The 216,211-nt window shown below is 40.4% G+C and overlaps 3 protein-coding genes across 3 annotated transcripts; 2 read left to right on the top strand and 1 right to left on the bottom strand.

Annotated features, from left to right (window-relative positions):
* The first annotated feature begins 21,815 nt into the window (after window positions 1–21,815).
* pnocb (prepronociceptin b) lies at window positions 21,816–42,409 on the top strand. Its single transcript, XM_060821560.1, has 3 exons — window positions 21,816–21,886; window positions 38,019–38,164; window positions 41,152–42,409. Exons 2-3 carry the CDS (start codon window positions 38,039–38,041, stop codon window positions 41,608–41,610), a joined length of 585 nt encoding a protein of 194 aa, XP_060677543.1. The 5' UTR covers window positions 21,816–21,886; window positions 38,019–38,038; the 3' UTR covers window positions 41,611–42,409.
* A 5,537-nt stretch (window positions 42,410–47,946) lies between these two features.
* fbxo16 (F-box protein 16) lies at window positions 47,947–109,288 on the bottom strand. The gene is made up of 10 exons (XM_060821555.1): window positions 109,231–109,288; window positions 108,909–109,122; window positions 107,660–107,796; window positions 104,943–104,978; window positions 94,435–94,641; window positions 92,921–93,085; window positions 71,555–71,760; window positions 70,763–70,865; window positions 52,343–52,568; window positions 47,947–48,039 (listed from the first exon to the last, which is right to left on the bottom strand). The coding sequence occupies exons 3-10, from the start codon at window positions 107,753–107,755 to the stop codon at window positions 47,969–47,971; spliced, it is 1,110 nt and encodes a 369-aa protein (XP_060677538.1). The 5' UTR covers window positions 107,756–107,796; window positions 108,909–109,122; window positions 109,231–109,288; the 3' UTR covers window positions 47,947–47,968.
* A 651-nt stretch (window positions 109,289–109,939) lies between these two features.
* LOC132807273 (frizzled-3) lies at window positions 109,940–203,047 on the top strand. Its single transcript, XM_060821544.1, has 8 exons — window positions 109,940–109,979; window positions 124,040–124,075; window positions 127,711–128,281; window positions 178,429–178,625; window positions 181,629–182,646; window positions 199,369–199,517; window positions 201,911–202,144; window positions 202,407–203,047. Exons 3-8 carry the CDS (start codon window positions 128,087–128,089, stop codon window positions 202,615–202,617), a joined length of 2,004 nt encoding a protein of 667 aa, XP_060677527.1. The 5' UTR covers window positions 109,940–109,979; window positions 124,040–124,075; window positions 127,711–128,086; the 3' UTR covers window positions 202,618–203,047.
* The last annotated feature ends 13,164 nt before the right edge of the window (window positions 203,048–216,211 follow it).

Raw genomic sequence — 216,211 nt, 5'->3', positions numbered from 1 at the left:
GCAAAGTTATCCAGGTCACGCTCATGAGACTGAGTTCCAGGCTCTGCCTCAAAGCCAAGATTCCACCTCCAACCCTTAATGTATCCTAGTTTGGGAGAAGATTTGTAGCTCGGGTGCTCGTTGTTGTGGTTCTGTTCGCCGAGCTGGGAGTTTGTGTTGCAAACATTTCATCCCCTTTCTAGGTGACATCCTCAGTGCTTGGGAGCCTCCTGTGAAGCGTTTCTGTGATGTTTCTTCCAGCATTTATAGTGGCTTGTCTCTGCCGCTTCCGGTTGTCAGTTCTTGCTGTCCGCTGCAGTGGCCGGTATATTGGGTCCAGGTCGATATCAACAAACACATCCACAAGGACCCGATATACCGGCCACTGCAGCGGACAGCAACTGACAACCGGGAGCGGCAGAGACAAACCACTACAAATGCCGGAGGAAACATCACAGAAGCGCTTCACAGGAGGCTCCCAAGCACTGAGGATGTCACCTAGAAAGGGGACAAAACGTTTGCAACACAAACTCTTAATGTATCCTTTGTATCACTGTCCCTATCACCCTGTCAGTTTTGAGGCTTCCCCTCTTCCCATATCAGCCTTTTACTTACCAATCAATAGCTCCTATTTTTTCAGTCAGCCCCAGTCTGTTTCATAGCACCGTCTGCAATTGAAATCCACTGTCCTACCACTGAAGTCAGGTGGAGTTGACTTGTAAACATGCCATGCACCCCTCCGACTCCCTGCAGTATCCCATGCCGTATCAGATGCCACCCTTATTTTTGAAGTTGACCTACTTCATAGTCATTAGTCCCTTTGTATTGCAGTGTATTGTCTCCAATCCCTACACTTGCATTTCCTACTTTCCCCAACCTGGTATTTGTGGTCTCTGATAACCACTCTTGATATTTATTATCCAAAACCCTGGGACTGACCGTGTTCCATCCTCTGGACTGACTTGTGAGAACAGGCCTGACTGAGGACGGTAGACACCTGATTGATGTCCCTGCAGTTTCCTGACTGACTTACCTGTGCTCCCCAGACTGGTGAGACTTGATCAGCAGGATTGTCCATGGCTGAATCCTAGAATCTGATCCTACCAAGTGTTTTTCTGACCAAGGGAAACTCATTGAACTGAGATCAGCCAATGCCCTTGCTGATTCTGGTCGCACCACTGACTGACCATAGTTCCGACTAGGCAAGTCCCCTTAGAGTTTCAGACTTGGCCATGAGGGTGAAGCACATGCAGTGTGTTTCTACAGAAGCTGTTAGCAAATGCTGCAGGTGTGCCATTGACATAGCACACTGCTTACAGCCACATGTCCAACCTCCTTATCTGACCAGTGCTGGCTGGCAATGATGAGCTGCCTGGTTTTCTGTCTGCCCTAAAAACAAAGTGGAGTGAGTGTCCAAATAAGCACAAACTGAGTGAGTTCTAATAAAGCAAGCTATTGACCACTCACCAGAAAGTTAACTGCACGAGAAATATAAACACGGTGGATACAAGATCAGATTAGAGGCTGGGAATATTACAGCACCCTGACTCTCCAAAGCCTGTCCACCATCTTCAAGGCGCAAGTTAGGACTGTGATGCAATACACCCCCACATGCCTGGAGATTAATGCACTTTCAACAACACTGAAAAAGCATGAAACCATTGAGAAAAAAGCAGCCCTCTTGATTGGCACCACATTCACAATCCACCAGCAATATCTACAAGATGCACCGTAGAAATTGATTAAAGGTCCTTTGACAGCACCTTCCAAATCCATGACTACTACCATCTAAAGGGACAAGGGCAGGAGATACATGGAAACGCTTCACCTTCAAGATCCCCCCAAGTCACTCACCATCCTGACTTGGAAATATACCTCCATTCCTTCACTGTCACTGTGTAGAAATCATGGAATTCCCTCCCTAAGGTCATTGCGGGTCTACCTACAGCATATGGACTGCAACAATTCAACAGGCAGATCATCACCATTTAAACAAGAGCAACTAGGGCTGTGCAATAAAAACTGGCCTTGCCCATGAGTGAATTATACATTCTGTGCAGATGCATGAATGTGTGAATTGCCCTGTGCACAAAATGGCCTGGCAGGATCATTTCAATGCAAGGTGCTAGTGAGTTCTGAAGTGCGGTAATGAGTACAGAATTGCCTTCTGAGGCTATGAGGAGGTGATTGCGCTAGTGCTTTGCCAATGCTGACATCCACGGCTATGGGGATGGAATGATTGCAAATGTGGAAGCTAGGAGAATACACTAGTGAATTGCAGTGCCAGGTAAGTGCTTAGATTTTCAAGTTGGGACTTGGTTCCATTTAATTTCTCACCAGTACCTGGGAAACTCACAAACTGCATAAAAATGAGTGTTGATTAGCTAATAACAAGATGCAAACAGGGCTTTTGATGCTAACTAGCAAGATTCTCACCTAACTGTTGAAGCCTTAAGAGTAAAATCAGACTTCTTTTTCTCGAGATTATGAATCTTGTTCTTTCATTCCTGCTATGTGATTTACAAATTTCTTTAAAAATCACACAACACTAGGTTATAGTCCAACAGGTTTGTGCTTCCAATTAAACTTGTTGGAGTATAACCTGGTGTTGTGTGATTTTTAACTTTGTACACTCCAGCCCAACACCAGCATCTCCAAATCATACAAATTTCTTGCTATTGTTCATGCTGCTGAACAGCTGGGAAGATTCTGACGTCAGTCTTTGGACCAGAAATCTAAGGTCTGATTCCAGAGTATTTTTCAGCACTGAAAGCTCTGTGTGATTATATTTTACTCTTGTTTCAGTGGTATTTAATCTTCGGTATTTGTTGAATGCTGTGAAGTTGGAATGGATTATTGAGCACTAGACATCAAATGCAGTAATAATTCTTACAGAACTTCAAAAATCTATCTGCCACAATGCATTATCACATTTGCAGTTATTATTCCACACCATTAGGTTTGACCATTTCATTGACCACTTTGACAAATAGTGTTTTAAAAACGTCAGAAGAAATGAACATGTCAGTAGCTGCAGTTTTTGCACATTATCCTTTGTGCCTTTGGAATGTGCTAAAATTGTCAGAATCGTGGGTCATTTGTCACAAATGTGGACGCTAGGTAAGATATTGCATCAAATGAACAGTGAGTGAAATCATAAGACCACATCAATCTCTCCCAGCAATTTCCAAAAACGTGAACACATTGGGATAACTTGGTGATATCTGCCAAACAAAAGCCACAGTCATAAAGCCGTCAGAACTAATTGTTCCCAGCTCACGACCAATACTGGCAAAAACACATCATCATTCACATTTCTACAGTGTTCTCACCAGCTCAGAATGTGCCAATGTGCTTTACAATAAATGAAGCGCTTGTCAAGTGCAGTTACTATTGTGAGACAGCAAAAAAGGCTGACCCCATTATATTGAGCTAAAGTTGGTAACCAGCTCTGCCAGACATTGTCAATATAGTTACCTGGCCATTGGTATTCCCTTGGATCTGAACACCCAACATTTCTAAGGGATGTTATCTTCAAAGTGTTGCATGAGGCTTTGGAGTAACAGGCTTTCCAGGTCCTCAAATATAATGCGCAGCAATTACATTAGTTTCCAGGATCGTTCACTACTTTCCAAGTCAATGCTGAATTATGACAGATTGTACACAGAGATTGCAACCACTTATACATCAACAGCAATTTTAAAAATCGCCTGATGCATGATGTGGAGTCTTTTTTTTAAGAATCCTCAACATTTTCTCAGGAGTTACTTTTCCATTCCCTGTTGCAGGTGTAGGTTTTTTTTATCCTCCACCTCAGTCAGACAAACAACAGAATGACCCTCCTCCTCTTTAAATACTGGAAGGTGATAGGTCAGAGAAGAGGGTGGAGTGGATAGGTGGAAAGGAAGATAGGCAGGTAGGACAAGTCATGGGGACAGTGCTGAGTTGGAAGGTTGGAACTGGGATGAGGTGGGGGAAGGGGAAATGAGGAAACTGGTGAAGTCCACATTGATGCCCTGGGGTTGAAGTGTTCCGAGGCGAAAGATGAGTCGCTCTTCCTCCAGGCGTCGGGTACGGATGCAGGCACTGAGCAAGCAAATGTGGCTGTGATAGCGAGTCTGTTTCAGGATATGGTTGAAGAGCTTCAGGACAGAGGAGATGACCTGGGGGTTGCAACGAGAGAGAGAGACACGCTGAGATTCTTGTAGAGAGAGGAGGAAAACCTCTTCAAGGCCGGAATCCTTGCAAGAGGATTCACAGTAGGGTTAAAATCAACTAGGTAAAAACAAGGATTGCAAATGCTGGAAACTAGATTCTAGATTAGAGTGGTGCTGGAAAAGCACAGCAGGTCAGGCAGCATCCGAGGAGCAGGAAAATCGACGTTTCTGGCAAAAGCCCTTCATCAAGAATAGAGGCAGGGTGCCTGCAGAGTGGAGAGATAAATGAGTGGAGGGTGGGGGTGGGGAGAAAGTAGCATAGAGTACAATAGGTGAATGGGAGTGGGGATGGAGGTGATAGCTCAGAGAGAAGGGTGGAGTGGATAGGTAGAAAGGAAGATAGGCAGGTAGGACAGGTCATGGGCACAGTGCTGAGCTGGAAGGTTGGAACTGGGATGAGGTGGGGGAAAGGGAAATGAGGAAATCAGCACCATCCCCATGACCTGTCCTACCTGCCTATCTTCCTTTCTACCTATCCACTCCACCCTCCTCTCTGACCTATCACCTCCATCCCCACCTCCATTCCCCTATTGTTCTCTATGCTACTTTCTCCCCACCCCACTCTCCTCTCATTTATCTCTCCACTCTACAGACACCCTGCCTCTATTCTTGATGAAGGGCTTTTGCCCGAAACATCAATTTTCTTGCTCATCGGATGTTGCCTGACCTACTGTGCTTTTCCAGCACCACTCTAATCTAGACTCTGGTTTCCAGTATCTGCAGTCCTTGTTCATTATACTCTGTTGAGTAAAATCCTCTTTAGCTGCTCTAAGATCTTTGTTGAGGTTGTGTCAATACTCCAGTGGAAACATCTTGGGAGGATTCTTCCCAGCCCCTGAGTGATGCAAGGAGAGTAACCTTGATTCAGTTGGCAGAGTCTGGTGTTGTAGCCTTCTCTGCTGGTACTGGGATAAAGGGATGGCCCTCTTCTCCATCACTCATACACCAGGTCCTCTAGCTCTCTGTCTGCAAAGCTTAGAGCCAATCTTCCCTTGGTCTGCCAAGCTTGGAACAATTCACAGGAACCATGCAGGGCCACTTCAGAGTGATATCACTTGACTGGTGCACAATGGTCTTTAGTATAACTTATAATGGGGAACAAAGAGATGGCAGACAAATGAAATACATATCTTGAGACTGACTTCAAAAAAAAGGACACAAAAAAATCCTAAAAATGTTGGGAATGCATGGTCTAGAGTGAGAAACAAATGGAAGAAAATCAATATTAGTAGATAAATGGTGTTGGAGAAATAGATGGGATTAAAAGCTGACAAATCCCCAGGGCCTGATAATCTACATCCCAGACTAATTAAGGAAGTGGACCTAGACATATTGGATACATTCTTTCAAGATTCTATAGATTCTGGAACGGTTCCTATGTAGCGAATGCAAAATCTCTATTTAACAAAAAGGAGGTAGAGACAAAACAGGAAATATATATCTGTTAGCTTGACATAGTTGTAGGGAAAATGTTAGAATCCGTTGTAAAAGAATTAAAAGCAGAACTCTTGGAAACCAGTAGCAGGATTTGACAGAGAGCTGGTGGAGTTGATAACGGGAAAACCAATGGATGTGGTTTACTTGGACTTCCAGAAGGCTTTTGTTAAGGTCTCACTTAAGAGATTAGCGTATAAAATTAAACACACAGGATTGGGAGTGGTGGACTGACACTGATAGAGAACTGACTGGCAGACAGGAAATAAGGCACATGCAGTGTGTTTGCTCTGTAAATTTAGACAGTGTGGAAACAGGCCCTTCGGCACAACCAGTCCACACCGACCCTCCTAAGAGTAACCCACCCCGACCCATTTCCCTCTGACTAATGCACCTAGCACTGCGGACAATTTAGCATGGCCAACTCACCTGACCTGCACATCTTTGGACTGTGGAAGGAAACCGGAGAACCCAGAGGAAATCCACGCAGACACGGGGAGAATGTGCAAACTCCACATAGACAGTTGCCTGAGGCTGGAATTGAACCTGGGACCCTGGTGCTGTGAAGCAGCAGTGCTAACCACTGAGCCACCATGCCGCCCCAAAAAGAATAGGAATAAATGGGTAATTTTCTTCATGGTAGGCAATGAGCAGGGGGTATCGCAGGGATCAGTGCTTGGACCCCAGCCATTCACAATATATATTAAAGGTTTAGATGAGGGACTAAATGTAATATCTTCAATTTTGCAGATGACACAAAGCTGGTTGGGGTGAGGGTGAATTGTGAGGAAGATGTAGAGATGGTTTGTGAAATTTGGACAGGTTGAGTGAGTAGGCACATGCATGGCAGATGAAGTATAATGTAAACAATCACTTTAGTAGAAAAAACAGGTTATTATGTGAATGGCAATAGATTGGGAAAGGGGGAGGTACAACAAAACTTGTCCTTGTATACCTGTTGCATGAGCAGCAGGCAGTGAAGAAGGCAAATGGCATGTTGGCCTTCACAGTAAGGCGATCTAAGGTCAAGAGCAGTGATATCTTGCTGCAATTGTATAGGGGCTTGATAACACAACCTGAAGAACTGTGTGCAGTTTTGCTCTCCTTGTCTGAGGAAGGACATTCTGGAAGTGAAGGAAGTGCAGTGAATGAGGGGGATTCTCACAGAAACCTATAAAATTCTAACAGGACTAAAACATGGAAAATGCAAGATATACCCCATGGCCAGGGAGTCCAGAACCAGGCATAACAGTCTAAGGATATAGGGTAGGCCATTTACGAATGAGATGAGGAGATATGTATTCACTCAGAGAGTGAACCAGTGGAATTCTCTGTTGCAAAAAACTGTTGGAGCCAAACATTGGCTGTGTTCAAGAAGGCGATAGATACAGTTCTTAGGACTCAAGGGATCAAAGGGTATGGGGTGAAAGCAGGAAGAGGGTATTGAGTAGGATGACCAGCCATGATCATACTGCATGGCAGAGCAAGCTCAAAGAGCCACATAGCCGACACCCGATCCTATTTGCTATGTTTGGCACCAGAGATCCTGAGTCAGTGGTAGCGATACTTCCAGTTCAGAAAGTAAGAAAACAGGGAGAGAGCATTGCCACAAGGGAATCGGGAAAAAGTGAGGACTGCAGATACTGGAGATCAGAGCTTAAAAATGTGTTGCTGGAAAAGTGCAGCAGGTCAAGCAGCATCAAAGGAACAGGAGAATCGACGTTTCGGGCATAAGCCTGAAGAAGGGCTTATGCTCGAAATGTCGATTCTCCTGTTCCTTTGATGTTGCCTGACCTGCTGCGCTTTTCCAGCAACACATTTTTAAGCACAAGGGCATAGGGCACAAGTAATGAGGTGAATGTGAAAAGATAGAACGAGAAAACTCTCTTAGCCTTGTGGAAGAAATTCTCCATGAAATTCAATGTAAATGACACTTATCTGATTTCCAGTCAGATTCAGCCCCTTACACTTAATTTTAGTTAGTTTTAAAGTTATTATACATTCTCATCCTACCACTCAACATGAACTTTGTGCAATTCTTTCTAAGCAACAGATCCACAGATTTCTTATTTTCAATTTGTTCAGAGTTCCACAGTAACAACATCAGTTCCAGCCAAGTTCTCTTGTTTTGCATTGTTACTGTTAGTTGATTAGACTCGAAGACTGTTGAATTTTGATTTGATACCCTGTAGATTATGATCTGAGGCAAATTTGATTCAGAGTCAATTCATTTTCAAAGGTTGTTACCTTTTTGTTGTCAGTCTGAGATTTCAATGTCTTTTCAATTTCAGAGTTTTGAACTGACAACTCTTCAGTCAAACCATTATCCTCCACAACAGATTCAGAAACAAGCATAAGTTTTCCCATGTCCATTCATGAAAATGTATTGCTGGAAAAGCGCAGCAGGTCAGGCAGCATCCAAGGAACAGGAAATTCGACTGAAGAAGGGCTTATGCCCGAAACGTCGAATTTCCTGTTCCTTGGATGCTGCCTGACCTGCTGCGCTTTTCCAGCAACACATTTTCAGCTCTGATCTCCAGCATCTGCAGACCTCACTTTCTCCATGTCCATTCATCTCAACAATGCAGATTTAGCTTTAATAATCTCAACAGATTCTATAGAAATGTTCAGAAGTATCATACTTGCCAGATAGTTTCTGAAGATAAGGTCAACTTTACTATCAGGCATTTTGGACATGACTCCCATATTATAAGAGTAAAATGACTAAAGGATAGTTAAGGTTCATTCCACACAATAGAATAGTTAAACAATTTCAGTTGATGCTTTGCATGAAACACTTTTATTTCGCACAATTTCTAGAAAGAAATTCACATTTTTTGCTAACAGCGGGGCTTGATCCAACCCCATATCAACGAACAAAAAAAACAAAGAAAATTACAGCACAGGAACAGCCCTCCCAGCCAATGCCGAACCAGGTCCTCTATCTAAACTTTTCGCCCAATTTCTAAGGATCTGTATCCCTCTGCTCCCTACCCATTCACGTATCTGTCGAGATACATCTTAAATTACGTTATCATGCCCACCTCTACTACCTCTGCTGGCAATGCATTCCAGGCACCCACCACCCTCTGCGTAAAGAGCTTTCCATGCATACCTCCCTTAAACTTTACTCCTCTCACCTTAAACTCGTGACCCCTAGTAATTGAATCCCCCACTCTGGGAAAAAGCTTCTTGATACCCACCCTCTCTATACCTTTCATGATTTTGTATACCTCCATCAGTCCCCCCTCAACCTCCATTCTTCTCATGAAAATAATCCTAATCTACTCAACCTCTTTTTGTAGCTAGTGTCCTCCATATCAGGCAACACCCTGATCAACCTCCTCTGCACCCTGTCCAAAGCATCCACATCCTTTTGATAATGTGGCGACCAAACCTGTAAGCAGTGTTCAAAATGTAGCCAAACCAAAGTCTTATAAGACTGCAACATGACCTGCCAACCTTTGTACTCAATACCTCGCCTGATGAAGGAAAGCATACTGTATGCCTTCTTGACCACTCTATCGACCTGCATTGCCATTTTTAGGGAACAATAGACCTGAACACCCAGATCTCTCTGTATGTCAGCCTTCCCCAAGGACTTTTCCATTTAATGTATAGTTTGTTCTTGAATTGGATCTTCCAAAGTGCATCACCTTGCAATTACCCAGATTGAACTCCATCTGCCATTTCTCTGCCCAACACTCCAATCTATCTATATTCTGCTGTATTCTCTGATAGTCCCCTTCACTATCCGCTACTCCTCCAATCTTAGTGTCATCTGCAAACTTCACTAGTGATCAAGGATGCTGCAAAGATATCCATTAAGACCCCAATATTTCCTCTCACTTCCCTCAGTAACATGGGATAGATCCCATCAGGACCTGGGTTTTGTCCACCTCAATGCCTTTTAGAATACCCAACACTTGCTCCCTCCTTATGACTTAGAGTAAAAAAAAACTATCTCTAGCCTCAACATCCATCATATCTCTCTCCTCAGTGAATACCGATGCAAAGTACTTGTTTAGAATCTCACCCATTTTCTCTGACTCCATGCATAACTTTCCTCCTTTGTCCCTGAGTGGACCAATCCTTTCTCTAGTTATCCTCTTGTTCCTTGTATATGAATAAAAGGCTTTGGGATTTTCCTTAACCCTGTTTGCTAAAGATATTTCATGGCCCCCTTTAGCCCTCTTACTTCCCCATTTTAGGTCGGTCTTATATTTCAGTCGCCTAGACCTTACATATGCTTCCTTTCCCCTCTTAGCTAGTCTCACAATTTCACTTGTCATCCACGATCCCCTAATGTTGCCATTTCTATCCCTTATTTTCACAGGGACATGTCTGTCCTGCACTCTAATCAACCTTTCTTTAAAAATCTCCCACATATCAAATGTGGATTTACCTTCAAACAGCTGCTCCCAATCTACATTCCCGGCTCCTGCCAAATTTTGGTATGGTTGGCCTTCCCCCAATTTAGCACTCTTCCTTTAGGAGCACTCTTGTCTTTGTTCACGAGTATTCTAATACTTACAGAACTGAGATCACTATTCCCAAAGTAATCCCCTACTGAAACTTTAACCACCTGGCCGGGCTCATTCCCCAACACCAGGTCCAATATGGCCCCTTCCCGAGTTGGACTATTTACGTACTGCTCTAGAAAACCCTTCTGGATGCTCTCTACAAATTCTGCTCCATCTAGGTCTCTAACACAAAGTGAATCTCAGTCAATGTCAAAAAATAAAATCTCTATCACCACCACCCTGTTGCTCCTACGTCTTTGCATAATCTGTTTACATATTTGTCCCTCTATCTCACACCTGCTGTTGGGAGGCCTGTAGTACAGCCCCAAAATTGTTACTGCGTCCTTCCTAAACCTGAGCTCTGCCCATTTTGCCATATTGTCCTCGATAGTGCCCTCCTTCAGCACAGCTGTGATATCCTCTCTGACCAGTAATGCAACTCCTCCATCCCTTTTATCTCCCCCTCTATCCTGCCTGAAGCATCATTATCCTGGCATACTTAGTTGCCAATCATGCCCTTCTCTCAACCAAGCCTCAGTAATATCAATAAACATCATACTCCCAGGTATTAATCCAAGCCCTAAGTTCATCTGCCTTACCTACTACATTTCTCACATTAAAACAAATGCATCTCAGACCACCAGTCCCTTTACATTCATCATCTGCTCCCTGCCTACTCTTCCCCATAAGCACGCTGACTTCATGATTTAGTTCCTTACAGGCTTTAGTTCCTATCTCCTTACTGCCCATTAACCTCCTCATTTGGTTCCCATTCCTCTGCCACATTAGTTTACCCACATTACCCTCTAAAGGTAATGATTTTATGGCTCACCTATCAGACAAGAATTGAATTTTGCAATCAATTATAAAACTTCCAGGATCAGTTTTGTTCTGACCTATATCCACAAATAAAAACGTCAGTTGGTAATACAGAACTTTCTAGAACAGCCACTGGACATAGACCAAACCTTAGTTTTCATTTTCACAAACTCTGCTTTTACATGGTTTGTCTTATAGCAAAAGTAATATGTTGTCACCTTGAATCAGGTTTACTGGCACTTTCTTTTGCTGTTCTGTCTTTTCATTTCTGAGATCACTCTCTCTGTAATTCATGCTCTGTTCATCATCTTGGCAGCTCCTTTGTAGGTTTACAAAAAAAGATTTGCTTCCACCTAGATACTTTTGGAGGTGGTTTGCAATCAGATACCTCCCTTCATATAGATGTTTTATGGTTGCATAGGTGAGATCTCATTCCCAAATAAATGACGCTCTAAAATTATTCCCAACTTCATAGTCCTATACTATCCAGCAAACAACATTTCTTTTTCTGTAGTAAACTGAACAAAAGGTTGATCATGTTTTGTTTTCAGATTTTTTTTGTTTTTCATGGGACTAAAATCAGATTCACTGAGCACAACAGTCTTAAACTGGTATTAGATTCTGAAGTGTGTATATCTGAAACGACTGAATAAACCTAGATCAGCAGGTCAGGCAGCATCCGTGAAGAGAAATCAAAGTTAACATTTCGGGTCCGGTGACCCCTCCCCAATTCTGAGGAAGGATCACCGGACCTGAAACATTATCTCTGATTTCTCTTCACAGCTGCTGCCAGACCTGCTGAGCTTTTACAATAACTTCTGTTTTTTGTTTCTGATTTATAGCATCCGCAATTCTTTCAGATTTTATTTGGAATAAACTTAGGTGCTTTCCCTGCAGAAGCAAAGCATTTTTTGAATGTAATTTTCCATTTATTTTTCTGAATCAATGCTCAAAAGATCAAGAGCAGAGGGTCGAATCCACCCATCCCCAAATGTCCGCAACACTCAGGAAAATCCAATCAGAAAAAAGTGGCCTTCCACCTGGATACATTCAAATCAAGGCAAAACTCTCCATCTAATCAGATGCTGGGTCTTTCCTGCTCTTGTAACTGACAGGCTGATAGTGAACCTGGCAGCAGCAAACCTGGAAGGGAAAATGCAGAGAAAAGGTGCACAATGCTGCCACTGTCTGGAGTGGACAAAGTTAAAAATCACACAACACTAGGTTATAGTCCAACAGGTTTATTTGGAAGTACAAGCTTTCGGTGCGCTGCTCCTTCAACAGGTAGCTCATGGGGGCAGTATCATACTACACTGAGCTTTTACTATGAATTCAGTGTCCAACACTGGCACCTCCACATCATGGCTGCCTGAGGTAGCAGGGCATGGAGGCAAGCAGGAAGTGGCACTGGTGAGCTTAGCAAAAGGAGAGGAGAGTTTTCGGAGAGAAAGCTATTGAAGCAGGAGGGGCAGGCAGCAAGGTGGGAGAGGGAAACTCCTCTGAATAGAAAACATGTTCAACAAAGAATAACGTTTTGTATGAATATTACTGTTATAAATAACACTAATGTGGAGATGCTGGAGTTGGACTGGAGTGCACAAAGTCAAAGATCAAACGACACCAGGTTATAGTGCAACACTGCAATTTGGAAATTGCAAGTTTTCCGTGCTCAGCTCCTTCCTCAGGCTTGTTATGATAGAGAGATGTAAGATATAATATCTATAAACAAAAAGTTAACAACTTTAGAACTAGCTGCCCTGTTGAATCCTTTAATGAGCTAGGAGGTAGACTGCTGATTAAAATGCAAAATCCAGATTCCTTTCAGGTCTTTGTCCATAGATAATTGAAGGGTTTATCAATGTACAAGAGGTGACTTCAAGTTAGACAATGCTCTTTAGGCGTGAGATCCCACTTCAAATCTGTTTTAAGCTGAGGTCAGGTTTCAATTTTTTTGACAGAAAAGAATTTTGAATGAAATAATTCCCTACAATCCTGAACAGTTTTATTTCATGGATTCATGTGTGTGCTGTTGCATGTTGTGCCCAGTTTAGAGCCCCATATCTCAGGAAGGATGTACTGGCCCTGGAGCGGGTTCAGAGGAGGTTCACAAGAATGATCGCAGGAATGTAAAACTTAACATATGAGGAATGTTTGAGGACTCTGGGTCTATACTCAATGGAGTTTAGAAGGATGGGGGGGGGGGGGGATGATGGTGGGGATCTAAGTGTACCTTACAGAATACTGACTGGCCTGGACAGAGTGGATATTGGGAAAACGTTTCCACTGGTAGGACAGGCTAGGACATGAGAGCACAGCCTTAGAGTAAAGGGAAGACCTTTTAGAACAGAGATAAGGAGAAACTTCTTCAACTAGAGAATGGCGAATCTATCAAATATACTCTGCAGCAGGTTGGAGAGGTCAGGTCATTGAGTGTATTTAAGACAGAGAGAGATAGGTTCTTGATTGTTAAGGGGATCAAGGGTTATAGGGAGAGAGCAGGAGAAAAGGGTTAAGAAACTTATCAGCTATGATTGAATGGTGGAGCAGACTCAGTGGTTTGAACGGCCTAACTTCTGCTCCAATGTCTTATGGCCATATGCCAAACTATAAATTGCTCAAAGTGAGTGACTCTGATAAATAATTTATGATCTTCCCCAGTCGGCAAGTTGCTTGATTTATTTATGTACCAAGCTACATGAAAAGTATTGTTTTGCATGCACTGCAGGCAGATCGGACTACACAAAGCGCATGAGGGTAGCAGAACAGGGTGCAGAATACAGTGTTACAGCTGCAAGAGAAGAGGCAGAAAAAGAGAGATCAGAATTAACACTCTGTTCAAAAATCTGATAATAGTGGAGAAGAGGCTGTTCTTGAATCTATTTGTATGTGTAATCAAATCTTTATGTCTTCAACCTAATGGAAGGGGCTGGAAGGCAGTAAAACCGGGATGAGAGGTGTCTTTGATTATGTAGTTACTTTCCCAAGATGAAATCAATGGTTGGGAGACTCGTTTGCGTGATGGACTGAGCTGTGATCACTGTAATTGCAGTAATTTCTTGTGGTCTTGGGAAAAGCAGTTGCCGAGCTACACTGATGGATCCAGAGAGGATGCTGTCTATGGTGAATCTGCTGATGGCTTTTTTGCATTTTGTTCTTGTCAGTAATTTTTATAACTTAATTTGTTGCCAACTTATAATTGTCATCGTGTGCCAATTTAAATACTGTCCTATCTTGAAATCAATGCTTTCCTTTGTGTTGTAGTTTTATATTTAATGTTTCTTGAAGATGTTCTTGAATTCTTCTACTTTTGCTGCTATCTGAGACCAAATACTCCGGTCAAAAAGTACAGATGCTAATGTTGCTACGTGACTGCATTACCCAATAAAGGAGTTAGTGAGAATTAAAAGGTAACTCGCAAGAAAGTCTTAAGAGTGCTAAAAAAAAGATATACATCATACATTGGGATATCTTAATTTCCTGCTGATGTGGAAACAGTGTCTATGTGTGCAACCTGTCATAATCCAGAAGTAACTTCAAAAGTAAACAAGAATCCTGAAAACTCATTGTTGTGCATTATCTATGAGGACCTGGAAAGTACATTATTCCAAGGATTTATGGCTGATTTTGAAGATTGCATCTCTGAGCAATGTTGTATATTCAGCTTCATGGGAAACACCTGTGGCCATGTAACTAAGTTAACAATGATCAAGACAATGGATTACTGATTTTAGCTCATGTAATGGGGTCAACTGTACACTGGGCTTTTTTTCCCCCTTCTCACAATAATAACTACACTTCACAAGTATTTCATTTATTGTAAAGCACCTTGGGACATTTTGAGCTGGTGAGAGTATTGTACAAAGGTGAACAACTGCCTGTTTTGCCAGTGTTAGTCATGAGTTGGGAACAAGTTTTTCTGGGGGTTTTACGACTGTGGCTTTTGTTAGGTTGATATTCACCAGGTTATCCCAGTGTATTCACATTTTTGGAAATTGTTGGGAGAAATTTACGTGGTCTTTCACTCACTGTTCTTTTGATGCAATATCTTATTTAACATCCAAATTTGTGACAAATGAGCCATAACTCTGATAATCTTACCATTTTTCAAAGGCACAAAGGATAATGTGCAAAAACTACACCTACTGACATATTCACTTCTTTTGATGTTTTTAAAACACAATTTATCAAAGTGGTCAATGAAATGGTCAAACCTAACGGTGTGGAATAATAACTACAAATGCGATAATGCATCCTGGCAGATAGATTTTTTTGAAGTTCTGTAAGGATTATCACTGATAGTGCTCGATAGTCTATTCCAGTTTCACAACATTTAACAAATATCAAAGATCAAATATCACTGAAACAAAGGTAAAATATAATCAAATAGAGCTGAGGTATTTAGCACAGGTTGCTGGTTGGGCCAAAAGAGGGATTTAATAAGAAAGGTGACCAAATACTTGTTCAGAGAGGTAGGTTGTAATGGTATTTTAAGGAGAAGAGGGGATAGTGGAAGTAGAGTCGCTAATGGAAAGTATTCCAGAGTGCAGGAGTGAGATGGGTGAAAGCTTGGCTCTCAATTATGACACAAAGAGATTGAACAATGCAGAAGAGTCTGGAGTCGAAGGCACGGAGAACTCAAAGGTGTTTGTCAGTTTGTGGGAGATTACAGCAATAGAGAGGAACATAAGGATGACGTTTAAAAATACGTCACTGGATGTGGAGGTGGAGAAGCACAGCAGATCAGACAGCATCAGAGGAGCAGGAAAGCTGACGTTTCCACCCGGGACATTGATGCAGGGTCCAGGCCTGATGCAGCGATTTCCTTGCTCCTTCTGAAGCTGCCTGAGCTGCTGTGCTTCCCGAGCTCCACATCTATTGATTCTGGCTTCCAGCATCTGCAGTCCTTATTGTCTCCAGTCAGGTTTAAAATGAGGTTGTGCATTTCAGATTCAAAATCTTGGCTAATTGGAAGCCATTTTAGGCTAGGTGACTGAATGAGGCTTGAAACAAAACAAAAGAAAATACTTGTATTTCAGTAGTTCCTTTCACAACGTTAGGATATACCAAAGTACAGCTGATGATGTACGTTTTTGCAGTGTATTCACAAGTGTAATGTAGGAAATGGAAATAAATTTGCATATAGCAAACTCTCAGACAGCAATGTAATGATGAGATAATACTTTATTTTGTGATGATCAAGAGATAGATATTGGCCAGGGCTCCAGGGATAATTTGCACTGTTTGTATTCAAAGTAATGATATTGAATCATCTTATGTCCACCTGAGAAGGCAGGCAGGGCCTGGATTTAACCTGTCATCCAAATAATGAAGCTCTGACCATACTGTGCTTACCCAGCCTGAGTTAGCAGGCAGGGCAGGGCAGATGCAGTACAATATGGATAAATATGAGGTAAAGAAGTTTTCCTCCTCTCTCTATAAGACTTTTCCACCTATCCACTTCACCCTCCCCCCCCCAACCTATCACCTTCATCCCCTCCTCCACTCACCTATTGTACTCTATGCTACTTTCTCCCCACCCCCACCCTCCTCTCACTTATCTCTCCACTCTTCAGGCTCTCTGCCTGTATTCCTGATGAAGGGCTTTTGCCCGAAACATTGATTTTACTGCTCCTCGGATGCTGCCTGAACTGCTGTGCTCTTCCAGCACCACTAATCCAGAAATAAATATGAGGTTATCCGTCTTGATAACAAAAATAAGAAGGCAGATTATTATCTGGCTGTAAATCGAGTGAGGGGAATATTCAATAAGACCTGGGTGTCTTTGTGCACAACCCCCTGAAGGTAAGCATGTAGGTGCAGTAGGCAGTAAAGAAAGAAAATGTAATGTTCATACTTCATAGTAAGAGGATTTTGACACAGGAACAATGATGCCTTGCTACAATTATACGGGGCATTGTTACCATACTGGAATATCGTGTGTGATTTTGGCCTCTTTATCTGAGGAAGGATGTTCTTGATATAATGGGAATGCAACAAAGGTTTACCAAATTGACTCCTGGGATGGCAGGACTGACATATTAGGAGTGGTTGTACTGTGTTCACTGGAAATTACAACAATGAGGGTGGGAATGTCAAAGAAACCTATAAAATTAAATAGGATTAAACGGGTTGGATGCAGGAAGGATGTTCCTGATGGTGAAGGAATCCAAAACCAGTGGTAAAGGGGTAAACCTTTTAGAACTGTGACAAGGAAAGATTTCTTCACCCTATAGTGAGCTTGTGGAATTTACCTAGCACAGAAAGTGGGTAAGGCCAAAACATTGTGTTTTCAAGATGGAGGTAGATATAGCTCTTGTGGCTAAAGGGATCAAAGGATATTGGGGGGTGGGTGGGGGTGTGGATTTGGGTATTGAGCTTGCTGATCAGCTATGATCATCTTGAATGTTGAGGCACGCTCAAGGGATTGAATGGCCTACTGCTGCTCATGTCTTCGAAGTTTCTTCATTATTTTTCAATTGAGTGTCAGCTCAGACCTCTTAAGCTTAAGCCCTGGAATGGGACTTGAGCCCTCAACTTTAGACTTGGAGGAAAAACTGCTTTTAACTGAGATACAACTGACACTTGGTACTGCAGTATGCTGCCTTGGTAATGGAGAGACAGTAGGATGGGAAATCCAGTTTAGAGTCAAATAAAACTGATTCAGTCTGAATGACCAGGAAATGGTGACAATAGTTCATGGAGCAGCTGAAAACGTTGGCTTAAATCTTCCCAGGTTAATTACTATGGTATAATCCATTAGGCAGGTGAACAGCCCGAGAATGAGCAAGGAGATTTTAGATTTGACTGGTTTATGCAATCAATATTTTTAAAATCAGAAAAGGACCTTTCAGTCAAGTTGTCCTGTTACAATCGGAAATTACATCTGACTTAATGCAACTTGTTGTGGCAGGATCCTTTTCTATTGTTACTATCTACCAGACTGCCTATTTTGAAAGGAATTGATTAAACAATTCATCTACTTATTCCCTGTTTCAATGCATGATTAGAGATTGGTTTTGACTAAACATTAACTCTTTCACTTCTTTGCTCTTGCTCTGACCAAGATAGTCATCCCTATTAATAAGATGAAGTCCTCATCAACAAAGACACCCAGATCTTGGTGAATATTCTCCTCTCTCGATTTACAGCCAGATAATAATCTGCCTTCCTATTTTTGCTATCAAAGTGGATAACCTCACATTTATCCACGCTATACTGCATCTGCTCTGCACTATCCAGAAGAGCAAATATTGGTTGTTTATATGAATACTTCCAGGATAATGTCTGTTTAGTATTTTTAATCAACCTGCTCACAGATGATATGACTCTCCTCTTGGAACATATATGTTTAAAGACTTGCAATTCAATGTCACTCAGCTCTGCTTTTGAATAAATGTAATTGCTTGGAGTTGAGTTGTAAGAATGAAAAAGACCATAGGGCTCCTGTGTGTAAGCTTCCCAACACCCTGTATACAGTTCACATTGATGGTGATGCTGTCTGGCCAAGCCTGCTGATATAAAACAGGATGTTATGATATCTATACACCTTTGCTCCATCTCCTTCAATACACACAAGTAACAAAACCTATCCATTTCAATATCGAAATCACCAACTGACACCCAGTGTTAATATTCCTTTGGAGCAGAGAATTACAGATTTCCACTATCTTTCATGTGAGGAAGTGCTTCCTGATTTTACCCTGAATGACCTGACTCTAAGATTGTACTTTTTTTAAACATTTATTCTATTTATTTATTGATTGTTACTAGCATGGCCAGTACTTGTTACCTGATTTACCTTGAACTGAGAAGCTTGCTGGACCATTTGCTATGATGAAGAAATTGCCTTGCATCTGGAGTCACACAAAGAATGGATTTATTTTTTACGATTTGTTTCAAGCTCACTGGGACCAGCTTTCAATTGCAGAGTTGATTGATTTATTTGGGATTCTGCCTGCTGCATGGCAGGATTTGAACCCATGTCCCCAAAGTTATAGCATGAGCTATTGAATTACTAGACCAGGCATGTTACCACAATGCCACTGTCTTCCCCAGAGTACAGACTGGGGTGAGTGAGAGGTGGGGAGGGTGGTGACTATTGGGTTTACAATTGAAATGGGGTCAATGGGGAATAGGATCCAGGAAAAGAAAGAAGATCTGCGAGACAGGAAGGTGAATATTTGCAAACACAACCTGGACACATACGTTGAAAAATATAATTATTTACTAATTATGGTCAAGATATCAGTGATTTATAGAATTTGATTGTGAACTCCTAAGCCCAACCACTGAACATACACTTCTGTCTAAAACACAGACCATTTAATCTACTGTCACTGACCATAGTGAAATGGAAACAAATTATGATTTTCCATTATGGAAATGTGGGTCATTTTGAAGACTTCTTTGTTTGGATGTTGAGCATTACTGACAAGGCCAGCACTTATTGCCCTTGTCTAATTTCCCTTGACAAGGTGTGATAAACTGCCTTCAGCTGCTATAGTCAAAATTTTGTAGATACACCCAGTGTACTGTTGGGAAAGGAGTTCAAAGATTTGGACATGGGAACAGTAGAAAACTGTTGTCTGTAATTTGGAGGGGAAGTTGCAGATTGTGGTGCATCTACCTCCCTTGTTCCCCCTAGTGGCAGCGGTTTTGCATGTTTAGAAGAAGCACTTGAAGAAGACTTAACAAGTTGCTGTAATGCATCTGGCACAACATTGCTACTGTACACAGGGGCTGGAGTTAGGGAAGGCTTAAGGATGGGGAGCCAATCAAGCAGGCTGCTTTGTCCTGGATAGTGTAGAGCTGTACTCATCCAATGAAGTTACTCACCACTGTACTCCAAGCCTCTATCCTTGTAATCTCAAATGGTGGGGATTGTACCCTGATTCACCCATCAACCTACTAAACACAATGGAATATAGTCTAATTTATGTGAATTGCCCTTAAAAATTTAGCCCATCCAGGATCAATATTTCCTTCCTGAGTTGAACACAGTTTAGCAGGTTCTGCAAGACAGAAGGAAACCTTTCCCTCCTTTGTATTCTAATCTCCATAAGATACAGTCATCATTCAACTAGCCTTCTCAATTACTTTCTGTACCTGGTCTTCACAGTCTCCAGTTTTTGAAAGAAACCATTCTAATTTGTCTTTCACTAATCCAAATTGGATAGCCACTCACTTCTCCATATTGAACTCTTTTGCCATAGTTTTGTCCACTTACTTAACCAAACTCAAGCCAACCACAAGGAGGTCCAATCAGCCAGGTCAGCAAAGGCACCAAGCTCTCAATGACTACGTTTTCATGTTCCATGGTTGCATTCTGTGACATTTTAAAAATTTTGCACAATATTTTAAAATGGATGAGGAGCTGCATTACAATGTGTGGAATTACTGAAGTCCATCCAGAAGAGAATAAGATTAGAATTCCATCCATGAGTTGTTCTATTCTAAATGCATTCTCAGATCAGAGAGAAATTAAGATCTGGGAGGGATCTGGAATTATACTACACCAGGTGTAAACTCAAACCAGATACTGAGACATTTTTCTTGTGATACCTACACAAGCTACATACAGCTTGAGACCTGTGTCATTAACAGGTACAGAAAATAATCAAAAATCTAACAGAATGCTGGCATTACAACATAAGTTTGAAATCATACTTCAGCTAAGAAATCCTAGTTTGAACACACCTGAAGAACTGCAAATGATTCTGAGTAAGATTTCTTCAGACCTTGCAGGATAAACAGTGTAGATGAAACAGTTTGACAGCTGAACTTCAAGGGTCAAATAAAAGATTGCTCAAACTGGATTTTGTATTCCTACTAATTTAAAAGGTTATAGTGATAATTATATTGAAGATTTCAAGAAATTAATGAGAACAGGTAGGGACTGATAGTTTCACTTTGTTTCTGCTGGTTGGGATTTCTAGAATTGAGAGGGAGAGCCAAACATTAAAGACCTTTCAGGAGCGAAATTTACAAAAAAAAATAATTCTACACACACAAACCGTGGTTGAAATTTGGAACTCTTTCAGAAAATGGCAATTATTAGATTAATTGTAAATTTTAAATCCGAGGTTGATTTATTTATTAACCATAGAAGTTAAGCTGTATGAAGCAAAGGCAGATATAATGATTTTAGTCCAAGTTTAGCCATGATCTCACTACTATGAGAACATGCGTAAGGGTAAAATGATCTGTTTCTTTTACTATATTCCCAAAGATCGCAGATAGTCATTTGGAAATTTGATGTATTATTGACTGGGGTGTATGATAGAGTGATAGGTTAGTAACGGAGTCACTGTCTGGGGTGTGTAATGGAGTGACAGGTTATTGACTGAGTGACTATCAGTTTCCCTGACCAAATGACTGTCAGGTTTCATGGCTCAGTCATTGTCTGGGTCAGTAACTGAGTGATTATTGGGGTCAGTGAGTAATTGTTGATAGTTAACTAAATGACTTTGGGTGAAGGGATAGTGACAAAGTGACTGTTGGGAATTATTAGCGATCACAGTTGTGGACTGGTAGAGGGTTCAGTGATTCTGACGAAATGACTGTTGGGGTTAGAGGCTGTTGAGCGATTTTTACTGACTGACAGTCAGGGTCATTTGGGGATTAGCAACAGGTAAATGTCGGGAGACGGTGCCTGTGTGACTCAGGGAGTGAGGATGTGTCAGTCATTGAGCCAATGTGAGGGGTTCCAGGAAGCTGCTTATAGAAATGCATCTCTTCCTGGAAGGGGTGTGCTCTCGCCTGCTGACTGTCTGGTTTGTCTGTCCACTCAGGGTATATCAGAAGAGGGGAGTTAAATACAAGGGCAGTGTGAAACCGCACCAGCGGCTTCGGGATTGAGGAGACAGACAGAGAGCTTGCAACAACAGTTATCCAGTCACTGGCGAACACTCTCAGGTAAGATTTCAGCTCAAGTTTCCCCTGTCATCCCGGTAAAGATCAGGTGCTCGGTTTAAACTTTACTGCTGTTTGAGTGAGAGTCTGAGCAAGCCGTTTTTCCTCCTACTCTCTCACTGCCTCCATCCTTTCGACCATCTCTCGCCCATTTATTTATCTTAACCGATTTTCTCTCTTATCGAAACTCCCTCCTCTCTTTAGTGGACCCCTCACCGGGCTTCCTATCCACAGAACTCCTATTTGTTTAATCCGAGTAATCTATCTGTTTCCATGCTTCCCCCCAACCCCAGCAACGTTGAACAGAGAGCATTTCCCTCCTTCCGCAGGTCCCTGTCTCCCTCACTCCTTGTAGAGTCGCTGAGAGGGAGGTGATGGAGTCGCAGGTCCCGGCTCAGTTTGCCCCTGCCTCCCCTTCACGCCCTGTGACCCGGGAGGGTTAGGGAGGACTCCCTTAACGAAGGCAAGGCGGGGGAAGGAGGCACTGGAACTGGGGAGCCACAGAGTTCCCAATTTAATTGGAGGGGAACAGCAGAATTAACATTTTTAAAGAGATAACAGAAAAGGCACAAGCAGGTGTGGCTCAGTGGTTGTACAATCTGGTACTGAGTCCAGCTTTGATCAGGAGTCTGTGCTGAAGGAAGTTGTTCAGATGGGATTTGTCCCCTCTGTGTGTGTGTGTATGTTGACCGGGTTGTCTCCATCTGACTGTGCGGACACGCCAAGGTGCAGTTCCCTCTCATGACCCCCCCCCCCATAGAGCAGGCTGCTGTGTTCAGGATTGCTCTCACCTGAGGGTCAGTGTCCCTCCCAGGGAGTTGTCAGATGTAGGTAACAGCAGTGGACTTAGAGAGACCGCGGGAGAGGGAGGCAGAAAGACAGCAGAATTGCGAAAAATAGACAAAGATTCAAAATTGGATAAAGAGATGAGAGACGGTGAATAAAAGAGATACAGGACTTGGTAGAAAATTCGGGTTGAGAACTATTTGGTTTTACCACGAGGTCACACCTTGCCGTGTGCAGTTTCACATACGTCAACTCACCCTGACAAGGCTTCTATTTGAAACACCCATTTGGAAGATGCAGATGTTGTTGAAAAGAGATCAAGGACAGAGTACTAGAAGGCACAATCAAAAACTTCAGATTTAGAATTCTCCCGTGTTCTTACCCTCATTCATTTAATTGTCATTTCAACTGAATAGTATTTTAAGTTCTTTGCAATGCTACACTAAATGCAATGTTGTTGAGCTAGTGATATTTTGTTTAGGCAGGAATTACAGTTAACAATAGAATGAGTCAGTGGATGTTACTGGTGACAATGTGTCAATTTTGAATATGGCTGCATTTCTTGGTTTGTACTTTAAATGATGATAAATAGAGCACAGACAGCATTTCCACAGGTTGGGAATCTAGAAGGAATCACAATTTTGTTTGAGTCTGGCCTTTCTGGACTGAAATTCTGAAGCATTTTACCACACAGAAAATAATAGAAATATTAAACTTTTTCACCGCCCCCCCCCCCAATCCCCACTAAAAAGGCTGGGAATTGGTTGGAGTTTTCAAGGTTAAAGCTGGATAGGCTTATGCTAGCCTAGGGCAATAAGAGATGTGGAGCAAATGCAAGTTAATTTTATCATTTTCTGTTTTCTATTGTGGAGGTCTGGTAAGATAACATCAATGTTGTGAGCTGGGTCAACTGGAATTTTCAAGGCAGAATTTTATTTGGTAAGAGCAAAATTGAGATAATAACCAGTGATCTATGTGAATAGTGGAACAATTTCAAGAACAGAATGGGTTTCTCTTATTCATATGTTTTTTCTATCTACTAAATTTGTTACCTGTAATTGGTCAGGGATGCTGAGGGTTGGGAGGAGCGGTGGAAGCTATAACCAAATATGTTTTCACAATTAAATCTTGTGCCACATGGAAACAGATTATACGCTGGATACATAGTGGGCCTGAAGGACAAGATTATTCATAACAATCATTTAAGCAAAAACCCACTAAATATCGACTATTAACAATCTGAAAGTCTATGGCTGGTGAAAATGAACTCCTGCTCTGTTGAACTGGCTTTCTACCAACAACCTTTTTGGAAATGTCCTTTTAGGACAGAAGACAGTCCTGAAGGATATTTCCCATTAAGATATGGCAGCCAGTTTATAATGATAGCCTCTTTGTAACGCAACACTGGCAGTGTTTGGGGTAATAATGTTCCTGTACACTCTCGATCTTTGTGATATTTACAACAAAGCAGGGAATTTGGCATCAGTTCTAACGTAATCTCCAAAAGATGAAATGGATTTGCAGCTAGTTGAATAACAAAGATCATTGGGGAAATAAATAGATTGAATGCTATGATTCTATGACTGTTGGATTTAATGTATAAAATAACTGTCCACGCACCCCTGTGGGACAGAGTTTTGAGAACTGGGTCCAAATCTAGAACTTATTGGTTAAAAGTACAAATGTTTTAATGCAACTCAATTTCTTCTGGATAAATTTCCATATTTGTTTACATTTGATGTTCCAAAAAGCATAATGATTACAGTACAGCATTCTAATAGCTAATTCCATGCCATTTTTTCAGATGAGACATTGAACCAGGGCCTTCTCTCTTTGTTCACCTATATACAAAAGATCCATGATACTATTGGTAAAGCAGCAGATGAATACTTCCTACCAACATTTATCTCTCAACCAACTTAACTAAAATTGATTATCTGCTCATTGATCTATATCATTGCTGTTGGAGGAATCATGCTGAGCACAACATAGATGTGACATTTTTCCCTACATGACAACAGTGAGCTGAGAGGACCCCCAAAGGAGGTGCGTTTTCCGTCCCCCGCCCCTCCCCATGGTTGCTTTGGACCTCTTCTGTTTGTCACTTTTCACTTCAGAGTGTGCCTGTTCTAACATTTTTTGGGTATAAAGAGGATGATCTCGCATTTACTTAAATCAGTCACAGTTTTCCCATATAATTTTATATTGTCATCTTCATCACTTACAGTGCATTCTATCTTTTTGTTATCGATAAACAGATATGTGGCTTTCCATCCTATCATCATATTCGTTAATTGATACTATAGTTGAAGGGCCCAACACACATCCTTAAGACATCACAAGTTGCATCCTACAAGTAGTATAATTGCCCATTTCTTTATTCCCCCTCCACTCTCTCCTGTCCCTCAGCCAATTTCTTAACCAGGTCAATAATTTGCTCTCAACTCCATAAGATTCAACTTATGCCACCAGTCTCTCATAATGGAGTGATTAAATGTCATCTTAAATTTTATATAAATTAAATTCATAAAATGCTTTTCCCATTCATTAATTTAGGACCTTCTTCGAAAAATTCAATCAAATCCATCAGCATTTACATGGATTTTACAAATCCATGCCAACTTTCCTGATCAGCTGAAAACTTTTTAAAGTGTCAGTCTTTCTTTTCTTCATAAACTCTAGCAATTTCCAGACAACAGATGTTAGGCTGATTGTAGTTCCTAAGTTTCCCTCTGTAGTCTATTTTAAATAGTGGAATAACATTACAATTTCTAATTGAAAGGAACAATTCCCAAATCAGGAGAACTTTGAAAGGTAAGTATCTGCAGTTTTTCACCTATTTTCTTTAGAACTTTCTAATAGAAACTATCCGGTCCTTTACTGCCGTTATTTTATTCCTTAAAGCTTTTTTGTTTATGTTAATTTTGCCAGGCATGTTAGCCTCTTCCTTTTACTGAAAATATTGAGACAAGGTAATTCTTCAGCATGTCTGCCATTTCTTCACTTTCAATCCAAATATTCCCATTATCAGTTGTCAGAGACCACATTGCTCAGAATCATGCTCTTTTCCTAGTGTCAATTTAAAAGTATTTTGCTTTAATTTTAATGTTATGATCTCAAGACCACAAATGTTTTAAAACTTTTATCTTTTAGAAACAGAAGCTCCGAACAGTCACATAGTTAATTATTTTTTAATCAAAAGGATATCACCACACAAAAATCATCTTAATACCTACATTCCATCTTAAATAGTGTTACTTTTAAACATAATAAAAATACAATGAACACAATAAAATATTGCATCAAGAATTTAAAAAAACATATATTCGATATAGATAACTGGGATAAAATGAATCTCTGAGTATAAAGAGTGTTGGAGCATTTTCATGAAGGAAATCAGGAAGGCAAAGCAGGCATATGAGAGCCTTGACAGATTAGATTAAGGATAATCCAAAGAGATTCTACAAGTATAATAAGAATAAAAGAGCAACTTGACAGAGAAAGAATAGGGCTCCTTTAAAGATTAATGAGATCATCTTTTGTGTTGAACCTCACAATATGGGAGAGATATTAAATGGATATTTAGTGTCAGTTTTTACTGTGGAGAAAGAATTGGAGGCTAGAGAAGTCAGAAATAAATATTGATGTTTTGAAAACAATTCACATTATGGAAGATCAAGTGCTGGGAGTCTTAGAGAACCCCAGGACCTGATCAAGCATATCTCAGGATGTTGTGGAAGTTAGAGGGGAGATTACAGGGTCCCTAGCAGAAATATTTGTATCATCTATAACCATGAGTGATGTGTTGGATGACTGGAAGGTGGCTAATATTGTACCATTATTTAAGAAAGGCCTGGGAACTGTAGACACTGGTGATGGGTACATTGTTGAAGTTATTTCTGAAAGATAGGATCTATATGTATTTGGACAGGCAAGGAATGATTAGGGATAGTCAAAATGGTTTTGCGCAAGGGGAAATTGTCTCTCAAACTTGATTTGAGTTGTTTGAGGAAGAAGATTGAAGGCAGAGCAATAGACCTTCTTTAGTTGGGCCTTAGTAAAGCCTTTGACAAGATTTTCCATGGTAGACTAATTTGTAAAGTTAAATCACATGGAATTCAGAGTGAGCTTGCAAATTGGATACAAAATTGGCTTTATGTTAGAGTGGTGGTGGAGGATTGTTTACTGGATGGGAGGCCTGTGTTCCAAAGGTACTAGGTCCACTTTTCTTTGTCATTTATAAATGATTTTGGATGAGAATATAGGAGACATGGTTAGTAAGTTTGTGGGTGACACCAAAATTGGTGGGGTGGACAGTGCAGAAAGTTAAGATTGCAAAGAAATCTTGATCACTTGCGTCAATGGACTGAAGAGTGACAGATGGAGTTTAATTTGGATAAACGTGAGGTATTGCATTTAAGTAATACAAATAAGGGATTGACTTGTACAATTAATGGTAGGACTCTGTGTAGTGTTGTAGAACAGAGACCTAGGGTTTCAGGTACATAATTATTTGAAATTTGCATCATAAGTAAATAAAATGGTTAGGAAGGCATTTAGCGCATTGCCTTCATTACTCAGGCCTTTGAATATAGGAGTTGGGACATTATGGTGGGATTCTACAGGTCGTTAGTGAGGCTTCTTCTGGAGTACTGTGTGCAGTTCTGGGTCACCTTGTTGTAGGAAGGATATTATTAAATTGGAGAGGGTTCAGCAAAGATTTATCAGGATGTTGCTGGGAATGGAGAGTTTGAATTATAAAAATACGCTGGGACATTTTTCACTGGAGTGTAGGAAGTTGCTGGAAGTGTTGGACCTTTTTTTTAAAAATCATGATGGACATGATTAAGGTGAAAATCAAAGGTATTGTCCCCCAGGTGTGGGAGTTCAAAAATAGGGGACATATTTTTAAGATGAGAGGAGAAAGATTTGTAAAGGACATGAGGGGCAATAGTTTTACAGAGTGGTTAGTGTGTAGAATGAACTCCCAAAGGAAGTGGTGGATGCAGGTACAGTTACAACACTTACAAGACATTTGGGTAATACATGCATAGAAAAGGTTTGGAGGGATATGGGCAAAGTGCAGATAGGTGAGACTAGTTTAGTTTGGGAACATGGTCAGCGTGGATGAGTTGGACTGAAGGGTCTGTTTCCATGCTGTATGACTGTGATTCTATGACAATTATTGTACTTAAATTCTAAATCTAATTTTAAATCCACTGTCCTTCTACCTTCATCAGATTTATACCCTGAAATCTTTAAATTAACCTTACTAAAACCTGGAAGATAAACAGTTTGGTCTGGGTACTGTCAATGATTTGTATATTTGTTGAGGTTTTTTGAGCCTTCCATTTACTTACAAGTATACCCTCAAGAACAAGTATACCGTTTTGGATACTTGTGGGGGGGATGACTTACCAGGGGCAAGCAACGAGGTTCAGGCCTCTGGCACGGAGCCTGGCCCCGTTGCTCAGAAGGGTAGGGTGGAAAAAGGTAGAGCAATAGTTCTTGGGGACTCGATAGTGAGGGGTACAGACAGACGGTTTTGTGGGGGCGACAGGGACTCACGTTTGGTATGTTGCCTCCCAGGTGCAAGGGTACGTGATGTCGCTGATCGTGTTTTCCGGGTCCTTAAGGGGGAGGGGGAGCAGCCCCAGATCGTGGTCCACGTTGGCACCAATGATATAGGTAGGAAGAAGGGTGAGGATGTCAGACAGGCTTTCAGGGAGCTAGGTTGGAAGCTCAGAGTTAGAACAAACAGAGTTGTAGTCTCTGGTTTGTTACCCGTGCCACGTGATAGAGAGTCGAGGAATAGGGAGAGAGAGCAGTTAAATGCGTGGCTACAGGGATGGTGCAGGAGGGAGGGATTCCGGTTTCTGGACAACTGGGGTCCTTTCTGGGGAAGGTGGGACCTCTATAAAAAGGATGGGCTACACCTGAACCTGAGGGGCACCAGTATCCTTGGGGGGAGGTTTGCTAGTGCTCTTTGGGAGGGTTTAAACTAACTCCGTGGGGGCATGGGAACCAGGACTGTAGCTTTAGGGTACAGGACCTTGAGTGTAGGGAGGTTAGGAATAATGCAGTGATCTCTAAGGAGGGTGCCTGTAACCAGAAGGGTGGATTGAAGTGTATACTTCAATGCCAGAAGTATAAGGAATAAGGTAGGTGAACTTGCAGCGTGGGTTGGTACCTGGGACTTCGATGTTGTGGCCATTACAGAGACGTGGGTAGAACAGGGACAAGAATGGCTGTTGCACGTTCCAGGGTTCAAATGTTTTAGTAGGATCAGACATGGGGGTAAAAAAGGGGGAGGCGTGGCATTACTTGTCAAAGATAGTATCACAGCAGTGGAATGGACGATGGAAGAGGACTTGCCATCTGAGGTAGTTTGGGCTGAGGTTAGAAATAGGAAAGGTGAGGTCACCCTGTTAGGTGTTTTCTACAGGCCTCCTAATAGTCCTAGAGAAGTAGAGGATAATATTGCGAGGATGATTCAGGAAAAGAGTGAAGGTAGCAGGGTGGTTGTTATGGGGGACTTTAACTTCCCAGATATTGACTGGGAGAGCTATAGCTCGAGTTCATTAGATGGGTCGGTGTTTGTACAATGTGTGCAGGAGGGTTTCCTGACACAATATGTCGACAGGCCAACAAGAGGGGAGGCTATATTGGATTTGGTTCTAGGTAATGAACCAGGCCAGGTGTTAGACTTGGAGGTAGGTGAGCACTTCGGGGACAGTGACCACAACTCGGTGACTTTTACTTTAGTGATGGAGAGGGATAATCGTGCGCCGCAGGGCAAGAGTTATAGCTGGGGGCAGGGAAATTATGATGCAGTGAGGCATGACTTAGGATGTGTGGATTGGAAAAATAGGCTTCAAGAGAAGAACACTAATGAGATGTGGGGATTGTTCAAGGAGCAGCTACTGCGTGTCCTCGATAGGTATGTACCAGTCAGGCATGGTGTAAAGGGCCTTGTGAGGCAGCCGTGGTTTAGTAAGGAATTGGAGTCCCTTGTGAAAGGGAAGAAGGCGGCATATGTAAAGATGAGGCGTGAAGGTTCAGTAGGGGCGATTGGGAGTTATAAGGTAGCCAGGAAGGAGCTAAAGAGGGAGCTAAGAGAAGCGAGAAGGGGACATGAAAAGTCTTTAGCTGGTAGGATTAGGGAAAACCCAAAGGCTTTCTATAGGTATGTCAAGAATAAAAGGATGACTAGGGTAGGTATCGGTCCAGTCAAGGATAGTAGTGGGAAGTTGTGTGTGGAGGCGGAGGAGATTGGAGAGACATTAAATCAGTACTTTTCATCAGTATTCACTCAGGAACAGGACACTGTTGCTGATGTGAATATGGAATCACAAATAATTAGAATGGATGCCCTGGAAATATGCAGGGAAGAGGTTTTGGGAATATTGGAAAGGATGAATATAGATAAGTCTCCTGGGCCTGATGGCATTTACCCCAGGATCCTATGGGAAGCTAGGGAGGAGATAGCAGAGCCATTGGCCTGGATTTTTATGTCGTCATTGTCAACGGGAATAGTACCAGAGGACTGGAGGATAGCGAATGTGGTCCCATTGTTCAAGAAAGGGAGTAGGGATAGCCCTAGTAACTATAGGCCAGTGAGTCTGACTTCAGTGGTGGGCAAAGTCTTAGAGAGAATGGTAAGGGATAAGATTTATGAACATCTGGGTAGGAATAACGTGATCAGGGATAGCCAGCATGGTTTTGTGAAGGGCAGGTCGTGCCTCACAAACCTTATTGAGTTCTTTGAGAAGGTGACTAATGAAGTGGACGAGGGTAAAGCAGTAGATGTTGTGTATATGGATTTTAGTAAGGCGTTCGATAAGGTTCCCCATGGTAGGCTAATGCTAAAACTACGGAGGTATGGCATTGAGGATACATTAGAGGTTTGGATTAGGAATTGGCTGGCTGGAAGGAGACAGAGGGTAGTAGTTGATGGATTATGTTCATCTTGGAGCGCAGTTACTAGCGGTGTACCACAAGGATCTGTTTTGGGACCATTGCTTTTTGTTATCTTTATAAATGATCTAGAGGAAGGACTTGAAAGCTGGGTAAGCAAGTTTGCGGATGACACAAAAGTCGGTGGAGTTGTGGATAGTGAGGAAGGAAGTGGTAGGTTACAGTGGGATATAGATAAGTTGCAGAGCTGGGCGGAAATGTGGCAAATGGAATTCAATGTAGCTAAGTGCGAAGTCGTTCACTTTGGTAGGAATAACAAGATGATGGATTACTGGGCTAATGGTAGGCTACTTGGTAGTGTGGATGAGCAGAGGGATCTTGGTGTCCATGTACACAGATCTCTGAAAGTTGCCACCCAGGTAAATAGTGCTGTGAGGAAGGCATATGGTGTACTGGGCTTTATTGGCAGAGGAATTGAGTTCCGGAGTCCTGAGGTCATGTTGCAGTTGTATAAGACTCTGGTGAGGCCTCATCTGGAGTATTGTGTGCAGTTTTGGTCGCCATACTATAGGAAGGATGTGGAAGCTTTAGAACGAGTGCAGAGGAGGTTTACCAGGATGTTGCCTGGAATGGTAGGAAAATCTTAAGAGGAAAGGCTGAGGCACTTGGGGCTGTTCTCATTGGAGAAGAGAAGGTTTAGGGGAGATCTGATAGAAGTGTATAAGATGATTAGGGGTTTAGATAGGGTAGATACTAAGAACCTTTTACCGCTAATGGAGTCAGGTGTTACTAGGGGCCATAGCTTTAAATTAAGGGGTGGTAGGTATAGGACAGATGTTAGGGGTAGATTCTTCACACAGCGGGTTGTGAGTTCATGGAATGCCCTGCCCGTATCAGTGGTGAACTCTCCTTCTTTATGGTCATTTAAGCGGGCATTGGATAGGCATTTGGAAGTTATTGGGCTAGTATAGGTTAGGTAGGATTTGGTCGGCGCAACATCGAGGGCCGAAGGGTCTGTACTGCGCTGTATCCTTCTATGTTCTATGTTCTATGTTACAACAGATTGCCTCATCAAATCTCCTTCAACATCCCAAGGTTGGAAACACCCTGTTCAACACAGGTACCTCTGGAGCTTAAGTCTACACCTCTGGTCAGAAACCTTCTGGTTCTGATAATTTTTAAGTTTTGTATGTAAACTTCTGTCTCTGTCTCTCTTGTCTCTTCTCCCCTCAGTGTACGTGTACCAGAAATGCAACTCTGTTAGAATCCTTTGGTTAATAAACGTTGTAACTTTTTTTTTAAGCCAATACCCCTCTATTTTAGCAAAAGTATGCTGCAATATTTTCTTCTCTCCAACTTGCTCTAGAGAAAACCCACCTAGGGAACCATCTCACACCAATTTTTAACAATTGTTTTCTATTGTTCATCTCTCAGGAAACCTGGTCACAGGATAATTGGAAATTTTTTAAAATCTGAAATTGGATCCTAGTTTTTAAAGGATCCATCATCCCAATTAAGATAAATGCTTTCTTACCAAAAGTACAGTGCCATTTCAATATTCATTACAAGCTGCTTTTCATATTTCCTTTATGTAATTCTTACTATCAAATTTTGCTATTTTAACTGATCCTACACATTAAATGATTTTTTTTTCAACATGATTCACTGACCTTCAATTGTTTTACCCATGAACCAGTGTGTCCAGTTTTCCTTCTTCATTCATTGCATATGGACTCTACTGACAGAGCCTGCATTAGTTTCCCATCCCTAATGACCTTTGAGAATGATTTGGAGATGCTGGTGTTGGACTGGAGTGTACAAAGTTTAAAAATCACACAACACTAGGTTATAGTCCAACAGGTTTAATTGGAAGCACACTAACTTTCAGAGCGACCTGGTGGAGCGTCGCTCCGAAAGCTAGTGTGCTTCCAATTGAACCTGTTGGACCATAACCTGGTGTTGTGATTTTTGACTTTTGAGAAGATAGTGATGAGCTGTCTTGAAAGTTGCAGGCCACCTGGTCTTTTGGGAAGGAGTTCTAAGATTTTGACCCAGTGAAGAAACTGTGATATGTTTCTGAGTCAGGGTGATGAGTGAGTTGGAGGAGAATTTTCAGGTGGTGATGTTCATTAGTAGCTGCTATCCTTGTAACTCTAGATTGTGGTAAATGTAGTTTAGGAAGGTGCTGGCCAAGGAGACTTCAAAATCTTCTGAAATGCATTTCGTTGATGGTACATACTGCTGCAAATATGCATCAGGAATGGAGGGAGTGGATGTTTGTGGGTATGATGTTAATAAAGTGACCTATTTTGTCCTGGATAGTGTCAGGCTGCTTCTGTATTGTTGGAGCTCATCCAATGTATCCACACAAATGGATAATATTCCATCACTTGTGACTTGCAGATGGTGGACAGGCTTCAGGGAGTTTGGAGGTGGGTTACTCACTGCCAGATTCCTACGTTTTGACCTGCTTTTGTAGCCACTGTATTTATATGGCTAGTCCAGCTTCCCAGGCTGCTAACAATGGGAAATTTCAGCATTGGTAATGCAATTGGATGTCAATAGTGGAGATGATATTTGCCAGCAGTTGTGAATGTTATCACTTGTCAGCCCAAGCCTAGATATTGTGCAGGTTGGACAAATTATTTGAACATGGGCTGCTTCACTATCTGAGGATTCATGAATGGTGCTGAACATTGTGCAATCATCAGTGAACAGCCCCTTTCTGACCTTATGATAGAGGTGTGGAGGGAAGGTCATTGAAGTAGCTGAAGATAGCTGGGCCTAGGAAAATCCCCTAAAGAATGAAGGGATCTTGTGTGGCATAATGGAAATATCCCTACCTCTCTGAACCAGGGGGCCAGTTTCAAATCCCACGTGTTCCACTACCATATCACTGGTTCTGCTGGGAGAAGCTTCCATAGGTCTCACTACAATCTTAAATCTCTTTCTACTTAATTGTACACTTGAAATCTGTTTTTTTTTTCCCCCTCTCACTATAAACTCTTATCACTGAGCCAATTTCATTTCTAATCTCTAAGGTTGCTCCTCCTCATCTGACGCTTTCCCTAATTTTCTAGATAATATAACCTCGAACATTTAGTTCCCAGTACTGACCATCTTATAACTCATGCCTCAGTAAGGGCCATTCTGTCATATGCTTCAAGTTTGCATGTGCACCTCAATTTGTCCCTTATTTTCTGTGTTTATACATAGAAAGTTTGTCTGCCCTATACATCATAACCAGTCCTTCGACTCTCATATTTTGCTCATAAATTCCTTATTTCTTTTACCTGCCTTGATTTTTTTTAAAACAACTTCTGGATTTCCTTTAATTTCTGACTGTCATTTTCTTCCTTTTAGTTTTGATTTTATTAATCTTTTTCCACCTAAATTCTCCAAATATTTACTATTTAAAAGTACTTATGACAGACCAATTTACTTTTTCTAAGTCAGTTCTACCTGCCCCAGAGTCACAAAATAGATTTTTTTCTTTCCCACGTAACCTCTTCACCTATTTGTCCACCTCTCTAACTTGGTGATCCTGACTACGTAAAAATACACATAGAAAAGAGTGTTTTATTTGTTCTATGTCTGTATTTCAGATATAAAATGCACAATGTTTTATTTCTTTGACGATTTGGAGATGCCGGTGTTGGACTGGGGTGTACAAAGTTTAAAAATCACACAACACCAGGTTTTAGTCCAACAGGTTTAATTGGAAGCACACTAGCTTTCGGAGCGATGCTCCTTCATCAGGTGCTAGTGGAGGGCTCGATCGTAACACAGAATTTATAGCAAAAATTTATAGCATGATGTAACTGAAATTATACATCGAAAAATTGATTGTGTGTTAAGCCTTTCATCTGTTAGAATACAGTGATAGTTTCACTTCTTTCATGTGTAAATCACAAAACCTCTTTTAAAAAAAGTTGCATTCTCGGGTTAGCTGTTAACAATGGTGATAGCTAGACAATAAGTTGAAGGTGTTGACCCCCTGTGTTCTCTGTCTATGCCATGATGCTTAGATTGATTCTAATCTAAAAAGTGAGATAACGGAGTTCTACATGAATGCATGCAGTTTTTGAGCAAAGTACAATGTAACTCTGCAAGTACAAATTCACCCCACAAAATATGTGTGTGCATGTGGGTCTTTGTCAGTCTGTGTGTGTGTGTCTGTCTGGGTTGGTGGTTGTGAGTGTGAGAAAGTGTGTGTGTGTGTGTAGTGAGTGCAGAATGTCTTAAGTCTGTGAGGGGGTGCATGTGTGAGTGTGTGTGTGTGTCTGTGCGTATAGGAGTGCCTGTGTGTAAGAGTATGTGTGTGTTGTGTGTGTGTGTGTGTGTGTATATATAGTGCAATTGTGGTCACCTGTAATGTGACATGAACCCAAGGTCAAAAACTGCATGAATTTATGTAGAACTGTTATCTTACTTTTTAGATTAGAATCAATCTAAACATCACAGCATAGACAGAGAACACAGAGGGTCAACACCTTCAACATATTGTTTAACTATCACCATTGTTAACAGCTAACCCGAGAATGCAACCTTTTTTAAAAAAGAGGTTTTGTGATTTACACATGAAAAAAGTGAAGCTATCACTGTATTCTAACACATGAAAAGCTTAACAGACAATCAATTTTTCAATGTATAATTACAGTTACATCACACTAAATTTTTGCTATAAATTCTGTTACGATTGAGCCCTCCACTATCACCTGATGAAGGAGCGTCGCTCCGAAAGCTAGTGTGCTTCCAATTAAACCTGTTGGACTATAACCTGGTGTTGTGATTTTTAACTTTATTTATTTGATCACACTTTTTTTTAAAATTGTAGAGAGATCAATATATTATTTGTTCTAATTCAGTGATTCCGTTACAGGAAATTCAGTGATTTGTGTGTTACGACTGGATGTTTTAATTGTTCCATATCTTTCAGTTCTTGAAGACTCAGTATGTATTTCTATGTCTGCCAGTTCTTGGAAACTTAATTCATTCAATGTCTATTAGTTACAGAAAGTTCAATATTTTATTACGCCATGCTGCAGGAGACCGCAACAAATTATAGCAAGACATTAATAGACTTGCGGAAAGGGCAAATAATATGCAAATAAAGTTCAACACATAAAATGAATAGCAGTACATTTTATCAGGAAGAAGGAGAGGTCACTAATTATTTGGAAGGAGCAAATCCAATTGGGATAGAGGAATAAAGGGATTTTGAAGTACAAACCCATCAATTATTTAAAAGCTGAGCCACCGATTAGCAAGGCCATTTTTTAAAAAAAAGCAAAACAAGCACATGTCCTTATTTTTGAAGGGATGGGATTTCAAAAGTAGGGAAGTTAAGCTAAACTTGGGAGACAGACAGGTAACCCAGATGACAGTAGAGGCTGCCACTGAGGTAGACTGTGTGGAAGGTGTGGTGCAACCAATGTTTCATAAAATAAAAGAATAAAATGAAAATCTTCCAATGCTCACACCCTATAGAGACACTTCTCATCCCTTCATGTCACTCTATGCTCAGCCCCATAGTCCCTCATGCACTCCATGTGAACCTAATCTCTGCCCACCCCATAGCCCTTCATAGCAGCTTTGTCAACTTAATGCCAGCCCATTACCCTACTACCACTCTTCTGACAGGTCTGAGGTGCAGCATATTGGTTATCAGTGCCACCTCACAGTGCCAGGGACCTAGGTATGATTCCAGCCTTGAATGAATACCTGTGTGGAGGTCGCATGTTCTCGGTGTCTGTGTGGATTTCCACTAGCTACTGAGTTTTCCTCTCACAGTCTAAAGATGTGCAGGTTAGGTGGATTGGCCATGCTAAATTCCCCTTAGCGTCCAAGGATGTGTAAGCTAGATGGATTAGCCATGGTAAATGGCAGATTACAGAGAGAGTGGGGAGGAGCTCTTCGGAGGGTCAGTGCCGATATGATGGATCAAATGGTCTCTTTCTGTACTCTAAAGATTCTTTGACCCTCTTGACAGGTGTTTCAAAAAGGTTTTGGCAGTTCATTTTGAGTGGTGCCCTGGCAGTTTTAATGAATGTAACTGTAGTGCATTTATGTACTTGTTATGCACAATTATGATTACTTTAAACTACTCCTGTTTCAAAGGTATCTCAGATTCCAAGGGACACTGGCTATCCAAATAAATCCACAAAGTTCAGATCTGCTCTCACCAGATTTAATCTGCACACTTTTTAGGTTTCAATTTCCAAGCCTAACGAAATCCCAATTCTCTATGGGCAGTTGGTAATTTAAATGGCCAGTTGCCTTCATAAAATGAGTATGCATGAAATGCACAAGTGTCATGTTTGGGTTCGGGACTAATGTTTCAGCTACTCTGACATTTTCACTGTGTTGGAGAGGCTCTCTATTGTCGTGAAAGTGTGATTCAGAATACTGTGTGCAGTTCTGGTTATCATATTGTAAAAAGCATATAAAGGCCTTGCAGAGTGTGCAGAGAAGATTTACGAGAATGATACTAGAAATGTATAAGTGGGTATACAAATCAGAAAAGAAATGACAATATGGGTTGCTTTTCTCCTTGAAAAAGATTCTGAGGGATGATCTATTAAATGTCTTTAATATTAATGAAAAGTTTTGAGAGGGTGGAGAAGAGCAGGATTAGAGGTAGCAATGTAGGATTGTTACCAAGAAATCGATAAGGAGTTCAGAAAAATTGTCTTCACCCAAACAGTGCTAAAATGTAGAACTTTGACACAAGGAGTGTTTGAAATATATTTTTGCATTTCAAAGAAAATTAGACCAGCATAAGGAGAAAAGAATGGTTATGACATTTAGATCAGAAAAAATGGGAAATGACATGGACTGTTCTGTATTGGTCACCTATTGAAAGCTCAATGTTTTAATTACGTATCTATTAGTTTTAGAAGGCTCAGTGTTTTATTTGTCCTATGTCTATAATTGAGAGTTCTGAAGAAGTATCATTATTGGACTCAAAATATTAATTCTGTTTTTCCTTTTCATGGATGCTTCCAGACATGTTTAGTTTCTCCAATACTTTTTATATTATTAGTTATAGACAGTTTAATGTTTTCTTTATTCAATATCTGTGTTTCAGTGATAGATATTTTTAATCAACCTGTTCAGACATGATAATGACATACCTTCAGAGCAGGTTGAACTTGAATTCAGGTCTTCTGGCCCAGAGATAGGGACATTACCACTGTCGCAAGATCACATTTGAATTTATTATTGATATTTTCGAATCAATTTGTTCATAGATGTTATTACCTAATTCCCAGAGCAGGTAGGACTTGAACCCAGGCCTTCTATCCCAGAAGTAGGGAATCTACCATTTCGCCACAAGAGACCTCACAATTCAGTTATTAGTATGTCTGAAGAAAAACTAAATGAAACTGATGTTTCAGCTGAATGTTTAACATACCTATTTCTTTTTCAGCCCATCCTATTTGAATCAATATGAAGACCTTTCTCCTATCTCTAGTACTGCTGTTTTATTTGGTTCCATGTTCGCAGGGAGACTGTGTGGCTGAGTGCCTCACCTGTCACAAATTCTTCTATCAGCGCCAACACTTCAATGCACTCGTGAGTCTTTGTGTCTGTTTTGCATGCCAATTTTCATCAATAGTACTGGGCTTTGTGCCTGGCTGTCTCTCAAGATACTATCTGATCTGCAATCCATTGTGTGAGGAATTGTAAAGTTACTGAGATTAGGTGAAAGGAAATTGTCGTCTTTGTGGTTGATACAGACCATGGAGGTGTGAAGAGAAAATACATAATGACTCATGACTGAGAGAGAAAGTTTATTGCCCGCCAAAGCTCAGTGCCCTCTGTGGAGTTCATCAGCAAAAGGAAAAAAGTAATGGGCTGTACAAAGTACACTACCACCATCCATTGGCAGAAAAGTGGAAGTGCAGAATTTCAGGTTCAAGGTGAAAAGTGTAGCACTCGGCTCCGCAGAGTTAGATCAGGAATTGCTCAATAATGAGCTCCAACTTCACAGCAAACATCAGAACTATGAGTGGTCTGTACGACCTTTGATTGTCCTCCTAGAACATTATAGTGCAGCACAGGCCCTTCGGCCCTCGCTGTTGCACCAACCTGTGGAATTAAACTGAAGCCCATTCCATTCTCATCCATATGCCTATCCAATGATCATTTAAATGCCCTTAAAGTTGGCGAGTCGACTACTACTGCAGGCAGTGCATTCCACGCACCTACTACTTTGAGTAAAGTAACTACCTCTGACATCTGTCCTATATCTATTACCCCTCAATTTAAAGATATGTCCCCTCATGCTAGCTATCTCCATCTGAGGGAAAAGGCTCTCACTGTCCACCCTGTCTAGCCCTCTGATTATCTTGTGTCTCAGCTAAGTCACCTCTCAACCTTCTGTCTAACGAAAACAGCCTCAAGTCCCTCAGCCTTTTCTCCAAAAGACCTTCCATTCATACCAGGCAACATTCGTGTAAATCTCCTCTGAACCCTTTCCAAAGCTTCCACATCCTTCCTATAATGCGGTGACCAGAATTGTATGCAATACTCCAAATGTGGCCGCACCAGAGTTTTTTGTGCAGCTGCAGCATGATCTCATGGTTACAAACTCGATCCCTATACCAATAAAAGCTAATAAACCGTATGTCTTAACAGCCTTATCAACCTGGGTGGCAACTTTCAAGGATCTATGTATCTGGACACTGACGCCACTCTACTCCTCTCCACTACCAAGAATCGTACCGTTGGCCCTGTTTGCTGCATTCTTGGTACTCCTTCCAAAGTGAATCACCTCACATTTTTGCACATTTAACTCCATTTGCCACCTCTCAGCCCAGCTCTGCAGCTTATCCATGTCTCTTTGTAACCTACAACATCCTTCATCCACATCTCTCCTGACCTTTAGTGTCATCACCCTCCATCCATTCCTCCATATTTTGTGCAATAGCCTACCATGGGGAATATTATCAAATGCTTTACTGAATCCATATAAACCACATCAACCGCTTTACCCTCATCCACTGGTTAGGTGACCTTCTCATAGAACTCTAAGGTTTGTGAGGCACAACCTACCCATCATGAAACCGTGTTGACTATCCCTGATCAACTTATTCCTTTCTAGATGATTAGAAATGCTATTTCTTGTATCCTTTCCAATATTTTACCTACAACCAAAGTAAGGCTCACAGGTCTATAATTTCCACGTTGTCTCTACTCCCCATCTTGAAAAAGGGAACAATGTTTGCTATCCTCCAGTCTTCTGGTACTATTCCTGTAGAAAATGATGACCACAGAAAGATCAAAGCCAAAGGCTCGGCAATCTCCTCCATGGTTCCCAGAGAATCCCAGGATAAATCCTATCCAGCCCAGAATACTTATCTATTTTTACACTTTTTTTTCCAGAATTGCTAACACCTCCTTCTTATGCACCTCAATCCCATCTAGTCTAGGAGCCTGTATCTCAATATTCTCCTCGACCATATTGTCTTTTTCTAGTGTGAATACTGACGAAAAATATTAATCTAACGCTTCCCCTATCTCCTCTGACTCCACGCACAATTTCCCACTATTGTGCTTGTTTAGCCTTACTCTTTTTTTATTCCTGATATACTTATAGAAAGCCTTTGGGTTTTCCTTGATCCTATCTGCCAATGACCTCTCACGTCCCCTCCTGGCTCTCCTTAGCTCTCTTTTTTGCTCTTTCTTGGCTAACTTGCAACTCTCACCTGAAGAACCGTTCAGAATGATGCTCCTTGGGTTTCATATTCACTGGAATCCTGCTGAATTTAGAGGACTAAAATATGATTCAGAAATCCTTCAGATTTGATTGTTGAGGGGTTTGTTTGATTCTGGGTTTCCCTCTAATTGGGGAATCCAGAGCGAGGAAACCATTCTAATGTCGGGCTAAACTGTTCAGAAATGATATTAGAAAGTATTTCTTCAAACAACTTTGCAAATCTGGAAGTCTTTCCCAAAGGATTAATTAGACCTTTCAAGACTAATACTGCTAGGTTATTAGCTAGGTTGCTTGTTCTAAAGAAGTCATATTGGATTTGAAATAGTAACTCTGTCTCTCCACAAATACTGCCAGACCTCCTGAGTTAATGCTGCAGTTTCAGTCTGGTTGTTAGATTATTGTGGATTTTTTTTTGAGGGGGAATAAAGAAAAAGCATGAATTCAGAATAAAGTCATGATCTAATTTAATATGTTACAAATCACACAACATCAGGTTATAGTCCAACAAGTTTAATTGGAAACACTAGCGTTCGGAGCACCATTCCTTCATCAGGTGGTTGTGGCACAACCACCTGATGAAGGAGCAGCACTCCAAAAGCTAATGCTTCTAATTAAACCAGTTGGACTATAACCTGATGTTATGTGATTTGTAACCTTGTACACCCCAGTCCAACACTGGCATCTCCAAATCATAATTTAATAATGTAATAGACTAAGAACTGTATGGTCTACACCCCATTCCTATGTAAGAATACAAAAATTTGGAGATTGATATAAACAAATTATTAATTAAAAGAAATCCGAAGTACATTCCATCACTGAGTAACTTGTCTTGTTTTAGGTCTGCATTCTACAGTGCAAAGGGAAAGATATATCCTCTGTTGTTTGGGAAGACTGCAGAAAAATTACCTCCGCATCATCCATGGGTGTGAGCAGATCTCAAACCAGAAGCCTGTCTTTTGGTAATACTGAAAGCAATAGTCGAGTCAACTCTGCCAACACTTGGGGATTTCTTCAAACCATGAAGACCATGTGGCCCAATGACAGTGGGAAGCATGTCTATGATGATGGGGCTGAAACCACATTTGAGATGGACAACAGTCATCGAGATACAGAGAAGAAACATCAGATCAGAGAAGTTGCAGAGGGCAACAGAAGCTTCCAGAAAAGATATGGAGGCTTCATGGGAGTCAGAAAATCGGTTAGGAACTGGAGCAATTTGAACAGACAGACCAATCAAAAGAGATATAGCAAATTTCTGAGGCAGTATCTAGGACTGACAACACATTCTACTGAGTAGGACAGTTTACTATAAAACTTGGTTGTATAAATTTGAAATTGTGGGACTGAATAGAGCTGATGCTTAGTCTAGATTATAGAGGAGTCAGCCTTAACATTAGCTGATGTCATGACTATTCTGTGATAGTGAAACATCTAACTCAGATACATGCACAGGTAAGACTTCTAAACATAATACTCTCTAATGGCTCACTTATTCAATGAACAAAATTAATCTTTTGATCTTGCGCAGTTTCACAATGATTTGAAGAAGTCTTGTCATCTGTGAAAAGTGTCAAGTGAGATATTGGACTAGGTAGGTGGATAAAAGTATATGAAGTGACTACCAATAATCACATCTGCCTAATCTAGAAAGATTGCACCACACACACAAAAAAACGACCTGTTGGATATTCAATGTAGCTACTCTGAAAATAAGCAGTGTGTTCAATTGGACAGGCACTCTGTGATAATAAGAAACTGCACTGATAAAACTATCCAATTAACCCCACTCCTCTGCCAGTTTTCCAAAGCCCTGTAGCTTTTTCTCCCCCTTTCAAGTATTTATCCAATTTTTTTTTTGCAAGTTGTTGTTGGATCTGTTTCCACATCCCTTCAGGCAGTTTATTCCAGAGAATTTCAAGTTGGTGTGGAAAATAAATGCTCCTCATTGTCATTGTGGGTGGGTTGCTCTTTGGAGGGTTGTGCAGACTCAATGGGCCAAATGGCCTCTTCTGCACTGTAGGGATTTTATGATAAAGCGTGAACATCATAATACAAAAATGATAGCAACACATTGTAAGTGTAACTAAACAGGGCAAAGTTATGCAAAGCCTTCTTACTTTGTAGTGTCCACTCAAGCCTTCAATCAATTCTACTTTTCATTTCAAATTGCTGTAGTTTTTTGGATCAGGAGATTTTTAAAATGTAATTTTAAATTTTAATGATAGTAATTGAACACTTTCACAATGAACATTAAGGACAAAAGTTTCACTATTACATTATATTGTAAATTACCTGCTCTGTGGATAAATGTGATTATGTGGAGTTGAATTTCTAACCTCTTTCTAATTTTTCAGCATAATTTTACAAAGGGTTGGCTGAATTATGATTCTGTTAAAGGTGACTTCATCAATTACCCCTAATTTGCAGCAACAGATTGAGTGAGTGCACTCTTGTCCCCCACCAGCACTCCCCATGCAACCTACAACGTTGTCATATAAAATTTTCTTAGTAGAGATTTTTCGTTTGTTGCCTTTAATGTCTTTCCGATCAATCAAGGCTTCATTACTTTTACCGACACAATAAATCGCAAGAACAGCAGTCGGATTTAATGATGACCCATTACCTGCCTCAAGGCTCATAAAAATGACAGTATCTGCAACTAACTCCTCTTTGTCAGTAACGAGTTGTTTTTGAGGTTATTTTACCAATATTTTAAAATACATATGCGGAGAAGCCAAGGCACCCAGCGGGTTTGTAGGTTTTGTTGTCTTCATCCCATTCATTACTTTGCAAAGCCCTATGGCTCTTCCCCTTCCATAGTTTAACTTTCTTAACAAATCTAATTTAAATAAAATGAAGAACTGTAGATTTGAAACATAGAAATGGCTGGAGAAACTTTGCAGGTCTGCGGAAGAAGATGTTACCAGATCTGCTATGTTTCTCCAGCAATTTGTGTTTGTTCTTAATTTAAATAACAATGGTGTTATACAATTACAGTCTGTGATTTGCCCCCTTTACAACTTTACTGAGGTCATAAGGATTATGAGAAAGTATAAGAAATGAGAAGCTTGATCTTTCAACAGACCATATACATTTTCCATATTATGTACTTGATTTAATAACAATAACAATGATTTATATCTACATTGTAATTTAACAAAGGAAAATGTTTCCACTGCTTCACAGAGACACATATTTTAAAGAACAAACCTCTGAACCTCCCTATAAAGCTATTCAGTACATGTAAATCCTCTAATGAGATAAAACATGAGATTTCTCCCTGATCCACAATGGTGATCAAACTATATTCCATAATATTAACTCAACTGAACAGCTCTGATTAGTGACATTTCACAGGTGATCCTTCAATGATAATAGAACTAGTAGTGGCAACAGTTGGGTGCTAGAAAAGACTGAAAAGATCGGGTGTTAGTTACAATTTGTCGGAAATTGAAGTCTTTGTTCCTAAATTAGTATGCTGTAATTGCTTCCATTTATCTAGTATTGTAAATCTGAGCCATCTGCTCTCTTGAAACCTATAGTCAGTCTATCTGGTAAAGACATACTTTCTGCACTTTAACATCCTTAATTTAATTGCCTTCTAAACATACCTAAAACAGGACTAGTTCATTCCCACCACACACACACGCACATTACATAGTTCAGGCTGACTTCTCTTTTAATTGATATTTGTTGTATTTAGTTTAGCTTCTGCATGTGCTGTAACCAGTGCTATAATTTAGAAATCTGCTTTTTCTCCTTTCAGCTCTATAGCCAGATAACAGAAACCTGTATTTTCAGATTTGATTAAAATAGATTGTGTTTTTTTTTGCTTCAGCCAGCTTGCCTCCCTACAGTTCCATACCGTTGAGCATGACCAATAAAGAGAACCTAGTTTCATTGTCAAAACAGCAAAATGTTTGTAATGTTGTTTGTATATTTGACCACCAAATTGCAGCATTATAAACTGTACATAGGAATCTATGAATAAATAAGTTTATTCTTTATACTGTGTTGCAGGAAGACAATGGTTTATCCAGGTTTGTTCCTGTCCATTCATTTTTTTTCCTACACTTGCAGCCTTTTTTTTTGCCAGTTTCAATTCAGAATGAAAGCATGCTCCAAATCTACTGAGTCCTTTCTCTGTCAGAGCTGCTCAACAGCATCTCTCCATTTCTCTCTCCGTTTGTTGGCAAAGATTTCAAACCTCCCATATACATTCTGAATCTTTGGTCAACTTAGATGTTTTTCTATGACTATTATATCAGTTTATGCTATGGCTGAAGTAAGACACTTCAAGAGTATAACTAAGCACAAACTTTCACCAAAAAATAGAAGGGATAATAACAAACTTGATTAAGGTGAGTTCTAAAGAATGTATTTAAAGGAGCAAGACAGAGGGATTTAGAATTCTAGAGTTTGCAGCCTAGATGGCTGACGGCATGGCTACTGTTGATGGGGTGAAAAGAGTAAGAATTCAAAAGGACAGAATTGAAGGAACCAATTTTACAGGGAGATTCATGGCTAATGTTTTAATGGAGTTTTTATAGAAAGAGGATGGGGCAAGACCGTGGAGAAATCCTAATGTGAGGGTGAGAATTTTTAATTTGAAGTATTGATGGACTGTGAAGCAAAAAAATTTAGTGAACACCGTGGGATGAATGAATTAGCTTGTTGTGAGTAAGGATGTAGACAGCAGAAGTTTGGACAAATTAAAAGTTATGCAAAGTGTAAAATGGGAGGCAGGCCAGGAGAACTTTGGGAGAATACTTCATCATAATGAAATGATGAAATTCATCTTTGAAATATCTTTCTTTTTGGCTAATAAAGACATGCCTAGTTTCTTACTATTTACCATTTAAATAGTCCCAACAACTTAGCATTTACAATAAAGATGTCTCAATATCTCCTTTATTTACAGACTCTTGATCTTAGTACTTACAGTAAATCAGTCCTAATATCTCAGTATACAGAGTTTTAAAGATACTTTTCATATCTTGGTATTTGCATACATTCCCAATATTTGAGTTTCAGACAGTTTTTACGAGGGTCACTGAGGCTTGAGGAGAAAGTGAGGACTGGAGATCAGAGAGTAAATATGGTGCTGGAAAGACACAGCGGATCAGGCAGCATCTGAGGAGCACAGGAATCAACGTTTCAGGCAAAAGCCCTTCATCAGGTAGCCCTGCTGTGTCTTTCCAGCACTGCACTCTTGATCGTCACTGGGGTTTGAGTTGAAATCTTCTAAAGCATACATACCTGCATCCAATGCCTCTTGAAAAGTTAACAAACCTAGAAGGCCAGCATTAATGGATACAACACTTGTGTATTGTTTTCGTTTATATATAGTATACATACATTTTTCCATTGTTAAACATTTTCTTCTTTGATTATATTTTCAAGACACTCAAAAATCAAAAACTTAAATGATGTGTAAGATACCATTAAACAGTGATTACAAATCTTTCATTATACATTGTAGAATTACACTAAAATGGAGAACTTTCTGACAATTAATTGCTTTTAACGAAGTAAGTTTAAACATTTTTGACAAAGGTGAAGTTAGTTCAACATTTAAAAATAACAAACATGAATGGATTAAGAATATCAGCAGTGAGTGATTGTTACAATGTCAAAGGTGCTATCTATCATACGAAATTTTAAAAACAAGGCTTGGTTCCCCCTTCTGAGGTTGATGTAAAAAGATCCATTACACTATTTGAAGAGCAGGGGAATTTATCTTTGTTATTTTGACCAACATTTATTCCATAAGCAACACCACTAGGAAAACAAAGCAGACCATCTGATTGTTATCACATTCTTAAGAACATTGCTATGCACAAAATGGCTGCAGCATTTTCCATATTTTATCACTTCATGGACTATAATGTGCCTTAGGATGGCCTGAGCTTGTGAAAGGCTCTTTTATTCTCTGCTCATTAATCAGAAATACTCCTGAGACTATTATTGATTCAATATAACCTGGTACTCAATGACCAGCTCCTACAGTTCGATATTATTTGAGAATTGCTGTTTATTGAAAGGTTTCATTCAGATTCTCAGTAAACTTTAACTACTCACCTGTGTTTTCATAATTAACTGACACTTATGCATAGTTCATATTCGTTGGCTTTTTTTTCTCAGTGGTGGTATAATTGGGGAAAAGTTTCTCCTATTTTATTTTTATAATCATGCAACAAACTCCGCCTAATCTTTCAGTGGCCAATAACTGAAGAGCTTTAGTTAGCAGGAAAATGCTGGTACTTTATCAACTGCAGATAGCTAGTGACTCAAGCAATGATCAGTAATATTCTTCATGCGAGGCGCAGGGGAATAACATTGCTTGCAACTCTCTGGATGGCAGCCTGACCTGCTGAACATAAATAAATCTTAGAAGCAAATTGCTGCAGATGCCGGAATCTGTGATGAAAACAACAAATGCTGGAAATCACAGCAGGCCAGACAACATCCATGGAGAGAAAGCAAGTTAATCTTTCAAGTGTAGAGGATTGAAGTCTGATGAAGAGTCACCTAGACTTGAAACATTCGCTTGCTCTCTGTCCATGGATGCTCCCTGACCTGCTGTGATTTCCAGCATTTTAAATAAGTCTTAACAAGTTATGGTTGAGTTAAATTACTGGAGTGATCTTAAAAATGCAAATTAAAGTCCAGTCATGTTCTGTATGCATTTTAACACCATCTTGTTTTTGAAGAGTGAAGTGAAGTAACTATGAAGCTACTGGATTGCCAGCTGGTTCATTAATGTCCTTGAGGGAAGGAAATCTGCTATCCTTACCTGATTCAGCAATTCTGTAACTGCAGTTCCACAACAAAATGTTTGATTCTTAATTATCTTGTGACTTAGTAAAGTCCTTCAACTGCAATAAGTTGAGATGGGCAGTAAATGCAGCCTCCTCACAAGTGCTCACTTGCCAAAAACAAAACTTTTAAGAATTATTTTATTTGCAATGGGGTGGGAGAAGTAGGGATTTGAGGAGAGGTGTGTGTGTGTCTTTTTTTATATATATCACATCCATTATTTGTACTTCACTCTGGTCTATTAGCCATTATATCACCACATACCAGTCACAGGATAGAGCTAAGATAACATTTAACAGTCCAGCACAACTTATGGTTCTTTGGCTGTTGTGAAAAGGCATCGTTTCTTTGGATGAAAGGAAGTAATTGTAGACATAAGTATTGAAAATAAAATATGGTGGACATTTCATTCCTCTCAGTTTCCCCACCTAAGGATTTCAGGCCTCAGCTAACTTTGCGCAAAATCCCCTTTTGAGGCAATTGCATTAGGCTTCATTTTCCCCCTCTAGTCCCTAAATTTCTTTTTCATTTATACTCTATCCTAACACATCTGATGATATGCGAAGTTGAACATTAGATGAGACAAGAGAAGCAAGCAAATTTTATTTAATGTTTTAGAGACAAACAGAATCTTTCTTCTGATAATTGTTTCTCACTTTCACTAAAATGAAACCAGGAGTTTCAAAGTGCTGCAGTTCATGTTATGATCAAAGGAGGTGTTAACACATCAATCCAGTGGTTCTTTCAGTGTAGTTCATCTATTTCTCACCATTCTGTGTCAACTGGCTCAGTCCATTGATTGGTTTACTGTCTCTGCTCCAGCTGGTTTCTCCCTCTCATTCTTCTTCATCAGAGTCTCTCTTTGATGCTGGGATCTGCCATGGCTGACTCTCAAAGAGTGGGCAAGCTGGAGGAAAGAGCAGAGAACACAGCAAGACAGTTATCTGCTATTTTCCTGGGCTCATTATTCTTGTCCTCTTCAAAACTTAAAGTAGGTGACTGTATAAACCATTACCTTGTAACAAGAATACTATTATTGCCATACTAAAACTGATCTCATCAGAAAGGAAGCACATTTTCCCCAGTACAGGTACGCATGGTTCATGGCCTCAAACTCAGACCAAACTTAGGTATGCATGTCGAGAGTATGGTGCTGGAAAAGCATAGCTAGTCAGGCAGCATCCAAGGAGCAGGAGAATTGATGTTTCAATCATAAGCTCTTCATCAGGAATCAACTGTCTAGATACATATCTACATAGTTTTATATTGAACACGTGGTGAATAAGAACTCATTTCCAGCAGATTTTCAACAGATTCAGCACCTCCATTTAGTCCCAAGGCAATGCACAATACACACATTTCTACTAAAGACTCTCCGACTTTTGTGTCTAATCTAGACCACGAACTGCATTAATCCTGTGCATGGCACTACCACATCATTCATCATCTAATCTTCTTTGCAACACTGGTTTCAACAGATTATATAAATTATAAATGATCAAAAACTACTATTTCAGTAATTTAAACACTGATCAACTATCATATGACAATCTGATATGCATTTTGACAACATTGAGATCATGAATCACTTCACTATCAAACTAGTTACACTTGATATTGAATGAAGACAAAGTATATGGAACATTTGATACTTTGCAAATAAAAAGGAAACATAAAAACAGATAGAAGGTCATCGGTTGAGTCTCATTCGATAGTCAAGAGCACAAAATTATATTGCTTGAGGTGCTGTCTTTTGACATCGGTTGGATATAAAAATCTCTACTTCATTACTATAAGAATGGCAAGGGTGTACTCCCCGTGTCCTGGTCGTTATTTAACCCTCAATGAACATTAATAAAAACAGCTTGCCTGGCCATTTTTATTATTGCTGTTAGTGGAATGTTATTGTCCAAAATTTGACTGCTGCGTTTTCTTTGGGAATAACAGTGACTTGAAAAGTACTTAGTTGGATGTGGAGGACTTTGACATGTTCTGAGGATGTGGAAGGTACCATTTGTGGGAGCTAAAGGATGAATGAACTGACCAGAGCACGATGTTACAGAACACCAGTGAAGTGTATGTGTTTGTTGAGAAAGAAATACAGTAATACTGGAGAATAACATTATTAGGGGAATGACATTGTTCTCTGTAGTAACAACAGATTCCTGAAAGTTGTACTCTCTACTTTGTCCCAAAGTTTAGGACATTTCCCCTGGACTGAAGAAGAACTTGGAGCAGAAAGGGAAGGATCCAATTGCTGTAGATCATATATGTACAAAAAATACTCAGACAGGACTAGGAATGGATTCTGCTGACAGATTGGAAGCACAAGGGGTCAAAGGTAAAATCTTGCACCACTAACTCAGCAGTATGCAGAATGCATGCAGCATCTGTAATAGTATAGATAAGTTGATAGCATAAGTAGAAATAAATGAATATGACTGGATATCTAATACAAAGACGTGGTTGTTAGGTGACCAAGTCTGGAAACTCATTATTTCAAGGAGGTGGGGTAGCACAGTTAATAAAGGACATAATCAGTGCAGAGGTGAGTAGTGATGGAGGTGGAATAGATCGTGACATGGAATCAATTTCATGGAAATAAGGTAAAAAGTCACAGGTGGGAGTTGTCTATAGTTATCGTACTATGAGACAAATTATAAATCAGGAAATAATGAAGGCATGACACTTTTGTGGATGTTTTTAATTTACATATTGACTGGACAAATCAGATGGGCATAGGTAACATGAAAGACAAATTTGCACAGTGCATCAGGGATTATTCCTTAGAGCAGTATGTTGCAGAACCACTTGCCAACTGGTATTTTAGATCTAATCTTGTCTCATGAGGAATAATGAGAGATTTCTTAGTAAGCATCCTCAAATGGTTAGTGATCATTATATGTTAGAATTTCAATTTCAGTTTGAGGGAAGTCAACTCAGTTCTCAAACCAGTCTCCTCAGATTAAATAAGGGGATTATAGAGGTGTAAAAAAAGCAATGTCTAAAGCAGGCTGGAAAAGCTGGCAAAGGGAAGGGTAGGTAGATAAGCAGTAGCAGGCATTTAATCAGGTATTTCATAATGCTCAGTAAAATGTATTCAGATCTAAAGGAAGGATGTGATGTGAAGAATAAACCACCTTCAGTTAACATTGGCAGTTGAGGAAACTATCCAATCAAAAGCTATGACATACAAAGCAATGTAAACTAGTGGTAGGCCTGGGAATTGGGAATGCATAATAGAGGTACTAGTGAAGATGACTAAAACGTGAGATGAACGTAAACTGGCAAGAAATATAAAAACAAACAATAAGAGCTTCTATGTGTATAAAACGAAGTAGTTAAAATGAATGTGGAATTCTGGGAGGATGTGACTGGAGCACAGATAATGGGGAACAGGCAAATGACAGATACTTTAAACAAAATTGTGCATCAGTCTTTATGGTGAAGGACACGAAAAATATTCCAAAGATGAGCAAGGTGCTAATGGGAGGAAAGGTCTTATAACAATATCTATCATGAGGGACAAGGTATTTGACAAACTATTCGGGCTGAAGCCATACAAGCCACCAGGATCTGATGGCCAGCGTTCTAGAGTTGTAAAATAAGTAGCTATAGAGACAGTGGAGGCATTGGTTAAAATATTCCTGAACTCACTGAATTCTAGGAGAGCTCTAGCAGTCTGGAAAACTGCTTATGCGACATCCCTGTTCAATAAGGGAAGGAAGTTAAAAATCAGAAACTGTAGGCCAGTTAGCTTAACATCTGTTTTTGGAAAAACACTAGAGTTAGTTATTAAGAAGGAAATTTCAGGACATTTAGAAAAAAACTTAATGCAATCAGAGTCAAATTGGTTTTATGAAAAGGAAATTGTGTTTTACAAACTTGCCTGAGTTCTTTGAGGACATGAAAAGTAGCTTTGATGAAGGGGAATTTGCAGATGTAGGATGTTTTGGTTTCCAGAAGGCATTTGATACGTTGCTACGTAAAACGTTATAACACAAAATAGGAGCTCATAGGAGTCTGATAAATGTATTGACGTAGATTGAGGATTGGTTAACACATTGAAGAAAGAGAATTGGGATTGATGAGTCTATTTCAGGTTTGTTAAATGTAACGAGTAGGGTGCCACAAGGATCGGTCATAGGGCTTCAATTATTTACTATCTATATTACTGATTTGTTGGGAGGGGCAGAGTGTGATGTACAAAATAGTTTCTTACAGTACAAAACTATGTGGGGGTACATGTTGTGATGAGGACATAAGGTATCTTTAAGGCGATATAAACAGGTTGAGTAAGTGGGCAAAAACCTGGCAGATGGAGTTTAATTTGAGTAAAGTGTGAGGTCAAGCACTTTTGTAGGAAGAATTTAAAATTATCCATTATTTAATGGAGAGAAACTCCAAAGTAGGGATCTTGGTGTGAAAACCAAAGAAGTTAGCATGCAGATGCGGACAGGTAAATCATATTTTGGGCTTTATTGCTAGGTGTTGGGAGTTTCAAAATAGGTAAGTTTTGTTATAACTGTATAGGGTTTAACAAAGCTGCACCTGGAGTAATGCGCACAGTCCTGATTACCCTATTTAAGAAAGGATATACTGACCTTGGACCAATTCAGAAGAGATTCACTAAGTTGATTCCTGGAATGAAGGAGTTGACTTATTAAGAATGGCTAAATAGTTTCGAAGAATTTAGAATCTTATTTAAATATACTAGATTCTAAGGGGGATAACAAGATAGATCTTAAGGTGTTTCCTCTTATGGGAGAATCTCAATCAAGGGGACACAATTGCAGAATAAGGAGATACTTAAGATTTAAACATTTAAAACTAAGAAGCAAAGGAATTTCTTACTTCACAGCAGAGTAAATGTCTTAAATTTTCTATCCAGAGAAATGTGGAGGCTAGATCACTGAAAATATTTAAAGAGGAGATAGTCAAATTGTTGAAACAGTTGAGGGCTATGAGGAGCTGGTACGAAAGAGGAGTTGCGGCCTGAGGCAGATCACCCATGGTCTTTTAAAAATTTGGGGCTGACTTGAGAGGCTGAGTGACCTACAATTTCTTATGTTTTTATACAAATACAAGAGCTTTCTTTTCTTTCAATTATCATTGCTGATAAACTAGCTCTGGGTTGCATAACTTGCTATCACTAGCATTGGTCAAATGCAACTGAATAGGTCAATAATGCAATAATAATGGTTACTCACAAGGAACACTTCTCTGGGTCCGTAGTGACGCATTCTGCCCCTTCTCGCTCATTGTTTGTATGGCAGATCGAACTGGCGCAGGGCGAATCCCGGCATTCCAGTCAGAACTCTGAGTTTGTGCCTTGACTTCCTCCTTGGAACTAAAATCTCCCATCGCACTTTGACATGCCCAAAGAGGACGCACTTGACGTAACTGATTTGCATTGAAGTCAAGTGACATGGACATCTGAGCCAAGAAACAATTGGCAGTGTTTGAAAATAAATACAGAGGGTGGTTACAATAAATGAAACTCATGACAGGCAAGCGGCCTGCAGACATAATGGATAAGGTTGATAAGAAGGTGTTAAAGTGCTGAGTTGATCTGATCTGACTGGATCACTGTGGCATGGCACCCCTCAATTAGGATTGAGATTAAAGATTGAGCCCCTAAGTTAGATATACATGATCTAACATTTTTTTCAAAGGTTTTATTTTTTTCAAAAATTGTTTTCAAATAAATTTTACAGAGAAAGACAGAATTATTTTCCCTTGGTCAGTATCCTGACCAATATTGATCCTCAGCCAACATGACTAAAGCAGATTATGTGATGACTGTTCCACTGGTATTGGTTAAACCTTGCTGTGCACAAATTATCTGCTCTGGTTTTCAGCATTACAACAACAATTATACTTCATAAGTATCTCATGTTTTGTATGCGAAATGCTTTGGGACATCTTGAGGCTATGAAAGGAAACATAATTGGGAGTTCTTTCTCTCACCCTTTTCCCTTACACCACATTCATCTTCTTGCTATTAAACCTTTTTTTTCCCATAAACGGAAATAGTATAGGCACTTAGGCAACAATGAACATAATATATATACTTTAAAATGACGATGGAGAAGGACATACAACTGACAGGACCCAAATTACTAGATGGGGAAAGCTGATTTTGAGGTGCTGAGAATAGAACTGAGGAGAGTAAAATGGACAACCATGTTGGCAAACAATGTAAGACAACAGTGGGAAACATTTACAATGATGTCCAACAGAGTGCTAGAAAGATATATTTCACTAAAAAAAAAGAACAAATTAAACACAATCGGGAGACCATGGTTGAAAAAGACCTAATGGAACAACTGATAGTTTGGAAAGAACTATCCATTAAGAGAGCAGAACATAACTGAACATGATGAGATTGGGAGAGAAGTCAAAAACACAATAAGGAAGGCAAAGAGGAATTATAAAATTAAATTATCAAGCAGCATTGAACAAAATAAAACATTTTACTGGTACGTTACTAAAAAATGGAAGGCTGTGATGGGAATAACACGTACATTTTGTGGCAGCAACTACCTATATAAACCACCACTGCTGTGTGATTTTGGTAATTTGATTTTGTATCTAAAACACAACATGCATAGATTAGACCCAGCAGAAGTAAGACTGAACTTTATAGAATTGTTGGAGATGTGGGGTACCATTTTGGAGAGAAAGCAGAATTAACATTTCAAGTCCAGTGACTCTTCATCAGAATTGCTGGCAGTTAGGAAAAACTGAATGCTGAAAATGATCCCAAGATTCCAGTTATCTGCCACTTCAACACACCACTGTGTTCTCATGTCAATATGCTGATATGTTCTAGTAAGCATCAGTGCAATCGCGAAGAACAGCATCTTATTTTCCGCTTGGGGACCCTGCAGCCTCTAGGACTCAGCGTCAAGTTCAATAACTTTACAGCCTGATTCCATCCTTCCATGTTTTTCACCCACCCCCAAAACCCAGTCTTGTTATGACATGGGTTGCTTTCAGCATAGGCTACCCATTCTCTCCTACTCTCAGTTCTCGTGATCATTTATTCAGCTTCTCTTCTGTCCTGGTCAATTATCAATGTTGTTTGCCGATCATTTTCTTATCTCTCTCTCTCTCTTTCTGGGCTCCATCTCCACCTATCTGTTTTTATCTCACCCTAACCTCCTAACCTCATCTTCAGCAAAAATACTATCTTTTCCTCTCTGCTACCATTTCTGATGTAGAGTTACTGGACTCGAAAGGTTAGCTCTGCGTTCCATCCATAGTTGCTGCCAGACCTGCTGAATTTCACCAGCAATTTCTGTTTTGTTCCAAATCTCCAACACCCCCAGTTCTTTACCATTTTGGAGAGCTAAGGTAGCATTTGAATAGGCCCTGGCACACCACTGGGGCAGGTCAGGTGTACTTTAGGAGAGGTAAGGTGCCCATTGTGATTGCTAAAATTTGAATTGAATGCACATAAAAGTGCAAAGATACAAACTGTCAACAGATCTGTCAAAATTAATTGCCAAAGTGTCAAAAATAATTCTCAAAAATAACTGTCAGAAGTATCAAAAAGAACTGTCGGAGTATTCATGAAGTGTCAAAAGCAACTGTCAAGTCGTGAAGCATTTATAAATCACAGACTTTAAAATGTTTTTTAAAGCCGTCTGGAATATCAGAAAGATATTGCTTGCTGTTTCATTCAGTGTATCAAAGTTAGCCTGAAGGTTATCATTATTGGATTAATGTAACATGACTGATTTATCAACCCTCTATTCTGATAATGCTGTGTCTACTATTTCACAATTCAATTGACACAATAGGAGATCACTAGTGATCGTAATACTATTAATTGAAAATAGTAATGGAAAAGGATAGGTCTTCCATAAAAGTTAAAGTTCTTAATTGGAGTAACACAAATTTTAAGGGTATGAAACAAGAACTTTCAAAAATTGATTAGAATAGACCGTTGCAGATAAAGGGGTGCCTTCAAAAGTGTGATAACAAGAGTTTAGAGACATTATGTTCCTGTCAGAGTGAAAGGCTGATAAGATTGGGGAAGGTTCCAGTCAATAATAAAAAAAATCATATATTAGATATAGATAACTGGGATCAACTGAATCTCGTGAAGAGTATAAAGACTGTATAGACATTCTTAAGAAGGAAATCAGGAAGGCAAAGAGAGCATATGAGATAACTTTGGCGGAGAAGGTTAAAGACAATCCAAAAAATTCTCCAAATACATTAAGAGCAAGAGAGCAACTAGAGAAAGAGTAGGAATCTTTGAAGATCAACAAGGTCATCCTTGGGTTGAACATCAGGTGATGGGAGAGATTTTAAATGAATATTTTGCATCTATTTTTACTGTTGAGAAAGAAATGGAGTTTAGTGAAATAAATGTTGATTTTTTAAAACAGTTCACATTACAGAAGAGGAAATTCTGTAGGTCTTAGAAAACATAAAGGTAGACAAATCATGAGAACCTGACCAAGTGTATCCCAGGATGTTGTGGGAAGTTAAGGCCTCTAGCAGAATTTTCTATCTTCTGTTAACACAGGCAAGGGACTGGAGTGTGGCTAACATTATGCTATTGTTTACGAAAGGCTGTAAGGAGAAACCTGGAAACTATAAACCTGTGGGTCTGACATCGATAGTGGGTAAGTTGTTGGAAGTAATTCTGAAAGAAAACATTTACATGCATTTGGAGAGGCAAGGATTGATTAGGGATAGTCAGCATGGTTTTGTACAAGGGAAATCATCTCTCACAAACTTGGTTGAGTATTTTAATGAAGTAAACAAAATTTGATGAGGGCAGAGCAATAGACAATGTATACTTGGACTTCAGTAAAGCCTTTGACAAGGTTCTGTAGAATATACTAAGTAGTAAAGTTAGATCAACATGGGGTTCAGGGTGAGCTTGCCAATTGGATACAAAATTGACTTTACAGTAGGACACAGAGAGTAGTGGTAGTGGAGGATTGTTTTTCAAACTGGAAGCCTGTGACCAGTGGTGTTCCACAGGGACTGGAACTGTGTCCATTTTTGCTTGTCATTTATATAAATGATTTGGAGACATGTATAGTAAGTTTTCAAATGACACTATAGTGGACATTGAAGAAGGTTATCTAAGATTACAAAATCTTGATCAATCGGGTCAATGGTCGAAGAGTGGCAGATGGGGTTCAATTTGGATAAATGTGAGATATTGCATTTTGGTAATACAAACAAGGACATGAGTTATACAATTAATGGTAGGATCTTAGGTAGTGCTGTAGAACAGATAGACCCAGGAGTTCAGGTACATTATTCTTTGAAATTTGAATCACAGGTAGGCAGGGTGGTTAAGAAGATGTTTAGCACACTTGCCTTCAATGCTCAGATCTTTGAGTATAGGAGCTAGGATGTCATGTTGAGGTTGTACAGGATATTGGTGAGGCTTTTTTTTTGGATTACTGTATGCTGTTCTGGTCGCCCTGTTATAGCAAAGATATTATTAAACTGGAGAAGGTTCAGAAAAGATTTGCAAGGATGATGCTGGGAATGGAGGGATTGAGATATAAAAATAGATTGGAAAGGCTGGGACTTTTTTCACGAGAATGTAGTAGGTTAAGAGGTGACTTCATTGAGGTTTATAAAATCATGTGGGGTATAGATAAGGTGAATGAAAAGAATCTTTTCCCTAGGTGAGGGAATTCAAAACTAGGAGGCATATTTTTAAGGTGAGAGGAGAAAGATGTCAAATGGAAATTAAAAGGTAATTTTTTTTACACAGACAGTGATTACTCTGTGGAATGAACAGCCAAATAAAGTAGTAGTTGGAGATACAGTTACAACATTTAAAAGATATTTGGACAGGTTAATGAACAGGAAAGATTTGGAGGGATATGAGCCAAATGCAGGCAGGTATGACTAGTTTAGTTTGTGAACATAGTTGGCGCGGACTGTTTAGATCGAAGAGTCTGTTTCCATGCTGTATGACTCTAACCTGAAAGTATTTATGAATTCTTTGAAGTAAGATTATGAATTCCAATGCTTGTTTTTAATAAGGGATTAAGACACTTGTAAGGGATTACATAGTTGAATGCATGTAAATACAGTGAATGGGTTTTTCTAAGTAAGTTTATTTTTAAGTTAATTCTGAACCAACAAACTTTATTTTATCCCAGCATGAAACAGAATTCAGGTTTGTTTGTGATGGATACTGAGGGAGATGACATGGTAGTACAAGGACATACAATATTTGGTGGGGGGGCATGGGCTGGTATTGAGAGTAAGATGGGATATGGAAGCAGGGTAGGGGGATATAGGTGTGTGTGTGGTGACAGCTGCTTTATGATTCATTTTGTTTGTGTAAAAAAAACACTCCAACATTGTGCGAAAGCATTGAGGCAGGACTCCTGCCAAGGTTGCTTCTGCACTGGGAAGACCTTGCACTTATTATTATGGCATCATATGATCTCACTTCAGAGAACTTGGCCCCAGGAAAGGAAGACCACAATTTTTAGGCACTTTGTTACCAGATTGGGCTTGCCGAGCTGGCAAATGTTGCAATTGCTCCTGTGTCACGGGCAAAAATTTAGGCCTATATTTTAATTCTAGAAGGAGAGTAATGAAAAGTAGAAATGTTTTGCTAACCTGTATCAAACCTTGGTTAGACCACATCTATAGATTACTGCAGTAGGCTGCATATAGTCAGAAAGAAGAGATCACATCTGCAGTGAGACACAGCTCAAGTGAGTATATAGTTTGGGGACTTTGGATGCAGTGTGAAAATTCAGTACAGAGGGAAAAAGGTGCTTACTTTATTGGTTCACAGTTTGTAAGGTCTTTTAACAGGATAAATTGAAGTCCGTGAACTGAGGCTGGGCACTAAAGAAAGAGTGACATCACAGGATAACCACAAGGTTCATTGGTTGGTAAGAGCTGCTAATTCGACTATGTATTATAGGTTACTTTCAGAACAAAAGAAATAGAGGAAATTGTTACAAACAAAAAGGCTAGCAGGAAATTAAATAAAAATTGCCAATAAACTTAAATAAAATAGAGATGCAGGACCAAGCAATGTGTTGTACCTGTGTGATGTGGACGCTGGTAGAACTTTCCAGCATAGTGACGGGGAACCCAGCCCAGGGTTGATGAGGTGGAGTCCAAAGTTCAAACACTGCATCACAGAGAGAGAGAGAGAGAGAGAGAGAGAGAGATAGGAGGATGTGACTGCAAGCGAGGCAGGTACAGAGCCTCAGCACTTGGCACCATTGAGATATTTCCTCCCTGTGTAGATGAGAACGGAGGCTTTAGGGAGATGAGCAAACTAACCATGGCATTATTGTACAGGGAACAATTCTAGAATGGGGAAAAAAAGAGAAATGTAATTGTAATTGGGGATAGTACAGTCAGGGGAATAGACACTGTGGCCAGGAGCAACAGACCCAAAAGCTATGTTGTCTGCATGGTGTCTGCGGTCAGGATATCTCATCTGGACTGCAGAGGAACTTGGAGTGGAAGGGAAAATGTCTAGTTGTCATGGTCCACATAGATACAAATGATATAGGTAGAAATACAAAAACTGTCCTGCTGAAGCAATATGAGCAGCAAGGGGATAAGTTACAAAGCAGAAGCAAAAAGGTAATACTTTCTGGATTACTAGTTGAGCCATGAGCTAACTGGTACAAGATCAATGAGATTAAAGAGGTAAACATGTGGCACAAAGATTGGTGTGGGAACAAAGGGTTTGGATTCATGGGACATTGGCACCAGTACTGGGGGAAGAAGAAGCTGTTCTGATGGGACAAGCTCTACCTGAATCATACTGGCACCAGCATCCTGGCAAATTGCAAAACTAGGGCTGTGGATAGGGCTTTAAACTAAATAGCAAGGAATGAGTTCATTTGCATGCAAAATTACAGAAAAATTTAAAGTGGGGGTGGGGGTATGGAGGAAGGCTCAGGAGAGATTATTAAAGTTTCTACAACAAATGATAGGACAGAGAGTATGGAAGGGGTCAGGGATCTAACCTGAGGCACAGCAGATAAGGGGACAACTATGAGAAGGGGGGCAGTCAATACAAGATGGTTTTGTACTTAAACGCACTCAATACACAATACAAGGTAAATGAGCTTGTAACATAGATTGAAATTGGCGGGCATAATGTTGTGGGCATCACAGAGACATGACTGCAAGGGAATTAGGACTGGGAACTAAATATTGAAGGATACAGGTCTTATTGAAAAGACAGGCAGATTGGCAGAGAGGATGGAGTTAACCTGTTAGGAAGAAATGAAATTAAATCGATAGTAAGGAGCAATCTAGGGTCAGATGGTGTACGTGCGTGGGTAGAGTTGAGGAACTGCAAAGAGAAAAAGACCCTGATGGAAGTTATGTATAGGCCTCCTAGCAGTGGTCAAAATGTGGGCAGAAAATAAATCAGGAGATAGAAAAGGAATGTAGAAAAGGCACTATTATAATAATCATCGGGGTCTTTGATATGCAGGTGGACTGGAAAAATCAGGTTGGTTGTGGGTCCCAAGAAAAGGAGTTTGTGGAATGTCTATGCGATGGTTTTTCGGAAAAGCCTGTGGTACTAGTGCCCACTAGGGAACAGGCAATTCTGGATTTGATGTTGGGTAATAAGGCTGACTTGATTTAGGGAGTTTAAGGTGAAAGAACCCCTAGGAAGCAGTGACCATGCTATAATAGAATTCACCTTGCAATTTTTAAGGGAAAAGCTAGAATCAGATATAATGGTTATACACTTGAGTAGAGGTAACTACAAAAATGAGGGAGGAGCCTGACCAAGTTGACTGCAAGGGGAGCTTAGCAGGGAAGTGGAGCAGCAATGGCAGCACTTTCTGAGGGTAATTTCGGAAGCACAGCAGAAATTCATACAAAGAGGAAGAAACATGCTAAGGGGAGGACGAGGCAACGATGGCTGACAAGGGAAGTCATACACAGCATAAAAACAAGAGAAAAATATAGAATGTGGTAAAGATTAGTGGGAATGAGAGGATTAAGAAGCCTTTAAAACTAGCAGAAGTTGCGTGCAATTCTGATCTCCTTCCTATTTGAAAGATGTTGTGAAACTTGAAAGGGTTCAGAAAAGATTTACAAGGATATTGCCAGGGTTGGAGAATTTGAGCTATAGGAAGAGGCTGAACAGGCTGGGGATGTTTTCCCTGGAGCGTCAGAGGCTGAGGGGTGACCTTATAGAGGTTTACAAAATTATGAGGGGCATGGATAGGGTAAATAGGCAAAGGCTTTTCCCTGGGTTCGGGGAGTCCAGGACTAGAGGGCATAGGTTTAGGGTGAAGGGGGAAAGATATAAAAGAGACCTAAGGGGCAACTTTTTCACACAGAGGGTGGTATGGGTATGGAATGGACCAATAGGGTCTGTTTCCATGCTGTACATCTCTATGACTCTAAGTCAACAATCAAAAGCAATAAGGGGGAGAAGATGAAATATAAAGGTAGTTAGTGAATGATATAAAAGGTCACAAGATTTTTTTAGACTTATAAAGGACAGAGGGACAAGAGTGGATATTGGACCTCTGAAAAAGGAGTCTGGAAAAGTAATAATGGGAAACAAAGAAATATAAGAACAGGGATGTACTGTTGAGGTTGTCTAAAGCTCAGGTCAGGCTGCATTTGAAATAGTGAGAGTAGTTTTGTATTTAAGGAAGGATGTGGTGGTCTTGGAGGGGTTGAAGGAGGTTTACAAGAATGATCTCAGACATATGAGAAGTAGTTGAGAACTCTGGGTCTGCACTCAATGGAGTTTAGAAAGATGAGAGGAAATCAATTTAAACTTACAGAATACTTGGTTAGAGTGGAGGAACTGCATTGGTACTTTACATCTACCTTCACAGCGGAAGACACCAGTAGCATGCGAGGACTTCAAGAGAGTTGGGGGCAGAGGGTGAATGTGGTGTCCATCATTAAGGAGAAGCTGATAGGGAAGCTAAAAGGTCTGAACGTGAATAAATGACCTGGATCAGATGGACTAAATCACTGGGATCTGAAAGAGAGAATTGAGGAGTTTTTGACTGCATTGCTAGTGATCTTTCAGGAATTACTGGAGTCAGGGAGGGTCCCAGAGCACTGGAAAATGATTTATGCGATACCGCGGTTTAAGAAAGCAGGGAAGCAGAAGATGGGAAATTATAGGACTGTAAGGCAGACTTCGGTCAGTGGGAAGATTTTAGAGTCCAACGTTACAGATGAAATTGCAGAGTACTTGGAAGTGCAGAGTAATTTAGGGCTGAGTCAGCACAGCTTCATCAAGGGAAGTTGTGCCAGACATATCTGTTAGAATTCTTTAAGGAGGTAATGAGCAAGTTGACAAAAGAGAGTGGACCTGATCTATTTGGATTTCCAGAAAGCTTTTGACAAGGTGCTGCACTGAAGGCTGCAAAATAATTCTTGTGCGTGTCTCTGTTTGGCTTGTCTTAGGATTAGATTACTTACAGTGTGGAAACTGGCCCTGCGGCCCAACAAGTCCACACCGACATGCAACCCACCCATTCCCCTACATTTACCCAAGATTATGGGCAATTTAGCATGGCCAAGTCACCTGACCTGCACATCTTTGGAGTGTGGGAGGAAACCAGAGCACCCGGAGGAAACCCACGCAGACACGGGGAAAATGTGCAAACTCCACACAATCAGTCGCCTGAGTCAGGAATTGAACCCGGGTCTCTGGCGCTGTGAGGCAGCAGTGCTAACCACTGTGCCACCGTGCCACCTACTAGGGCCTGAATGCTTTGTTATAACCTGCAGCATCCTCTGACACCTTAAATCTCCATACCTTCAAAACCTGCCAAAGGTCAGCTGCCTGCATGCACCAGAGTGTCTATCTCAGCTGTTGCCCAGTGATGATGGTGCTGGTGAAGTGCCACACACAGTGGGGGTCAATGCTCTAGGATGGATGGATGTGTTGTCCCAGTCAAAGTGGTGCCCTTCTTCGTCTGTATATAAGGGTACTAGTGAAGTGGGTCACGTCTTTTTGTGGCTAGTTGATGTTCATGTGTCCTGTGGCTAGTTTTCTGCCTGTTTGTCTGATGTAGTATTTGTTACAGTCTACACAAGGTATTTTAGAAATGATATTCATTTTGCTTGTTGTTTGTATAAGGCCATGCTTCAAGGAATTCTTGTGTGTGTCTCTGTTTGGCTTGTCCTAGGATGGACGTGTTGTCCCAGAAGGACACCAATTTGACAGGGACAACACATCCATCCTAAAACAAGCCAAACAGAGAATTCCTAGAAGCATAGTACTCCAACCGGAACTCTATCAATAAACACCTCGATTTGGACACCATCTACCATTCTCTGAGAAAAAGAACCAGAAATGATATCACCCACCCAAAGAAACCTAAACACAAAAAAAGAGAATGGGGGACATAGCACCAGCACTACACCAGTGGCTCACTGATGATGTTACCTAGTATGGTGACAAAATGTCTGAAAACAAATCTTCCAGCTCAGTAAGCAAACTTACATTCAGAGTCTCAATCTGAGCTATAAATCTTTTCAAAATCACTAATAGCTCTGGGTACAATATGCTAAAACTGGCCCAAAGATGGGAAACCAATGCCACCACAAACATCTGTACTTCCTGTATGAACGCCTAAGGAAATAGGTACAACCAAAATGTCTTAAATATAAACCTCCACTCAACACCCCACTAGCCAAAAGAATAGCAGAACAAAATGGCCGCAGAATGCTTAGAGAAATGCTTAATGATGCCCACAACCGATTCTGTAAATACAATCGGAAAATTTTGCATCAAAAAACTTTACTCACTAAGGCGACAGACTGTGAATGGACAGACACACTACAATGAACCATGAGTATCAAACAGCAGCAAAAACTAGCTCTCCAGGAAAAACTACACAAGCTCACACAAAAGAACATCATAAACAACACAGAGGCTTGGATAAAAACATATCAGAACGACCTCTAACAGATACAGAAAAGTCCGTCCTAGTAGGAGGATTAAATTACATCTACAGAGATGCGGATAAAAAGGACTTCCTAGCAGCATTAGAATCAACTCTGAAAGACAACAGACTCACAGAAGAAACCCGACAGACCATAAGATAGACAGTTGCACCAACTTTAAATATGAAAAAGGAAACCCACTCAATATACAAGAAAGGAAAGCACCAGAAGGACTCAAAAAAGATAAAAACATTGTAATCCTACCTACAGAGAAAGGACGCATGACCGTCATTTTAAACGGAACAGACTAGAGAGGAATTTCGATTATCCAAAAGACACAGGCAGGGAATATTTTGTTCAGTTAATCAGAATTCTAGATAATCCAATGCCGAATAAGATAATTTAGCCAAGCATCCGGACCTTGCAATCTTGCTGGACAATCATTATTCAGATAATCGAGGTTCCTCTGTACCATGAGAAAGCGAACGCACTGCTTGCAGGTACTGACAGTTACCAAAAGATGGCGATAGACCCGATCCCATAACTAGAGCACTGAATCACAGCCTTACTCAAAAAACTTCAGAAATCAGGAGAATTAAAAAAGACAGAATTCCAAAAAATGAAACCAGATGGATACAACACACTATGCTTCTAAGGACTACCCAAAGTATACAAACCAGAAGCACCCCTCAGACCCCAGCCTCACTACCTGGAACACCAACGTACAGACTAGCCAAGAAACTCCACCGAAGACTAAAACACTTAGTAGAAGACTCACGCCATTCCACCCACTCCACCCAAAAATTCCTGAACACCATCAAAGACTCCAAGGAAGGAGAGGATGAAATAATGGTCTCCTTTGATATAACAGCAATGTTCACATCCATTAACATCAACCTGGCCAACGAAACACTGACTACACTAGTAGAAGAACCAAAGACACAAACAAAAGACATCGCCAACATCATCAGTAAAGATAACATCGTCAAGCCAGTGGACCTGTGCTTTACCACCCACTTCACATTCAGGAAACAACACACACGGACCAAATACTTAACTACAGAAGCAATCATCCTAACACCCACAAACAAAGCTGCATTAGGACACTATTTCAACGAGCCACCACACATTGCAGCACCAAGGAACTACGAAGACCAGAAGAGAAACACCTATACAGCATATTCAAGAAGAACTGGTACCTAATAAACACAGTTCACCAATTTCTCAGCAACAAACCCAAACAAGCAGACACAACACAGCCAGAAACCCTAGCAACTTTACCCTACATCAAAGACATCTCTGAAATGACTTCCAGACTACGCAGACTTCTTGGCATCATGGTAGCCCACAAACACACATACCAACACACTTAAACAGCGGCTAATGAACTTAAAAGACCCAATACAAATGACAAGCAAAATGAATGTCATTTACAAAGTACCTTGCATAGACTGTAACAAATACTACATCGAACAAACAGGCAGAAAACTAGCCATCAGGATACATGAATATCAACGAGCCACAAAAAGACATGATCCATTATCACTAATATCCTTACATACAGAAGGACACCAATTTGACTGGGACAACACATCCATCCTAGGACAAGCCAAACAGAGACATGCACAAGAATCCCTTGAAGCATGGCAGTCCAAATGGAACTCTATCAATAAACACATTGATTTGGACGCCATCTACCATCCTCTGAGAAAAAGAACCAGAAATGATATCATCCATCCAAAGAAACCTAAACACATAAATAGAAAGCAGGACGTACCACCAGCACTTCACTGGAAGCTCACTGATGATGTTACTTCATATTGTGACGAAACATCTGAAAACAAACCTTCCAGTTCAGCGAGCAAACTTACATCTAGATAAAGGTCTTTTTCAGGATGGCTGCTGGTGAGTAGTGGAGCTTTGCAGAGGTCAATGTTGGGACCATGACTATTCACATTTCACATTCATGATTTGGACAAAGGAACTGAGGGCATTGTTGCTAAGTTTGCAAATGACAGATAGGTAGAGGGGAGGTAGTGTTGAGGAAGTGGGGAGGCTGCATAGGACTTGGACAAGTTCAGACAGTGGGCAAAGAAGACGCAGATGGAATACAATGTGTGAAAGTGTGAGGTTATGCAATTTGATTGGAAGAATAGAGGCAAGGTTAACTTTATAAATGGGCTCAGAAATCTGAAGCACAAAGAGATTTGGGAGTCCTAGTTCAAAATTCCCACAAGGTTGATATGCCAGGTTCACTTGGCAGTAAGGAAGACAAATGCAATATTATCATTAATTTCAAGAGGGCTAGAATATAAGAGCAGGGATATAATGTTGAGGCTGTCTATTCTCTGGTCAGGCTACATTTACAATATTATGTGTAGTTTTGGGCCCCGTATCTAAGGAAGGATGTGATGGCCTTGGAGGAAGTCAAAGGAGGTTTACAAGAATATTCCCAGAGATAAAGGGCTGGACATATGAGGAATGGTTCAGGACTCTGCATCTATACTCAATGAAGTTTAGAAGGACGAGAGAATACAGGGTTAGAGAAGATGTTTCCACTAATAGAAGAAACTAAGACACGTGGACATGGCCTCAGTAAGGAAGGCAAATGCAATATTATCGTTAATTTCAAGAGGGCTAGTATATAAGAGCAGGGATATAATGTTGAGGCTGTCTATTCTCTGGTCAGGCAACATTTACAATATTATGTGTATTTTTGGGACCGTATCTAAGGAAGGATGTGATGGCCTTGGAGGAAGTCAAAGGAGGTTTCCAAGAATATTTAGAACGGAGATGAGGAATTTATTCAGACAGAGTGTGGTGAATCTCTGGAATTCATTGCCACAGAAGACTTTGAAGGCCAAATCTTTGAGTGTTTTCAAGACAGAGATAGATAGGTTCTTGATTAATAAGGGGAATGAAAGGTTTTAGGGAAAAGGCAAGAGAACGGGGTTGAGAAACATAGATTAGATTAGATTACTTACAGTGTGGAAACAGGCCCTTCGGCCCAACAAGTCCACACCGACGTGCAACCCACCCATACCCCTACATTTACCCCTTACCTAACACTACGGGCAATTTAGCATGGCCAATTCACCTGACCTGCACATCTTTGTGACTGTGGGAGGAAACCGGAGCACCCGGAGGAAACCCACGCAGACACGGGGAGAAACTCCACACAGTCAGTCGTCTGAGTCGGGAATTGAACCCGGGTCTCAGGCGCTGTGAGGCAGCAGTGCTAACCACTGTGCCACCGTGCTGCCCACGATCAGCTATGGTCAAATGATGGAGCAGATTTGATGGATCGAATGGCTTTGTTCTGCTCCTCTATCTTACAGTTTTATGGTGTATTTCTGGTTAGATCGGGCCAGAGTATGCAGAGAACATTGACAAGGATGATATTAAAAATACACAGATATATATATCAGGAAATAATTGGCATACTCTATCTCTCTATCTTGAAAAAAGACTGAGGAGTGACCTAATAAAGATCCATAAAATTATTAAAGGCTTTGATAGGGTGTATACCCAGAAAATATTTCTTCTAGTGGGGAAGAGCAATAACTAGAATATAAAATAGTCACCAAAAAATCCAAAAGATAATTCAGGAGAAACTTATTTACTCAAATAACAAGGGACTCATTACCATGCTGAGCATTTGAAATTCATAGTGCAAATCTATTTAAGAGTAGATAAAGATATGAGAGAGAAAGCAATAGATTGTTATGATCATAAATAAGGGTAGATGGGAGGACACTTGAGGGAATGGACTGAATGGCCTGTTTTTATGCTAACTATCCTTTATAATCTTCAATAATTGTGACTTGAAATCACCTGCTCCACAAAAGCATTTCGTAAAAGGTGAATGATTTATAGAATATCAAGTAACCAGAATGTAATGGATTTTGTTGTTTATTTTCTCCAAACAATATCTTTCATCAAAACAATGTTTTGCTCAGAATCATTATCTTTAAACCTGACCCCTTTTAATTTTAATTCATCCATCCTTGTTCTTCAACCATTCACTGTAACGAACTACTTATCATTAACTAACTGAAATAGCTCCACAAGGAGGCCTGCATCCCATTACCATGCCATTCCTTATTTACATGGGGAGAGTCCTTGATACTGATTCAGCTCCTTCAGAGACAACTCTCAGAATGAACAGTATACTCTAAACTCCTGTTCTTACCTGGCAGCCAGGGCTCCCTGATTGGAACAGATTAACAGCCCCAGTCAAGGAATTCATTTTCTATAAGGCTACCTGGTTGACCTCGTTATAATCACTATATTCCTTCCCCTCTGAGTCTGAGGGCATAGGCCCGTTCTTTTCTTTGTAGCTCTTCCTAGGAGTATTTTAGCACCAGGTCAGGTTCCTCCAACTTGGCCTCTGATATGGGTGACGTGAATGCACCGTAGCCTGCCTCTTGTGCCAGGAACATTTCAAAAGTTAGATCAGCCGTATCCATCTCAGATTTCAAGGAATCTTCAATGCTGATGGAAAGGGAGAACTCAGGTTCCAGAATAGTCAGAAAGGTTGTTGAGGAACTGGGCACGTTTCGCTCCTGCACCGTTTGCAAGTTTGCAGCTTTCATATGGTCCACATGCTTGTTCAGGGCTGTCATACTTACCTGAACTTTATATGTCACTGGACCCGATCTCGCGTCGACCATGACTCTTACCCCATGCAGGGCTATTCCTGTGGTTCCTACACCAAACTTCATCCATGATGTCAACTGTCTCTTTCACTTAGAAGAGCCTTTTGTCTGGCCTGGGCATTCTGTTTCATCATCCCCCAGTTCAATAAAGATCAGATTGAATCTGGTGCAGAGTCTTCTCCCCAATTTCCTTCAGGGAAAAAAAGTCATTCCACATCCATCATGTTTAGTCCCTAAGAATCTTATATGTTTCTGTAAGGTTGTTTCTTATTCTTCTAAATTCCAACGAGTATAGGCCCAACCTAATCAACCTCTCCTCATAAGACAATCCTTCCATACCTGGTTTCAGCCTAGTGAACCTTCTCTAGACTGCCTCCAATGCCAGTAAATTTTTCCTTAGATAAGGGGCCAAAAACTGTTCACAGTATTTCAGCTGTGGTCCGACTCGTGATTTGTACAGTTTTAGCAATACTTTCCTATTTCTATACTTCATTCCCTTTGAAATAAAGGCAACATTCCATATGCCTTCTCTAATACCTGTTGAACATGGATGCTAGTATCTTGTGAATCATGGGTGAGGACTCACAAATCTCTCTATTCAGTAGCTTCTGTAATCATTTTCCATTTAAATAATACTTAGCTCTTTGATTCTTCCTGTCAAAGGACATAACTTCACATTTTCCCTCCAGTATTTTTCACCTGCCAAGTTTTTGCCCATTCACTTAACTTGGCTATACCCTCTGTAGATTCTTTCTTGTCTTCCTCACCACTTGCATAGCAACATTGTGCCATCCATAAACTTGGGTATAGTACATCACTTGCTTCATTCAAGTCAATAATATACATTATAAACAATTGTGAACACACACTGATCCCTGTGGCACTACACTAGCGAAAGGTTGCCATCTTAAAAATGTCCCCTTTATCCCAACATTCTGTCTTCTACAAGTTAGTCAATCCGCAATCCATGCTAAATATACACATTCAACACAAGTTTAAAGATTCCCATGGCAGTTGGGGGAACTTAAGTCAAACAAATTATAAGATTTGGTATCAGAAAAATAGTCTTGTTAACAACGATAATGGATCTACCAGATTTACATAAAATCCATGGCTCATGGAGTCCTCCAGGGAAGGAAATCTGCCATCCTTACCTGGTCTACACATGACTCTAGAACCACAGCAATTTGGCTGACTCTTAAAAGGCTTATCAAGCTATTTCAGAGAATACTCAGTTGTATCAAACTGCTACAGAAACAAGCATTTCAGATAACTTACACCACAGGATGCAGCGATCCAAGAAGAATGGTTAGCATCAGTTTCTCAGGGACAATTAAAAAAGGGCAATAAATTTTGAACTTGTCAGTGATACTCACATCTTAAGTTAATCAAATCAAGTTAATTTGTGACTTCAGGAGAGGAACAAAAGTATAGAACAAATTCTTCACTAACTGGAATGTTTTTTGAATGACTAAGTACAAAATTAGAATTAATCAAGAAGCAGTTGGATGATGTGAGGGCGGAACTGTAGGTCTGGATTAGTAACCTTTAGATTAGAGTGGTGCACGAAAAGCACAGCAAGTCAGGCAGCATCCAAGGAGCAGGAAAATCGACATTTCGGGCAAAAGCTCTTCATCAGGAATAGAGGCAGGTTGCCTGCAGAGTGGAGAGATAAATGAAAGGGAGGTGGGGGTGGGGAGAAAGTACCATAGAGTACAATAGGTGAATGGGGGTGGGGATAGAGATGATAGGTCAGAGAGGAGGGTGGGGGAAAGTAGCAAAGAGTAAAATGGGTGAATGAGGATGGGGATAAAGGTGATAGGTCAGAGAGGAGGGTGGAGTGGATAGATGGAAAGGAAGTTAGGCAGGTAGGACAGGTCATGAGGGCAATGCTGAGCTGGAAGGCTGGAGCTGGGGTGAGGTGGGGGAAGGGGAACTGAGGAAACTGGTGAAATCCACATTGATGCCATGGAGTTGAAGTGTTCCGAGGTGGAAGATGAGGCGTTTTTCCTCCAGGCATCGGGTGGTGAGGGAGCGGCAGTGGAGGAGGCCCAGGACCTCCACGTCCTCAGCAGAGTGGGAGGGGGAGTTGAAATGTTGGGGCACAGGGCGGTGGGGTTGATTGGTGCGGGTGTCCTAGAGATGTTCCCTAAAGCGCTCTGCTAGGAGGCTCTCCCCAATGTAGAGGAGACCGCATCAGGAGCAACAGATACAATAAATGATATTGGTGGATGTGCAGGTGAAACTTTGATGGATGTGGAAGGCTCCTTTGGATGGAGGTGAGGGAGGAGGTGTGGGTGCAGGTTTTGCAATTTCTGCAGTGGCAGGGGAGGGTGCCTGGAAGGGCAGGTGGGTTGTTGGGGGGCGTAGACCTGACCAGCTAGTCAAGGAGGGAACGGTCTTTGCGGAAAGCGGAAATGAGTTGGGGGGGAAATATATTCCCCCATACTAGTCATCAATTCAATATTCTTTCCTCATAATATACACTACCTCTATGGAAGTTGTGCCTGAATCTGCTTTGAGTTACTTTTCTTGATTGAAGGGTTGCCTTCTGGCAAACTATGAAGACATTGGCCGAAGTTCAAACAAGCAATGTTTAGAATTGAAAGGTGCTGCTTAGACAAATGCATGTGTTTGTTGAGAAAGGACCCAGGTCATTAGTGCAGACATGAAAACTGCATCCCACCACCCACTGCTAAGTATAGGAAGTCAGCTTCATTTAACTGACTCTCATCAATAAAAGATCAATAATCCTTGAACTGAGAATTTTGATCCTGCTTAAAAATTTAGAAAGGAACAGTGAATTACACACCAGTAGGTGGGACATTCAGAGGGTGAAACTCGATTTCACTAAAAGTAGAACTAGACAACAGCCAAATTTGACAGTTTGTATTCCTTGTGTCCAATTCCTTTTTCCATTGAAGTTTGTGGGTGCAGAATAAACAGGCCTGCTATTTCAGCATTGGTTATTTGATTCGTTCTTTCTCCCAGGTCAATTTAACTTACTTTTCTTTTTCCTTGAAGAAAGCTGAGGAGGAATTGTAGCAAACTTACCAGTGATCTTGCTTTCCTCATTTTGTAGTTTGCTGATGGATGCTTCATTCTTCCACGAGCCTGTTGGCCAAAAGTAGGGGTAGTTCCACCTCTCTTCTTTCTCCTGGAAAAATACAGCAACTCTCATTCAAGAATAGTGTTATTAATTCAAGAATGAATAGAAAGTAATGTCATAGAACACATAACCTGTTATCTGCAGCAAAGTTTGTGGAAAGTTTCTTGGAAGAGATTTATTGCTATGTGATCACTTATAATGGATATTGCACAATAATCCCTACTAACACATGCCAAACATCAAGCTACACACACAACAGAAAAAAATAATCTGTTCAGCTTAAAAAATGTATTCATGTTTTTGATAGTCAGATTAATATGTTTAACTATATGTGAAATGAATAAAACAAAATGATAATTTTATGCATTAAATTACTGAGTCTTTTGCTTTGGAGTAGTCCGTACATATTGATCCAAAATCAAATCTTAATAGTAATGATTTAACTCTTTTTTTTCAGTGCGTTTCTTTAAAATGACTATTTCCAAGGCACATATCAGGTTCATACTCAAAAATGTATTGGGTTCCAGTATTCCTTTCCAATTTCTCTTGTTGTTGTATCTGAACCACACTGAATACACCCATAATTGTGCATTCAGGCTATTTATGTGATCTCATTGTGGTGTCCTCCAGCTTCCCATGCTGCAATTATAGAAACACAGAGGCTCCCCTCGAGGGTTGAACATGTCCTTTCCCTTCCCTGCTGGTAGCCCGATACCTCCTATAGCAGGTTTCCTTACGCTTCCCCAATGGGTTCACAGTTGTCCAGGTAGTTGAAACGTATGGTGTCCGTTGGATGTCGGTCTGAGTCACGCCATGGTGGGTGCTCAAGCTGCACTTTCCCTGGTTGGGGTCGAACTGATGTCATTCTCAACTGCTTCTGATCCACAGGATCCTTTGGTAATGGATGGACATCCACCACAATAAATTCATCACTGGGCGGTGTCTGGAAATAGGAGAAATGCTGAATAAATGCAAGTTTGTGGTATCAGTCCATGGGCTATAAAGTTTGATGTAGGAAAGGTAAAAAGGTTGATTACAAGTTCCTCTAAACCTTTCCAAGACCACAGAATCAGGCAAGCACACTTTTTTTTAAATTGAGTATGTGATTTAAAAAGCTACAGTCTTGGACAGTACAATGCAGAAAGAGGCTTTTCAATTCAATATACTGGTGCTGGCTCAGAGGAGGTATCCCATTGGACTCAATTACCTACTCTCCCCCAAGGTCCAAACTTACTCATTTTAAATATTATTCCAATTCTTAGATGAAAGCTATTATTTAATCTAATAGACTTCCTGGCATATTAATCCAGATCATAATGAGGTGTTGCGTAGAAAGAATTCTCCTCATCTCCCCTCTGCTTCTTTTCTACCCAAACACTTGGGCAGCATGGAAGCTCACAGCACCACGGACCTGGGTTCAATTCCACTCCGGGCAAATGAAATTGTGGAGTTTGCGCGTTCTCGCCGTGTCTGCGTGGGTTTCCTCCAAGTACTCTGGTTTTCTCCCACATTCCAAAGTTGTGCAATTTAGGTAGATTGGCCATGTCAAATTGCCCATAGTGTCCAGGGATGTGCACGTTAGGCGAATTAGCCCTGGGAAATGCAGTGTTTGGGTCTGGATCTGGGTGAGATGCACTTCAGGGTGTTGATGTGGACCCAATGAATGGATTGGCCTCTTCCCCACTGTATGGATTTTGTGACTCTATCTTAAATCTCTGTTCTTTGTTTACTGACCATTCTGGCATTGAAGAAAGGTTCTTTTTATTTGATCTATTGTTTTTCTTTCTTTTTTCACACACCTAACTGTTTTCCCATCATCTGTGTTCCATTCCAACTTTATCAACCACCACTAAATCATCCATGTTTGCAATTAGTGGTCACTTTACCTGCAAAGCCCAACAGGAGCAGTACAAGACACCAAAGGCAAGGGAAGGATATGGAAAGAGGGAGTTTTAATTAAAATACTATTGGAGGGACAGATAAGGCACTCCACCTCTCTCTAAAGACATGGAGAGTATGGTGGATACTAGTGTGGTCCCTCTCTAAGGATACCAAGGCTTGAACATAATTTTTTAATCAACCTGTTCAGAAATTTTATTATACACTTCTAGAGCAGGTGGGTCTTGAACCCAGGCCTTCTGGCTCAGACATTTCCATTGCACCACTAAAGTCCTCCATATTTGCTCTACCTTTCTTTTCTTTATGTCCAGAAATGCTCTTACACATAACTGGGGAATGCTTCTTTTTTTCCACGCCATCAAATCATCCATTAACCTCCACCAGTAAATCACCCATGTTTCCATACTTACACTATCAAAACACCCCACAAAATAGAGCACCTGCATTAAATTTCCCTTTAACCTAGTCTGCATTAAGGGAAACAACACCAGCATCTCAGGTAATTAAGCCCCCTCATCCCTAAAACTGTCTAAAAATTCCATCTATAAATTAAAATATACCTTCTTTCTTCCTAAAGTGTGAGTGCAGATTGGACAGAGTTCCAGATCAAACCAAGCCAGTGACCTATAAAGTTTCAGCATACCTCCCTTGGTAGTCAGCAGGCAAGCCATCACGTGTTCAAAATGGTTAATATATGATTAACAGTATGCAACTGTATTGCCTAAGGCAACTAAATAGATAACACTGGCTCTTGGCAAGCTAGTACAAGATTTCGCCTGTGTAAATAGTGTTAGTGAAAGCTGCATTATTTAGAGCCACAACAACTGAAAGAATAAGAGCTGGATTTTCATGGACTTGAGAGGACTCAATGTTTGCTGATTGACAAAAGGGGATGGGACTGAGTTCAGACAGATCAAACTTTGGTTGTTGCAGAACCTTAACCTGAACTATTGGAGTCAAGAATTTATGAAGTAGTTGCAACATAATCGGCACAGATAAGATTTGTTTAACTTCAGTGCTCTTAAGCTATTTTAAATCTCTTGCTCTTTAAACTGTAAAATAAACTGGTTACAATTGTCAATGATTCTTAAAAAAAAATGCTTGATTTACAAGCCAGCTGATATAACATCTGTCAGTTTTAGCAGAGTTCTTTACAAGCCTATGAAGAGAGAGCACAGTAGTGACATTAGTTGGGCAGTGAAATTAGTTTGCGAATGACTCAGAACAATGGTGAGAGGGGAACAGTACGAATGGTTTTGGATTCAAACATGGCTTTGGGAAGATAAAGGGACGGTGGGATTAGGTGCTGATTCAGGCCATGGGGAGAACAGGGAAGAGAGTTCCAGCTGATATGTTAATTGCCTGGTGCCCAGGTCAGGAACATTTTGAATTGGTTTGATAAGATATTAGAGGGAAAGGGAGTTGAAGGGAGAGGATACAAATATGAAGAACAGGAAGCTAAAGATTCAACTGGAGAATACCAGAAACTAGGAATTAAACTGAAGGACACCTAAGTGGTTATAACCTCTGGAGTATTATTTGAGCCACATACAAATTGATGCCAACTAAGGAAATGGTGCAAATAAAAAGGAAGTTTAACTTCTTCGGTCATTGATACCAACCAGAATTGGGACAGCAAAGAATTCTACTGTTCTGATGGATAACACATCTGAAGTGGATGGGGCTTGAACCTGTGCCTCCTGACTCAGAGTAGAGTCACCATGAGTGTACCAGAAGGGCTCCTTGCACTACAGCAATACTGCCTCTCTCAAACCTACCAGGGTTCACAGTGAAAAAATAAAAGGAGTTACAACACTCAGCAGCTCATGCATGATCAGTTTCTGGCATTTCTTCACAACTGGGAGATAATAAACATCTGACAACTTTTCACCAAAGATTTGAATGGGACAAGGACACAATCACAGAAGATGGGGCTTTGGGATGAACACAGATATCTGAAGCACACACATTGTGTAAAGCTTTACTGGTTTTAATAAACTGTAATTCTTTGACAATACTGAACCACCATTCGTTCAGAATCCTTGAACACTTAACATCCCCCATACCATATACTTTTTACTAGTAATGCACACAGACAATCACAGCTCTGGGGATTGGCATCCTTATCTGTGTCTATCAATGCAGGCATAGTGCGCAAGTATCCATGATAATGTCTGTTATCGCTTCATTCCTTCTGTGGGAGAAGGATAAGTGTGAACATTACCAGGCAAAGGTGAAGAGGATGCCTGACATAAGGTTCTTGACTCCCTTCGAGGAGCAGGCTGTCTAGTTGGCACAATAGTAAGGGCAAGTGGTGAAAGGGAGATTGGATACCTACAACTATCTAGTGAGAAAACCTTCAATCTGCATCAACCTTGGTTAAGCGAGGTAGCTCGTGATATGAACAAAGCATTGTATTTTTCTATGCAGCCCAGATCCCATACCCAAGCCCAGATAAAAGGAAGAAAAGATCCATCTCCAGTCCCTTCTCTAATAGCCCATCAAACCAGAATCCTGAGGAAGAACAGTTGTGAACTTGAGACAATGAACTGTCAAGGCCTTCCTCCTTCATTCTCCAGCAAAAGAGACATTCATGTATTGGGAAATCTATCTAAACCAGGCTTGAAGTCACATTCTTGCACAACACAGGCAATGGGCCCTCAGACAGAGGTGGGGGGGGGAAGAAACAGTCAATGTCTCTGACACTTAGAGCAATGCTAGAAAACCAGCCCTGCTTTATCTAGTACATTTGATAATGCTCTGGACTCAGCCAATAATGAGGCTGATGGAAATGCATTGGCAAGCAGTGTAAATGTGAGGTGCTGCATTTTGGAAAGACAAATCAGTGCAGGACTTATACACTTCATGGTAAGGTCCTGGGGAGTACTGCTGAACAAAGAGACCTTGGAGTACAGGTTCAAAGTTCCTTCCAAGTAGAGTCTCAGGTAGATATGATAGTGAAAAAGACATTTGGTATGCTTTCCTTTATTGGTCAAAGCATTAAGTATAGGAGTTGGGAAGTTGTGCTGTGGCTGTACAGGACATTGGTTAGGCCACTTTTGGAATACTGTGTGCAATTCTGGTCTCCCTCTTATTGGAAGGATGTTGTGAAACTTCAGAGTTCAGAAAAGATTCACAAAGATGTTGCCAGGGTTAGAGGGTTTGAGCTATAGGGAGAGGCTGAAAAGGCTGGGGCTGTTTTCCTTGGAATGATGGAGGCTGAGGAGTGACTTTATAGAGAGTTATAAAGTCATGAGGGGTATGGATAGGGGAAATAGACAAGGTCTTTTTTCCTGGGATGGGTGAGTCCAAAACTCGAGGTGAGAGGGGAAAAATTTAAAAAGGACCTAAGGGGCAACTTTTTCACGCAAAGGGTGGTGTATGTATGGAATGAGCTGCCAGAGGAAGTGGTGAAGGTTGGTACAATTGCAACATTTTAAAGGTGTCTGGATGGGTATATGAATAGGAAGGATTTAGAGGGATATGGGCCATGTGCTAGCAAACAGGAGTGGATGACGTTAGAATATCTGGTCAGCATGGATGAATCAGACTGAAGGGTGTGTTTCTGTGCTATACCTCTCTGACTCTATGACATACGAAAACAGTATCTGTCAGAAGTACTGGAGTCATTCGAAGATTGGATTGAAGGGCAGAGGAATTGGCTAGATTCAGTCAAATGGTGTGACTCTGGCCTATAAGTGTATGACTGTCTCCGTGGAATGAGTGGTGGCCACCATGGCGATCCAGGTCTAGCAGAACAATCAGAATCTGTCAGATATGCATAACAATCTTTGTTTTATCGCTGTAGCCATGGGCACATTCATTCACTAATGAGGCAAGAGAGGGCAGAGGCACCTTGACCTCCCTTCAGATGCTCAATCTCCTCAAGGGATGAGTAAGGTCCTATTGCATACCAACAGGGAGGAGGAGGAGGACCAATGGACAGATACCGAGGGATTATTTCAGAACAATCTGGGGTGCCCTTGACACCATCTCCATTCTGCCAGGTACCCAGGTGCTTCCATCAGATTAGGCCAAGGAGGTTGAACCTACACCTGTGCAGCAGACATCCAAGCAGACCACTGATCACTAAAGACAGCTTAGGCAACCAGCAAAGCAGTCAACTTGAGCAAACCTCAAGTTTACTTGCAGCTGACAAAATGACACCAAGTTGAGGCAGTAGAAAAATAAAGATTAAACAATACTGAAATCACTTTGGGTCCTGTACAACACAACACCTGACACAAATGCAGAATTTTGTATGAGAATCATGCAACCTCATTCAATCTGGAAAGATTTCTGACTATTTGTTTTTCCTGAGGAGTGCAGTTCACCAAACACGCTTATACGTGCATCATGTGGAGCAGCACAAGGAGCATTAAGGTGATTGTTCCCTGTAACTTTCTCAAAGGAATATAACCTCCAGAAAGTAGGAATATCAGCTGGATGCTTGTGTTTTGGGTGTCGATCAGTATTGTTTAGCATCTCAACATTTCTAATTGCAGCTGAGGTGTGAATCATGAGCATAGCCCCCATGTAATCCTGCATAAATCCATTCTGATGCTCTAGAGAATGAATGAGAGACAATTGGTGTAAAGGAACTAGATAAATTTACAATTAATGGCAAACAAAGTATTGTAACAATTTAAACATATAAAGCAAGGAATACTTCTGTGCCATTACTGGTGCCCACACACGCTAATGTAAAGTCATTTGCTATCGAACTTAGCTATTAGGTTCTCCTGGGCAAGTCTGGCTTGTCTCTGTATTATGCTGGCTTTTTCAGCATCCTTATAAACAGTGTTGGCTCCCTCAGCATTTCAATTTAACTTCCTATTTTTCTCATGAGGAGACAGGTGGCTAGTCCATCTCTTCCTTGAGTCCCTAGATGCAGTTGGAAAGGTCATGAGGTCTCCAGGGAGCAGCGAAGCCTGTCAGGATACATGAGTATGCAATTTAAATTTTTTTTGGTTCCGGTTTTTCTTCGGTTCCTGGATGCAGTTGGAGAGGTCATGAGGTCTCCAGGGATCAGCAGAGTCTGTTGGGACGTGTGAGTATACGGTTTAAATTTCTTTTAGTTCCGGTTTTTCTTCATTTCCTGGATGCAGTCGGAGAGGTCACAAGGTCACATATTTGGGCGGTTGCTTCACCCAAAACATTTCTTCGGTAGTGTCTCCCACCCATTCTCCTCCTCTAACCAAAAAAAAAGTTCTTTGTGTTCTGAAGATGTGGGTGTACCTTTAAGAGAGTTAAAAGCAGCAGAACTACTGGACACAGCACCAAGTGTTCTCAATAAGGCAACAATGTATGTAACACTGGGTTGAGCAACTCGATTAGTTCGTTGCCTGGAGACAAAACCTAATTCGAATTCGGCCAATCAGTTTAAACTATACCCCGATAAAAATATCAATTTCCAATCAAGTTTGAATTGAGTATATTGACAATCTTAAAAGCCAATGACACAATCCGTTGCACTGGGGTTTAAGGCCAGGGAAAATTGAACAGTTGAGAGGAGAACTGACAAGCTCAGCATGTAAACAGACTGCCTGAAAATATAGCTCTCTTAAAAGGTACCTTTCCGATCAGTAAACCTGTGATGAAGAAATTCCTAAGAAAAAGAAAACAAGACACAGGAAGATCCAAATAGAAGAATGAAAGCTGCCTGGTTTTGAGATAAGAAATGTTGTTTTGTAAATCTTCATTGGGAGTTTTATCAGTCTAGTATTATAGAAGGGAAGGTAAAAGATAGGTTAGAGAAAGAAATTGTAAATAGTGGTTAGTTAATTATTCTCTGCTATACATTAAGAAATAAAGTTGTTAATTTTTACTTAACGTTGTTCTTGGTCACTCGAATTTTCACAGATTACTGCATGGGATTTATGTTTTCTGTTTTGCTGGTTTTAAATTAAGCAGGTGAACTTACCCCATGTCATAACAGTTTGGGGGCTCGGGTCTGTGATTTGAACAGGTTTAGAAAGGTTAGAATAGAGTTGGGGGTACTAAAAATCCTAGCAGATTTAAACACTTGCAGGTTAGTGTCCTAGATCTTTAAATAAAATGCAGGTGAGACAATTTTTTTAAATTTTGGTGACTTGTAGTTGATTAAATTAAAGTGAGAGAAATGGCATTTAAAATTGCAAAAGAGGTTCTGGGATATGAAGATGATTCTCAAATTTGCCAAGAAAGTTTAGAAGGAAAGAAAAATACCACACTTTTAGAATTAGCAAATAAGTTAGATTTGGGTTTAACCAAGAACAAAAGTAAAGCTGAAATTGTAAAGGGGTTACTTAAACACTTAGGTGTGTTAGAGAAACAGACAAGTGCAGTAGAGGTAGAAAAACTTAAATTATAACTGAGGAAAATGGAGTTAGAAGATAAACAAAGAGACAGAGAGGAAAGAGAGGGAGAGAGAAAGGGAAAGGAAGAGAGTGTGAGGAAAAAGAGAGAGAGAGAAGGTTCTTGTCTGAGCAAAGAGAGAAGAAAGGGAGAGAAGGAAAGAGAGATGAAAGGAAGAAAGAAAGGGATACAAGAAAGGGAGAGAGAAAGAGAGAGAATTTGAACTTGAGAAGTTGTGACTTAGTCAGCAAAATCAACAGGATACAGATTAAAAGAGAAGGTAGTGATACATTTATAAATGTGTCAAAACTCTGCCACAATTTGATGAGAAAGATGTTGAAGCCTTCTTTATTTCATTCGAAAAATTGCCTAGGCAGATGGAGTGATCCGAGGATTTATGGATAATGCTAGTTCAGAATAATTGGTAGGCAAAGCTAGTGAGGAATTTGTTGCATTGTCAGGTAAGGTGTCAAGAGGTTATGAAGAGGTTAAACAGGCTATTTTAAGTGCTTCTGAAATGGTACCAGAAGCATACAGACAGCAGTTCAGAAACACAAAGAAGGAACCAGGTCAGACTTACGTTGAGTTCGAAAGAATTAAACAGAGACACTTCGATCGATGGGTGCTTGCTTTGAAAATAGATAAGTCATTTGAAGATCTCAGAGATTATTCTGCTGGAGGAGTTTAAAAACTCAAGTCCAGAGATGGTAAGAATTCACGTGGAGGAACAGAAAGTTCAGGAAGTGAGATGGGCAGCTGAATTAGCAGATTAGTACATAGCTTCCAGCCAGAATTTCATCCTGTGAGGAATAGAAGTTGGAAGAAGGGGAGATCCTACACTACTAAACCAAGAGTCGAGCGTACTGGTATGATTTTACCACAGGTTAAAGTAGCCCAAGAGGGTGGACAAGAGGTGAAAGACCTCAGGGGGTCACAGAAAATTACAGTGCCACTGGTTTCAGAAGGGCAGTGGGAAAAAATGTTTTCACTGCCAGAAAGTGAGACACGTAAAGACACAGTGCTAAAGAAAGGTGCTGTTGGAAAAAATGTGGTAAAAGAAGCTAAGCCAGTAGCATTAGCGAAGGAAGGAGACCCCAAGAAAACCTGAGAGGCTGCAGGAGAGTGCATAGCCTAGGCAGGGGCTGGATATGGAGTTAGTACCTGCTCTCTCCAAAGAATTCACCTCTATGGGTAAAGTTTACTCAGAAAGAACAAGGGGAGAAGGACAAGAAGTTATAATTTTGAGAGATACAAGATCCAACCAGTCACTGATAGTAAGGGATGAGTGAATATGCACTCTTCATGATCTGTTACCCGAGAGCGTGGTAATTTGTGGGATAGATGGACAGAAATTTAGTGTTCCCCTATGTAAGATCAGGTTGGAGTGCCAACGTAAGACTGGGGAAGTTACAGTGGAAGTGATTGACAGAGTGTCAGTTCCAGGAATTCAGTTTGTTCTTGGGAATGACTGAGTGGGTCCAAGGTGGGAGTGACACCTCTTATTGTGGAGAAGCCCAAGGAAGATCAAGAAACTGAGGAGTTAAAACAGAAATGTCCATATGGTGCACCACAAAACGTAACAGTTTTACAGGACGTGATGGCCCTTTTTAAATTATATTGAAACTGACTTGTCGGCAATATTAGTCAGTGTCGTGGTATAGCTGTGGGAATCTTTATGGGCACCCGTGGGGCCCCGGGAGGAGGAGAAGACTACAAGGAAAGGAATATGGGTACTGTAGGGGGTACTCCCAGGAATGGGAGCCTCAGTGGAGGTGTGACAAGTAAGACAGGATAAAGTAGCAAGACATTATCTAATTTAAGTAACTTGAATGTAAGTTAAGCTAGCATTTATTTAATATGTTTGTAGTTTTGTTTTAGTTAAGTAAATAGGTTTGTTTCGGTAGAATAGTGGATTGTTTAGCAACAATGCTACTATGTTATGGCCTTGTTCTTTGTACTTTTTTTTCTGTTTTGATGGACCCACTATCCTAAGTCACAGCATGAAATGAAAATTAAAGAGAAAGATGAAGGAGTTGAGGTTCAGTTAGTGGACACCCTGTTTGACATAATGGTGCAGGAAAAACCTGAACAGGCAGAGGATCAGACAGTGTGTTTAGTCCTGAAAGGCTAAGAGACTTGCAACAGCAGGACAAGATGAGAAAAGGTATATATGTGGATGCATACTCTGAAAAGGAGGCAGAGATTATTCCGGAGGGTTATTATCTAAAAGATAGAATCCTCAGACGGAAATGGAGACCACAGCAGGTTAATGCAGAGGAGAAATGGGCTGAAGTGCACCAGATTGTGTTGCCGGTAGCATACAGACAGGAAGCATTATGGGTAGCATATGAACTACCTGTTGAAGGTCACCTAGGGAAACAAAAGACTCAGGCTAAGGTACAAAAACATTTTTATTGGCCTGGAATGCACAAGGATGTGGTTAACTTTTGCCGAACGTGTCATACGTGCCAAATGGTAGGTAAGCCACAGGTGGTAATAAAACCAGCACCTTTGTTGCCAATTCCTGCATTTGAAGAACCTTTCACGCGGGTTTTAATTGATTGTGTAGGTCCCCTCCCGAGAACTAAAAGTGGGAGCCAGTACTTGTTAACCATAATAGATGTATCTACCAGATTTATGGAGGCAATTCCATTACGGAATATCAAGGCAAAAAGGTGGTAGGGTAGTAAGTAGCTTAGTTCACATGATATGGGCTACCCAGAGAGATTCAGTCGGATCAAGGGTCAAATTTTACTGCTAGACTGTTTAAGGAGGTTATGGATAGCTTATGTATGCAGCATTTTAAATCCAGTGCATATCATCCAGAATCCCGGGGAGCTTTAGATAGGTGGCATCAGATCTTGAAGACCATGTTGAGAGCATACCGTCAGGATTACCAGAATGATTGGGATAAAGGTATCCTATTCATATTGTTTGCCCATAGAGATGCCCCAAACAAATCTACTCAGTTCACTCCTTTTGAGTTAACTTTCGGTCATGAAGTGAGAGGCCCTTTGAAATTAATTAAAAAAAAATTGACAGGACCAAAGTCCGAGATCTCACAATTAGATTATGTATCGGAGGTGAGGGAGAGATTAAATCGAGTAGGTGAGTTAGCTAAACAGTGCCTAAAGAGGCCACAATGTAAAATGAAGCACGTGGCAGATTAAAAACTCTGAGACTCGGACATTTTCCCAGGGAATAATATTTTAGTACTGTTTCCAATGATAGGAGATCCCTTCAAAGCCAGGTTTAGTGGTCCCTACCAAATTGAGCAAAAGTTAAGTCAGGGGAACTATAGAAAAAAAGGTAACGGCATATGAACATGTTGAAACGGTATTATACTAGAGAGAAAGAACTGGAGAAACAGGTGTTAGTTACTGCCCTGCAGAGTGAGGAATCAAATCCATTTGATGTGGATTTTGAGGTGCCTCAAAATAGATTTAAAAATGAAGATGTCCTTGAGGAGAAGGAGAGGTTAGGAAGCTATCTGTCTCAGGAGCATAGAACAGAGTTGCAAGATTTGTTACTATAGTATAAGGACATTTGTAAGAATCAAATGGGGAGGACTAATGCTATTCTACATGAAGTGGACGTAGAGAATACTGCTCCAATAAAACAACACCCTGATCTCCTTAATCCTCTCAAGGCCAGACAGGTCCAGATGGAGGTGGAGGCCATTCTCGACGAGAACATCATTGAACCAAGCCAGAGCAAGTGGAGTTCGCTGATCGTCTTATTTCCCAAAATGGACAGGATTCAACGATTCTGCGTGGATTATCAGAAGGTCAACGCTGTCACAAAATCGGACTCCTATCCAATTCCTAGATTGGAGGACTGTATCGAGAAAGTTGGACAAGCCAGTTACATCACCAAATTCGATTTAATGCATGGTTACTGGCAGTTATCTTTATCAGAGACGGCAAAAGAAATTTCTGTTTGTAACCCAAAATGGGCTATATCAGTTTAAAGTGATGCCCTTTTGAATGAAGAATGCATCCACCACATTCCTAAGACTCGTGAACAGAGTTGTAGCTGGGTTAACAAATTGTGCAGTCTATTTGGACGATGTAGTACCTGGAGTACTGCATGCAGTTCTGGTCACCGCATTAAAGGAAGGATGTGGAAGCTTTGGAATGGGTTCAGAGGAGACTTACTGGGATGTTGCCTGGTATGGAAAGAAGTTCTTACAAGGAAAGGCTGAGGGAGCTGAGGCTATTTTCGTTGGAGAGAAGGAGGTTGAGAGGTGACTTAATAGAGACATATAAGAAAATCAGAGTTAGACAGGGTGGACAGTGAGAGCCTTTTTCCTCGAATGGTGAAGGCTAATACAAGGGGACATAGCTTTAAATTGAAGGGTGATAGATTTAGATTACTTAGTGTGGAAACAGGCCCTTCGGCCCAACAAGTCCACACCGACCCGCCGAAGCGCAACCCACCCATACCCCTACCCCTTTACCTAACACGACGGGCAATTTAGCTTGGCCAATTCACCTGACCTGCACATCTTTGGACTGTGGGAGGAAACCGGAGCACGCGGAGGAAACCCACGCAGACACGGGGAGAACGTGCAAACTCCACACAGTCAGTCGCCTGAGTCGGGAATTGAACCCAGGTCTCTGGCGCTGTGGGACAGCAGTGCTAACCACTGCGTCACCTTGCCGCCCTTATTTAGGACAGATATGAGGGGTAGTTTCTTTACTCTGTGTGGTAGGGGCATGGAATGGCCTGCCTGCGACAGTAGTAGACTCGCCGACGTTAAGGGCATTCAAACAGGCATTGGACACATATATGGATAATAATGGAATGATGTAGGTTAGATGGGCATCAGATTAATTTCGCAGGTCGGTGCAACATCGAGGGCCAAAGGGTCTGAACTCAGCTGTAAAGCTCTATGTTCTATTTTCACACTCTTCTATGTTTGCAGCCCATCACATTGCTAGGCTGTGCCACAAACAATCACTATTGTGGAGACACTGTCCGATAATTACCGAAATGCTTGTCCTGTGGTCTAGGCAACACAAGCATATCTTCTACACAATGATGGCTCTAGTGGATGTATAGGCAACATTATAGCACTGTTCAGCATCAGCCTAAGAGCTTCACACCTGAGTCATTGGTCATGTCTTCTGGGGGGTGCCCTTGTCACCCATGAGCCAGCTTTGGAGATGATATGCAGGGTGTCAACATTCGCGGAATCTGGGAGATGTGCATGAATGGAAGCATTGTGATAGCTTCCTTGACAGTGGGTGCACAACTGCAATAACTTGTCTGTGGTCACATACGAGCTGCGCACTGTGGGAGTAAAATTCCTTCATATTCAGATATCTGGATGAATACCTCTGTCTACGCTTTCCAAAGCTCTCAACAGGTCAGGAAACAGGTTGCTCAATATATCTGCCTTGCAACTTGTTTTTCAAACAATCGTCATATCAAAAAACTTGGCTACAATACAGTCAGTTCGTTCAATCAAACCTGTAGATTGTATACAGTGAGCATCCAGCACTGATCCCTGTGGCATTGATGTCAGTTTGCCAGCCTGAAAGTGACCCATTTATCCCAAGTCTCTATTTCCTGTGAGTTAGCCAGTCTTCTACCAATCTAATGTATCACCCAAACAACATGAGCTCTTGTCAAGTAACTAATCTTTTATGTAGCACTCATTCAAGTGTCTTTTGAAACTCCAATATCGTGTGTCTACTGGTTTCCTTATCATCCAGTTGCTCGTTACAATGTTGGTAGGGAAAGAGATCCAAAAGTTTGTCCCAGTGACAGTGAAGGAACTGTGACACAGTTTCAAGCCAGGATTGTATGTGGCTTGGAGGAGAACTTGCAGATGGTGGTGTTCCCATATATCTGTTGTCTCTGTCCTTTAAAGTGGTTAAGATCACAGATTTGGAAAGAGTTGTCTTAGGACCTCTGAGTTATTGTAGTACATCTTGCAGATGGAACACACTTCCACCACTGTGCATTACTGATAGAGGGAATGAATGTTGTAAGTATTAGAGAAGCAATCAAACAGGCTGTTTGTCTAGATGGAGTCAAGCTCCTTGATCATTATTTGACCTGCACTCATCTAGACAAAAGGAGAGTATTCTATCACAGATCTGATTTGTGAAGTGTAGATGGTGTTTAGGCTTTGAGGAATCATGTAACTCGACACAGAATTCCCAGCCTTTGATCTGTTTTTGTAGCCACGGTATTTACATGGTAGGTCCAGTTCAGTGTTGATCAATGGTCAGTCTGACCTCAGTGGTGGACAAATAAGTAAAATCAATATTAAGAAATCGGACCAGCTGTTGCTTGGAAACACAGATTATCAGGGATAGTCAACATGGCTGTACCTTAATACTTAACTGAATTTTTTGAGGAAGTGGATTGATGAGGGTAATGCAGTGAATGTTGTCTACACGGATTTTAGTAAGGCAGTTAATAAGGTCTGAAATAGAAACTGTAAAGAAAACTTAAAGTCCATGGGATACAGGGGAATCTGGTGGTTTGGATCTAAATTTGGCTCAGTAACAAGTTAGAAAAAAGGTTGATGGATGCTTTTGCAAATAGAGAGCAGTTTCCAGTGGTGTTCCAGAGGTTTTAATTTTGCATCCCTTGTTGTTTGTGCTACATACTAATGGTCCAGGCTTAATTGTGAGAAGCCATAATTGGGAAATTTGCAGGTGATACACAAATTGGATAGTTAGGAAATTAAGAAGAGGATGGCTGTTAACTGCAGGAAGAGTTTTTGTACTTAATTGTGGGATGTGAGCATGATCAACATTTATTATCCATACCAAGTTGCCCTTGAGATGATGATCAGCTGGATTCTTTAACTGTTGATGTCTGTGCCTGTAGGTAGACACGCAATGTCATTACAAAGGAAGTTCCAGGATTTTGACCCAATAAATTTGAAGGAACCGTAGTATGGTTCCAAGTCAGTATGGTAAGTGGCTTGGAGAGGAACTTCCAGGTGGAGGTGTTCCTATTATCTCTGCTGCCTTTGTCCTTTGAGATGAATGTTTGGAGGTACTATCTAAGTAGACTTTGTGAGTTTATACAACATATCTTGGAGATGGTACACTCTGGTACAACTGAGTGTCAGTGGCGGAGGTACTGGATGTTTGTGGATATGGTGCCAATCAAACAGGCTGCTTCCTTCTGGAAGGTGTCAAGCTTTTTGAGTGTTGTTAGAGCTTACCTCTTCCAGAACAGTGAGGAGTATTCTATAACACTCCCAACTTGTGCCTTGTAGATGGTGGGACAGGCTTTTCTTTTGGTGGTGGTGGTGGTGATCATAGGGACGTGGGGTCAGGAAGTCAGTTATCGCACTGCAGGACTCCTAACCTCTGAATTGCACTTGTAGCCATTGTATTTATGCTCTAAGGAAGGGTCACTGGATCCAAAATGTTAATTCCGATTTCCTACCTTAGATACTGCCAGACCAGGGAGAGAATAGGGCCCCTCAAAGATCACAGTTGAAAATGCATTGCTGGTTAAAGCACAGCAGGTCAGGCAGCATCCAAGGAATAGGAAATTCGACGTTTCATCAGGAATGAAGGGCTTATGCCCGAAACGTTGAATTTCCTATTCCTTGGATGCTGCCTGACCTGCTGTGCTTTAACCAGCAACGCATTTTCAACTGTGATCTCCAGCATCTGCAGAGCTCATTTTTTACCCCTCAAAGATCAGCAAGGCGGCCTTTGTGTGGAGCCACAGAAAATGGGGGAGATACTAAATGAATATTTTGCATCAGTATTTACCGTGGACAAGGATATGGAAGGTATAGAATGTAGGGAAATAGATGGTGACATCTTGCAAAATATCCAGATGGCAGAGGAGGAAGTCCTGGATGTCTTGAAACGGTTAAAGGTGGATAAATCCCCAGGACCTGATCAGGTGTACCTGAGAACTCTGTGGGAAGCTCGAGAAGTGATTGCTGGGCCTCTTGCTGAGATATTTGTAGCATCAATAGTCACAGCTGAGGTGCTGGAAGACTGGAGGTTGGCAAGCGTGGTGCCACTATTTAAGAAGGTCGGTAAAGACAAGCCAGGGAACTATAGACCGGTAAGCCTGACCTCAGTGGTGGGCAACTTGTTGGAGGGAATCCTGAGGGACAGGATGTACATGTATTTGGAAAGGCAAGGACTGATTAGGGATAGTCAATATGGCTCTGTGCATGGGAAATCATGTCTCAAACTTTATTGAGTTTTTTGAGCAAGTAACAAAAAGGATTGAGGGCAGAGTGGTAGATGTGATCTATATGGACTTCAGTAAGGCGTTCAACAAGGTTCCCCATGGCAGACTGGTGAGCAAGGTTAGATCTCATGGAATACAGGGAGAACTAGCCATTTGGATACAGAACTGGCTCAAAGGTAGAAGACAGAGGGTAGTGGTGGAGGGTTGTTTTTCAGACTAGAGGCTTGTGACCACTGGAGTGCCACAAGGATCGGTGCTGGGCACTCTACCTTTTGTCATTTACATAAATGATTTGATGCGAGCATAAGAGGTACAGTTAGTACGTTTGCAGATGATACCAAAATTGGAGGTGTAGTGGAGAGCGAAGAGGATTACCTCAGATTACAACAGGATCTGGACCAGATGGGCCAATGGGCTGTGAAGTGGCAGGTGGAGTTTAATTCAGACAAATGCGAGTTACTGCATTTTGGGAAAGCAAATCTTAGCTGGACTTATACACTTAATGGTAAGGTCCTAGAGAATGTTGGTGAACAAAGAGACCCTGGAGTGCAGGTTCATAGCTCCTTGAAAGTGGAGTCGCAAGTAGATAGGATGGTGAAGAAGGCGTTTGGTATGCTTTCCTTTATTGGTCAGAGTATTGAGTACAGGACTTGGGAGGTCATGTTGCGGCTGGACAGGACATTGGTTAGGCCACTGTTTGGTAAGGCCATTGTTGGATCTGGTCTCCTTTCTATTGGAAAGATGTTGTGAAACTTGAAAGGGTTCAGAAAAGATTTACAAGGATGTTGCCAGGGTTGGAGGCTTTGAGCTATAGGGAGAGGCTAAACAGGCTGGGGCTGTTTTCCCTGGAGCGTCGGAGGTTGAGGGGTGACCTTATAGAGGTTTACAAAATTATGAGGGACATGGATAGGATAAATAGACAAAGTCTTTTCCCTGGGGTCGGAGTCCAGAACTAGAGGGCATAGGTTTAGGGTGAGAAGGGAAAGATATAAAAGAGACCTCAGGGGCAACGTTTTCACAGAGAGGGTGGTATGTGTACGGAATGAGCTACCAGAGGAAGTGGTGGAGGCTGGTACAATTGTAACATTTAAGAGGCATTTGGATGGGTTTATGAATGGGAAGGGTTTGGAGGGATATGGGCCGGATGTAGGTAGGTGGGACTAGATTGAGTTGGGATATCTGGTCAGCATGGACAGGTTGGACTGAAGGGTCTGTTTCCATGCTGTACATCTCAATGACTCTATGACTTGCTGAGATTTTCCGGTAATTTCTGTTTCTGTCTCTGATTTCCAGCATCTGCAATTCTTAGTGGGGATTCAGTGATGGTAACACCACTGAATGTCAATGGAGAATGGTTAGATTCTCTCTTGTTGAAGATGGTTATTGCCTGTCATTAGTCTGACAGACATGTTATTTGTCACTTGTCAGCCACAGCCTGGAAAACATCCAGGGTTTGGGCCTTCAAATGGTTTGGTTCGGTGGGCTGAAAAGTGGCATATTCTGAGCAGTGCAACATAATGCATTTTGGGTGGCAAACAAAGCAGGGAAATAAATAATAAATTGACAGGGGTAGAGAGAGCATGGGGACCTTAAAGTGCATGTTCACAGATCAGTGAAATAGTTAGCTAGGTCAACAGATAATGTGGTAAACAAAAAAAGGCATATGAGATGCTTTCCTTCACTGGAGGAGGCACTGAATATAAATGAAATGTTGTAACTATATAAGATACTAGTTCAGCCACAACTGGCTCTTCTCACCATACAGCTCTTCTCACCATATTACTGGACGGGTTTGGAAATTGTAGCAAAGATCAGTCTTGAGTTTGTTTTCAGTTCAAAATAATCAATAATTGATTTTAGTTTAGAAAAGCTAGAGATTGAATGTTTTGAGGGCAGTTTGGAGGAGACCTGTTTGAGCTCAGAAGCAGTAGCTCAGTAATTATCGTAGAAAAGGGTTTTTCAAAGTACTCCAGGGAATAAGTTACCTCAGCAGAAGTTTAGTTTTTGAAGCTTCCAAGGTCACATAGTATCAAAACTTCAATTTAAAAACACAAATTTATGGTTCTACAAAATTATAAAGAACACATTAAATCTTAGAAGCATTTCTCTCTATATTCAGAGGAACCTTGATTATCTGGCATTCGATTATCTGAATCTCGGATTATCTAAACAAGATTGCAAGGTCCCGATGCTTGGCTAAACTGTTAACCAGCATTCAATTATCTGAATAAAATGCTCCCTACCCATGTCAATTGGAAAATCAAGGCTCCTCTGTACTACCATGATGTTTTAATCTAATGCAGTTTTATACTTTGTTGAGGGAATTTCATCATTTTGACACCTGTATCAGAAGACTTTATCCAGTAAAATGCCAGTTGGTCTTTTTTGAGAAGTACCTCTACACTGTCATTAGGTTTGAGACAGGGATGGGTGTTATAGCCTTTTGCGGAGTTGATTTACAATGGGTAGTGGGGGAGTGTATGTCAAATATGTTTGGTACCCAGTTCACCTCCTTCTCACCCAGCTCTCACATGTTCCTCAAATATGGAGGTGGATGGTGGGTAAGGCACCCATTGGGTCAGCCAGCCTTAGGCCCATTTAAACTATTAATTAAAGGGGATGTCGGGGTGTGGTATAATCAGCAAAGTATTAGTTCAGAAATTCAACTAATGTTCTGGGTCCCAGGTTAGCATCCCACCAGGACAGATATTGGAATTCGTAATTCAATAAAATATCTTGAATCTATAGATGATCACTGTCGATTGTCAGAAAAGTGTACCTGGTTCACTAACGTTCTTCAGGGAAGGAAATCTGCCATCTTCACCTGATATGGTTGATATGGGACTCCAGCGCCACAGCCATTGGTTGACTCTCAACTGCCTTTGGAAATGGACAAGGAAATCTCTGCTAATTACCTTGTGGGGTCCTCCTCCAGCTGATGAATCAGTACTCCTCCATGTTGAACAACATGAAGAGGATGCACTAAAAGTGGCAAGGGCGCAATATGTACTCTGGCTAGGGGATTTCAATGTCCATCATCAAGAGTGGCTCAGCAGCAGCATTACTGATATGCTGGTCAGGTCCTAAAGGATATAGCTGCCAGACTGGGTCTGCAGCAGGTGATGAGGTAATCAGCAAGAGTGAAAAACATACTTGACCTTATCCTCATCAATCTACTGGCTGCAGATGAATCTGTCATAATAGTTTCAATAAGAGTGACCAATGCACAGATCTTGTGGAGATGAAGACCTGCCTTTAAGCTGAGAATACCTTCCACTGTATTGTGTGGCACTGTCACCATGTTAAATGGGACAGACTTCAAACAGGTCAAGAAACCCAAGACTGGTTATCCATAAAGAGTTGTGGGTCATCAAAAGTAGCAGATTCATACTCCAACACAATTCGAAACCTTTTGGCCCAGCATATCCCCCATTCGACCATTACCATCAAGTCAGGAGATCAACCCTAGTTTAATGGAGACTGAAGGAGGGTATGCTAGCAGCAACGTTAGGCATGCTGAAAACTGAGGTGGGATCCTGCTGAAGCTACCAAATATGAATATTTGCATGCCAAGCATCATAAGCAGCAAGTGATAGCTGAACTAAGCAATCCCACACCAATGGATCTGATCTAAGCTCTGCAGCCATGCCACATTTAGTGGTGGACAATTAACAACTCACTGGAGGAGAAAATTCCAAAAATATCCACAGAAGAGCCCATAACATCAGTGCAAAAGATAAGACCGAAGCATTCACAATCTTCAGCCAGAAGTGTCGAGTGGCTGATCCTTCTCAGCCATCTCCTGTGATTCCCAACATCCCAGATGACAGACTTCAGCCAATTCAATCACTTGATTTGATATCAAGAAATGACTAGAGGCATTGGGCACTGCAAAGGCTCTGGGTCCTGATTACATTCTGGAATTAGTACTGAAGATTTGTGCTCCAAAACTTGGCATATCCCATGTCAAGCTCTTCCAGTTAGAACCCTGGTGTCCACCCAACAATATGGACAATTGCCCTGGAATGTCCTGTACATAAATTCAACCCAGCCAATTTCTGCCTTGTCAGTTTACTCTCGATCATCAGTAAAGCGACGGAAGATTTCATTAAAAAGTGTTATCCAGCAGCACCAGCTTATTTATAACCTGCTCACTGATGCCAGTTTGGGTTCTGTCAGCTCCTGACTTCATTACTGCATTGGTTCAAACATGGACAAAAGAGCTAAATTCCAGAGATGAGGTTACAGTGACAGCCCTTGACATCAAGGCTGCATTTAATCAAGTGTGGCATAGAAGTCCTAGTAAAACTGGAACCATTGGGAATCAGATGGCAAAGTCGTCACTGGTTGGAGTCATACCCAGCACTTAGGAAGCTGGTTGTAGTTACTGGAGTCAGTTGTCTCAGCTCCAGAATATGTCTGCAGGAATTCCTCAGAATTGTGTCTGAGGCCCAATCACCTACTGCTGCTTCATCAATGACCTTCCTTCCATCACAAGGTCAGAAGTAGGGATGTTCACCACCATTTGTGATTTCTCAGATACTGAAGCAGTTCAAATGCAACAAGATCCTGACTAATTCTGGCTTGGGCTAACAAATGGCAAGTAACATTCGTACCACACCAATTCCAGACAATGGCAAACTCCAGTAAGAGACAAACTAACTACTGTCCCTTGACAGTCAATGTTGTTACCATCACTGAATCCCCCATTATCAACATTCCTGGGATTACCACTGATCAGAAACACAAATGGGCTTGCCATATAAATATAGTAGTTACAAGAATAGATCAGACCATTGCAGCTCTTGACCCCCAGCCTGTCCACCATCTACAAAGCACAAGTCAGGGGTGTGATGGAATACTCCACACTTGCTTGGATAAGTGCAGCTCCAAAAACATTCAAGAAGTCTGACATCATCCAGGATAAAGCAACCCACTTGACTGACATTATATCCAGAAGCATCCACTCCCTTGAATTCTCTCCCTCAGGACATTGTGAGATTAACTACAGCACGTGGACTGCAATGGTTCAAGAAGGCAGCTCACCACCACTTTCTCAAGGGCGCCTAAAGAAATAAATGCTGACCCAGCCAGCGACACCCACGCACCATGAGTGAATTAAAAAAATTAAACAATAATCAACATCCTCAAACCACTTCTGCTGCCACAAACACTGGATGATGACAGATGGACTAGAGTGCAAAACCACAACTGCTACAAACTGCTTTTTTTTGATAAGCCAGGAAGAGGAGGGTTGTCTCATAATTAATGGTGGGGAAAGCATGGTATCAACACACCCCCTTCCAGCTTTGTTCTTCCATGCTCCACTACACACACACACACACACACACACACACACACACACACACACACACACACACACACACACACACACACACACACCCTTTGGTTGTCTAATCCTTTCTCACCTCACCCATCAGATCTCTGTGCTTCTCTATGGAGCTGCTCATCGTCCCAGAAATGCCCCCTACTGTATTTTGGTTACTCAATTGCCCAGAAGCTGTTGAGGGGGAGTTTTCCTTCCACTTAGGGTTGGAAGTTCAACTCACAATCCCTTTATGCCGCTCTCCAATGTGTTATTGCTGCCCAGCAGATGTTTTATAAAGTCAGTCTATTCAGAAGCTACACAAGAATATATGTAAGGATATGATACTAACCGTTGGTTTGGTGACATTCAGTTCCTTCACCATCTCAATGTAGTGTCTCTTCCAAATTCTTTGCTCATAGATTGTTGGTGTGAAGCTGATGTACCAGCCCAGTCTCAGACATTTTGGCATCCAAAGTTGGTCCAATTCAGCCAAGCCCTTCCAATGCCAACTTACCTAGAACGTAGCAGAAAGTACACAGCACACTTTTAGTGAGATCTGGGGAACAGCAAAAACAACAATATACACATGTATTTCTGTACATGTATATTTTGTGAAAACACCTTAAAAGCTATCCCTACCATAAAACAATTCCACAAGACATGTTTGAGTCTCAGTATGCCTGGGGCCACCCTATTTTACATCAACTTTACGTTCAAGGAATGTCACTATAAAAGAACAGGCTTTGCTTGGGTTATTGTAAACTCACATCTGTTTTAAGAAGAATGTGACTCAAGTTCCATTCTGGAATTGAGTTGATATTCCCAAGGCAGCCCTAAGAGGGTGAAGCAGAGTTGGAAGGCTTATCTTTCACGTAAAATCTTAGATCAGAACTATGTCTGATTTCTTAAGTGTACAGTTCAAGGAAAAGCATGGGAATTCTCTCCAGTATCCAAGACAATACTTACCCTTCAATTAATAATTAAGAACAAATTACTATGTCATCTCATTGCTATTTGTGGGATAAAAAATTGGCTGCTACATTTTATTACATTACCATTGTGATTACACTTCAAAGTACTTCATGGCTGTGAAACACTATGAAAATGATGAGATTGTGAGTGCTGCTAGGTGTGAAGAATGCAGGACTTAGTAAAGGCTACATCCAAAGAATGAGCTGTTTGAGAGTTCTAAATTCTGTTTGCCAGCAATTTTCTGTTATTTTTCTGGAATCACATAATATACGAGACCATTCAGTTTATTGTGATTCTGTCTACTCTTTGAAACAGCCATCTTTTAAACAGGTAGAAATGGGCAGTACAAGTCTGGATTTAGCACTTAAGTTCCAATGTATTGTTCTGACTTCAGGAATAGTCAAAACACATGCGCAGTTTCAACAAATACTGAACACAATTCAGACATAAGGCACTGAAGATGGCTCCTTGAAGCTGTTCTTGTTCCATGGCAAGAAGGACTGGCTATGTAATGTAGGCACCCCCCAACTTGGGCATTTGTGTGATAATATGTGATCATGGTACTGTAGCAAGCTACAGTAGAAATTAAGCAAATCCTCCAGTTCTGTATCAGTACCTGTGAACTTTAAAAGCTGTTTGTTTAATTGATGTTACTGTTAAAAAGGTAAAGTTGCCATTGTCCTACTGCACATAGGGCTGCGCTCTCACTAGAGAAAGATGACTAGTGGTGATTTAACCTGAGGGTCCTATGCCACAGGTGAGGGGAAAAGTTGAGAAGAATCCTTCACGGTAACCCTGGCTGGTACAGGAATTGTTACTGCAGTGAGGAACCATAGATAGTATTTCTTCTGCTGGTAAAGGTATCATGTTAAACTTTCTGATTTTTGTTACCTGTGCACAGCGGCAAAGACTCCTTGGATCCAAGAAGGAGAAGATATATAAAGTCAGCACCCTGGGAAGGAAACAAGCCAAGTCAAGAGCTTCCACAGGAACTCTGCTACGCAAATGTTGCTCACAGAATTTCAATTGAGAGACAGAACATCTCTCAAACAAGTTGAGAAGAATTTTTCGACGCTGTGTATCAGTCCACTTGTCAAACTGAATGATAAAATGGAGGAAAGTAAAAACACAGTTAGTCCTACAAGCATGGCAGCATCACTGCTAATGCCAAGATATCATATATTAAAAGTTTGAGCCTTCATTGCTCCCTTACCCTTGCTTTCTTTCATTCTTCCATTTTCATTTTTCTCTCACTTTTCCTTTCTCTCAATCTGGTCTTGCACCCTTTCCTTCCTCTCCTCTCTTCTATTCATACTACACCTCTTCATTCTCCCTACATCTCTTTTATAATTCATCTTTTTCACACCTCCTTATTCCCCCACTCCTCCACCTTCTCTACTCATTGCCCTTGCATTTCCCCAAAGCCACTGCACTGCTGCCTTCTACCTAACCTCAAAGTCTCCTCCAATTCTTTTCCTTTTCACCTTTCTTCATTTCCACATCTGCTCTTCTCTTTAACCTCTTTTTTCCGGTCTCTACCATATCCTCACCCTAGCCACTTCTCTCCTCCTTCTTGTCCCCTCTCTCTCTCTTTCCTTCATCCTCTCCTGAGCCTTTTCTATTTGCCCCTCTACTTGGGTACAAAACCACAGGAAATCAATGAGCAACTTTTTGAAAATGTAATAATTGGAAAAATTATAAATGTAATCATAATTTTACATCAACTGAAACTAGACTTGTTCTCGAAAGGAGTTAATTTGTCAATCGTTTATTTCGCTTGTTGACTTCGCATTTTGTTGATAAATCTTCTTACCCCTTCTACCTCTGCTTATTCCATATTATGAAACTTGCAGCTCAGAGGATGGGTTGGCATGACAGAGACCACTAAGGGGTGTATGTGGTGATAAACATTTATATTGTACTCACTTAATTGAGAATCAACAAGACACAAATCATGAGATAAGTACAACAATCCTGAGGACTCACTTGACAGGAAAATACACTGTGCTGTACTACCAGGTTCAATTTATTCAATTTAAAGCACATTAGTCAAATTCTGCTGATTGGCTCAGATTTAGTACAGTGAATTCAGCACCATGAATGAGGAAATGGATAAAGAATGGCTGGATTTTGTTTGTCAATTACTATTTGCTGGCAGTGCCTGTATGTGGTCACTCAATGAATCTGCAGAGTAGGCCTCCAATTCTTACTATTCAAACACATATACGCACATGAGTGAAACATGACAGGTATGTGTCCACTTCTGAGTTTGAGTCAATACCTGCAGGACAGGAGGAGGTAAAGGAAAAATAAAATTTCACATTACAAGGCAGGATATATTGTGGCACAAAGAAATAATACATTCTGAAGCTTGTTGAAGAACATTGCCAGATCTTCAATAAAACAGAACTGTAGCTCATGAAAGCCACAAGTGCATTTTATGATGGTTAAGGGTAAAAAACTGAACTGATCACTGAGAGTTTCAGGCCATAACCATTTGAGTAGCTTTGTGTTTCTGTAGCACGTACTGTGAAAACCGCTATCAGAATCTGCCACATAATGCGGAGAGAAGCAACCAAAGAAGGAGTCAACTTGGACTCCACCGGAGGGCCGCTGGCCTGGGCTTGACATGTATGCTCAAACCATCAGGAAATATATAAATGCCAGGTTCATCAGCTGTACCCACAAGGTAGAGCAAAACATTACCCTTTCACAACGCAACACCATCCATGCTCTCAAAACCAATCAAAACACTGTCATCAAAGCAGCAGATAAAGGAGTCATCATCATTCAAAATAGAAGATTACTGCAAAGAAGTGTACTGACAACTGAACAACCAGAAACACTACAGGTAACTACTGGCTGATCTGACCAAACAGCACACCTGTGAACTAAACACATTGATCAGGATTTTGAATTCAGTCCTTCAGAGTTCCCTACATGCAATCATCCCACGTATGTCTCGCAACTTCTACTGCCTTCCAAAGATGGTGTTGCGTTGTGATTCGGTGATGTTTTGCTCTACCTTATGGGTGCAGCTGAAGAATCTGGCATTAATATATTTCCTGACAGCTTGAGCATACATGCCAAGTCCAGGCCAGCAGCCCCCCCAGTGGGGTCCAAATTGACTCCTTCTTTGGTTGCTTCTCTATGGATCCCTGTGATGATTGTTCTGGTCCATCAATGGGCTCATTGGGATCACTTCTGGCATCTTGAAAGACTTCCCAGAGTCTCATTTGTCTGATGAACTCCTCCGTATCTGCTGCAAGACCCATGGGGTCCATTTTGGTGGTGGGGCAGAAATTGAGACCCCTGCTAAGAACTTCAATCTTTTCCGGTCGAAGGTTGTGGTCCGATAAGTTGACAATCAACTTCGCTGTGGTGATAATGTTTTCCACTATGGTGCCAGGGTGGGCTTGGCTATTGCTGGTGGTGATTCGAATTTTCTCATGTGTGCATGTACATGGTGTAGTTTTGTCATCATCATTCAATTTGGCAATGTCCCGTAACTGTACTGCTGTATCCTGAGTGCAGGCTGAGAGTGTGGACTGCATCTCATTTTCAATGTTGCTGCGCCTGCTGTAGAGTTGGTGCACGAGATTATTAAGGAGTTTGCGAGAGTTTCAGTGGCAAAGTCTCTCCGCGTAGTCTGTGTTATAGATTGACCTGAGTTGGTTCATGATCCGTAATCCTTTTGGCATCATTCCTGCTTTCCTGCAAAAACTTGATGTCTGTGTCAATATGCGCGATCTTCTTGGGGATCTTCTCCACTTTGAGCCAGCAGCTAGTAGTGTCGACGATAGTCATGATTTGAAGATGCTGGTGTTGGATTGGGATGGACAAAGTTAAAAATCACTACCCATGGGGATGGCCTCAATTGGGATCTTGGCTTCATGTCACACTACAGGTGGCCCTATTGCACTCTAGGCACACACACATACACACACACACAAAACCTCTCTCATATGCTCACACATTCACACCCACATTCACACCCTCACAAGCCCCTTTCACAGACTTATACCCCTTTCACTCACACACATACACATACTGTCTCACAGACACTCATACCCAGCATACCTCCCCCAAAGAAACACATATATATAAGTTTGTGGGGTGAATTTGTATTTGCAGAATTAATTTTATTTTGCTCAAAAATTGCATGAATCCATGGAAGGTTATGTAAATTTTTTTAAGATTAGAATCAATCTGAATATTGGGGCACAGACAGCCTCACAGGCACCTCACACCTTCAATGCATTATCTGAGACACCATGGCACCTATTGTTAAAGTTCACTTGAGAATGTAACTTTTGAAAAAAGTTCTGGGATTTACAGATGAAAGAACTGAAACTAACTTGGTCATTCTAAAAGATGAGAGACGTAGCAAACAATTATGGTCTTCATCAATATATAATTTCAATTGTGTCACACTGCAAACTTTTGCTGTAAATCCTGTATCTTATGACCTCATACTCGACAACCACTCCGAAGGCTAGTGCTTCCAAATAAATCTGTTGGTCTATAACCTGGTGTTGTGTGATTTTTAACTAAAATTCAGATACTCCATTACAAATTTGTTAGGTGGACAGAATGTCTCATTTAAAGTCAGATAGGATTCTGTAATTTGGATACACTTGGGAAACACTCCCGTGCATGTTAAGAATAACTTCAACAACCAATCCGAGACTATCATTTGGGCTCACAATATGGCTCACTTACATTTACTCACTCAAAGCTATGCGTATTCATATATAAGGTCCTGTCCTCTGCAAGTAAAACATGTGTCCAGGAATTTTACCTTTTCCGAAGTAAACTCAAGTCCATTCTACTAAGCAACTGATTATGGGTAAATAAAATGCCTGACACTAGATAAAGCAACATGGAAAGACTATTATGGCTTCAAGCAGTGTACAAATGAGGGTGATGTGGCTGTTATGAATCTTGTCATCCGTTCTTCCAAGTACTGGAGGGCTTTTGCAGAGAGGTGCCAATAATCTGTTCCTTCAAAGTTTATGTGGCATGCTGTCTGTATACAATGACCATTAGGTCAAGTGGTAATCCTCATCACACAATATTTACCTTCTGGTTTGTCATGATGGATCAATTGTGGACAGTACAGCAGAGTGCCATAAAGCAAATACATTGTTGTTGTTGCCAGGATAGTGTAGGTTAGGTGGGCTAGTGTAGGTTAGGTGGGCTAACATCAAGGGCCGAAGGGCCTGTACTGCGCTGTATTTTTCTATGTTCTATGATACAGGACACTGACCTATACGACACACTATGGTAGGACCAGCTGGACCTTAAGGCAATGAAATCTCTTTCAGCTGCAGTATATTTGAAGGTTGACATATGGTGCCTCAAAGTGATGTATGGCCAGTGGAAGCTGGTAATCCTCTCAATACTGTACACTTCTTGCTCTTGGTTCTTGTAAAGTATTCTGTTATCCTGGAATTCAGAGCCTTGGTGATCTCTGTAACGTAACATGGATGGCAAAGAGGTAGAATATCACCTGGAAAAACACCTGACTCATAAAGGCTAATGACTACAGTCAGCTTCATAGCCACTGTAGTAAAATCCTCACTCTGCTCTGAGGTAACAGCAGATGGAAGACATTTATCAAAAAGTCCTTTGTGAAGTGGAGATATTTGAAACATTGCTTCTTGCTGAGGTCAGGTTGGAGAATTTTCTCTGATACCCTGCATGGACAGGGCTTCCTGCTGAGAATCCTCCTCCCCTCTCCAATGCAACCAGCAGCTTGTCCTACTTTGTTTTTCTTTAATCATTCTTTGTCATGTTGCAGGCCAAAGAGAATACCTATTGCTGCACACATTTCTAAAAGAATGTAGTTGCAGAATCCTTGAAAGCAGAACAAAATTCTTCAGCATTGCTACATCACATTTTTAAAATTCACTTGTAGAAGATGGGTTTCATTGGATAGACCAAATTTAATTGCCGATCCCTAGCTGTGACGAGTTGCATTCTTGAACCAATGAAGTCCATGTATTGTAGGTACATCCACAATGCCTTAAGGGAGAGAATTCCAGAATTGTGACCCAATCTGGCAATATACCTGGAAGTACATGGCCATATTGAACGAATGGCAATATACTTCCAAGTCAGATGGTAAATGGTTTGGAGGGGAACTTAGAAGTGGTGATGTTACCATATGTGCTGTGCCCTTGTCCTACTAGATGGAAGTGGTCATGGGCTTGGAAAGTGCTCTCTAAGGATCTTTGGTGAATTTCTGCAGTGTATCTTGTGATGGTACACCCTGCTGTGACAAAGCATCAGTGGTGGAGTGAGGGGATGTTTGTGCACATAATGCCAATCAAGCGGGCTGCTTTGCCCTGCTTTGTTCTATATGATTTATTAACTTTACAAAACTTCAGAAACCACCAAATATGTTTGCAGTTGCAGCATAAAGCATCAGAAATCAATTGTCGAAAAGAGTAGTGCTGGAAAAGCACAGCAGGTCAGGCAGCATTCAGGAAGCAGGAGAGTTGACGTTGAGATGTTGACTCTCCAGGTCCTCGATGCTGCTTAACCTGCTGTGCTTTTCCAGTGCCACACTTTTCGACTCTGACTCTCCAGCATCTGCAATCCTCACTTTCTCCCAGTATCAGAAATCAATTGATAGTTAACCTGAAAGTAATACATGATTGTTTAAAAAACACTATTGAGAAGAGAAGCATATATTTAAGAAACAATGTTACCTGGATCTTTGAAATCCAAAATAGCCACTAGTTTCTAATCAGTGTAAACTCTGGTGAATGTTACAATTTGCTCAATCTGCATACCTTTGACAGATACACAATATCGTGGATGCTGATTTGGAACCAAAAAGGCTAAAATGCCAAATTGTGCGACAAATCATCTGGATGTGGTCACTGTAAGACCCGTCCCTGCAGCTGAATAGCCCACCAAGAGTCAATATTCAGGTCCACACATGAAGATGGCCAATTAGTTGAGAGCCATAGTCAATTTTTAAGAAGTATTCCAGTGAAAAAACAGATATTGCTGGAAAACTCTGCAGGTCTGGCATCATCTGTGGAGAGAAATCAGAGTTAACACTTTGGATCCAGTGACCTTTCTTCAAATCCTGGACCCAAAACATGAACTCTGATTTCTCTTCACAGATGCTACCAGACCTGCTGAGTTTTTCCAGCCATTTCTGTTTTTGTTTCTGATGTACTGCATCCACAGTTCTTTTGGCTTTTATTTAGTATTCCAGCGCAATTCATTTCCAGGAAAGCAGTTACTGGATTTAATGCTTCCAAAAAACCCATTAGCTGATACCTAAACTTCTTCCTGACTCGTTCTTTACTCATGTTTTTGCATCCTGATTGATTTCCATATTTCTTTGGCTGTGTGGCAACTGGATCATTTATTGTATTTTGGATGCTTTAGATACAAATGTGTTTTTTCCAAAAATTATGTGGACAACTTTTCAACTTTGCGAAAGTGAGGACTGCAGATCAGTCAAGATTAGAGTGGTGCTGGAAAAGCACAGCAGATCAGGCAGCATCCGAAGAGCAGGAAATCGATGTTTCGGGCAGGAGCACTTCACTTCCTGATGAAGGGCTCCTGCCTGAAACATCAATTTTCCTGCTCCTCGGATGCTGCCTGACCTGCTGTGCTTTTCCAGCACCACTCTAATCTCAACGTTTCAACATTGTCAACATTTCCATTTCTGTAACCTATGATTTCCTCTTTAACAAAACCACCATCAACCTTTTTCTAAAATTCACCTTATCCCTATGAAGCCTACAATCTATCCTTTCACCTTCTCTCCTTAGCAATTCAAATTTAAAGTCCCTTCCTTTCTGAGATCATTCAACATTATTGCCATGTTGACATCTCCCTACCTTTTTCTGTTCGCTGTGTAAGTGTATGGGTCTGTAGGAATATGTGTATGCCTGTAAGAGCGTGTGTATGTACACTCATACAGACCCTCTCTCACACACGCACACATGCACTCACATGCACCGTCTCACAGATTTATACACCTTTACCCTCACATACATATACATATACACACTCTCTCACAGACATTCACAGCCACCTGCACACACACACACACCCATATATAAGTTTGTGGGGTGAATTTGTACTTGCAGAATTACGTCTTATTTTGCTCAAAAACTGTGTGAATCCATGCAAGATTCTCTAAATCCCTTTTTTTGATTAGAATCAGTCTGAACATTGGGGCACAGGCAGCCTCACACAGGGCACCTCACACTTTCAATGCATTATCTGGGACAACATGGCACCAATTGTTAAAGTTCACTTGAGAATGTAACCTTAAAAAAGTTCTGGGATTTACATATCAAAGAACTGAAACAAACATGGTCATTCTAAAAGATATGAGACTTAACAAACAATCCAGGTCTTTTTCAATATATAATTTCAGTTGCATCACACTGTAAACCTTAGCTATAAATTCTGTGTCTTACTATCTTATACTTCATAACTACCTCATGAAGTAGCAGTGCTCCGAAAGCTAGTGCTTGCAAATAAACCTGCTGGACTATAACGTGGTTTTGTGTGATTTTTAACTCTAGATACTCCAACTCATCTTCTGGCCTCTGCTCAGTCTCACCCTTCCCCAATTTCTTCAACCACCAGTCGTTACCTTTCAAATATCCCGAGATTGTGAAGGATATTACCCAAATACAAGTCTGCCTTTTTGCTCTGCTGATTAATCGGACTAATTGAACAGCTGTATATTCAAAGAGTTGGCACAGGCACAATAGGCCATTATTTTCCTTTTGTAATGTACAATTCTATGATTCCCCCGACTTCTACTTCGTCTCAATATCACAAATACCACCTTCCACACATTCATTCACCTTTTGTTCTAACTTCCTGCTCAATCACTGACTTTACACCAGCTGTGAACCACCCAAGAATGGTCATTAAAAATAAATGCGAGTTAGTTTCAAACCAAGTAGTTTCTAATTGAATCAGAGAGGAAACAATGTTGTGTAATTGCGAAAGAAATGAATGAGTTAAGACTTGCAAAAAGGCAGAGAAGGGCACAGTCATGATAGTTTGTAATCCTCAGTGGAAGTTAATGATTTGAGAGCATGAGGGAGTGGGGTGCTCTATCCTAGCAGAAATATAAAAAAAATTAGAATGATTAGCCACATATTATGAGCTTAATTCAGTATTAGTACATTTATTTATTTGTTCATCCACATGGATTAATTAAACATTATTGCTTATTTTTGAAACTAGTACATTCCTAGGCATGGTACGACACAGGTCAGATATAGCTTGCTCTGTGTTGTTAATGGTAAGTACTTCATCTTAAACCTCTGCCAAGAACAACCTATCCTCCAATGTAATACTTTCAGTTCCCTCACATCTGTCTTTGTGGTTTCTCACTCAGAGATTGTTATTAATATGCAGATTCCTGTGGGTATTTTTCAGCTACAGATGTAGCCTGTCTGAACTCATTCTTGTTGGGATTATTATACACAAGGGTCAGAAACAGTAAGACAGACAATCACAGATGTGGCAAGACATGGAAAGGTACAGTGACAGAGAGGGTGATACTTTATGGCAACAGTGAAATTATACTGTTATTATTTGTTATAACTGTTATAACTTAATTATAATTAAGTTAGAGATAGTTTAGAATGACAGTCTAGTTCACAATCAGGCCATTCTTCATGACTGGCTGGGACTACTTTCACCTGCAGAGATCCCAGATTTCCTTTGGCCAAGAAAGGAGTTTGTCTGGTCACTGCAGTGACATGTGTACCCACAAAACATTTTTGTGCTTTTCTAATAATGAATCAGAAGGGGTAGATGGCCTGTCATCAGGTGCAGAAGATAGCAGGGATTGTTGTGGACTTCACTGTTGTCATGCACAGCAATGCTAGAAGAAAATAATTTGCTGCGGATTTTGCTGAAATAAACAGCAGTTTTGCAGAAGTTATTTGCCAACGTTATTTATTATAAATTGATGTTTGCTCCTTAAGAGTAGAATGCAGCCAAACAACAAGATATTAACATTTTTGTAGTTCTGGCCATCAGATTTCCCACCCTTCTGTTCCATGGCCACTTTGCACCTGGGACTAGAATGTCAGTATGTGTGAAGCAATCTCTATTAGCCCTTCCCAAACAAACATAAAGGACACATAGGAGACAGGCTGTATAGTCCAGACAGCCACACAAGAGAAGCAGGTTTGTCCAAGGACTGAGCTATCATGATATAAGGGTTAATCAGTAACGAGGGACTCTTGGTCCAAGCACAGAATTGGTTATCTCTTATGACATGCCCCTCAAGAACACTAAAAAAATGGCAAGTGAGCAGTAAGAAAGTATGCTTAAACACTGGGAGGAGACTTGATGGGTAGAATTTAACACCCCTCTTCTGGGTGTGGGCTGGAAGGGAGACTGGCTGGATAACAGAGCAGGAGGTTGGAGAGCACATTGTCTTTCCAAGTCCACCAAATTAGATTCAGAGATTCAGTGAGGCTGTCAAGGTTCACTTGAGGGTCTCATCGCACCTCTACTCTGTATGCTAGCAACTCTGTAGGTCAGAGGTACATCCTTCATGGGTACATTGTGCCCAAAGAGGGACCTGCTGGTGGTAAGGGCTGTCCTATAGTAACAATCCTTCACTTGAATTTACCACAGTACTGGTAGTGCTACTAATGGCAGAAGTCAGAAATAAAAGGACAAGGATGGAGAGTGAGTCATCTAGAAGATAGTTTTCAGGTCAGCGAATATTTAGCAGACCATGGGTACATAAGGAAAGTGAATGAATATTGAACAATGAAATTGAGGAGCCAATAGGCATGAGTCGAAATGGATATTGCAGGGAGAGGGAAATATTAGATTTTTGCTCAAATTTACATCCGGATACATGGGTAGCACTGGAAAACTTAAATTATTTAACTTTCAATTGGCTTTGGGTACGATAATCAACATATTTCTGTTCACATAAGAAGCTTTCAAAATCTAATACATTTGGATAAAGACAAAAAAAAGTTCAAGTTAGTTTGGGGAAAGACATTTGAGTGTTTGTCTCTCACTTCCTAATTTTGATTGGTTAGGCAGCTATCTTTGATTTAAGCTCTCCAAATTCAAAGTGAAGTACCAAAACAGCCTTAGATTAAAGTATTTACATCAAGCCAAATGTTTGAGCAAGGTGAAGATATTCACATCATAAATTGCTGTTATTGGCCAAAGCAGCATTTTGAAGCCTACCCCTGACTGAGATCAGCTGTCCCAACTCAACATAGGGATTCAGCTGTTGCGCTTCCTGATGTGTATTATTTGTTCACTCAATTGATAATTTTTCTGTGCTGCCAAGGGACCTATTATTCAAGTTTTAATTCAAGTTAAGACTTTTTAATCTACAAACCAAAGAATGAACTTCTCACCCATTTCCCAAGTAACTCTCCTCTTTCTTCAAAGACCTGGTGGAAGAAGAAAATAATACATTAGAATTAAGAAGTTGAAAATCACACAATGCCAGGTTATAGTCCAACAGATTTATTTGGAATCATGAGCTTTCAAAATGCTGTTTCTTCATCAGATGGTTCTGGAACAGAATCATAAGACACAGACTTTATAGAAACAGGATTGCAATGTCATGGAATGTACTATTAAACAAATTTAGTTTCAACAATTTTAGAACAACCATGTTCCTTTTGTTTCCTTCATATGTAACTTTTTTAGAGTTACATTCTCAAGATAGCTTTTAACAACAGGTGTCATCTCAGCTCAGATAATGCATTTAAGGTCTGTCTGTGTCCCAACGTTAGGTCAGACTGATTCTATTTCTAAAGTGGGATTTAGAATTAAATTAAAATTAAATTAAATTAGAATTAAAATACAACCTTTGTGGAGATATCCAAGGCAAACCCAACAAAAGTCTGTCAGTTTCTTTTTAGCACAGGTGTAAAATTTCAAATCCAAGTTGGCAGCAGAGTAGGACTCTTTAGCTGAAAGTCATCTGCTCCACTCATTTCTTTCCTTTATTTCTTTCCCTTTTTATGTTTATTTTTCTTTCTTTCTTCTTACCTACCTCCTGTTCTTGAGTATCATGAGAAGTCATCGCAAACTCCTGGCCTCAGTGTGGATTCCCAGCCTTGAAGTGAGGCTGTTGCAGACCCCCAGTCTCCAGAGCCTCAATGTGAAGCCAGTGCGGATTTCCAGCCTCAGTACTAACCTCCGGCCTCAGCACAGACTTCTGGCCTCGAGGTGAAGCCAGCATGTATTCCTGACCTTGACAGCCTCCAGGTGAAAATAGCATGGACTTACAGCCTCAGCACAGACTCTGGCCTCCCAGGCTCAGCGTAGGCATCCCGCCCTCAGCACAGTCTGGAAGAAAAGTGCAGGTGCGCACTGGGTTGGAAGAACTATAACTCTGATTTTTTAATTTCATTATTTATCTAATTTATTCCTTTGATTTTGTACTTGTGTACATAAGATGGCACGGAGGTCTGTAATGTTGAACTTTTTATTTCTTTACTTTTACAATTTTTTTCCAAAAATTTGTACTTCAGAATCTGTACTGGGGTACCTTTGCACCTAAGATAGCACCGTAAGCGGCAACTTATAAACATTTCACTGAACTCATGAGAGTACATGTGACAATAAGGCTAATTCTAATTCTAACTACATCTGATATCCAGACCATTAACAGCAATCTTTTTTAAGAAAGAGGAAACCATTATTTGTGGCCATGTGAGGATTAGGAATTGTGAAGAACCAACCAAGACAACGTGGTTAGCAAAACGAAAATTAGTAATCAGTGCCATTAAAGTTGCAAGCAGTTTGTCCTCAAACAATTGGATGCAATATGAATACATTAGAACATATACCTCTGAGCAACAGTACAGGCAACAACAGTAAAATTACATTCAGTTGCTTAGTCATACAGAAGTTGAACATTGCTGAAATGAGACAAGCTGTTGAGCTTTACACCCAGCACTTATTAGGACAAATGCAAGAAGGCCAAATTTCAAACCATCAACGCAATTTATACTACCGGAAGATATGATGCTGATTGGTTGGAAGTTGATTGTAATTGATTGAAGTATTGCCATGGAGAAGATAATAGAAATCTACAGGCTCCCCAACAAGGTGTGAGGCTTGTACAAATTCATTGTTTTTTTTGCAAAGGGTAGTCCCTGCACCTGAGGGGAAAGTGATGAGAGTCCAAGAGAGCCCTAGAGAGTGTGGAGGACCCGTCACCCCAGACATATCTGAGGAGGAAAGACGTGTCTGCGAAATGTAAGGGGGAAGCGGGTGGACATCTGTAATGACCATTTTGGGGGTTCTGGGCAGGTTTGAGGATGTAAAAGATCCCACCTCAACTCCTCTGGTGTTACCAGCATCGTCCCTTCCATCTCAACACCACAGGCATCACTCCTTCATATCCACCACTGCCACCTCCCACCAATCATTGCTTCAGCAAAATACTCATTACTTGTCAAAAGAATTTATCAACCTGGTAGCTACTAGTACACTCAGGATTGTTCAGTAAGTGTTACCCAGAAGTAGAACCACATCTAACAAGCACCATTTTGATTTAGGTCTTGCATGAATGTAGATACTTTGCTTATTAGGAATAACAGAAAGGACATCGGTTTGATTGATTACTCAATCATTTGGACTTAAGATTTACGTTGTCATGGATCTGTATCTAGATCCGTATAATCCTCTGTTCTAACTTTGAATAAAACTAACGAAACCTCATATATAACAACTGACAGTGACAGAATTAGGGAATTATTTCGCTCAAATTTGATTTCAAATACTGCTTATACTTAGAAGAAAATTTAAGTCAAAAGGTGTGAAATAAAACTTCTTCCATTTAACACATTTGGATGGAGTTATATGTCAAACAGGTTAGTTAGCATGAATATAATAGCAAACTAGCATTCTTTCCTGGCAGCACCTTCCCGTGTTACATGAGGATTAAATAAGAACAATTTAGCTGACCACCTCTTATGTACAGCCACTTATTGCTTATCATGATAAGCCAACTCATAGAATAGACATTCAACAAAAAAAGTAATTACCATACAGCCTGTTTACCATGGTTTTTACAAAACATTTATCTTTGGTATATAAAGACACATTCCCTTGCCTTATCATTAGTGGGCTGGTGGTTCAGGGGTGTCCATGTGCTCATCTTGGTCTGCATTTTAGGCCCATTCATGATCTTGGATGGTGCAAATGCCATTTTGAAATCAATTCCTTCTGGTGCAGAGTCACTCAGTTCAACTAGAATGTAAAAGGAAGAACAACAATGCCTAAACCAAGTCATAATCTAACCAATAGCCAATAATTCTGACTCAAGCATCTATGTGCCAACCAGCCTAATTTAACAGATGGTTGTAGTTGCTGAAGGTTAGTCATCTCTGCTTCAAGACATCCCTACATAATTTTTTTAGAGTAAATACCTCTAAATAATTTGTTCAAACATGTTAAGACACACATTTGAACGAGCACTTTAACTGAGGGCTCCTATCTCAGTGACAGGAGCACTACTACTGTGTCACAAAGAGGTCAGCTCCACAGGATACTGTCCTAAATCCGATCATCTTCAGCTGCTTCATCCTTGACCTTCCCTGCATCAGAGCTATAGGGAAAGGCTGAAAATGCTGGGGCTGTTTTCTCTGGAGGGTCGGAGGCAGAGGGGTGACCTTATAGACATTTATAAAATCATGAGTGGCATGGAGAAGGTAAATAGATAAGGTATTTTCTCTGGGGTGGGGGACTCCAAAACTAGAGGGCATAGGTTTAAGATGAGAGGTAAGCTTTGAAAGGGGCAACTTTTCCATGCAGTGGGTGGTTCATATATAGAATGAGCTGCCAGATGAAGTGGTGGAGGCTGATACAACATTTAAAAGGCATCTGGATGAGTATATAAATAGGAAGTGTTTAGAGGGATATGGGCCAAGTTCTGGCAAATGGGACTTAGACATCTGGTCGGCATGGACAAGTTGGACCGAAGGGTCCATTTCAAGGCTGTACATACCTCTTTGACTATGACTGCGCATGGTCAGAAGTCAGGATGTTGATGATTGTACAATGGTTCAGCACCATTTGCAGTTCCTCAGATATTAATGGAGTCCAAGGGCAGCAAGACCTGGATAAAATTCTAGTTTGTGTTGATAAGTGGACTTGTACTGTACAAATGCCAGGCATCCATCTCCAGCAGGAGAGATTCTAACCATAACTCTTTTATGTTCAATGGCAATACCATCATTGAATCTCCTATTATTAACATCTTGGGGTTACCATTGACCAAAAAATTGAACCACATCAGTCATTTAAAAGTTGTGACTACAAGAATAGGCCAGATGCTAGGAATTCTGTAATGAGTAACTCACCTTCTGTCTCCCTAATGACTGTTCACCATTTATACGTCAGGAGTGTGACGGAATATTCTCCACTAGCTTGGATCGTTGCCACTTTAACAACACCCAGTAAGTTCAATACCATTCAGGACATAACATCCTGTCTGATTGACGTTCCAACCAACATTTTTAACCAGAAACCCAGAGGCTCAGACCAATGCGTTGAAGCTGTGTTCAAATCTCCCACCTAGTGAGAGATGAAATTCAAATGAAATTTGGAATTGAAGCTAGTCTCAATAATAATAACAAAATGTCATTGATTAGTCATAATAAAAACTGAATCTGCCATTCTAACCTGGTCTGACAGACGGGATCCCAGCCCCACAGCAAGGCGGATGACTGTTAACTTCTCTGAAATGGCTGAGCAAGCTGGTTTGTTGGGCTGGGTAACAAATGCTGGCCCAGTACGCCCGTATCTCACGAAAGAATGAAAAGAGAGGCTATTTCAAACCCATCCAAGAGGCAGTGGAGACCTTATGAAAGTCGGGGAGACGAGGCACTGCTGCCATCGAAAACCCGAGTATCTAGTAGCGGCCGGCTGCAGACACTCGTCAGTACAGTAAAGGAAAAGGAGCCAGCAGCAATTTTATAGGTACAATTCTCCCCTTCCCACCCCCTACCTCTACACTGGCTCGGAGCCAAGAGGGACAGATTCACACTTTGGGATATCAGTTTAGGGGTTAATTGCTACGCCATTATTTGCCGGCACCATGTTGGATCGCGGATTATTTCATGCCACCCTGTTGCTGTCATTTTCTCACCTTCCTTCAGCTCATCCAGCTAGCTACAGGCGCCATCTCCAGTTTGGCCTCGCTCGGTTTCTATGACAACAGGCTCCCCACGCCATCTTCACTCGCCGATGGCCGCCTGACCAATCCAATCGTTCTTTCGGTGTCACGGGGCCAGGGGCGCAGGTACGCGTTGCCGGGGCAATGAGCATCGTCGTTTACCATTCGCCACGTCCTGGTAGCCAATCAGGCCTCGTGTCGGAGGCGTGGTGCTGCCGAAGAACGGTCGGGGATGGAGATCGGTTTGTGGTGAACGGTGAGAAGCGATGTGGTGCGGGGGGGGGGGGTCTGTTCGTTGTACGTGTGGCGACGCGGAACAGGCAAGGATAAGGCCTTGGCCGTTAGATTGTAGCGGAGAGCTAAATCCTAGGGGGTAGCGCCGCCGTAGTTGCGGCTTTCTCCTGTCCTAGTGGAGGGGGAGAGTGGGAGTCATTCTCCATTCACCATCACCCCCCCACCACCACCACGGGCCAAAGTAACACCCAGCTCCAACTGGTCTCGACTTAAAAATACCCGGTCCCGGATTTTCAGTGTACATCTTGAACGGCCGGGATGCCTGCTGTGAGGGTTTTTAATCTTTGTTAATTTGTTTACATGTCTGCATCCTCTTGCTGAGGTTGCGGAGGGCGACGCTTCGACTTGTTCCGTTTGTATCCAATGTGCAGGCTGAGTTTCATTCATTGTGTATCCTTTCAGCTGGGTGTTACCTAGATTTTTTTTTCTTATTCAGCAAAATGATTATTTTGCAATGTTTCTTTTCTATTTAATTTATTTTGCTAAAAAAAACAGTCTCCGGATCTCTGTTTTACTTTAAGTGCATTTAAAATATTTTTCGAAATGCGGGGAGCTGTCAGACAACAAAGGAATGGACATTGCAGATGTTGAGAATCTGGAATACAGATTTTGGAAACGTTTAGGTGATGCTGTGCCTGTATCTCGAAATGTCACAGTAATATATCCGTTCTTTCAGTCTTTTTGTACACCCGTCCCTCCAGTTTGCATATAAATTTTGGTCTTGATTGGGCAGAGGCCATTGGGTTGAACAAGTTAGATATGTGAACACAATAATCAGGTGTTTTTGTGTGTATGGGAATAGACAGGTATTTTTGCTGTAAATGCATTATAGTTTGTTACTTCCTTTGTGCTATTGCAGATTGGCTACAGAACCTTCTGGTGGGAGATGAAAGGTCAGAGGTTATGATCTGTGTTGTTAACAACAGGGAAATTTAAAAAAAATAGATGAGATCCCCTGGGTAGAGGTGAGGAGTTAGGATAAAACTGAAAATTAGGATGTTGGAGGTAGTAATTTTAATATTATCATCAACTATTAGTGAGCATAGAAGAGGGGGGTTAGAGCAGATGGATTGTTGATGTGATGTAGGAGTGAGGGCTTTTGTTTCCTGGACATAGGTCCCATCTCCACCAGAAGTGGTCCCAATGTTAGTATGAGAGTTTGCACCTCAACTGGGCTTGGATAACTTTCCATGTGGGAGATTTGCTAGTATTGTTAAGCAGTGTGTAAACTAGTTTGGTAGTGGAGGCAGTCATAGATGTACAGCATGGAAACAGACTCTTTGGTCCAACCCGTCCATACCGACCAGATATCCCAACCCAATCTAGTCTCACTTGCTAGCACTCAGCCCATATCCTTCCAAACCCTTCCTATTCATAAACCTATCCAAATGCCTCTTAAATGTTGCAATTGTACCTGACTCCACCACTTCCTCTGGCAGCTTATTCCATACACGTACCACCCTTTACTACAATTTCTAACCCCTTCCCATAATATGGTGAGAAGAGCTGTATACAAAACTCCAGTTGTGGCTGAACCAGTGTCTTATATAGTTACATCATTTCATTGAGAATCAGTGCCTCCTCTAGTGAAGGAAAGCATCTCAAATGCCTTTTTTTATTTACACATTATCTGTTGACCTAGCTAACTCTTTCATGGATCTGTGGACATGCACTTTAAGGTCCCTCTGCTACCTCTACCCTTGTCAATTTATTATGTATTCCCCTGCTTTGTTTGCCACCCAAAATGCATTATGTTGCACTGCTCAGGATTTGCCACTTTTCAGCCCACTGAACCAAACCATTTGCAGGCCCAAGACCTGAATGTTTTCCAGGCTGGGGCTGACAAGTGTCAAGTAACATGTCTGTCACACAAATGCCAGGTGATGACCATCTTCAACAAGAGAGAATCTAACCATTGTCCATTGACATTCAATGGTGTTACCATCACTGAATCCCCACTAAGAATTGCAGATGCTGGAAATCAAGAGACAGAAATAGAAATTGTTGGAAAAGCTCAGCAAGTCATAGAGATGTACAGCATGGAAACAGACCCTTCAGTCCAACCTGTCCATGCCAACCAGATATCCCAACCCAATCTAGTCCCACCTGCCAGCATCCGACTCCTATCCCTCCAAACCCTTCCTATTCATATACCCATCCAAATGCCTCTTAAATGTTGCAATTGTACCAGCCTCCTCCACTTCCTCTGGCAGCTCATTCCATACACTTACCCACCCTCTGGGTGAAAACGTTGCCCCTGAGGTCTCTTTTATATCTTTCCCCTCTCACCCTAAACCTATGCCCTCTAGTTCTGGACTCCCCGACCCAGTAAATGTCTATTTACCATATCCATAATTTTGTAAACCTCCATAAGGTCACTCCTCAGCCTCCGACCCTCCAGGGAAAACAGTCCCAGCCTGTTCAGCCTCTCCGTATAGCTTAAATCCTACAACCCTGGCAACATCCTTATAAGTCTTTTCTGAACCCTTTCAAGTTTCACAACATCTTTCTGATAGGAAGGAGACCAGAATTGCATGCAGTATTCCAACAGTGGCCTAACCAATGTCCTGTACAGCCGCAACATGACCTCCCAAGTCCTGTACTCAATACTCTGACCAATAAAGGAAAGCATGCCAGACACCTTCTTCAGTATCCTATCTACCTGCGACTCCACTTTCAAGGAACTATGAACCTAAACTCCAAGGTCTCTTTGTTCTGCAACACTCCTTAGGACCTTACCATTAAGTGTATAAGTCCTAAGATTTGCTTTCCCAAAATGCAGCACCTCGCATTTACCTGAATTAACTTCCATCTGCCACTTCTCAGTCCATTGGCCCATCTGGTCCAGATCCTGTTGTAATCTGAGGTAATCCTCTTCGCTGTCCACTACTTCTCCAATTTTGGTGTCATCTGCAAACTTACTAACTGTACCTCTTATGCTTGCATCAAATCATTTATGTAAATGACAAAAAGTAGAGGACCCAGCACCGGTCCTTGTGGCACTCCACTGGTCACAGGCCTCCAGTCTGAAAACAATCCTCCACCACTACCCTCTGTCTTCTACCCTTGAGCCAGTTCTATATCCAAATGGCTAGTTCTTCCTGTGTTCAGTGAGGTCTAACCTTGCTCACCAGTCTCCCATGGGGAACCTTGTCGAACGTCTTACTGAATTCCATATAGATCACACCTACAGCTCTGCCCTCATCAATCCTCTTTGTTACTTCCTCAAAAATCTCAATCAAGTTTGTGAGACATGATATCTCGCGCACAAAGCCATGTTGATTATCCCAAATCAGCCCTTGCCTTTCCAAATACATGTGCATCCTGTCACTCAGGAATCCCTCCAACAACTTGCCCACCACTGATATCAGGCTCACTGGTCTCATGAAAGTAAGTTTTAATGGAGCAGAATTGGAAAGGGAAAGTATAAACTTAATAATTGAGTCTGTATGGCATTGGACATGAAGGTTAAAAAGACAAGATTTGGCAGCACTTGAGGGTATATGATTTGATGAGTTTAATAAGTAATGCAGGAGCACAGATCGTAACATGGCAATATGATATCTTAATTATCACAGAAACATGACTTAAACAGAGACAGGAATGGGAGTGCAACATACCTGACTTCAGGGCTCTGGATGTAGGTTTGCTCGCTGAGCTACAAATATTCTCAAAACTCGCTATGACTTCAGGTCTTTCAGATATGATAGAGTAGGGAATTGAAAAGGAGTGGGGTACTGACATTTAGTTGAAGAAACAACTACAGTTTGAGGAGAACTGATATGTGAGAGGTGAAATGGATTGAACCAAGGAATAAAAAAGGAGCTGTTACAATAGATCCCTAAGCAGTCGGAGGCAAGTAGAAGGGAAATATGTAGGTAGCTCTCCTGGATGTATAAAGAAGAAAGCAGCAATGGTAAAGAATTTTAAACTACCATAATATTAACTTGGATAGTTTTAATGTTAAAGAAATGAGAGTAAAAAATTCTTGAAGTACATTCAGGCGAACCTTTGAGCTGGTGTATAGCAAGTCCAACCAAAGAGGATGTGCTTCTCGACTTAATTTTAAAAAGAAGCCGGGCAGTGGAAGAAGCAGCATTTTGGTGGTAATGATCATCATTTAGTTGCTGTTTTCCATTACTATGTCAACAGTAAGAACTGTGCTGAAGCTAAGATAGAACTTAAATTCCTGTTCTAAAATAACAGGAAGTGCTGGAGAAACTCAGCAGTTCTGATAACAACATATGTTAAAAGGGAAATGAGAATTAATATTTCAAATCCAATATGACTATATTTTCTTCCAAAGAAGAGTCAGAAAGTGTTGGGATGAAATGGAAAAAAAACAGAAAGCAATTGCAATTCTTGAAAGATATTGGTAAGTAAAATCAAGCTAAATGCAAAGATGTTTTACGAATACTTTAAGAGTAACAGAACAACTAAAGAAAGTGTACAGTTCGTAGAAGTCTCAAAAGGTAACCTGTCTGTAGATGTAAAAATATAAATATGGCTCTTAATGAAAACTTACAAAAGAAAGAGTTGATGCAGACATTGTAATTAAGGAGGTGTGTGAAATATTTTGTGACAAATGTGGGAATGAGGAGATATATAAGGGAATAGAATCCTTCAAAGTGATGGATTACTGGAGCTAGATGAACTGCACCCCCAACTGTTGGAAGAAACTAGACAGGAATAGCAGATGCTCTGACCATTTTCCTAACTTCACTCATTCAAAAGTGCTGGAGGATTGGAGGACGAATAATGCTGCATTTTAAAAAATATTTTTATTGAAAACTTTTCTTTACAAAATTATAAAATTATGAAAATGAAACATTATAACAACAAAAACAACAACAATAATAAACAATAAAGTAACTACTATACTACTGTACAAAAGAACTCACAACTACACTTATGCATCAATAAATAAGTAAATAATGCCTTCGAGAGCATCAATCATTAAATCCAAATAATTCAAAAAGGGCTGCCATATTTTTCAAAATTGTCTGTTTTCTGGTGCACCAGATTTGTAAGAAAGTCCAAAGGAATGTGTTCTGTAATTAGCATATGCCACACTGACTGACCTCGGAGGTGATCTGACACTAGCATCCTCACATTTTGTGCGAGGAAGAACATTCTGATGTAGTGGGTGTCTGAATGAAGAACATCAGAATGTTCTTCCTCGCACAAAATGTGAGGATGCTAAAAGGTTTTCTTCCATGTACATCTAAGGGAGATAAATTTGACAAACCCAGAAGAGGAGAAAACGGGTCCACCTTGACTTCGGTCCCTATTACTCCTGCCACAGTGCACCAATATGTACAGAGCCTGTGGAAGGACCACAAACAATGAGTGAGAGTACCTGTATTTATTTTACATTTGGGGCACATTGAAGATGCACACTGTTTAAATTTTGTGAGATGATCTGGGGCCAGAGGAGCCCAATGAAGAATCTTCAACTGTATAGTATGGGTTCTATGACATATTAAAATCTTCCTTGCATTTTCACAAATGTCCTCCCAAGTTTTCGGAGTGATCTCGTAATCGCTCGATGTCACCTGAGGAACCTCTTCCGCAACAAATGATATAGAGTACTCACTGAAAGATTGCTCTTCACCTGAAGTACCCTGTTTTCCATATCAGATCTATAACACTCAGAAGCATAGTCTATTTTTAGATAAAATCTCTGATCTGAAAAAGAACAGAAGAGGTCCCATTCTTCCGAGTTACTTGATCAACTTACATAAACATTTCATCTTCAATCGGGTCATCCAAACAAGAGGCTCCCCTCTCCGCTTATGACTTAAACCCAGGATCCGTTGTCCCTGGCTGGAAACCTGGCATACCAACTATGGGAGTATGGAAAGATGTTTTAGACACATTACATTTGTCTCATTATCCTCCATACATTGACAGTGTTAATAGCTATTGGATTGCGGCAATGTTCTGCAACTATCCTCACTTTGTCCAGAAATAACAGGTTAACAAGAGGACACTTTGCCTCAGAGGCCTCAATGTCCAACCATATTGACATCGAGTCCTCACAGGCCCAATCACACTGAAAACATAAAAGAGGGCTCAACTGTTATCTTCTGACATCCGGGAGACCCACTCCTCCTAACCCGTGGGGCATTTGCAATTTTGTAAGCTTGATAAGAGGCTACTTATGGTGCCAAATAAAAGAACTAAACCAACCATTTAATTTCTGAAACGTTTGTCTCGGAAAAAGCAAGGGAAGCATCCGCAGAGGGTAAAATAAGTGAGGAAGAACATCCATTTTAATAAGAGCAACTCAACCTAGCTGTGATATTGGAAGGGCCCTCATCTTTGAAGGTTTTGTTTAATCTTGTCAAACAAATGAACAAAATTAACCTTGAATAACTGATCAAAACAATGGGTAACCAAGAGACCCAAATGAAGAAAGCCTCCCTGTACCCACTTAAAGGGGAATCCATCTTCAATGTCTGGTATTCCCCAAGACACCGCATAGGCATAGCCTCCAATTTTGAAAACTTTATCTTGTAACCTGAGAAAAAGCCAAATGAATTAATACATTCTATCAACTGGGGCGCCTAAACTGCTGTATTCAAAAGAAAAAATGAGAACATCATCCGCATGTAATGTGATCTTATGCACCTTTGACCCTACCTTTGGGGCAGCTATATTAGAGGACCCATGAATGGCTCTGCCAGAGGCTCAATCATCAAAATGAAGAGCAAAGGTGAGAAGGGACAGCCTTGTCGACTGCCCTTACCAGTGTTAAAATTATCAGACCATATACCATTAGTGAGAATTGCCACCAGAGGATCACCGTAAAGGACCCTTACCCATCTAGTAAACACTTCACCCAGGCCAAACTGCTCTCGGGTATAAAAAAGGTATGGCAATTCCACCCGGTTGAATGCCTTCTCCGTGTCCAAGGAAACCACCAACCATTGAACTGATCGTTGCTGGCACACTTCAATCATGTTAAGCAGTCTCCTAACACTATTAGAAGATCGGCGACCCCTTCATAAAGCCTGTCTGATCTTCCTAAACAATAAAGGGCAACACTCTTTCCAACCTCAGTGCCAGAATCTTCAATAAAATTTTAAAATCAGAGTTTAAAAGCGAGATGGGACTGGAAGGAGCACAGTCTTCCGGGGTCTTGCCTTTCTTGAGGATAAGAGAGATATTAGCCTCTCACAAGGGTGATGGGAGGCAATCCCGATGATGTGAATAGTTGTACGTATGTAGCATTGCTCTTGACGGTATGTTTACAAATTCTTTATAAAACTCACTGGGCAAGCCATCAGGGCCGGGTGCCTTTCCACTTTGAAGTTGCCACACCACCTGCTGTATCTCTTGGGCTGTTAACTGAGCACTAAGGAGCGACACCTGTTCAGCAGACACACCCGGAAGATCCAAATTCATAAAAAAAGACTCCAACTTATCCCATCTGTCCTCACAGCATTCAGACTGGTAAAATTCAAAGTAAAACCTCCAAAACCCTCATTGATCTTTTTAGCATCATAAGTAAGAGTCCCATTCCCTCCCCTAATAGAAACAATAGACTGAAAAACATTCTTCCTGACCAAATATGCTAAGTATTTACCTAGCCTGTCACCTTCCTCAGACTTGCAAAGGCAAGTTCCTTCCTTGCTGTATGCGTTAGCATGGAGTTTAAGGTGGATCAAAGGGCTGTGATCCGCTGGAGCTTAGTCACTGATGGTCTACTATTATATGCCGTCTCAGCTGCCTTCAGTCATGCCTCAAGCAGATATTGCTGTTCTCCATTCTGTCGGTTCTGGCTGGCAGAGTATGAGATAATTATCCCTCTCGCATAGGCCTTAGCAGTCTCCCAAAGAATGGATGGATTACTAGCTGTACCTGAGTTGGTGATCAAAAAAGCTTCAAATTCCCTAGAGAAGTATTCTACAAACGAACTGTCCTTGAGGATGAAGGATCCACTTGCCAGTACCTTGAGCCCATTGTAACACTCTTAATCGTAACCATTTAATGCACTGCTGCATGATCAGAGATGGCAATATTCCTAATCAAACAGGATACCACCAAATCTAAAAAAGCCACGGGAGTTATGAAATAAGCAAACCTTGTGTGGCATTTATGAGGATTGGAAGAGAATGTAAAATCTCTGCCCATAGGGTGTAAGTGCCTCCAAATGTCTACCAACCCCAGTTCCACATACACATCATCCAATTGCTTAGATTGTGAAGAAAGCTTTGGGGGGCCTTTGGGATCTCTACCCAGCACAGGATCCATAAGGCAAATAAAGTCCCCCACCCAACCACCAATAATAATATGCCATGATGCCAAGGCCATCAGCTTAGTGTAAGAGTCAGAAATTTAAGAGGGTGGGCCAGAGGGCAGTAGACATTCAAAACACCATATTTCTTGCCTGGAAAGGGCCTTAAGAATAACAAATTTACCATACTCCTCTAACACAATCTACTAAATTAAATGGAAGACCCTTCCAGCCAAGTATTGCAACTTCTCTGCACTTCGTACTAAAAGATGAGAAAAACACCCAATGAAACCCACCTGCTGTAATTTCAAGTGTTCCTTATCATTGAGATGAGTCTCCTGTAACGGGGCAACAGCCACCCTCTCCTTTCTAAGGCTCGACCTTTTCCTTTTAACTGGCGAGTGAATCCTTCTGATATTCCAGGTGCACCATTTAAGAATGCTGCTAACCATGATCCTTTACAATCGCCTTTGACCTGCAGAGAGGAAGAATTTGTCTTACAACACACTGAGCATACTCAAAAGGAGACTCGTAGAGCCTATTTATAAAAAAAGCACAAAAAAAATCCAACTATAAAACACAAAAGGCACTTAACAGGGGACTCTACACCCAGGCCACAGAGGACGCTTACATTTCCCACACATGCCTCCATTCCCACCTTTCAGCTTGAAATGAAAGAAATGAAACCAAGCAATGAAAGAAACCAAACAAAGGACATTGTAAACACAAAGATATAACAAAAACAGTGAGCACGCTGCTCACTCCCCTCAATATATCAATACCACTTCAGCTCAGAGAGAAGCAAAACCCACCAACAACAGCTTCTTTGGGAAAAGAGTGAAAGTATAAGAAATAAAAGCAACACAAAAAAAAACCAGACACTGTTGTCCATGTCAATAAATACATCAATGTTATTTTAAAGTGTCCAGGAAGTTTTTGGCTTACTCCAAGGAATGAAACAACTGCACAGTCTGGGTGTCTCATTGAATATTGAATCCGGGGTCCTTTAACCTTCTCTTAACCTCCTCAAACAATTTTCTTTTCTGGATTTGGAGATGCCGGTGTTGGACAGGGGTGTACAAAGTTAAAAATCACGCAACATCAGGTTGTAGTCCAACCGGTTTAATTGGAACACACTTGCTTTAGTAGCATCGCTCCTTCATCAGATGGTAGTGGAGGGCTCAATCCTAACACACAGAATTTATAGCAAAAATTTACAGTGTGATGTAACTGAAATTATACATTGAAAAATTGATTGTCTATTAAGGCTTTCATCTGTTAGAATACCATGACAGATTTACTTCTTTCATGTGTAAATCACAAAACCTTTTTCTTTCTCAGGTTAGCTGTTAACAATGGTGATAGCTAGACAATATGTTGAAGGTGTTAGCACCCGGTGTTCTATGCCATGATGTTTAGATTGATTCTAATCTAAAAGTGAGATAACAGAGTTTTACATGATTTCATGCTGTTTTTGAGCAAAGTACAATGTAACCCTGCAGGTACAAATTCACCCCACAAAATATATGTGTGCATGTGGGTCTTTGTCTGTCTGTGTATGTGTGTGTCTGTCTGGGTTGGGGTGTGTGTGTGTGTGTGTGTGTGTGTGTGTGTGTGTGTGTGTGTGTGTGTGTGTAGTGAGTGCAGAGTGTCTTAAGTCTGTGAGGAGGTGCATGTGGGAGTGTGTGTGTGTGTCTGTAAGGGTGTGTGGGTATCTGTGTACACGTCTGTGTATATGTGTGTCTGTGTATGTGTGTGTAGGAGTATCTGTGTGTGTGTATTGTGCAATGGTGGTCACCTGTAATGTGACATGAACCCAAGGTCCCGGTTGAGGCCCTCCCTATACATACACACACACACACACACTTTCTCACACTCACAACCCCCAACCCAGCCAGACACACACACAGACAGACAAAGACCCACATGCACACATATATTTTGTGGGGTGAATTTGTACTTGCAGGGTTACATTGTACTTTGCTCAAAAACTGCATGAATTCATGTAAAACTCTGTTATCTCACTTTTTAGGTTAGAATCAATCTAAACATCGTGGCATAGACAGAAAACACCGGGTGCTAACACCTTCAACATATTGTCTAGCTATCACCATTGTTAACAGCTGACCTGAGAATACAGCTTTTTAAAGAAAAAGGTTTTGTGATTTACACAAGAAAGAAGTGAAACTGTCATGGTATTCAACAGATGAAAAGCTTAACAGACAATCAATTTTTCAATGTATAATTTCAGTTACATCACACTGTAAATTTTTGCTATGAATTCTGTGTGTTAGGATTGAGCCCTTCACTACCACTTGATGAAGGAGCGACACTCTGAAAACTAGTGTGCTTCCAATTAAACCTGTTGGACTATAACCTGGTGTTGTGATTTTTAACTTTTCTGGATCACTGCCATAGAAAAGTCCTGGAAAGGCATTATCTTAATTCCCTCATAGATCAGCACCTGCGGATCTCTCCCCAACCTTCTAGACGTTTCTATGACTCTATGCTTGTCCCTGTAGCATTGAAATCGTATCCGAACCCAGCAGGATCGCTGATCCTGAGTGGATCTGTGCTTTGCAACCCGGTGAGCTCTGTCAACCTTCACTCGGTCTGCCTCAGTATCCCAGCCAACCAGTCTTCAAAAAATCCTGCTGGCTGTCCACTTTCTACTCCCTCCAGCAGGCCAATGATCTGGATATTTTTCCTTGAACCTCTATTTTACAGGTTATCAACTTTGCTTAGTCAAGGCCTGAACCTTTTTCTCAAGGACATGGATCTGCCCCGCCGAGGACTCCTCAGTCTCTGATGCTGCGGTCTGCTCTTCATCTCGCTTACCGAGCCCTACCAACTCCTTCTCATGCTTTTGCAGCATAGTTGAGATGGACTCCAGTTGATTATAAGTCTTTTCCCTGATCTTCGGATCAGCTGTTGGATCACTCCGAGTTCCTCCACGATGTTCTGTTGTGCAGGCGTTTTTTTCACAGCTGCTGAGGGAAGGCCCACCCACTGTTTTCGAGTGTCCTGAGTGTTGATACTTGGCCGTTTGCTTCCCCTTAGTTATTCTCGCACGCTCGGAAAAGGATTTAAATGGTTGTTTTACCATTTAACAATTTTTTTTCTGAAAAAAACTAAGGTGGGGGATGAAAAAAATTAATTCCTTGGGTTGGGATGCAGATCTTAGCAAGGCTGATCTATTCAGATTGCTGCCATCTTGAATCCCCGTTGCATTTTAAAAAATGGAATGAAGTATAGTCCAAAAAGTTATAGCCCAGTCAATTTAATTTTGATAGTGGGAAAAATATTTAAATTAATTCTTAGACACAGGACTAACAACCATTAAACATGGAGTATTTGAGGATAGTCATTCCACTGACCACATCTGACCAAATCTTCTTCAGTTACTTAGCATCTTCCTCGGGTCATTCATGAATAGGGAATATTAACACTTCCTTCCTACATCCACATCATTGATACGTATTGTGAGCAACTGCACCCAAGTAATCACAGTAATCCACTTGTCTCACAAGCTAATGACCTGTAAATTTCTGTTTGCTATTTACTGCCTGTAAGCAAATCCATAAGTCTTGTACATTACTACCTATTTTATATGTATTAATTTTGGTAACCAGTCTCTAATGGGGAGCCTTATCAAAAGTCTTCTGAAAATCCAAGTATTGTACTATATCCCTTTTATCAGTTATATTAGTAATGTTTTGTACTTTTAAGTGTACCGATGAATGGTATTAATATCCAAAAAATTTACTTTTTACGGTGTCTTTCACTGTAGATGTCTCAAACTGCTTTGCTGCCAGTTGAGTGCTTTTGAAGTATAATTACCATAACTTTAGAAATGTGGAGGTCATTTTACACATGAACAACTCCTACAAGCAGCAATGATCAAATATGTTTTTGTGATAATTAAAAAGTAAATATTGGTCAGGACATCAGGACCAACTCCTCTTTAGAATGATCACACATTCCATTTCATTGAGTCTGTACAACTCTTTGTCATCACTCTTAATCATGCACATCAAGAACATTACTGAAACTGTTGAGTACTATCCATGATGGATTTCCTGCATCATTCACAGTGTCGCTGATGGAATCTTTGCTTGCAACTTTGTCATCTGAAGTTATCCAATTTTCTTTTACAAGAGGTCTGCACAAACTTGCAACTTGTGCAGAACTGTCTGTTTGCATCCTATTCCTTATAAACCCAGTGTCAGCAGGCTCAGCTTGCTGCCTGTACTCCAGTGTATTGATTTTAGAGTGCTCCATCAATACTTATCTTTGCATCTTCATGTATCCTTTATCGTCCTTGCGTTATTTTGTGAAACTCTGTGACATGTTTCACTGTATTAACCTTACAAAGTTGATTTACTATGTTTAAAATGAAAGATTATTCTTTACACAGTTGCCAGAAATGGAATTTCTATATCTTGCAAATTGGTTCTAAGTCTGTCGCAGGTTGGAGATTGAGAAGGAAATGCCCACTATCTTGCTGCAGTTAAGTTTTCAGATTAGATTGCAGTTGTTTTGTTTGAATACTTTGAGTTACTGAAGTTATTTGTAATCACCCCAGTGCCAAAGAATGACTTACAAATGGCAGGTAATAAGATGCCTGCAACTCATTCTATGAAACCTATAACTTTCAGAGAGACCATTAAAAATAGCTTGGTGAGAAGGCTCATTGAATTGGAAATGAAAAGTGAAGTGACTGTGCAAATGACTTCATACTGTATCTTCATAATTGTTTGTAAACAGCTAAAATTGTAAAAGTGGGTTTAATGGAAGCTGTCAAGCAGGTTTTAATCCAAAATTCAAAAGGTGCAAAGTATAAGATTGTTGTAATTTTTACTTTTAGTGACCATCTTGGTCTTGTTTTTCACACATGGTTCTGTACAAGGAAAATAAGTTTACTGATAATTGTGCACTGTTTCAGTTGAAATTTTATCTCTGGTTATGTTAATTATTTGAAAAGGAAAAGAAATGTTTATATGTAGTATCATTCATGACCTCAGGTTGTTCCATGCAGTTTACAGTGAGTGACGTACATTTGAAATGGAGTAATTATAATGTAGGAAGCTATATAACTGATTTACACACAGCAAGCTATGGCCATCTGCAAAATGGTAATGACCGGATGATTTTTATTGAAGAATAAATGTTTGTCAGACGGCCAAAGGAAGAACACCCACCTCCTCTTAAGAAAGATAGTGCAATATGATTTTACAGATGCAACTGGCAGAAAAGAGTAGTTGATGTCTGATTAACAACTTACTCAAAAAATGGCACTTCTAACCATGTAGCAATTCCTCACTTCTGCACTGAAACATCAACCTCAGTGTTTGTGCTCAATTACCAGGAATTGGTATTGAATCCACAACCTTTTGTTTAGGAGGCAAGAGTGGTAACATCTGAACTATGATCATTGAATTCATATCCAATGCTGCAGTCTCAATTGTTATCAGTATTCATACAGCTTTGAGTTATGAAAGACTGGCTTCAGTCAATTGTGATATGCAGGCCGACTGAACTATCTGACGATACTGAGTGTATTGTGACCATTCTGCATTTGTGACCTGTACTGCAACAATAACTCTGTTTCTGTTTCCACAGATAATGGTGGACCTGCAGTGTACTTCTATCATTTTGTGTTTTTATTTCAAATTCCTAGCATCTTCAGCATATTGCTTTTGTATGAGATTAATGCAAGTTTGTTTTTATTCAAACGTGACTAACAGTACACTGACATGATCTAAATCTTGTCTTTGCAGATGCTACTGGAAGATTTCACTGACATCATGCTGCAGGTATGCTTAATGCTGCCCTGCCACTTGTAGAATCAGAGTTGTACAGCATGGAAACAGATCCTTTGGCCCAACTTGTCACTGCCAACCAGACGTTCCTAAATTAATCCAGTCCCATTTCCTGTCATTTGGCCCATATGCCAATAAATCGTTTCTATTTGTGTACCCATCCAGATGCCTTTTATTGTACCAGCCTCCACCACTTCCTCTGGCTGCTCGTTCCATGCAAGCACCTCCCACTGTGTGAAAATGTTGCCCCTTAGTCCCTTTTTAGTCTTTCTGCTCTCGCCTTAAACCAATGCCCACTAGTTTTGGACTCGCTCACCCTGGGGAAAAGACTTTGGTTAGTCACTCTATCCATGCCCCTCATGATTTTATAAACTTCTATAAGGTCACCCCTCATCATCCAATGCTCCAGGGAAAACAGCCCCAGCCTGTTCAGCCTCTCCCTATAGCTCAAACCCTCCAAATCTGGCAGCATCCTGGTAAATCTTCTTCAAGTTGTTTCAAGATTCACAACACCCTTCCTGAGGCAGGAGGACCAGAATTGCACATAGTATTCCAAAAGTGGCCTAACCAATGTCCTGTACAACTGCAACATGACTTCTCAACTTCTGTACTCCGTGCAGCAACCAATAGAGGCAAACAAACCAAACGCTACCTTCACTATCCTATTTACCTATAACTCCACTTGAAAGGAACTGTGAACTTGCACTTCAAGGTCTCTGTTCACCAATACTCCCCAGGACCTTACCATTAAGTGTATAAGTCCTGTTCTGATTTTCCTGTCCAAAATGCAGCACCTCGCATTTAACTAAATTAAATTCCTTTTTCCATTCTCCAGTCCATTGGTACATCTGATCAGGATCCTATTGTACTGAGGTTACCTTCTTTGCTGTCCACTACACTTCCAATTTTGGTGTCACCTGCAAACTTACTACTTCCAGAAAACTTTATTAATATACCCGTAATGTCTGATGCAATATATAATCAGTTTAGTCACAGTGAAGACTTAAGTTACTGCATAACCTTTTCTTTGATGCTATGTGCTGTCTGAAATAGGATCTTTCATTGAGATAGTAACCACAGCCTTGAGATAACTGATTAATTTTACAAATCTGTGTTGGAACTATTGTAGTGGGTAGACATAAACAAAAGATACTGTATGTAGAGAGGAGTTGGCTTGCTGGTAATATCACTGGGCTAATAATCCATACCATCTGTCTAATTCTCTGGAGACATGGGTTCAAACCCCACTGTGGCAGATGGTAAAACTTGCGTTATATAAAATCTGGAATTTATTATTGAAAAACTAGTCTAACGGTGACAATGTAGCCATTGAGTATCGTTGTAAAAATCCATCTTGTTCACTTGTTCTTTAGGGAAGGAAATCTGCCATGCATACCAGGTCCAGCAGTGTGGTTCACTCAATTGTCCTTAAATGTCTTAGCAAATGCCTCAGTTAAATCAAACCACTATAAAGCTTAAACAAAGAATTGAATCCAGCGTTGACGTAAGCATCTGAAACAACGATGGCAAACACAACCCTGTCTCAGCCATCACCATCACTGGGCATATCCTGTCCCATTGGCAGGATGGACCCATCACTGGTGGCTTCACAACTGGCATACAATTGGAATGGAGCTCTCCCAGGAGCCTCTAAATTTTCATAGCTTCAGATTCAATATGTGCAAGGAAATCTCTTGTTGATTTCTACCTACTATGCATGTTGCAAGTTCATGTTGCATACTACTTGGAAGAAGCACTTAACCAAGGGCACAAAATGTACTTTGGATGGACGACTTCACCATCCCGTAACCAAGAGTAGTTTGGTAGCATCACGACTGACTGAGTTGGCCGAATTCTAAAGGACATAGTGCTAGATTGTGCCAGCACGCAGTCCACCAAATGGTCCTTGTGGAGATGAAGTCCCATCTTCACATTAAGAGCACCATTATGTGTTAGGGCATTACCACGGTACTTTGAACACATCTCACATCTCAAAACTGGGCATCCATGAGGCATTGTGGGTGATCAGTCGCAGCAACAGCAGAATTGTAGCCTTGTGCTTGGCATATTCCCAACTCTACTATTACCATCAAAGCTAGGAGATCAACCCTGGTTCAATAAAGAGTGCAGAGGGTATGCCGGGAACATGGCAGATCTTAAAAATGAGGTGACAACTTAATAAAGCTATGGTAAGACAATTTGCAGTACTATCCATGCCCTAACCAATCTGTTCCAAAATAGCTACAGCACTGGCATCTCACTGACAATATGAATAATTGCCCACATATGCTTTGTACACAAAGCAGGACAAATTCAAACCAGCCTTCTAGTCTTACCTCAATCATCCCCAAAATGATGGAAGAGTTAGTTGACAGTGTTATCAAGCAGCAGTTGCAAAAGAATAAACTACTCAGTTTAGGTTCCGTCATGGCTACTTTGATCTCATTACAGCCTTGGTTCAAACATGAGCAGAAGTGCTGACTCCACAGGTCAGGTGATACTGTGCTTGACATCAAGGTAGCATTTCACTGCATATGGCATCGAGTAACTTCACTCATTGTGTATTGGGGAAATCTCTGCTGGTTGGAGGTCATTCATCTACACCCCAGAAAAACATGAGAGGAGCTTCTCAGGGTATTTTTAAACATCCCCTTCAGCTGTGTTTTGATGCATTTCTGGAGCAGGTGGGACTTGAACCCAAGCTGTCTGGTTCAAGGGTGGGGATACTGGGCTTAATACATGTTCTTTTGTCTTGTACCATTTTGCTGTCACAAATTCGAGGAAATGTGATTTGTTTTATTAGATCTTATTTCTAATAAAGAGAAAATGGAGAAGCAGGTATGTAAAATGTTTGGGCTTTTGGTAAAAACTTGATTCCACAGTTTGCTCATGCATAATGGAGTGTTTGCAACTCAAATTGTTAAAAATCAAGCCAGTTAATTAATCTTTGGTTCGTACTCATCCCAGTATGACAGTAGAGGCACTACGGTTAGCTTGAAGTAATCTTCAGTTAGTTTCTTTTTTTGAAAATATTTGTTCATGGGATATGCGCATCACTAGCTAGTCCAGCATTATTTTCTGTCCTAGACAACAGTTACTAGTCAACCACACTGCTGTAGAGTCAAATGTAAACAAGATAAGGTTACCTTCTTAAAGGACATTAGTGAACCAAATGGGTTTTTACAATAGCCAACAGATGTCATATCGTCACCATTAAACTAGATTTTTTTTTATTGAATTCAAATCTCATCATCTGCCATGGTGGGATTCAAACCCATTTTCTCAGAACATTAGCCAGGGGTTGTGGATTGCTACACCAGTGACTGTACTACTATGCCGCTGTATTGCTATTGATGAATGGTATTCTGATTATCATTGAGCAACTCTTGCTGGAAGTGTTTAGGTATGCTCAGTGCAGGTGCAGTTTGGTGCTCTTGTATTGTCCATCCCATTTCTAATAACCTGTCTGATGTAACCAAAGATATTTGCACAAAGAAATTGGTCCCTTGTGTTGGTTACTAGAGCACGACTGGCACATGTAGGCCATACTAGAGAGAGGGGGAAATTATTTATTTTAAACAGAACATGAAACCCTCTGGTAACAGTCTTGTTCGGTTTGTTGTTTATAGGTCACAAGAAAACCCTGGAACTTGGGGAAGAATCTTCAGAAACAGAATGGGAGACATTATGTGGGAATGTTGTTAATTAACTCAGACTGAGATGGACAACAAAATAAACCTGTTGAATACCAGAATCTAATTTTAGCAGTTTGTTAAGGAAGCAAAATTACTTTCTGTATGAGAAAAATGCTGAGAACTACTCCTGATGAGATCCAGAAAGCCATGAGTGAAAGAGAGGTCAGATCAAGTTTCAGAGTTTTCAACGGAATGGTGGTTTGAGCAAGCTAACAAAGGAAATTTAAAAACACAAACATTCAATCAGCAAACCTGTTTTTCTTCCTTCCATCAGCAAGAAAAGGAGTTTTTAGTGTTGAATATTGCTGTCATGGCTGTGACTGTTGGAGAAATGTTGTGGACACTTTGTGCATTGTCTGTTCTTTTGGGACGGGGTGGTGGCCACAGTATGTTTGCCTGTGAACCCATTTCCCTGAGAATGTGCCGTGACCTGCCTTACAATATGACATTTATGCCAAATCTCCTGAATCACTATGACCAGCAAACTGCAGCCCTGGCTATGGAGGTAAGCTGATCTTCTGCCCTTGCTGATACAACATAGTGAACATGATATATTTCTGATGTTAATGTACTTTTGTTTTTTTAAAAAACCTTAACTTCATAACCCAGCTGAGACCAGTACATTGTCCTAACTTTAACACTCTGGACATGAAGTAATAATTAGCATATAAGCCTTGGACTTATTTTTCCTTTATATACTTGCTTACGGCTGATGCAGACACAAAGACATTTTGGAATTTACTCCAAATACTTTTATGTGGTGTCTTTGTGGTCAGTTCCAATAATGCAGAGGAAGTGGACCAATACATTCCTTTGTTTTTTTTCACAGAATAGCTATACATGCTGGAAACAAAAACAGAAATTGCTGCCAGAATTGCTGCATTTCTCCAGTATCTGTGGAGAAAAATCAGTATTAATATTTTGGGTCCAATGAGCCATTCTAAAGAAGGGTAATTGAACCTGAAACAATAACTCTGCTTTCTTTTAACATTTCTTCTGTGCTTTGCAGTTGAAGATTTAATTCAATCTTAGAATAGAACAGAAATAAATAATTTTCAGAATGAGAATTCAAAGTAAACTTTGGCAAAATAGAACAAAAATAATTGTAAATGATGAAAAGTTTAAATCAAAAACATAAAATGCCAGAATTGCACAGAACATCAAAAAGAACAACAGTTCAATGTTTCTCTTGGATCACATTCATCATCAGCTGAAAGGTACAGCCTCAGACTTTTAACTCTTGCTATTTTGCTGATTGACCTTGGTTTCAAAAGCAACATTTGTTTTAACTGGTGTCTGTTAACTTTAATGCTCTTTGTTTTGTTGGAGCAGTTCCCACTCTGTTGGCTCCTATTGATATTAATCTTCTGTATGATTTATAATTTCGACTGTGAAGTGCTAGTTAGCCTTCGGCTGTCTTCTGTTGCTAATTTTTTTGGTCTTCCATTTCTGTCTCCCGTGAGACAAGTCCATCAAGTTTTCTTTTGCACCTGTGTGGTTGTCGTTTCAATTTACCTCATCTGATTCGGGCCATTCTGAGCCCTGCAGCATTCCCACAGACACTTTGTAAATGTAAAGGCAGATTGAAGCTGGTATTTTCTCCCAAGTATATCCCTTGGAGAATTATTCATATTTATGAATCTTAAAGCAAATATAGCTTGCATAAAAAAAATTATGTTGAGCTCATTGAAGCAGTTTAGATTAGATTTCCTACATTGTGGAAACAGGCTCTTCAGCCCAACAACTCCACACTGACTAATGCACTCCCCTCTGACTAATGCGCCTGACACTAAGGATAATTTAGCATGGCCAGTTCACCTGACCTGCACATCTTTGGAATGTGGGAGGAAATTGGAGCACCCGGAGGAAACCCATGCAGACACAGGGAGAATGTGCAAACTCCACACAGACAGCCACCCAAGGCTGGAATCAAACCTGGGACTCTGCCGCTATGAGGCAGCAGTGCTAACCACTGAGCCACCATGCCGCCCCATGCACATAATTCATTTGAAGTTTAGATTTCCTGCGTCAATGTCATGTGCACTGTCTGTCAAACCTGACTTTAAATGTTTATAATTTTTCAGCAGAGTCTAGATTGGAGTGGTGCTTGAAAAGCACATCAGATCAGGCAGCATTGGAGGAGTAAGAAAATCGACGTTTCTGGCAGGAACTCTCCATCAGGACTTGATGAAGGGCTTTTGCCCGAAACGTCGATTTTCCTATTCCTCGGACGCTACCTGACCTGCTGTGCTTTTCCAGCACCACTCTAATCTAGACTCTGATTTCCAGCATCTGCAGTACTCACTTTTGCCTATAATGTCTCAGCAGTTTCTTCAACCTGGTGCAATATTTGAATTTGACCTTTCTCTAGCTAGTGTTGAGACTGATTTTTTTTTAGCCTAATTTTCTAACCAACTTGTTCAGAGATATTATTGGACACCTCTGGAGCAGGTGGGACTTGAACCCAGACTTTCCAGTCCATGAGTAGGGACACTGCTACTGTGCACAAGAGCCCTGTGGGTCAGACTAATTATCCCTTAACTTTGATGCTCAACAGCTGTCTGTGTCCTCTGAATCACTTCTGTGTAGTGAACTGCCTGATCTCTACTTTGATTTTTGTCACTTGGTATAACAGTGTCTGGGCATATGATGAATTGTAGGTATGAACTTTGGATTGTTGTGCTTTGGATCTGTAACTTATTTTGTTTAAATTAGTACTTAAGCTTTTGTGTTTTCAGTTCAGGGTTTATTTATCCTGCTTTATGAATGAAACTTTTCTTCTTGAAAGTATGCTGTTGTTCTGAGGCAAGCTGTGGCTGAGTGTTGCAGTGAATTAGAACACCGCCCTGAGTTCAAATCTAATACCCTGTTATAAGTGACAGCCAAGTCCTAATGCAACTTAAAGATGTTATGTATGTTGTCATGGCTTGGAGCCCTTTTGATCTATGTGAGGTTTAAAACCAAGCTGTGACTAGTGGCTTGTCGGGGGAGAAAGCATAAGCTTGTAAGAACCTCACTGACAGGGAATTGTTGCTCAGCCCCTTGGTATTTTCTACCCAACTTGCTTCGTGATGTTATCTCACACCCTGGCACAGGTGGGATTTGAACCTAGAGCTTCTGCCTCAGAGGTAGGGATACTACCACTGCACCAAAAGCACTTTTTGCTCAGCTCTTTTGAAAGACCCAGAATGGTTGAAATTCCTCTTTAGTGCCTCTTTAATGAGAAATGTACACAGCATTGAAGTTTGTGACACATTGCAAGCTGTCAACTTTGAATTCTCTACTACTCTGACAATGAAATGGGTGAGAGTTGTTAGAAGTGGGGTAGGAATGAACAATTGGTAAAATAGCTAAAGTTCACTGCAGGTTTGCAGATGGATCAGCAGTCACTGAGGATGTTGTGACTGTGCCTCAAAACATTGGCTGTAAAAGTATTTCAAGTTACCCTGACTTTATGAAAGTCACGAGAAATGCTGATTCGTTTTCTTTTCTTATCTGGCTATTTATTAATTATTCTCATCAGACTTAGTACAACCAAGGTTCTGCATAGCTCATACAGTTACAAAACATGGATGATGGCTATTTGGCCTGTTAAGCCTTTATTGTTCTGTTTGGAACTGATGAAGTTTATCAGGTGGCTGTGCCTTTTTAGTATGTTCCTACTTTGAGATGATTGTTACCTGGGCCTTTAGTTAGAGATGTAATCAAATACAATTTGCGGTAGTGTCCTGTACCTGCTGAGATTGGTGTTACCTAGGGGACCATTAATTTATGGTGATTAATGAGCAGTGCTGATAGCTAAATTGTGACAGCTGCTTTTCTATTCTGACATAATTAAATACAATTATTCCAAAACCAAATAGGAGGATAGTGTAAATCTTGTGTAGTGAAAAGCCAGGTGGGTACAAGCCTATTGTGTGGAGAAGGGATGAATGTTAGTTTTTGCATTTTAGCATTTCTATTTATTTTGGAAAAAACTTAAATTTAAAAATAATCCCTTTTATTCACCTCCTGTTCATATTCTTCCCAGTGGAGAATTGACCCACTTTTCTGTTTCTGTTGATGCTTCTTTATATTGTATCCTGAAATTTTTAATTTTTTAATACATTACATAAGGGTTCTGCCAGTGTCGCTGTGTAATATAGTCCAGATTTACCAATGAGCCATTACTTCCACCAGACTCCAGCTATCTTAGTTGGAAATCGATTCATTTTGCATGGAAGTATGTATGCTGTGTAGAATAGTGCATTGATTAGTACATACATTGTACTGTTTTATTGTTTTGATTGGAAAATTACTGCAGTTTTAAACCTTCTAAAAAGCTTCATAATCAATCGTTCACCTTTTCTTCAGTACAGTACTTGTTTAAGTTTATGCAACGCTCCTAAACCAAATTGCAGCCTCATCTTGAGCCCATAATGAATGTCTGTAATTGACATTAGGCTGTACATGCGATTCAGTTGGCTAGTAAGTTAGCACTTGGGGAATTCAGGAAAGGCAATCAACATAGTTTAATCTGTAACAGCTGCAAGTTTGTCTACTGTACCAACTCTAGAAGAGTTGGACCTAACTAATTAGAGAAAATACTAACAAAATGCTTTTTCACAGAAATAAACATGTAATAACCAGGACTGCAACAGTTCTGGTGTGAAATTTGTTGCCTGTACTTAATATTAGCACGCTGTTACTGTGTAGATATTTCTGTTCGTAGTACAGATGTCTGTGGTACTTTATACTTTGTACTCCTTGACTTAAGTACATGCTTATTGAATACACTGAGGCCAGAAGAATAGTAGGGAATAGAAAAGAAAGATTTACCGGGGATCTAATATACTAAGAGAATGTTTTCACTTTTTTAAAAAAGTGAAATATTACTAGTTGAGAACAAATATTTAAGGTTGATAATAAATGGAATACTTCAGAAACATTATAATGGATAATGCCTGGGGAATGGAAAGAAAAATACTCTCTCAATGGGGAAAAGATCAATAGGTGCACGAAGAATAGTTAAGCATCCCTTGTAGGGATGGATGACTGTATTTGAGTACAAAGTTATAGAGAAGCTAGTCAAAAAAAGAAACAAATGGACGCATATGTACGAGCAAAAAAATCCTCCTGTTATATCAAGAGCAGAGTAATGGTGTAAGTTAATACTCTGAGAGACTAAACATAATAATTTTTTGTCCTCCTTATTAAAATGTCCTGTATCCCATAATGTAACAGTACACCAACCATGAATGCTGCATTGAATTATTCTGAGCATTCACGGTTAATGATAGTGCCTTGTTCTAGAAGAATGCTTTGCAATCCGTTTCTGAGAAGTACAGGCAAATGCGTGTTGCATAGTGGTACATGACACCCATGGTATTTTTATTCAAATACTGATTCCATAGTCATATATTATTTGACCAGATATTAAACTTAAAAAATATATCTGATCCTAGACCATATGTGGTTTGCTTGCAGGACTGATTCACCTCAAGAAATGATAAAGGAGGTTAGTGCAGTGTTGGTTATCACCATGAAAGTGGATTGTATTTTGAATAACTTTTGTATTTGGGTAATATTTTGTATTTTGCCTAATTAAGTGGATAATGTGCAACACATGTAGGAGCGGATTAATATAATATCCGTATGTTTAAAAAGGATGAAAAATTTAATGCAGGCACACGTAGGTGCACTAAACCAAGTTTTGCCTGGCCAGAATAACTATTAGAGTAATGTACTAGAATTGGACCAAATGAGGTTGCCATGAAGAATTCTCCTTTTCAGCTTCTCTTGTTGCCTGAGACATGGTGATCCTTGTCTTAAACAACAGCACAATAGTCTCTGTAATGAAAGAGCTGCTCAGTGGTCTCAGAACTATGATGATGTTATCTTTAACCAGGTTTTAGAAGAGGAAGATCATGACCAGAAACTTTGAGATTGCATAAATTGGTGCAACTCTACAATCTAACTTAATTGTTCTCCAGAAGGTTTTTGGTCAGATCCTGTTTCAAAGGTATCTGTTTAACTGGCAGTAGTTGAGCTCTATGGAGCATGTTGCAAAGTGGAGGCCATCTAGCTAAACTAATTGATGTCTGTTTTAATCCATTACTGGGTACGGGGTTAGCTAAAATACGGGGAAGTATGAGGGAGGTGGCACAGTAGATTGAATACTGATGAACGCAATACATGGAATAAAAATATGCAAAACCTCTTCAGCGAGTTAAACCTATTTAAGAATATGTAAACAAATGCTTTAATGATTGAATGGTCTAGACTCTTGAATCCTTGACTCATGCTGTAAATGTTAGGAATTTATTCTTCCTTTCCTCTCTAAAGTACAGGTTTGTGCTAAGGTTTTGTTGTATATGCCCCACTGAGTTTGTCTCACTCAAGTGAACATTGCTCATATGTGAGTTTCCATACTGTTGGAAACTGTTCACAGGGGGAACATATATGCCTTCCAAACATGGTTTTATATTTTCAGTATTAAATAAATATGACTGAAGAATTCAACTAATGTGATTATAATTACATTGAGGAAAATCCATTTTTAATCACTGGTTCTTGCAAATTCATGGAGGGAAAGAAGCAGAAAATTGCTGATACATTTTACACAATGATATCCAGCACAAGTGTCCAAACTTTTATTTTCCTTTTTGTTAATTTTTACACAGCTCTGTGCACATTGCCTAATTTAAACCCTTATGTTTACTGAACTACATTGGACCTGGCTGAGCAATGCCTTGATTTCAAAACACTCATTTTTGTTTTCAGATCCTTCCATGGCCTTGTTCTTCCCTGTCTTTGTAGTCTCTTTCAGCCTGTCAGTGCTCAGAGAAATCTGTGCTGTTCCAACTCAAGCCTCTTGAGTATATGCAGGTTGCTCTGCCATTGCTCTAAGCTCTGGCATTCCCTTCTTAAATCTATCGCTCTATTTCTCTTTCCTTTTTAAGGCAATCTTTAAAACCTTTGTCTTTGGCAAAGCTTTTAGTCAGAGGTCCTCCTATTTCCTATGTTAGTTAGCTCAGTACACTAAATGGCTTGTGATGTAGAATGCTGCCGTTAGCATCGGTTCAATTTTCACACAGGCTGAGGCTACCACAAAGAGCTCTCCTCCATGCATGGCCAACTGATTAGCAAGGTTTTATCACACGAAATCCAGGAGGAACTACCTCATTGGCTTGAAGGAATGAGATGGGGTGTTTGTAGACGGTTCTTTTTCGAACTGAAGGGCTGTGATCAGTAGTGTGTCACAAGGATCAGTGCTGGATCCAGTGCTTTCATCATTTTATATAAATGATTTGAATGTGAATATAAGAAGTATGGTGAGTATGTTTGCAGATGACGCCAAAATTGGTGGTGTAGTGGACAGTGAAGAAGCTTATCTGAGTACAACAGGATCTTGATCAGCTGGGCCAAGGAGTGGCAGATGGAATTTAATTTGGATAAATGGAAAGTGTTGCATTTTGGTCAGGCAAACCAGGGCAGGACTTATGTAATTAATGGTAGGGCCATAGGGAGTGTTGCCAAGCAAAGAGACCTAGGGATGCAGATGCGTAGTTCATTGAAAGTGGAGTTGCAGATAGACAGGGTAGTAAAGAAGGCATTTGATACACTTGCCTTCATTGGTCAGTGCAGTGAGTATAGCAGTTGTGACATCTTGTTGCGGCTATACAGGATGTTAGTGAGGCCACAGGCCACTTTTAGAATACTGCGTAGAAATTCTTATGGAATACAAGGATATAGAAGTTATGTAAAACTCTGGTTATACCCACTTGGAGTACCATGAGAAGATCAGGGTACCACACTTTAGAAAAGAAATTGGAGGGAGAACAATTATGATACATGGGTTTCAGAGGTTAAGTTATGAGGAGAGATTTCACAAATTAGACCTGTTTTCTCCAAAATTTAAAAGGATTAGGGATGATCTGATCAAAGAGTTCAAGATATTAACAGGAAAAATAAAGAGTTGGTAAAAATAAACTATTTCCACTGATTGATGATTCTTGAACTAGGAAGCATAGCCTGAGAATTAGGACCAGATCATTCAGGAGGGATGTTTGGAAGCACTTCTGACATACAAAGGATGGTTCAGGAGTCCCCCCGTACCCACGGGGGATATGTTTCAGGACTTACCATGGAAACCCGAAACTGCGGATAGGAGCGAAAATATTCATTTCAATGGGAAACGTACCTTCCCGTCAACCTCCTGATCCCTGGTTCCCTATAATATTTTCGGGGTGCATTAATCCGCGAAAAACAATTCCATGGATACGAGAGTCGCTCTGTAGTTGTTTGGAACTGTCTTTCACAAATGGCAATGGATACAGGATCAGTTGTAAGGTTTAAATCTGAGGTAAACAAATCTTTGTGAAGCAAAGGTATGAGGGATATGGGTCAAAGGCAAGTATACGAGTCAGGCACTGATCAGCCACGATCTCATTGAATGGCAGAACAGCTCAAGGGGCCTAATGGTGTACTCCTGTTCTTGTATTTCCCATGCCTTTGAACTGAGTGACTTTCTCAGCCATATCTGAGAACTTGAGTCAGCCACAATGTTGATTGTCTGGAGTCACATAGACCAAACCAGTAAGCTTGACATATTTCTTAAAGGACAAATCCAAAGTTGAAAGCAATTATAATGATAATTATAGTACCTGTTATAAAAAATGCATTTTTATGACAACCACCTATGGCAGGTACTTTAAGTATTACTATTATTGCTTTCAACTTCAGATTTGTAAACTAAATTTAAATTTTGCTGATTGTTATTGTGAGATTTGGACCCATAGCCCCAGATCATTAACCTAGGTTTACATTTTTAAGACACAAATGGAGTACAGGAAAACAACAGGCATTATTGTCAAATTAGAATGGGGCCATTCAGGAGTGAACACAACAAGCACTTCACCTGAAGAGGAGTGGAAGTTTGGAATTTTGTTTCCCAAAGGATTAGCTGAAGTCTTTCAGAGCTGAAATTGATAGGTTTCTGTTAAGTGAAGGCATCAAATGTAAAGGACTTATGATTCAAACTAATTATAATCATTTTGAATGGCAGGGAGAAGATTGAGGGCTACCCTGTTTTTTTCGAAGAAATAAAATATTAATTGTTGCACCCAAGCTCTTAACCAAAAAAAAATCAATATTTCTTTGTTTATTTGCTGTTTTAGATAAGCAAAGGTATTTACTTTGTTCCTTGTGAAATATTTTCAAAACTTTATCCTCCATTAGCCAACTTGGCAATGAGATCAGAGAGTATTAAATGACTGGTTATTTTATTTTTTAGATACAAGTTCATGACAGAAAGCCAAGAGTATCGAAACTGTTCTGACTTACTTGACTTTACTTGCAAATTCCCCCTTTTACTGTCTTGTTGAATTAAATGTTATGAGCCCTTGCATGTTTCAGTAGATCTATTGATGTGTGACTGACTGCTGATACTATAAAGGATCCTCACAGTGAGACCATTTAAAGAAAACAAGCAAAAGAAAACTTTAATTATGAATTGCAGGTTTAAAAATATTTCACTGCATCGTACTGAGCTTTTTTTTATCGCAGTGATTATACAAGAATGCACCTACAAGTCCACACTGTCAGGACTTGTCTAGTTCTTTAACTTTAAACAAATCCTTGAATCGCAAGTCGACAGTTATGAACTTGGATTTTATATGATAGTGCTTGTGCTGCTAAGAACTGGGTGATGGATGATATCTTGCTCTTAGTTGCAAAAACAGACCTACAAGAATAGGTGGGGAAAAATGAGCCCCCATTTCATTCCTAGTGGATTAGCTGGATCTTTCTCCTTTTATATTTAATAAATAAAATCTAGCATTTTAGTTAAAACTGTATCATAGCTTTGAGCATCCCAAAACAAGTTTTCATAGGAAAGCCATTTTACATGCACAGAAAGGACCCAAACAGCAGTCAGTTGAAGAACCAGTGAATCTGTTCTTAGTGGTATTAACTGGAGGAGGGATGACGATCACTTCCCCCAAACAGGAGAAGGCCTTGAGTTGCATCTTATCTGATATATACAGTATAGTACTCAGCTTGTACTGAAGAGCTGACCTGGATCATGTACTCAAATCTTGAAGTGGCTACCTCTCTTTCTCCCAGAGAATCACAACATTACCAGCTGAACCAAGCTCTCACTTAAATCTTGTGCAGTTTTGCATAGATGAACCAAGTCCCCTGTGAATCTAAATTTCTATCTTTATTCACTGTTTGATTTAGTGTAGTTTAACTGTTTAACAACAAAATCTTAATTTCAGTTATTGTTTACTGAGGAATACATATGACATTATTTCTTTATCCTCTCTGAAGCTGAAAAATATCTCAATAGTCTTGGATTGAAACTTGACATAATTGTATTAAAGGCAAAATATGGTACAGAAGCATAAATCTGTAAGATACTGCAGAGTACAACAGCCAAGACTTCAGTATCTTTGAAACTGTCCTTTTACTCCAAACCTGTAGAGTGCAGCAGTTCTTAACCATTCTTAGTACTGTCTTTGCAAGGTTCTGACTCTGCATATGCCCCTTTTCCATCCATCCCAGGATGGATGTGTAATGAATACAAATAACCATCAAACAAGCCATTGCTTCTACGACCATAACTAACCTCATCTCGTCTGTAGATTACCCACTTCCCCCCCACCAAACAGCTCTCCGCCTCATAGTATCCCAACCCATGCAAATGTGTTGCTGGTCAAAGCACAGCAGGCCAGGCAGCATCTCAGGAATACCTGGCCTGCTGTGCTTTGACCAGCAACACATTTGCAGCTGTGATCTCCAGCATCTGCAGACCTCATTTTTTACTCCCAACCCATGCAGCCTGCCTGTACCTTATTCCCAAAATCCATGGACTAAACTGCCTGGACAAACTCATTGTTTTAGCGTGTTCCTTCCCCCCAGAATTTACTTCTTCCTACCTTGACTTTTTTTTCTCTCTTGTCCAGTCCCTTCCCACTTACATCCCAAATTCTTTTGACACTCGTTTCAGTTTCTAAATTCCAGTTTGCTGGCACCAGCCACATCTCTCACCATGGACTGCAACCTCTCTACATGTCCAGCCCCCTCATCACGATGGACTGAGGGGTCTCTGTTTCTTCCTTGAAAAGAAGGCCTGAATTGTCCTCATCCGTCACCACTCTGCTGGCTAAGCTCGTCTGCAATCCAAACCAACTTCTTCTTACTTCGTCTCACTTTCTTCAGGTCAAAGGTATGTCCATGAGTACCCATATGGGACCCAGTTATGCCTGTCTCTTTGTGGTTTATGTGCAACATTTCTTGATACAGCCATCCGCTGGTCCCTTCCTACAACTCTTTCTCTGGTACGTTGTTGACATCATTGGTGCTGCTTTCCTCGATCATCCAGAATTGAAATAATTTATTAATTTTGCTTCCAGTTAACATCCTGCCTAGTTCATTTTTGACTCCCTCCCCTTCCTTGTTGTCTTGGTTTCCATTTGTGGGGATAGGCTGGCCACCAATTTCCACTTAGGAACCCTCCAGCCACAAGGGATGAACTCAGATTTCTCCAGTTTCCTCATTTCCCCTCCCCCCACCTTGTCTCAGTCCCAACCCTTGAACTCAGCACCACCTTCCTAACCTACAATCTTCTTCCTGATCTCTCTGCCCCTGCCCCCACCCCCACTCCGGCCTATCACCCTCACCTTTACCTCCTTCCATCTATCGCATTTCCAACGCCCCTCCCCCAAGTCCCTCCTCCCTACCTTTTATCTTAGCCTGCTTGGCACACCTTCCTCATTCCTGAAGAAGGGATCATGCCCAAAACGTCGATTCTCCTCCTTGGATGCTGCCTGACCTACTGCGCTTTTCCAGCAACACATTTTCAGCTCTGATCTCCAGCATCTGCAGTCCTCACTTTCTCCTGGCCACCGATTTCCACAGTTATCTTGACTATGCAAACTCTCAACTTGCTTCCTGCAAAAGACTCTATTCCATTCTCCCTGTTTCTCTATCTCCATCCCATCAGTTCTGAAAAATGCCAACTTCCGCAGGAAGCCTCAACCAAGGATTCTTCACTGTGGTTGACAAGGCACTCAGTTGTGTTCAATACATTTCCACACTTTTGCCTTCACCCCTTCTCTTTCTTAACTCAAGACTTGCAGGGTCCTCTGATTTCCCGTTGCCTCCCAAGCCTCCTTTTTCAAAGGATCATAACTTGCTATTTCAAATACCTCCACTGGGTGCAACCCCAGTCAAACATTTCCTTTCCTTTCCCTTGTCAGTATTCCACAGGGACCATTATCTCTGGACACCTTGGCCCACTTCTCCGTTCGCAGCATCACCCTACATCTTCCATGGCATCTTTTCATATAATTGCAGAACACTTGCTTGTTTTAACTGCTCCCTTCTCATTATCCAAGCTGTAGACATACCTTCCAGGTGAAGCAGTGATTTACTTGTACTTCTTTCAATCTAATCCACTGTATTTACTGCTCACATTATGGTCTCCTCTTCACTGAGGAAACAAAATGAAGATTGGATGATCACTTTAGAACATGCCTGCACCCTACTTATAAAAATGACCCTGAACTTTCAGTTGCCTGTCACTTCACACCATATTCCCATGCCAGTATATCTGTCTCAAGCTCACTGCAGTGCTCACACAAGCTGGAGCAACAATACCTCCTTTTCCTTACAGGCTTCAGGACTTGTCATTAAGACTAACGGTTTTGTTACCCACCTCTAGACACCTAGGTCGTCTTTTGTCTGGGTTGCTCCCAGCACAACCAGCCTATTTTCCACCACTCTTACTTCCCATCAGCCAGCATTTATTTTCATTTCAGGATATCACGAAATGAAATAAATGCTTCCCTCTTTGGACATCTTCTCTGTATTCCCTTGACTCCCTGTCCTGCAGCCTGTTTCAGCATTTGACCACACTTTTCCAAGTGTTTTTAGTTCTGACGAAGGATCACTGGACATGAAACCTTAACTCTGTTTCTGTCTTTATAGTTGCTGCGAGACGCTGCTGAATTTCTTCAGCACTTCCTGTTCTTGTTTCAGATTTTCAACATTCACAGTTCTTTGCTTTATTATACCAAAGTACTGTTAGGTGGCTTGATGTTTACACACACAATCCTTTTACAGTGTCTCTTGTTTTCTTTTTTTTTATTAGCAGAGTTTAAATAGAGTAATACAACAAACCATGTCTGTCCAAACTGGACAACAGCTTTTGTGTGATATGACCATTGAGCCTTTGAAGCCCAGGGAGCTTGATCTATTTTATTCTCTTGTCCTGTTTGAATTTTGTAAGCGTGGTGGATTAAATAAAACTGTGTTTCTACTATGTTCCCTTCCTATTGCATTATTCCAAAATTCACTAGTTTGAAAAACTTAAGATTGCATATTACTAGAAATAGTAATTTAAATGTTATTTTATTCCAAGACCTTCCTTTGATGTACCTATTTGGGCGATACCAATGATAGATACTAATTGCTGAATTAATGGTCCAGGTGAAGATCTTTACTCAGCGGTGTAAACTAAGCTAATTGTAAAATGGGAACCATTGCTCTCAAAATGAATTGGAAAATTAGTCTAAAGAGAATTCTGTGTGAACAGAAAGGAATTTTGAGTAGTGAATCATAGATATAAAACAACAAACATAGATTTAGGATACACGTTTACGTTGAATATACATGAACGAAAGCTCAATACAATGCAATAAGTCATGTGTGTTGGTCTCAAAACAGATATTTCACATATCCACCCAGGAAGGACAGCTTACTGTGGCAAGTTTTGTAATTTTATCAGACTAAAATAAAGTATTAGTTGTAATGCAAAGATAATTTTACTTCTGCAAAATGGCATTACAAAGTAAAATTAATGGTATATTGCAAAAGATCAACAGGAGTGAATGGAACATTTAAAAGGTTTTAAAATTATTTGTTCATGGGATGTGGGTGTTGCTGGTTGAGCAAGCATCTATTAACTGCACTCTGGACAATTAGCCTGGTTAAGAGTCATCAACATTTTTGTGGGCCTTGAGTAATATGTAGGTCAGTCCAGGTAGAGATGTTAGATTTACTTTCCTAATGGGCATTAATGGACCTGATAGAGTTTTGCAGCAATTGGCAATGGTTATGTGGGCACCATCACTTCAGCCTTTCTTTTATTCCAGATTTTTATTGAATTTAAATTTCAGCATCTATTCCCAGCATTTATTCATTCAGCTTGATGTTCTACCACTGCCTCAGAGGATTAAGTAGGTAAACAAATTCTGCTGTTTGGATGTTCTAATCAATCTGTTCAGAAATGTTAGATACACTTCAGGAGCACGTGAAACCTGAACCCAGGTTACAGTCCGACAGGTTTATTTGGAAGCACGAGCTTTCGGAGCACTGCTCTTTCATCAGATGATTTTGTGTACCTTTCCAAATTTCCTCATAACAGTTGTCCATCTGACTGTGATATAAATATAAGCATTTCATAAAGAAAAGTAAGCATTTATTGCTACTTTACACGTGGAACTTGTCTAAAATACATTTGAAGTGGAGCAAAATGGCTTCTAGACCTGATAGGATAAGGGCAATAACCCTTGTATTTAACATCCAAAAAATGCTGGGAAATTCTGTATATGCTCAAAATTGAAATTAAAATCTTGAATGAAAATATTGACAAATTATTTGTATTTCTTTGTTACAAACTATTAAGAATTTTGAGTTGTTTTTACTGAAGTGTAATAAGTTATGAAGAGGCAATTGAATGAATTGATATCCAAATGTACTTGCATTTATGTAACATCCTCCAAATCCACAGGACTTCTCATATAAAAAATTACTTTTGAAATAGATTTAATTAGACAAATGCAATAAATGATAACTGAAGATTGATAATGGTGGTATTTGAATGGCACTGTGAGAAAGCTTCCTGTTTTTCAACTATGTCCAAACATATTATATGCTCAAATCCTATAATTGTATTTGAACCTAAAACTTTCTTAGTCATTGAGCAGGGATGGTAACACCTGAGCCAAATTGGTAGATACCTGATGGTCACTTGCCTAAGTTTTAATTCTAGAGTTGCTGAAGGAAGGAATTTTCCAATGGAGAATCGTTTATTTCACAAATCTTTTTAATATGAAATCCTGGCAGTAGCCTTTGTAGGTCAGCAGCAGGGATGACTTTGTTCATTTTGAGCGATGGTATTTTGCAACTGTAGAGCAGGACAAGAGTTGGGCAAACTCTCTTTACCTGATCATTTTGAAGCTATCTGCCTCTTGGGTCTCAGATGAGTGAACTATACACATGTTCATGAGAGGAGCTCACCAGACTTTCCTAATTAAACTCTTGCTCAATGGACAACCAGTTAATTACATAATTAGATGGTTCTTTATGCATGTCTGTTACATTAATAATGTTCTCAGTTCAAATTGACAGGGTTTCAATAATCTGTGCTTAAAGATGCTTGAAACTACATTTTTTTTAGACAATAGATCAGTCAAACTAGTTCAGGCTGGTTAGGCTTCTTAAATATCGAAGCAATTAATCTCCGGCATTTCGTTTCATTGAAGACCTGTCCATTTTATTTGGTATAAATTAAGGTGTATTTTACTTCTTTGAATTCAAATTTTTATCCTCCTTGTTCTAAGTCAGCCTTATGCGATTAAGGATAAATTGTCTCCATTATATTGTAAGAATTCTAGGAAGGTACTTCTATAGTCAACCATTGCATATATGTGCTTGCAAACACATTCAACTTAAGTATGCATAGCATGGAAATATACAACATGGTAGCATTGAACGCAACTTCTTGCGTTGGAAGGGATGAGCTTAAAAATAGGGAAAGGTAATTAACTAAACAGGATGGTGATGTACTCAAACCCTGCTGCCTCCTCTCTACCAGGATTAAGGTCTTGAGCCCCCTGAGATGGAGAGGAAGTTCTAATCAAGCAACTAGACATCAAACAGAGGATTGCCATCATAGGTCTCTTCTTCCTCCCCATACTTTTCACCTTTGCATTGGTCCATCTGCAATCTCTGATTTTGTCCTCTGGCTGGCATCTCCCACTAGGTAGGAGTTCTGTTCCTAGAGATAGGGAAAGATCTGGCATTGGCGTCACCAGTACCTGTTTGGTATGTAATTTGGCAGGAGGAGACAGCGCAGATCTCTCATCAGTTCTCCAGCTGACTGGTGAAACAGCAACACCTCGAGATTCTGCCTTTTCTGTTAGACCTCCACTGCATTACAGTGCTGTAGAATGTCGATATGTGTGGCTATTTCTAACTTCAACATATCCATGAAAGGAAGTATCAAGAGAAAACCATGAATTCTATAAAGGGAAGGGAGTGAACTGCTATTTATTTTATGAAGTTGCTTCCCTAGCTAGTGAGTTTGCCATTTGTCATAAAAAAACAGAACTTGTGGACAAGACTGGTGGCAAAGAACTGCAATTAATTTTTAGCATGTGCAGAATACGTTTGTAAATGACAGTCTGGAAAGATGCAATATTGGGGGAAAGAATCTTTCAACAGATCAATGATGATAAAAAAGAATTGCCAGGTTGGAAAGTCATGATTTTTCCAAATGAGCATTTTTTTTTCTCGTGCCTCTCTTGCTGTTGTAGACACAAGTGAAATTTAATGCACAAAGAAAAATATGGGTGCTATTCCTGTAGGTTTTACATGTTACAACAACATTATAAATTATCCCTAGATAGTGGTGCCAATAGGTTGTGAACAACCAAGGAGAGAAATATGAAGTTGGGAAATTGTATTTTTCAGGCAATTTCCATTTTTTTTGAAAAAAAGTATTTTCTGATTTTTTTAGGTACTATAGGACTTAATTGTGTTGTTTTCTGCCATAATATTTTAAAATACTTCAGACGTCACAACTTGCTTTTGATGCGCTGTCACTCTTGTTCATTAGGAGTATGATGAGAGATGATATTGAAAGTTAGTCTCAATGATCTGGTGCCAAAAGCTATGCATTGTTGTAATTCAACTTAAGCAGTAAGAAATATATTTAAAGAAGTATTTGAAATTGTATGTAAAATGTCATTCCTCTAAGAACCTTCAAGGTTTTAATGCAATCAATGTTTAGAAAACTTAAAATTCACACATTTGGAATTTGTATTTGTGTTCAGAGAAAGTAGCCTTATCATAAGACATTTCTCTTATTCTAGTCTGCAAGTTTTCTCCCTGTGAGTTGTATAACTCCTTTTAAACCAGGTTTCTTAGGCAATTGAGTGTTTTGGAGAGAACTGTATATGCAGCATTGTAAAATTGTGTACTCTGGAGCATAATTCATTAGATAAATACAAAATTTCTACTAAATTTCAACTTTTCTCTCCTTTGATTTTCATTTGCCAAGTTGAAATCACTGCATCCAGTTAGAAATATGAAAATATTATAACAGAAACTGCAAGATGTCATTACTTTTTTTTATTCACTTGTAGGATGTGAATGTCACTGACTGACCAGCATTTATTGCCCTTAATAAGATGGCAATGAGATGCTGCATTGAACTGTTTCAATCCATGTGCTGTAGGTAAACCCGCAATGCCGTTTAGGAGGGAATGCCAAGATATTAGCCCAGTGACAGGAACGTGATACATTCTCATGGCAGGATAGTGAGTGGCTTGGAGGGAAACTTGCAGTTGATGGTGTTCCTATGCATTTGTTGCCATTGATGTTCTACATGGTCCTGTCCTGTCCTGTCCGTTTGTAACGTTTTTCTTTAAAAGATGGTTTTGCGCAATGGCCCTCTAATACTTGTTTTTGTGTAAGGGCTTTAGGACCCTGGGGCAACCTTACAATGTCACAGAGCTGCTTCCTTGAGTGTGTAAATAGTACAAATTGGGCAGAATTAGTTACATTGAAGCTGAAAGATCATCAGACTGTAAATTACAATAAATATAACAATATGCTGTGAACCTGCTAAATCTCAGATGATCGTGTATTTTTAAAATGGCTTTAACATGCAGTAACTAGGAGATAGTGAGGACTGCAGATGCTGGAGAAGCCACAATCGATGAAGTGTGGCACTCAAAAGCACAGCAGGTCAGGCAGCATCTGAGGAGCAAGAGAGTTGGTTTCAGGCTTAAACCTTCATCAGAACTGGGGTGGGGAAGGTCCTTGGAGGGAAAGGTAGTTAGAATGGTCATAGGTGAAGGAATGAGGTAATTGTGATAGGTCGGTGAGAAGTGTGGAGTAGAAGGACATTGGACAGGTCGGCCAAAGCGGAGGGTTGAATCTGGGATGGGGTGGTAATTTCCCCTCCCCTGTTATCAACAATGTCCTTAAATGCATTGTCTCCATTTCCCGCACCTTGCCCTTGAATCCCACCACTCCTCAACCACAACAATGGGTAGAATGTCCCTGTCCTCACATTCCACCCCACTAATCTCCAAATCCAGCATATCATTCTCCATCATTTTTGCCATCTACAGACAGACCCCACTACCAAAAATCTATATTTCCCTCCCCACCCCTATCTGCATTCCACAGGGACCAATCCCTCCGTGACTCCCTTGTAAGATCCACACTCCCCTCCAACCTATTCTCCACACCTGGCACCTTTAACTGCTGCTGTAAGAGGTGGAAAACCTGTATCCACACCTCAGTCCAACACCCCAAAGGATCATTCCAAATCCAGCAGAGCTTTACTTGCATAACCTCGAACCTTATTTCCTGCATCTGTTGCTCTCTATGTGGTCTCCTTTACATTGGAGATACCGAGCACAACCTCACAAAATTGGTCAGGGAACATCTCTGGTCCATATGCACCAACCAACCCCACCTTCCTGTAGCCATCCCTTTCAACTCCCCAATGACCTGTCCACTTTCAGCCTAAGCTCCACCAATTAAATAAGGCCACCTGCAAACTGGAGGAGAAACTTCTCATCTTCCGTCTCGCAAACCTGCAACCACATGGCCTCAATGCTGAATTCACCAATTTCCAAATCTCCCCACTCCCACCCCATCCCAGATCCAACCCTTCTACTCTGCTCTGCCCTCTTGACATGACCCACCTGTCCATTTTCCTTCCCATCTATCTGCTCCCCATATCCCACCGACCTATCATAATCATCTCCGACTTTCGCCCACCTATCACCATACCAACTACCTTCCCCCTTCACAGTCCTAATGCAGGGTTAAACCTGAAACGTTTACTGTCTTGCTCCTCAGATGCTGCCTGACCTGCTGTGCTTTTTCCAGTGCCACACTTTATTGCATGTGAAAGTCAATTAATCAAGTACTGCATAAGCCTGAGTTTGAAGGTGGTTCTTGACCTAGCCTTCATCTGTCTTGAACACTCACTCCCAAAACCACAGAATAAGAGTTTGTACAAAATTCTTTCTTCTTAATGGCCTGGTCACCATATAAACAAATGTCGCTTTGCAACACAAGGCCCCGGTGTCTTATTTCCCAATAGCTGCTATCTAAATCTGTGACCAGCACTACGTTGCATGGTATCTGATTTGCCTATATTGTGCTTGTGTGTCTGCAAGGTCGATCCTACAGTTTCTAGAAGAACTCATGGAAAAGGGGAGAGTCTGAAGCGATAGAGTGGAATAAAATTTTGGTCATACACTTGGGTGTTTCATTTTCCAAAACTCTTAACTTTCATTTGTTTTATGAAGCCTAATTATCTGTTTTGGCACCTTTGGTTCAGTCAGGCATGGTTGCTTCTGATTTTCAAAAATTATTAGTATTTATTAGAATAATTAGTTAATAGTTTGAAGTAATTTCCAATATTCAAGTTAGCAATTTGTAATCCTCTACTGCAGTTTATTTTATGGTTTCCTTTGTTACTGTTATTTTGACTTAGTTTGATGTAATAAATCATCCAATAATTAAGTTTGTAAAGGTCTTGTGTCACAGTGCAAATATCTCTTTAAGGTTTCAGGTTCCAACACAGGTTGTGATGACTATGGAGATGTTCCACAGCGCATGAAACCCAGTTGATTTAAAAAAGAAATTGGTGTTGGAATTTGAACTGTACTTGTGTTCAATATTTACTTTTCCCATCATTTTCTAGCGTATTACAAGTTACATGGTTAAATGATCAGAAAGAATCTTTATTTAAAATTTTTCATTTTGGTTAATACTATATTTGAATAGAACTTAATGTGTAATCAAAGGCAAAATAAATTTGCTTTATTTTAAAGTTTTATCTGACCTGTAAAAGAGCATTTGGGGTATTAAACTATGTAATTTTCAACTAATTTGAATCCATTAAAGTTTTATATTTGCCCCACATAACATTGCATTTTGCCACAGCTGTTTAGCAGTTATTTTTGTTGCTTCATAACAGCCCAACCTGATGTCTCTCAGATAAGTGAATTTGTAGTAAGATCATTTGGATTTAAAGAGGCAGGCCATATTATGCACAACCTACAATGAGACTGAGATCACGTGATCCACTTTTATCCTTAACACAGTGCCGCCTATCACAATCAACACACAGGATCCTCTAATAAAAAAAATTCAATCACAGTGTGGCAGAAAAGCTTTGGAACTTGATGGATTAGTTTCATACTATCGATCACAGATTTATACTGCACAAGGAAGCCATTTGACCCATTAGGTCTTCACGTTCATGTACCACATGAGCTACTTCCTCCCTTTAGCTATTAGTTTTCCTTTTGATGCATTGTTATGAGCCCCAATCATTGCATGCAACTGCAGTTCAACAATCTTACCGTTCAGACTGAAGAAATTTCTCCTGAATTCCTTATTGTACTCTCAGCTTCTAATTATGGATGTGCCCTATTTTGACCCCTCACTTCAGACCCACACTTTCCCTTCCACTGGTTGAACTATCCCATAACAAATCCCTCATAATTTTCATGTCAGTTTTCAAATTTACAAAGAAAAGAACCCTAGCCTGTTCTCGATTTCTGAATAGTTACCCCTCACTCTGTTATCACTATTTTTGTACGAGCTCTAGTGTCTCGATGTCCTTCCAGTAATTGTAGATGGTATTACAATGATGGCTACAAATTTATCAAACCTATTCTGGTTTCTAATTCTTTCCCTCTGTCCACGAGCCAGTGCAAGTTTTATTTATGCGATAGTTAACCTGTATGGCTATTTTTAGTGACTTGTGAATGTCTGCTCTTAGATCTTATTTCTGATCTAACCAATTGAGGCTCAAATTTTCCAAAAGATATAGATGGCCTTCCCATTACTGCAATTGAAATGCATCATCTATATTGAAATGAATTTCTATAGCATATCATTTTGCAAATTTTAATCTTAGATTAGATTACTTACAGTGTGGAAACAGGCCCTTCGGCCCAACAAGTCCACACCAACCTGCTGAAGCGCAACCCACCCATTCCCCTTGGCATAGTGGTTAGCACTGCTGCCTCACAGCGCCAGAGATCCGGGTTCAATTCCTGCCTCAGGCGACTGACTGTGTGGAGTTTGCACGTTCTCCTAGTGTCTGCGTGGGTTTCCTCCCACACAGTCCAAAGATGTGCAGGTCAGGTGAATTGGCCATGCTAAATTGCCCGTAGTGTTAGGTAAGGGGTAAATGTAGGGGTATAGGTGGGTTGCGCTTTGGCGGGTCGCTGTGGACTTGTTGGGCCGAAGGGCCTGTTTCCACACTGTAAGTAATCTAAGTAATCTTAATATTGGTTTGTATTAACTATATCCACCGTTTTACTGCAATCCACAAGTTTTGAAATTGTATTCATTTATTCCTGGGTGCAAATCATTTGCATGAATGGTGAACAATAGTGGTCCCTGCATCACTATATGGTGTATCCTGAGGAGCTGCCTCTATTGATTTGATGCTATATTCAAAACAAAAGCATTGAGTCATCAGTCTGAGTTTCTTTTAAACTTACACCTAGTAAATAATTATCTTTCAATACAAAGTACTTCATATTAACTCTTTAACGATACTCTGGTGGTTAAGCTTTGATTTAGAAGTAATGCATATGCCTGTGAGTTTTATTTTGCTGAGCTTTAAGACTCATTGGTTATTTGAAAAAGGATTGAGATGATATTGTTTCAAATTTTACACCAGGTGTATGTATTGAATGTACTGTATTCCGTTAGAGCAATGTTGAAATGCTAGCAGAATTTCACTTTTCTGTTCTGCAATGTCAAGAGTAACTGTCACTTCACCGGGGTATCAAGACAAAGAAAGGGTGGCTTTACATTTTGAAAAGACCATGCTTGTAATCTTTGAGGCGAGACTGCCATTTTGGTGCATGAACCTTAGCTACTTAATCAGGACTGAAGGCAGGGAGCCTTCAGGTGGAGAGATAAATGGATGGGGGGTGGGGGTGGGGAGAAGGTAGCAAAGAGTACAATAGGTGGATGGGGGTGGAGATGAAGGTGATAGCTTAGAGAGGAGGATGGAGTGGATAGGTGGGAAGGAAGATTGGCTGGTAAGACAGGTCATGAGGATGGTGCTGAGCTAAAAGGTTGAAACTGGGGTACCCATTTAACTCTCCACCCCGGACACTCCCTGCCTTCAGTCCTGATTAAGGGCTTTTGCCCAAAACGTCAATTTTCCTGCTCCTCGGATACTGCCTGACCTGCTGTGCTTTTCCAGCACCACTCTCATCTAGACTCTGATTTCCAGCATCTGCAGTCCTCACTTTTGCCCAATAGATCGCATCAGTTGTATGACACTTCGATCTTTTACTATAAATTCCAAATAAACATGTTGTGTGATTTTAACTTTGTCCACCTCAGTCCAACACCGACATCTCCACATCATGTTTTTATGCTGTTAGTTCAGTTTGAAAAAGCCTAATATATCCTGCTTCTTATTCCATGAGACTTTCAGCTAAATGCTTAAGACTGCCTGTGTAGAACAGGTATTGTTTTTGTTGAACCTTTCAGAAAAAAAACAAAGCAGCTTCCTTTTGTGAGTTGGCATAATGCTGCTCCATTTGTTTCTAAACATTTTGATCTTGTTTCACAAGGGCTGTTTCAATGGAGAGGCATGAGGTTAGCATAAGGTTTTAACTAGTTTGTTATCTTGATGATGAGGGCCACTCCTATTCCGTGACTCCAGACTTGGGTAAGAATGAAATGGAACCTGAATATATCATCATGAACAGTGTTATGTTTCAGTCAGAAACAATTGCTAACAGTGCAAAATTGTTTGTCTGTTTGCCAAAGCATGTTGAAGCATTGCAGCAGCACTGAAACTTATTCTCATTGTAGCTTGCTTTTTGATAGGTTTAGTGTTTCCTGTAAGTTCATGGAATGTATTTGTTTTGAAAGTGTTTGGTTTCCTTTGAGATCATATTTGGGCCAACTTTAAGGGCCATGGAGTGGTAGGACAGAATGTCACTTGATCAAGGAATTTCACTTGGAGATTGCTCTGTTTCAAAGATGTAGAAAATGTTACAATGCACAATTAATTGCTGAAAGATGAACATTCTTGCATTAATTAAAACAAGTGATTTTATTGTTCTGTGTCTTGCTTTTGTGGATAGAGAATATTGCTTGTCTCTACCCTCCATTTAAGTCCATTTTAGTGCTGCAATTTTCAACCTTACATTTATCTGCCCCAGAATGTATTTACTCCAGTGTACTTTGGCCAGCCTTCTATCCTCCAATCCAAAACTCCACTACTTAAATCTTATTGTACTTTAAGTTGTTTGACACCATTTGCTATGTTCTTACTGATGTTTGGTGGCCTCTTGTTCCCCAGCACCTGAAAGTTGTGAGGCTGTATGCTTAAATCTTTTAATTACCTCACCAATCTACCTCCATACTACTACAACCAGAAATGTTCCCCTAGCTCATTGAGCTTTCTGTTCCTGGGATTTTAGCCTTTTCTGTATCTCTCCAGACCCTTTGTAAGTGAGAATTTTAAGGTGAACCTTAACACCATAATGGGTTATTCTCAACTGGAGTAGAGTATTGTATGATCAGGTTTGGAATCCCTATTTATTGCCAAATACTTTCCAGGACTTTGTGAGCTGGACATCTGATGCTGGATCCACCCCAACAGAAGAAGGTGTCCAACAAATCATGCCAACAACATAAACACAAATTATTGCTGAAGATACGCCCCTGTTTTACACCCAAATCTGCTGTATTAAAATGGTTTACAGTACTCAGCTATTGAAAGAGGTTAATGTGTAAGTAAAGAGGAGAAGAGAGTAGTCTGAAATGGATAGAAAAGGTCGGGGTTATGATGCCAGTTTGATGAGGTGACATTGGGTCCATGGGGAAGGCCAAAATGGAAGAAAGGGTGGATGCAGTTGGACATCTAGGGTATGGGGGAGGGGGTGTAGGATCTGGATAGTGTGAGGTCAGGCATCTACTGGGATTGATAAGGGTTATGTAGCATCATGTGGCCATGGGTTGTTGGAGGATAGGTGGATGGGATTGGGTGCCCATGCTGTTTACGAGGTGAGCACTCTGGTGCCTGTCAAGGGATGGGAAGTTGGGTGTCTGGGGTCAGGTGTCCATGGTGTGGTGGAGGCTGCTCAGCCTTCTGCTGGGATGCCAGGTGTCCATGGGGTATTGGATATGTGGTTGGGTAATGTGTTGACTGTGTTGGAAGATTGAGGGAGATGCTCGGGCACCTGCATGAAATGGGAGGAGAGTTATCCGGTTAGTAAGATGGGGAATGGCACATGCAAGTGGTGGGGTGATGGGTCAAGCTTTCTGTGTTCAGCTGTGGGTTGGTTGAACTTTGACCAGTAGGGTGGGGACTAAAAATTAAAATTGATATTCAATAGTAGTACTCAAAATTGTATGGGTCTAGTCATAGTAGATAGAAGGATTATAACCAGAGGTTACAGATTTTAAAGTGAATGGCAAAAGAACCAAAGGCAACATGAAAAAAAAATCTTCTTTGTGCAGGTGAGTGGTTTAGATCTGCAGTGGTGTTTTAGTTATGACATCCAAAAAGGAATTTAGATAAGCACCTGAGGGGAAATTAATTGAGGTGCTCATGGAGTGGGTCAGGGAATGAAACTAGTTAAATTACTCTTGTAGAGAGCTAACACAGGTAAGACTAATCAATTGGCTGCCTTATTTGCTATAACCATATGATACTATGAATTAGAATTAGATTTTATTGTCACGTGTACTCAAGTATAGAAATACAGGAGTACAGTGAAAGGTGTGGAGAGTCGCCATTCTCCACTGTCATTTTGGTTACAAAACCAGAATTTTTTAAAAGCAGAAATAAAAGGAACAGCCAAAAAGAAAAATATCCAGGTCTTAAAGTCCCATTTCTGAAAAAGTGTATGGAACGCTCAGCTGTCGATGCTGGCACCCAGGCATAGCTGCAGCCTGTAGCCATTTGCTGTTGGCAGGAGGAGTTTTGCTGCTACTGCTGCCTGTGACCCATGGGAGGACTTGCAAACATACTGCTGCTGCTGCCACCACCTCCAACTGCTGCTATTCCATGAACAGCCTGCTCTCGCTGCTCTGCTGATGCCAATGATCCCACTGCAAAAGGCTTTAAAGAAAAAGAAAACAATTGATGGGCTTGTTAGTGGGTGAGCCGTTTGGGGATGGTGACCACAATTCTGTGACTTTCACCTTGGTTATGAAGGGAGATTGGTGCATGCAACAGGGCAGGTTTTACAATTGGGGGAAGGGTAAATATGATGCTGTAAGACAGGATCTGAGGAGCATAAATTGGGAGCATAGGCTGTCAGGGAAGTATGTCGTTGAAATATGGAACTTTTTCAAGGAACAGATACGACGTGTCCTTGATACGTATGTACCTGTCAGGCAGGAAAGAGATGGTCGTGTGAGGGAATTTGGTTGACGAGGGAGGTTGAATGTCTTGTAAGGAGGAAGAAGGAGGCTTACATAGGGTTGAAGAAACAAGGTTCAGACAGAGCGTTGGAGGAATATAGGATAGCCAGGAGGGAGCTGAAGAAAAGGATTAGGAGAGCTAAGAGAGGGCATGAAAAATCTTTCGCGGGTAGGATCAAGGATAACTCCCAAGGCCTTTTATGCATATGTGAGAAACATGAGAATAACGAGAACGAGGGTAGGTCCGATCAAGGACAGTAGTGGGAGACTGTGTATTGAGTCGGAAGAGATAGGAGAGGTCTTGAATGAGTATTTTTCTTCATTATTTACAAATGAGAGGGACCGTATTGTTGAAGAGGAGAGTATGAAACAGACTGGTAAGCTAGAGGAGATACTTGTTAGGAAAGAAGATATGTTGGGCATTTTGAAAAACTTGAGGATAGACAAGTCCCCCGGGCCTGACGGGATATATCCTAGGATTATGTGGGAAGCAAGAGAGGAAATTGCAGAATCGTTGGCAATGATCTTTTCGTCTTCACTGTCAATAGGGGTGGTGACAGGGGACTGGAGAGTGGCGAATGTTGTGCCCCTGTTCAAAAAAGGGAATAGGGATAACCCCAGGAATTACAGGCCAGTTAGTCATATTTCGGTGGTAGGCAAAATAATGGACAGGGTACTGATGGATAGGATTTATGAGTATCTGGAAAGACACTGCTTGATTAGGGACAGCCAGTACGGATTTGTGAGGGGTAGGTCTTGCCTTACAAGTCGTTTTGAATTCTTTGAGGAGGTGACCAAGCATGTGGATGAGGGTAGAGCAGTGGATGTGGTGTACATGGATTTTAGTAAGGCATTTGATAAGGTTCCCCATGGTAGGCTTATGCGGAAAGCCAGGAGGCATGGGATAGTGGGACATTTGGCCAGTTGGATAGAGAACTGGCTAACCGGTCGAAGTCAGAGAGTGGTGGTAGATAGTAAATATTCAGCCTGGAGCACAGTTACAAGTGGGTCCTTTGCTGTTTGTAATTTTTATTAATAACTTGGAAGAGGGAGTTGAAGGGTGGGTCAGTAAATTTGCAGACGATACGAAGATTGGTGAAGTTGTAGATAGTGAGGAGGGCTGTTGTCGGCTGCAAAGGGACTTAGATATGATGCAGAACTGGACTGAGGTGTGGTAGATGGAGTTCAACCCTGTCAAGTGTGAGGTTGTCCATTTTGGAAGGACAAATAAGAATGCGGAATACAGGGTTAATGGTAGGGTTCTTAGTAAGGTGGAGGAGCAGAGGGATCTTGGGGTCTATGTTCATAGATCTTTGAAAGTTGCCACTCAGGTGGATAGAGCTTGTAAGAAGGCCTATGGTGTATTAGCGTTCATGAGCAGAGGGATTGAATTCAAGAGTCGTGAAGTGATGTTGCAGCTGTATAGGACCTTGGTAAGGCCACATTTGGAGTAGTGTGCGCAGTTCTGGTCGCCTCATTTTAGGAAAGATGTGGAAGCTTTGGAGAGGGTGCAGAGGAGATTACCAGGATGTTGCCTGGAATGGAGAATAGGTTATACGAGGATAGGTTGAGAGTGCTAGGCCTTTTCTCATTGGAACGGCAAAGGGTGAAGGGTGACTTGATAGAGGTTTATAAGATGATCAGGGAAATAGATAGAGCAGACAGTCAGGGACTTTTTCCCCGGGTACAATAGAGTGTTACAAGGGGACATAAATTTAAGGTGAAGGGTGGAAGGTATGGGGGGGTTGTCAGGGGTTAGGTTCTTTACCCAGAGAGTGATGGGGGCATGGAATGCGCTGCCTGTGGGAGTAGCAAGAGTCAGAATCATTGGTGACCTTTAAGCGGCAATTGGATAGGTACATGGATAGGTGCTTAAGCTAGGGCAAATGTTCGGCACAACATCATGGGCCGAAGGGCCTGTTCAGTGCTGTATTGTTCTATGTTCTAAACCAAAAGAAAAGGAGGAAAAGTAAAAAGAAATGCAAAGAAAGCTCAGAGTAGTCAAGCTCAGAAGCCCAAACACAGCCCTACTACTCTGCTGCCATCTTGAAAGATGGGAAAGAGATCATTTACATAAATGTAGTGTTTGATTTATCCGCAGACAGATTAAAATGGAATGAGTTGCTCACTCATGAAACTAAATTGGGATTTTAAATCATCTATTTGAAGACAGTTAGTGGATTTTAAAGTTAGCTTAAAATGTACAAAATATTTACAAGCTACAGATGTACATTGTGTTAATCTAATTGATTATATGTGAACTACAAACATATATATAATACCGGGGTCTGTGCCATTTGATCTGTGTCATTGATACCTGGTTTAATTTACTTTAAAACAGATAAGATGAATAAGCAGTTTTTCATAAAAGCAGAAGGATCAATTGAAAATCCAGTTAGTATGGATATGGATTAATTACCTTTATATTGCAGCAAAATATTTTTTGTGGATATGTGCTTATACATAGGAACAAAAAAGTTATCTGTTCTTTCAATGAAATTGATAAAGTACAGATTTGAGACAGTCCAGGGAATTCCTTATGAACTCGACCTGTAAGCCTCTCTTAGTTTGTCCTGGAGATCATATCTTTGGTAGTGTGGATTAAAAAAAACTCTTACAGTTTAGTTCAATTTTAATCATTCCCTTCATTTACTAATAGCATTACTGTTACAACATAACTGATACCGATAAGTCAGGCTAACTGGATTCTAATAACCCACGGGTGTATGACATTGCTCTTCCTTCAAGAGCCCTGGCAGGCTACTCTGTTGTACTATCAAAAAGACTACGTTTAGACACTCGTTTACAAAGGCTGTACTGTCACAAACACAAAATATTAACAAAAGCACTGCATGTTCTGAGCTTGACAGATAAAAGTGAATGACAAAAATTTGGGAGAGAAGTTAATTGATACCGAGTTTCGTTTTGAGGTCAAAATCAAACATTGTTGTTAATTTCACAAAGGAACAGTCGTGAATGTTATCACTCTGTGTCATATTTATACAGATTCACTGATGTTCAGGCAAATGTTCTTAATTGTCTTACTCTCTCTGCCTGTCTATTTTGTAGTGTGCAGCAAATGTGTTCTACAATTCTTTAAATTACATTTTAGTCTAAATGTTTAAGGACAAGTTTTAAGGCTATAAACTTTCTCAAAATCATGGTTGACCTGAAACCTAATTTTATATACTCCCCTTTCTCTATATCCCTTAATATCGTTAGTGAACAAAAATATTTGGGTTTAAAATTTATATTTTATCTGTGCCAGTTTCTGTTTGTTGTGGAGAATTCTAGAAATCTCCCATTCTTTGGGGATATGTTTCCTAATTTCAAATCTAAAAGATCTGTTTTTTAGATCATACTGTCTCGTCCTAAACCCCCCAATAGTTGTTTCACTTAGCACTTTTCTCTGTAATATTTTGAATGCTTTTATTGGAACATCCCTCAATCTTCTCAATCCCAGGAAAGGCAATGATAATTTGAGCAATCGCCACATGTAATTTACTCCTTGAAGCTGAGGTATCATTCTAATAAATGTGCATTACACTTCCTCCAAACCAGTATCTTTTCTAAGGTGTAGTTCTCAGAACAGCTAATAATGCTCTGAGTGGGCACTCACTGTGAATTTGTGTAGTTTGTATGTGACTATTCCACCTTTTGTATTCTAATCATTATACCTAGAGGAATACAAGTTCCTTAGTCATTTTAATTATTTCCTGTACCTGTCGACAATATTTTAATGAGCCATGTACCTTAACGCCACTTCCATTTGCCTCCGCAACCGTCTCTCTCTCACTGCCTTCACCACCTATATTTTTTCTCCATTTAGAAATTACTCTAGACAAAGTGCATGATATCACATTTGCCTTGAAATTTATTTACCACCGTTTTGCAGATTCATTTAATCATCAATATCTCTTGTAATTCTTTACTTCTGTCCATGTTCCTTGCAATGATGCCTAAGTGTGTCTTGGCAAGCTTGGATATTAAACTTTCTATCCCATCATTTAAGTTGCTAATGATACAGCAAACGGCTGAGTTCGTAATGTTTGTTTGAACAACACCCACAAGTCAAATCCTGCTAATTTTTCCTACTACATAGGTTTCATGACACTCAGCAGGTTTTCTGATTAGAACTCCAGTTTCCCCTCAATTCCGTTAGCTTCAGTGCCTTATGAGGGACTTTGTCAAAAGGTTCTGGATAGCTATCAATATTTCTGGGATTAATTATAGATAATTTTAAAAAAAATATCTGCATGGGTGCCTTCAGGTAATTGATTCACAATTTGGATTCTAGGGAACAAAAAAAGGCAATGATGTTCTTGTAAAGAATGAGCTGAGTGTTTCTGTTATATGGCTATCCTGACAGCTTAAAGTGCTTTTGTAATTTATTTTTGTAATCCATTTCCTAGCTTAAAATAAATTATTGACTTTTCTGAAGGCATCAACTTCTCTGTCACACGTCTTTTAGCAGAAATATGAAACGAACTCTGCAATGTTTCAGTCTTGTGCACTTTTCATTCCAAGAACTATTTTCATCCCTTTTTCTGGTATGGACCTATTTTCCCTGTTTTTGGAGGTGGGGTGTGTTTATGTTTTATCAACATTATTATAGGTTATATTATTTTTTAAACATGGCAGTGTGTCTGTCACAATGGGTGAAATTGTGTCACAGCTGGCTAGTTGCAGTTGTTGATGAAGCTCTTCCAACATGTTAGTCTCTATTACAGCTGAGCAGCAGCTGACAGGCGACTGTACCTATATTGTTCGACAAAAGGGATGAACTGGACCGTTGAAACTTGCTTTCTTCTTGAAGTGCACACATAATATATATGGACTTATGCAACTACATTTTCCATGTTCATTTGCACAAAGCTTGGAGAATAAATTGTAGATTTAATAGATTTATTTGCTATTCCATGCCACCGCCCCCCCCCCCCCATCTTTTAGCTGAGTTATTAACTCTTTGCTTCTCTTTTATTTTAAAAAAAATTGTCAACCATCTCAAAAATATTCAACAGTCACAAGAAATTTGAAGAATCTGTTAATTGGAATCATGGCTGATTGTGTTGCGTAACAAGGTATGACTTTAAATGCAGATCCAAGTGATGGACATAAGTATTAAAAATCCACTTTGGATGTGTCTTTGGTCACTTATTTCTTTAATACTTGCTATTCATTGTGTTTATTATGATGGGTTCGTTGGAGGCAGTTCACAGAAAATTCCCTGGGATGATTCCCAGTATGGAGGGATTGTCTGTCATTTAAACAAAGGTTAAACAGGTTTGGACTACACTCACTGGAGTTCAGAAGAATGAGAGGTTGATCTCATTGAATCATACATGATTCTTAAGAGACTTGATAGGATAAGTGACGAAAGGATGTTTCCCCTTGCTAAAGATCTAGGATCAGTTTCAGAATAAAGGGGTGCCAATTTAAGACTCAGAAGAGGAGGAATTTCTTCTCTCAAGAGGTTGAGTGTCTTTGGAATGTCTTTCAACAGAATATGTAAGGGTAGATTCATTTTGTATATTTACGACTACAATAGATTCTTGACCACTAAGGTATTATAGGGAAAGGGCAGGGAAGTGGGCATGTAGACCTTTTGATCAGCTATGATTGAATAGCAGAGAACGCTTTGAGGGGCCAAACAGTCTACTCCTATTTCTTATGGTGCTTCAGATGCAAGTTTGTAATAATGTGAATGATTGCAAATCACAAAATTTCAGTTATTGATCATTCAAGCATTTCTCTCACTGAAGAGACTTAAAAATTATTGACTGTTACTATTCATTTTTATAGACTGAGTGACCTTGCATTGCAAGATATGAAGACTCTGTATAATGTTTAGGTGACATGTGGGTTGTAAGCAGGGAAAATTGGATCAAGCATGCAGATATAACTAAGGATTGAATTTATATCTATAAATAACAACTAATTATTCTTTTAGACACATAATGGTAACTCATCTAAATAATGAGGTAAATGGCCTCCTTTGGTGGTGTCAGTTTCTATGATTGTTGCTGTTATTAATTCTGTGTCCAGAAATAGTTTGCCATTACCCAAATTGTTAATATTCAAATCACTTTAAATAACATTGAGCCATAGCAGTAAAAGCAATTTACAAGGTAACCAGTGCCAAGTACCTGAACCTGTTAAATTTGGATTTCAGATTGAACATCAAATGGTGGGCCAAGTGGGTCACTGACTCCTGAGGTGAATTGGAAGAATAGCTGTCATTAGAATTCCTACTGAATACACAAAACTGGCTAGTCATTGCTTCACTGATCAGTGGCTGTGCTCTGGCCCTAAGTGTATCACTAGAAGATTCTAATGCCAAGTTTTGAGGTCAATGGACAACCATCTGCAATTAGTTACGCATAATGGACAGTTTATCTATCCTAAATGATTGATTCAAATTAGATTTTTTTCCCTGTTCTGTGAAATTCAAGTTGGTTTGCACCTAGCCCAAAGAATTTGCAAAAATTCCCTTAAAACATATTTTGTGAAATGACCCTTTAAACAGGATTATGCTACAGAAAGCATTAGAGGTTCTTTAGTTTGTTGTTTATACTTTGAAATCTAAATTGAGACCTGTTGTTTTTCAAGGATTATGTTTGACGGAGTCTAGTGTCTTGTTCTATAACACAGACTAATTTAGGTGCAAGAGTTGATCCCACCATAACAGACATCTACTTTCAGTTTATTGTTTGTATAATAATAGAAGATTGGGTCATTGTTGTGCATTCAGATGGATTTACAAACGTATTGCAATTTGATTCCTGTTCCTATATGTGCAAACCTCATCAGTTGCTGATCTCTTAGAATTTGCAACAAAGGAACCAGTCATTCATCTGAACTGGACTATGACTGTATAAATACTTTCATTAGCCTCCTACCATGTGACTTCATCCCATCCTATCAGATATTTTCTTCTGATCATTTCTACTATTTACTTGTCAGCTTCCCTTTAAAGCACAAGAGTATAAGAAATAGGATCAGAACGAAGTTATTCAGAGCCTTGACCAGACTCTGCCGTTCATTAAGTCATCGCTGATCATCTACCTCAATTTCACCTTCTTGCAATAGCCCCATATCCAATGACTATTTTAAAAACAAAAAAAAACTATTTATCTCTGGCTAGAATAAATTCAATTACTGAGCACCCACAGCTCTTTAAACCCATAGCTCTTTGAAATATAGTCTGCTCTGACATAACATGATAGTTCAGTTCCTGTACGATCCCACATTATAAAAACAGCACCATTTAAACCACTGGGATCGGATTCGCGTTATAACCAATACAGGTAAGGAAAGTTCGCATTCTACAAATAATGGTTTAAATTCTTCCATGGTGTTATAGTCAATTCACGGTGAAAACAATGTGCATTATAGCAAAACCAACTGAGAATCCCAAAGATTCATAACCTTGTGATTAAAGAAATGTCTTCTCATCACATTCCTAATTGCTGACCTTTCCTCTGCACTCTCTGACAATGGGTATTGTTTTTAAAGCATCTAAGCTGATGAGATCACCGCTCAATCTTCCCACCACTATGGAATGCAAGTTTAATATTCTCAGTCAATCCCTCTTCAAGGAATCACTCTTCGGAATCCTAATTGTACTTCTAAAGCCAACATTTCCTTCCATGTATAAGGAGATCAAATTTGTATGAGGTGTGGTTTTATCAAGGCTCGATAAAATTATAGTAAGGATTGTTTATTCATCTCCATTCCGTTTGGAATATAGAGTCATACAGCATGGAAACAGACCCTTTGGTCCAACTTGTCCATTCCAACCAGACATCCCAATCTAACCAAATCCCATTTGTCAGCATTTGGTTCATATCCCTCTAAACCGTTTCTATTGTATACCCACCCACGTGCTTGATAAATGTTGCACTTGTAATCGCCTCCACCACTTTCTCTGGCAGCTCATTCCATACATGCACTACCCTCTGCGTGAAAACAGTTACTCCCTCGGGTCCTATTTAAATATTTTCCCTCTCTCCTTAAACCTATGCCCTCTAGTTTTGGAAAAAGGCCTTGGCTACAGGTCGATGCAACATCGAGGGCTATGATGTTCTATGTTCTATTCAGTCTATCCATGTCCTCGTGATTTTATAAGTCTCTATAAGGTTACCCCTCAGTTTCTAAAGCCACAGCCTATTCAGCCTCTCACTATAACTGAAACCCTCCAGTTCCAGCAGTTGAAGTAGCCAATGAATGGTCTCTCAGGCATCTTCCTAAACGCACTTCAATTTCCCTCCATTGAGTGAGTGGAGGCTTATGCCAGTTGCAAAGGCCAGCGGTTTGTACTGCGTTGCCAAGGCTGCCTTATTTATTGCTGCCAGGTAGGCCCAATGGATAGCACTTAGCCCCAACAAAATGTCTCCTCCCTCTAATCTTCAGCCCTATGAATCTGCCACACCCAACCAAAATTCCAACTCCAATAATAGCCTCAACAGGAGCTGCAGTCATTTGTTCCAATGCTATTGTTAGTACTAAGGAACTGCAAGCCAGCTGATTGATGAGGAAATCTTGCCTTAAGCTAACTGACACTACAATGAGTGTTCAGTGGCATCAGACCAATTCAATGTTTATATAAGGAAAATGAACGGTGGGAGAATAGGAACCACAACTCAGCTTTGAATTCTGCCCTCTTTAATGGACATCACTGTTATAGCATCATAGTGATGTACAGCATGGAAACAGACCCTTCAGTCCAACCCGTCCATGCCGACCAAATATTCCAACCCAATCTAGTCCCACCTGCCAACGCCCTGCCCATATATTCTCAAACCCTTCCTATTCATATACCCATCCAAATGCCTCTTAAATGTTGCAATTGTACCAGCTTCCTCCACATGCTCTGGCAGCTCATTCCATACATGTACCACCCTCTGCGTGAAAAAGTTGCCCCTTAGGTCTCTTTTGTATCTCTTCCCACTCACCCTAAACCTATGGTCCTCTAGTTCTGGACTCCACGAACCCAGGGAAAAGACTTTGCCTATTTATCTTATCCATGTCCCTCATAATTTTGTAAACCTCTATAAGGTCACTCCTCAGCCTCTGGCACTCCAGGGAAAGCAGCCCCAACCTGTTCAGCCTCTCCCTGTAGCTCAGATCCTCCAACACTGGCAACATCCTTGTAAATCTTGTCTGAACCCTTCCAAGTTTCACAACATCTTTCCGATAGGAAGGAGACCAGAATTGCACGCAATATTCCAACAGTGGCCTAACCAAAGTCCTGTACGGCCGCAACATGACCTCCCAACTCCTGTACTCCATAATCTGACCAATAAAGGAAAGCATACCAAACGCCTTCTTTATCTACCTGCAACTCCACTTTCAAGGAGCTATGAACCTGCACTCCAAGGTCTCTTTGTTCAGCAACACTCCCTAGGACCTTACCATTAAGTGTATAAGTCCTGCTAAGATTTGCCTTCCCAAAATGCAGCACCTTGCATTTATCTGAATTAAACTCCATCTGCCACTTCTCAGCCCGTTGGCCCATCTGGTCCAGATCCTGTTGTAATCTGAGGTAATCTTCTTCGCTGTCCACTACACCCCAATTGTGGTGTCATTTGCAAACTTACTAACTGTACCTCTTATGCTCGCATCCAAATCTTCCGTTGGAAGAGGTTACATCAGCAGTGATTTTCATGACCTCGTGGCATTTCCAAGTCCAGCATTACAGATCATAGGAATAAATTAGTAAATAGAGAAACAAAAAGTCTCTGCCTTAAAAGGGAGACCTCGTTTTCCTAAACCCTGGACCCACTCCCCACTATCACTTTAGTATCTCTCGCAAGTGAAAATAGCTTCTGGATATTCACTGTGCCCCCATCCCATTAGGAAATTACACGTTTCAATAAAATCACCTCTCGTTCTTCTGAGTTCTCATGACAGAAATAGACAAGTGTTTATATAATTTGAAGGGCACCAATCCACATCAAGCATGGGGCAAGATCTCCATGACCTGTGTCAGCTGGTACATATATTAAATCCAAGCCTTGTATGATTCTTCATTACATTGTATCTATCAATGCAACTGTGCTCACCAATCCCGACATGCCTTAGTCAAAAGTGTGGTCTTGACCTGAAGCAAAAATGTGCAGCTACCTGTTTCAGGCTCCATAGAAACAGAGTATCTCCCACACTGTAGCGATGGAGGAACCTAATGCTTTTGAGGGTGAGAGAGAACAGAATGCAGAAGGGGGGACAGTTGGAGGGAGCTGTTGGGCAGTGACAAGAGACTTGGTTTGACAGGTGGAGGTAGGGAAGGTGTTGGGCTTGTGGATTGACAGATGGAGACAGATAGTCATGTTAAATAAGGCAGAGGAAGATGTGAGAAAATGTCAAATCTGAACATCCCCCGCTGCCTCCACACTGGGGGGAAATCAAGGGAGGATCAGGCTTAATTTTTATGAAGTTCTGTTTTAGCAATTGAACTTGAATATGAATGGAAAAGAAGAGAATATAGGTGGTGGTGGAGTATGCAGGGGTTGGCGAGGTAGCACTAGGAAGGAGAGAAAGAATAGAGCAAGGAAGGAGGAGAAGAACATGGAGGGTTTGGGAGGGACGGGGAGAGAAGAGACAACAAGAAGCAGAGTGAGAGAGAACCAGCCAAAGAGGAGGGAAGGTGTAGACATACAGAGGGCTACAGACTGGGTGTTGGGGGGGAGGGATGAGAGTGTGTAAGTGCAATAGCAAGGAAAAGAAAGCAAGTTGGAAGAAGCACGTAATTAGGACAAAAAACATAAAACAACAGGAGAAAAATTGTATAATTTATCAATTGAGGAAAAGAAATCAAGAGCACATACCAGATCGGAATTTTAATCCACAATTTATGCTTTTACTCTCTTCACAACAAACTTGTGAAGTCTGGTACCTATTAACACTTCTGCATCTCTTACATTGAGATTCCAAAACACACCAAGCCAGAATCTATATCTTGATTTAATGTATGATGTGCCAAGATCTATATTCTCCAGTAACACACTACATGACCAGACTTTAACCTCGTATAGCATGTAACATAATGCAATTCACTGTGGTACACAATGTGCCATGGCATAAAATGAATCACAAACTGGATCATTATTGAGTACAACGCTGTGAATTAGAAAAAATACTTATTGGGGCATTATATAAGTCACCATATAAATATGTTTCGCAACCTGAATAAATTATGTTTTGAAGTGTGGCTTTGTTATGTTGACACATAATGGCTGAGATTGACATTTTGGTGCCTCACAAGTTGTAAGTAATTAGTTCAGCTTTCAAGGTAGTGTTAGAAGAGTAACTGTTAACCAAGTTAGGAGGAAAACTAGTCATGGACGTGTCCTCTGCACTTCTTCATATCTGAGCAGATAGTCCATTCTTTTGGTTTAACAATCCTCCAACAGTATAGCATTCCGTCAGGACTAGGCTATTTTCTGTTGTTTGTTTCTTTCTGATCATGTCTATGTGATCCTGGCAGTTGGATGAGAATTTTAAAACTGATATTGTTTAACCGACAGCTGATGTAAGACGATGTTTGATGTAAATGCTTAAAGCGTGACCTGCATCCACCAATCTCCATCTGTCCAAGTTTCCCCTGGATCCCACATTCCTGGGACTTGGCCCCCCCCAGTCATGGCAGGAATCGAGCATTCTTCACCCCTTTTAAGCATCGATTGGTTGGAACATATTGTAAAATAAAACCACACAAGCCAACTCTGGAAATGGAAGGGCAGTTGAATACAGATGTCAGAAATCACCACTTGAAAGTAAGGACGAGAAGGAAGTTGATGGCAGTTATAGTCATGATGGACTTTTTTTTTAAAAAAAGGCAATAAACTACTAGTGCAAGGTGCATATACAGCTGTTAGTCTGTTAGTTGACAGAATGAATTAATAGGGGTAAAAAATGAGGTCTGCAGATGCTGGAGATCACAGCTGAAAATGTGTTGCTGGTTAAAGTACAGCAGGTTAGGCAGCATCCAAGGAATAGGAAATTTGACGTTTCGGGCATAAGCCCTTCATCAGGAATTTAGGGTGGTTATGGTGGTAACTTTCCAAACATAGACTGGTACTGCCGTAGTGTTAAGGGTTTAGATGGAGAGGAATTTAAGTGTGTACAAGAAAAATTTCTGATTGTGTGGATATACCTACTGAAGAAGGTGCAAAACTTGACCTACTCTGGGGAAATGTGGCAGGGCAGGTGAATGAGTTGTCAGTGGGAGAGCACTTTGGGGCCAGCGACCATAATTCTATTAGATTTAAAGTAGTGTTGGAAAAGGATAGACCAGGTCTAAAAGTTGAAGTACTAAATTGTAGAAAGCCAATTTTGACAGTATTAAGCAAGAACTTTCGAAAGCTAATTGGGGGCAGATGTTCACAGGTAACGGTATGGCTGGAAAATGGGAAGCCTTCAGAAATTAGATAATGAGAATCCAGAGAAAGTATATTCCTGTTAGGGTGAAAGGGAAGGCTGGTAGGTATAGGGAATGCTGGATGACTAAAGAAATTGAGAGTTTGGTTAAGAAAAAGAAGGAAGCATATGTAAGGTGTAGACAGGATAGATCGAGTGAATCCTTAGAAGAGTACAAAGGAAGTAGAAGTATAGTTAAGAGGGAAATCAGGAGGGCAAAAAGGGGACATGAGATAGCTTTGGCAAATAGAATTAAGGAGAATCCAAAGGATTTTTACAAATACGTTAAGGACAAAAGGGTAACTAGGGAGAGAATAGGGCCCTTCAAAGGTCAGCAAGGAGGCCTTTGTGTGGAGCTGCAGAAAATGGGAAAGATATTAAAAGCGTATTTTGCATCAGTATTTACTGTGGAAAAGGATATGGAAGATATAGACTGTAGGGAAATAGATGGTGACACATTGCAAAATGTCCAAATTACAGAGGAAGAAGTGCTGGATGTCTTGAAACACATAAAGGTGGATAAATCCCCAGGACCTGATCAGGTGTACCCTAGAACTCTGTGGGAAGCTAGAGACGTGATTGCTGGGCCTCTTGATGAGATATTTGTATCATCAATAGTCACAGGTGAGGTGCAAGAAGACTGGACGTTGGCAAATGTGGTGCCATTGTTTAAGAAGGGTGGTAAGGACAAGCCAGGGAACTATAGACCAGTGAGCTTGATGTTGGTGGCGGGCAATTGGAGGGAATCCCGTGAAACAGGATGTACATGTATTTGGAAAGGCAAGGACTGATTAGGGATAGTCAACATGGCTTTGTACGTGGGAAATCATGTCTCACAAACTTGATTGAGTTTTTTGAGGAAGTAACAAAGAGGATTGATGAGGGCAGATATGATCTATATGGGTTTCAATAAGGCGTTCGACAAGGTTCCCCATGGGAGATTAGCAAGGTTAGATCTCACAGAATACAAGGATAACTAGCCATTTGGATACAAAACTGGCTAAATGTAGAAGACAGAGGGTGGTGGTGGAGGGTAGTTTTTCAGACTGGAGGTCTGTGACCAGTGGAGTGCCACAAGAATCGGTGCTGAGTCCTCTACTTTTCGTCATTTATATAAATGATTTGGATGCGAGCATAAGAGGTATAGTTAGTAAGTTTGCAGATGATACCAAAATTGGAGGTGTAGTGGACAGCGAAGAGGGGTACCTCAGATTGCAACAGGATCTTGATCAGATGGGCCAGTGGGCTGAGAAGTGGCAGATGGAGTTTAATTCAGAAAAATGCAAGGTATAAATGCAGGACGTATACACGTAATGGTAAGGTCCTAGGGAGTGTTGCTGAACAAAGAGATCTTGGAATGCAGGTTCATAGTTCTTTGAAAGTGGGTCGCAGGTAGATAGGATAGTGAAGAAGGCATTTGGTATGCTTTCGTTTATTGGTCAGAGTATTGAGTACAGAAGTTGGGAGGTCATGTTGTGGCTGGACAGAACATTGGGTAGGCCATTGTTGGAATATTGCGTGCAGTTCTGGTCTCCTTCCTATCGGAATGATGTTGTGAAACTTGGAAGGGTTCAGAAAAGATTTACAAGGATGTTGCCAGTGTTGGAGGTTTTGAGCTATAGGGAGAGGCTGAACTGGCTGGGGCTGTTTTCCCTGGAGCATCGGAGGCTGAGGGGTGACCTTATAGAGATTTATAAAATCATGAGGGGCATGGATAGGGTAAATAGACAAAGTCTTTTCCTTGGAGTTGGGGAATCCAGAACTAGAGGGCCATAGGTTTAGGGTGAGTGGGGAAGGTATAAAAGAGACCTAAGGGGCAACCTTTTCACTCAGAGGGTGGTACGTGTATGGAATGAGCTACCAGAGGAAGTGGTGGAGGCTGGTACAATTGCAACATTTAAGAGGCATTTGGATGGGTATATGAATAGGAAGGGTTTGGAGGGATATCGGGTGCTGGCAGGTGGACTAGATTGGGTTGGGATATCTGGTCGGCACGGACAGGTTGGACCGTAGAGTCTTTTTCCATGCTGTACATCTCTATGACTTCTCTGTGTCTTTGAGCCAATATTCATCTCCAGATTATTATCAGTAAATTAAAACTATCTGGTCAGAATCAGATTATTGTTTACGGGTTATGATAGACATTGCAAAAATCAATTTCCTGGTTCATTCTAACAGTATCTCTTGGGGAGATATTCACAAGTCTGTGGTATCACAGCAGTTTCTTACCTCTGGAGTAATTCTAGGTGGGTTACATCCTGGTTTAAACCTCCTTCTGACTCAGGCAATGTAACCATCTCCCCTTCAATCCTGGCATCAGACCTATAGTTCTGTAGTAATGCTACTTTGTAATCAGTAATAACTTGCTTTCTTATTAACTTGCTGTTCATTTTGTGATTAATTGTGATTAATGAACCAAGGATGCACAATTTTGTAAGTTCACATTTCGCAGTTTCTCACCTTCTAAAAAGTTACTCTGTTTTTCTACTTTTCCTTCCAAAGTTAACTTCCACCTTTCCCACATTTTGCATTACCAATGCTAATTTCTTAAATGTAAGCTTTTATAGCTCTTTATGTTCTGTTTAATTCCCCATCTGACTGCATTATCAGAAATTCTGGATATATTCTCTGCGGAGCCATATCTAGCTCATCGATATACATTACAAATAGTTGAGGTCTAGCATCAATTTTTGCATTATCTCACTTGTTGCAGCAACCCTAGAAAAGGCATATTTATTTCTACTTTCTGTCCATCCACCAATCCTCAATTCATGCTGATGTATTATCACCAACCTAATGAACACCAATTTTGTGTGGTAATTTCTTGTGTGGTGCCTTATTGAAAATGTTCTGAAAATCCAAATACAGTAACCTTGTATACCACTCATTAATCCTGGATGTTAGAAAATGATTTGAAAATATTTTATAGATTATATTAGTGTTCTAACCTGAATATTGAAATATTGTTTGTTCAAAACTGTGGATCTTGCAGCTTTGTACACTTCATAATTTCCCTGGATCCAATTTTTTTGCCTACTCTAAAATTTACTGCGCTGCAGCCAGATGATCACGTCATTTGCAGGTCTCATCTGGGATCATAATGTTAGCGGTCACATCTGGGACCATGACATAATTTGGAGATCCTATCTGGGATTGTAACAATAAATTTGGTGGTCTGGTCTGGACTGGGATTATCACAAATAATTTCCCTTCCTTAAATCCCTGTTTTCTCTCCTTAATCATAAAATTTGCCAAATGCACTAGTAATAGGTTCTAACAGTTGCACAACCACTGAGAGAGTAACTAATCTATAGTTCCCTGCCTTCTCTCACCATCCTTCTTTGAATTGCAGGGTTAGGTTTGCTAGCTTCAATCCATGGGGATTTAAGAATATAAGGAATTCTGGAGGATCAAAGTTAACATGTCTAATCTTTCCTTAGCGACCTGTTTTAAAACCCAAGTAGCAGTCCATTCAAGGGGACAATGGCAAATTCCACACTTTTGTCACTTGCTCGGTAAAGTTTTTCCTGAATTCCCTATTGACTTTGTTTTATATTGAAACATTCTCATTGTGTGAAATGTATGAAGTCTTTAAACATATCTAACAAGTCAACCTCTTAGCTTTCTTTTACTTCAGAGAAAACAGCTCCAAAGTTTTCTGGCTTTTCTGCAGGCATAACTGTTCTTAAGTAAACTAATTTAAAACTCCTTGTTTATCAATATAAATATTGTTTCAGTATAATGTGCAAGCTGGTCAAGTTGTGGAAGTGTACCTTTGAGCTGAAGCCATGTACAGAAAAAAGGATTTGAGTTTTGTCTTGTGCAGAAACTATAGTCTTAAAGCATCTGAGTTAGGAAAAGGGATTGAAGATTCAGAGATTATTTACTCTGGACAAGGGAAGATTTAAGAATTTTCAACAAGTACAGGAATTGAACCTTGAAAATATATTTAGAGATAGCCACGATCTCTATACAAAAAGTTTGTGCAGCTGGCTCTAGTAGATACAGAAGACAAATGGAAACCTTAAAGTTAACTGTTATTTGGAAAGTTATAAATGAGTTTGAAAAGGTAGATGATGTGCAAATATTTGAGAGAAGATAACAGGTTTTTCAAAAATTGTTTCAGAATTCTCAAGTTCTGGAAGTGATCAGCTGAACAGTGTTTCCACTTATGTACTTTCATGTTTTTCTGGATTTTGTGAATGCCATTATTATTTTATTTGATTTTTGGTTATTTCATAGTTATAGCAAAGGGTTTGGTTGTGTTACAATGCGCTCTTATGCTCAGACGTCTGACCAATGTATTAGAATTCTTTGAGGGGGTAACAAGCAAGATGGATAAAGAGGAAGTAGTAGACGTAATATATTTGGATTTCTAGAAGGCTACTTAATCAACATTAGAATGGATAGGTCAAATAATAAAGGACAGAGTTGACATAAGGTGGGAGGTTCATTCTCAGGATGGCAGTCTTCAACTAATGGAGTGTCACAGGCCCACAATTATTTTCATTTATACATTAGTTACTTAAATGAGGGAAGGAAATGTGTTATTGCCAAAAATAGGTGGGAAGGCAAGAACTGAAGGAGTCTTCAAAGGGATATAGAGAAGTTAAGAGAGTGGTAACAATTTGGCAAATGGAATATTATATGGAAAAATGTGAGATTGTGCACTTTGGTAGGAAGAATAGAAGAGATGAATATTATTTAAATAGAGAAAGCCTGCAAAACGCTACAGCATAGAGCGATTTTGGTGTCCTCTTGCATTAGTTACAGAAAGCTAGCTCATAAATTCAGCAGGCAATAAGGGAGCTCATTGGAATATTGGCCTTTTATTTCAAAGGGAATGGAGTCTTAACAGTAGGGAAATTTGTTTAAATTATGCAAGGTATCAATTCGGAAATATGCTGGCATTGGTGATGGTTTAGGGAAATTTTACTAGATTGATCCTTGGTATGGAGTGATTTTCATATGATGCAAGATTGTTGGGCTTGTACTCATTAAAGTTGTTTTTTATTAATTAATTCATGAGAAATGGGTAATGCTGGCTAAGCCAGCATTAATCTCCAACCCTAATTGCCCAATGTATAGTTTCTGATGTCACGTGAAGGCCAGACCAAGTAAAAATGGTGGTTTCCTTCCCAAAAGGACATTGGTGAACCAGGTGTGTTTTTCCAACAATCAGCAACAGTTTCATCATCATTATTAGACTCTTAATTCTGGATTGTAATTAAAAAAAGACAGTACAGCACAGGAACAGACCCTTTAACACATCATAGCTATTCTGACCATGATGCCATTCTAACCTAATCCCGTCTGCTTGCACACAGTCTGTCTCCCTCCATTCCTTGCCTGTTTGTGTATGCCTAAATGCCTTTTAAATGTTATTTTTGCATCCACTTCTATTATGTCTCCTGGCAATGTGTTCCAGCACTTATCATTCTCTGTATTTAAAAAAAACACTTGCCTTGTATACATCTTTTTTAACACCCCTGCTCCCACTTTGAGCCGATACCTCTGAGTGGATTCATAAGTTTCTTAAATATTCTGTCAGTATACTGCCAGAAACATGGTACAATGGGAGGGTCAAAGTTCTAGACACAGTAACATCAGTTTTTGATGGTGATAGTCATTACATCTAACTAAGATATTAAAAAACGCATAAAACAGACGAAAACTCAGTCTTTACCCTTTAATCTGTGTATTTTTCTCAGAAATTGGACAGAATTATGCAATAAATTGATCCCTCAATCCCAGGAAGTCCTATAATCCTTGCAATAAGTGAAAACAATTATCACAGCCACGCATTTGGGCCTACTTATAAATGGATGGAATTATTAAATGTAATTCAAAAGTAGTGGTAATCACCCTGGAATCCAAGATTATACAAATGAAATATTAGTTGTTCTGTTACTCTAAGCAGTCTTGAAGATAAGGAAGGAAATCCTGTCGAATTGCATAGTGGAACAAAGGGAAAAAGCAGGAGAATCCTATGGAGTAGTAGTACACAAATGAAGATTTTGTAATAGATTATCTACAAGTGTTGCTGCTAAGCCTAATCTAGGCAGTTCAAGGCCTAAAATGGAAACTGCCTCCAAGGGTTTAAAGTAGTGAGCTTTAGTAAAAAAAAAAACTCTACTGTAATTCTGTCCAGCACTCATTATCATCAATACGAGGATTCAACTATCATTAATGGTATGACTTTACTAAAAAGCCTTTTCATCTTCAATCATAGCTACCCTATATTGTTTCTTCAGTACACAGTACATTCCACAATGCTGACTGTAACTCTCCTGTAATCATAGCAAATGTATTGATAAAGGTTTTGTATGCAGCTGTAGAACGAAAAGTCAAGTGTGCTTATTTCAATTGTGAAATTACCAGGATCAATTTAAATTTGTTCTTTTCACAGTAGAAGACATTAATATTATTCCAAAGTTACAAAATATTCAAGGGGAAAAAGGAAGAAAGGATATAAATGCAATAATTATCACTACATTAAAAAGTGGCAGGGAAACTAATGGGTGCTAAGGACTGCTAAATCTCCTAGACATGATGGGTGGCATCCTAGGATTTAAGGAAGTAACTACAGAGCTAGTGGATGGTAATTTTCCAGGAACCCTTGCATTCTGGAAAAGGTCCAGAGGATTGAGAACTACCAATGTAACACATTTATTTAGAAAGGGATGGAGAAAGAAAAGGATAATTAGGCCAGTTAGCTGAATGCATGTAATTAGGAAACTGTTAGTCTATTATAAAGAGTATAATAGAGGATATAGAAATGCATAATATGATCAAAGCAGTGTCAGCATGGTTTCATGAAGAAGAAATCATGCCTGACAAATTCACATGAATTCTTAGAGGTCTTAACAATCTGGGTAGGTATCTGGGAATTAATGAATGTAATATATTTGGATTTTCAGAAGGCATTTGATAAGGCTTCAGACATAAAGCTACTTAACAAAACAGGAGCACATGGTGTTGGAGGTAGTATATTAGCATGGATTGAGGATTAGATAACTCATAGAGTTGGGAGAGAAGGGGTCATTTTCAGGATGGCAACATGTGGGGAACTACGAAGTTATGCCCTTTAACAAGGGGCATAGTGGATCTGAATATGATTTAAATGGAGAAAAACTGCAGAAAGCTGCAGAACAGAATGTTCATGAATCACAAAAAGCTAGCATCCAAGTTCACTGGGCAATAGGAAAGGAAAATAAAATATTGGCCTTTACTTCAAGGGATTGAAGTATAAACGTAGGAAGGTTTTGCTACAAGGCACTAGTCATTTCACAGCCAGAGTAATGGGAACAGTTTTTGGTCCTTATCGGGGGAAAGATATATTGGCATGGGGGACAACCCAGAGAAGGTTCACTAGGCTGGTATAGAGGGACTCCTTGTTAGATAGAGGTTGACAAGGTTAGGCCTGATCTTATTGGAATTTAGAAGAATGAGACGTGACATTATTGAAATATACAAGATTCTTAGGGGACTTGACATGCAGAAAGATTATTTCCCCTTGTGGGAGAGTCTAAGACCAGAGAAAATCATCTCAAGGTGAGGCATCACCCATTTAAGACAGAGATGAGAATTGTGAATCTGTGGAGTACTTTAGCAATGAGGGGTGTTGATGCTGCGTTATTAAGTACATCCAAGGCTAAGGTAGATTTAATTAGTAAGTAAATTGAGGATTAGAAGGCAAAGGTATGACTCTATGACAGGAAAATGGAGTTGAAGATTATCAGATCAGTTATGATCTTATTGAAAAGCAGAGTGGATTTGACGGACTGAAGAGCTTATTTCCATTCTAGTGCCTTATACTGTCTCTTTCTCCTCATTTCTCATCCCCTGTTTTATCTTATATATCAATGGTAACCTAAAATATAAGAGTAGGAGTACAAGTGGACCATGTGATCCTTCAAGTTTACTCTGCCATTCAATACAATCATGGATGCTTTACTTCAACTCTCATCAAACCCCTGCCAGCTCTCCCATGCTCCCTCCCCCTTATCCTTGAATTTCTTTAGTGATCGAAAATCAGCTGTGAATATTCTCACAGGGGATCCATTTTTATATCTGTAAACATTTGCTGTGGGACGGAAGGTATAAGTTACTAGTAACTTTTTCTGATTATTAATTTAATAGATGGTGTAAGCTTAATGAATGAATGCATAACGAAGTTTCCTTTGTCTCCTGTTTCATTTGATGATAAAGAGAATGCGATTCTGGAAGACCAGGAAAATCTTGTGAAATTGAAATGATTTGTTCAAGGCTATTGCTCCCTCCCCACTTCCAGGAGGACTTCCCTGACCTCTGTACTGGGCTGCTTTCTGTGTCTAATTAAAGTAGTTGGGGGTGGGGTACTCCATGGCATTAATGGAGGAGTGATAGTGTTCATAGTACTGTACAAGGAATGACATGCATTTGTAGAGAAAGGGAGTCTGATTGTGGAATGTTTGGGTCAGGAGGATGTGTTTCATCACTTGAAAACATTTTGCAAGGCTGAGGTTTACCTACTTGTTCAATCTGTGCCACAGCTGCTGTGGTTTGGTGATTATTTAATACCATGGGGTTGAACGATGTCATGGACACAATAACTTATTAAGCTGATTGTAATTTTATCCTTTGAACAGGGTTTTCAGTACGTTGCAGGGTTTTCAGTACATTGCAGTTGTCAAAAATGATTAATATTTTGCTTAATCCTTCTAAAAGGGTCTCTTACAGATAAGCATATTTGTAGAGTTTTTTTGGTAGTTCAAGAATTAAGTCATCATCTTGTTCAGAAATCAAACTGAAAGAGTTCCCTGTATTTCATCTAGTATATGTAGAGTTTTGAGGTTTGTCAAAACATCTCATAATTATCTGGTGTCTTTTGCCCTGTGAAATTCGGAAGCAAAATTAATCAACTTTTCCAATTCTGAATGAGAAACGGAAGCAGCACCGATTATGTCATTGATGTACTGGAGAAGGAGTTGTTGTGAAGGAGCCAAAACGGATGGGTACATGAATGTTTCATGTACCTCACAAAGAGGCATAACTGGGGCCCATGTGGATACCTATAGTCCTACCTCTGATCTGAAGAAAGTGAGAGGAGTGAAAGGAGAAGTTTTTCAAAGTGAGTACAAAGTCAGTCAGGCAGAAGAGGATGGCAATAGTTCAGGCCTGCTTTCCAGGAAGAAGCAAAGTACTCTAAGGCCATTCTGATGCGGGGTATACATGTAAAGGGTGTTATTACTCCTCTTATTTTACATCTTAGTAAATTGTAAGGTGGAATGCAGTCAGTTGCATCATAGAGTCATATGGAAACAGACACTTCGGTCCAAATTATCCATGTTGACCGGGTATTCTAAACTGAACTAGGCCCATTTGCCTGCATTTGGCCCATATCCATTCAGATGCTTTTAAATGTTGTAACTGTACATGCCTCTACCACTTTCTTTAGCAGCTCGTTCCGTACATGCACCAACCCCTGCATGAAAAAGTTGCCCCTCAGGTCCTTTTTTAATATATCCTCTCTCACCTGAAACCCATGCCCTCTAGTTTTGGACTCACCTACCCAGGAAAAAGACCTTGTCTATTTACCCTATCCATGCCTCTCATTTTATAAACCTCTACAAGGTCAACCCTTGTAAGTCTTTTCTGCACCCTCTCAAGTTTAACAGCGTCTTTCTGATAGGAGGACAATCAGAGTTGTACATAGTTAAAAATCACACAACACCAGGTTATAGTCCCAACAGGTTTAATTGGAAGCACACTAGCTTTCAGAGCGTCACTTCTTCATCACTACCACCTGATGAAGGAGCAATGCTCCGAAAGCTAGTGTGCTTCCAATTAAACCTGTTGGACTATAACCTGGTGTTGTGTGATTTTTAACTTTGTACACCCCAGTCCAACACCGGCATCTCCAAATCAGAATTGTACACAGTATTCTTCACCAGTGTCCTGTACAGCTGCAACATGATATCCCAAGTCCTAAGCTCAAATGTTCTGGCCAATGAAGCCAAGCGTGCTAAATGCTGCCTTCAGCACACTATCTACCTCCAACTCCACATTCAAGGAACTATGCAGCAGCACCCCTAGGTCTCTTTGTTCAGCAGGACTCTCCAGGAGTTAGCTGTATAAGTCCTGCCGTAGGTACAGATGCTTAGGAATTGACCGACAGGTTTAGACAGTACATTTGGATCGGCTCAGGCTTGGAGGGCCGAAGGGCCTGTACCTGGGCTGTAAATTTTCTTTATTCTTTGTTTTCCTTGCCAAAATGAAAAACCTCATGTTTAGCTAAATTAAGCTCCATCTACCACTCCTTAGCCGATAGGCCCTTCTGATCAAGGTCCTGGTATACTCTGAGATAATCCTCACTGTCCACTCCATCACCTATTTTGGTGTAATTTGCAAACTTACTAACGATACTGCCTTTTTTCACATCCAAATCATTTATGTAAATGAAGAAAAGCAATGGACCCAGCACCGATTCCTGGAGCATACTGCTGGTCCCAGGTCTCCAGTCCAAAAAACAATACTCTACAACCATCACCTGTTTTCTACCTTTGATCCAATTTGTATCCAATTGGCTAGCTCCCCCTGGATCTCACATGAATTGACCTTACTAGCCAGTCTACCATATGGAACCTTGTCAAACTCATTGCTGAGGTCTGTATCCTGGAGAAGATGCTGAGGAAGAGTCTCTGGGCCCGAAATGTTAACTCTGATTTCTCTCCACAGCAATCTGTTTTTGTATTCCTTTTTTTGCATTCTTAACATCTGCCTCACAACCTCCCCAATGTATGATGGTATAAAAGATGCATTTTGTTGAAGCATTTCATCTTGCACTTCGTAAAATTTATAAGAAATACCAATGTATGGGGAAAATAACATTTCACACTGCATGAGAAGAGAATACTGATTGGTTGTCAAGTGGTCTGTGCTTGGTAGAGGCATTGCCAGTTACCTGATGATTGACAATTATTTGGATCTAATTGAAGATTTTTTTTAAACAGCTGTCGCCTTTGTGATGTGTTAAAATCTAAGCCTTAGAAATAAAGTTTAATCTCCTAGTATCCTAAGCTACTGAATGTGGTATATAATTAGACGATAAAAGACTTATTTGGTTCCTTTCCTTTAGATCTTTTAAGTAATGGCACATCTTTGTTACAGCTTTTAGTGGAAATTAGATGAAGATTTTAAATCAAATGCTATTAAAGATCCTTGTATTTTGAGACTCACAGCTACAACAAAAACAATTTGGATTTGAACAGCATCTTTAATCTAGTAAATCATCTCATGGTGCATAAAGGTATTATCAGTCAAAATTTGAGAACCATTGCCCCATGAGGTATTAGGATAAACTATCAAAACTTATTACCCCACCTTTTAACCTTTCCATTCTAAATTCCTTAAAAGTTCCGTTGCCTATCTTTCCCAAATTACATCTTTATAAAAGATGTCTTAAAATTTAACTTTCTAATCTCCATGGTATAGAAACATTTCTTCTCAAAGTTACAAATGACATCCATGGTGACAATTACAAAAGTCAGCTATTCCTCCTTGCCTTTGCTGGCGCCTGCAGCCTTTTGTTATGACTTCTGTTTTTACTTAACAGCTGCCATTCTTACTTCAGTGTAATCCTGACCCGTACTTGGGCAAATGTCTGGCTTTCCAGGTTACGGCAGGTGGGTTCAAACAATTCTCGACAAAGCATCAATCAAATCACTAAATCAGATTCTAATTTTCCATCTCACTGCTGTTTGTGCTGCCTTCAGCAAGACACCATTCCTTCAGTGCTGCACTGGAGTGTGAACTTAAATTTTAGGCTTCTGTTTTTGGAGTGGCTTTTTCCCTTAAGTATTTCTGTTTTGTCTGGGTGGCTGTATGTACTACAATAATGTGTTTCCAGTTTATGTAATCCCAGATTCTTTAGAAATGCATCCACAAAATGTAGCCACTCCTGCAGCATGGCATGGCTGGGTAACTCTTATGTTCTAATATTTATAGAGCTGGTCACTATCATCTACTTTCTCTTTTTGGTTTCTGTCTTTCCTCTGAACAATTCCAGATACTTTTCAAAGAAAGAAGTTTCATTTCTAGAATTGTATTAGAGAAAATGAAACTTACCTAGCAATGTTTATAAGCTTAAACAAAATGTTGCACTTTCCCTGGAAGTGATGGCAATTCCTGAATTAGACTTGGCTGGGAAAGAATAAAGTAGAATTATTATAGCCAGCTATCCTTGTTAGATAATTATTTTCCAAGCGCTACATCTGCTCATCATCCAGTGGTTTTGTTTGTTAAATTTAACGATTATGATTTGTTGTAAGTTTGGAATATTGGGGTGGATTATGCCTAACTGATCTTTGGAATAAAATATTTGACTAGTTAAAGATTTAGAATTGAATTATGTCATGTACTGTTGCTCTTATGAGCTATATTGTAATGAATATGATATGGATTTAGTTTCAATTTTCTTGAATTTGCTTACATTTATTTTGTAACAGGACTACATAACCATACTTATTTCTCTTACAGCCATTCCATCCTCTTGTAAACTTGGAATGTTCCAGGGATCTACAGCCGTTCCTATGTGCAATGTATGCCCCTGTTTGCACAGAGTATGGACGTATTACACTGCCATGTCGTAAACTCTGTCAGCGAGCATATCTGGAGTGCAATAAGCTGATGGAGATGTTTGGAGTCATGTGGCCAGAGGAGATGGAGTGTATAAAGTAAGAAAGCAAGCTAACCCATCTGAGCCACCAAGGTGGCAAGGCAAACATTTCAGAAAATGCTGGTGATACCCACCAGGTCAGAGAAATAGGTAATGTTATTGTGACTGAATAAAAAATCTCGCCCAAAAATGTTCGCCTTCCTTTCTCTTCCAGACACTATATGACCTGTGGGCATTTAAAGCATTTTCTGCTTATATCAAGCTTACACCATTCTTTAAGCTGTCTTAGCAACAGTCTTGTTTTTATAATGAATCTCTTTCATCCTGCTGAATACAAAAAAAAATCCTTCTCTATTGTGCTGGTTGAAGCTTATTTATTTGAATTGTCACATGATCTTAAATGTTAATTGTCTTCAGCCTGGAAGCATATATACTGAGACCTTCCTTCCAGCAGCATAGTGCTTGTGTTCTCTAGTGGGAAGGAATGCTAAGTCAAGCACCTAAGTTGCTGCCACCATTGGGTGAAGAGTCTATTGCAGTAATGGTGAAAATGTACATACATTGTCTTTGATTAGCAATTATAAAGCAGAAGGATTAACAGCTGCCACTTAGCCTATGTAACGTTTTCTGATGATATTTAGATTGCACAGCATTTTGACAGATGTTTCCTTTAATCATTGATTTTTAAAGCACTCGGGTATTCTCGAGTTATGCAAGCTTTTTCTTCTTTCTTTCTTGTTGATTTTGGGGTATTTGTGATCACAGTTACTGAAGATAGGCAGTTGACAATTTGTAAGTAATTTAGATATGCATTAATTAATTTGATAAAGAAAAGTATCTAACTGTGGCAAATGAGGATGGTTTACTGATACCAGAGAACAAACAGGCTGTTGATGTGGAATGCGTTGCTCTCATTAAAGTGAAGGCAGTATCCTGGTGCGTTAGCCATAGTGTTAGAGAACTCTTCTCTGGGTCTACCTCTTCTTTTGGTTCATCTTCATCTGAGGGTCACCTGATGAGGAACACTGCATGCAAGGACTACCTGAGGAGGACTCCTTGCTGTCCCTGAGCACTTGATATACCCTCTTCCAGAGGCAGATAATTTGTACTGTATCAGTCAATGTATGATTCCTTTTGGTGAGTGACTATGGGAGGACTACTCATGACACTGGATTCTCGTCGTTTCCTTGCCAACTTCCATTTGAAAGTCGGTTTTCATTCCTCTAAGAACAAAACTTTATTTTCAAAAACATTGCTCTTGTAGTAGTGTGGAACCTGATAAAAATTATAGTTTTGCTGGTGAAGGCTAATTACTATTAAAACAATTAAATGAGTTTTCATGTTATACATGAAATACTGTCTGTGGGCTGCAAAAAACATACAGTTTTAATGGGGGCCCTAATTTCCAACATTAAGTCCATACCAAAACAGCATTCCAGTTAGAACGCCAGAATTTCTTCCAGTGATCTGACTGCCAATTTCTGCAGATAATAAATAGCTCTGTGGAGCATCCAGCTGCTGCAGCATCCACTCTGCATCTGGTATTAACTAATTTGAAACTGCTCAAACTTACTTAAGTTTCTTGTAACCACTCTGAGCTGGCTGCAAACTCACGTTTCATGTTCCAGCCTTCTGCACTTTTGGTATTTAGTAAAAGATTTAAGAAAGTTATCCCTGGATTTGAGCAAGTTGAGAACATTGCAAGTAAATGCCAAAGTCACTGTCATCTCAAAGTACTGTTCTGACAAAGAATCACCAATGTCTTTTGGTGAAGGGTTAGTGTTCTAATCTTTCCATTCAGGAGTCCTGTGTGAATTTCTTGCAATTTTTTTAAAAACAGAGATAAAATCACTTGAATTTAGGTTTTGTCCTTCATATCCTTGGTACTCCACAACGCTCTTCACAGAAACGGAATTGCCTTTGAGCTTTAATGATTCTTATTGTGCAAAAAATATATAATCCAGTAACCAATTTGTCTAATCTTTGGCATTCTGTAGCCCAGAAAATTATGAATGCATTATCATTAAATACATTTAAGGTTTTCAAAGGAACTCAGTTGAACTGTTATAATGAATCTTGTAGATTGTGCATTCATTGTGCAATATTTTAGTGAAGGGAATAAACTTTTAATATGGTGTATGCTAAACTAACTAAACAGGCTCCCTTTACCTAGTATTATAGAATCATAGAATTCCTACAGTATGGAATTAGGCTACTCAGTACATTGAGTCCACACTGACTCTCTGAAGAGCATTCCGCCAAGACCCACACTCCTGCCCTGTCCCTGTAACCCTGCATTTTCCTTAGCTAGTGCACCCAGTCTGCACACTATGGGCAATTTAGCATGACTAATCCACCTAACCTGCACATCTTCGGATTGTGGGAGTAAACTGGAGCACCCAAAGGAAAGCCATGCAGACATGGAGAAAACAAGCAAACTCCACACAGTCGCATAAGCTGGAGTCGAACCCAGGTCCCTGTGAGGCAGCAGTGGTAACCACTGAGCCATTGTGCCACTCCATGTGTCAAGTTACTTGAGCATTTTTGGAGTGTATATATTCAGGCAAATGGAGAACACTCAACAACATTCCTGACTTGCACCTTGTAGGTAGAGGACTGTTCCTCCCAAGCATGCTATTCTTTCTTTAATAGGTTATGTATTATACATAGGCCATTAGACAATACTTAACAACAGTCATTAATGATGGAGTTGTATTTTAGATAAATTTTGCAGTAGTTTCAGAAAGGAACATGTGGCTCCTTCTCCTACCTTGGGTGTGAAAGCTGTTAATTGGTCGTCATATAGATACTGTAATAACACTGGAATCTAGTGTCATGCAGTTTTCAGACTTCTTGCCTTGGCAACTTAAATTCTCCATTTCAGTTCTTTCTAGTTGCCAGTAGCACTTATAAGCGTAAATGTTATTGCTAACTGTATTCATAATTCTCCAAACAGAATGTTTTAAGTCAGGATCAGTGCAATAAAGAGAATTAGATATCTATATATAGAAAACTTGAGTAATAGCAACTGATTTTCTAATTCACTTTTTCCATCCCCCAGATTTCCAGACTGTGATGAAGCCTATCCACGCCAGACTGACTCTATTTCAGGTGGTGATCCCACAGAGGAGGCCCCAATGGCAGTGCAGAGAGACTATGGTTTTTGGTGCCCACGGGAATTGAAAATTGATCCTGAACTTGGCTATTCCTTCCTAGGGGTCACAGATTGTTCACCACCCTGTCCTAACATGTACTTCAGACGTGAAGAACTTTCTTTTGCAAGGTACTTCATCGGCGTGATCTCCATCGTTTGCTTGTCTGCTACACTCTTCACCTTTCTCACATTCCTTATTGATGTGAAGCGATTCCGCTATCCAGAACGGCCAATCATATTTTATGCAGTCTGTTACATGATGGTATCCTTGGTGTTTTTTATTGGGTTTCTTCTAGAAGACACAGTTGCATGCAACAGAAATGATCCTTCAGTTTATAAAGCATCTACAGTGACACAAGGTTCCCACAATAAGGCATGTACTATGCTATTTATGATACTTTACTTCTTCACAATGGCAGGCAGTGTCTGGTGGGTGATCCTGACTATCACGTGGTTTTTGGCTGCTGTTCCCAAGTGGGGCAGTGAAGCCATAGAGAAGAAAGCACTGCTGTTCCATGCAAGTGCTTGGGGGATCCCAGGAACTCTCACGATCACTCTCCTTGCCATGAACAAAATTGAAGGAGACAACATCAGTGGTGTTTGCTTTGTTGGACTGTATGATATTGATGCACTGCGATATTTTGTTTTAGCTCCTCTCTGTCTCTACGTGGTGGTAGGTGTTTCTTTGCTACTGGCAGGTATAATATCTCTGAATCGTGTAAGGATTGAAATCCCACTAGAAAAAGAGAACCAGGACAAGTTGGTGAAGTTCATGATCCGTATTGGTGTATTCAGTGTTCTCTACCTTGTGCCGCTCCTTGTGGTAATTGGATGTTACTTTTATGAACAAGCATTTCGTACTGTATGGGAGACGACATGGATTCAGGAACGCTGTCGTGAATACCATATTCCCTGCCCTTACCAGGTATGTCATACTTCACTACTCAAATTGGAAAGTAACGGGTAAAACAAGTAAAAATCATGATTAATGACTAGTTTCTGAGGTGATGAACCTTTCTGCAATCTGTGACTAGTAACTTGTTTACAGTGCTGACCCTGTAGCTTCAAGTTGTATATACTGATTACTTGCATTGCTCTCTAAGACTTTGTGTATATTTATATGTTTGTATATGTGTGTGAGTATGTGTACTATAAGTAGAAAATGTTACCTGTATTCTAAAAATCATAACTAATACTTAAGGAATGCATAATTATGAAAGGAAAGACATGCATTTATGTAGCACCTATTCTAATTCTACTATTTCCCAAAAGCACTTCACGATCAATGAATTACTTTTGAAGTGAGCACATCATTGAAGTGTAGAAATGTTGCAGTTAGTTTGTGGACAGGAAGCTTCCACAACAGCAGTAAAATAAATTACCCAAAATCTGTCTGAGATGCTGGTTGAGGGTTAAATTTTGGCTGGGACATAGAGAGAATTGTGCTCTTTAAATCATACCATGTGAGCGTTTCAGTTCATCTGAAAGATCTAAAAGGCTCATGGTTTAAAGTGTCATCTGAATGATGATGCTTCTAACAATGCAGCCATCTCTCAGCACACTCCATGTTTTGCAAAATGGAGGAATAGCAGAATGTGTGTTCACCATTAGATCTTAACTATATATACCTACCTTTGTTAAGAAACATACCTCAACTTTGAACACCTGGAATAGACCGAGTCTATTTGATTGTGTCTTGTAAGCTCAATTTCTAGCAATGAAGATGGAGGGAATAAGGAAGAGTATTTAAGACAAACACATTTGAAGATTTGTAGGACTAAATAAAAATAACTGAATATGATTGTAGGAAGAAATATGTTGTGATGTACCATTTATTATTTGATGCAGTATTGTTCATAGGCATAACCTAACTTACACAAATTTTCAAACTCTAGGGTACAATTATTGTTTTAAAATCAGGCCCATGTATGGCTTAATTTTTGCTAGTATGCTGTAAATGTAGACTGATTTTGTTAGTATTAGTTTGTACTTTTAGCTGATGTTTTGATAAAATCAGACTGATTACCAATGGCTGTGTTGAAACACATGATATTTGTGTGATAGATATATGTTTGATTTATTGAAGTGATTATGGTAGAGAAATAAGATTGAGTGAATTGCCGTATCTGGCTCCATTTTATCATCTATCATATTTCAATTCCCAATGCTGCAAGTTTCATTTAGGGACAGACAAATATGCATACTAAACTATGTTAACTGTTGAGCTGAAATATGTGCCACCGTTATTGGAAAAGCACAATGAGACAGAATTGAAATTGAACTCAACTGCAAAATCACATTACACCAAAACAGTGATAAATTCTGAATGTTAAGCCCAACCACAGTCAAATTCTTTGTTAGGAGAATCCTTTTGGAATTCTGTGGATTGAAGTTATAGATTGTCTTTAGCACTTCCCAGCACTAGATCCTTGGATGTAAATTTCAAGAATGTCACACCTTGTTTGAAATTCCTCATAGAATGGTGAAATCAGTTCAGAAGAAGCTCTTTGGTCCAGTATGCACATACCTAAACTCATCCCACTTTTCTGCTCTAGGTTCATAGCTGTGAATGTTATGACACTACTCATCCAAATACTTTTAAAGGTTGAGACTTCCTGCCTCAACTACCCTCCCTGGCACTGCATTCCAAACCTCTACCACCCATTGGGTGAAAAGGTTTTTTTCTCAACTCTCCTCTTAAACCTCTTGTGTTTCAGTTTAGAATTATGCCCCTTGTTATTTGGCCCATTGACTAAGGGGAACAACTGCTTTCTATTCACCATGTTCGTGCCCCTCTTAATTTTATATACCTCTTATCAGGTCTCCCCTCCACCTTCTCTACTTCAAAAGAAAACAACCCAAGCTCATCTAACTTGTCTTCATAGCTGAAGTTCTCCATCTCATGCAACATCCTGTTGTTTCTCCTTTTGTACTCTCTGCAGTGCTTTTGCACCTTTCATATAGCGTGGTGACTAGGTGTGCACACAGTACTCTGTTATGCCCTGGCCAAAAGTTCTCTACTGCTCCAACATGATCTGCCTACTGCTATTATCTATGCCGCAACTGATAAAAGCAAGTGTTTTGTATGCCTTCTTAACTACCCTATTAACCTGTCAACTTTCTTCAGGGATCTGTGGACAAGTATCTCAAGATCCCTCCACTCCTGTGGGCTTCTTGGTATACTTATTGAATCCGTCCTTATCTTGTTCCTTTCTTCAAAGTGCATCACCCCATTTATTATGGCTAAATTTCAGCTGGCACTGATCTGCCCATCTGACCAATCGATTTATATCCTCCTGTAACCTAACACCTTCCTCCTCACTGTCAACCACATGGCCAATCTTTGCAAATGACACAAACTTATTTCTCATTCTCCACCACCCCCCCTCACCGTTCTCATCTACATCACTTATGAATGTCACAAACAATAAGGAATCCAGCACAAATCCCTGTGGTACACCACTGCACACCAGGTTCCAGACACACAGCCTTCTACCCCCATCTTCTATCTCCTATCACAAAGTAAATTTTGGATTAATCTTGTCAAGTTACCCTGGATCCCGTGAGCTTTTATCCTACCATCACCACAGATCTGGGTTGTGACTGCATTTCTGCATTCCCAAATCATACCACTACCATATGTTTCTGAGTTGGAAACGTCTATCTTTCTCAATAGGTACATTGACATAATTGGGAAATCCACAAGGGTCAAGGACCCCATCAGAAGTTAGACTCATGTGACAAAGTCATGGTAGTTGTCGAGCTCTGAAAGTGGATGGTAAGCCGACAACCCAACCACCCTCCTTCCTCCAGCTTCATTGTCAGAGGAAACTGGCACTACCTAGTTGTACTCTATGCAATCCAAAATTTGCCATTGCTGTATGTGTGGTAAAGCTGGCAGTGCAGTGCTGTCAATAGAAAAAGCTGCAAGCAGAGACTATCAGACAAAGGATTTTGCAAGCTGACTATATGCTGCAACTTGTGTGGTGAGGCCAATGTAATCTAATCTCAAAAGACTGCTCTAACAGAGAGCAGCCCAAACCATGCTCCTTTCATGAACCTTCCACTGTCACTTGGGCAGAACATACTTATGAAATTATACCTCATGAACAATGTCCCAGACATCACCATCACTAACCCTGGTTATGTCCTCTCCCATCATCAGAACAGACCCACCAGGTATGACAGCATACTGGAGGGAGCAATAGTCCTGAGAGTCCTCAATATTGAAATTGAGCCCCATGTAGTCTCATGGCACCATGTCAAATGTAAGCAAAGGAACCTGCTGATTATCACCTTCTGCACCCACTCATCTTCCACTCAGCTGATGAATCAGTGCTTTCCTACATGTACTGTCAGGTGATGAGGAAACCAACAAGGGCAAGAAACTTAATTGGTCCAATATTTAGGGACGGACAGTGAATGCTGGTGTGGTTGACAATGACCAGATCCCATGAACATATCTTTTAAAAAAGTATGGTTTCTTCAGCCTACCAATTTGTCTTGTCTGGTAGGTAGCAACATGTTTAAAATGGTATGAAGATTACTTCCTTTTAACGTGTAGTTTTAAAGCTATTATACAATGTGTTTCAACCACATTATCTTAAGGTCAAAGCAGATGTGCTGTTTCCACAGAAGGATGGAATAGTGCACCTCTGCTCCTACAAGTAATGATTGCGATGGTGGATACTCCATCAGCCTTAACAAGGAGCAGGCCTACGTGATGGGTGTGCTCTCTAAAATGGATTTGGGAATGTAGAGAATGTGGTGAATTTCAGAAAGCTTCCTTATCCTATCTGCGGTAAGACACAGCTGACCTGTCTTTCATCTACTACATGAAAGCTTTGCTCATCAGACAGGATGCAGGCTTAAGAGGACTGGAAATCCCAGGTAAGGATGGCATTGGGTCAAAGCATTCCTGTACATGAACTGTCACTTCTGTTTGGATTGCTGTTGCTATGCAGACTCAGCATCAGCAAACAGTTCAAATAGGCCTGTGGAGCAAAGGTAAATCACGGCATGTTATTTGGGAACTGGGTTGTTTAAATCTGTTTGCCCTTCACTGTCAGGTCAGACTACCTGAAAGTGCTGGGGAAATGTCTTGGAGGAGCCAAGACATGAGCTAAAGACTAGATACAGCAAGTAGTTATGGTAAAACTAAAAAAACAACTGGGCATGTGGAAGCAATACTTCATCTCCATTTTGAATGCGAACTTTATCAGGTGCAAAATGTTCTTGGTGTTGTTGTATGTGGCAGTAGTCTGGCCCATTACCCCATTACTGTTTCTGCTGTGGTGATCACTCAAGCCACTTTCTTATTTATCTTTATGTCAAAATGTTTTGCAGGGGCAAATTGTACAGACCTGTGGATTAAAGAGAAAAACCATACCCAATATCACTGTCATTCTGTTGGTCATCTTGTGTGCTGCTGCATCAAGATGTACATGGACTCTCAGGGCACAGACACCAAGTACATACTGAGGTTCCATCAATCCCTCATTTTGGCAAGGTTGGGTCTGGCCATGTTGTTATAAAATGCTGCAAGCAGTTAGACTGTGTCATATAATCTGTCCCCATGAAAGCATTCATACAGAAAAACAACTTTGACCACAAATCCATCAGATGGTTTCCACTTGCAATGTCCTAAATGCCTTATAGGCAAAGAAGATTATGGAATAAAATGGAAAGTGCTGGAGAGCTCAGCATGTCTGAAAGTATTATTGTTTCAGAACTGTTGAAGTTGTATTTTTATTTCAGATTTCCAGCATTTGCAATATTTTGCTTTTATCAGGAACATTTTGAATTATATTGGTCAGTTCTCTGTGTGGACTTTGAGAATAATTTGACAGATTGCTCATCTCCAGAACTTTCAAATGGTGAGAAGGGCCTTCCCAATCAAATTCCTTTTACAAATCTGAAGTCTCACCTCTCCTCATGTTGCTGACAAAGGGACTATGGTGAGGGAGAGATTAGCCATGATCTCACCAAATGGCAGAGCAGCCTTGAGGGTCCGAGTGGTCTACCTTCTGATTTGTATGTTTGTATGATTGACCTCCATCTCCTGGAATATGCCTTTCCAAGTAAGGTCTGGAGAGAGATGTAGTGGCTTTTGTCAAGGCTCATGCGGACAGCTCCATGACAGAGGACTCTGCTGTACAAGCTGTTCTCAGTGACAAACACCAAGATAAACATCAACTGTGGCTAGAGAATCATTAACTCAGTCAAGGACACTCTAGGTCTGCTCAAAACATGTGGTCTTCTAGTGCAAAGAATTGTCATCATCTGAGTGTTCTAGACTTCCAAAGTCCAGGACTATATGCTGAGTCCCACACTGAGGTGTGGGGCAGCTGCTAAAGAAGTACAGAGGGGAAAGGCCAATGTCTAAAGCCTTTTAACTCTAGTACATTGAGGGGCTGGAAACTAGGAAGAGTGTAACTTAGGGGCTGACTTGGGATGTACATTATGAATATCAAGAGTATTGAGGTGCCTCAGTGGAATATGCTGAATGAGAAAAGGTTACGTTTTGTTCGACACTCTGCAATTTTCAATTCGAAATATTTTGGAATGCACTTTAAAGAATTTTAAGAAAAAGTGCATTTTTGGAATGGGACAAAGTGCAACTATAGTGATTTATTTCATTGACTGGGTGAATTGTTTCTTCAGAAAGCCAGCACAAAATCAATGGGCTGAAAGGGGTCTTTCTATGCTATAATTATAATGTGACTCTGTGACAACTAATCCTGTTAGTAAATGGTTGAGTGATTTGAAGACTTATTTTTACAGCAGCAATGGAAATAGATTGTTCTGCTTTGGGAAATGCAATAAGAAACTCTTCATTGCTTCCACACAGAATTGTGGCATAGGATTTTTCCAAGTCAAACTTCAATGGAGACTGTAACTTAGGGACCTACTGCAACAAACAGACACCTTGTATTGGGATTCCTTCTCTTTACTTATTCCTTCCCACATCAGCTCTTCTTCCAACATAACTTTGTTCCTCCAAAGTTATGTGGCAAAAGTTTGTACTGAAGTTTTTCTATTCATTCATATTAAAAAATGAATGTGAATATAGAGATGACACCATCACTAGCAGGGCCAGCATATATTATCCATCTCTGATCGTCTTTGAGAAGGTGATGGGGAGCTGACATCTTAAACTGCTGCAGTCCATTGTGGCTTAGGTACACTGACAATGCTATTAGGGAGGGAGTTCCAGGAATTTGGCACAAGGACAGTGAAGCAAAAGCAATATACATTTAAGTGAAAATGGTGTGTGACTTGAAAGGCAGCATGCCCAGAATTTAGTGAGAAGGACTTTGGGCAGGCCTTTGTCATTTCTGATGCTTGGATCATTCTTGCTCTACCTGGTTTTAACCATATCGGACTTCTGTGTAGTTGTTTTGATGCCACCAATCTGCTAGGAATTCAGAAGACAGTTTAGAGTCATCCACATTGCCGTGGAGATATAGCTGAGACGGGCTACATGTGATAGATTTCCTTCCCTGAGGGAATTAATGAACCACATGGGTATTTTGACAATCTGATAGTTTCATAGACATCTCTCTGAACTTATAATTTATTCCAGATTTTCTTTATTAATTATTTGAATTTAAATGTTGTCAATTGCCATAGTGAGATTTGAACTTGTGCTGCCAGAGATTTAGTCCAAGTCTCTGACTTACTGGTCCATTGGGGTTAATCCTATTTTACTATTTCCATAAAATTACTTAATTACTCTTGAGATAGCAGCATTTTGGCTTGTATCGCAATTTTATGTTTAGAACAGGGAGCGAGTTCCTATAAGCGCAGGAGGATCTGTTTCTAAATTGACATACACAAACATACGCAGCAAGCTCCCTTCACTGATGCGATACATCTGAGAACTGACCAGGGGGTGGTGGCTTTAGAGTTGTTTGTTTGTGTAAATAGTAATGTTATTTTTATATTCGAGTATCAGCATTGCTTAGATTTATCAATATTTATAAATCATCATGCTTGTATTAGAAGTAAATAGCATTCATGCTGAATAACTATTTTGTATTCAGGATGTGAAGGAAGAGATCAGTATGCCAGATGTTCTAAGGAAACTAATAATAAAAAATCAGGACAGAGACTCAGCAAAATTAACAGAACCAGAATAATAGTAATTAAAAAAACTAAAGCATTAAAAAGTGACTTATTTTCAGGGCCAGATGGTTTCCATCTTGTTGGAGTCTATAGGAAAATTATCATTGGAGATGAATTTGGACCTTCTTGCCCATAGAAAGGAACACTGCCACTGTGCCATAGGACAATCTGACATTAAGGGTGTAATAATTCAATACCTTGTAAGTTTTCAGCTGAACAGGTAAAGCCAACATGTGTTTAGTTGTGCATTGGACTTTTCAGCCAGCTCAGAACCATTAAATTGGAAGCATTTGTTATAACTGTTTTCTGTGATACATTAGGAGGTCTTAAGGAAGATGGTGCTGGATGTACCGCAACTGATGTTGATCCTGACAGAGTGTAAACTGGTTCAGGTCTGGAATTTCCCCCCAGCTGAATAGTCCACAAATACCAAGTATTGTCCCAAAGGCGAAATACCTAATTGGATTAAAAGTTCAAATGAATCTGAACCTCAACAGGAGTCATTATCAGAACTAAAAGCTGAAAATTAAGAGGAGATAAATGTGCCCAGACTTGCAATATACAAGAAGCATAAATAATTCAAAATTGCTGGTAAATTTCTCTAACATCCTAGGTCATTCTCTCCAACACATCAGTCAGACTGTCCAACACCTTATTGCCCTTAGGCAGCTATCATGTTATGCATCAGATTCAAGACCACGTTACAATTTGGGAAGCTAGAAAGATTACCATCAAACGAACAACAGGGGAGCTGGTTTTGTCAGTTTTATTCCTAAATCCTGTTGAAGCTTGCCATTTTTAATCCTGTTTCATGATTGTAGGTGTTCAATAAAAGATTTGAGAATATTATTGAATGGGAGTGCATGATCCATTTTAAAACGGGGTGATCATTGAGTTTTTCTATCTCAAATTGAAACCATAAAAAATTACTGCATACATGATTTATTGATTGGGGCTGTCACTTTTTACTCCAACAGGATTTTAATTGCAAAACTGCAATTAATTACAGAAAGGCTTTACATTTTAAGCCAGAACCCATGACTTCTCTAGAGGTGGTGCCACTGAGATATCAGGATGGATATTACATGAATTGAAAGTTGTCATATAATGCAGTTTGGAATTGAAATCTCGAATTGCAGACAAACTTAACCAATACCATGAACTGAATCTTGCCAATCCAGGATAGGGACTGAGCCCTTGTTGCAAATTTGGAGTGTTACTCAAGAGAGCAAAATGTACTGGGAAATGGAGAGGTGGTGGGAATCTGTAAAAGCCTGACTCCCCCTCTCATTAGTTATAGATTGTGCCTTCAATGAGAGAAATTAACACAATGATTTGTCTGTTAAATCACACAGCTTGAATTGTGCACCTTACATTTAACTCACTGATGATTTCAAGACTCAAATGAAGGATAGATTAATCCAATTCTGGTCTTGGAGTATACAAAATTGGGTTGCAGCAAAAAAGGCTAGCTGGTTCTTCATGTCTTCCCCTCCACCATGGTGGCTGTGCATAATCATTCCTATCTACCTCCCCTTCGTTTACATCATCTTCTCTATCATTCATGTTATGTGGTAAAGGCAACAATGAGAGGGTTTTGAAGGGATGGGGTAAAGTTACTGCTGGTAAGAAAGGAAATTGAAAGTGTGGAGTAAAGGCAGCACCTTTGGTTGCGTAGGTAGATGACTGAAGGGTGGTCTGAAGGCAACAGTGGGATTTAGTATTATTGTGAAACTAGGACGTTATCAAATGCCTCACAGAAGTTCATAAATGGCCTAGTGATACTGCTAGACTATTAATCCAGAGACCCAGTTAATATCCTGGGGATCAGAGTACAAGAGGATTTGCAGTAGGTTAAAATCTTTTAGGAGAAAGTGAGGACCTCAGATGCTGGAGATCAGAGCTTTTTAAAAAAATCTTCTAGGAGAAAGTGAGGACTGCAGATGCTGGAATCAGAGCTGAGGACTGCAAATGCTGGAGATCAGAGCCAGCTTTGATCTCCAGCATCTGCAGTCCTCACTTTCTCCTAGAAGATAATATCCTGGGGACCCAGGTTCAGGTTTCCAAAGCACTTCCCCATTTAGGAAATAGTCTATGACTCTTCTTCCAATAAATGTGCATTGTCTCACAACTTCTCATATTGCATTCCATCTGACACTTTTTTGCATGCTCTCCTTGCCTGTCAGGATCTTCTACAGGCTCCCCCCTCCACCTATCTTTGTATCATCTGCAAACGTGGCAACAATGCCTCAGCTCCTTCGTCCATGTAAGGTATAACATAAAAAATTCTGGTTTGCAACACTGAACCTTGCAGAACTCTATTGGTCACTGACTGCCATTTTGAAAAAAACCCTTTATCCCTACTCTCTGGCTCCTGCCAATCAGCTAATCCTCTGTCCATGCTTCAAAAATCTGGAGCATAAAGGCACTTGGAAGTTGCAAGTTCAGGATTCCTTAAGGTTAATGTGCAAATTCAGTTGACAGTTAGGAAGGGAAATGGAATGTTACCATTCATTCCAAGAGGGCTAGAATACAAGAACAGAGAGGTACTGCTGAGGCTGTATAAAGCCCCATTTGAAATATTGAGAGCAGATTTGTGTCTCTTACCTAAGGAATGATGTGCTAAATTTGAAGGGAGTCCAAAGGAGTTTTACAAGAATGATCCCAGGGTTAGTGCTTTTCATATGAGGAGCGATTGAGGACTCTAGGTCTGTACTCGATGGAGTTTCGAAGGATGAGGGTGGATCTGATTGAAACTTGCACTCTATTTCGGCCTCTCAGCATTCCGCATGTGGAGAAGGTGTTTCCTAGTAGGATAGATTAGGACCCGAGCGCACCACCTCAGAGTAAAGGGTCAAGACTTTAGAACTGAGATGAGGAATATTTTCAGCCAGAGGGTGGTGAATCTGTGGAACTCATTGCTGCAGAAAGCTGAGGAGGCCATGTCCCTGAGTATATTTAAGACAGACAGGCTCTTGGTTAATACCGGGATCGATTTTACATGGAGAAGGCAGGAGACTGGGATTGAGAAACATATCAGCCATAATCAAGTAATGGAACAGACTCTGGGCCAATGGCCTAATTCTGCCCCTACATCTTATAGATGTAAGGACTGCTTCTTCCCTATGATCTTTTGAAAGCATTAATTATAGATTTAGATTTGAACTTGATGGAATCATTCTTACGGGGATATTATCCTCATGCTGCTTGGTTAAATTTATATTCCTTTCTCCACATCTGTGATGAGGTTAAAGTTTTCTTAAAATATGAGATTAAGATATGAGAGTTTAACCATTGCTCCTTGGCATGCAATGGTGTTACTAGCACTACCATTACCCAGAAACTGACTGGATTAAATACAGTGACTATCTAAATACAGTGGCAACAAAAGCAGGTCAGAGGCAGCTAGTAAGTTGCCTTCTGATTTCCTAAAACTTGTCTGCTGTCTAAAACGCACAAGTCAGGAGTGTGAAGGAATACTCTCCACTGGCCTGGTTGAGTGCAGGTCCAAAAACACTCAAGAAACTTGACACCATCCAGGGCAATGCAGTCCACTTGATTGGCACCACATCCAAAAACATTCATTCACTTAATGGCTGATGCTCAGTAGCAGCATTGTGTACCGTGTACAAGATGCACTGCAGAAATTCACCAAGGCTTCTGAATGTCAACCATTTAGAAGAACAAGGGCAGCAGAAACAAGAGAACAGCACCACCTGAAAGTTCCCCGTAAAGGACTCCAACAACTGGAGAGCTCTAACACCCCATCAATTGTGTTGCTTCGATGTCAAGAGCATCACTTCAATCTCACCTCTGAAATTCTGTTCTTCTGTCCACATTTGGACCAAGACTACAGTAGGGCCTCAGTTGAATGACTCCAACAGAATCTAAATAAAGCACTAGGAATTGGACTATTGTTAAGTAGGTATTGCTTGCTAGCACAGTCACCTTCCATCACTTTGCAAATGATTGAGGTCAGGCTGGGGAATAATTAGCCAGATTGGGTTTGTTCTTTTTGTTGATAAGAGATTCCTTGGCAAATTTTCATATTTTGTGTAGGTTCAAATGTTGGATCTAACTGGAGCTCACTTCATGTCTGAGGGTAAGACTAGTTCTGGAGTACATGTCTTGAGTCTTTCAGCAAGAGTCCAATATAGACCAGTTGAGTGAGAGGGCGAACACTTGGCAGATGGAATGTATTTGGAAAAATGTGAGGTTATGCATGTTGCCCAAAAAACCTCCAAGTAAAGGGTTGTCCATTTAAGATGCGGAAAGAATATTTTCTCAGGTAATGAATCTGTAGAATTCTTTGCTGCAGAAGGTGACCACAGCTAGGTTACCAAGCATATTTAAGGTTGAGATTAGTAATCAGGAAATGGAATCAAGGGTTTTAGGAATAAGGCAGGAAAGTGGAGTTGAAGATTTAAAAGTGCAGTATTGATCTAATTGAATGGCAGAGCAGACTTGAAAGGCCAAATGGGCTACTTCTGCTTTTGAATCTTGTGGTCTAAAGATCATTTACTTCCATAAATGTTTCAGCTTGTCTTTTATGCTGATGTGCTGGGTTTCCCCAAAGTTGAAGAAAGGGGAGGTTTAGTATCTGTCTCCGGCTAGTTTAATTGCCTATCATTTCTTGACTATAAGTGGCAGTGCTGAAGATCATTGATCTGCTCCACAGGTTGTGGGTGTACATGACAGTTTAAAGGGTTGGTTTGGAGAGGAATTTGTTAAATGTGTTAAAGAAAATTTTCTTCATCAATATGTTCACGTTCCTACTAGAGAAAGAGCAAAACCAGTCCTTCTCTTGGGAAATAAGGCAAGGCAAGTTACTGAAGTGTTAAGTGGGGAAGCACTTTGGGACCAGTGATCACAATTCTATTAGTTTTAAAATAGCTATGGAAAAGGATAGGCCTTGTATAAAAATTAAAGTTCTAAATTAAAGTGAGGTCAATTTTGAATGGTATGAGACAGGAACTTTCAAAAGTGAGGTAATGAGAGTTCAGAGGCAGTCTGTTCCTGTTAGATTAGATTAGATTACTTACAGTGTGGAAACAAGCCCTTCGGTCCAACAAGTCCACACTGACCCACCGAAGTGCAACCCACTCATTCCCTACATTTACCCCTTTACCTAACACTACGGGCAATTTAGCTTGGTCAATTCACCTGACCTGCACATCTTTGGACTGTGGAAACCCACGCAGACACAGGGAGAATGTGCAAACTCCACACAGTCAGTCACCTGAGTGGGGAATTGAACCTGGGTCTCTGGCGCTGTGAGGCAGCAGTGCTAACCACTGTGCCACCGTGCCGCCCACTAGAGTGAAGGGTAAGGCTGATAGGAATAGGAAACAGTGGAAGAATAGAAATATTGAGACTGTGGTCAAGAATAGGAAGGAGACATATGTCAGGTGTAGACAAGTGGAATCAAGTGAATAATGGGAGTAGGGGCATTCTTAAGAAGGAAATCAGGAGGGCAAAAAGGGGATAGGAGATAGCCTTGGCAAATAAAGCTAAAGATAATCCAAAGAGATCCTACAAGTACATTAATAGCAGAAGAACAACTAGAGAGAGAATAGGGCCCTCTAAAAATGAATGAGGTTCTCTATGTGTGGAACCACAAGAGATGGGAGAGATACTGAACAAATATTTTGTGTCAGTATTTACTGTGGAGAAAGATATGGAAGCTAGCGAACTCAGGGTATTTAAAGATTGATGTTTTGAAAACAGTCCACATGGCAGAAGAGCAAGGTTTGTGAAGGTTTGTAGCTCAGGTTGAGGTTTAGGGTGTAGGTTTGCTCGCTGAGCTGTAGGTTTGATATACAGACGTTTCATTACCTGGCTACATCATCAGTGGCGACCTGCAAGTGAAGCAAAGCTGTTGTCTCCTGCTTTCTATTTATATCTTTCTAAAAAAAAGTGCGCAGATTCCTCAAGAACAAACCACAACAAGCGGACAAAACACAGCCAGAAACCCTAACCACCTTATCTTATATCAAAGAAGTTTCAGAAATGACAGCCAGATTACTAAGACCCCTCGGAATCCTAGTAGCACACAAACCCACCAACACTCTCAAACAAAAACTAACAAACTTAAAATACCGAGTACAACCCATGGACAAAACCAACGTCATCTATAAAATTCCATGCAAGGACTGCCACAAACACTACATAGGACAAACAGGAAGAAAGTTAGCCACCAGGATACATGAACACCAGCTAGCCACAAAAAGACACGACCCTCTCTCCTTCATAGCTCTACACACGGATCAAAAAAACCCACCATTTTGACTGGGACACACATCTATCCTGGGACAGGCTAAGCAAAGACATGCCAGAGAATTCCTAGAGACCTGGCACTCCAACCACAACGCCATAAACAAGCACATAGATCTAGATGCCATCTATCAACCCCTCAGAAAACTAACAGGAAATGACATCACCACAAATCCCAGAAACCCCATCCAGGAGAAAGATATAAATAGAAAGCAGGAGACAACAGCTTCGCTTCACTTGGAGGTCGCCACTAATGATGTTACCGAGCCAGGGTAATGAAACATCTGGATATCAAACCTACAGCTCAGTGAGCAAACCTACACTCTAAATGACAGAAGAGGAAATGCTGAAGGTCTTAAAAATAACATAATGTTGGATAAATCTCTGGGACCTAATCAAGCATATCCTAGGACACCATGGGAACCTAGGGAAGAAATTGCCGGTACCTAGCAGAGACATTTCTATCATGTACAGCCACAGGTGAGGTGCCAAAAGACTGGGGGTGGGGTGCTAATGTTGCACCTTTAGTTAAGACCGGTTGCAAGGAGAAGCTTGGGAACTATAGAGCAGTGAGTCTGATATCAGTGGGTAAGTCGTTGGAGGAGATTCTGAGAGATAGGATTTACATGTATTTGGAGAGGCAAGAACTGATTAGGGATAGTCAGCATGGTTTTGAGCATGGAAAATCATGTCTCTCAAACTTGATTGAGGTTTTTGAAGGTAAGAGTGAGGGCAGAGCGGTAGATGATGTCTGCGTCCACCTTTGACAATTTCCATATGGTAGACTGGTTAGTAAAATTAGATCACTTGGAATTCAGGGAGAGCTTGCTAATTGAATACAAAATTGGCTTGATGGTAGGAGGCAGAGAGCAGTAGTAGAAGGTTTCAATTTTGGACTGGCAACCTGTGACCAGCGATTTCCACAGGGATCGGCGCTGGGTCTACTGTTGTCATTTATATAAACGATTAGGATGAGAATTTAGGATGCATGGTTAGTACATTTGCGGATGATGCCAAAATTAGTGGTATAGTTAACATTGAAGAAGGTTATCTAAGATTACAAAGGGATCTTGATTAATTGAACTAATGGGCCAAGGAATGGCAAATGGAGTTTAAGTTGGATGAATGAGAGGTGTTGCATTTTGCTAAGGTAAACAAGAGTAGGACATATACAATTAATGATAGGTCCCTGGGTGAGTGTTGTCAAACGGAGAGACGTAGGGTTTCTGGAAAGTGTGTTACAGGTACTAAGGTTATGAAGAAAACAGGAGCAAATTAATGCAGATGCTGGAATCTATGCTGAAAACAAAAAATGCTGGAGATCACAGCGGGTCAGGTTGCATCCATGGAGAAAAAGCAAGTTCATGGTTGAGTCTAGGTGTCTCTTCATCAGAGCTCTGAAATGTTACTTACAGTCTCTCCATGGATGCTGCTTTGAACAGCTGTGATCTCCAGCATTTTTTGTTTTCAGTGGTGAAGAAGGTGTTTGGCACACTTGCCTTCATTGCTGAAACCATTGAGTCTAAGAGTTGGGACATCATGTTGCTATTGTACAGGATCTTGGTGAGACCACATTTGGAGTGCTATAGACAGGATATTATTAAATTGGAGAGAGTGCAGGAAAAACTTACAAGGATTTTACCTTGTCTGGAGGGTTTGTGTTTAAGAGGCTGAATAGGCTGGGGCTTACCTCACTAGAGTGTAGGAGGTTGAGGGGTGACCTTATTGAGGATTATAAAATCATGAGGGGTGTAGGTAAGGTGAATAGCAAAGTTTTTTTTCTCTAAGTTGGGGAGTTCAAAACTTGGGGGGTATTGTCTAAAGTGACAGGAAAGATTTAAAAGGGACCTGACAGGCAACCTTTTCACACAGAGAATAGTTCATATGTGGAATGAACTGCCAGGGGAAGTTGTGGATGAGGGTATAGTTAAAATATTTAATGCTATGATTTTATTATAGACAGGATGACAAAGCAGGACCTAAATATTCTTCAATTAGAGTGGGACCCGAGCCCCGTGTTATTGGCATATTATACTGCACCCACAGTTGAGCTAACTGATGAAGCAATATACCTACCATCCTTGCCTTTTATGATATTGGAAAGTATGAATATAGGACTTGGTCATCCCAAGGACTATGTATTGGTCAGTCTTGCCTGTAATATCATGGATTCATCCACAACAGGCAAATCAGCACCTACTACACACTAAAGTCTGGCAACTGTGCCCTACATGACTGTCAACTTGTTCAGTAGTGGCATTCTTGGTGATGGACCAGGAAATTTGCCACCCATAGCATATTCTGGTTCTTGCTATCCTCTGTGCTATTTTCAAATGGTTTCCAATGTAGAGCAAGGGCAGTAAGTAGTAATCATAGGCCTTCTCCTTTCCCATTTTGACCTGATACCATGTGACTGTTGAGAGTCCATTTTCAGGACTTTTGGGACCACTCCCATCCTGACTACAAGCCATACATTCACGTCTCTGGAGTTTTAACCTACTGATGAGACATAATGTACCCAGGAATGGTGATGGAACAATCCAGGACATTGGTTTCGTGATAATGATTTGGTATTTTGTTGCATCTAGTTTGTGTGAACATTCTTTAGACGCACCATGTGGTAACTGATGATAATGAGTTTCCTTTCAGTAATTATATGCGCAAAATAACCACTGCCATTGACTACTAGAAGATAAACCTGAAACCAGACTCCCTGAGGTTCTCTGGGGACAAATTAGAGTTATTTTATAATCCTGACATGTTAAGTTATTAAAGACTATTTTGAAAGATTATTAATTTTCCTCATTTCCTGTATCAAGTGAATTTGGTTAATTAATAAATGTAATTAATACAAACCAACCTTCATTTTGTAGGGAAAGATTGTACTTTGCTTTTCACCAATTTTAACAAAAACATTTATAAAACCTTTTTACTTGAGTATATTTGATGAAATCAGTAAATACAAGACATTGCACCCTATATTTAAAGGGTACATGCACTGTGGGGGGGTAGGATGGGTATAATGCAGCAAAGTTCAGAGGCTATAATGTGGCACAGTACAGTAGGCTGGAGAATGATAATGTGCTGTCCATCAGGATCCATCAAAAAAAAGTAAACTAATCGTTGAGGTGTGGGCCTTGATTAGCATGAAAAGAGTTGAGTTGGTTTTAACATGCCATAATATTACCATTACTGCTATTCTCAATATATTTCCATTCATTGTTAAATTATCTTTATCTCTCATTAGGTTACCCAGGTGAGCCACCCTGATCTTATTCTCTTCCTTATGAAATATCTGATGGTGCTGGTTGTTGGAATTCCTTCTGTATTCTGGGTTGGCAGTAAGAAGACCTGCTTTGAATGGGCCAGCTTCTTCCATGGACACAAGAAGAAAGAGTGAGTGCACCTGGGGCTCATGTCCTGGCATTCCTAATGCTGCAGTTTTTTCCCACTCCCTGCCCAGTCTGGTATCTTTAGGTGGAGAAAGGTTATGAATGGGAGATTTTATGTCCTGCTAGAGGGAGGATAGCAGCACCTCCAACAATGCAGTGGTTACTCAGTACTGCAATCAACAAGAAATGTCAATCTTTCTGACTGCTCCAGTGTTTACAGTGCATTAAAATCTGAGAGCTTAAAAGGATATCTGAATATCTAGGGGCACGGGAAAGCTCACACAACAAGATTTCAAGTTTTAGCACTGTTTTTTACAATAACAACAAATCTAAAAACATTGACCAACCTTTTTTTAATGGCAATGTTTACTTTATACCACTTGTAATGTAATCAAAATCTCTAGCACAAATCTATTTTACTCTGTCCTTTCAGTGAACACTTTATTCTACAGAGACTAATCCAAGGCTATTTCTCATTTTGGATACATATTTCCTTTTTCCTTACCCAGTTGGATAATGCCTTATCCTTGAGCTCATTTTCACAGTGAGGGTTACCTTGGCGAAACCTTCCTTTCCAAAGCTAAGTGAACCTTCCTCATTTAAAACCTCACAAATATGTTTCTTCAATCTGGGAATGAATTCCTTGCTGAGTAAATCAGACAGTGTGTTTTCTGTTTCAGGCATAGAATTAGCTGTCTTTTTCTATCTCAATTATTACCTTTATAGATTAGATTCCCTACAGTATGGAAACAGGCCCTTTGGCCCAACAAATCCACACCGACCCTCTGAAGAGCAACCCACCTAGACCCATTCCGCTACTCTATATTTACCTCTGATTAATGCACCTAACAGTATGGACAATTTAGCATGACCAATTCACCTAACCTGCACATCTTTGAATTATGGGAGGAAACCGGAGCACCCGGAGGAAACCCACACAGACACGGGGAGAAAGTGCAAACTCTACACAGACAGTCACCCGAGGTAGGAATTGAACCCAGTCCCTGGCGCTGTGAGGCAGCAGTGCTAACCACTGAGCCACCGTATTCTTGCAAACTGACCTGTCTGAGAGATTCAGGAATGTCTTAAGGAAGCTGCAACCTGATGTGACTAAAGTATTCTATATACTTTTCCTTCCTAAAGCATAACCCCAGTGTAAATTATTGCAGACTTCCAATGTCTGATCTATATTGGAATTAAATAGACAGTTCAAAGTATAACTTGCCACAAAATGTAAAGTTATTAAAACCTCCATGTGAGACTTGGAGACCAAAAGTCTACACAGTCATCGCAAGTGCTTTTACCATCATTTACAGGTCTGTAAATCTTGTACCTTCTTCCCAGTGGAAAATTCTTGGACCCCATAAGCCTTTATGTCACTGAAACTTATGGTTAAGAGGAATTCACAACAGGTGGCATTCTCCTTTTCATTCCTCCATTTTAACAGAATAAACTTTATATTTGTAACATGTCGACTGTTAACTGAAGACCTTCTGACCATTACTGACTGATCCACAGCTGTTACAGGAAGTATATAGCAACTCCATTGACCTGTTGAACAAAACTAGTCATTTGGGGTTCGACTCACCTCAAAACCTCCAGCATTTTCTGTACTTGTGCCTGGAGAACCATTGTTTGTTTCTGTCTGTACTGATGAATGAACAAATGAAATTTTGTAAATTTTAATTCATCTCCTGGAAGGTCAATCAGTCCAGTGAGTCAGTGTTCCTAATACACCTGCCAGCATTAATCTCTCTTTGGAGGTTTGGGTGAATTTGATAGGTCGAATGACCTGCTTTCACGCTATAGAGATTCTATGAGGTTCAGTAGGTATTGTTTGCTTGAAAGAGATGTGTGGAACTTGCTACACTTTGTACAGAAAATGTCTGCACTTCTACATTGAGAAGTAACTTCCTTCCCGTGGGATGTCTTGGAAGGAGGCCATTCTGCTGCTGAGCATGTACCATGGCTGATCTGCATCTTAACTCCATTTACCTCCCTTTTCATATCTTAATATCTTGCCTACCAAACATCTGTCAATCTTGAACACTCCAATTGTAATCCAACGTGCATGACTTATTTTTGATGAAAATTCAAGATTTTCATGACTGTTTTCGTGGGAAATTAAATGCTTCATAATTGACATTTTTGACTGACATGGCTGTAGTTTCAAGTTGAGGCTCCCTCGTTCTGATAAATTTGCACTGCACCCTTTTTGTGGCTAAAAGACATATGTTTTGACAGATTTAAAAACCAGAGCTGGAATAAAAAAAAATCATTAGTAAAGGTTAATTTTAGAGGTGGGAGATAACTGAAACCTAATAGTTGGCCTGGGAATTATCTATACTTTAACTGGATTCTATAAGTGACCCAGATCTCCTGCATTTCTCTTTTCAGTTCTGTAAATGAGAGCCGCCAAGTACTGCAGGAACCCGAGTTTGCACAATCATTGTTGAGAGACCCCAACACCCCAATCATCCGCAAATCCCGAGGTACCTCTACACAAGGAACCTCTACTCATGCCTCTTCACAGCAGCTTGCCATTATGGATGACCAAAGGAGCAAGGCCGATAGTGTCCACAGTAAACTCAGCAGTTACCATGGCAGTCTGCACAGATCAAGAGATGGCAGGTGAGTGGAGCCAGTTAGGATTCCCAATCTTCATTAGCAGTCAATGGGGTCCAATAGTCCACACGAGATTCCAGTCTCCACCATCAGTGCTCAAACAGAAGACTGTCACTGAACACTGTTTTATGGTGCTTTCAAATATCCATCAACTTTGCTGTTCTGAAGGCCCGCGATCCTTTTAGCCCACAGTCTTTTATAAACTCTTGCACAAACCTGCTATCTATGTGACAGTTAATTGGAATCTCTGTCATTGTTCTTTTGCCAGATATACACCATGCAGTTTCAGAGGTTTGGATGAGCGGTTGGTGCATGGTAGTCTGCCGAGGCTCAATGACCAATCCCGGCAAAGCAGCCAACACCGCCTGAATGATCAGTCCCGGCAAAGCAGCATCAGGGACCTGACAAACCCAGCAACTCATATTACGCACGGTACCAGCATGAACCGGGTCATTGAGGAAGACTGCACAAGTGCCTAAACATAACCTCCTTTCCAAGGCAAAACAAAGGAGGCAAAGGGAAGATGGGTAAAGCCATTTACAAGAGAGAATTTGTTTAGTGGCAGTTGTTACAATAGGTCAATGGCAGATAAATAGATAAAGGTCTTGTTAATTGCAGTTTCATTTATTGTCACTAATGTTGGGAAGGAGGTTTAAATAGTTACTGACATAAACATGATGAACTCCTCTTTGGAACAACAAACGTTTAGATGTATTTTAACTGTCACAATCAACGTAAAGGCGAGAAAGAAGGAAGTTCAAGGTGGCATCTCATTCCTGACAGAGAGCTGTTCGTTTTGGCTACTCTGTAAAACTGGGCAGGTAGGAAGCTTGTCTTCAAGGACAATGATATGATCCATAATGTAAAAAAACAAACTTCTTTTTATATCATTGCTGAGACATCTTTAAATGAACACGTGCATTTCTTATGCAAAATTTGACATCATGAAGACACCATTCTCATGTCTGATCAAAAGGATCATTGGAACTATTTTTATTAACTTTATGGCAGAGATGGTAAGAACCTTAATACAAAAACCTGTCAGTTTTCAGAACTCCCATCTCCATGAGATTAAATTCTATTATTAGAAACTGGATGCATGGTATGAAAGAAACAATGAAATGATGGGATTAAGGTGTAGATATATGTTGCATTTACTTGAAATGAGATAGCTTTTGTAAAGGGGATAATGCAAAATTTTTGTTCAGTCTTTATTTGTGTCAGGACATTGCAATGCTACCTCACAATGCTCCTTCTAATATTTGACAGGATAGGAAACAGATGAGGCAGTTTTGCCAAATAACCAGTTACTGCACAGGGGCAGGGATAATGGATAGAGAAATGGAATTGTGACCTAAAATGCATATTTGGCATGAACAACAAATGCTGGCCTTGTCAGTGATGCTCACGTGCCATGAAAGAATTTTTAAAAACACGGAACTTGTTAAGGTGGGATGCAATACACATCCAACTCATTGTTATACCTTGTGATGGGGAAGCTTAATGATCTACAATAGTATTGTTTCAATCCCTCTCCCAACACATGCCAATGCCCAGCTCAAAGATAAAAATAATATGGACAAATGAATAATACTGCTGACAGAAAGTATTCCACTTGATAAAGCACTCAAGTCCATTCCATACTTTGGGAAGAAGATCTAGGCCTACATTTGTTTTATGAGTTAAGAAGCGTTAATACTCAAAATGTTGACTTCTCCACCTCTTGATACTACCTGGTTTGTTGTGTTCTTCCAGCCCCTTGTTTGTATAATTTGGATTCCAGCATCTGCAGTTTTTTTGTCTCTAACCAGGTTTATAACACTGTGAAGTCTCTTCAAAGGATGCCCACTTTGAAGAGATTCTCTGCCTCCATCAGATGTAAACTCAGTGAGTCCCTTTCTCACTGCCTCACTGCTGTGACCTCTTCAGCCCTTCAGCTCTTCAACCACACTGTGAAACAACCCACTACTACAACCACATGGCCTACCACAGCAACCATCTCATCCCTCAGGTACATTTTAAACCCTCAATAATTGGACCTACCTTAAATGCCTTCATAAACAATTCTCTCTCTGGATCCTCCACTCAATCTTCTCTGCAATGCACCAGCACCTCCATTCCTTCTCCTCATTTCACACACCCCTCACCCCTCCAAAGTCTCTCTTTCCTAAACTGTGTCAAGGACCTCTACTCTTTGACACAGAAACACATGCACAACAAAGGGTTTTTCTGTTTAATATCGGACATTAAAAATTGTAAGTTCACAAGAGTCTTCTCTACTCACCTCCAGTCAGAGAAATCACTTACCATTCAAAAGCCACGCCCTGTTTCTGACCACTTCCTGCCCCCCCATGCTGGCGCTGCCATTACGCACATGCAGACCTCATCCAGCACCAGGCCTCTCTAGTGTAACGCCACTTCTGGTTCCAGTTCCAGTCCAACACCCAGGCCTCTGTATCCATTGCACGGACCCAACTGTCTGTTTTCTGCTCTGTACAATTCCTCAAACGCTGCCTTGGATTCTGCCAACAAAAGGACTGGTACGTGTTTCAGCTTCCCTATAACATGCACCTCCAGTCTGGATTCTTCCTTCCTCCCCCCTCACCCGCCCCAACTCTCCCATCAGCATATGGACACTGATCACCCAGGGTCACTCCTGGGTCCTCCTGCCCACCTGCAGCTAGCCAGCACACCTCTCTTTCCTCATCTAACCACCCTGACATACTCCCTACCCTTCCACCTCTCCTCCCTACTCATCTTCCCCACATCCCTCCGTACATCCAGTCCTCCATCCCACCACCCTCCCAATTTCCTTTCCCTCCAATGACTGTTCCCACACCTCCCACCACCACACCGCGTTCAATCCTCACCTAACATATGCTATTACCCTTCCAACACTCTTCTTTAGCCACCTCGAGAACCATACTTGAGCCATGCTACATAGGTACCATACCCCCCAACTTCAAGCTGTCTGAGACCGAACAGTCTGTCCTCAGTAAAGGGCTCCTCGTTCGTGCTCCTCTGCCCCCACCTCAACGAATTAGTCCTCACCTACAATAACTTTTTCCTCAATTCTTCCCACTTTCTGCAAATCCTGGAGGTGGCCATGGGCACTTGCATGGGCCCTGGTTACGCCTGCCTTTTTGGTGATGTTGAACATGCCTTCTTCAGTACGTACACGGGTACTGTTCCCTAACTCTTCCGCCATTACATAGATGACTGCATTGGTGCTGTATCCTTCACCCAGGCTGAACTGCAGCAGTTCATAGTCTTCGCTAACAACTTCCACCCTGCCCTCAAATTCACTTGGTATATCTCAGACACTTCCCTCCCTTTTCTTGACCTCTGTGTCCATTTCTGGCAATAGTTTATGTACTGAAATTTACTATAAACCCACATTCCCATAGCTACTTGGACCACACCTCCTACCATCTTGTATCCTGCAAAACCTCCATCCTGTTTTTCCAATTTCTCCTTCTCCATTGCATCTGGTTTGATGAGGAGACGTTCCACTCCCAAGCATCCCTGTTGTCCTCCTATTTCAAACAATGCTTTTTTTCTCCCCCCTATCATCCAGACAGCCCTCCACTGCACCTTTTTCAATCCCTGCTGCTCTGCTGTAAACCCCCACCCCCAACAGCCCTGAAGAAGGGTTCACCTCTAGATGCTGCCTTGCTTGTTGTGTTCTTCCAGCCTCCTGTTTGTCTGCTGTTTTATGAGTACCAAGAGGTTGCTGCACTTTCAGAGGTACATTAATCCTATATTCTCCCTAAGTTGTACAAAAAACAAAATCCCACAGCAATATTCTATAACTAACATCATTAATATTTCTGATCATTGTCATTTAATGTCTGAGAGATCCTGCTCGTACATATTTTGCTATATTTCCTACGCTACAACAATTATTACACTTCAATTGGCTATAAAACATTTGAGGATGTCCTGAGTCTCTGAAAGGTATCAATACAAATTTCGAAACAGTTTGATCAGACTCACGCTGCATTGTATAAACCTGCATGTTCTCATCCCTTTGTGATCTAGACTGGAATAGTGATTTATTTAGAGAATCACAGAATGCTTACAGCACAGAAAAGCCACTTGCTGTATCATGTCCATGCTGGCTCAGAGTTAGTCAGCAAATCCCACTCCTTGCGTATTTCCCCATAGCCCTGTGTTTCTTATCAAATAATTATCCAATTCCCTTTTGAAAATCACTGTTAAATCTGCTTCCACCAAACTTCAGGAATACATTCTAGATTCTTAGCACTCGCATTAAAAGCTTTTCCCCTATGCCTTTCTAATTCGTTGTTAGTCACCTTAAATGTCCTCTGTTTTTCAATCTTCTACCAACACGAACACTTTTGTCTATTTATTCTTCCTGGAATTCTCAGGATTTTGAATAAATCTATGAAATCTTCTGTCAACCTTAAATAAAAGCAATAAACTGCAAATGCTGGAAATCTGAAATAAACACATAAATCAGCATGTCTGGGAGCATCTGTGGGGAGAGAAAGTTTGTTTTGAATCTGGTATGACGTCTTCAGAACCTAATGCTACCAGACCTGCTGAGTTTCTCCAGTATTTTCTGCATTTTTTTCTCTCAACCTTGTCCTCAAAAGAGAACAGCCCCAGCTTCACCAGTCTATCTCCGTAACTGGTCTCTCATTCCCACAGTCATTTTTGTAAGTATTTTCTGTACCCTCTCGAGTCATTTCACATGTTAAAGTGCTCCTTTTAGAGTTGTATTCTCTGTATTGTTTCTCCTTGTCTTTCCACCAAAACTTGTCATTTCATACATCCACGTTAAATTTCACCTGTCATTTATCTACCTATTCCAATACTGTCGTCTATGCTCCTTTATAGTCTGTCATGATCCTCCTCATAGTTCACAATGCTTCAAAATTGATGTGATTTTCTTATTTTGAAAATGTGCCACATGTAAATCTAGGTCATGAATCCAGATCAAGAAAAGTTATGGCCTTAACACTAAGCAAAGTGTACGTTTGACCAGGCTAAAACCAATTATTCACTATTAATAGAGTCATAGAGATGTACAACATGGAGACAGACCCTTCGGTCCATCCCATCCATGCCGACCAGATATCCCAATCCAATCTAGTCCCACCTGCCAGCATCTGGCTCATATCCCTCCAAACCCTTCCTATTCATATACCCATCCAAATGCCTCTTAAATGTTGCAATTGTATCAGCCTCCATCATTTCCTCTGGCAGTTCATTCCATACACGCACAACCCTCTGCGTGAAAAAGTTGCCCCTTAGGTCCCTTTTAAATCTTCCCCCCCCCACCCCTAAACCTATGCCCTTAGTTCTGGACTCCACCACCCCAGGGGAAAGACCTTGTTTATTTATCATATCCATGCCCCTCATGATTTCTTAAACCTCTATAAGGTCACCCCTCAGCCTCCGACACTCCAGGGAAAACAGCTCTAGGCTACCCAACCTCTCCCTATAGCTCGAACCCTCCGACCTGGCCACATCCTTGTAAATCTTTTCTGAACCCTTTCAAGTTTCACAACATCTTTCCGATAGGAGGGAGACCAGAATTGCACACAATATTCCAAAAATGGCCTAACCAATGTCCCCTGTACAGCCTCCAACATGATCTCCCAACTCCTATACCTATCCAATAAAGGAAAGCATACCAAATGCCTTCTTTCATTATCCTATTTAACTGCGACTCCACTTTCAAGGAGCTATGAACCTGCACTTCAAGATCTCTTTGTTCAGCAACATTCCCTAGGACCTTAGCATTAGGTGTAGCATCCTGATCTGATTTGCCTTTCCAAAATGCAGCATCTCACATCTATCTAAATTAAACTCCATCTGCTACTCCTGGGCCCATTGGTTCATCTGATCAAGATCCTGTTATATTTTGAGGTAACCTCCTTCTCTGTCCACTATACCAGCAATTTTGTTGTCATCTGCAAACTTACTAACTATACCTCCTATGTTCACATCCAAATCAGAGTTCTGTATCCTGTCACTATGACAATTTATTTTTCACATAAACATGTTCCTTCTATGGACTTCAACTTTGCTGAAGTTGTATGTTATTTGACATTTGCTCAAACACCTCTTGAAAGTCCATGTAGACCACAACAACCACATTACCCTCATCAATCATTGTTTTTTTTTGATGAAGTAACAATCAAATTTAACATGACTTGTCCTGAATTAAGGAAAGCTAGCAAAAATTCATCTGTCTAAATTCAGATGATTTCTGAAGCTTTCACACCAATAATGTGAAGGGAATTTTTTTTTTCTCTGCTGCAAGGATCTCAGAGGGCCATGTATGGCAGTGGCTTCTGAAACTGGTAGTTTGATTTGGGAGTGGCATTGGGACACCAGTGCATGGAACATCCAAGCTGCTGCGCAGCCATGCAGCTTGGAGGAAATACTTTGGGAATTATCCGTAATTGCTGGGTTTATCCTTGCACACTTTATTGAATAAGACTATGATATTGCCAATTGTCCAGTCTTCTGGCATCACCTACATCTAACAGGGATTGGAAGGTTGTATCCAGTGACTCCACAATTTAAACCCTTTATCCCCCAGCATTCTCCAATACATCTGATTTGGTCCTGATTACTTAAAGTAAACTTAAATATAGCTAGACTTTCTAATAGTACTTTACCACGTTTTAAGCTGTCCAATGTCTCAACCATCTCCCCTGTCCCTACGACTTGGGCAGTGTCATCTTTGATAAAGATAAATGCGGAGTATCATGTCGTTCCTGTCATGCTTTTTGTCTCTCTATAAATTTACTTTTTAGTCCCTAATCAATCCTGTTCCTTTTTCCAACCTATTCTGCTCCTGCACCCCTTTATAATTGATCCTTTTTACATCAGTTACTAGCCTTTTCTCATACTTCCTGTTTGCTCTTATTATTCTTTTCTGTCTATATTTAGCTTGGTTCTCACTTGGTATATGACATATGTCCATTTTTGTTTCTATTTTATATCAGTATCTATTATTCTTGTTACTCAGTCCTTGGTTTCCCTATATTTCCGCTTTTGTGGGGGATGTGTCAACTGTACTTGAACTGTCTCCTGTTTAGGGACAATTACGGTTTTGCCTGACGGTCTTTGTAGCTGACCCTTTCCTGGTGAATTTTTTTTTCATTCTAATTGGTTCTTAGTCATTTCAATTGCTAGCCTAGGTTACTATGGTCATTGAGCACTAAAATGAAATCCAAGTGACTATCTTTGTTTTGAAAAGTCTACTTTAATCAGAGTTTAATTATTCTAACCCATTAATTCAGAGAGAAAGTTCATGTAAATCCAAACAAATCAATCTGATGAATTTGACTTAACTTTAAAGAGATTTTCTTCCTGTTGCACATCATTAACCTCCTTCATACATGGTCCAGCATTTTTGTTGAAGTTGACTCATGATCACCTTCAGATCGCCCACCTGATTTCTCTTGTACAATTGCTAAATAATAATGCCTTTATTTTCTGACATTTTAAACAGATCAGAATTTGCCTGTTTAACACTTAGGTCTTCATTCATCAACTTTAGAGATCTAAAAATTTTCACTGGCTGCAAAGAGTACATGCTGCTCTTTGGTGACTAAGAATTTAACTTGATAAAGCTGTCCCAATATTTGAATATATCCAGGATTTTTTTTGACATTCTGGACAGTAGCCCATAAAATTCTGTTCACTTTCCCTTAAACATACTTCTTATGTAGCATTGTGATTTCCTACAAAGTCAATTTTGATTAAATTATTTTTCATTGCTAATTCTTGTTCTCCTATTTCCCACATTTTGACATAGGAACTTGTATCTCTACCACTCCTACCAATTTTTAGACTTTTCCAAACCCAAGCTTAGCTTTGTGCAAATATCACTATTTCCAACAAGTGTTTTAATCTTTCAACTTCAGTGCTGCCATTAGTCTTTTGTTTGTTTTAATATTGCTCATGTCTGTTGTGAACAGTGCATGGCATAGAATGCTTATAAAAGGAAGAATCAATTCTCTCCTCTTTCCATTCCACTTCCCATTCCAACTTAGCTCCCAAATGTAACACTTAATCTGAATTGCAGCAAGTGAAGGTATGGTTCAAGAAATGCAAACAGAAGGGTGCATTAGATGACAGAAGAAAAAGTCAATGTTGGGAATTTACAAAGAATTGTCAAAAAGAGGTAATGAATAATGAGAAATTGTAGGTTTCTTAATTATTATTTCATATTTTAAAAATATTTTGGGCAAGTTGCAGTAGCTGCACTTGAATGATGTGAAATACAGAAAGAGACTGTTGCATTGTTTGCAATGAAACTTTGTGCTGGGTTTAGTTTACTGATTAGTTGTTGAAATGGGGTGGAAGCAGTGGCTAACTAAGTGCAACTATTTCTACCCTTTTAATTACTTATCAGCTACCATTGGAAACCACCAAGTGTAATATATTTGCCCTGAGGCTGATTCAGAAGCAATCACCAACCTGGTACTCCTTCTGGCTTGTGCTCAGTTTCCCACTTTGTACAGTTAAATGTATAGCCACAAGTCATCTGTCATGTTAGGAGCAGATCTGATGGGGTACCTATGCCAAAACTACAGTTCTGTTTGATAGTCTATCCACAATCGGATCAAAGTGGTGAGCTTGGCACATAGGAGTCAATATATTCCTGATTCAAAATGGTAACTGAAAACCAAGTTCAGGAATTGTTTCTCCTCAGCATTAACATTACTGGATTGTTGAAAACCATTGTCTTTACCATCAGAAGCAAACCAGTGGTAGAAAAGATATATTAGATGGGCTGTTGTCAAACACTAAAATGGCAAAGGAAAAGAACTTGTAACTTGCACTTGCCCCATAAAGAACCTTTTTGTTTACATTAGAATTGTGTGGATGTTTTAGTTAAGTCTTTTCAGTTTTAGCACTTTAACTGTGATTGTATAGATGTTGAAATGTAGAGATGGTAAATCAGACTTTTTTGAGAACAATAGATTTTCTAATAAAATAATTAAATCATGATTTACGTTCATATTGTGTGATTGCAATCATTTATTAATTTGTTTAGTTGGAATTTTTGACTTTTAATCTCATTTTGTTGCAGCTTTTGATTTTTTTGCATACTGGAATGCCAGAACAATGCATTAATATTCCATATGAAAACAACTGCGTTTACATTTAAAAAATCATTGTGTTTCAGATGGTGATTTGCCAGATATACTATCCATTTTCAGAAGTTGACGGGGCTAAGGAGTAAAAAACCCTTGGAAGAAATTACCTCTTGTTGAATAAAATATAGCTGGACTTTAAATGGTGTAAAAAGTTAATAATTACTGTTAAAGTTACTAGATCTGAAATAATTTCAGATTTATTAACTGTAAAATGAATCTATTCTACTAAATTACCATTTTTTATAAGTTCCTTTGATAGTTTGTTTCTCCCTTGACTTTATGTCTGAGTAATAGTTGTTTATTAGTACAGAAATTAAGTACTCCTGAAAAAATACATACATGCGAAGCTATTTATCCTGCACTCATCAAGGCGATTCACAGGATTTAAGAAGCAAAACCAAAATTTATACTGTGCGAGAGGAGAATGGCAGTTGTACAGGTAATGCCATGGAGAATGCAGCTGTTAATGATTTACAAATAATGACAAGGCTTTGTTTCAGTCATTTTATCGTGAGACTCTATTCCCTTGTTTCAGATTTCTCACCTTCTCCCACTAAGCGGAAATATCCTTCCTGCAACTGCTGTTTTTACATTGTCGCAGAGATGTACAGCACGGAAACAGACCCTTCCGTCCAGCTCGTCCATGCTGACCAGATGCCTAAAATTGCCCGCACTTGGTCCATATCTCTCTATTCATATACCTATCCAGATGTCTTTTAAATGTTGTAATCGTACCAGCCTCCACCACTTCCTTTGGCAGCATATTCCATACACGCACCACCCTTTGAGTGAAAAAGTTGCCTCTTAGGTCCCTTTTAAATTTTTCCCTCTCACCCTAAACCTATGCCCTCCAGTTCTGGACTTGCCCACCCCCAGAGAAAAGACCTTGTCTATTTATGGAGATAACCTTTGTTCAATGAAGAGTGCAGGAGAGAGTGCCAGAAAAAGCACCAGACGTACATAATACAGTACTATTTCCATGCAGCAAGTGATGGAGCTAAGCAATTTCATAATCAACGGAATGATGGCAGACAACTAACTCACTGGAGGAGGAAGTTCCACAAATATCCCCACGCTAATAATGAGGGAACCCAACACATAATGCAAAAGAGAAGGCTGGAGAATTTGCAATAATCTTCAATTAAAGGTGTCAAGTGAAATAACCTCAGCCTTCTTTTGAGGTCCCCAGCATCACAGATGAGAGTCTTCAGCCAGTTCAGTTCTCTCCATGTGATATCGAGAAAGCATTAGATACTACAAAGACTGTGGACCCTATAACATTTCAGCAACAGTCTTGAAGTCTTGTGTTCCAGAACTTGCCACAACTATAGCCCTGCTGTTCCACTATAGTTACATCACTAGCATCTATGCAACAATGTGGAAGATTGGCCAGGTATGTCATGTACTCAAAAAAAAACAAGCAAGGTGAATCAGTCAGGGGTAAATGTAGAGTAATAGGGTAGGGGAATGGCTCTGGGTGGGTTACTCTTGAGAGGGTTGGTGTGGACTTGTAGGGCCAAAGGGCCTGTTTGCACACTGTGGAGATTGTATGATTCACAGAGCAAGCTAATGTTTCGACTTTAGATGACACTTTATCAGAGCTGCCAATGAAGGGGGCAATATGTTTGCAATAGTTGAGGGTGTGGAGTGCTGGGGGAAGGAGGCTGCTGATAATGCATATTAAGTGATCGGAATGTGAGAAACGGTGTGTCTAACTGTAAAACAGGAAAGAATAGACAGTCCCTCTGGGCTGGGGGATGGGGAGGACATGGTGACAGGGTATGCAACAAATAGAGCTAAAAGAAAGGGAAGGAACGGCAGTGGGTTCACAGTCAGAAGGTGTTAAACTCAATATTAAGTCCAGAAAGTTATAAAGTGCCTACTCTGATTTCTAGCATTTTTTGTTTTCAGTACAGATTCCAGCATCTGCAGTAATTTGCTCCGACATTGTGTTACATTTGCTTTTCTCCAGTCTTTTGGCATCACCCCGAGTCAAGGGAAGTTCAAAATACTATTGCCAATGCTGTACAAATCCTACTGTCAATTATTTCAATAGCTTTGGATGCTAATCCGGTATGAATGTTTTATCAATTTTAATTACCACTAGTACTGCATAGGCTGTCTCCTTATGACTGAATTACTTCTTCTGTCATCATAGCTTTGGCAATACTTCCTTAGTAAAGACAAATTGGAAGAATTCATTTAATACCTCAACTGTGCCCCTGACTCCATGTATAAATCTTCTTTTTGGTTCCCAATTGGCCCTGCTCCTCCTTTTGGCACCCTTTTACTATTTAAGTGCTATTAGCAACTTTGGGATTCCCCTTTGTTAGCTGCTAGTCGTTGTTCATAGTTCTCTTTGCTTTTTTACCTCCTATATTCAACTTGGTTCCCAATTGTATTTTCTACCTGTCAGAAGCATGTCTTTTCTTAATCTGTATCCCTTTTTTAAAAATCAGGGGGCTCATGATTGTTTGCCCTGCCTTTCCCTTTTGAGGGAATACACCTCAACTGTACCAAAACAGTCTCCTCCATTGCTCACCTGCAATCTTTGATTCCAGTCTATTCAGCCCAGCTCTGCCCTTGCTCCTTTGAAGTCAGCTCTCTCCCAGTTAATCATTCTAGATTATCCTTTGCCCTTGCTACAATCGTTCCCAAACAATGAAACAAATAAATTTTAAATGCATTGTCCTCCTCTATGAGCAGCTTTGTTCCCTTGAAGCATATCTAGCAGTGCCTCCTTTCTTGTTGAATTGGACAAGTACACCTGTAGGACATTTTCTGTAATGCAATCTAGGAATGTTCGCTCCTTGCTGCTCTTTACCACTATATGAGCTATGTTTAAAGCCCCCCCCCCCCCCCCCCCAATGTCAGGTCTATATGATGTTTGCACCTCTCTGCAATTTCCTAGTAAGCTTGTACCTCTACATCCTTTCCACTATTGGCAGTCTACAGACTACAGGAGCTATGTAATTACATCTTTCTGTTTTGTTGTAGCCATATTACTTCTGTTTTTGAATCTTATGGTATATCCTCTGTTTCCAATAAAATTTGCTTGCACTATAATATTTACTTCCAAGTTAGCCTTATGTACGAAGATAAAAACAGAAGATAAGACAGGAAATAGGCCATTCACCCCCTCAAGCCTGCCCTATCATTTAATATTATCCTAGCCGATCATCAAGCTCAATACCCTAATCCCACCATCAGTGCCACCCACCAAAAACATCCCCCACAATATCCTTTGATACATTTAGCCACAACAGCTATATCTATCTCCTTTTTCAAAATGAAATGTTTTGGCTTCAACCACTTTCTGTGCTGGTAAATTCCACAGGCTTATAACTCTCTGGCTGAAGAAATTTTGTTTTATCTCAGTCCCAAAAGGTTATTCCTTATCCTTAAACCTTGACCTCTGGTTTTGAACTCATCCACCATGAGGAACATCCTTTCTGCATCTAACCTGTCTTGTCCTCTTAATTGTATAGGCTTCTATTGGAGGTTCCAACTACCCCCCCCCCCCCCCACCAACCCACTAATACTTCTAAACACGTGCATACAATCCTAATTGATGTAATCTTTCCTCATACGTCAGTATTCCCAAACCAGGAATCAATTTAGTAAATCTTCGCTGCACTCCTGTCGCAAGAACATCCTTCCTTGGATAAGGAGATCAAAAATGCACACAATATTCCAGAAGTGGTCTCTGTATAACTGCAGTAAGATATCCTTGTTCCTGTACATGAAGCTCTCTTGCTATGAAGGATAACATACAATTTGCCTTCTTTATTGCCTGTTGCACCTGAACACTTACTTTCAGTGACTGGTGCATGAGGACACTCCGGTCTCATTGAACATACCCCTCTCTCAGTTTACAGCCATACAAATATTAATCTGCCTTCCTATTTTTGCTACCAAAGTGGGTAACCTCACATTTATCCATATTACATTGCATTTGCCCACTCACTCAGCCTGTGCAAATCACACAGCAGCATCTCTGTACCTTCCTCAGAGCTCACCCTTCCACCCAGCTTTTTCATCTGTGAATTTTGAGATATTACATTTAGTTCCCTCACCCATATCAATAATGTGTTGTTATGATTAGATGTGTTAATGATTTCCTACTGAAACTCTGAGATGGGCTATTGACAATTGATTATCCATAATGCAAGCCTTTTGTGCCAAGGTTAACTTTTTTTTCTCACAGAAGAATTCAATACCACTCCCAATCTAATTTTGCATTTTTAGACTTCATCTTAAAAGCAGGGACACTGATAAACTGGTACCCACCAGCTATTTTGTGTTCAATTTATTGCTAATTGAATAATCTCTTGAATAAAATTACTTTTCAATGTCTCCTTGGATGTGTGCAAGTTGCCTGTATTGCAAATTAGGCCCAAATATTTTTGGTTTAACTTTGCAAGCATTGTTGTGGGCCTTATAAACTGAAGAAGTGGGAAATACACCTTCACTGTTTTAAAAGGAGAGAATTTAAACCTCAATCTATTTATCAGCAGGTATAAGAAAATGGGGAGAGCTTTGTTTGAAACTTGTAATCTGCCCATAACCAAAAAAAAAGACATTTTCTGGCTTTCATGTGAACTGTATGTGTGGAACTGAATCAGCATTTGCTCTTAATAAGACAAGAGCTTGAAAGCAACTTTCAGATATAATAACATTAAAATCAGGGAGTGACAACAAAGTAAGGGAGAAGGTGGATAGAAATAGCCTGGAGTCAAGACAAGCTAAATAATCGCCAGGAAACAATGAGCACGAGTGAGTTTGTTGTGTGCTCATGATTGAATAAATTAAAGAATTTAACTGAAAATTCCAGGTGATACTTAACATTGTTTGGTGAGTATGGTCTCACTTAATTTTAGGTTGTGGGTAATGTGGAACTGAAGAAAAGGTGCAGACATGAACT

Source organism: Hemiscyllium ocellatum, chromosome 3 (assembly GCF_020745735.1).
Source record: "Hemiscyllium ocellatum isolate sHemOce1 chromosome 3, sHemOce1.pat.X.cur, whole genome shotgun sequence".
NCBI classification, from domain to species: Eukaryota; Metazoa; Chordata; class Chondrichthyes; order Orectolobiformes; family Hemiscylliidae; genus Hemiscyllium; species Hemiscyllium ocellatum.
This window is presented reverse-complemented; position numbering and strand designations above follow the sequence as displayed.

Bases quoted from the DNA above. Each gene is read 5' to 3' on its own strand.
- pnocb (XM_060821560.1), top strand. From the start codon at position 38,039: ATGAAGACCTTTCTCCTATCTCTAGTACTGCTGTTTTATTTGGTTCCA. The intron at 38,165-41,151 runs GTGAGTCTTTGT...GTCTTGTTTTAG, and splicing joins GCCAACACTTCAATGCACTC to GTCTGCATTCTACAGTGCAA.
- fbxo16 (XM_060821555.1), bottom strand. From the start codon at position 107,755: ATGGCATTTGCACCATCCAAGATCATGAATGGGCCTAAAATGCAGACC. The intron at 104,979-107,659 runs GCAAGGGAATGT...TTCTTCCACCAG, and splicing joins ACCAGCCCACTAATGATAAG to GTCTTTGAAGAAAGAGGAGA. The intron at 94,642-104,942 runs GTGAGAAGTTCA...TTTATCATTCAG, and splicing joins GAGAGTTACTTGGGAAATGG to TTTGACAAGTGGACTGATAC.
- LOC132807273 (XM_060821544.1), top strand. From the start codon at position 128,087: ATGGCTGTGACTGTTGGAGAAATGTTGTGGACACTTTGTGCATTGTCT. The intron at 182,647-199,368 runs GTATGTCATACT...ATCTCTCATTAG, and splicing joins ATATTCCCTGCCCTTACCAG to GTTACCCAGGTGAGCCACCC. The intron at 199,518-201,910 runs GTGAGTGCACCT...TTCTCTTTTCAG, and splicing joins CATGGACACAAGAAGAAAGA to TTCTGTAAATGAGAGCCGCC.